General features: G+C 43.2%; 2 long non-coding RNA genes across 2 annotated transcripts; one reads left to right on the forward strand and one right to left on the reverse strand.

The window, feature by feature from the left end:
* Positions 1–58,015: 58,015 nt before the first annotated feature.
* On the forward strand, positions 58,016–210,633 carry LOC142831300 (uncharacterized). The gene is made up of 3 exons (XR_012907023.1): positions 58,016–58,884; positions 178,670–178,735; positions 210,326–210,633. It is a non-coding gene; the product is annotated as an uncharacterized LOC142831300 (long non-coding RNA).
* Positions 210,634–226,039: 15,406 nt separating this feature from the next.
* LOC142831301 (uncharacterized) lies at positions 226,040–271,448 on the reverse strand. Its single transcript, XR_012907024.1, has 3 exons — positions 271,172–271,448; positions 264,970–265,124; positions 226,040–226,266 (listed from the first exon to the last, which is right to left on the reverse strand). It is a non-coding gene; the product is annotated as an uncharacterized LOC142831301 (long non-coding RNA).
* Between the last annotated feature and the right edge of the window lie 16,910 nt (positions 271,449–288,358).

Consider the following 288,358-nt stretch of genomic DNA (forward strand, 5'->3'; position numbering starts at 1 on the left):
TAAAATATCAAGGTTTGCAACAGACGAGGCTGCCAAAAAATGTTTGAAAATGCAAAAACTTACTTAATTTCTAATTATGTTTGTTCTTCTGTATGTTGTGTCAATTAATTCCACCACTTGTGGACCTGAAGATGCCATGCTGGTTTATAACGTGTATCTCTGCATCACCTTCCCCACAAGATTTTACGTCAATAACTTCAGAGCTGTTATAATATAGGGATTTCCAGTGTATGCATACATGCCACCCACTCATAGGTCTAGTAAATCAATAAGCTAAGCCTTAAAAATAGTTAGAAATAGATCTTGACACTGGAAACCATAGTAACAGCTCCAGAAGGGCTATTAAATTTTATAGTCTCAATTCCTCTTGTAGGCACTCACTGTAACACAAAGCGGAGGTACTGATATTGCTTGAGTCATATGCAGATCTTGCCATGCTTTTTCAGATGCCAGCACCCACAATGTATTCCATAGTGAGCCAATGTTGCCATGACAATGGGAAATCTTTTGAGAGTGAACTATTTCACTTTCTCTTGATGCTCAAGGGAGAAAAAGAAACCTACCCAGCTGCTGAATGCCAAATGTCTGGACTCGATTTGCTCCAAGGGAATGGAAGACAGGACCCACCTCCTGGAGAGGGCAGAAGTGGAGCTGGTGCTACCTAACTACGTAAGAGCCTAGTTAAATATAGGGGTGTCTGTAGGCATTGTCACTGAGATGCGCCTACACAGCATCGTTATTTCAAGATGACTAGTGTTATTTCAAAATAACAGTGTAAGCATCTACACAGCCATTCCATTATTTCTAAATAATGGATTTCTGTATGTTGTGTGAAGTACTTACTTTTGTATGTTTGAAATCTGCAACCTATTAATTTTATTTGGTGACTGCTAGTTCTTATGGGAACAAGTAAATAGCTTTTCCTTATTTACTTTTTCCACACCAGTCATGATTTTATAAACCTCTATCATATTCCCCCTCCCCCCCACATTTGTCTCTTTACCAAGCTGAAAAGTCCTAGTCTTATTAATCTCTCTTCATATGGCATCCATTCCATATCCCTACTAATTTTTGTTGCCCTTTTCTGGACTTTTTCAATGCCAAGATATTTTTGAGATAAAGTGACCACATCTGCATACAGTACACAAGATGTGTGCATATCATCCATGTATATAAATGCAATATGTTATTCTCTGTCTTTGTCTATCCCTTTTAAAATGATTCCAAACATTGTTTGCTTTTTTGACTTCTGTTGCACATATAGATAACTATCCACAATGACTCCAAGACCTCTCTCTAGAATGGTAACAACTGCTTTAGTCCCCATCATTTTAAACACATAGTTGGGCTTATGTTTTCCAATAAGTATTATTTGCATTTTACCAACATTAAAATTCATCTGCGGTTTTGTTGCCAGTCACCTGGTTTTGTGAGATCCTTTTAAAGCTCTTCAGAGTCCCCTTTGGATTTAACTATCATGAGCAGTTTTATATCACCTGCAAAATTTGCCACCTCATTGTTTACCCCATTGCCTATATCATTTATGATTATGTTGAATAGTGCTGGTCTCAGTACAGACCCCTGTGGTACACCACTAGTTACCTCACCATTCTGAAAACTGATCATTTATTCCTACCCTTTGTTTCCTATCTTTTAACCAGTTATAAGTCTGTGAGAGGACCTTCCCTCTGATGCCATGATAGCTTACTTTACTTAAGAGCCTTTATTGAGGGACCTTGTCAAAAGTTTTATGGAAATCTAAGTACATTATATCCACTGGATTCCCCTTGTCTACATACTTGTTGACCCCCTCGGATAATTCTAGATTGGTGATACATGATTTCCCTTTACAAAAATCTTGTTGACTTTTCCCCAACATATTATGTTCATTGATATGTCTGACAATTCTGTTCTTTACTATAGTTTCAACCAATTTGCTCTATATTGAAGTTAGACTTACTGGCCTATAATTGCCAGGATCACCTCCACAGCCCTTTTAAAAATTGGCATCACATTAGCTATCCTCCATTTGGTATAAAAGATTATTTAAAGGACAGGTTATGCTGGAAGGGCATAACAAGTGGGGTACCACAGGGGTCTCTTTTGGAATCGATTCTGTTCAATATCTTCATCAACAATTCAGATATTGACATAGAGAATACACTTGGGGGCTACGTCTAGACTGGCCCCAAATTCCGGAAAAGGGATGCAAAGCAGGTAAGTCAGCATAGGGAAATCTGCGGGATTTCAAGTAGGAATAAGATATCCTCTGGAAAAGGGCTTTATTCCGGAGGATCACGCCAGTCTAGACGCTTTTTACCGGCTTTTCCCCAAGCCGGAAAAAAGCGGCAGACATGTTTATTTAAATCCCGCGGGGGATATTTAAATCCCCTGCGGATTTCCCTATGCTGACTTACCTGCTTTGCATCCCTTTTCCGGAATTTGGGACCAGTCTAGACATAGCCATTAAGTTTGAAGATGATACCAAGCTCGGAAGGACTGAAAGTGCTTTGGAGGATAGGGACATAATTCAAAATTATCTGGACAATCTGGAGAAATGGTGTGAGGTAGATAGGATAAAAAGTAATAAGCACAAATGTAAAAGGTCATAGTAGGCCACAAGCTAAATATGAATCAACAGTGCGACACTGTTGCCAAAAAAGAAAACATGATTCTGGAATGCATTAACAGGAGTGTTGTGAGCAAGACACGAGAAGTAATTCTTCTACTGTACTCTGCACTGATTAGGCCTCAATTTGAGTATTATGTCTAGTTCTGGGCACCGCATTTCAAGAAAAATATGGAAAAATTGCAGAAGGTCCAGAGAAGAACAACAAAAATGGTTACAGGTCTAGAAAACATGACCTATGAGTGAAGACTGAAAGAATTCGGCTTGTTTAGTTTAGAAAAGAGAAGACTGAGAGAGGACATGATAGCGGTTTTCAAGTACCTAAAAGAGTATTACAAGGGTGAGGGAGAAAAATTGTTCTCCTTGACTTCTGAGGACAGGACAAGGAGCAATTGGCTTAAACTGCAGCAAAGGAGGTTTAGGTTGGATATTAGGAAAAACTCCCTAACTGTCCAGGTGGTTAAACACTGGAATAAGTTGCCTAGGGAGATTGTGGAATCTCCATCTCTGGAGATATTTGAGAGCAGGTTAGATAGACATCTATCAGGGATGATCTAGATGGTGCTTGGGCCTGCTGTGAGGGCAGGGCACTGGACTTGATGACCTCTCGAGGTCTCTTCCAGCTCTAGTGTTCTCTGATTTAATGATTCTATGATTCTAGGTTACAAACTGCAGTACATAGTTCTGCCATTTCACATTTGAGTTCTTTTAGAACTCCTGGGTGAATGCCTTTTGGTATTGGTGATTACTGTTTAGTTTATCATTTTGTTCCAAAACCTCATTTAATAACACCTCAATCTATGACAATTCCTCAGATTTGTCACCTACAAAGAATGGCTCACTTTTGGAAATCTCCCTTATGTCCCTAAGGGTATGTCTACACTAGAAAGTTAGTTCGAACTAACGGACGTTAGTTCGAACTAACTTTCCTATGCGCTACACTAGCGCTCCGCTAGTTCGAATTTGAATCGAACTAGCGGAGCGCTTAGTTCGAACTAGGTAAACCTCATTTTACGAGGACTAACGCCTAGTTCGAACTAGCTAGTTCGAACTAAGGGCTGTGTAGCCCTTTAGTTCGAACTAGTGGGAGGCTAGCCCTCCCCAGGTTTCCCTGGTGGCCACTCTGGCCAACACCAGGGAAACTCTATGCCCCCCTCCCGGCCCCGGACCCCTTAAAGGGGCACGGGCTGGCTACGGTGCCCGTGCCAGGTGCAAGCCTGCCAGCACCCAGCTAGCAGACCCTGCACCTGGCACGGCACAGAGCCACCCACCCGATGCCCCCCAGCCCACCCCCTCTTGCCGGGACCAGGCTGGCGGCTCCCGGGAGCTTGCCCTGGACCGCAAGAGGCGGGCACCTTCCTGGGCTAGTGCGGACATCGTGGACCTCGTCCACGATCTCCGCACTAGGCACAGGAAAGTGGCCGTCTAGGGCAGGAGAGCTGCCAGCCTGGCCACCCAGGACCAGGTGTGCATGAAAATCAAGGGGGTCCACTGAGACCCCCGACACTGAGCCCTGAGCTTACAATGGCCGTCCTGGGTCAGACCAAAGGTCCATCTAGCCCAGTAGCCTGTCTGCCGACAGCGGCCAACCCTAGGGACCCTGGAGGGGATGGACCGAAGACAGTGACCAAGCCATTTGTCTCGTGCCATCCCTCTCCAGCCTTCCACAAACTTTGGGCAGGGACACCACTCCTACCCTCTGGCTAATAGGACTCCATGGACCCAACGTCCATGACTTGATCTCACTTCCCTTTAAACTCTGTTCTAGTTCTAGCCTTCACAGCCTCCTGCAGCAAGGAGTTCCACAGGTTAACTATTTGCTTTGTCAAGAACAACTTTCTCTTACTAGTTTGAAGCCTGCTACCCATTCCTTTCCTTTGGTGTCCTCTAGTCCTTCTTTATGGGAACTCAGGAAGAACTTTTCTGAATGCACCCTCTCCACCCAACCCCTGCTTTTAGAGACCTCTATCCTGTCCCCCCTCCGTCTCCTCTTTTCTAAGCTGAACAGTCCCAGTCTCTTTAGCCTCTCTTCATCTGGGACCTGTTCCCAACCCCTGATCATGTTAGTTGCCCTCCCCTCTCCCAGCCTCTCTCTTTCCCTCTCCCACCTCCTTTTCCCAGTCTCCCCCAGTTTTGTTCAATAAAGACAGATTCCATTTTTGAACACAATTGTCCTTTATTTTGTACATCAAGAAGAGGGGCTAGGGAAGGGTAAGTGGAAGGAGGTGAGGGAGGAATGGGGTACGCGCCACCGATGGGGAGGTCTAGGCTGGCTCTGCGGGTTTCTGGGGGTGGAAGCTCTCCTGCAGCCCCCCAATTGCCCCCTCTCCCCAGATGGCAGCCTGCGGCAAGTGCAGCCGGTCTGATGGCCGAGTGGTGTGATGTGCCCAGTGTGGGCACTCAGGGCACTCCAAGCCAGAACTTCTTTGCAAGCGGGGCACCCCTGAGAACTGTCTGTCCGGGGTGGGGGTCGGGACCCTTTAAGCGCAGCCCTCGGCTAGCCTGAGACAGCATCTCCATGCTCTAAGTCCTCCTTTTATGCCCTGCCGGCACTGCTTCCGGCCATCCTTAAGCCCTGTTCAGAGTCCACTCAATGTGGACTTACTAGTTCGAACTAGCAAAACGCTAGTTCGAACTAGTTTTTAGTTCTAGATGCGTTAGTTCGAACTAGCTTAGTTCGAATTAACTAATTCGAACTAAGTTAGTTCGAACTAGCGCTGTAGTGTAGACGTACCCTTAGTCATGAAAACCAACCAAAAAAAAATCATTAGGTTTTTCTATAATGAACTTATCATTCTTGAGTGCTCCTTTTGCATCTTGATCATCCAATGGCTCCACTGGTTGCTTAGCAGGTTTTCTGCTTCTGGTATACTTTAAAAAATGCTATTACTTTTTGAGGTTTTGGTTAGCTAGCTCCTTTCTAGTTTTCTCACTAAGATTTAACTTTTTAATTCTTTCCTTTTTATCACTCACTGCTTCTTTTATCTGGTTGTTAAGCCAATCTGGTACATTTTTGGTTCTCTTCCTGTGTTTTTTTTAATTTGGGATATACAGTACATTTAAGCTGAGCCTCTATTATGGTGTCTTTGAAAAGTTTTCATATAGCTTGCATGGATTTAACTTCTGGATCTGTCCCTTTTAATTTCTGTCAAACTAACCTCCTAATTTTTGTATAGTACCCCTTTCTGAAATTAAATGCCATAGTGTTGAGCTGACGTGGTGTTTTTCACACCACAGAGATGTTAAATATTATGGTCAATATTTCCAAGTGGTCAGCTTTACTCACCTCTTGGACCAGATCCTGCTTTCCATTTACGATTAAATGAAGAATTGCTTCTCCTCTCCAGCTGCCCCAAAAAGCAGTTATTTACAGTGTCAAGAAACTTTATCTCTACATCTTGTGCTGAGGTGAGGTGACATGTATTAAGTCAATATGAGGATAGTTGAAATCCCACACTGTTACTAGAGTTTTTTTATATTATTATTATTATTATAGCCTTTCTAATCTCCCTTAGCATTTCACAGTCACTATCACCATTATATTATATCAATATCCTCATCCAATATGAGGCACTCTAATTCACCCATCTTATTATTTAAACTTCTAATATTTGATTATAAGCACTTAAAAAACTTGTCACTGCTTAGCTGTCTGTCATTTCCTGATGTGATTGAATGGGCACTTTTTCATTTGACTCTTTGTCATCAGATCTTACTCATGTTTTATCATCTTCCGTCCACACCTCTTTATTAGGACATAGAGAATCTCTATTAAAAGACTTTATCCTAAGGGCTGTCTCTACTTGATCCATGTGCTCCTCCCCAATATCAGCTTTCCCCTAGCACTTAAATTTAAGCAATTTAAAAATTGCTTCATGATCTTTTTAATTTTAGGTGGCAGCAATCTGGTTCCATTTTGGTTTAGGTGGAGCACATTCTTTCGTTATAAACTCCCCCTTTTCTAAAAAGTTTCCTCAGTTCCCAATAAATCTAAACCCTTTCAACCCTACACCAAGGCAAGAAACATTGTCACCCTAGATATTTGCAGCAGGACAGCGCACATCTTTCATGATCCATGACTTCAGGGTACTTCTCAAGGACACTTGTGTCCTCCAGTTCTGACAAACATCTGAAATAATGGAAGGGACAGTCTCTTAAAAGTTACTTTAGTCTATTTTCCTTGTCTTTGCACAGTTTTGGGGCAATTGTTGGTTGTTTGGGAATATGGCTAATTCAGATTTATAACATTCCCACGCTAAAAAATAATTGAAACCAACAAATCTTTGTGACAAAGTCTCTAAAGCCATGGCTGGATCCAACCTCTGGGATTCATTCCTTTCCCTTGGACTTAGAATCATGGGAAAGGAATAGCCCTGGACTTGGAACCTTTGATTTATTGGGAAAGGCAGGGTTAATATGAAAGGTATCTATTGGCAGTTCCACTGATTGCAATGGGACAATCCATGTGATTTGTTGCACCTTTTAGGACCAACCCAGTATTGCAGAGGTTCAGTTGATATAGGATTTGTCTGTGTGTGATGTTGCTCTAGAATAACCATTCCTGCTTGATTAATTGCTCCTGATGAATTTCATATGTGGACACTTTTCTTCCAGAATATCCAGGGACAGATAATCAAGAACAATGGCATGTGTAGACAAACCCTACAATAATCTCTTACTTATGTCACTGAAGTGTTTGATCCTAAATCAGGAAAAGTAAAATCTGTCCAAGTGCTTACAATAGGTACAATTTTTAGCCATGAGCAAATCACCCCCTCTTTTCTTGGCCTTAGATAAAGCAAAGGGAGTCTTTTCATTTTTTAAAATAGACTTGAAAGCCGCCTGTCTATCTGGGTTTGACTGAAGATGAGGTGTGCCTGTTCGTACTTTTATCTTTGTTCTGCCTTTTTTACTCTTTACAAATTTAGACCTGCTGCAGTGGATGTGGCTGCACAGCAAATGACATACTCCTGATGAGCCTCAGTAAAATGCCTACTTCATAGCAGGTTCAGTGGAGTCTTCCTATATCTTTAGGTTTGCCTAATCCTTGCTCACACTTCCTGGGGGAGAGCCAGAGCTAGCAGTCAAAGGGGCAATGAGAATATAATTAACAAAGGAAACCTATGAGCCTGATCCATTAAGGCTTTCCATTGACTTCAGCTGGCTTTGGATGAGGTCTTTCGGAGAGGAACTCTGGAGAGGCGTGTACAATTCCTAGCTTCACCGAAATTGTTCTGTAATTCACAGGGGGTGCTGATTTTCAGAAGCTGAGTGCCCACAGTTTCAGATAAAGTTAGCAGGAGTTGTGGGTGAACCTGCCAAATTCTGTAAAACTGCCTTCTTTGCATTATAGCTTCCGGTCCGTACAATGTAACTTCCTTGACTCTTTAGCTTGTAAACTTTTCAGCACACCGAGTATTTTTCACTACATTCTCAGCACAGTATGGCCTCAACCTCTATTTGTGGATGTGTTACAGCAAGATAAATATTAAAATAATAATATATGGGGAAGTTACACCTCCTTGTAGTTCCAGCTCAGTTCCCTCTGCCCAAAATTAATCTGTTAAAACCTTTTCTTCTGTTGTTTGATAAGCCACATGGCCTGTGGTGCCAATAGAAAACATTTTTACATTTTATAATCAGCAGCTTTTTTTCTACTATAATGGAGCAGTATTGCAATCTCATTTTAATTATGATAAATAAGCACTCTGGTACCTGTAAAGATTTCTTTATTAGGCAACCCAGAGATGTTTATAATGCAGTATATTGTACAAATAGTAGAGCAGTAAAACCTTTCTGCTTCTTATTTTAATAGGTCACTAATCCAAAAATTCTCAGGCACAAGCTCTGTCTCACCCCATTTCTCAGCAATAATGGAATAGCAGATATTTGTAGTGAGGTTTCTTATTAGTAAGACTCCATTCCTGGTTTTTTTAATCCACTGCAGCACATTTACAGGTGTAATATGAAGGATTATAGAAACTAAACTAGTGCAGGTTTAACATCATACAGCCTACTCCTACTTTTCTGATTGCAATTTTCTTTGGAAATGTGATAGAGGAAGTGCGTCAAGGTTCTATAATAATCATACACACACAGTTAAATCCATAGATCACCCTTTGTCTAGAAATGGGTGACAGGGGAGGGATCACTTGTTATGTTCCCTCCCTCTGGGGCATCTGGTATTGTTCACTGTTGGTAGAGAGGATACTGGGCTAGATGTACCATTGGTCTGACCAAGTATGGCCGTTCTTATGTTCTTATCACAGATTGTGGAAGAATCAAGCTTCTCAGAATTTCTATTTGGCAACCTAGCAGTGTACAAGGGTGCAGGAAGAGTTGCCAAATGAACTCACACTTGGATGGCCTGCTAGGCATGAGAACACCAAACTATCTCAACTGTACTGACTATGATTGTTACCCACTTATGGGACTTTGGTAGCATAATGGATCAACACTTCATTCTACTTCCAGGCCTGTTAGCTGACCAAAAAAGGAAGCAGTAACACAGGACAGTTGCTAAAGTTAAAAATGAGAAGTGTTAAGGTACCAAAAGAGGCAAACCATGGGAGATAAGGAACACAGCTACCTCCTACCACCGTCAATGTGAGATTCTCTTCTCTGCTTTAATAATACAAGCTGAAATGCCTCAGCATCAAAAGTGTCAAAGTTTCAAAATAAGCTCTTCTTCTCTCCTTTAATAATGTAGCTTCTCCCCCAACTTCTTCATGCTGTCAACCTGTCTGTCAAGCAGACAGCCTTTTGCAATCTACAATCCTCTTGAGCCATGGCCCACTTCCTAGGAGCACCTCAGCACTGCCCTGCACAAATGTGACCTCAGTGGGAAGTTCATAGTGAAAGCAACCTGCTGGCGACAGCACACTGTAACCTCCTAGAGGCAGGTAGTCCATGGGGACTGTCAATAGAAGAAAATCTGGCTTCAGTTAAACCATATATCCAGCCCACAGCAGAAATCTTGCCTGAGGTACAGCACTTCAAAGATGTTGCCTGCAGATACTCTCCAAAGTTAGGAAGAGGAAAAAGTAAAATCCTGGGAGAAGGTTGAAAGAAACTTTTTCTTCTTCTTTTTATGGGTGCAGGAGAATCAGTGGCAATTTAGTTGGCTCTGCTGAGTACTAATGTATATTTTTTACATAAATCCAAAGAGTTGTTCATGTAGTGATGCACTTTGCAATGTGTCTATCTTGGTCTCTTGGGATGTAGGCTGTAAATCATGAAAATAGAGTAGCATTAGCTATATTTTTAAAAAGAGAATATTAATGTAGTTATTTACAATTTTTCCCCATTATTCTACATTATTCTAAGAAAAATGCCCAGATTCATCAGCTAAATTATTTGCAATGAAAAGAAAAAAATCTATCTTTATTAGTCAACATTGCCACCAGCATTTAAAAATGTAAAAGGGTGTAGAAGTGTTAAGGGTTAGTATTATAACAAGGAGTCCTGTGACACATTTAAGATTAACAGATTTATTTGGATGCACCCGATGAAGTGGTTTTTACCCACGAAAGCTGATACCCATATAAATCTGTTGGTCTTTAAAGGTGCCAGAGGACTCCTTGTTGTTTTTGCAGATACAAAATAACACGGCGACCCCTCTGAGTCTTATTATAACCATATAGTTACTTTCATAACACTCTGGTATTGCATTTGAGGAATAAAGGAAGGAAAGAGCTTTATGGATCCTGATGTCATACATGGAACATCAGTGCACTGAGTCCTATGCAATACTCTTTATATTTTGGTTTGAAACACTGACATCAGACATCTCTCAGGGGAAAAAAAAAAGAATGCATGCTGGCTTTGTTTAATGGCAGTGCCAAATTACCAAACTTTTGCACACGGTTTATAGTAAAGATCCTGATTAGTATCACAGCTGTATTGTGTGCATCCTTGGGCTCTCCTAGGGTGGGTGCACAAACAGAAATGAAGAGACAGTCACAGTTGCCAAAAGCTTACCTTCTACAATGGGAGCTCACTGTTAGCACACTGGAAACTGATGGGGATGAAACAAATACTCATTTGTCAGAGCAACAAGCAGCCTGGTGATTAACAAACAAGGGGCCAGATGGACAGCTGGCGTATGTTGGCTTGGTTCCATCAGCTGATGATATAGCCCCTATTTTTTATTCAAAATTCATGCTCTTCTCACGGAGACAGGAAAAAGAAGCCGATTGGCCCGATTCAGAACTCTCAGCAGCAGCATAAATCAGGCAGTCAATCTAATTGTACTAGCGGCTACCTTGTCATTCATAACTATTTTAATGGACCGTCTCCTGTGATAGACCATCAGGGTGCTAGTGGGGAGTATGGGGAGGAAACTATGGCCCAAGATGTACTCTGGTGGCACCAGCCATTTTATTTTAACATACAAGCAGGTCTTAGACTTAGGAAGATTCTTGCCAAGGCAAGGGGACTGTAAGAGCTGTGCATGAATTTGCTGTTTTCGTGTGTTGTTATGCTTTATTATTGAAAACAAACAACATGAATGTGAATGCAATCATACTGCCTATGTCACATTTTGTTAGTATATGTGGTAGGCCCCAGTCCTGCAATCGGATCCACACGGGTGGATCCTTGCAGCCTTTGCTCTGCAGTGAAAATCCAGCTGACCCTTACTGATCTATGAAAAGATCAGTGCATAGGGGACAGCGTCTGAGACTGATCCCAAGCCATCTGGAGCTAATGGGAGTATTGCACTTGACTTTGGTGGGCCAGTGGCCATTGGATCAGTACCATAATGAAGTTGTTCAGTAGCTTCCTAATTGTACAAATAGATTCCTGTCCCTGGCCAGTATTGAAGCATAAACTATATATTTGTGAGAAGAGATTTTATGATCCATGCCAGGCACCCTAAAAGGAGACATGAAAGAATATGAATGCCAGCATCCCTGAGAGCAGGTTTCTATTACATTGCCAAGGTGCTCACAGTAAATAACTTGGAAGGTTCTGTCTTCAGAAAATGTTCCCTTTTTTTAACCAAAGTTTTATTTTTGTTCTTCCTTCAGCTCTTCAGAGGAAGTGAAAGCAAGAATGCACGGGAGCTTTCTAGCGACCTGCAGTTGCCACGGGTATTATGCCATTGTCAGAATCCTGTACCTAGTTTCAGAAAAGCTCTGTTGTATCAGCTTGTTTTGAATCAGAAGAGCTAATAGGCCATGACATTGCACAGAAGACCCTGATCAGAAATGACAAAACAATCTGTCATATCAGGAGTTTATAAGGAGACACTCCCCCCCAAATGTGGTCATGAAATTATTTTTTAAAAAAAGCTCTATTTTGAAAAAAAAAGATCTCTGCTCGCCTGTGATTTATTAAAACACATAGGCTACGTCTAGACTATATCCTTATTTCATAGAGGGATAAGGGATCTTTTGGAAAAGGCTTTATTTTCTGCAAGATCAGCGTCTAGACTGGCGCTTTTTTCCGACAAAGCTCCGTGCGGAAAAAAAGCGGCAGCCATTTTTATGCTAATGAAGCGGGGAAGATTTAAATCCCCGCTTCATTAGCAATTGTGATATGTCTAATTTACATCCCTTTTACGAAAAAGGGATGTAGTCTAGACGTAGCCATAGTGTTACACAATAGCACTGTGAATTTATCTTGCTACGCAAAGTCCAGTTAAAATCAAAGATGTGCCTGCATTGTTTATTGCAAAGAGATCAAGAGCAAAGGGACCATGGTAACTTCTCTCACCATTCCTAGTTCTTCTTTGTCTTCCTTTTTTCCACCTCTCCATCTCCTCTGAGCCACGCCAAAGCACAGGTTAAAGTCCCTGCATGAATGGATTGCTTTCTATTAATTTAGCCCAATTCATATGCCAGAAGGACAAAGCGGAAAGAGGTATAAAAAAGCCCTTGATTTTTGGCTTTCCAGGTATCCTGAAGCAAAGTTTCCACATGACGAAAGAGTTGACAGTAATTTTTTATTTCCTCCAAGTGGAGCTCGGTGCTCTGCCTCATTTTACTACTTGAAGGTTTTTTTTGTAGGTTTATTTGCATTCTCCAGCAATGTACATACTTCTTATTTATAGAGAGAAAACAGCATCATTACAATGGCGTGTTGTAAAGGGAGGGAAAATAATGTGCTCACTAGCCACTGATATTTTTTCTTAGAGCAGAAGACGACAGGCTAGGACAGGGGAGCTGATAGCCTCCGTGGGCCCCTGGGCAAGGTGGGGGTGGGGAGGCTCTGTGCTCCTAGAATAGGCAGGGCCCGAGGCAGAAGGGTATGACTGGGGCAGCCAGCCCTTAGCACTGCCCAGAGCGTGCCACACCTCCCCTCCCCCCCACCCCATCCTGAGAGCTGCCTGGAGTGTGCAGCGCAGTGCTCCAATGGTATTTCAAAGGGCTGGGGCTCCAGACACTGTCACTCCTGTGGTAGCAGCCGGGAGCCCCAGGTCCTTTTGAATTACTGGGCCCTGGCTCACCTGACCCCTTCATCCCCATCGGTGGGCCTGCCCAGAACATAAATGAACCCTCTGGTGAGACTCCATCGCTGATTCCCTCACGACAGTCCAAACATCCACACACCCTCACACCCAACGGTCAGCCCCCACCCCCGATCACCTCATCGACCCCAAACCATCGCCACACACCAGCGATAATCCCCTCATGGGATCCACCACGACCCCAAAGAACAGCCCTCAGCCCCCAGTCAAAATAGCCCCAAACACCTCCCGCCCACTAGCCCAGCGCTGTCCCTGGAACACCCTTCCCTTTCCCAGACCCACCCTACCCTTCTCCACCTTGGCAGCCCCCAGACAAAGCCAGCACCCAAGGACACTGCCAGCACTTTTGCTGCAATTGCTGAAGCCTGAGTCTCTCCCCCAGTCTCCTATGCCCAGCTCGGCTCCTTCCCTCTCTGACCTCCAGCCACCCCCAGGTCAGCTCTGCCCCCCGCAGTGGTCCTGTGTGCTGCTTGGCTCTTTCCCCTCTCTGCTAACCCAGCCAGCTCTGTTCTCCTCCCTCCCAATCCCCCTGGTCCGGAACACCCTGCTTTGGCTCCTTTCTTTCAGCCATGTCCGCCTACCTGTGCCTTCACCCCTCTGCGCTTTTCCTTTCACATTCCAGCTCTTTCCAGCTATCCCCAGCCCAGTTTCTCAACCCCTTCACTACCCAAAGTCCCGTGCCTAGCCGTTCCTTCTCCACTCACTCATATGGTTACAAAGTAGCAACAATTGCTGTTGGAGTCAGATGGGTTCCTCCCCCTGGCTCTGGCGTCTCAGCACATCTAGGGGGCTGCTGTCCCAATTCACCCTCTGGCTGCCCAGGGTCCCTCTTGTTCTGGCACTGAGTGACAGGGTGCACTACCTGACCGGAGTAGCCACTCTTCACACCGTGGTGAGCGCTGGGACTCAGGAGTACACGCACAGGATCCCTGCAGTGCACCAGGGCAATTTGAAGGGACCTGAGTTTCAGCATTGGCAGCCAGCGGACCCCAGACCCATTTAAATTGCCTGGGTCCCTGGGCAATTGCCAATTCCCCTGCTTCCCATCAGTAAACCTGCCCTTCTTCACTCCACCCAAATTATTTCAGGCCAGTTGGATTGTTTTGTTTAGCTAAACTTGCGATATTTCATTTCACTTTTAATTTTAAAAATCAAAACCATTTCTTTTCTTTTCTTTTCTTTTCTTTTCTTTTCTTTTCTTTTCTTTTCTTTTCTTTTCTTTTTCAAACAGAAAACATCAAAACTGGATATTTTTAGAATTGGCAGAAACTTTTCTACCCACTGCCCTGCCCTAACTTATTCCAAAATGACGTTTTGTCTAAATCAAATGGATTTCTCCAACAAAAACAGATTTAGTCAAAATGACCTTTTGTGACGGAAAACTATTTTGACAAAAACACTCCAGCCAACTCTATTAAAGCCTCCTCCAGGTATGCACTGAGGGAGAGATGACTAGCTTAAAGGTGAGCAGGGGTTTACTTTTATGTTCCTAGAACATAAAGCATGAATAAGACAAATGGGTGTTTTATTTTTTAAAGGCCCCTATGCATGAGAATATAGTAGTGAAATTAAAAAGAAATTAAATGGAACAGCTTCTTCCACTAATCAAAAGAAAGCTATCAGGAACTATGCAAGAAGAAAGTGTGAGCAGAGGAGAGGGAAAAAACACATGCATACACACACGCTCCCTGTCCCCCACAACTGGAATTGTTTCATGTTCAAATTACAGGCCTAGATACACCACCACAACGTCTAAGGGTGTAAAGATCTATGAGTGATTTTGATTTTATTTTTTTTGCCAAGCTAGATGGCATTCCTAGTGGGATGATAATGTGAAGAGTAACTCTACTCTAATCTCATTCCTATGTAGCAAGTCATATTTCTTTCAAAGTCCTGGAGCGCCAAGTGCAAAGAATACACATCAGCTCTTCCATGAATTAAGAGGTCAGAGGAAGATAATATTTATGCATCAAACCTCTGATAGCATTTGGGCCATGTGAGTTTGCAAGTGGGTTTCTGGCTTCATTTGTCCCCCTCATAGTGGTACCATAATTCTATAATATTGAATTTCACCAGTACCATACTGGTGTTCAGCATCTTTCTTCAAATCCTGATCACACTTAAAACAATATAAACTAATGTACATATTCCAAATTTTAAAGCTGTTGAATGCTGGAAATACAAACATTTTAGTTACCCTGCAGGTTTATGCCATCTTTACAGAAGAAAAAAATGTGTTTTCTACAGAAAATATGATCACCTTGGTTTTCAGCACACTCTCTATCCCAGTAATATTTGATGTCTCCATCTTTCTCCATCTAGGGAGAACTTTTTACACCAGTGACCAGCCACCAAGATCCATAATATTATTTCCCAGAGTTCATTAAACTAGTAGAAGGATTTAATAATGATTCATGGCTGCCTTGGGCCCTATAAACACCACAAGCAGTTTCAGTCTATAAAGTTAGGGGAAAGCTTCAAAGAGATTGAATGTGTCTGGTAATATCTATTAATACAAATGAGCACATTTCCCAAAGGATTGGGAGAGCTGAAAGTCATACCAGTTGAACCACTCTAGTCCAGTACCCACAGGACTTGATCTGTGCTGAACCAGAGAATTTGCAGGACCACAGGAAAGCAATAGTCCATGAAAGTCATGGAAGTCAGGAGAGATTCCAGAAGACTGAAAAAGGGCAAATATAGTGCCCATCTATAAAAAGGGATATAAGAACAACTCAGGAAACTACAGAGCATTCAGCTTAACTTCTGTGTGAGGAAACATAATTAAGGAGCAAATAATGAAGGACTTCATCTGCAAACATCTGGAAGACAATAAGGTGATAGAGAACAGCCAGCATGGATTTGTAGAGAACAAATCACATCAAACCAATCTGATATCTTTTTTTGATAGGATAACAAGTCTTGTGGATAAGGGGGAAGGAGTGGACGTGATATACCTAGACTCTAGTAAGACATTTGATACGGCCTCGCATGACTTTCTTACCAATAAACTAAAGAAATACAACCTCAATGGGGCTTCTATAAGGTGGATGCATAACTGGCCAGATAGCCATTCTCAGAGAGTAGTTTTTATGGTTCACAGTCATGATGGAAAGGCATAACAAGTGGGGTTCCGCAGGGGTCAGTTTTGGGACTGGTTCTGTTCAAAATCTTCATCACCGATTAAGATATTGGCATAGAGAGTATGCTTATTACATTTGCAGATAGTGCCATGCTGTGAGGGGTTGCAAGTGCTTTGGATGATAGGGTCATAATTCAGAATGATGTGGTCAAACTGGAAAAATGGACAGAGGTAAATATGATAAAGTTTAATATGGATGAATGCAAAGTACTTCACTTAGGAAGGAACAGTCGGTTTCACACATACAGAATGGGAAGCGACTGTCTAGGAAGGAGAATTGCAGAAAGGGATCTAGGGGTCATTGTGGATCACTAGCTAAATACAAGTCATCAGTGTGACACTGTTGCAAAAAAAGCAAATATGATTCTGGGATGCATTAACAGGAGTTTTTCTACCAAGACCCAAGAAATAATTCTTTTGCTCTGCTCTGCACTGATTAGGCCTCAACTGGAATATTGTGTCCAGTTCTGGGTACCACATTTCAAGAAAAACGTGAAGAAATTGGAAGCAGTCCAGAGAAGAGCAGCAAAAATGATTAAAAATCTAGAAAGCATGACCTATGAGGGAAGACTGAAAGAATTGGGTTTGTTGCTAAAAGACTGAGAGGGGACATGATAGCACCTTTAAGTACCTAAAAGGGTGTTACAAAGAGGAGGGAGGAAAATATTCTCTTTAACCTCTGATGATAGGACAAGAAGCAATGGGCTTAAATTGCAGCAAAGAAGATTTAGGTTGGACATTAGGAAAAACTTCCTAACTGTCAGGGTGGTTAAACACTGGAATAAGTTGCCTAGGGAGGTTGTGGAATCTCCATCTCTGGAGATATTTAAGAGCAGGTTTGATAGACATCAATCAGGGATGGTCTAGATGGTGCTTAGTCCTGCTGTGAGGGCAGGGGACTGTACTTGATGACCTCTCGAGGTCCCTTCCAGTTCTAGTAGTCTATGATTCTAATATGGTCTAGCAGCGTTACTCTTAGAAACTCTAAAGACACAGCTCTTAAAAATATTTAAGGGTAAATTTGAGCTAAATAACCTCACAGAACATTGAGAGCCAAGACTGGTGGTTGTAAACAATCTTTATGGGACTATGGGAAATTTGGCCACATCCCTAATAAGTGGTGAACTAAAATCATGACAGACCATGGACTTTGCCAGATCTGAAAGTCCCAGACTAGAGAGGTTCAACCTGTTTTAGCTAAAGTAATGCTAAGGGAAATTACTTTTAAGAAGCATGGCCCATTTATTCTTTAGTTTGTAAATATAATAGATAATTAATTGTAGTCTCTTTTTGTTTTCATTTTTTAAAATATTGACCAAAGTCTTTGGGTGCTTGCACTGGGAGCTAACATGCCAACTCTTCTAGACTTCAAACTTCAAGAATTAATGTTCAGCCTTTTCTGTAAATGTGCATGGAAGCATGTGTAGAAAGATACACAAACATTCTAATACCCTAAATCATCCTGAATGGCATCTTAAACCACCAATAATTTCATTAACTTCTCCGGGAGTCCTTGTGGAGGATACTGGTACTCCCCTTGAGTAAGGCTAGAAACTCAAAGAGTCCATTGTGATTATTTAATTTGACCTTCTGCATCACCCAGGACATAGGACTTCCCTGTTTGATCTAGAGCAGATCCTTCAGGAAAACATCCCATCTTGATTTTAAAATGCCAGTGATGGAGAATCCATCACAAACTTTGATAAATTGTTCCAATTGTATCCGTACTAGGAACAGTTGCATCTTATTTCTAGCATGCATTTGTCTAGCTTCAGCATTCAGCTATTGGATCATGTTGTACCTTTGTCTGCTACATTGAAGAGTCCTTTTTTATCAATTTTTATTCCTTTTATAACTGTAATCCAGTCATCTCTGAATCTTCTCTTTGTTAGGCAAAATATACTGAACGTCTGGAGGCTATCACTATAAAGTATGTTTTCCAGTCTTGTAATCATCCTTGTGGGTCTTCTCTGTACCCTTTCCAATTTATCAATATCCTTCTTGACTTGTGGATGCCGTAACTGGACACTGCATTTCATTAGCAGTTGCACCAGTGCCAAATACTTACACAACATAACCTCCTAAGATCACATCAACCTCTTTGAGCACAGAATCACCCTGGAAGTGTATGTTCAGGGCAACACAAGGTCCACCACAAAGAAAATGAAAGTAGTCCTGGAAAGAAAAGGACGATGGTTGACATATCTGGTTAATATGCAGATTCAGTGGCTCCTGCCTACAAAGCTGTTGCAGGCTTCTGTTGGAAATCAGAACCTCATCCTGGCACTCTTGTAAAATTATTGAAGTTGAGGGCTCTTGCTATTGCAAATGGGATCTATGCTTGATGATTTATGTTAAAAGTCTGGTTAGACAAATGAATGAAATGTAGAATTCTTAAAATATGCCCAGACCGATGGAGAATGGGAAATAATGCAACTGTCTCTGCTGCACAACTTCGATAATTGGTTCTTTTACTACATAATAAAATAAATTCTTTCTACTCTGTCTTTACTTCCAAAAGGAAAAGTAACCCCAGGGCAGAATATAAAGTGCAATACAAACACTTGCTGGGAAAGGCAAAGCAGCAATAAATGTTGTAGGGCACCATGAACAAGAAGACTTTTAAGGGAAGAAAATGGATCTGATGCATCATCAAAGATCTGGATGCTTAAGGCCTGATGCTGCTAAGATTACTCACAGGGCTACCTTTATGAAGCAAAGTCCCTCCCCTGCAGAGCTGGTCTTGCCATGTTTGAGACACACTGGTTAAAATAATGTGAGGTGTACCATCAAGTGCCAGACAGTCTCTGTCACAAGGAGAAATGGACACAAATCAGACATCAGAAATGGTAAAACACACAAACCTGTAGGGGAACATTATAATCCTACCTAGTCAGTCAATCATAGATTCAAAGATAGCCATTCTTCTTCAAGTGCTTGTTCACGTTGATTGCGATATGGTGTACAGGTGTTGTATGCACAAGTGCTGGGAACTTTTCCCTTTAGCAGCTCCCATAGGGTCGGCTATGGAGACCCCTAGTGTGGTGCTACTATATCAGCGCTTATATACCACTGCCGACCCTGTCTCTCCCTCAGTTCCTTCTTACCGTCGGTGGCAACATTGGAACTTTTAGCTGTCTTACCTAGGCAAGCTTCTAGGCCCAAACAAGGGGTTTGAAAGTATCCCCAAGGACAGAGTAGCTGTATCCCCAATCCTCTCCCTTCCATATCATGTCGGACCATTAGGTTCTCTGCACGGTTGGGGTGGGATATTCCCTGCAGTTTTCCTCATTTTCACCTTCTCACCCTCCTTCCCCATCCCTCTCACGAGCATCTTCTTTGACCGGAGGTCCAGTCACTCCTCAAATTAGGAGCGATCCAAGAGGTTCCTGAGAGGGTAAATGGCAGGGGGGTTTACTAATGTTTACTAATGTGTTATTTCCTAATCACAAAGGCAAAAGGAGCACTGAGACCCATATTAGACTTGAAAGGTGTCAATTGATATATGAGGAGACTGAAGTTCCATATGATCTCCCCAGCCACCAGTATCCGGGTGACTGGTATCCTGCCCTCAACATGAGGGACATGAATATTGTAATTCTTCAAACTCACAGGCACTGTCTCAGATTCACAGTGTTAAACAAACACTACCAATTCACAGTGCTGCCCTTTGGCCTGTCTGCCCCCCATGAATATTTACCAAGGTCATGTCAATAGTAGCGGCTTTCCTCTACAAGAAAGGTGTTCAGGTGTTTCCATACCTGGATGATTGGCTGCTAAAAGGGAATTCAAGGGAGCAACTCCAAACAGACATGGGATTGACTCTCAATTTATTCAGGACTCTGATAATCCCCCTCAATAAGAAGAAGTCAGTATTAAGCCCAGGACCAAGAATAGAGTTCATTGGGGCAAGTCTAGACTTGACTCGGGTGTGGGCCACCCTTTCAGAGGCCCGTTTTCAGGTGATAAAGAATATGGTGTCCTCCCTCACCCAGTGCCCTGCCACGATGGTGAGGACATGCCATCCCTGCTGGGGCACATGGCATCATGCTGCCATGTGGTCAGATACATGAGGCTGCACCTCAGATCCCTACAAGAGTGGCTGGCTTTGATCTACAGGCTGATGAGCCTAGACATGATGGTGTTGATCCCCCTAAAGGTGATGGCCACCTTGTTGTGGTGGTCAGACTCAGACAGTCTGTGTGAGGCAGTGACATTTACCCCGTAAACCCTCACGCGGACACTTGCAACAGATGCTTTGGACGTTGGGGAGAGGGGAGCCCATCTGGGAACACTGAGGAATCAAGGGGTATAGAATCCTGTGGATTCGGCTCTTTACATCAATATAATGCAGCGTAGGGTGGTCAGGCTGGCCTGCCAGGTATTCTGCCTACAGATGGAGGGTTGTTGTACATTGGTGTGCACAGACCATGTGACTGCAATGTTTTACTTAAACAAGTGTGTGGGGGGACAAAGTCATCACACCTCTTTCTCAAAGCCCAGAGTCTCAGGGTGGGAAGTTGTTTGTTTTTTGTTTTGTATAAGGCACAGGATCAAATTAGAGGCCCAGTACTTCCCAGGTCTGCAAAAAATGCTCGCATATGCCCTTAGCAGGACATTCATGATCTGTGAGTGGTCTGTCAGGGTGGACATAGTTCAATCAATCTTCCACGGGCGGGGGGGGGGAGGTTTCCCCAACTAGACTTGTTCGCCACCTGGGACAACAAAAAGTGCAAGAACTTCTATTCATTTCAGAATCTCAGTCCTGGATCCACAGCAGATGTGTTCACGATTCCGTGGGGAGGGGGGCAGTTAATATACATGTTTCCCCCATATCCTTGATCCACAGAGTCCTGCTCAAGGCACACGGGGAAAGAGCATGTTTAATCCTGCTGGTACCAGCATGGCCATGCCATTATTGGTTCTCTACCTTTCTCAAATTGTCCATGGAAGCCCCAATAGCCCTTCCTTTGTGCCTGGACCTTCTCACACAGGACCAGAGGCATCTCAGACACCCAGACTTTCAATCACTCCATGTCATGGCATGGAGGCCGGATGGCTCAACCCACTAGAGCTTCAATGCTCAGCCCAGGTGCAGGAGTATTCTTGGGTGGCAGAAAGCCCTCCACCAGAGTAACATACCTGTAGTGGTCAATTGCGGAAGAACTTTGTACGTGTTAGTTTACGGGTGGTGAGGCCTGCATTCCTTCCCCCTTTCCTGTTCCCCTATATCTGACGAGCCAGAAGCAAGTCTTTGGGAACATAGGCCATTTAAGATAATCATTGTTGCCAGCATAGCAAGAACAAGTATAAGATAAGGTTAAGAACACATAAACAACTCTGTTTACCCTAAAGTACTGATCACGTAAACAGGGCCAAAGGACAAGAAGAACCAGATCAGAACCAGATCAATAACTAACAGCTAAGCTTTACATCAGCACTAATGAGTAAGCCCTGGAAATTTCCAAACTGCCAAACAAGGCAGGAAAACTGTATTTAAAGCTGCATAAATCTGATTGGAATGCACATGAACAACACATCCAAAAGAACACCAGTTGTGTAAACAGATAACTGTCTTTTCTTCTACAGAGAGAGACTGCAGAGCTGAAATTCATCTACAAATTTCACACTGTTATCCTGGGCTTGAGTAAAGACATTAATTGGTTAATGCATTACAAAGCCAATTTGCTCTGTCTTTGACATCCACATTTTCATATAGAAAGCTATGAATGGGACACATCCAAAGCACTTAATGTGGATCTGACCCACGAAAACACATAATACTATATGTTTTTAGCCTCTATAGTGCCACAGAACTACTTGTTGTTTTTAAAGTTACAGACTAACACAGCTCTGAGATTTTTTAATTGGTCAAAGTATTTAAGAAGGATAACATGCCCATGCTAGATTGTACCTTGGGGTAATTGGAGCATCTTTTCCCTGTGAACTTCCTGATGATTAATTCACCCAGAAATACAAATAAAAAGATTTGGTTTGGCTTAGGAACCATAGAGACATACGGTACGTCTACACTGCATCCCTAGTTCGAACTAGGGATGCAAATTGAGACAATCGAAGTAGTTAATGAAGCGGGGATTTAAATATCCCGCGCTCCATTAACATGATCTCGCCGGCGCGCTAGTTCGAATTACTGCTGATTCGAACCAGGAAGTGCGCGCCGGGACGCGTTAGTTCGGACTAAAGCCCTTAATCCGAACTAATGTTACCCCCTCTCTGTGACTGCTTGTAGCTGTGCTGTTGATATTGCCACTGTTAATAGGCAAAGGCAATGGTAGAAAGATATCTTCCTTGATGAAAGACAGTAGATATTGTCAAGCTACAAAACAGCAAAATCTTCATTGGTGATGCATATATATTTAAGATACAGGGCATTTTCGGCTATGCTGTTCTTGATCATACACCTGGATTAGTCTCTAAAGTATAAAAAGTGACATGAAAGATGTGGGTGGTTTTCTTTCAAAGGGAATTTATATTTTAAAACAAATATATTGGAGAACTGGACACACACATATAAAAAAGCCAGTAAACTTCAATTATTCACTGATTTATATTCATTTGGCTGGTTATTAGAAGGATGTGTTGATAGTCTGTAGACCAATGTCTAGTTGATACACTGATTTTCTTGTAGAATTTTGTAAGTGGTCCCTGGTAAAATAGAAGGTCATATACATTATATCCTTTTCAGAGGAGCTAGCTGATTGTGATTGATGTCCTTGTGATTTGCCAAACGCCTTTAAAGCATCTCACACAGATCATAAATAACTTATTTATGAGCTAAAAGGAAACCCAAGGCTCATTACTTGGGTGAGAAAATGGTACCCTGGTTCAAAAAAAGAGCTCCCTTGAATACAAAGGGTAAACTGCAGCTGCTGGAGTTGGCTTCTGGCAATTTTACAAAATGTTCATGATTTTATTTTTTCTCTGATGTAATCTGAGGCTGTGTCTACATTGGCACCCCTTTCCGGAAAAGGGATGCTAATGAGATACTTCGGAATTGCAAATGCCGCGGTGGATTTAAATATCCCCCGCTGATATAGCTGATGCTGCCAATTTGCTGAGTTTTGTTAGCTATGGTTACGAAAGCTCTATTCAAGCATTTTTGGAAAAGAGTGTCTAGATTGGCACGGATGCTTTTCCATAAAAGCATTTTTTGCGGAAAAGCGTTCCTGGCCAATCTAGACGCACTGTTGAGCAAAAAAGCCCCAATCGCCATTTTCGCGATCGGGGCTTTTTTGCGGAAAACAAATCTCAGCTGTCTACACTGGCCCTTTTGCTCTAAAGTTTTGCTCAAAAGGGACTTTTGCCCGAACAGGAGCAGCAAAAAGTGGCCAGTGTAGACAGCTGGCAAGTTTTTCCGGAAAAGCGGCTAATTTTCTGGAAAAACTGGCCAGTCTAGACACAGCCTAACTGAATTACAAGAAAAATATGCTGAATCTAATATCTCAAATGCGATTTCTGCAGCAATCAAGAATATTTCTTGGGGCTAACATCAAGATTAAATAAATATTTTCCTCCAGTTGACGCCAGTAAAATGTGGATTAAGAACCTGTTTACTGTTGAAACCGAAAATGAAGAAATATTACAATTGAAAGCATCAGAAGTGGATTCATTAATTGAACTTACCTGTGACTCTACCTTAAAAGAGAACTTTTATAAACTCTCCTCGATTGATTTTTGGTTGAGCTGTAGAAATGAATATTCACATTTATCTGAGAAAATAGTAAAATTCTTAATGTCTTTCATCATGACATATAAGTGTGAAACTAGTTTCTCATCTTTGGTTTTCTTTAAAAATAAATATAGAAATAGATTGAATGTCGAACCAGATTTGAGGATAAAACTTCATCCTTTTGCTCCTGATATAAAGTTGCTACGTGATGCAAAACAACATCACCCTTTCCATTAGTTCTCTTTTTAGTTATTTAAAAGTTATAAAGTGCACACATAATAAATGACACATATTAAACTCATTCAATTATAAATAAATAAGCTTTATAACGGTTTAAATTCTACTGGTTAAATTGTATTTAAGGTAATAACAATAAGTTAGGCAGTATTTTATATCAAGTTTTATATTATGCACTGTTATTATTGTGAATAAATAATAAACAGTGAAAATTTATTAATTTTTCATTCTTTTTTTATATGCATTTATATTTTTGGGCTTCAAAAAACAGTACTGAAAAAAAACGGGGTTCCAACTAAGGTAAAAAGTTTGGGAAACCCTGGTCTAGCCAGCTTTCTATCCTTCTTACGGTCCATTTATCCAATCCATATTCCCTTAACTTGCTGGCAAGAATATTGTGCTAAAGCTGGCACTGAGGGGCTTTGGGAGGACCAGAAACAATGTATTTGCATAGTCATCATTTGCTTAATGAATATGCAAATTAATGTTACCAGTCCTCCAACAGCTCGTGAATGGATTTACTGGTCCCCGTGTCAAAAAGTTTGGGAACCCCTGGTGTAGGACAATAATTTTTAAACCAAAATGTGTGATTCATGTAACCTTGATACAATACAATATCCCAGGGGTGTCCAAACTTTTTTCAAAGAGGGCCAGATTTGAAGAAGTGGACATGCGTGAGGGCTGTCCCCGCACTCAGCCCCAAGGCGGAGGGCCCGCAGGGTCGGAGGCGGGCGGAGAGCGCAGGGCACGCCGGCCTCACGGCGGCCCGGGGGCAGGGCGAACCCGCAGCCGAGTGGGGGAGCGGGGCTGCGGACGTGCCCTACAGGGCAGGCTCTAGGACCACGGAGGCCATGGGCGGCGGCAGCGCGGCCGAAAGCGGCGCGCTGGGCGCGCCAGTTCAAAAGAGCGCCGGGGAGCCAGGAGAGGGGGAGGAAGCGGGGGCCGTATTAAATCGGAACACGGGCCGCAATTGGCCCGCGGGCCGGACTTTGGACATGCCTGCAATAGCCCAACTTAAAAACCAAGTAGGTGTTTTAGACTATCCCAGTAGATGGCTATCTAAATCTTTGGTTAAGTAGCTTAATAAATCTGCATAAAAGTGATTCATTTTTTCCCATTAGAAATGTGTTACTGCTTAACATGTTTTTCAAAGTTAGTATTAATGGTAGTATAACCCTGTGAATCTGTCTTGCTACCATAGTTATTACAATAGCTGAGCACTCAAATGGCAGTGTCATTATCACTGCAGTATTTAAAGTACTACTATATATAGGGCAAATTGCATGCAGACCACAGAATTGAGATATGTGTTATGCATCTTATGTAACATTTTTATATAGCAGTCAATGTGCTAATTACATTAACCATAAAGGAATATTGTTTCCCAATAGTGTGTGTGATTCCCCGTAACAACCACATACTTCAGTTACACAGCTAATATTAGAATTACAGTAAAATTCAGCACAGAGAAAGCTTGATTCTGAATTCCCTTTCATGGATTTTTACAATGGTATGATTCCATGGATTTCAAAGGCATTACTCAGAATTTACATCAATGTAAGTGAACCCAGCATGCTGACCAAATTCTTTTAACTTTGTGCTTTCGCACACTTTTTCAAAATAACATTTTAGTCTGGAAGACCTCCACATTTTAATCTTTCAAAGTGGAAATTAATTCATTATTTAAATGGGTAGTTCAAAGAATATTGGAGCACTGGGTAGGGGTTAAGAGGTTAATCTAAATAATCAAGATTAGGGATGGGTAGTTCTGAAAAGGGACGTAAATCTGTACCCTTTGGATCTCCAGAACTGTGCTGAATATTTCAGGAAAGCAGATTGTCTTTGGAGAATATTAATTATTCTTATGTTGAGAGACTGCAACTAAGAATGGCAGAAGTATATGAAAAAAAGGTTTCTAAACATATTCAGATTTAAAATAAAATAAGGTTGGTTTGAATTTTGGGAAAGTTTTGGATTAGTTCTTTTATCCTAACCAATTGTCTGTTCCTAACGTAGCCTCCAAAAGCTGGGCGTTTAAACATTGGTCAAAAAAAGCCTCCAAAATTTATGTTATCCAAATTATTCCTTCCTTTTTTATTCCTGTATAAGCATGTAAACACTTACAGCAGCAATCAGGATGATGACCCCATTGTGCTAGACAATTGGACAAACACACACATAGTAAAGGCATGTCTACACTAAGGAGAAGATCGACTCTCCAGCGGTCAATCTTCTAGCATTCAATTTAGCAGATCTAATGTAACCCACTGAGGGCAGCCTCTTCTGACATCTGGTACTCCTGGCTCTGCAAAGAGTAAGGGAAGCTGACAGGAATGTGTTCTCCTGTTGGTCTCCCACTGTGTGGACACTTCCATGGCTCAGTTTAAAGTAAGCCAACTCCAGCTTCACATTTTGCATAACTGGAGTTGAGTACCTGCCTGATCTGGTGTAGACCAGACCTAAGAGGTCCTGGCCCAAAGAGTTTATAGATTCCAAAGATAAGACAGGCAAAAGATGGAAGGAGTAAGTAGCACAGAGGATATTCCAGGGAGGCAAAGCAGGTGAATCAGAGCCCTGGGAAGAGGTAATGTCTCCTGTATTAGAGGAACACATCCTGTTCATTAAGGTTGTGCCTATACTGTAAAACGAATCCTTCTGTAGATGTAGTCTACATTCCTGGGCTCATTCTATGGGGATAAGAATAGATGTGTAAACATTATGAGAAAGATAGATCTACCCAAGCTATTTTTAGCTAAAAAGTCCAACATCCACAGCCTGAATCTGTAGATCCAGCATCTGAGACTCGTTGTCTCATGGCTTTTTTAGTTTTCACTTTTTGCTGAGTGATGCACCCTGAACCACATTGCCTTCCACTTCAGTGTGGTTGCTTGGCCTCCTTTACGGCTACAGCTGTATAGTCATCCCAACCATGAATGTGAAAGTAATTAACCAGCATTGTACATGTTCAGCTCCATTTTCTTCATAGTGTCTAACTGCGGAATTGCACTAGAACGCTCACTTGGAATGGCAGTTCACTATGTTTTTATTTCCCCGTATCTGTCAAGTTATCTTTAACAGTCAAGACCGTCGTATCGGTGGGATTTGTTATTTTTTCTCGAGCCTGAAGACTTCGCCCATGTCTTCATTTTAAGAAGAATGGGTGGATCCAGAAAGAAGTCCTTCCCTGACTATTCTACTTGCAGTCAGTGGGGCCGAAAACTCGTCACACCTCTGGGCAAAGTGGGGGGCATCTCCATGCCCCTGGAGGGGGCGGAGGCCTCAGGCAGAAGGAGTGTGGCTGGGGCTAGCTACCTCCAGGCAACTTCAGTGTTGCTCGGATGACGCCACCGGAGGCTCCGGACTGGTGGCAATTTAAAGGGCCCGACGCTGTGGTCACCGCTGCTGCCACTACAGCAGTAGTGGTAGCTGGTAGCCCTAAGCCCTTTTGACTGAGTATTTGCCCCTTTTCTCTCCCCCTTTGCCCAATGTCGACAGGTCTGCTTTCAGGAGATGCACAGCAGGTGCCATCAGGAAGATGGGCTCAGTATGAGATTATCTGTTTGAAAGGTGCTACATACAGAAGATCTGGCAAGATGATTGAATGGTCCCTTCTGGAATTAATTTTTCAAATTTAACTCTATGAAAAAGGCTGGCCTTGTAACAGGGTAGGTTGGAGGGGAACGCCATTGTCACCTAATGCTGGGAGCACATTCAAAGGAGTCTTTGAAGTGTCTACCATACTTTGAAGACTTTGAATATGTTCACAGTCTTACACCACAAGCGTCTAAAAGTGGCACATGGATCAGCATTCACAATGCACCGCTGGACAGTACTCAGCTCAAGCCTGAGAAGCTGGTGATCCAATTAGAGGATGTAATTCAGTGATGAATTCTGGTCACCTGATGCATATGCTAAGAAGAAGGAGAAGCATATAAAAGACAGCAAAGTCTGAAAAATCTCCCCTTTAAAATTGCCATTCATTAATTTGTTAAGGTTTTATTTCAGATAAAAGAACATTACTTGTCTGAACTGAAATGTACAGGATACAGGAATGGTCTAGATATGCTTGGTCCTACATCATCCTGGCGGAGGAGAGGGGGAAGAGGGAAATGGGCTCTGTGTCCCCACAAGGTGCCTTCCCGCAATACATTTCTGTGATTCCCATTGATATTTTCTTGGCACCAGGAAGAAATTAAATGGAGAAAGCATGTTGCTGACTTTCTTTTATGCCACATTTCATCTAAAATGCTAATATTATCATTATGACACCTGAGTCGAAGAGACCACTTGTCCTCAAGCTTCCGGTCAAGGACTTCTTTTGTAGGGAACAAGTGGTTTTTTCTCCATCTCACAATGCCATCTTCATAAAACAGTATTTATCTCTATTCTTTCCAATTAGATATGAAAGGGTACTCAACACAGCAACATTATTTCAAATAACTTCATCTGCATCTATGCAGCAGGTAGTTATTTTGAAATAATGTCAAAATACGGTCAAGCTGAAGGACTTAACCCTTATGGTATGAGAAGTAAGGGAAGTGGGAGGAAGAGAGCTCTATTTCGAAATAAATGCTGTGTAAAATACTCCCAATTTCGAAATAAGCTATTTCGAAATAAGCTACGCAATTGATGTAGCTCAATTTGTGTAGCTTATTTCGAGTTAACCCTGCTGTGTAGACACACCCGAAGAGATGGAGCAGAACAGAACATACTTTGTACACTTTTGGCATTTTCTTTATCTCTTGGAACAGCACTTGTTTATCATCAGACGTAGCTTTCATTGACTTAGACAATAAGCGACATGAAAAGTGAAAATGGCCTCAGCACAAAAAAATTGTTCATGCAAAAGGGAAGCTGTTCATTGAGAAAATCCTGCAAAATGGTGTAGTTAACTGAGTATAGGTTTGATATTCAGGAACTTCTGAGGTGTAAGCTAGGCCTACCACTGCATGATGTGTAACCTTGATCTGGCCCATATCCTTCTGAAGTCGATGGCAACACTTCCACTGATCCAAAATCAATGGGAGTCTTCCCTTCAGTCTTGATCATAATACAGTGAAGCACTTCGGCGTGTGCTTAATTTTTCAAGACATAACCACTCCCATTAACTTGAATAGGATTGCTTGTGTTTTCAAAGTTAAGCACATGTTTACATGCTTTGGTGGATGAGGGACTTAGTTTCTCCATTAATAGAACAAGGTAAAACAAGTGTAGGTCTCACAGGGGCATAAGGATGACTAGTTAATATATATCATTATGAAGAGATGAAGCACTACATAAATGCTAAGTATTATTATTACTATTTTCACCCAAATGAGTACCATTTTTCATGTTTGTTGTAAAGGCACTAATATATTTGCTAAGATTTAGCTCAATGGATAAATGCTTTCCTTGGATATAATATGCCAATATACTCTCAAAATGTAGAGCTGAGTTCTGGCAGGAAATCCACAGAGACATCCACAGAACACCAGAAGTGTGGCCACATAAGAGAGAAAGTCAGCAACTCACTGAATAAAATGTGTCACAATTTTGAGGGAAAGTAATGTGTTGACAACTCTGAAGATTTTAATATGAGTCTTGTGATATTTGGTATTTTTTTTCCTTAAAGGCCGTGTTGCTAGAATCAAGAGCTTGCATAAGAATTTTAGCTTTCCTTTTTAAATCAAGTTTCTAGCCTCTTGTTGCTTTAAAACATGAAGCAAGTGTGACTAATGCCTCAGACAGCCAGAAGGAAAATAAAAACAACTAGAATTTTTTTTTTAAACCTCATGATGGTTAAGACAGTCTCATGACCTTCTGGAGAGGTGCCTCATGAGTTTTGAATGGTTGGCAATACTGAGATGTGAGAAGTGGCCCATGCTGGGTTCCCCAGAGAGAATGGACAAAATAGATAATCATCGAGGGTATGTCTACGTTAGTTCGAATTAACTTTGATAGGCGTAACTATCTTAGGGTATGTCTACACTACCCCGCTAGTTCGAACTAGTGGGGTAGTGTAGACATACCCTTAGTGTAGTTCCAACTAGGTAAACCTCATTCTACGAGGACTAAGCCTAGTTCGAACTTACTAGTTCGAATTAAGGGGTGTGTAGCCCCTTAATTCGAACTAGTGGGAGGCTAGCCCTTCCCAGCTTTCCCTGGTGGCCACTGTGGCCAACACCAGGGAAACTCTATTGCCCCCCTCCCGGCCCCGGATCCCTTAAAGGGGCACGGGCTGGCTACGATGCCCATGCCAGGTGCAAGCCTGCCAGCACCCAGCTAGCAGACCTTGCACCTGGCACGGCTCGAGCCAGCCACCCGATGCCCCCCAGCCCTCCCCCTCTTCCCGGGACCAGGCTGGCGGCTCCTAGGAGCTTGCCTGGGACTGCAAGAGGCGGGCACCCGCCTGGTCTAGTGCGGACATCGTGAACTTTGTCCACGACCTCCGCACTAGGCACAGGAAAGTGGCCAGCTAGGGCAGGAGAGCTGCCAGCCTGGCCACCCAGGAGCAGGTGTGCATGAAAATCAAGGTGGTCCACTGAGACCCCCGACCCTAAGCCCTGAGCTTACAATGGCCATACTGGGTCAGACCAAAGGTCCATCTAGCCCAGTAGCCTGTCTGCTGACAGCAGCCAACCCTAGGGACCCTGGAGGGGATGGACCGACGACAGTGACCAAGCCATTTGTCTCGTGCCATCCCTCTCCAACCTTCCACAAACTTTGGGCAGGGACACCACTCCTACCCCCTGGCTAATACCACTCCATGGACCCAACCTCCATCACTTTATCTCACTTCTCTTTAAACTCTGTTCTAGTTGTAGCCTTCACAGCCTCCTGCAGCAAGGAGTTCCACAGGTTGACTATTTGCTTTGTGAAGAACAACTTTCTGTTACTAGTTTGAAGCCTGCTACCCATTCCTTTCCTTTGGTGCCCTCTAGTCCTTCTATTATGGGAACTAATGAAGAACTTTTCTGTATGCACCCTCTCCACCCCACTCATGCTTTTATAGACCTCTATCTTATCCCCCCTCAGTCTCCTCTTTTCTAAACTGAAAAGTCCCAGTCTCTTTAGCCTCTCTTCATATGGGACCTCTTCCAAACCCCTGATCATTGTAGTTGCCCTCCCCTCTCCCACCCTCTCTCTTCCCCTCTCCCACCTCCTTTTCCCAGTCTCCCCAAGTTTTGTTCAATAAAGAGAGATTCTATTTTTGACCACATGTTTTCTTTATTTTGTACATCAGGAAGGGGGGCTAGGGAAGGGTAAGTGGAAGGAGGTGAGGAAGGAATGGGGTACGAGCCCCCGATGGGGAGGACTGGGCTAGCTCTGTGGGCTTCTGGGGGCGGAAGCTCTCCTGCAGCCCCCCAATTGCCCCCTCTCTCCAGATGGCAGCCTGCGGCAAGTGCAGCCGGTCTGATGGCCGAGTGCTGTGATGTGCCCAGTGTGGCACCCCTGAGAACTGTCTGTCCGGGGTGGGGGTCGGGTCCCTTTAAGCACAGCCCTTGGCTAGCCTGAGACAGCAGCTCCACGCTCTAAGTCCTCCTCTGATGCCCTGCTGGCACTGCTTCCAGCCATCCTTAACCCTGGTTCAGGGTCCACTTAATGTGGACATGCTAGTTCGAATTAGCAAAACACTAATTCGAACTAGTTTTTAGTTCTAGATGCGTTAGTTCGAATTAGCTTAGTTCGAATTAGTTAATTCGAACTAAGTTAGTTTGAATTAGCGCTGTAGTGTAGACATATCCCAAGAGATCCATCCCCTGCCATCCATTCTCAGCTTCTGACAAAGGCTATGGGCACCATCTGTACCCATCATGGCTAATAAACAGTGGGGGACCTATCTTGCATCAATTTATCTAGCATTTTTGACCTGTTAAAATCCTGGCCTTCACAACATCCTTTGGCAAGGGGTTCCACAGATTGACTGAGAGTTGTAAGAAGTCGTTCCTTTTGTTTGTTGTAAACCTGCAACCTATTAATTTTATTTGGTGCCCCCTAGCTTTTATGGTATGGAAACAAGTAAATAATTTTTCCTTATATAATTTCTCTGTATCAGTCATGATTTTATAAACTTCTGTCATATACCCCCTTAGTCATCTCTTTTCCAAGCTAAAAAGTCCTAATCTAATTGATCTCTTCCCATATGGCAGCTATTTCATCCCCCTAATAATTTTTGTTGCCCTTTTCTGAACTTTTTCAAATGTTAGTTCCTGTGTTTTGGTTTTGTCTTCATAGTTCATCATCCTTTCCCTGTATCTTCTTGTGAACTTTTAGTAGCTCCAGTCTTCAAATACTGGAGAACAATAATGAGTCATTTTTCATAGTTATGTGGCTGCCAGTTATAGAAAGAAAAACAGACACAACTAAATGTAAGACAGGGCATACTTTGTTAGACAGAACATTTAAATGTGTTTCAATATATAAGATTTTGTAGTCTTTTAAAACTTCTTACTTCTCTTTCAACCACAACAAAAGCAGGAAAGTCCCCTGACTTTTTCTGCAAATTTCACATGAGCTATTTTTCAAGGATTAATTTGTAGAAAACAGACATTTTTCTCCACACCTTTCAGTTTTTTAGCATGCTGAAATTTTTAGAAACGGAAAAAATCTCTGCTGTGTGATGTTTTTCATAATATTTGATGCTCTTGGCTCTTTAATTAAACTATAAAACAAATCCTTATTAAAGCAAGGAATAATTACTGTGGGCCTAATTACTGTGGACCTGATTTCCAAATGATGTTCGTCATTAGAAAAGAAATAGACCTGATCGTTCCTTTATCAGCAAGACATGTAATGAAGTCTTTTCCAATATTTGCAAGCTGGACACCCATACCAAACCAGCCTGGGAAAATTATTTAAAATTACTCAGGAAATTACACATCACAGATAAGAGCTGGAGGGCTGCACTACATAATATTGAATGAATTCTAATAATGACCAGATACGGAAACCCTCAATTGCATATTGCCACCCTGGCTGTGTCATTTCTCTTTCAAATGAAAGATTACCTAATAGCAAGAGGTGTCAGTGAAATGGAATGCTGTTTTTGTAGAATAACCTTAATTGCAACAATTGTTTCGGGGGGACGATTTGGAAAAACAACTGTTCTCTCATGAACCTAAATAGAAAGTGCTAAGGTCTCAGAGGGTTCTAGAATGTGTCAGTACAGGGTCTCTCAATTTTCACCTCTCTTTCACCCATCAGAATGGAGGCTAAGAGTGTAAATAGTGGACATTTTGTCTGTTTCATCTCCCTGCCCAGCAATTACTGTATAATAACCATGAAGAGTCCCATGGCACCTCATTGTTTTTGCAGATATAGTCTAACGTGGCTACCCCTTTGAGACTTGTATAATAACCAGTATTGGATCATCTGGTAAAGTATTTAGAAAATTATTGAATGTACTTTTAATGTGATATAGCACCAGGAAGCAAGGAGATAATAACAATGCATTGTGATCAGCCTGCTTTCCATGGATCAAATGCTTTATGCACCTCTCCCAGGAGCTGTTGGTTTAGGCCCGTGGCTTTGGGTTACAAATTAAGTTGTAGCGACTCTCAGGGACACCATTCTAATCCTGAAATACTACTGCTTAAAATGCCTTGGATTAAATCTGTGTAAATGAGAGCAAGATCTGACGTTTAACTACTAAGGGCCAAACTCGGTTTTCCGTTGCAATGGTGTCGCCCTACTGAAGTCAATAGAGTTACTGAGAGTTTATACCAGTGTGAATGAAGACAGAGGTTAGCTATTTGTGGCTTCATGTATCCATCTGTGAAACAAGAACACGACTTTCCTATCTACCCTCCCATGGACTTCAAAGGAAGATTAAGAACCTTTCAGATAAGATTCTTAGGCTTGAACATAGAAACTGATTGGGGGGCAAACCTTTAGGGTATGTCTACAGTAATAACTCCCAAAATAACTATTTTGCAATAGCATGTCCACACTACAGGGAAGCCTTAAAATTAGTCCAAGGCAGGCTCCATAGGGGTATGTCTACACTGTAGGCTAAGGACGAGTTACGATATGCAACTTCAGCTACGTTAATTTCATAGCTGAAGTTGAAGTACCTTAACTTGATTCTGGCACTGTCTACCCAGCAGAAAGTCAAAGGAAGAACACTCTTACTTTAACTTCCCTTACTCCTCATGAAATGAGGGTTACAGAAGTCAGAGTAAGAGGTCCGTTATTTCAAAATTATTTCAAAATAATTTTGTGTAGGCGCACACTTTGTTATTTCAAAATAACATGAGTTATTTCGAATTAAGCGTGCAGTTTAGACATAGCCTTAATGTGGATGTACAACCTCAACTTAGAACCCCAGGAAGCTTACTTTGAATGACTCTGGGGAGTAGTTGTTTCACTATAGCAGCAGTGGAGTGTCCACACTACCGCTATTCGAAATATCTATTTTGAAATAAGCGTTATTCCTCATGAAAAGCAGAATTTATTATTTCAAAATAACCAGCCCCTTATTTTGAAATAACAGGCTTGGCAGTGTGGACATACTGCTTGTTATTTTGAAATAAGGGGAGTTATTTCAAAATAATTCCCTAGCATAGAACAGGGCTTAGTGATTCGATGTTTTGATGTTACAAGTGTAACCCAGAGCCACTGAGACTACTAAAGAGGGAGAGTGAAGTCTGTTTTACAGCTTTAGCTAAGAGCCAGGAGGCTTTTAGCTCAGGCAGCACAGACACATGGCTTTAGTCTGTAAAGTTGAAGGTTCAGTCCCACCTGCTGATGACCAGGATCTGTCAGCTTTATAAGTGGGATTCATCCTGTGACCTTAGGAGCTAAAGCCATGAGACTATCACATAAGCTGAAAGCCAACCAGTACTTAGTTAAGGTGGTAGAGCAGACTTCACTCTCCCTTGTTAGTGCATGAGTCACATAAGTAAAACGTTCCTGTCATCTGGCCAGAAATATTTCACAGCTTGTATTCAGGTATTTAAATTGCTCAGTTTTGCAGTTTTCCTGGGGCATTCATTTTAATAATTAGCAACTTTCAGCTGCTTTCCTGCCAGAGATCTCTTTTCCTATCTTGATGCACTAAATAATTGGATTACCATGATCTTGAAAACACTCATAAGGGCTTCCCTATTCAAATCTCCCTCTATCCATGCTGTCCTAGTTGTCTCTCCTATTCTGTACTGCCTTCACACTGAGTCGCCCAGCTCCATGCACTGCACTCAGCATTCAGTCCTTTTTATTAGTTCGCCCTGTAAGTGTGTGAACTGCCTCTTATCTCAGCCAGTCTACCCTGTTGTCTTTTCCTACTCTCCCATTTTCTCCCTCCATCTGTATGACTTGCAGCGTATCCTGGCAATGTCCCATTTCTTGCAGGATCGCATAAGAATTTGCAAAATGATGTTGCTGCCACTAATGCACAACCCCATGTTAGGCATTTTGTTAAATGTCAAAGCCCCATCTCTAAGATTTCTGTTCTGTCCATATAACCCTCTGGGGCCCTTTGCTCTGGATCTCTCTTCTCCATTTCCCAAATAGATTGTTTCATTAGAATCTAAGGAGATTACTTGCAAAAAATGAGTTTAGTGCAGTTTTTGCATCATTTCCAGTATGAATCCTCCAACCAGACCTCCGGGGGGGAGGAAAGGGACAATTGCCCCCTGCCTGCCCGTGTTCTATGATGCTTCCAGAAGTGGCCAGCATATCCCTATGACCCCAGGGAGAGGGTGTCTGTGTGCTGCTCCTGTCCCGAATGCCGACTGCACAGTCCTATTAGCTGGGACTGACAGCCAAAGGGAGCTGCGGAGGCAGTGCCTGTGGGCAGCATCACATGAAGACTGTGCTGCCAGAGGTGTGTGCTGGTTGCTTTCAGGAGCCACCTGAGGTAAGTGTCCCCCCCTCATTCCCTTCCGCACCCCAGTCTCCTACCCCGGTGCAGAGCCTGCACCCCACACCCCAGCTCCCTCCCGGAGCTCACATTCCTCAGCCCTTCCCCACCCAAACAGGTTTTCAACATGTTATCGGCCAAGATAAAGAATTTTTAGCAACATTTTGAGCAACAGTCATTTACACATTTCAGGAAGAACTGTACATTACTGCAACAAGTATAAATGTGTGTGGTAAATTAAAGCTGAATTACATTTTTATATCCTATATTGGGATAACATGTGCTCCTTCTATGCAACATCTATGTGAAAATTGCCATGAGCTTTGCACATCAATTGAATTAATCTTCAAGCTCCACGCTCTTATGTGTACAGAAATAATTATAGTGCTCAAAACACATGTTGCTATGCCATTATCATTTGTCAGCAGAATGCTACTGATTTCTGTCATGGAAAATTAATAAGAACATTAGTGTTTACCAGTGATCTTAATGAATTGCAACAAACAATGGCCTTAGTATGTGTAGTCCCCTTACTAAAGGGGCCTCTGTTTTTTCTGGAAAGATCCTTTATGCTGCAATCCAGACTACAATTCCCATGAGCCCTTGGGAAAAACAGGAAGGAAGGATTTTTGTGTGGGAGATCGAGGCTCTCCATGTGCATGAGAAAGAGGCCTAGCAGTCTGGAACTCTGCCTTGGAGTTTGAAACCGAAGGGGAGCCAGGCTGCTGTGGAGGAGTTTGCTCCAATCCAGGGGCCGTTGGAGTGCAGCTACAGACTGGGACTAGATACCTGTTGGAACTGGGATCTAGCAGGCTGTTTCCGATAGGCACAGCATGAGGCAGTAAGTTTGGGGCCTTGTTGGGAAAGTACTTCCTTCAGAGAACTACAGCTGCAGTTCTTCAAGTGCGCCCACTCAAGCAAGAGTCTGGGACTCTGAGTCCAGGGGTGTGCACACTCTGGGGTGGGATCAATACTGGCAATACTGCTAGATATATAAGTTCCAATTATTGTTGTGCACTTTGTTAATGCTATTCATTGCTAATCTGTTAATCCCTGTTTAATTAAGTTAAGTAAAGATTGTCTATTTTAAAGTGTTCTATTAGATGTATATGATTTGTAGTTGTTCTGGAATTAGACCCAGATTATAGTTGGAATAAGTATATTCCTGGAGGCTCTCAAGGCACACCAGTAAGTGTGTACAAGGCCAGCCAGGTGGAGGCACTGCCATTGTACATTCATTACGAGCAAGGGACTGCAGCAAGGGGAGGAAATTAAACACCATCACTATTGGGGTGCTCAGGCTCTCCTTTTGGGTTAAAACATCAGGCGCCCAGGCACACCTGTGAGTGTGACCTGCTCCCGAGTAACCCGGGGAGGAAAAAGGGGGTTACATATGTTATAAACTGCTTGATCAAGGACCAAGTCTGCTAGTGAGGAATTATGGCCAATCAGAAGCTGAAATTCTCACCTGACCACATGAATTAAGAATGAGGGAAATATTCCCCCTCCCCATACACACACACAAATATCAGTGCATTTCTCTACATTTCAAGATTTGTTGAGGAGTAGAAAGGCATTCAGAAGCAACTTGGGCCTCGTCATTTTAGGTAGCTTGGTTTTTGAGGGCACAACTCAATTTACCTGATTTCTAAAAAAGCAAGGTGATTCATCTCTTTCTGTAAATTATGCCATATTATATTTCATGTTGGTCACCGCAAACTGAGCCACGAATTCATTAGCCACTTTTGACAATGGAGGCCATTTTGTCTAAAGAAAATAAATTCTTGGAGAATGTGCTTTGAAATCCTAAGATGAACATATAAAATGTTGTGGATTCATTCATTATATTTATTAATATTCCCTGCAGTTAATAGTGGTGTGAATTCAGTCAGAAGTCATGAGATTTTCAGTCCATGTTCCAACCAAAAATCAGATGTTAAGGTGTAGTATAATTATTTGTTTATTTTGAAATTTTCTGAGGCTTTTTCGAATATGATCAGAGATCACATATGCCCGTCAATTTTTGGATGATCACTTGTAGAATCATAGGATCCTAAGTCTGGAAGAGTCCTCAGGAGGTCATTGAGTCCAGCGCTCTTCCCAAAGCAGGACCAATCCCAACTAAATCATCCCAGCCCGGACTTTGTCAAGCCGGGACTTAAAAACGTCTAGGGATGGATATTCCACCACCGCCCTAGGTAACCCATTCCAGTGCTTCACCACCCTCCTAGGGAAATTTTTTTTCCTAAGATCCAATTGAGACCTCCCCCACTGTAATGTGAGACCATTGCTTCTTGTTCTGCGATCCGTCAGTACTGAAAATAGCCTCTCTCCATCCTCTTTGGAATCTCCCTTCAGGTAGTTGAAGGCTGCTATCAAATCCCCCCTCACTCTTCACTTCTGCAGACTAAATAAGTCCAAATACATCAGTCTCTCCTTGTAGGTCATGTGCTCCAGCCTCCTAATCATTTAGGTTGCCCTCCACTGGACCCTCTCCAATACGTCCACATCCTTTCTATAGCGGGGGCTAGAACTGGACACAATACTCCAGATGTGGCCTCACCAGTGCCGAATAAAGGGGAATAATAACTTCTCTAGATCTGCTGCCAATGCTCCTCCTAATGCACCTTAATATGCCATTGGCTACAAGGGCACACTGTTGACTCATATCCAGTTTCTCATCCACTGCAACCTCCTGATACGTTTCTGCTGAACTGCTACTTAGCCAATTGGTCCCCAGTTTGTAACAATGCTTGGGATTTTTCCATCCTAAGTGCAGGACTCTGCACTTGTCCTTAATGAATGTCATCAGATTTCTTTTGGTTCAATCCTACAATTTGTCTAGGTCACTCTGCACCCTATCCCTACCCTCCAGTATATCTACTTCTCCCCCTAGCTTAGTGTCATCCGCAAACTTGCTAAGGGTGAAATCCATCCCCTCATCCAGGTCATTAATAAAGATGTTGAAGAAAACCAGCCCTAAAGATGATCCTTCAGGGCACTCTGCTAGAAACTGACCACCAGACAGACATCGAGACATTGCTCACTACCTGTTGGGCCCGACAATCTATCCAGCTTTCTATCCACTTTACTGCCCATTTATCCAATCCATACTTCTTTAACTTGCTGGCAAGAATATTGTGGGAGACTGTATCAAAAGCTTTGCTAAAGTCAAGGTATATCACATCCAGTGACGTCTCCATGTCTACAGAACCAGTTACCTCATCATAGAAGCTAATCAGATTGGTCAGGCATGACTTTCCCTTGGTGAATCCATGTTAATTATTCCTGATCATTTTCCCCTCTTCCAAGTGCTTCAAAATGGATTTCTTGAGGATCCCCTCCATGATTTTTCTGGGGACTGAGGTAAGGCTGACTGGCCTGTAGTTCCCTGGATTGTCCTTCTTCCCTTTTTTAAAGATGAGCACTATATTTGCCTTTTTCCAGTCATCCAGGAACTCTCCCAATCTCCACGAGTTTTCAAAGATAATGTCCAAAGGCTCCGCAATAACATTTGCCAACTCCCTCAGTACCCTTGTATGCATTAAATCTGGACCCATGGCTAGTTCTTATTTAATCTACACTTTCCCCCCATACCAACTTTTTATAGATTTCTTTGGGTTCATTGCTGATCTTCAAAAAGTAGCTGGCAATTCTCATTTTTGCCTCAATTCTACTTTGCACACTCACCTGTGAAGAAGCCAGTAGTGGAGAGGGGAATAAGTGAATAAAGATTTTTGCAACAACTGCAGTGTGGTTTGCATTACTGATCTTTCCTCGATCTTCCCAGACAACCACCATTAGCTAGATACCTAACAGGTGAACACTACATCAAGGATATAAATCAGCATGCTACTGGTATTCTTGCTTTTTCAGCGCAGAGAAAATCTTTGACTTGGGGCAGGTCTACTCATGGGGAGAAAGTCAATCTAAGATACTCAATTCTATCCACATGAATAACAGAATTTCTGTGGTATCCCCATTTCAGTAGGTCGATGGAAAAAAACTTTCCCATCAATTTCCTTTACTCTTCATGATCTGGTAGAGTATCAGAGTGGATGGGACAAAAGACAGGACTACGCAGTACTTTAAAGACTAACAAAATGGTTTATTAGGTGATGAGCTTTTGTGGGCCAGACCCACTTCCTCAGATCAAATTGTGGAAGAAAATTGGCATGACCATATATACCAAAGGGATACAATCAAAAAAAGTGAACACATATAAAATTGACAAATCAGATTTTAGAACAGAGAGGGGAAGAGGGGGGAGGTTAGTGTCTATGAGATAATGATATTAGGGGTGATACTTGGGGAAGCTATCTTTGTAATGTGTAAGATAATTAGCATCTTTGTTAAGGCCCATTTGTAAAGTGTCAAATTTAAGCATGAACGACAGTTCTGAGGCTTCCCTTTGTAGTCTGGTGTTAAAGTCTCTTTGAAGTAGGATGCATGTAGTAAGGTCATTGAGACAATGCCCAGCCTGGTTGAAATGTCAAGAAACTGTTTTTTCTTTGTGAAACTGTCTGATGTCTGTTTTGTGTGGGCATGATCAGCAGTTGATTTAGTGGGTCTTTACTAGACTTGCTAAATCAAACCCCAGGAGATCTATCTCTGGAGCATCAATCTCCCAGTAAGTGGAGACAAGCCCTACAAAAGGACTGATAGGGAACAGAGGTCTCATTTAAGGAGCAGCAGTTAAGGAAAAGACATGACTGACAAGGGGAAGGTAAGTCCTGTTTATAGGGGACTTCATGTATCTTCCTCTGACAGCCACATTTAGCTGCGGTTTAAAGAACAAAGTGATGACGGTTCCTATTTGTGAAAAATAATATGGCTTTGTACTTTGGTTTATAAACAGGAAGCTTAACTTAGTGCCTGTTCCATTGTATAGTAGTGTTCATGTTGTGTTGTCATTGATTACAAGTACATGGCATTCCAGCACAGTGGTAGAGGTTTAGAGAAATGCTGCAATGCATGCTGCTTATCAAAGATTAGATTCTGTCCCAAGGTATTCCCACAATTCATGTATTCATTTGACAGTCTAATCTTCTACAAGGATTTTGCTTTTACAAACAGGATGGATTGGGGGTTAGTAAATATCTGTCTGTTAAAATGTTTAAACCTTCTTCTTAACATTTCCTGTTCAGCAAATGGCATATATTTCTAGCGAGGCTTGTGAGCTCCAGTTTCTCATCTTTGTGCCCCAGCAGAAGTAATTTATAATGTTTTCCTAACCCTCACCACTGCTAGGAGATCTTTTAACCTTTTAAAAAATGAGATTTAGATGCCTAAATAAATCTGATGCAAGTACATTGCCCTTCAAAAGTTTGCAAAAACAGTCCTGCAGCACCTTGCTGCACATTACATAATGTAGTCATTAAATGTGGATTATCTTTGGAAGGAGAGACAGAGATTAATGAGTCAGGCTGAAATGATGAATTAAATGGGTGTGATGAGGTGCAGATGTAGGAAATAGAATCAGAGAAGCCAGAAATATTAAAATGAAATGAATACAGCCACATCTATAGGTAAGTAAAAAGTACTACTACCCTTACTTGTCAAGAAGAAAATGCTTAAATTGTATACCTTAAACAAGTACATGTTCTCTCTTTCTATATAGCCTCTGGTAACCGTGCTCCCTTTTGCTCTTCTCTCCACCTGCCTGTAGCTTTGACCCAACACAGTCATGGTGGTTCAAGAAAGAGCAATTCATTGGGGACTTTTCCATGTGCTCTCTTTGGAATTCCTCATCTTGTGATTGAAGATGTAAATGTTCCTTCTCAAATTGTAATGGCTGGCTGAGTAACGTTCTGCAGCAGCCAGCTTGTAGATATTGGACACACGTGACAGAATCCTGTATTGTCAACTTCTGGATTGTACAGGAGGCTTGTGACTGTAAACAATGTTTCTAGGGCAAGAAGTTGAATCCCTGAGCTGCTTTGAAGATTGTGATTTGCTGTAAGCCAAGAAATATCTGGCACTTTTTGTCTATGGCTACATCTACACTGGCATGAATTTCTGAAAATGCTTTTAACGGAAAAGTTTTCTGTTAAAAGCATTTTCGGAAAAGAACGTCTAGATTGGCAGTATGCGTTTCCGCAAAAGCACTTTTTATGGAAAACCGTCCGTGGCCAATCTAGACACGGTTTTCCGCAAAAAAGCCCTGATCGCCATTTTTGCGATCGGGGCTTTTTTGCGGAAAACACTACTGTGCTGTCTACACTGGCCCTTTTGCGCAAAAGTCTTTCGGAAAAAGACTTTTGCCCGAACGGAAGCAGCATAGTATTTCTGGAAAAACACTGATGATTTTACAGGAGGTCGTCAGTGCTTTTTCAGAAATTCAAGCGGCCAGTGTAGACAGCTGGCAAGTTTTTCCGCAAAATCAAATGATTTTGTGGAAAAACTTGCCAGTCTAGACACAGCCTATGAGTTCGGCCCCTTCTTCCAGCATGCAGGAGAAAAGTCTCAAGTTTACTCTTCTATATGAAGTGCTCATTTCCGCTGGGTGAAGTGCTTTTTCAAAGTGTTTCGCACCCCAACATGTGTCTAGGTTTTGAATATCTGCACCTTTATTTTGGTGCCTAAATGGAAACTGAGCTGCCTTGAAAATCTGGACCTAAATATTTTTTTCTAGTGATAGGGAAACCTGTATATTAGGGACACAATACTCTTCCTTCCGTATCCTGCTACCAAAAAAAGGAACCCAGCATAAGTTTGTAGCTTATGTATGTCTGATTATGTTTAAAAGGCCTCATTTACTGAGGTCAGACAAGAGGGAAAGGGGGCTTTAAGCCTCTTGTGTTGCCTGTGTTTTGACCCAGTCTGCACACTTGACACCACATCTCAATTACAGCAGCATCTGCCAGAATGAGGCACAGGTTGGTGTGAGAGCACCTGACATGGGAACATTTTAACTTGTATATTCTGGATCTGTGAGACAGAAGTAGGAGTATGGATGAGACAGAGACCAATTCTTCATTATAATCATTCTTCCACTTAGTACTAGAAAAGTTGTATTGGTTAACTTCTTTTAATTGGATGTAACTGAATTGTTTTAGCTAATGCAAATCCTTAATACAGATATCAAACTGGTTTAACCCTCATGGAAAATGGTTTGCTTACCTAATGATTTTTTTAATGCATTTTTTCCCCTTTACCCTTTCAGTATGTGAGTTACATCATCTTAGATTTCTTTTCCAGTTAGATAAAATGGACTAAATTCAAAGGTGATGGATATAAATTGCATGTTGGTAAATGAGAGTCACTTTGAAGGACTCTAATTGGGTGTAATGTCTAGTTAGGTGTACGGTGTATATTTTGGGAAGACCATAAGAAGGTGTGAATGAAGGTTTCATTTTGGCTCCTCTTGACCCCTACACTAGTCTCAGAACTTAATGCAAGAGATCTGAGTGGATTCAAGATCACAACCAAGTTCACCCATACCTATCGATTATTGAATTTGCTGACTTCCGTTAGAATATTCTGTCCACTACTGAGTAATTCTAGGGTTATTTTTTGTTCACTCTTGCTAATTATTTCATGCTCATTACAGCAAGGCAACTGTTTTTCTATTATTAAGGTAAAGACCAGATTTCTGTTTTTAAAGCTTGACTCTGTGTGTTCTAAAATGTGCATGGTTACTCAGATTACCTTGAAATCTGGTATACCCATGGGGGCATGGGATTCTGTTAGGGTATGTCTACACTACCCTGCTAGTTCGAACTAGGAGGGTAATGTAGGCGTACCGCACTTGCAAATGAAGCCCGGGATTTGAATTTCCCAGACTTCATTTGCATAAGCCGGGCGCCGCCATTTTTAAATCCCGGCTCGTTCGAACCCCGTGCCGCGCGGCTACACGCAGCATGGACTAGGTAGTTCGGACTAGGCGTCCTAGTCCGAACTACCGTTACTCCTCATTCCACGAGGAGTAACGGTAGTTCAGACTAGGAAGCCTAGTCCGAACTACCTAGTCCATGCTGCGTGTAGCCGCGCGGCACGGGGTTCAAACGAGCCGGGATTTAAAAATGGCGGCGCCCGGCTTATGCAAATGAAGCCCGGGAAATTCAAATCCCGGGCTTCATTTGCAAGTGCGGTACGCCTACATTTCCCTCCTAGTTCGAACTAGGAGGGTAGTGTAGACATACCCTTAGAGAACTAAATTTGGAGCTATTTGATCAAGGGATTTCTGGAGAGACAACTTTTCACCCTACCACCACCACTCTGCCCCTCCCCCAGAAGCTTTTCTTAAATTTGACAACCTTTTTGGCTCACAATAGTAATAATTACATGTGGATTATCAAGGCAGGGCTCAAATTATTGCTCGAGGATTTCAGACACGAGAGGTTTATTCCCGACAGTGTTTATGGCACTCACCAGCTCTTGGGGGAGAGGGTGAATTAAATTAAAATGTTTTTTCATTTTTTTTTGCTTCATTTAGATGTATTGCAAGCCTTGTGTGCTTATTGTTGCTGTTAATGATTATAGTGACCATGTGCAGAGAGAGTTTTCCTGATAGGCAGCCTAGCTCTACCTTTTAGGCTGTGGCTGACTCTAAAGACATGCTACTCTCATTGCGTCTGGGCACTCAGTTCAAATCTAATCCAGGGTAGAAATCTGAAGTAAAATAAACTGGAAATATTGTTCCAGTTGTGGGGGAATCTGAGTAGAGCAGGAGGCACTGAAACTAATTTTTGAAATAGTAATGAACTGTGTAAGCTACTGCTTGCTGGGAGCAGAGGCAAATCAGGTGTGGTATGGGGGAGAGGGGTTGGGGCCAGTAGGGATGGTGGTGGGTGACTGGGGTATTGGGAAGGGTAGGGGAACCTGTCAGTCCTATATTCTGCTTCTGTGTATGTGAGCATGAATCCCATCTACAGGGGTATGATCCTTCCCCTTTCCTACCCTCCCTCATGTGATACAGATTCTGGTGAGAGCTTTCCCAGCTATGGGGGACTTCAACTTTGTCTCCCTCTCTTCTTCCTAGGGGTGCCATTTCATGCAGGTGTGAGGGGGCTACAGATACACGTAGCGGAGACACTGTTTGCTCTTCTCCTTCCCCTCACAATCAGGGAGCAAGGGAAAAGGATATAACTTGTGTCATTTACTCCTCTGCCTTCCCCTCACCAGCCAGGAGTGAGAGGAATGTCTGCAAGCTGTAGACTTTCCTCTCGCTCCCTGACAGTGAGGTGAAGGGGAAGAAAAGCAAGGAGTGTCCTGCTTCATTCAACTGTAGCCCGTCCTTCCCTTCCAAAATGGCACACTTGCTTCTTCCGTGTAAGCTGAACTGCAGAGTCCCTGAATCTTGCCCCCCATTTGTGTGCACTAAAATATGGGGGGCACTGCCCATCTGTGATGGTTCTACATGGGACTTGCTTTTCTGGGAGAGGGATCAGACCACCTCTCTCCCTGCAAACCAGGATCTGCCCTTCTGGGTGAGGAGCTTGAAATAGGTTCTTGGAGGATGCACCAAGAAAGGTGCTGAGAATGGAGTGAGGAGATGATAATGACACATGCCACATACTCTCCAGCCCTGGGGAAAAGGAAAAATCATCCTCCATTGATATGGATGGAGCAGATCACTCATCTCACAGCCATTGTTTTGGGCTGTATTCATCTCCATCGGGTATGATTTTTCTTGGAGACTGACCTCATTGAGATAAATGGGCCTCTTACCTCCTCTCTAGGCAGAAATCTGAGAATAAACTGTAATAGTTGGGAAAAATCTGCCTCTGTCAAGACTTTTTATTATTTTTTATTGTGGAGAAAATGAATCAGAGTTCTGTAGAGTGTTCAGAAGGTGTTGAGGCTATTTCTGAAAAGAAAATGAATCGGAATGATCCCTGGGGAGGACAATAATAGGGAAAGAGGATTTGGGGTCTGCAGTGAGGGATGAGGGATTGTGTGGAGGTGAATAAATAGTGTGGGTGATAGCAGAGGGATAAAGGAGTTGGAGCTCAGGTGAGAGGAAGTTTGGGGTTGAGGAATGGCTGTCATCCCTGAATTTTCCCTTGTGTGTGCTGTGATTTACTCTACTTCCTTGCAGGGCTATGAGCCCCTTTCAGTACCTAAATTAATGAAGATTGCCTATTTCCTAGAACTGGAGGGGACCTTGAAAGGTCATTGAGTCCAGCCCCTTGCCTTTGCAGCAGGACCAAGTACCATCCCTGACAAATTTTTGCCCCAAATGGCCTCTAGAAGGATTGAACTTACAACCCTGGGTTTAGCAGGCTAATGCTCAAACCACTGAGCTATCCCTCCCCCCCCCATTGTGTTCTGGGAATAGAGGATCTTCTTCTTCACTGTCCAGCTCTGCTCCCTGTCCCTTCATGTCAGATGGGAGCTGGCATGGGGAGAGAAATTGCCTCACATTTAAACATCTGAAATCCAGAAAATGAATAGTAAAACTACACATCACTCTCTGTGGGGTGCGAGCGCTGACCAGCCTGTGAGGGTGAAGGGTCCCCTTCGGAGAAGGTTAAACGGGGTGAGCATGAGAAATGGCTGGAGGAGCCTGCCTGAAGCAGGGACAAGCTTCCTGGAAGGTGGTGAGTAATGGGCGTGGGAGGCCCAGGTCAATGTGAAGCTTGGGCTTCATAATCAAGGTAGCACATGATCCTCCCATGAGCTGCAGCATGTGATACGTGTACAGACCTGTACAGAACAGGAGATGGCAAAGAGCAGCTTACTGTGTGTTAATGGCCTCTACAGAGCAGCTAATTAATGCCTTAATGGGAAGGGAGGAAGAGCTGGAAATAGTGGTGGTGCTATATGTTGTGGGACTGGGGGTATTGGAGGTGAGACATTCTAGTCTTTGCTCACGCTCCTGAACTTATTGTAACCACCATGTAATAGAATTGTCAAGGTTTGGGGTGGCTAGTATTTCTTTCAGCATAAACCAGGAGTTCAAGGACTATAACTGTGGTCAGTCCTGTTAAGTAAGTATGCCAGGGAAAGAGGACCCTGACGTCTCCAAACTAGGCACACTCAGTCCAGGGCACAAAACCAACTCATAAGTTTGCTAGCACACATGTAGAAGCCCGCAGTTAGCAAGCTCCCATATTGCCAAAATACACATAAGCACTACACCCCCACACGAAGAAAAAAACAATTGCAATGTATGAGCAATGTTTTGGTGTTCTGGGTTAGCTTTCAGCATGGTCTTAGAGAAAAAAAATGAATGAGGATGTAGGAGATAGGCCTTAACATAACAAATGTATACAGTGTGACAGGCTGCTGGCTAAGCTGGAGCTCTGCCACTGTAGCCTGGCTGAAAAGGCTGATTGCAGACAGCTGAGCAATCCCAGGCCTGAAGGGCTAATGGAAGCAGCTGTGGGCCTCATGAGCCAGAGGGCTATATAAGGCAGAGGAAGGAGTCCAGGGAGGAGACACAAGGGGTTAGGGTGTGGCTGAGTGTTCTCCCAGGCATAAGGGGCAGGCAGGCAGGCAGGCAGGCAGGCTACGGCTACGGCTACGGCTACGGCTTCTTGCACCAGAAATATGCAAATGAGGCTAAGCATGGAATATTGCTGAGCCTCCTTTGCATACCTAATGAGCCGCCATTTTTGCAGAAAAGGCTCTTGCGCCAGAAGGAGCTGTCTACACTGCCCCTTCTTGCGCGAGAAAACCCCTCTTGTGCAATGCTGTTACGCCGATTATTTTCAGGAATAATGGCATTGCGCAAGAGGGGGCAGTGTAGACAGCTCCTTCTGGCACAAGAGCCTCTTTGCCATTTTTGCAGGCTAATTAGGTATGCAAATGAGGTGCGGTGATATTCCACGCTTAGCCTCATTTGCATATTTCTGGCGCAAAAAGCTGCAAGTGTAGACATAGCCAAAAGGTTTGCGGAACTCTAAAGACTCTATAAATAGAAGGTGGTAGGAAACTGACTAGGAGGGTTTCCTGGTGCCTTGTGGACCAGAAGGCATCCCAGGGCAAGGGGCTGAGCAAGGATCTTGCCACAACACTTTCTTATGATGGGGGGGAACCTGAGATAGTTTGGAGACCAGGAAATGAGATATATATGTAACCCCTCCTGTTGGCTAGCCCAGTGGGAGGTTATTCAGCATAGGGGAAGTTTATGACTTCTTACACCACTGTGGGGGGAGGGCTAGGCCTGAGACTGCTTGGTGTGCTCTGCGTTGTGTATGTGTGAGTGCACCTCAGACCAGACCCACTCCAACAAATCACCAGGAACAGGCTTTATTCTGTAAAAAACATAGAATAGGAAAACAGTTCAGCAGCCCCTTCTGTGTGCTGCTTCTAGCACAGTCCTTGCTGAGACCCTGCCGGGGGCAGAGGGCACATCCTGGCAGGAACCAGGAAGTTCTCTCAACATGCTGCAGTTTGTAGTCCACAGCTTGTAGTTCCCAGGGCTGCTGCTGAAACACACTGGACCTTGGGCTACATATATTTGAACAGTTACTCGTATTTTGCCATTTTAGACCTGATTTGGGAAAGTATCTCCAGTCAGGAGAAAAGCTTGAGCACTTGCTTAACTTACCATTACATTGAAAAAAGCTCTAGCGTCGGCTCTTCTTAAAACTCTCTTGCCAGGATCCCAGCAGAAAACTTAAGCTGCAGGTGTTGCGAGCCCACTGCTTATCATGCTGACTAGTATTCTATCATTGCTTTCTTGTATTCCCCCATCAGTCTGCGTGTCTATGTAAAAACGTACGACTGGCCATACTGGGTGAGAACAAAGGTCCATCTAGCCCAGTATCCTGGCTGCCAAGACTAGCCAATGCCAGGTTCCCCCAAAGGGAATGAGCAGAACAGGGAACTATCAAGTGATTCCACCCCTGTTGCCGACTCACAGCTTCTGACAAACACATTTTGGGACACCATTCCTACCCATCCTGACTAATAGCCATTGATGGACCTATCCTCCATGAATTTATCTAGCTCTTTTTTGAGTCCTATTAAGGTCCTGGCCTTTACAACATGCGTCACTCATTTCCTCCTTAAATTGGAAGCTGCAGGTTAGGTGGGGGAGTTTAGTTTTCCTTTGCCAGTTTTGGTTTACTCCATGAACCCCTCCTGTTTGTTAATTTTAAAAAAATTCTGTCAAAAGCTGCACAGGTCAAATAGGACAAATCAGCTGCAGACAGGAATTATTTTATGTAGTAATTAAGTAGTGCTTACCTAATTAATGTGGAAGGACCCATGCAAACGTATAGAACATTTTAATTTATGAAAATTAATACATGTGCATCCAAGCAGCTTGAAAATAATTAAGGCTGCAGTTCAGAAAGTTATTTAAACAGATGAATAGTCTTGTTCAGTATATCTACACTGCACTGAAAAATACCAGTGCCAAGTCTGAGCCTGCAACTTGTAACTGGAGCTCATGAGGCTTGGGCTGCAGCACTAATAATTGCAGTGTAGACATCTGGTTCAGATCGGAGCTTGGACACTGACCCTCCCCGTGCCACTCCTGTTGCAGGCCACAGAGGATGGGCTCCAGACACAGTTTGAACATCTACATTGCAATTTGATAGTCCTATAGAACACTTTTCTAACTTCTGTGCTAGAAATATTGGATACCCTGCTGATTCTCTTAAAAATGTCATATAGACAGGCAAGCAGATAAAATATTTAAAACACTTTGGGCACAATGTCATATTCCAGTTCAAAAATATATGTATTAAAGATAGGTTATATCTTTTTTTGAGAGAGAACCAAGTGGACTTTGACTCAGGATAAATGACCTACACCCCCCCCCCCCCCCCCCCCCGTGTATTTACAATATGTACTGAGTTGAGTCTTGGACAGACCTGGGTATTAAATAGCAATACAAAAGCACAGTTCATGGCCATTTACTCAAGAATTATAGGAAGGTCAGTTTGTCCAGCATAGACATAGATCAGGTCCCAGTCGTGTTTAGCTTTAGACTGTTTGTGTCCCAGATTGTAAGGTTTATATGTTGTGGTGTTAATGCAGCAAGATTTTCTAACTGTAACTTGTCATATAGTTGGGCACAGGGAAGACTCTGGCACATGGGTACTGTGGTGCGTATATGGGCCCCAAATGAATCCCTCAGAAAGGTGTTGTAACAAACAGGAGGATCCCTGTGTGCTGGAGAAAAGGAGAGCTTGGAACAATTCAACTGTTAATTCATTGCACCTATCGTAACCAGAAGTGCTGACCAGCACCTGGTGACTAAAGGGATAACTAATGCCTCCTGTAACTAGCCAGGTATGGGGTGGTCAGCCAATAGCAATGCAGATAGGAATTTCAAACTGGAAAAGAGGAGTTTTCTCTCTGTTTCCATGTTTAAGATTTAGAGCAGTTTCTTCCAGGTATTAAGGGAAATGGAAGACACTTCTCTCTCCAAGAACGGACTTCTTACAATGTATAAGTAGGAAAAGTTTAGCTAGTCCATCAGGTTTTCTTGTTTGGGAATTTGGAACTAATGTTTGAGCTTGTTAAGTTTTTTTTTTCTCTCTTTTGAAACTCAAGTTTTAGCCCAGGGATTTCCCCTGAGTGTATCAATTGGTAGCTCTTCCCATCTAGCCACTTTACTATGCTTGCAACTGTAGTTTTGTTTTGATAATAAAAAATTGTTTTCTTTTTCTAATTAACCAGAATTGGTTGATTGTTGTGTCCTTTGACTCAGTGCCTAGTTATAAGGGCAGAATACATTGTTGTCTTTGAACCCCTTCTGTTTTTCCCAACTCCGAGTAAAATGGAGGTTGGGGCAGAGGAAAGTTTTACCTTAGGGAGGAGGCTTCCCAAGTGATCTCTCCCCTGGTTTTCTTGGAATTACTTGGGTGGTGGCAGTGGATTTCTCCAAAATCTGGGTATTAGGATTTTGGGGAGAAGTTTTGGAAACAGAGCCTATAGAGACTAGGTTTTGGAAAACTCTTGCGGGCTCCCATTTCTGCATTTGTTGTGCCAGAGTGGGGAACAGCCTTGACAGCACCTTTTATAACAAAATCCAGCTTTTCTAAAGTAATTGCAGAGCAGCCAACACCAAGAATCCTTTAATTCGGAGCTATTGTGAATCTAAAACAGTTCTGTCAACTACCTAATGTGTTGATACCAAATGTGACTTTTAAGAAAAAAGGTTTTGCTGGCAATTTGTTCTCTAACCCGATGGGGCCAAGTGTTGATAAACTCCTGTTCCAAAACTTTGTATTTTGCTGAAAGTGGTAGCAGTTTTACTAATGTGAGTGCTGAAAGCCAGCCCCTGTATCCTGTCTGGAACAGGGCCAGGACCAGAATCCTGGGGCCAGTAGCTGGGAGCAGTGGGGATGGGATTTAGCAGCCAAGGTTTAGGTGCACAAGCCTGTTTGTAGGCCACACTGTAATCTCTCCCCCCCCCCCCCCCAGACACTTGATGTCTGCCTAAATCTCCTCAGAACCTATGTTTTCAAAGGACACGTTCTCTGGGATCCCTACATTCCTGTGTGTGCGTGTGCGTGTACATGCATGCACACTTGCAGGTAACATCTCCCACCTAACCCTCAGAGGGTATGTCTACACTACAAAGTTAATTCGAACTAACAGCTGTTAGTTCGAATTAACTTTCATAGGCGCTACACGTACAAACCACCAGTTCGAACTTAATTTGAACTAGCGGAGCGCTTAATTCGAACTAGGTAAACCTCATTCTACGAGGACTAACACCTAGTTCGAATTAAGTAGTTCGAATTAAGGGCTGTGTAGCTGCTTAATTCGAACTAGTGGGAGGCTAGCCCTTCCCAGCTTGCCCTGGTGGCCACTCTGGGTCAAACCAGGAAAACTCTTCTGCCCCACTCCCGGCACCGGAGTCCTTAAAGGGCGACGGTCTGGCTACGGTGCTTGTGCCAGGTGCAAGCCTGCCAGCACCTAGCCAGCAGACCCTGCACCTGGCACGGCTCGAGCCAGCCACCTGCTGCCACCCAGCCCTCCGCCTTTTCCCAGGACCAGGCTGGAGGCTCCCAGGAGCCTGCCCGGGGCCGCAAGAGGCGGGCGCCCGCCTGGTCTAGTGCGGAGATCGTGGACCTCATCGAGATTTGGGGGAGGCAGCTAACGTCCACAACCTCCACACTAGGCACAGGAAAGTGGCCATCTAGGGCAGGATATATGCCAGCCTGGCCACCAAAAGCCACATGCAAACCAAGGAGCAGGTTTGCATGAAAATCAAGGTGGTCCAGTGAGACCCCCAACCCTGAGCTTAGAACATAAGAACGGCTGTACTGGGTCAGACCAAAGGTCCATCTAGCCCAGTAGCCTGTCTGCTGACAGTGGCCAACACCAGCTACCCCAGAGGGGATGGACTGAAGACAATGAGCAAGCCATTTGTCTCGTGCCATCCATCTCCAGCCTTCTACAAACAGAGGCCAGGGACACCGTTCCTTCCCCCTGGCTAATAGCACTCCATGGACCCAACTTCCATGACTTTATCTAACTTCTCTTTAAACTCTGTTATAGTTCTAGCCTTCACAGCCTCCTGCAGCAAGGAGTTCCACAGGTTGACTATTTGCTTTGTGAAGAACAACTTTCTGTTATTAGTTTGAAGCCTGCTACCCATTCATTTCATTTGGTGTCCTCTAGTCCTTCTATTATGGGAACTAATGAAGAACTTTTCTTTATGCACCCTCTCCACACAACTCATGATTTTATAGACCTCTATCATATCCCCCCTCAGTCTCCTCTTTTCTAAGCTGAAAAGTCCCAGTCTTTTTAGCCTCTCTTCATATGGGACCTGTTCCAAACCCCTGATCATTGTAGTTGCCCTTTTCTGAACCCTTTCCAAGGCCAAAACATCTCTTTTGAGGTGAAGAAACCACATCTGTATGCTGTACTGAAGATATGGCGTACCATAGTTTTATACTTCCCCTCCTCCTTCTTCCCCAGGATTCCTCCTTCCAGCTCTCTCCTCCCAGGTTTCCCCCTCCCCTCTCCCACCCTCTCTCTTCCCCTCTCCCACCTCAAGACTCAATTTCTTCCTTTGCCTGAGTAGGTGTGATGGGACGTCTGCCCTGCACTGGTCCTTTAAGGGTAAATCCCAGCCCTGGGAGAGGGCTGAGAGTAAAGCCACAGCTGAGGCAGATATTGCCAATTAGGGCCCAGCTGGGGGCTGTATAAATAAGGGCTCTGGGAGGGAGGCCGTGGGAGATACATTCTTGCTCTAGTTGGGGAGCAGGAGGAGCCTGGCTGCTAGGGAAGCTGGAGGCTTCCTGAGACAGAACAGTGCTGGGGAGGTCTGGCCTGACTTCATTCCCAGGCTGCAGGGCCAACGGCAAGGCCTCAATGTACAGTACTAGGGCTGCAGGGAGACAGACAGGCTAGAAAGAGGCAGAAGATCCTACCCCCTTGCTGATGATGAGTGGCCATTTCATACTGCATTTTGCCCCTGTGGCTGGGGCTAGATGAAGATTGGCAGTGAGTCACTGAGGCAAAGTGGGTATACGGGAATTGGGAGAGTTCCCTAGGAGGAGAGGACCCCAGAGTGCAGAGACACAGGATTGCTGATAACCCCCCTATCCTGGAATGGTGATGGGAGACAACTGTATTGGGTGCTGCCGAGGGACAGTGTCCTGAACGGGAGCAAGGACACGGAGAGACACCAACCAGAAGGAGGAGTCTGGAGGGTGGATAAGAGCTAAATCCTGGTGCTACTGGCAGGACGTGGCGGTGAGCCTGCCCCATGACAGGAGGAGAGAAGATGTGAAAAAGGGGTCTCCTGCCTTTTGAATTGATGCTCTAACTTCTGGGCTGTGGGGTATCGTAATGGGAACTGTTCCCTGACTCCTGTTCAGGCTTCTCTTCTGTGTACACTGGAGTAGGGGGGACTGAACTCTAGGTGTCCCACCTCACAGGCTGGCGGCCTAATCATTGGGCCATTGTCATTCACTCAGCTCGTTACTGTTCATGTATTTTATGAACAGTGGAACAGCTTGGACAGGAGAGACTAGGCATTAACCCCCGGGATAAGGCTTATAAACTGGGCACAGCACCACCACCTCTTGATGCTTGTATGGAATGACTCAGGCACCTAACTCACTCGAACACATAGGTGCTTAAAATGCCTGATACAAGAGAGGGGATTTCCAGATAGGTGCCTAAGTAAGTGAAAGCGGTGGAGTGTAGCACACATCTCTATTAGTGTTTCCCATTGGTTAATCTTTGTCCTTAGCTTACTGGCTTTGGTAGGACATGTTCTTAGGTGCCCCTCTCTATATCTTCCTGTTCAGAAGTCTCGGTGCCTGACTTCAGGGATCCTATTGAGTGATTCCCTCTCTCCAGCCGCAGAGACATAAGGCATTGTTATGCTCCACATTGCAATACCCAAATCTCTTGGGATCTAGGCTTTAATATATACATTAAAAAAACACTGTGCAGCCTCCTTCAACATTCTTCTATTTAAAAACAATGAGTGATCCTGTGGCACCCTAGAGACTAACAAAAATATATAGGATCATGAGTTTTTGTGGGTAAAACCCACTTCATCAGATGAGTTGGAGTGGAAGTAACAGAAACCAAGATATATGTAAGTGCAGAAGACGTATCTGTCAACTGTATGACCCATGTTGATGAAGCTAATTAGGTGGGCTGCATGTGTCCCATTCATCCTCACATTTGATGTGCACTTTTCCATATGAAGTGCTCGGTCCTCCAAAGGGCACGGACCTGATTCAGAAGAACACTTAAATGTGTGCTTACCTTTAAGCATGTGAATAGTCTAATCCTCACCATTGGTTCATGTTCATTGCCATGCCTTGCTACCAGACACTATCGAGCACCTGCATATAGGTAGAACTGATGGCACTATAGACTGCTGAAGTCAATAGGATTACCCATGTGGTTAAAATTAAGCGAAGAAACGAGGGCTTTCTGGAATGGGTCCAGAATTCTCAACATGATGCAAGCTTGGGTCCCAAGTGGATTTTTTTGGGGGGTGATTCACTATATTCCTATTCACTGTCCCACCAAGTCAATAATTCTCCCCATTATTCACGCAGAATTTACCACACCATCTTTCTGCAGCCTTTGCTTAAGGAGTGGGAAGGCCAGTACCAGATGCAGTAGCAATGCCAACCTAATGCTGGGTAACATTTCTATGGCTTAGTTGTTTTAGTGCTTGGATTATTGGAGAGTGGCAAGTGGTGTCTGCAGCAGCCAGGTGATTCTATATGCAAGCATGTGACAATTTCTGGCAGTAATAAGATATGAGACTTTTAGTTTGTGTGGGAAGTTAGGGCTGGACAATGTGGTGTAGCTGAACTCCATGATGTTTTGGGGTTGCTGATTGCCTTTATGTATCCTGAATTACATTTCTGCTTCCCATGAAACAGAACAGTGCCTGAATAAGCCAATATCTCCGTTCCACTTCTTGTGCAGGCTTATGAAACCCTCAGAAGGCTCCATATCACAGTGACTCATGACCTGTTACTTACAGCACATGTGGGAAAGCTCTGGCCAGGCTCTGAGGGTCCTACACTTCCTGGCAGTTAGTGTTGGCCTCAGAGGCTCACTGTGACCTTCCACAGACCCTCTGGCCCTTTACTAGAGGCAAAGGTCTCAGGCTACTGAGCCATCTCCATAATAGGCTAATCCATAGTTTGGGGTGAATCCTCTCCAGTCCTGGCCCCTGCTCTACAGGAGCAGACTCTGTAGTGGCATGGGGAGGGTTGGAGGGAATCCAAGCCCACCCACTATTCCAGGTTCTAGTCCAGGGATCCTAAGACAATGGCAGCTGGAAGTGTTCCCTCTACTCCCAGTCTTGCAGCCTTTCCCTGGGCCACTTTCCCAAATGATCCCTCCCAGTACCTTCTCCCTAGAACAGCTAGCACGAGTGTGGGAATGAGGGAATTTGACCCCAACTCTGTATTATATATGTAGCCTGAAGAATGGGGCACTTCATCAAAGTTGTGTGTGGTCCAAACAGAACAGTGTAAAATGTTCAGGAAGAAACATGAAATCAGATAATACTCCCTGGCTTTCAGTTTTCAAAATTGCACCAGATCTGTTAAGCTTTTTGGGGCTATTTGGGAGAACCTTAGCTAAAACTTTTTGGGGTTGAGGAGGGAAGCTTTACTCTGGAGTCATGTGAACTTAGAGAACACCATCTGTCTTCACCCTGTTAGTTTCATCTCTGGTAGAAATGGCCACGAGCTGCAAAAATGTCTGGATATAGAACCTAGCAAACACTGGGTGCCATGGAGACAGAGTAATGTTACAGGTCCTTGGAATGAAGTTCTGCAATGAAGGGAAGCTGTGAAATACAAATTCAGATCTGGATTTGGAACCTCCCTCACCCAACATTGAGATGTTCGAATCCAGCCTTTGGGTTTAGCTGCAGTATAATTCATTGTATTGCATTTGCACCCAGAGACTCTATCTGTGATCAAACTCTATTGCATTGTACATGTCATAAGAGACCTCTAGGCACTGTCATTATACAATTGCTAGAAGATTTACCCTATGTTGCTTGGGTCCTTAACACAAATAAGTTTTGTTTTTCTTCATTTAAATCATTGTTCTGGAATGGACCTGGGGATGAGAGGTTCAGTATGCAGGCTGCCCAGGGGAGAGAGGACAACCCCAGCTCTCTCAGAAGTAGCTTGGGGCCAGGTGAGAAGTACCTCTTCATGGCTGCTGCAACTGCAGCAGGGACAGCCAGGGTGGGGTACATGTCTCCAGGCTGGGGGAGAGACAGACAAAAACTCTCTGAAATCGATAGTAGAAAGCTGTCCCTTTCTCCACCCTGGCCCCCTATTGGCCCAGTTGGTTTATAGCTGTTCTGATCACCATCTCTGACCCTTGCTGATCCCCTTGTGGTCATTATACAGTATAACTGTCCCTCCTACCAGACTTCTCCCTTTCCATTTTATGGGAAACAATCAAACTCTAGGCACATCCCATTGTCCTGGCACAACCAAACCCTTGCCTTGCTTTCAATTATAAGAAGAAGCTGAATACCAAGTTTGGTGATCCCACCGCTTTCTGTTTAGGAGAACTTCTTAAACAAATGGACTCACAGATGAACATGCGGACACACAAACTCTCTCTAATATATAGTAGAAGATAATGAAAATATATATTTGAACCCCCAGCGTTTGAATGGGGAGGTGCAGTGTTCTAAATCTAGCTCTTGATACAAGTTTCATAGTTGTTCCCCTCATATACAATTGCCTCTGAGATCAGCCTAAACAGACATAGGCAGACAACGAGAGAGAGACTAATTCCATTTTACAGATGAGTAAACAGTATCACTGTGCCTCAAAGTGATTTATTTATGCAGAAGGAAGAAACTCCGCAGCAGGTTGTCATCTTGAGTAACTGTTTGTGTGTCTCTCGTTTTGGGTCTGTCACACCCCTAGTCCCACATTTGGGTCTTTGCCATCTGAGAGGCATGACTGTTTAAGTCAGGAAGACCCTCATCCTACCATAGAACTTGTCTCCATGCACTTCACAGACCTTAAGAAAACCTTTACCAGCAGCATAATGCAGTGTTCGACCTGTTTTGCTGGTGAGCAGATTGGGGGGGGGTAGGTATATGGAGTCAGTTCACCATCTCCACAGCTTAATTTGACCCTGGAAGTTTAATGGACCTGTTCAAGACCAACTAGGTACGTGTGAGAATCTGAGACCAGGAATTCTGACTCTCCATTTCTTGATCTTTAGGGTATTCAAGCTGTGTAGTGCCTTAGTCCCTACTACCAGCTTAGTTTTACTGAGTGTCACATTATGTGTCATATTCCAGCCTAGGAAATGTAAAATTCTAGTCCTGTGACTGTCCTTGCTTATATGAAATATTAACACATTGCTTTTATTGCTTTGCTTAGAAGAAAATATATGAACTAAAATTAAACAATTGAACAAGTGTTGTTTTCAAGGTCCCAAAGCTCCGAAGCTCCAGGCAGTACAGATGAGATCAATGTCTTTTCTAGTTTCTCTTCTAAATGTCTCTCACAATGGAAACTGGGAGTGATGTATATCACCATAACAACACCATAAACAATAGTTATATGCAGCAACATAAGTATAGCAACAGCCTTTTCTACACTGGCTACATTTCCCAAGAAGAACCGTGAACAAATCTAAGTACAGCTAGGTGTTCAAGTGGCTCTTTAAAGGACATGCCCTGTTGTACATTTGTGGGTATCAAATTTTAGTGTAATCAGATTGAGAGATGCTGAGCATGTTTTGTACACCAGCCAACTATCCAAGTCATTGGGATCATAGGTTTCTTGAGACCAGGTCCACAAAGATAGCTAATTGTCTAGATTCCTGTTCCAGGCTCCGTGACAATCTACTTCACTGCTGCTCTGTCACTGCCTATACTCACTCAGTGTTTTAATTGTCTAAGTTCCCAAGTGTGACGGGCCGCCGCGGACCCGCACTCCTGGGGGTCCGGCCGCCTGGGGGACTCGCGCGGTGGCAGGCGGAGCGCAGCGGCGCCGAGGCCGCGGCCGTGGCGGTAGTGGCGGAAGCCGGAATCTGCCTCCGCGGCTGCGCCGACGCGAGGCAGACAGCCCCCACCCTGGAGCGTCAGGGGGAGGGGCCGCGAGCGCCGCTCGGGACGCCGCCAACACGCCGGCCGCGTCAGCAAGGGGGCGGGGCCGGTGGCTGACGTCAGGGCCGACGGGGCAGTTTAAAACGCCCCACTGGCACAGGGAAGAGGGCTCTCCTCCTGGGGAGCAGGCGATAGGCCACATCCCAGGACGGACCAGGGACGCACCCGACCACGGCTGGTGGTGCAACCCCGCGCTCAGGGATCCCAGGCCAGCCCCCAGCATAGACGGGCCGCTAGCCCGGGCTCCAGTAGTGACCCGGACAGTACGCGACGCCCACGGAGGGAGCGGCTCAGCCGGGCGAGAAGACAGGGCGGACGATTGGCTCCCGGGCTCGACACGGACCAACACCCGACCCCTCCAACTGAGGCACGGTAAGCCGGGCCAATGGACGGATCGTCCGAGGGTGTGGGGTGAAGGGAGGAAGCAGCCCGGGGCGGAAGCCTTCTGGCACCCGTGGGTAGACGGGTTACGGCAGGAGTGACCCCCGTCTACCGCGTTGGGGCGCGAGCAAGCCCCGACGCTTAGGGCCCTGGGCTGGGACCCGGAGAGAGGGCGGGACCAGGTCCCCATCCACCAGAGGAGCATCCAGCTCCGAGCAACGCCGGTGTAGGTGGGCGACTGAGCCAAGCCCCGCACCCCCGGGAAGTAGGGTTGGGCTAAGGGGCGTGACCCCCCCGCAGGGACAGGTAACAATTACTGGGTCCGCAGACCCCCCCCTCCTTCCAGGGAGGGGGGTGATCTCACCCGATCGCCCTGGCTTCCGGCCAGGAGCCCGGCCGTGAGACAAACCAAAGGAGGCAAAGGGGTCCGCCGAACCCCCGTCTCGAACTGGGAGGGGGTGATCGCACCCCGAACCCCCCACACGAAGGCACTTAAGTTTCTGTATCTAGACACCTGCACATAGGGCTGTTGATGGGGATGGAGGGCAGTTGCCTGGGGCCTGGTGATTTAAATGGGCCTGGAGCTTCCTGGCCACTGCTGCTGTGGGAAGAGCCTTGGGCCCTTTAAATCATTGCTGGAGCTCCTCACAGTGTGGACTGGGTAGTACTGTAGGGCTGGCTGGGGAAGACTAGCCCACAGCCCCACCCCTTCTTCCTGAGGCCCCGCCCCCATCTTGCACAAGGCTGAACAATTCTGTCCACAGCCCTACATGGATTGCTTAATGTGATCCTCAACTAAGGGAAATAGGTGAAGGAGAATCTATGGCCTTCTCCAGAAGGCTTGTTTGGAATATGTGTATCATATCAGTCATCACTCAAAAGTCAGCCTTAAGGGGAGGCTGACTTAACTTTTAGCTCAGTAACTAGAGTATTTTTTTTTCTGGAACAGTAGGAGACTCATGTTCCAAAGTCAAGTTCTCGTTTGCTTAACAGGGCAGGATGGTCCCACCCCTCGAAATGCTCTGAGTATGTGGCTAAAAGAAACATTCACCATCATCTCCCCCTCTTCTGCCATCTTGCAAGTATGGTTTAGGGACATAAACTTCCTAACTCTAGGAGGCAGGTCGTGGCTGTGTATGACAAGCAGAGATAGACAGGCACCAATCTCTGTAACAGAGGCAGGATTCAGGACTCTTTCTCCCAGTAGCCAGACAGGAACCCCCTCCCTGTAACATCAATTTTTTGCTTGCCTGGAGCATACAGGGCACACAGAGCAGTAAAATCAGCATAGTCTTTGAAGCCTTGACAGGAGGCCCGGATATGCTGGCTGCTGTGACCCTGGATGGCTGTAAGCAGAGATACGCCAATCGCTGACCAAGAGGCTGCCAAGGAGTGCCCTTGACTGAAACCTATACTGATATGATCACACACACTCGTCCGGGGGGAGGAATCTCCTGCCCAATAAAGAATGTCCAGTACTCGTAATTTAGTTATCTCTCTTACAAGTGTAAATTAAGTTGAAACTCCCTTGTAAGAACTGGCGTCACAAAGACGGACCAACACAATTTTGCATCTTATATAAGAAAGAGGATTCGGGCGACTATGGGTATAAAGATGGGTCCAGCAGCACACTTACTCTGGGTTTCAATCTACCATCTATCTGCTGGTCGGGTTTGGTGATTGGCCTCCCGAGGTTCCACAGGGACGCCCACCCCATATTCGTCTTTCCTAGCAATTGAGGGACTGGCCCTGGCCTGATATGCTGAAGTCGAGAGGCACAGAAGGGGGTAAAAATTGTACCTGTATGTGTCCTTTGTCTTAAGTGTACACATAGACTTAGAGCTCTTTAAAGATTAAGCTGTGACTTGGTACCATTATTTCTATTTTCTATCTTTATTTTCTTTGTAACCACTTTTAAGATCCATATTTGCTAGCAGTTAAGAAATAGAGCAGTAGCCATTGTAACCATATGATTTATAAGCTTCTTTAATAAACCTGTAAGGCTGTGTCTAGACTTGCCAGTTTTTCCGGAAAATCAGCCGCTTTTCCGGAAAAACTTGCCAGCTGTCAAAACTGGCCGCTTGAATTTCTGCAAAAGCACTGACTTCCTACTGTAAGAAATCAGAGCTTTTTGAGGAAATACTATGCTGCTCCCGTTCGGCCAAAAGTCCTTTTGCGCAAAAGGGCCAGTGTAGACAGCTCAGCTTTGTTTTCTGCAAAAAAGCCCCAATCGCGAAAATGGCGATCGGGGCTTTTTTGCGGAAAAGCGTGTCAAGATTGGCACAGACGCTTTTCCGCAAAAAGTGCTTTTGTGGAAAAGCATCCGTGCCAATCTAGACGCTCTTTTCTGAAAATGCTTTTAACGGAAAACTTTTCTGTTAAAAGCATTTCTGGAAAATCATGCCAGTCTAGACATAGCCTAACTGTTTAAGCTTTAACCTGACTCCTTCAGTTGCTGTAACAGAACCAAGCACAATTTAAAAGAACTCCAGCTGGTCATAAGGGACAGATACAGGCAGAGCTGGGCATTTGGATCGTGTCGCTTCCAGAGGACAGATCCGTAGGGGCATTTCTTAGTCTTCCCTAGGCTGCCCGCTGCGAAGGGATCATGTATCCTAGCAGTCAAAATCTGAGGTGTAATAAGTTTTCCCTATAAACTCTGGGCTGTTGGCTGCCCACCGCGAGGGGACCTGATCCTAGCGGTCAAAGACATGGACGTTAAACTTCTCAGGGCACCCGTTGGTCTTCCCTAAGGCTGCCCTCTGCAACGGGACCTTGTGTCCCAGCAGTTGAAGACTCAGGTGTAACACACACACACACACACACACACACTGCCCTGACCATCGGCTGACACTCCCTTCCCCTTTGGTAACTCCTATTGGCTAGTTAAGGGGAACTGCCTTTCTGTAGCTTTTGTGGGTCCCATCCTTTCTCTCGCAATTTGTAGTACTGGGAGCTTAGGCAACAACTAGGTTTTGTGAACCCCGCTGTTCCTTGGAGTTTGTTTATTGCTATTACTACAAGTAGTCCCTTTGTGGATCTGGGCCTAGGTACCTCACGACTGGGCCTGTCACGACTGGAAGGTACATTATATGAGCTGGATTTTATCACAACTTTACTGCAATCACAATGAAGGAATAAATCATTGTCAGTGCTTTTGATGGATTGGCACATTAGTGAAATACCTGCGTCACTTTAAACATAGGAATAGTCCAAGGGGATTTCTCAGGTACTTAGGTTCCAGCACTAAAGCAGACATATAAGTCAACTGGATTACTTACAATCCCCCTTTAAAAAGTAAATGGAAGTACTCCCAGTTAAGGTGTTTAATTGTACTATAACTTAATTAACAGTATTAATAAAACCACCCCTAGGTAGTGCTGATTTGCTCCCAGATGACAGTTATGAAGCAGCACGAAGAGCGAGGTCCTGTAATTAATTCAAGGACACAATGAAATTCAGTCACTGGGGGTGTGATAGCAATGAAAGAATGTCCTTCAGAATTCCCTCTGTTTCCAGAGTGGCTGATGGAAAGAGAGACTCAGGGGGATTAGCAAAGGAGGCATTCAGAATTGTTTTGTATTTCTTTGAACAATGACAGGGAGGTTTAGGTGTTTGAGACACCACCATCAAAGCCCAAGTGACAGAGGACTTTCTCCCTCCTCAGAAAATCTGAGTTGACACATGTTCCCCCAAAGAAGGAAGAGATAAGCCAGAGGGCTCAACGTCTGTTGTGGCTCATACACAAGGCTGTGAACTGTAAATTTTCTATTGTAAATAAGAAAAAGTAAAGTTAATGAGAATCCCTACATTAGGGAGAGCAGTAATTGGACAGACTTGTCTTTTGGCAGTGGTGCAAAGCATCTGCCTCTCATTGAAATTCCTGGGAATTTGTGGGCTTTGCAAATGAGGCCATATATAGGAAAGGCCCTAATCTGTTCTGAGCATACCTCTCATGAATTTGGGGTGGGAGGGAGGAGGAGTGGGCCACTGCTGCAAAGAAAGGGAAGAAGAAATGAAATTAAAATAACCAATTAAGATTGTACCTGTTAGATGACAGCTTATTAGTGCTTGTTAATTATCTTGGTGTAGCAAGGATTGTCTCCTCTGAGTCTCTGCCCCTTCTTTGTAATACAAATCCATTGTGTATGCATGAGGTGGACTGAGAAGCTGTTGGATTGATAAAATTACAGCAGGCCCCTATGAATAATTTCCGCCCTTTTCCTGGTACAACAAAATATACATCAGGCTGAATGATGTGTTGACTTCATCCCTGACATATAGCTGCAGTGTGACCAAGTATCTGAGAGGTTTCTCAGATTCCCTAGATGTTTGGTGCCTGCTAGGTGTAGCTCTACAATGGCATTAGACGCATTGTCCACGAGAAACACTGTATCACACCCCAAGAAGCACTGCTGAGTTAGAAAACCAGGACTAACCATGTCATCCATTGCTGGACAGAGAATTGCATGACTAAGGGAAACTGTGCACTAATTTCTCAGTACTGTTAGCAATTCCTCTGTCACTTGAAAAAAGAATGGCAGCAGATGGAGATTTTGTGGAATTGCCGCAAGCTAAACTCTGTTACAAATGCTTAAAAACATCCCACCCTGTAGCCCAGGGCAATAATGTCACTAATGACCTTAGTATGGCTCTGCACATCAGAATCTATTAGCTCCTGGAAGGATCAAAGAAGCAAACTGTTTTTAAAGCAAACCACATTGCCAATTGAAAGTAAAGGAAAATTGCAGATGCTTAGCAGGTACACAGCATCTCAGAGTATTTAGCCCTTAAGTAGCTATGTAGTATATCGAATCATTCAAAGTGACATTGAGCTGTTTAGAAGCTATTAAAGACTGACCCTGAGTCTCCATTTCAATTTTTCCATTGGAGGGTACGGGAGGGGGCAAGAGAAGGCACATTTCACCCAGTTCTAATGCCCATTGTAAAATGACAGCCTTTTTATAACCCATTTTTGCCTTCACTTTGTCCTGGCAGCCAATGACAGCACAGTATACAAAGCAAGAGAGACTGAGATACTGTCTTGTTCGCAGTTGGTGTCTTAATGTGACATCCTCTTCTTAGCATGTGACATTTTCCTTCATTGAGGAAACCCGTTAGAAAGCACTTTCATTGCACGGCTTTCAATGACAGTAAATGATTTATTTTAATAAGAAAAACTACAAGGTACAAATTATTGTTGGAAACGATTATACCACATGACCACATTCCAGACTTCTCAGCAGCTGCTCAACACCTACATGATTACACCTTTTGTCATTTGTGTTTCAGGGGGGCTGAATGCCTAAAATTCCCATTCAGTTATGATCTACCACTTCTGATAATTGCCCTTATATTATTCTGGTGGGTTTTTTTATCACATATGTCTCTATTTCAAAAGCAAAACAAGAAAATAATATTTTCAGTTGCATATTGCTCTTGCAATCTCTCTGATTTAAGTCTGTGCCGGATTTGTCCCTGCATAAGTGCCTCTGATTTAGTGTCATTAGTATTGTGAAAATTTTACCATCATAAAAATAATGCTATAGTTGCTGAGGTACTTTCACTTCAAACTTCTATTTTCAATGACTTGTAATTATACTTTCCTCAAAGTTACTCTTTGAGATGAATTTTCACTTGCTTGGTCTCTACAGATTTGCTTTGGAAAGTTTGATAATACAAAACCAGCTGAATGTTTTTTTATGACACATGGATGTGGGAGTAAAATGTATTTTCAGCTGTTTAGAGCTGTTGGCATAGATAATGCAAACTGGTTTATTTTCAAGCACTAAGATCAGCATGAGAAATCCATACTTTGCCTTGTTGGAAGAAGCTGTTTGTTTTTTAAGTTACAGAAACCTGAGTGAAGTCTTTTCTTTGAGCTTGCAATTGTTAATTTCATAAGCTCCAGAAAGAGGCACCAAAAGAGACTGAGAACTTCCTTCTTTGTATTTTGAGGAGTGAAGTCTCATTTTTGCACCTCTAGCCAAGATTTCCAGAAGTGATTTAAATGTGGGTACATGACTAGCGACACCTAGGAAGGGGCTCGATTTTTAACAGTCGATGTCCATTTTTAGGTGCCATGTTGGACACCACAACTCTAAGGCACTGGTCACTATGGGAAGCTTCATCCATGTCTATGCCCTGTCAGAATGTTCAGTCTCCATTGAAATCCATGACAAAACTCATTGGCTTGAGTGGAGACCAAAATTCCATCAAAGGAGTCAAAGCATTTCTAGTAAGGAGGAGACAAACAGTGCTCCTTTCCTCCAATTCCAGCTTCAACCAAACCTGCAGGAGGATAAGGAAGACTGCAGAATCCTGTCTGAATGAAAGTCATCTTTGTAGGAGGGAGTTTAGCTGAAATAACTGGGTGAAAGCAACCATCATCATCTCTGCTTGCTTGCTGCTGTTCAGTTCTAGCTGAAAGTTGCTTTCTCTCTAAATCTGTCCCATCATACTCTAAAATCCATCCTTTTCTTCCTGTCTATGAGCTCACAGACACTATCCAAAATAGCTTTGCTTATCAAAAGTTATGGAACTGCTGACTCCTGGTTATACTGAACGGGACCTCAACAAACATTCTGTATTGTTCACTTCTTTGTACTGCAGTAGCTTCCACAGAACTTCATCAGAACTTGGGACCCATTCTTCTAGGTGCTACACAAAGATTTGAGAAGACAGGTTCTTTAATCCAGAAGTCTTGAAAGCCCAGGAGACATATAAGTGATTGACAAATATTAAAAGGCTAATAAATCAGACATATTTCTGATGTCTAGGGGAGGAAAAACAAAACACTGAGTACTTTGGAAAGCCTTACTACTTTCTCCATTGATGAAAAACTCCTGCAGTTAACTGTTAGCTGGCACTAATAAACATCACCTTTCAATGAGAAGCTACCAGTTGCTTTTTATAACGAATAGTCAAAGATTATAGAAGTAGCTTTTGAGAGGGCATTCTGTCATCCTGGTGTGTGTGTAAAATTTACAATTTAGATAAGAAGATTAAGTGCATGTATCAGAAATTCCTCAAGTCTACAGATGTTAAGAGAAGGACAAATTCCCCATTTTAATTCTGTTCCGCAGCAATAAAAGGCCTGATGTTGCTTTTAACCCCCAGTGGTACATATTTATTATGATAGACTCTTCCTTGGAATAAGAAGCATAGGTAGTTACATCAATAAAGCTGGGAATTGAATGCAAGCCTAGTATAGAATATGGTGAATCAATTCTCTATACAGATACTCTAAAAACAAAAGTTATTTGTACTACTTATGGTGGGGCAAGACGTTAAGTTATAGTTTGATCCAGAATTCTATGAACACAGTGACTAGCCTTTCTAGCTATCGATATAACACTAGACTTGTGGGAATCACTATTCTTTTAAAAAGGGTCCTGTCTTCAAATCTAAGCTATGTGATCAAATTATATTTTAAATGTCTTGCTTGCCAATATATATCTTCAGTCAGCAAAAAATAATAGCTTAATCATATTTTTAATTTCCCTCTTAGCTTACCTACGCATATTTCTTCCAAGCAAACTACAATTTGAATATTCTGGTCACTAGAGAGAAAATATGATCTTCAACCAACTCATTATAACACGGCAAGACGCCAGATACTGACAGAATCTTAAATCATTCTACATTACTTGTTCTAGAATATGCTTCAGGATTCATTGCAGAAATTGCATACTCAGTGCTTAAATTAGTATGCAGTGCCTCCCTAGACTGTTCAACGGCTTAATTAACTTGTGCTTGTAAGAGTTAGACTGATCCATTTACCTTCTCCTTTTTCATACATTTTGCTAAAACACTGGTTACTTGCTGAGATGGAGAAAAATGAGAACAGGGAATTCATAGTCATGAGCAACTTGGGTTTAGTGTATGAGTGTTGATGCTGGTTGTAGCCTATGGTACACTAGATGATTTGATAGTCCCTTCCAACCTTATTCTATGACTCTTCCAGCACTTTAGGCAGTTTTCTAGTCTTTTTAGTAAGTAAACTATTTCTAAACATGAGGGCAAGAAAACACATGATGGTATTCTGGAGTATAACAATTTTTACAGCATGAGTTTGGGAGGGCTTCATTACTCAAATGAGGTGATTCCTGTATACAGACAAAGATGGGTAGAAGCTGAGATTTTTTTCAGACATATTACCTTTTTAAAAATTTTCCCAATCTTGGGAAAACTTAATCCAGGAAAACTTGCTGTGAACTCAGTGGGCATTCTTCTGAAGCAGGACTGGACCACAAAAGTGATCACGTATTTTATGAGAAGGAAACACTCAGCTCCTCAAAGGGACAGACCTTAAATAACGTTAGGAGTCAATTCAGAATATCTGCCTAATTCATAGAGTTTCTGAGAGCCCTTTGCAAACATAAAAATCAGGAGTGATGCAGGTATATTAGACCTGGGAACAAGCCGAAAGATTTATGCATGTGCCCCCTGCAAATATGTTTATCTTCTGTATAGGAGAATGAATGAACTTGGTTCCAGTACATTGTGCATGTCAAAGTTATGGAAAGAATTTGCATTTTATGTTCCAAATCTCTCAAGTTTTCATTATTGAAGAATGTTTTAAGCAAAAAGATTCTTTCTGATCTCCATACATCCATTCTTTCTGATCTTTGCTTTGTTTTTTAATTTGTAAATAATTAGTGGATGTAAATGTTGACTTAATCGGGATAATGCGTACTTAGACCATAATCCAGCCATATTTGGTTTTGGATTTTATCTTTTATCTTTGGATAGAAGCACAAGACAGTTGTTTATATTAAATGTATCTTACATAGCAAGACGTAGAGGACAATAAGCAAAAGCATCGACATTATCTAAAATAAATGATCGAGTTTATCACTCAAACTGACATCTGTAGCTTAACTCTTAGCTGGTTGCTTGCATCTCTGTCTTTAATAATCCATGCTGTCTTTATTGCTATCATTTTCCCAAAGATAGAGTCTCTGCAACTAACAGACTCAGAATGATCTCATAATAATCATTTCTACTACTTCCTAGATGTTACACTTTTAGGATGGAAGTCACAGTGGAGGGTCAGTGGGTGTTAGTAGGATAACTATGAAGAAATAAATAAGTGGAATGGCAAAGATTTAAAACTAAAGAATAGAAAATGAACAAGATATCTGTTTCAGTGGATCCTACCAGTCTAAGGTTATGTCTACACTGCACAACACACATGGCTAACCCATGTCAGCTGACCTGGACTTGGGCTAGGGGGGATGTTTTCAATTGTAGTGTACCTCTGAAATTTCTACCCTACAGTGTCCAAGAGCCTTATCTCAGGCCAGCCCTCAATGTCTACACCATAAACAGACTGTTAGCCCCACCAACCTGTGTCTTTCATTGCAAAGCCGACATATCTCAGGGTCCAATCTTGTGCACAACTCTGCCGATGTTAGGTCTCTCATTGTCTTCAATGGATACTGGATTGGTCCCCCTGAAATTTCAAGAAAACAAGATGCTTTGGATTCTTTTCCTAGAGAAATGGCAGTTGCTATCCTAGGTGAGACCAGTATTTTGTCTCAAGATGGGTAGTATCAGCTGCTTCAAAGGAAGGTGCATACAAGCAACCCTGCAGCAGACCCTTATGTACAACATGTTCCCATGGATTTTCTTCTGACACTTGAATAGCTAGTAGTTGGTTTATGACCTACAATATTAGGGCTTGATTGTTTTCTAAATAAAATGGAGGGATTTCTGCTAGGTGAGCAGGAAAGATGTGCAGAGAAAGCATTGCGACTAAGACCAAAATAGGCAACCCTATTGAATAGATTAGGCCATCATTACTGTAATAACAGAGTGAAACAGCTTCATCATAACATTACTGCTGTCTTTACTATGCATTTCCAACATGATCCACAGAAATTGAATTTGGGACATAAGATCTGAAGTAACGGTATGAGTTCGCTGTGAATAACTGGCTACCTAGGCAAATCTGACTGTGAAAGAAGATGGATGATGCCTGGTTAAATTGGAAACTCTGTAATTCGCAGAATAACTCAGTCAGAATGACTAAAAAGCAGGAAACCTTAAAGCAAGGCTGAAAACATGCCCGCCCCCCCAAAAAAAGATGAACAACAAAGATTTTAGAATAGAAACCATGGAATGTCTGGCCGTTAGTCGGATGATTCATCACCAAGCTTTAATGCTGTGAATGGTTTATTAATGCACACAGTAGAGATGGAAGCTAATATGGAGGGGAAAAAAACCACAGGAGAATAAATCTAAAAAGTGATGTGTTTTTGAATATATCTGAAGCACCATAACAATATCAGTAAATCCTCCAAATAAAGTATGCCATGTAATTCGGCCAAAAATAAAACTTGCCCCAGCACCAAGTATGAGGTATGAGAAGAAATTGCTCTTGAAGGTATTCCATTCCTCCAGGGGATATTGATTTCAAATACTTCTGCAGATTGTATTGTGTGTTGTTCCTGATCCTTGCATAATAAATGGAATTATCTTCTTCAACTAGTGATTATCTAATTAGCATTTTGCAATTTCGGTCGCACTGCGGTTGTGCTAAAATGGTGAAGCACTGTTAAATGATTTACATAGAAATTGCATCAATATGTTTACATATCTCCTATTTAAACCACATGCAGTTCAGGATGGAATGTTGCAAAGAAAATGACTAGACCATTTTATTTTAGAAACTATATTTAGCTATCTTAAAGGTGGCTCTTCATATGTCATAATTCTACAATAAAAGTTAAAAATGACTATGTAGGATTCAATATCCATTAAAAGAGAATTGCATTTTCCCCTTTCATATGATTTATGTCTAGATGTTGTTTGCATTTCGTACATAAGGTGCATTCAGAGTGGATTTACAAAATGATGAATTTACACTTCAGAGTGCTGCGAGGTAAAAAAGTTGAGTGTTGCCAATCAACCACTAAATGTGCTAATTTGGTGTAATTTTAAGAAGAAAACAGCACTTTTTATTTCCTGAGTGTGCGTGTCAGCACAATAGAGAGAGCATAAGTATACAGTGAAGAACTTCAAAAAGATCTAACCAAATGAAGGGATTGGGAAACAAAATCACAAATGAAATGTAATGTTGATGAATGTAGAGTAATGAACATTGGAAAGAATAATCCCAACTATACATACAATATGATGGAGACTAATTTAGCTACAACCACTCCAAGAAAGATCTTGGAGTCATTGTGGATAGTTCATGGAAAACATCCACTCAATGGGGAGTGGCTGTCAAAAAAGCAAACAGAATGTTAGGACTATATCATTGCCTTTATAAAAAACCATGGTATACCCACACCTTGAATACTGCATACAGATGTGGTCACCTCATCTCAAAAAAGATATATTGGTATTGGAAAAGGTTCAGAAAAGGGCAACAAAATGATTAGAGGTTTGGAACAGGTCTCAAATGAAGAGAGATGAGAGAGCCTGGGACTTTTCAGCTTAAAAAAGAGGAGACTAAGGGGGGGATATGATAGATGTATATTAAAATAATGACTGAGATTTAAAAAGTGAATTAAGAAAAGTTATTTACTTGTTCCTATAATATAAGAACTAGGAGTCACCAAATGAAATTAATTGGCAGCAGGTTTAAAATAAAAGAAAGTTCTTCATAAAAGGAACCTGTGGAACTCCTTGACAGCAGATGTGAGGACTAGGACTATAACAGGGCTCAAAAAAGAGCTATATAAATCCATGCATGTTAGGTCCATCAATGGCTATTAGCCAGGATAGGTAGGAATGGTGTCCCTAGCCTCTGTTTGTCAGAAGTTGGAAACTGATGACAGGATAGGGATCACTTGTTGATTATCTGATCTTTTCAATCCCTCTGGGGCATCTGGCATTGGCCAATGTCATCAGACAGGATATTGAGCTAGATGAACCTTTGGTCTGACCCAGTATGGCCATTCTTATGTTCTTATCAACAAGTCAAATACCAGCATCCTAGGAAATCTCTTTTTCATGGTTAGTTCCACAGAATGTAGAGCTCTAGGGTGGTATAGGTCTCCTCCAATTGAAGTTCATGGGAGCCTCACTATTAAATACAGTGGTAGCAAAGCACAGTCAAATCTCACCACTGTTGAAAATTCTACCTTAGATGCTGGAAAAATTAGAATGCCTAGTTTCCCAAAAAACACTTAAGCGTATGCTTAAATTCCATTTACGCCAATTGGACATAAGTATGTGCCTATTCCCTTGTTTCCTATGTATATGGGTTGAACCTCTCTAGTTTGGCACCTTTGGGACATGAGTGGTGCCGAATCAGAGAATTTGTTGAACCACAATTTGTCAATATTGTTTAGTAGAATCACCAACATTTCCACTGCTTACTGGGCTTTTAGAAAACATTTAGGGGTAATTTAGAGCTAAATAAGTGCACAGAACTCTGAGAAGCAGGATTGGTGGCTGTAAAACTTAATGGGACTGCAGTAACTTGACCAAACCTAAATCATGATGGATCATAGATGTTGCCAAACCAGAGAATTCCAGACTAGAGAGGTTGAACTCGTAGTAAATGACTGGCCCGGGGACAGGGGCAGCAAAGGACCCACATCTGAAGGCCTTGTTTTACTGTAATTACTTCCTGTTAATCCACTCATCCTTGTTAAGATAATAAGAATGCTTGATTTGACTTGAGAGGTCCTTCGCCATACCTTTCGGCAGTTCCTGCCCATAATCTAGCTATTCTTTCCTAGATATATCATGCAGAAAGGGGTGAGTAAAGCAGTCTCTCAAGCAGTGATGTTTTGTGTTCCTTCATGTTTTCAAGCACGAGTATGGGAAAGAGGGATTGGCTAGACATAATCGAATGCTCAGCTTAATCAGAACATTTGATCTTTGGTTTTTTGAACACAAATCCACATTTAAACTAGAGTTTAGAAGGGAGACTAAAATAAATCAGTCATTTACCACTCTGGTCAAGATATGTAGTTCCCCTGTGTGGTGCATAATTACAGAGGCACATTTGGCCCAAATCATCTGCTATGGAATTCTATTTGTGTCAATGACATTGTACCAGAAAAGAATCTGGCAAACCAAACCTAGGGATAGATTCCATGGTCTGGAAGAATCTTTCCTCAAGGCTTCTGGACTGATCCTCCTTGGGCTAGACAGACAATATGGGGGCTAAAAAAGCACATTTCAGCAATGCTTCAGACAGAAGGACCATGTTAAATGACAGTAAACTGCTAGCTAAGCTTGCTCAGAGTTCTTCAGACTCATTTCTTCTATAACATTCCTAAATGGTCACTTACTGTCCCATTGAAGTAGGGACACCCCACTAAACAAAATCCCTGATCCTGCATGGGCTAACCCCAATGACAGATGTTTGGCTGTATGTGTTATTTCTGCATATTGTCCTGATTCTAGCCAAATAGCCTATACAACAGGATCTGACTGAACTTCCCAATACATCTGCAGACTCAATGTGTTCCTGTTACCTTTGTAGAATGTGTTTTGTATGTGTTTGAATATCTGTCCTCTTCTTGCCCGATTCCGAGAGCCAGGCTTGCCTTTTGCTCCCTACTTAATTTTGCTTTATAGCTGTAAAATTTTGACTGCTTTAGCTCAGGCCTATTCTCAGGCCAGCATCCTAGGCCCTCTCTCTACTCCACCCAGCAACTGCATAAAACCCCGTTAAAGTCAGTGAAGGTATAGCCCTGTGCAATGGGACATGGTCATAGAGTCTTAAGACCTGCTCCTTTTGATGGATGACTCAATGCACATTGCATGGTCTGTCTACTTAAATCCAAGTTCATTGGGATAAGACCTCTCTTTTTTTCTGTCATATACCTCTTCCCGGTTAAAATAATGAGCAGTCCTGTGGAACTTAGAGACTAATTAATTTATTAGGCCATGAGCTTTTGTGGGTAAAATCCACTCTACCAGATGAGTTAGAGTGGAAATTACAGAGTTCGGGCTCAATATAACAGCAAAAGAAGTTACCTCTCAATTGTAGGACCAGTGTTAATGAAGTTAATTAAGTCAGCGTGTGTCACGTGGAGATGTGAATATCAAAGGTAAAACAATTGCCTTTGTAGTGCACTAATCAGTTAAGATCTTTATTCAAGCCTAAGCTGATAGTTTTGAGTTTGTAAATGAACTCCCGTTCAGCTGTCTCCCTCTGTAATTGGTTGCAAAAGGATGGCAACTTTTAAATCCATTGTTGAATGTCCAGGGAGGTTAAAATGTTCCCCTACAGGTTTATGTGTGTTACCATTCCTGATGTCTGATTTGTACTCATTTACCCTGGCATGCAATGAGTTTTAATTGATGGTGAAGTGTATTCCACAAGCTGTAATTGCTGAAGGACTGCAATCAGAGTTGAAAGTTGAATATTAGCTGAGAGGTTTCTCATTTCTAGTTACTTGGAAGGAGCTGAAGGCTGGATTATACATTAAAGCTTTGATACCTGAAGCCAGACTAGCTGAAACCTGAATTCTTTCTGCTTGGTACCATTACAAAAAGGATAAGTAGAGCCAGATTTGAATGTGTGCACTGAAGAGCAGATGGCCTAAGTGTTAAATGTATTAATTTCCTGTTGTCATACCAGCCAAGGTATAATTGAATTTCAAATAAAAGTAGGGACATCATTAAGAAAGCTTCCTCTGAAAGACTCTTTATGTAGGCAATGTAAAATTAATGCCTTTTGTGATAGAAACATGAAAAGGGGATCATGTGTTGTATATTTAGAAGTTCCTTGGCCATATGTACAGAGTATTCTCATTAAAAATTAACGTACTTTACTTGCATGAGATCATAAATGTCTGGTGTCTAACAACTGTATACTTGTCACAATAAGTCAAAAGTCAGACTATAAATTGGTCAGCCCCTCCTCATGGTCAGGGGAAGAGGAGCGAAAGAGCATCCTTTTCCTTTTCTTCTGTTACGTAAATCTGGCCAATTTTGTGTACTCTTCCATGGGGAGCTGTTTGGTTAGTAAAACTATAAACTAGAACAGCCTCATATAAAACTAGAACAGCCTGAAAAGGAGAAGAATTCCCGTCCTGAAGTAAACTGTATAGCCAGATTTATAAGCTCTTTGGAGTAGTGTCTGCCACTTGCAGTGCTTCCATAGCACCTAGCACAAGGGGTTCTTGACATGGCCAATCATGCAATATAAACATACACAGTAAGTTAATGTAAGCTTCCAAGCTCTTGTTATAAAAGAGTGATAGAAATGTAGCCGTGTTAGTCTGGTGTAGCTGAAACAAAATACGGGACTATGTAGCACTTTAAAGACTAACAAGATGGTTTATTAGGTGATGAGCTTTCGTGGGCCAAGTGGGTCTGGCTCATGAAAGCTCATCACCTAATAAACCATCTTGTTAGTCTTTAAAGTGCTACATAGTCCTGTATATTTTTTTTTGTTATAAAAGAGTCTGACTAAAAATATAAGGACAGCCGCCTGAAAGGAGAACTTTGAGCTCTCCACATGGCTGGATGTAGTACAAGTCAGCACATGAGTGGGCAAATTCCGGCCCATGGGCTGGATTCGGTCTGCAGGGTTAGTCCCTGGAGTGCCCCCACCTCTATTTACCTGCACCTCCATAGGTATTGGGCAAGTGCAGCTATTGCTGGCTGCAGTTCGTAGCCAATGGGGATGGCAGGAAGTAGTGTCCCAGTCCATGCCACTTCCCACCATTTCCATTGGCTGTGAACAGCAATCCGAAGGTGAGTGCTCCAATCACCTGAAACCCGGGAAGGGTAGGTAAATATAGGGGTGGCAGCCCACCAGCCACTAACCCTGGCAGGTGGCAGGTTTATTGGCTATCCCTGGGTTAACATATTTTCCCAAAACTATAAGTTGTCCTTTATTGTCGGAAAGAGTGAGATATAATGAAAGAGGAACAGGATGATAGTGAAGTGTAACATCATGGATTCCATTATGACAAAACCCCATCTGCTTTCCATTGATCGCGTTTCCTGCCATCTACTGGCCTATTGAGCAAAATCTTGTGAATGCACTGTGTACGGAACTCGTGATAAGTTTAATGGGCTTTGGATCAGGCTCATGGAACATGATGATACAACATGAAAAGTTTGACTTTATTTTTTGTTTAATGGCTTGAAACAAACATTTTTTTTTTGTCACTAGAAGGGGAAAATGATCTACCTATGGAAATTATTGGTCTGGTTCCTTCCATTTGTATTGTTAATTAGTGCCTCTGGTATTATAACATGCTGTAGACACCAGTCATTGAGTACACCATGTTTTAAATGGGCTGAATTTTTGCCAGAGAAATTGGCAGGCGTTCCAGAAAATAGAATTGTTATTCCCAGTTGCAAAGACGGCTAATTATTGCCTCAGGCCTCAAATGCCAGTGTAATCAATAATAGCTAAGACGGAAAATATCCTGAAAGGAGAAAAAAATCCAGCTGTTCTATTGCAGTGCAGATATACTGATGCTCTGATATAAGAAAATCCCAATTAATATGCAAGCAAATTCTGGGCTGCCTTTCCCCCTCTCCATTTATACTGGAGGAGGAGATCGAAACCAAGCAGAAATTGAGCATAAAACATGGAGGTTCCATAGTATATTTCTTCTCTATCCTCTACTTTGAAGCTACCAAAGACTCCCATGGTCATGCTATTTCATGGGGGTTCCACGAGCTGTCTGGGGATTCCTGTTGGAGTGAGAAGAGGTGGAGGAAGACAGCATGTTTAATTATTTTTAAAGTGCTGGTAATATACTAAGGGGTTGCATAAGACAAATATAAAGATTGCCCATGCCTAACAGTTTTAAATACCACCACATTTAAAGTTAAATGTACCAGGAGACCTAGTGGAAAATGCTTGGCTTTTCTACATCACCATTTATTTTTTATGTCGGGGTGCACCAGGTATGGATTCATGTAAGCCTCACACATTCCGAGCAGAGATTTGGATGAAGAAAAATTGGGGGCCTAAAGGACTGGGAGGACACTGCATACAGAGAGGCTATCCTGGAAGAAGCCAGAAGAGGGCTGGGGCATGCCAGAAATCTGATTCAAAAGAGGCTGAAGGAGACAGTTGAAGAAAATAGGACTTGCGTGTAGGCAGAGTGGGCTGCAAGGTTCTCTACACTACACTGTCTCCTAACAAAGCAGGTCTATGTACATGGTAGCACTGCCTTAGTCAGAACAAAGTCCTCCTGGTGTTTTCCACCCCTTACTGGGGGGAGATGATGTTGTGTATAGGGGGAAGGGCAAGCAGTTAGCAGAGGCATGCCAAGTAGAGAGAGCCCAGAGGTTGACTTACTATGTTACTGCCCCACTGATCTGTGAACACGTGGCCTGTTTTTTCTGCGGAGCATTAGGTTCTCTGGGCTTTGCAGATCACATGGAAAAATGAGTCACAATTAAGGCAACTTATTTGGTGGTTGGGAGGAAGAGCTGCTTAGCAGTGATGGGACGTAGAGAAATCTCTGGGAATGACTGGTGCAAGCTGGATGGCATGCACAGCACTGTAGACACTAAAGGTCTCTAGGACAACTTGGCTGCAACTGCTTGCCCTTCTATGCAGCAGGGTAGACGAAGCAGCGAGTAAGCAGAGCTTGCGGATCCCTTTTCTCTTACCCCTGCTGCTGGGCCAGTGCAGAGAGGTAAGTGAAAGGAGTAGTGCAAACTTATTACTCCCTGACATAATGGGGGATTCAGGGACCATGCTGTGACAGAGCTGATCTGGCTCATGTTCTGTTCCTGAGTTCCTCTTTAAATGGTTGGCATCTCTCTCGACAGCTCCTATCATAGCTCCTCTTGAATTGATTGGCTTGCAAGGTTACAACCTAACCCTTTCTATCAACTGTTTTGTCCCCCAAAGGGTAGACATTAAATATACAGTAGCTTCTTTTGCTAGCCTTCTCATAGAACAAGATGTGTGCCAGGTTCTTTACAGACAAATCAGAAGGGAATGGTCCTGCCCTCAAAGGTCTTACGAAATCAACTGCACCGTTCTCATGGGACTTGCTGACAGAGTGCTCTGTGTGTTGCCGCTGTAATGACCTTTTACTTCCAATTATTGCAATTTAGTAGCATGGATTTTTAACTGTGCTGAGCAAGTCACTTGTAAAATTGCACTAATTTGTGTAATGATCTTAGAAACACTAAGCAGCATGGTGTGACTCTGGTGCAGTAGCAGCAGCGTGTGTACACTGGTAGTGCAAGTAGAACATGTAGAAAGAGGTCCAAGGAGCTCCTAAATTATGTTGAACAGTCAGAATCTCAGCATTCATAGCTATTTGGTTCACTTTTGCATGGTAGAAATAAACCCTCATTCTTCATGACACAGGTAAAAGAGAGTGCAGTGGTTTTTTTCCCAAAGAGTCTTAGACGTCAGTGCCTGTACCATAAATTTGTATGCTGACACATTCAATATGCTGTACAATATACATCAAATGAATGCTCATTTTTTTCTCGTAATGGTGCTTGTTTGTTTTTCTCTCCACATTCTGTAATGGAGGACATGAAAAATACATAAATGAGATCCTTTATCAGGGAGAAGAACATCTACAATCATTGTTTATTCTTTTCCACATTATATCACTCATGCATATTTTCATGTATCAAGAACTAAAGAACTGCTGTAGAAATGCTCACCTTTTTGCTTTTCTTATTGAAACAGATTCCTGCATCTTGACAGACCATTTAAGATAGCCTTTTCTTTACAATCTTATCTCAAGCTTTTAACCAAGAGTTAAAAATGAATTATTGTTTAGGAAGACAGGGTCCAGTGGACTCACTAGGTGTACATCTACACAGCGGTGCTATTTCTGTGCATTCTGTGCATCTTAACAGCAAGCCTGTTATTTAGAAATACATTCTTATTCTGGCTTCCTGTAAGCCTCATTGCATGAGAATTAAAGAAGATGCTGGAATAGCAATTTATTTTGAAATCAGCGCTGTGTAGACAGCACCAAATTTCAAAATAAGCTATGCAATTTGTGTAGCTCAAACTGCATAGCTTATTTCGAGGTATACACTACTGTGTAGACGTACCCTAGGGGTACGTCTACACAGTGGCACTATTTCAGGATAATGTCCGTTATCTCAAAATATCATTCTGCGCATCTTAACAGCAAACCCATTACTTCTAAATACATTCGAAATTACAGGCTTGTTATTCCAACGTCTCATAAACCTTTTTGCATGGAGATTAAAGGACTCATCAGAATAGCACTCTAATTTGAAATTAGCACTGTTCAGACAGCCTATTTTGAAATTGGGCACTATCTCAAAATAAGCTATGCATTTGCATAGCTCAAATTGCATCGCTTATTTCAAGGTATGTTCTGTTTTATAGATGTAACCTGGGAGTCCTTCTCATTTTGGTCAGATCCTTAATTTTTCTATAACACTTACCACTATTTGTTTTAAAAGAACCTCTCCTCCCCCCCAAAAGATCATGCATTCTACCAAGTAAATTCAAAATTTTGCGTTCTGTTTAAAAGAGAAAAAATATATAATGAATATACTGGGGAAATATCTAGGCACAGTCAGTGTGTGCTACATTCAAAGTGATACAAGGACAATCAGCATTTCTGAACAGGTTGAGAGAATAGTTCCATATGGTTATGAGGAACATCAATGACATGTTCTTCTCCATGACATTCACTGTCAAGGGTGGGCCAAAATTAATAGATCATATGTAAGGAGTCCAATTTCTAAAGTAAGCTTGAGAGACCAGATAATAAGAGTGAAAAATCAGGATGAGATGGTAGTAAACACATGCATTAAAAAAACCTTTAATATGTGGACTATTCCTGTAAAATTGGGAAATCCTAACTTAACCCACCCTATTTGATCTTCTTTGTGCTTCCCCCATCTCTCTGTTACTTTTATTCTTCTTGACAACTTTTCCAGTCTCCTCTGATCTTCCTCAAACTTTCACTCTTCCTATCAACTGCTACCCTTCCATCTCTTTGAGCAAGACAGAAACAGATACCCAAATATCCTAGTTTTTAATTATTTCACTACTGAAAATCTGGGCAAGAACTCTTAGATCTAAGGCCTTCTGTTCCATTCCACTCAGATCTCAAAACAAACACAAATTCTCCCCCCTTGGCCTTCTCATCAGTAACTGAAGGATTAAAATCCCACAGGGGTTTCATGAAATCACAATTGGACAAATTGGAGAGGACAGTGGTCAACATGACATTTACGTTTTAAGACAAAACGTTGTGATCCAAATAAAAAATGATTTGCAGCTCCACTCTGAAGGCATTAATTTAGTCCTGCAGCCACCCATAATTGTGGATTGCTTTAATAGACACATGATAGTTAAAAAGGTTTAAGAAAGCTGTAAATTCTGTCAAACAGTGAAAAGGAAATTGTCTCATTCATAATTAATCGGTGCTGTTTTAATTTTTATATTAATATCAATGTCCCTTTTTTGTAGTACATTTCACCCTTCTGGTACCAAAGCACTTTTACATAAATAATATGAAGTAATCAAGTAATCACTGAGCCACTTCTAGGATAGAAAGGCAGCAAATGTATGGAGCAAGCAATACACAAGTAATGGGATGAATGCAGAACATTCTCAGCTTGGAAGGAGCTCATTGTTCAGCATGAATGGGTTTGATAAATGCCTTGAACCTGTGGGGAGGATGTTTGTGTAATGGAAACATCCACAGATCCGCTGGCTTGCTTCTCTTCCTTCCATAGCGCATAGTCATCATAAGTACTTGGTGGCTGTTCCCCTTCCTAGTCTGTCTTTCTTTGACTGGTCTTCATGGGCTGCTTGTGGAATTTATGAAGCCGCCAATAGTCATTGTACTGATGTCTTTATTTAGTCTTTGCCTAGTTTTATGTTTCAGTGCTTGCAGCTTTTTGGACTCTCCTGGCATAACCCAGTACACATACTTGGGAGTGGGGACGCTGCGAGCCAATTATGATCACTTTCAGAGACATTTGCCCCATACTAGAATGCTGTTAGAGTTCCATCTCTTATCCCAGTTACAAATGCACAGTTTGCAACTCTAGCCATTTCTTCTTGCTGTCCTGTTAGCATACGTGTAATATTGCTTGGCCAACCCCTGGCCTCCACAGAGGACACCCACAGCAGAGACAGGGCTAATGGCATTTGTTTTCTCCTAACAGCTAGCAAAAGAACAGAACTCGACATGCGATCAACAACAACATCAATTTTCTTCTTCATGCTCTTTGCACTTAGGACAATAAGAAATGAAATAAATTGAACAAGGCACATGTGAAGGAATTGAGTTGAAGGCCGGCAGTGCGGGGTAGCTGTCCATTTACGCTGTACCTTATAATACCCTCCCCTAATAAAAGACAGATCTCAACAGTAAACTGCCCAGATAGATGTGTTTGGGAGATAGATGTGTTTAGAATTCTGACTCGAAAGTTCACCCAACCTCATTAGTGAGTACGAAATAATTGGACTGAATCAAAAGCCCCCCCCTTTTATGACTTAAAACCCAAAAATAGACAAAAGGGGAGGGGCAGAAAGAAGGGGGGAAACCCTAATTGTTTTTTACTTTTAAAGTCAATACACACTAATTAACAGGAATTATTTGTTTCAGTGGGTGAATTATCCTTGCTATGTATCACTTCTGAGTCAACAGACTACAGGCAGTCCCCGGGTTACGTACAAGATAGGGACTGTAGGTTTGTTCTTAAGTTGAATCTGTATGTAAGTCAGAACTGGCGTCCAGATTCAGCCACTGATGAAACTGATCAGTTTCAACAGCGGCTGAATCTGGACGCCAGTTCCAACTTACATACAGATTCAACTTAAGAACCCCAGGCATCCCCAAGTCAGCTACTGCTGAAACTGATCAGCGGCTGATTCCAGGAAGCCCGGGGCAGGGGCTTCCTGTAGTCAACCGCTGGTCAGTTTCAGCAGCGGCTGACTTGGGGACGACTGGGGCAGAGCAGCTGGGGTGCTGCTGGGTTGGTCCAGTAGCACCGCCGCTCCTCGGCACTACTGGACCAACCCAGCAGCACCCCAGCTGCTCTGCCCCAGGTGTCCTGATTCAGCCGCTGCTGAAACTGATCAGCAGCGGCTGAATCAGGACTCCTGGGGCAGAGCAGCTGGGGTGCTGCCGGGTTGGTCCAGTAGCGCCAAGGAGCGGTGCTGCGGGACCACACCTGCTCTATCAGAGGCCCGGGGCTCATAGACTCATAGACTCATAGACTTTAAGGTCAGAAGGGACCATTATGATCATCTAGTCTGACCCCCTGCACAGCGCAGGCCACAGAATCTCGCCCACCCCTCTTAGAATAATCCTCTCACCTATGTCTCAGATATTGAAGCCTTCAAATACTTTGAAGGCCCCAACATGCAGAGAGTCCTTCAGCTGTGATCTGTGCCCAATGCTACAGAGGAAGGCGAAAAACCTCCAGGGCCTCTGCCAATCTACCCTGGAGGAAAATTCCTTCCTGACCCCAAATATGGCGATCAGCTAAACCCTGAGCATGTGGGTAAGACTCACCAGCCAGACACCCAGAAAGTTCCCTATAATGAATGGTCAATTAGTTACCAAGATCATGTTATTTCATCCAACCATCCCCTTATCATAGAATCATAGAACTGGAAGAGACCTCAGAAGGTCGTCAAGTCCAGCCCTCCGCTCTAGGCAGGACCAATCCCATCTAAATCAACCCGGCCAGGGTTTTGTCAAGCCGAGACTTAAACACCTCTAGGGATGGAGACTCCACTACTTCCCTAGGTAACCCATTCCAATGCTTCACTACCCTCCTAGTAAAATAGTTTTTCCTAATATCCAATCTGGACCTCTCCCACCACAACTTGAGACCATTTCTCCTTGTTCTGCCATCTGTCACTACTGAGAACAGCCTCTCTCCATCCTCTTTGGAACCTCCCTTCAGGAAGTTGAAGGCTGCTATCAAGTCCCCCCTTACTCTTCGCTTCTGCAGACTAAACAGACCCAAGTCCCTCAGCCTCTCCTCGTAGGTCATATGCTCCAGACCCCTAATCATTTTGGTTGCCCTCCGCTGGACCCTCTCCAATGCGTCCGCATCCTTTTTGTAGTGGGGGGCCCAGAACTGGACACAATACTCCAGATGTGGCCTCACCAAAGCCGAATAAAGGGGAATAATGACATCTCTGGATCTGCTGGCAATGCTCCTCTTAATGCATCCTAATATGCCATTAGCCTTCTTGGCTACAAGGGCACACTGTTGACTCATATCTAGCTTCTCATCCACTGTAACGCCCAGGTCCTTTTCTGCAGAACTACTACTTAACTGGTTGGTCCCCAGCCTGTAACTATGCTTGGGATTCTTCCGTCCCAAGTGCAGGACTCTACACTTGTCTTTGTTGAATCTCATGAGATTTCTAGTGGCCCAATCCTCCAATTTGTCTAAGTCACTCTGGACCCTATCTCTGCCCTTAAGCGTATCTACCTCTCCCCCTAGCTTAGTGTCATCTGCAAACTTGCTGAGGGTGCAATTTATCCCCTCATCCAGGTCATTAATAAAGATATTGAACAAAACTGGTCCTAGAACCGAACCTTGGGGTACTCCACTAGAAACCGACCGCCATCCTTACATCGAGCCATTGATCACTACCCGCTGGGCCCGGCCTTCTAGCCATCTTTCTATCCATCTTACCGTCCATTTATCCAATCCGCATTCCCTTAACTTGCTGGCAAGAATATTGTGGGAGACCGTATCAAAAGCCTTGCTAAAGTCAAGGTATATAACATCCACTGACTTTCCCATGTCCACCGAGCCAGTTACCTCATCATAGAAGCTAATCAGATTGGTCAAGCACGACTTGCCCTTTGTGAATCCACGTCTCCCTAGTCTGCTGGGGGGGGGCGCACTAGCTGCGTCCCCCCCCAGCAGACCAGGGAGACGCTGAGCAAAGCGGCGGAGGACCCGGGTGGGATCGCGGCACTTCCAGATCAGCGCCGCGGTCCCGCCCAGGTCCTCCGCCGCTTTGCTCAGTGTCTCCCTGGTCTGCAGACCAGAGAGATGCTCAGCAAAGTGAGGAGGACCCGGGCGGGACCGCGCGGCTGATCTGGCTCCTCCCCCCCCCCCCAGCAGACCAGGGAGAGGCAGAGCAGCTTTTCTCGCCCTGGAGGACGGGGGCGGCGGGACCGGGCATCCGCCGCTCCCGTCGACCGGGGTGAGAAAATCCCCATTCGTATCTGCGGATCCGACATAAGTTGGATCTGCGTAACTCAGGGACTGCCTGTATGAATAAGAATAATTTTAAAATGGAAAAAAAAATTATTCAACTGGAAAAGAAAAAGATCTGGAGAATCTTTGGATTAGAGGTGTATGTGTTAACGCATGTGAAGAGAAGAGACAAAAACTATTTGGTCTACAAACTGGAGTGAGAGGAGACATAACAAAGCTGTATAAGATGTTTGGTGTAAATAGCTCAAGAAGGAGCCCTTTTTATTTTCTTTTCATTCATCCCTCTACCCCTCAAAAAAACCCACCAACATTTTTAATGAGATTTGTGTTTTGTACTTTTTTAAATGAAGTTCAGGGGTGTATGTATGAACTTCCCTTAAATTGATTGGGGTGTAAGGAAGGAAACTTGCCTGATAAGTATGTTTTCTTTCTATACGTCTCAAATTTTCCTGCGGGGGAGATTTTTTTCCTCTTCTTGTTTTAATCCGAGGAGAGAGGAGACCATTCTTAAGTTTCATCTCATAATGAACCACACCACCTCCTGCCCCCAACCAGATAAACAATACTCAGCTCTGAAAGTAAACATTTACCAAGGTGGAAAAAAAAGAATTTGATATTTGCAGCTTTTTTGAGGTCCTGTTGAAAGCCGCCTGATGGTGGTTCTGCATTGATTTCCGTATTCACTTCGTCTGCTCCAGTCATTCTTGCTGTGAGACTGGTGGCATGAATTCATTGCTGCAATAAGGAACCTGCAATAGTTGCTAGCCCTGTAACTTGGCAGATAGCACATCATGCTGTTCTATGGCCTTGTCCTGAGGCATTCACATCTTACAAGCTCCAGAGGAAAGCTCCATGCTGTCATATTCATGAGTACCCCAATAACACTATAAAGCAAGGCAATAGCATCTGTGATATTTAGTGATTTTTTTTCACTAACTATGTTAGGCTGTGAAGGGCAGGTTCATGAAATACAGTGACAGAAAATGAAGACCTAGAATAATAGTGAATTGCAATTTTACTTCAAGCTGCCTAAATGTCACATTCCTGCTTAATGGAAGCTTGAGATTCCCGGACACATATTTGGGCAAAACCCAAATTCAAGCATCTGCTTCTACCATCAACGTACAATGCAAAACAAAAGACAGCTACATTTTCAGCACACAGTTTTTATGTAATCAGGATGGGCATGTTTACACTAGGAAATTATTTCAAAATAACTAAGCTTGAAATAATAACTCTTGAAATAACTATTTTGAAATAAGCTTGTTCACCAAGGAAAAGAGTACAGATTTCGAAGTAACCAGCCTGTTATTTCGAAATAACAGGCTTGATTGTGTGGACACTCCACTTACATCGAAATAAGGACGGTTATTCCAAAATAACTCCCTAGTGTAGACCAGGGCTTTCTGTGCAATTCTTAAAGTCTGTGTGAATCAGGAAAAGCCCCTGACTTATAAAAACATGTCTCACTGTCTTCCAAACTCTTCATCCAATATATGCCTAACTAGTCTGATACAAGTCTGCTGTCTTAAAAATGGGATACGCATAAATGCATTTATCTGTCATTACTGGTGAAGAGTCACAGGTGTAACACTATTACCTGTAATACGTTTGTATCCATGAGATTAATGTATCCATACATTAATATCCACATAGATTCTATTGGTTAGGCTTTGTCTTACATACTTTGTAGTGATCACTCCCTCACCCTACCACTTTAGAGAGTAAGTTTGTAAAGGAAATTATTGTATTGTTTTAAGGTTAAAAGATAGTTTAGCTGTAGATAAATCAATATACTCGAATTGTTACAGATCAGTTCACTTATCTGTAAAAAAGCTGTCTCCACTATTACTCACTATTACTCACTATAACTCACTAATATCCATGTTGACATCCGTGAATGTGGGTACCCATGAATATAAAGTGGATATCTGCAAATTTGCAGGGTTCTGGATGCAGAATGTGTATCCACATTTGCACCCGTATCAGCAAAAATGAGCTGATGATATTTGCATCCAAATCCACGAGTGTGGATACATGAGGATATAAAGTGGATATCCAATGATTTGCAGGACTCTACCTTTGAGTAACCTAATCCAACACACCTGATAGAGCTGAGTGTGTCCATTTTCAATGTTCCATTCAAATTCTAAGTGAATATTTTTTTTATTTGTTGCAATGAAATGTTTAAATTAACATTTTTCATTATTATAGTAATGTAAACATTTATTTTAAAATATTACAATATCTCATACTTAATTGAGATATTGGAATTCTGGAGGGAAACACTGCCTTTCAGTGGACCAGCTAGCAAAGATGGAGTACTAATTATTTAAATAATGATGAATAGTTAGCGTTCTTTTGCCCTGCAAGAACATTTGTATCATTGTCCTATTGTGATATGTATATGCTGGCCAAAGAACAAGGACTCATGATGTCACTTACAAATCCAAGCTTCCTGCATGCTGAGGCCATTGTGCTAGCTAATGATCATACTCTTAGGGTACGTATACACAGAAACATTATTTCAAAGTAACTAGTGTTATTTAGAAATAACTTAGTCTGCATCTACACAGCAGGCAGTTATTTTGAAATAATGTTGAAATACTGTCATGCTGGAGGACGTCTTACTCCGACTCTTGTAAACCTCATTGTACGAGGAATAAAGGAAGTCAGATGAAGAGTGTTCTATTTCGAAATGAGTGCTGTTTAGATGCTCCCAATTTTTCAACAAGCTATTTTAAGACCTGCTGTGAAGATGCACCCTTATAGATGAGCAGTAGTTTTGTTGTCAGCTATTAGAGACAGAGGAAAACTAACATTTCCATTCTGTACAAAATGGACACTTTGATATTGTTTTTGATCAGAATCAAAAGAAAAAGCTAAGATTCTGAAGTATCAGACAAAATAATTAGCAACAAATTATTTGGGACTCTCAAAACCTGATATAAATAATACTTTTTAAAAATTTTGTTTTGTTACGATACTAAAGCAATTGAGGTATTTTTCCCCATAATTTCTTTTTCCCATGTCAGTAGAAGGCAGAATATTGTTGTCACTTACTAACTCAACTATAGTCCTTGAACCAATTTCTAAGTCAAGAATATCCTTTCCTTTTATGTGCTTTTAATGCCAGCTGTCCCAAAAGCAATCCATTTAATATACAGGAGATTACTTCTGCCATCCTTGTCCTATTGTGGCATTTGACCAGTTTATATACATGCAGTTGAAGTCTTGCATTAATGTTTTATTAGATTTAGTTGCCTCTTTGTTCTTTCTCAACATTGTGCAGGAGATAACATTTTGTGAGTCTGGAGTCCAGAGGTATAAAACTGCTAGTACATTTGTATCCATTTGATGAGGAATTTATATCCACAAAGATTCTATTGCTTAGGCTTTGCCTACACTACCAAGTTTTGTCACTGCAATGCAACTTTTGTCAAGGAAAACATTCAGTTTTGCAGACAAAATCTTCCACCCTTATGAGAGACTTTTCTTTTCTTTTCCCCTCCCTTTATTGTTAATGAAGAGCCAGTGTAGACTTTTTGTTGTTGACAGAACTGGCTTCCTCCAGTATCCCACAATGCCTGTTGTGATGGCTTTGCTCAGTGTTTTCATAGAAGCATAGTATCATAGAGCTGGAAAAGAGTTCAGAAGGTCATCAAGTCCAGCACTCTGCTCTAGGCAGGACCAATCCCAACTAAATAAACCCAGCCAGGGCTTTGTCAAGCTGAGACTTAAACATCTCTAGGGATGGAGACTCTACTACTTCCCTAGGTAACCCATTCCAGTGCTTCACCACTCTCCTAGTGAAATAGTTTTTCCTAATATCTAACCTGGACCTCTCCCACCGCAACTTGAGACCATTGCTCCTTGTTCTGCCATCTGTCACCACTGAGAACAGTCTTTCTCCATGCTCTTTGGAAGCTCCCTTCAAGAAGTTGAAGGCTGCTATCAAATCCCCCCTCACTCTTCGCTTCTGCAGACTCAACAGGGACTGACCCAAGTGTGGTGCCCTCAGTTTTGATCTCTGTTGTCCTGTAGGCATGAGCTCCTCTGCTTTCAAAGGTGCAAGAAAATCCGACAGCTGAGTGAGCTGCTCCATTTGGAGGACAAACAAAGAGCAAATCATTGGAATGCTCCTGTTCTGTCCTGCACTATACACACAGCGGCAGTCAGATGGCTACTGCAGGGGCAGAGGGACAGGCTGTTGTGCTGCTTTGACATTCCTCAGCCAGAGCTGCTCATGATGCCATTCCCCACAGCACAGGAGGCAATGGGCGAACTGGGAGGGAGAGATCAGCCCTGTCTTCCCACACCACTGCACTGTAGGGTGCATCCCCGCCGTGCATTGCTCACACAGTCAATGATGGTGCCCTCCGTGTGGACATGATCTGTTGACAGAGAGAATAAGTGTATATACCCTCTGGTGATTTTTTTGTTGATTTTTGGGCCTTTACATAAGTTTTGTCAACAAAACTTGGTTGTATAAACATACCCTCATTCTTCCAACCATTGATCCCTTACATATGTTATGACACCAAACCTGTCTTTCCTGTATTTCATTCATTTGTGCTTCTTGCATAACAGTCTTCTTTCACGGCCACGTTTTGCACTAGCTAGCATCTCACACTGGTCTATAGACCTTCACAGGTCTTTTTAAACTTTTGACATTGTGTCTAATTCTATCGAATCTTCCATGTCAGGTTAACAATGCACAGAAGAAACTCTGTCAGAGCCAAGAACAGAACTGGATTTCCTGACTTCCAGTCCTGTTCTTTAATTCTCTGCCATACTTCCTCCTTGGGATTAATGGAAAGTACTGGAAGTCTTATGACAAAGTCTGTGCTTATGTGCTCTCCGGAATAAAGAGTTTGGAAAAAAATTCAGTTTCACTCAGGACGAATGATACCCTCTGTTCCCAGAGCTCAGTCTGCCTTTCCTGCCATGAGCTGAGGGCGGTTGTGGTATTTGATGGAACTGAAACTTGATTCTCCACAAATTAAATTATGATTTGGTCTTCTGTGCCATGGACAGTGGAGGTTGCATGCCCACTTATTTAATCAAAGTACAAGTCAGCGTACAGGGACAGAGTCTTGACTCCACTCCCGCCCCTCCTCCCCCAGGTGTGCTGGTCAGCATAGTTTAGCAGTTACTCAGGGTTTTCAGAACTCAAAGCTGTGATAACTTCACTGTTCCTCTCCAGGCAGTATCAGGAACAAAGCCATGAGGGTACAGCTTCTCTGTCTGATAAATGATGGATACAAACAATAATACTTTCATTTTAAATTACTTTTTTATTAGGTCTCACACATGCGCACTGTAGCAGTAGGTTCAGGGCATTCGAAATATTTTTAAATATTATTCAGAAAGGTAGCTGAGTTAGTCTGTACGGGTACACCGCACAGTTATTTTGAAATAACTAACAATGCAAGGATCTACACAGAAATTCTGTTGTTTTGAAATAATTTTGAAATAACAGATGGCTTATTTCGAAATCTGTAAACTTTGTTCCACGAGCAATAACACTTATTCCAAAATAGCTATTTTGAAATAGCAGTAGTGTGAAGAAAAGAAAATTTGTATTTGACTGAGTTTTTGGACTCCCTGAGCCAAGCCCTGTGGCGTTTTATACTGAAGGATTTGAATCAGGCCCGTCTGTGCAGGGAGAAGCAAGAGACACCAGCAAGTTCCGACCCTTCCTCATGCTGCCACAGGAGTGGTTCACTATAAGCTGTTTGAATTGTGGCTCAGAACCTAAGGCAGTACAGAGATGGCTGCTTGCTTATTATTTCCAACCATGAGGAAGTCTGTGGGAGGAGAAGAGCCTCGGCTGAGACCAGCCTCCTCACCAGTGTAGCTGGCGTCAGTTATAAGAGGCAGGAGGGAAAGAATAAAACACTCCACAAAAAGAAGTGACGTAGCTTAGGCCTGGATTTTCAAAGGTATATATTCATCACTGGAGTTAGACACCAAACCTTCTTCAGCAGGAAAATGAAAATCCACTAGGCGTCAGTTTGCTTCTTTAGGTACTAAACACGGCTGTGTCTACACTGGCCACTTTAATTTCCGCAAGAACACTGACGATCTCACGTAAGAAATCAGTGCTTCTTGCGGAAATACTATGCTGCTCCCATTCAGGCAAAAGTCCTTTTGCACAAAAGGGCCAGTGTAGACAGCTCAGATTTGTTTTGCGCAAAAAAGTCCCGATAGCAAAAATGGCGATCGGGGCTTTTTTTGCGCAAAAGCGCGTCTAGATTGGCACAGACACTTTTCTTCAAAAAGTGCTTTTGCGGAAAAGCATCCATCCCAATCTAGACGCTCTTTTCCGCAAATGCTTTTGACAGAAAACATTTCCATTAAAAGCTTTTTCGGAAATCAAGCCAGTCTAGACGTAGCCAGTTGAGAATCCCTCCCCAGAGCAGAGAAAGCAAGAATAGGGTTGTAACTCTGCTTCTGGGAGAGGGTGGCCAGGGTCCATTCCTTATTCAAGGTGGATTATAAAGCTGTCTAGCCCATAAGTTTTATTTATACTTGTTTAATTTACTCCCCCTTTCACAGTGTCTTTATTTTTATTCTTTGCACAGTGATAAAGGGAGGTGACATATTCAGAGTGATAAAGAATGATGGCAACAGTAATAAAGGGAGTGAAAGGGGAGCCACTTTGCGGCACCACTTTCTTGTGTTCTATGACACACCAGTCTCTGCAGCTGTGTTGTGATCCAAACATTTATCAAGATTTTTTTATCCTGCCTTGGGGCTGGAGGACACAAAATCTACTAGCCTGGGCCCCTAAGACTCTGGTGCACAAGGGGAATATGGAAAATGTCTTTCTCCTTCTCAGTCGGGAACCATCTTACTGAGGGATTTTGTTGTTTTTTTGTTTCTCACTTGTGTCTGGCCCCCGACTCATTTTCTGTGGATCAGTGGCCCCCAGCCCAAAAAAAGTTCCCCACTCCTGGTTTTAGAGAGACCCTGTTTGAATGAATGACTTGCTGTTCCTGAGACCACTCTGCTCATTAGGGAAGGGTTTGGATCTGGTTGCAGAAGGATGGTTGTCTTGCTGACTGGGTCATGCCTATTTCTTCTTCCTCTGCCTTGACAAGCTGTCCGTCTTGTGTGCTGATGTCTTTATTTAGTCTCTGCCTAGTTTTCTGTTTCAGTGCTTGTTCTGCCAGGTCATTCCTCTATCGTAGCTCACTTTCGGACCGTTGTTTTTTTTTAATGAAGAAAACAACAGTTTAGTGTGATAGAAAAATATTAAGTATATATTTTCTTGCCTGTTTTTGGATACATCAACAATATTTAGGAATTTCACATGGCATTATATGTCCAGAGCACTGGACAGATATTGTTTAACTCTCCTAACCCTTGCTGAGGAAAGTAGGGAAGCATTACCTCCTTTATGAATTAGGGGAACTGGGACAGAAAGAGGAACTAACTTACCTTAAGCAACAGAATGAGGCAGAACTAGATCTAGGATCAGAGTTTGTGACATATGCTCATTCCTCCACACCACACTGCTGTTATGGTGATCCAGAGAAATAAAATAAAATAAAATAAAATAAAATAGTGTGTATTTGACAGACCCAGACCAGCTGACTGCCTCACTCTGAAGGAGGGTAGGTATGCTGAGCTCTAAATGAACAGTTTCTTTTTCCCTAAGTAAACAGGGCTGAGTCTTGTGCAGCATAATCAGGTAGGCACTTTGGTTCAATTAAGAGCTTCCTGGAAGCAGAAGGATAATCAGAGCACCTGCAGCCCATTAAGGCTTGATGGGGCTTGTTTATAAGGCCTCCCTGCAGGGAATGCAGAGTTACCCAAGATCTGAGAGTGAGAGGTGTCTGAATGTGAGCTGAGGATGCGAGAAAGGCTGAGTGCTAAGGAGGAGCAGCACAGGCTTACTCTGGTACCAGAGGCAAGGTACTGAGTGGGATCATTTGGGGAAGTGGCCCAGGGAAGAAGCTGCCAGACTGGGAGCAGAAGAAACCCTGTTTGTTGCAGCTGCCTTAGCCCCTGAGCCAGAACCTGGAATAACAGGCAGGTCCAGGTTCCCCCCTAACTTCCCCATGCTACTATAGAGTCTATCCCAGCACTATGGAGCGGTTTTATATATAGTAATATTCTTAGAATCGGAAGAAACCTTCTGTAAACTATAGTGATGTTACCTGGGATTCACTTAAGGGGGTTGCTGAAAACGTTGGAAATGGGTACTTATGATACACTAGGCTACATTAAAATAGCTTTTAGTCCTTTTATCACCACTACTATTTTAATCAAGTATAAACATTTAATGAATTGTGAGCAAAGGAAGCTAATTTAAGGAGAGCATTTAATGAACAAAAAGTGGGCGATTTCATGCGGATCATTTTGACAGTGACTTTACTATAGTAAACATGGGATTAAAATCCACTGAAGTCCATAGACTTCATATGAGGTCCTATATAGATGGTGTGTGGAAGGTAGATAAAACAGCTATTTTACAAGGCAAATTTAATTAGCTAGAAGCAAGATAGATAAGCTCCCATTAGATGGCTTGGTGTGGTAGCCTAATATCTGAATTACCTGTGGGTAGTTTGGCACAATGGTATATCTTTGCCTATTTATCACCTTTCTGCTTTCATCATTCTCCATTACATGTGTGTTGTGTAAAAAGTTGTCTGCTAAGGATCAAATCCATTTCTATGCAGAAGGCCGACAAAGTATATATGCACCACTTACAGGAAATCCTACTTAAACTACTAAAATAAGGCTCTGTTGAGACACAGACGATGCACAGAATATATGTTAGCACCCTGGATCATAGGAATTGCCCTTCTTGACCTATGGTTATCTAGTCCAGGATCCTGCCTCTGACAATGCCCAGCTTCAGCTATATCAGTGGAAGGGAAAAACAAAATCTGCAGTAGGCCTGTATTAAATCTTCCCCCAGAGAAGGTTTCACCATAGTCTCTAAGGCCTGTTCTACACTAAACCCGGCAGGTTGGCTTAAGGTAAGCAACTTACCTTAGCTAGAGTCAGCTTACCTTAAGCCGAGCCATGGCAGCATCCAGACAGTGGGAGGATGATGGAAGCACACACTCCTGTTGGCTTCCCTTACTCTTCATTCTGTGAGGAATATCAGATGACGGTGTGGGCTGCCCTCAAAGATCGATTACGGATCTACCTTAGATCTGCAAAATTGAACGCTAGAAGATCGACCTCTGGAGAGTCACACTTCTCCCTAGTGTAGACATGCCCTAAGGTAGGAGTGGGGAACCTAAGGCCCGGGGGCCAGATGTGGCCCCTGGATTGCCCGGATCTGGCCCCTGAGGCTTAAGGCCTCCCCCAGCATTTAGGGAGCCTTCACTGGAACCCCTACAGTGCCCAGCCCCAGACTGATTTTTCTGTAGGTCAGCAGCCCCAACCCAAAAAAGATTCTCCACACCTGCCTTGGGTCTAGAAATTGGCTTAAGCTCCAACAGATGAAGTTATACATCCACTTTAAAAGGTGGGCTTCCATTTCTTTTGACACAAGCAAGAGCATGAGGTGTGGTTCTATATTGTGTTTTATATGCAGAAAGAATGCATATCTCTTTGAGTGGGCTTTTATTTCAGATGCTTTCTGTATCTCTCAATTTAGACTACCCATTTGTTACCATGGATTTTCATGATTGCTCAATTTTCCATGCTTGTACCACCGCCTCCCCCTCCCCCTCTGTTGCCAGTTTCTAATCATTTCCCATACAATATGTGATGCATCATTTTCATGTAATAGTAGCGGACAGCGTCTGCAGTGTTCCAAAGAATCCCAGCAACTCTTTTTGGAACAATCAGAATCCTCAAGGAGAATTTGTTTGCCACTGAAAGTGACTCTGCAGAGTTCAAGATATCTTCTAAAAAGTATAAGTAATCAGACTCTGCATTGAGTGTTCTCCAGATGCAAAGAAAATCCATCTGGCTCTAAAATCAGGGTAATTTTTTTAATTTATTTTTTTTATGATTTTACCTGAAGTTTTAAGACAAGTCTAATGGTTTGGGGGTTGGAGTTATGTCCATGTACAAACTTGCTCCTGCTATATCTGTGAACATTTCAATTAAAAATAGAGGACTAGATTAGTTCCCTTTTAGGTAATTTCCCTGTTCAAGGAGATCCTGCTATAAACTTCACTACCTCACGTGCAGCTGAGAGAAGAGGTTAGTGATACAATTGCTCCCTCCTGGAACAAAAAGGGGAAGTGATTGACTCTAACCCTGAAAAGTTCCAACTAGCCTCACTGTAAGTTGGTGGGTGAAGGTTGCAATGAGTCTTGTCTCCATCCACTTGCCCTTCAGGGGTAGCAGCAGCAAAACCAACGGCATGACTGTGCATAGGACACAGGACACAGCTCGTGGATGAGGGTAGCTCAGTTGAGAATGTCTCCCTGTCCCAGATGTTCCTCGATAGTTATGCAGAGGGCTAGCAATGGTCTCCATGGGTTCCCAAATTGGGGGGCATGCCCCCTGTGGGGATGAAGAAATTCCAGGGGGGGGCGCGAGGCAACCCAGCCACACACACACCCCATCAATCCCACCCCAAGTTTTGCTGCTATTTTTTTGGGAGGAGGGGGGTGTGAGGGTTTCTCAAATCAAAGAGGAGGGAAGGATGCCGAAAAGTTTGGGAAGCACTGGAATCCAAAATAACAAATGGAGTCATCAGGCTTTAGTAACTGACTGCTTTGACTGGGTCATTCCATTGGCGTGCAAAGTACCTATTTTGATTGACAACATTACCTGTTTCTCTCTTGTTCTCTACCTGTGGCACACAGCCTAGTTTCCTGAGGGCTGCAATATTTTTGATCTAATTCTGGCTATTGGCTTTGTGTAGGGGTGGTTGGATGGTGTTTGATGTCCTCTGACATTTAGGTGGTCAGACCAGATAATCTAGTGATCCCTTTTGGCTTAAATACTACCACTCTAAAAATATCCAGGTCTGAATAGAACCTAATCTTGTAATAAGCACTGTGCAGACAAACCTCAGCACCCGTATGGAATTCCACAGAGGTCAGAGTTATGCTGCTTAGGAGTCCCTCCAAACCAAGCAGTCAGAGGTCTGCTTCCTTCGGTGTGCAAGTTCGGACTGACCAGCATTGAGTAACCTATGTCTTTGTGTAAGTGGTTCCCATAAGCTCCTGCCTAAACCTCTTAAAGATATAGTTACCTAAAGGAATGGCCCTTACTTGTTATATTATGCCTGCATTTAGATTGTTGGTTTTTAAATTGAGAATACAATGTTGCTCTTTAGTGGGACAGAAAAGGACTAGGGAAAGGCAAGCTATTACATTTGATTTCAGGAAGACATACAACATTCCAGGAGAGCAAAGTTGTGGATGCAAGCTTGTCATATAGCACATCTTTGAATATTGTGCATCCTTCACCCAGCAGTGTAGCTATATCAATATTTACAAATAAAGGTGCACCACATTGCATCTAAATCATTACGTAAATACGGCCACTGCCATTTATCATTGATCAAGTGACCCTCAGGTGTTACCCACCAGCTCTGTGATTCTTGGGGAACCAGAACATGGTCGCCTGTCAGCCTTGTGCTCTTGGGGAGTCAGGGAGTGACATTCATGGAAAACCATCCCCCTCCCTCAGGCCTCTGCTAGAATCAAAGACAAAGCAATGAAAAGGCCGGGGAAAACACACCTAAACTGCTTCAGACAAGGGTGATATAATTAAGGAAACACCCCAGCCTCATTTGCATTAAAGATGGAACAGAGGGACATCTCATTAGCATACAGAATGGAGAGCAGCTCTTCCAAGGCAGGAACCGCACTGAACTATGGGACACCGAAAGCAGAGAAAAGCACTGCCTGATGGGAAATCCCTGCTCCAGATGCTAATGAACCTAAGCCTGCTCACACCCAAATTAGTCATTATCAGACCAATTCTAGTAACGATCCTATTGACATCTAAAATACTGAAACTGCCAAGTTGCATTGTGAGCTCGTTCAAGGAACATCACCCATAACCAGGTGTGATCAGTCTCTATTGTCTCTCCTCTTTCTCTTTGAACTATCCCTATAAAAACTCCTATCCTTGTCCCAAGAAAACTGTTCTGATACCTGGACTTAAACTGCATCAGTTCCATTGAGACTTCTTCATCTCCTGTCTGATCGTGCTGGGGGCTCTGTCCTGCTTTTCTCCTGCCCTCTGGACCCCCGGCTACCATCATCATCTGGGAACCCCGATCAGTGCAAGCTCCGTGGAGTGGTGAGGTCTCTGTCTCTCTCTCTCTTTCTCTTTCTCTCTCTCAACTATCTCTCTAAGCATAGCCTCCTGACCCTGCCCTGTGTAAACTGTTATATGGTTACCTAACATGTGTAATCAGCTTCAATTTAGATTTAATATTGTAATTGTTAGATTTAATATTGTAACTGTTTGATATCTATTCACTACTCAGAAATAAATCACTTTCATTGTTAAACTGGTTGCTTCTCTCTCTTTCTTTCTCTTTTGCTCACTCTTCCTTAAGGGGTGTTGTTTTGGCTTCCCCATTCGCTCTGCAACAACGCTTCTTGTACCCAAGCAAAAGATCCCTGTAGTGCCCAAAATCCTGTGGGGTTTGCTCATCGTGTGGTTTACCTGTGAATGACTGTGGTGTGAAAGTGGGGATAAGGGGTGCTGAACCTGGGGGCTTATGAGGATGGCAGCTTAAAGTGCTGTTTAATCCAGCCCACGGAGTCCAAAGGCACATGAGGGTGCAGTGTGGCATTGCTGTGAAACCCAGCCAGCTGAGTCCAGGGACATATGAGGGGGTCAGCTTGTGAGTGCTGAGTACCCAGTCCTCTCAGACGTGCTCTGATTAGTGGGTGTGAGTGTCTGTGTGTGTTGCTAAGGTGGGAAGAACCCCATCCTGAGGAACCTAGTTCCTGCAGGAGAGCTCCAGTGGGAGGGGGAATTGGCAGCAGGGAGAATTCAGCTCCATATGAGAGCCCAAGTAAGCACCAACAGCACACTGATAGAACTGTTAACCTTCCCCCAGTCCCATAAGGGTAACCCTGATAAATGAGCATACCCCAGGGTATTGGGCAAATCTGGTAACACAGGAAGCGTGTGTGTGTTTTTATAGTCGGAAATACTATCTGAATCTCTGATATGGATTCCAAACGGAGTGCTGAGACTGACATCCAGAAATATAGACTGTATTTCTATAGAATGCACTAGGTCCTCAGCTACTTTACTATGTCCTCAAAACACTATCTGTATTCCTCCAACAAATGTTGTTTCAAAAGGGTAAAATAGAAGTGTTGCATCAACCGGACCATCCTTAGGATTTATGGAGCCCTGCACAGCGTTATTACATTGGTGCTCTTATATTCAATGGCAGCTGGGAGTGGGGAATGACCTATTTTTAGAGATGTGATTTTTATAATCTTCAGCAACACACTAACGAAATAATTTTCTAACAAATTTTAAACTAAGGTCCTGTTGACTAACACTGTAAAATTCAAAAACTGACAGTCTATATCTGGAGTTGGCAAATGCCTGAAATGGCTTCATTAACACCTGAAGGGCTTTTTCACAGGTGCTAGTGGGTCTGGCACACCTTTTCACTTTTAAGTTAGCTAGATCCTTTCTGGAGTAAGCAGTGTTACATACAGAGCAAGGATAGAAAGAGGCAGGTGAATGGACATTACAACCTAGTGATGCCACACATTTTCAGGTGCCCTACACAACTGCATATTCTGTATATAGGTAAGGACAGCTTTGTGCTCCATGCTTCAATTTACCTCTCTAAAGACAAGCTTTTACTTAAACGAACCACAGACTTTTTACCATATGGGAAAGTCAGATAGAATTGAATAATGAAGTCACAGGATCCATAGAATCTTGAGATGAATTCATAGACTAGTTGACCTGCGCCCAGTGCCTTGTACGGGAGAAGCAGTATACAGCCGGTCCCTGACTTACGAATGAGTTACGTTCCAAGCACTTGGTCGTAACTCGATGTGTTCGTAAGTTGGATTACATTCACTGACGTATGGCCGCACTGTTCGTAAGTGCAGATTTTGTTCGTAACTTGAGTTCCGGCTGTATACAAGGTTGGTCGTAAAAACTGTCGTAAATCGATGCTTTCATAACTCAGGACTGGCTGTAGTGGCTACTCAATCAGTGCTGCTTCCTTCCTTCCCTGATCACCCAAACATCCCTGGATGACAGCATTCATTTGGAAGGGAGTCAAATTGAGAGGGTGCATCTACCAGGGTTCTTCTGAGGTCAGTCCTGGTCCAGTATTATTCAATACTTTTCATTAATGATTTCGATAATGGAGAAGAGAGTATGTGCTTATCACAGTGGTGGCTGATGCCAAGAAAGGAGGGATTGCAAGCACCTTGGAGGGCCTAATTAGAATTCAAAACTCTTGATCAATTGAAGAATTGAGCTGAAATCAACAAGATGAAATTTAGTAAAGTCAAATCCTAAGTACTATACTTGTGCATTTGATTTTTCTCCTCCTTCCCAATAGGGAATAACTGTCCAAATGAAAGTACTGTTAAAAAATGTGAAGGATGGAGTAGCAGTTCGAATGAGTCAATGTGACACAATTGTGGGGGGAAAAAGGCTAATTGTCTGGGGTGTATTAAAAGTAGTGTCATTGTATGGGGAATAATTTATCCCACTCTAGCCAACGCTCAGTAGGACTCAGTTGAAAAACTGTGTCCAAGTTGGTGTCATCCCTTAAAGAAGATGTAGAAAAATGGGAGCAAGTCCAAAGGAGAGCAACAAAATGATAAAAGGGTTAGAAAATCTGACCTATAAGGAAAGGTGGAAAAATCTGGGAGAAAAGAAGACTGAGAGGAGACCTGATAAACGTTCACATATGTTAAGGACTGTGATCAATCATTCATGAATGCTGAAGGTAGGACAAGAAGCACATGACTTAATCTACAACCCAGGAGACATAGGATAGATATTAGTGAAAAGAAAACTTTCTAACTATAACAGTTTAGCTCTGAAACAGACTTCCAAAAGACCTAACCCATCCCTGGGGAGAGGTTAAAAACAGGTGAGAGAAACACTTTTAAGGGCTTGTCCAGGTTTACTTGATCCTGCCTCGGAGGATGATTGGACCTCATGACCTCTAAAGGTTACAAGGAACAGCAATCCACAGACCTCCAGTGCTACATTTCTGAGTTGCCCCTATGACACCCTCAATTCCCACCCCACCTCAGATACAAGCTGGACTGTAAGGCCGTTGGATCAGGAAACACTCCATGCAGCTAAATAGTGACAAGCAGTCTCTTTCGGCTTTGCGCTCTCACAGCTGTTAGCATGGCATGGCACACTCAGCGTTACAGCTTCTCTCATGAGCTACACAAGGGAGACACCAGCAACCCCCCTCCCCTCAACCTCAGAAATGTACCATCTCACAATGCTCAAGGCCTGGTCTTGCACAATGCAGGCTCATTAGTTTGGTCCATTATCCTTTGTAGTGGCCGCCTTGGGAATGTGAGCCGATTCCTCAAGCGCTTCAGACAAATCACTGGTAAAACATTAAAACAAGCCTAATTACAGGGAAAAAGGGGGATGTAAGTGATAAGTGTTCGGCATATAGGTGAGAGTTCCTTATATAATCAATAAAAAGGCAAAGTAGCTGTCTAAATCCTAAACTTCATCAGAATAAGCATGGTTTGAATAAAGCAGTTTTTCTTATCTCTCTAGGCCAGAGATGGGCAATAAAATGGAGACAGTTCAGCTGGATAAGCCCTTGGCTTGCCACTGCTGCTTTATTTACCTGTGCCTCTGCAGGTACAAGTGCTTGTGGCTTCCGTTGGTCGTGGGAGCTGCAGGAGCAGTGTGGATTGGGACACTACTCCCCACAGATCCCATTAGCTGGGAACAGCAATCCGCAGCCAACAGGAGCTGCAAGCATCTGTCCATGCAGCGGTGAAGGTAAATACAGTGGCGGCTGCCTGCCAGGAGCTTACCCAGGTGAGTTGCAAACACTGCTCTAGGTGCTGGAAGCAGGATACAGCTCTTAATGCACATCCTGAAGCCCTGCTCAGCCGGGGACTAGTTTCCCAGATGTTTTCTTCCAAACTGTTCAGTAAACATGCAGCAAAATCTCAACATTCCATAGGCAATGATGAGATGGTTATTGACAGAACAATGACTTTCAGCACATCATGGCTTTGCATAGGCTACCGTACAAGGCCTTCTTCGGGCAAAATGTGTCTGTGACTCCACGCAGCAACGGATCTGCAGCTTTCAATACTAGCTTTAGCTCTGGAAGCAGCTCCAGGGGCAGCCCCATATAAGGCTCACTACAGAATGCAAATCTTGAAGTGCTGCAGGCATGGATGAGCGTGACGTTCACAGCAGAGACAAGAGATCTCACTTGTCTTGCCAGAGAGGAAAGAAAGTGTTCTTGGCTAGAGCCACTTGCTTGGCATCCATAAAAATATACGAATGGCCATACTGGGTCAGACCAAAGGCCCATCTAGACCAGTATCCTGTCTGCCAACAGTGGCCAATGCCAGATGCCCCAGAGCGGAGGCACCCTTTAGTGGGGTCTATGGGAGGTGGTTCTGAGTTTGAACCCCTGGATTTCATGCCTGAGGTCTGCTTAAAGCCCATGCTCTGACACCAGAGGCAATTCTTCAGTGCAATAGTTTGGGCTGCTTGCAGCTTTGCCTTTGGGCAGAGGTGTTTGTTATAAAAAGAGGGAGCATCAGGGTGATTAAGAAAAACAAAAGTCTGGTTAATTCAGGTAATCATATATATAGTAGCTCAATGTCTGTGACTCTGTAACGCTGAAACGCTGTCTGTTCCCTCTGGGCGGTGCTGTTGCCTCCCGCCATGGAGCTTGGCTGACTTTTGCATGGGAATAAATACATAACTTCCTTGTTCACTTTCTCCATTTCTGTCATGATTTTATAGACCTCTATCATATCCTCCCTTAGTCTCCTCTTTTCTAAGCTGAAAAGTCCAAATCTTTTAAATCTCTCTTCATATGGCACCCTTTCCAAACCCCTAATCATTTTTGTTGCCCTTTTCTCAACCTTTTCCAATGACAATAAATCTTTTTTGACATGAGGTGACCACATCTGTGTGCAGTATTCAAGATGTGGGTGTACCATGGAATTATACAGAAGCAATAAGATATTCATTGTCTTATTCTCTATCCCTTTTTTTAATGATTCCTAACATTCTGTTTGCTTTTTTGACTGCCACTGCATATTGAGTGGATATTTTCAGAGAACTTTCCACAATGACTCCAAAATATGTCTCTTGTAGCCAAATTGGTCCCCATCATATTGTGTATATATAATTGGGATTATTTTTTTCCAATATGATGTATTTTGCATTTATCAACATAAAATTTCATTTGCCATTCTTGTTGTCCAGTTTTGTGAAATCTTTTTTAAGCTCTTCAGTCTACTTTCTCCTTAACTATCTTGAGCAGTTTAGCATCATCTGCAAATTTTGCCACTTCACTGTTGACCCCTTTCTCCAGATCACTTATGAATAGGTTACATAGGATTGTTCTCAGGACGGACCCTTGGGAGACATCACTAGTTAACTCTCTCCAATCTGAAAACTGACCATTTATTCCTACTCTTTGTTTCCTGTCCTTTAACCAGTCCATAAGAGGACCTTCTCTTTTACCCCATGACAACAAATTTTATTTAAGAGCCTTTGGTGAGGGATCTTGTCAAAGGCTTTCTGGAAATCTAAATACACTATATCCACTGGTTCCCCTTTGTCCACATGCTTGTTGTCTCTCTCAAAGAACTCTAGCAGATTAGTAAGGCATGGTTTCCCTTTTGTAGAATCCATGTTGACTTTTCCCGAACAAATTTTGTTCATCTATGTATCTGACAATTCTATTCTTCACTATAGGTTCAACTAATTTGCCCGGTACTGATGTTAGACTTTCTGGTCTGTAATTGCCAGGATCACCTTGAGAGCCCTTTTTAAATATTGGCATCACATTAGCTATCTTCCAGTCATTAGGTGCAGAAGCTGATTTAAAGGCTAGGTTACGATCAACAGTTAGTACTTCCACAATTTCCCATTTCAAGTTTTCAGAACTCTTGGGTGTATGCCATCTGGTCCTGGTGACTTGTTATTATTAAGTTTATCTGCATGTTCCAAAACTTCCTCTAATGACACCTCAGTCTGGGACAATTCCTCAGATTTGTCATCTAAAAAGACTGGCTCAGGTTTGGGAATCTCCCTAACAACCTCAGCCATGAAGACAGAAGCAAAGAATTCATTTAGTTTCTCTTCAGTAACCTTACCTTCTCTGAGTGCTCCTTTAGCATCTCAATGGTCCTGTGGCCCCACTGGTTGTTTCACCAGCTTCCTGCTTCTGATGTACTTAAAAAACATTTTGCTATTACTTTTTGAGTTTTTGGCTAGCTGTTCCAGGCACATCCCAAGTTCCAACACCACCTAAAAGCCAGGCACCTATGTTAAATGTTGCTGGCCAAAGGTGCTAATGGGGCGGGGGAGAGGCAAAAAGTGCAATTGTCCCGAGACCCAGTGATTAAAAGGGGCCCGTGGTTCCACCCACTGCCATTGAAGAACCGCAAGTCCTTTAAATCACCACCGGAGCACTGCTGTTACAATCTGGGTGGCTCTTAGGACTGCCTAGAGGGGCAGGAGCACCTCAGTCTGGGCAGGGCTGAGGGCCATCTGCCCTCGCTCCCCCTCCCCCATCTGCCTGAGGCTCTGCCCCTTTCAGGAGCATGAAGCCAGCCTCCCTACCACCTTGCCCAAGGATCTGGTGTAGCTGTCAGGATCTGGCGTAGCTGTCAACCCCACCTAGTGCTGGAACTCCTATGAAGGATGCAGATATAAGTTCTGCCAGCTCTTCTAACTCCATCCCAGCAATGTTTCAGTTTGATAGGCTGAGTCACAGCTGTGTCTTTGTCCTACAAGCCCCCAGATAATCTAGGCCCCGGGTAATTCATTCCAGTCCCCCAGCTGGATCAAATGTGTTAGAGGTCTAGAGTGGGGTGTCATCAGCATACCGAGTTTACTGAAGTCACGTCTCCTAGGTAACCATCCTAGCAATATCATGAACATATGGCTTGAGAGGTGACAATACCCCCCCCCCCCCCGCCCTAAATTCATGTTAGAGCAGGTAGAATAATTAAAGAAAGCTGTTTACGAATACTTCTTTTGAATAAAAGAACGTGTCTATGCTGTATCATGTTACTCGTACAGAATGTTTCCCTTGTCCCCTTTCTCCTAACTTCTGTCTACTTGTTTCTGTGTTTACACAGGGAGCCTTCATTCTTCTAGGTCTGCAAAGCCCGGAGCACACTCTAGCTGGCACCATAGACAGATATTTTAAATCCTCAACATCTTTGTCTTATATTGGAATAATCTCAGCATTCCAATTGTTGTTATGAAAATTCCTTTAAAAGTAGGAGCTGTTACTATTTGTGTCAACGTTAATAACCTAGGCAAAGTTTTTAGCAATGCTTAAGGCTTAGGCCAGATTCTGACTTCTGTGTCATTTAGGGCCAGATTTTAAAAAGCATTTAGAGGCCTAAAGATCTAATTGGAAAACTAGAAGGATTTTCAAACGTTCCTAGGCATCCAGTGGTTTCTTAATATGGGGTTTACGTGCCCAAGTCACTTGTGTGGTTTTGAAAATATGGCTTTTGCTAATTAAAAGATTTTTGTTCTTTCAAGGTAAAAAAGAGAGACGTGTACAATACCCATAATATTTCTGCCAATAAATTAATTTTGCTATATCTATACCTTCTGTCAAATGTTGTTAGTTAAAAAGACAAACACATTGACTTTATTTTTAAAAAACAGAGTAGCTTTTGGGGACCACATTTTGTTTAAAAATAGCCAAGATTTCAAATTGCCAAGATTTCACATCAATTAGAAAAGTGTTTAAAAATTACCAAAACCAGGATTTCATTATTTAAAAAATAATGACAGGAGAATCTAAACTATGTAGTGGTCCTATCCTAACACTATATTAATCTCACACACGCCATTGGGAAATATTTGTGTTGAATAACGAAAGCCAAAAGGACAAAAGCTGATATATTATGAGAGACAGTATTTATGCCTCATTAGACAAAGCCACAATGAAGTCCAATGTTCAAACCCATGTCACTGCTGGGGAATAGGAGTATAATTAATTAGGTTATATAGGATGAGACAGATTTAATTAAAGAGAGCTAAAGTTCTATAGTAAAATGAGAGAAGTTTAGCTGGGCAAATACTATAATACATTTTACCCTTGCTATATAGGTAACAATTTGGCGAATAGGAAGTAGTGTATATGAACTATTGGGGTGTGTGTGGGGGGGGGGGGGGGGGAAACAGGTTTACCAAAATCCTCTCATATCACATTGTTATAAATTAGTTTACATTTTTTGGTGGTGTATCTGTGTCTTCTTCCAAGATCTAGATCCCATTGTGCCAGTTACTGTACAAACCCATAGCCAATGAATCTACCTGACCCTGAAAGCTTACTGTCTACCTAGACAAAGCAGGAAAGGAAGATCCAGTGGCAGAGTAAGTTATAAACATAAATCTCTGAAGCCATGTCTATACTTACATGCTAGAGATGGATCTTCTGACATTCGATTTACCGGGTCTAGTTAAGACTTGCTAAATTGAATGCTGAGGGCGCCTCGGGGGCCGAGCCACAGTGGTGTTTGGGCCACTTCATCTTGCCTCAGGTGTGGGCCTAGAGTGCCTGTGCAGTGCTAACTAGGCAGATGTACAGCCACACAGCTACAAAGAGCTTAGCTTGAGAGGAAGTGGAACTGAAAGATATACAGCCTCTTCCTACCTATTCCCCACAAGTTTGCCCTGGAAGAGGATGTCATTTTAGGCTTTTGTGCAGCTGGAGCTGAGATCCCAATAGACCATAGAGAGGCGTAAGGGAGGTTTGAGTGGGTGTTTAGTCCTGGTCAGTCTAGTTCAAAGTTTGTCACAGCTGCTTCCCTGCCTACTGGTATTCACCAACCTATTTTGTAAACAATGACTCTGAGAGTTTCTCCAAGTTTTGTGCAACACAACAGACCCCACCTTGCCCACTGCCTCTATTGCTAGTTCATACTGCACTCCCCTCTCCCAACATTGTGAATCTTTTCTGTCCTACTATTAACATAACATCCTATAATTAAATTACTCTATTTTGATTTAGAGGTGCTGTTTTCTTCAGGCTTCTAGTTTTCCAGAATCATTAAGAAAGGGATAGAGAATAAGGCAAAGAATATCTCGCTCCCTTGAATATTGTGACCACTCAGCTTGAATATTGCATGAAGGTGCGGTCATCTCATCTCAAAAAAGATGCATTGGATTTGGAAACGATTCATAAAAGGGGAAAAAATGACTGGAGGCAAAGAACGGGTGTCCTATGAGGAGAAATAAATAAGACTGGGTTTTTTTCAGCATGGAAAAGAGACCACTATTGAGGGATATGACAGAGGCCTTCAAAATCATGGCTTGTGTAGAGAAAATAGATAAAGAAGAGTTATTTACTCCCTCCCATAACACAAGAACTGGGAGCCACCCAGTGAAATTAATAGGTAGGAGATTGAAAACAAACAAAGGAAGCATTTCTTCATAGTGTACAGTCAACCTTGTGGAACTCCTTGCCAGAGGATGTTGTGAAAGCCAAGTCTATGACAGAGTTAAAAAAAAGAGCTGGATACATTCATGGAGGTTAGATCCATCAATGGCTATTAGCCAGGATGTGTAGGGATGATGTCCCTAGCTTCTGTTTGCCAGAAGTTGGGACTGGGAAAACAGTCACTTGATTCTCTGTTCTGTTCATTCCCTCTGGGGCATTTGGCATTAGCTACTGTCAGCAAACAAACTACCCGGCTAGGTGGACCCGGGCTAGGTGGACCCAGTTTGGCCGATCTTATTTTCTAACTTTGATCACAGAATTATGTGAATTGGCAGAATAGAGCAGAAAGATTCCTGTGGCACAGGTGTGAGGAACCTTTTTTGGGTTTGGGGGGCCGCAGACCCACAAAAAATCAGTCAGGGTCTGCACACAAGTGAGAAACAAAACAAAAGCCCCAACCTCTCACTGGCCCCCCAATTGAGGAGAGAGACACCCTCCACATTCCCCTCACACACCAGATCATGAGGAGGCCCAGCCTAGTGGATTTTGTATGCTCCAGCCCTGCGGTAGAGCAGTGGTGAGGTGGGTATGCTGGAGCACCAGTGCAGGCTCCCCAATGCTGGGGGGGGGGGGGCTGAAACTTGGGGCCAGATTGGGGACCACACGTGCTGGGAGCCTTGGGGGCCAGATTCACACATGCCTATTATAGCAACCTTGGTGGTGTCGTTCTTTAGCAGCACACAAGGATATGTGATCTTTCCTTTTCTGAGAGTCGTTTCCCACGGATGCTCTGACCTTTTGTCATTTTCAAGCATATTCCCAGCATGGCTTGTTGTGTGTGAATTTCTAGTATGGCTCTGTGTTATGTTGCACAGAAAAATGCTGGAGTCCAATCTGAGGCTGGGGGGTGGTATTCAATATGGCTGTGTCTAGACTACATGGCTCCGACGACGGAGCCATGTAGATTAGACAGAAAGGCAAATGAAGCCGCAATTTAAATGATCGCAGCTTCATTTACATTTACATGGCTGCCGCGCTGAGCCGACAAACAGCTGATCAGCTGTTTGTCGGCTCAGCGAGCTAGTCTGGAAGCTCCCCTGCCGACATCAAAGCCCTTTGTCGGCATCCCCGTTATTCCTCGTGGGATGAGATTTACCGGGGCTGCCGACAAAGGTCTTTGATGTCGGCAGGGGAGCGTCCAGACTAGCGCGCTGAGCGGACAAACAGCTGATCAGTTGTTTGTCGGCTCAGCGCGGCAGCCATGTAAATGTAAATGAAGCCGCGATCATTTAAATCGCGGCTTCATTTGCCTTTGCCAAAACAACAAATCTACATGGCTCCATCGAGGGAGCCATGTAGTTTAGACGTACCCTATGACAGTGCTTGTATGTGAAGCAGGATTGGTAGGTTGCATTGCAATGTAAGCACAATATGGTGTTCTGTTGTCATTATCAAATGATGAGAAGTGGGAATTCAATACTGTGAAATGGGGAGGGGACCGTGACTCCGAATAGCATCATATCAATAGAATTATCACAACGTGTAATTCCTGTGAGATCACTGGCATAATATAATGGGCAACTTGATACGATACAATTATTTGAAAATACACTCGGTGCAATCTGACATGAATGATGACTCAGAGCGGCAATGGAACCTGGGAAATGATTACTGCCTTGTGATTGTGAACTCACATTGGTGGCAAATGCTGTGGGTAGGGAGATGGGAAAATATTGTAAAGGGAAAAACACCAAGGTCTAGTAAATGAGGACAACTTTGCGGCACAGGAAACATTTACAAAAAGAATTGTTCCTCTTCAGCATGATTTTAATGAAGCCATAATATGCTGGGGAACAGCAATTCATGGTAGAATCTGCATAACGGGAACTTACAAGCTACGTTGAATATGTACTCAGTATAAATGAAGACACAGGTGTACTTAGACATAATCTAGAAGTAGTTCAGATATAGTACACTATCATTAGTTCATTTACAGCCCTTGAGAGAAAACATTCACCAACATATTTATCCTCTAATCAATTCCTGGGGTCAGGGAGGGAATTTTACACAAAGGATCATGGAAAAAAATGAAAATTCAATTTCTTTGAAGAAAAATTTGAAGTTTAACACACAGGCTTTACTCCAAATATATCTTGGATCTTTTAGCTGATTTGCAAATTGAGAAGTTACTTTAAAAATATGTTGCATAGTTGCCTACTCTTTCAGGGTATGTCTACACTACCCTCCTATTTTGAAATAGGAGGGTAATGTAGGCATACTGCAATTGCAAATTAAGCCCGGGATTTGAATTTCCCGGGCTTCATTTGCATAAGCGGGGCGCCGCCATTTTTAAATCCCTGCTCGTTTGAACCCTGTGCCGCATGTAGCTGCGCGGCACGGGGTTCGAACGAGCAGGGATTTAAAAATGGCGGCGCCCCGCTTATGCAAATGAAGCCTGGGAAATTCAAATCCCGGGCTTCATTTGCAATTGCGGTATGCCTACATTACCCCGCTAGTTCGAACTAGCGGGGTAGTGTAGACATACCCTCAGTTGAAAGACAACAGCTGGCCTCTTTTCTTATCACAACAGCTGGCCTCTTTTCTTGGATCAGAACCATCCAGGAATGGAAAACAACTGTTGCATGAAACAGGTGCAATGTATATTATAAGCTTTTATGCTATGCATTAAACATTCATGCAACCAAAATAAATATGCAATTGAAGTGCAATTTTTAACTGAAAACCTAAGCTGTCTCTTGCATTTATCCTTCATACACTCCATGCTGTGTTTAAACTTTCCAAGGTAATTATCAGAATTGTCTGTCTTCTGACAGGCTTTCTGGATAATTAGTCAATTATAAAGGACATTTTTCTGATAGCCTGCACTCTAGTTTGAAACTATTGTTTTTAGAACGTGGATTAGGAACATTCCATGACATTACCCACAACAACCCTACAGAAAATGGACTAAGATTTTTTTCTTAATATCTAGGAAAGATGTTTTCAAAAATTCAGAGTTGTTCTTTTCCAATGAAAAGCTTTTCCATAAGAATTTCCAAACTAAACTGGCAATCACCTTTAACAATCCAATCTGAGACACTTATTTCTCCTAAAAATGCAGAGAGTTATGGGTAATTCCAACTCCCCAACCACTCTGTTCTTGATATACACAGTTTGGATGTCTTTCTGTAGATGAACTGGTCTTTGATTCTCTTGCATACAAAGAAGCATGCTCTCTAAGCCAATCAGAAAGCAGTAGAGTGGTTAAATCCAGGAAACTATCATTCTACTCTGAGAACAGCATGAACAGTTTAGTTTGGAAAAGAGAAGACTGAGGGTCTATGATAGAAGTTTTCAAGTACCTGAAAGGGTGTTATAAGCAGGAGGGAGCAAAATTGTTCTCCTTGACCTCTAATGGTATGATAAGAAGCAATGGGCTTTAATTATAGCACAGGAGGTTTACGTTGGACATTAGGAAAAACTTCCTAACTGGTTTAAACACTGGGATAAATTATCTAGGGAGGTTGTGGAATCTCCATCACTGGAGATATTTAAGAGCAGGCTAGACACGCATCTATCGGGGATGATCTAGATGGTGCTTGGTCCTGCTGGGATTGCAGGGGACTCGACTTGATGACCGTTTGAGTTCCCTTCCAGTTCTAGTGTTCTGTAGCTCTATGTTGGAGTTTTATCAATCCATTCTTCGACTATTAAACCAGAGAGCACTAACGATAAGAGTTTAAAGATTTTGACTTCCAAACTGAGATGGGAGTTCAGAAAATTCAGCTCCTACCCATTTACTGCTTTACATCACTAATGCTCTCTGTGCTCATCAGCTGTCCCTCTGCCTCCCGTCAGACATCATGGAAATGAGACAACTCCCATTGAAAACAAGGGAGTTTTTCCTTTGACTTCTATGAGGCAAAGATTTAACCGCAGATCCATAACAGGGGTGTATTCTCCAATAAGTTGCATGGTTCCCCACCCTTACTCAAGGTGTATCTTACTCCACATAATATTTCCATTGACATTTAATGTGCTATATTTCGATCCCCTTAGTCATAGTGAGCAGCATGTTGCTACCATGAGCAGTCCAATTAAAATCTATATGGGTATGTCTACACTAGTCCCCTAGTTTAAACAAGGAAGGCTAATGTAGGCATTCGAAGTTGCAAATGAAGCCCGGGATTTAAATATCCCGGGCTTTATTTGCGTGTTCCCGTCCGGTCGCCATTTTGAAATTCCACTAGCCTGAAGTAACTGCCCGCGGCTACACGTGGCAGTGAAACGGCAATTCGAACTCAGTCCTTAGTTCGAATTAACTGTTACACCTCATTCCAGGAGGAGTAACAGTTAATTCAAACTAAGGACATAGTTCGAATTGCCGTTTCACTGCCTCATGTAGCCATGGGCAGTTACTTCAGGCTAGTGGAATTTCAAAATGGCGACCAGACGGGAACATGCAAATAAAGCCCGGGATATTTAAATCCCAGGCTTCATTTGCAACTTCGAATGCCTACATTAGCCTCCCTAGTTCAAACTAGGGGGCTAGCATAGACATACTCTATGGAACTACTCATATAGAAAGATACTACTAAATGGAAACAGAGATAATTTCCACTGAAATAATTTGCAGGATAATATGCTATCTGAATAACGGCAGCAGAGATACATCAATCATTGCTGGACCATATATTCAATCATTCCTCCACCAAATTACCCATTTTTAAGCTGTGTGCGTGCTCTCTTCGCCCTCTCCCTCCCCCTCCTGTTGTTCTTCCTCTGCCATTTCACATGTATTGCCTGCCCCTATGCCTGGTGAATAATCCATCCTGACGTGTATTGACGCTATGAGTGATTCTATTTTTTTTTTCTATTTTTTGCTCTGGGAAAGTCACATTTCCTTAGTTTTGCCAACTGGCTGAAGCAAAAACTCAGCTGAGATGTAGAAGTCTCTTTCAATACCAGGCCTGGGGAATTCTCTTGAGTTATTTTTAAAATGCTGACTGTCCCCTTATTTTTTTTTTTTTGGTCTGGAATATCCAGTACGTAGTCCTACAACTGAGGTTTTTAATGTGTGATTCTACTGTGTGGTTTTTACTGCAATTATTGAGTCTATAAAAATGGTGACTTTATATTGTCAGTATCTTCCCCATGTCTACCCTTAGGCTACATCCACTCCTGCATCTATGGGTCTGATTTTCAGCTCACACGGACACACATGTGCCAGTTCTCATCAAGCTGGCGTGCTAAAAATAATGGTGTGAAAACAGTAGCAATGGGATTGGCTGCACAAATCTGGATCCAGGCATGTTTGTACCCAGGGCAGCTAGTTCATGACTCCACTCACCTCTGCCTATGCTAACATGGCTATGATGCTGTTTACAGTAAAACCTGTGCTATCCGGAACTTAAGCATTCAGAAAACTGTAGAAACCAGCACATTTCTGACACTGGGAAAAGCAAAAAAAGGAAAGTGGCCCTTTAAGTGCCAGGACGCTCCTCAGATGAGAGTGAAGCACGTACCTGGGCGAGGGGCGAATGGCAGCCCCTCCCCCAGTTTGTCTGCAGACAGTAGCTAATGCCCCCCCCCCGGCTTCCACCCCTCCTCACCAGGCCGCATCCTGCCTCCCCAACCCCTGCGACTCATCCAGGCCGCATCCTGCCTCCCCAACCCCCGTGACTCATGCACCCCCTTCCCCAGGCACATCTCAGCTCCCACACCACTCCAATGCCCCCCGCCGTAGGCCCTGCATGGCTCTTGCTACCTTCCCCCCCCCCCCCCAGATAACCAGAATTTTTAGGTTACTGGCATGCCCACCCTAATCCCCAGGCATACCAGATAACACAGGGTTTACTATTTATTTCAGTGATCTGACCATTGCGCCTGCTAGCTTGTAGTGTAGACGTAGACATAATTGCTTATTTTGTGTCCAAAAAAGTTTTGGTTCCTTTATACCTTCCAGATCTGCAGAGGCACCGTAGCTAAGGGTGAGTCAGTTGGAATCTATTTGTTACTTGCCATTAAGAGAATACTTCACTCCAGCAGGTGTGACTTGTGCTTGGCTTGCTCTAGCTAAGTTCTTGGGAGTTCCTGGAGACTGTCTCAGACCCACACTGTGCTTCCTTGGAGTCACAGGTCTTTAAAACAAGGGACCACAGCTCCACTCAGGGAATCCAAGGCCCATGTAAGGCATTTGCAAGTCTCCCTCTGATTTCAGATGGAGGCACTTGATTGAGAGCTATGAGCAAGGAACATAGGTTGGAAACTGCAGAGTGTTTCCTGAAAGGAACCGCAATATCAATCAGTGAAACAGAGTGCTTTGCCTTGCACAGCAACACTCTGTGTAATTGGTCATTTCTAAAGAGAAAGGGTTTGATATTTGAAGCTCTAAAGGTGTGTCTAGACTACATGGCTCCGTTGATGGAGCCATGTAGTCTAGACATACCCTCTGAAATGTAGTAAATCTAGTTGCAGCAACAAGAGTTGATTACAAACAATAGAAACCAAGACTTACCTATTACTTGAGTACATGACAAGTGTCATCTGTCAATTAAGTTAACAGACACTAGCACAATAGTCAAAGGTGTTCAAAGACCACACTGCACACTGCATTTCTTATCCTTTGGTGGGTTACAGAAGTGTGCCCACGATGGGTAAGTAGATGTGTAGTAGCAATGAAAAAAAGAGATGTGATTGAGAGTGAATAAGTAGTGAAGAGGGGGGAGTAAGTAGAAAGACGATGTAGTGGAAAATACTTTTGGGGCATGATTTGGTAAATAGCTACTCTAATCAAAATCTTTGAAGTTTCATTGTCTTTGAAGTCAAAAGAAGAAACAAATTGATTTTGAACATAAGAACGACCACATTGAGTCAGACCAAAAGTCCCTCTAGCCCCTGTATGCCATCTTCCAACAGTGGCCAATGTTCAGTTCAGAGGGAGTAAACAGAACATGTAGCCATCCAGTAAGTCTTTCCCTGTCATTCGTGCCTATTTTCTGGCAAACAGACACAAACACTGAGCTATATTTCCTTGAAAATTAGTTTGCTTTTGCTTGACATGGGTGAAATATTCAGCCCCTTGCCACCAGACTAATAATAGAGAAAGCCAAAAATGCTGAGGAATTGTTGACAGTACAGAAAAGTAGCTAAAGAAACTAGGGAAGAATGAATTCATTCTTTTCTCCTGAGAGAAACCAACTTTCATTGATATTACGGGGGTTGCAGACATGTACGGCGAAAGGAATAGAAAAAATGGAAGGGGATAATAGTTCTAAAGAATAGAAAGGATTCTTCGGTTCTACAAAGGCAGTAACAAGAAAAGAGAATCCAGCCGTTCTGATTTAACTGGGGTCTTAAACACAAATTAATGTTACAGGTTGCTGTACAAATGTGTATATTGTAGCATTTACACCAACAGAAAATGTAGCATATAGAGCTGAAGTTTAAACTATTAAAGGTCAGGCAGTGTATGTGATTTGGTATACAGAATACAGTTGCCATGAATCAAAATAAAAAAGGAAACAATTACCTCTTCATGAAGTGAAAGGAATTGGACTGATCTTCTAGGTTCGGTAGAAATTGACCATTTTAGTAATTGGAAACACCAACAATGTATTGATCCCAAACAAAGTGCATCAGATAACAAATCCAATGTTTTAACTGGTAAATAACTTAGTCTGTAAATAAAATAAAATATTGTATCAGAGCATCATCTTTGAAAATTCCATCTGTGAGAAAAAATTCGACTCAAACAATGGAAATAGAGCCGAAGGGCTGGAGGATATCTATCTGGGGAAGAGAGGCAAGGAGTCCCAATAAAAGAAACAATCTGGAAGAAAACACATCTAGTAGTAGATTTTTGGTATCCAGACCAAGACTGTCATGGACTCAGCTACGATTGTGGTGCTTACCAGGCCATAGTAAGATACATCTCCAAAGGCATTTGGGGTTTGTATTTTTTTGTTTTAATTTGTTTGTTTGGTCTCCTGGACCCTCAGAGATTTTGTTTATACTCCTCCCTCCTTCTCTGGCTGCAACTTGCTGCTATGTCCACAGCCTGACAGCCCTAATGCAAATGATGGAGGGAGAATACGGACCTTCCTTTTTTCCTTTCTTCCAACCCATGCTTGGTGGCCACATGCTGGTGTCTCAGCAGCAGTAGATGACAGAACACCTAGAGCACAAGTAATGAGGTGAGCATTTAAGAGAAATAGCAAACTCTACGATATCCTGAGTTACAGTTTATGCAACATCTACTCAAGACTCTTTTGGGATATCCTAGAGTCCATAAATGACCCAGCTCAATGAACAGGGCCTGAATCCCTTTCAGTATCAGACTGATCCTTGTAATGATAAGTTTGCCTCATGACTTCAATTCCTTAGTCATCAGGTGCCTACATAAAACATCAGGGTGTTTTACAATACATAAACTGAGTGCAGTTGCCTACATTTAATTAAAGAGAAAATAATTTCAGCTAGAGGTGTGGGTCTTAAGTTAGTTCTTTTTCAGGCTAATCTCAATATTGTAGGAATTTAGAATTAAAATGTATGGAGGCCTTTTTCCTTATTATTTCTCCTTTGATACCTCTCCTCTAATAGAGATGGTTAGGCAATAGTAACAGTCTGGAATATGTGAATAAGATACACTACACAAAATAAATGAGACAAAAATCTCTGTCCTGGCCTCTCAGGCCAAAAATCCATCTCTTTCTCCAAAATGCTGAGGCCCAAATCCAATATCCACCAGAATCACTCAAAAGGCTTCTGAGTGCAATGAGCGTTAGAGGAGGCCCTGGTAGCTGTACTTGTCCCATCAACAGAGAACCACTAAGGCCATGTTTTCACTCCAGCTAAGAACGATGCTGCTGCTATCGATCTTCTGGAGTTTGATTTGACAGGTCTAGTAAAGACCGACTAAATCAAACTCAGAGGGTTCCCCCATTGGCATCCAGTACTCTTCTTCAATCTAGAGGAAACACATTGTAATCATAGTCCCTCAGTTCTGTCTCTTAAGACTTCTCCACATATTACATATATGCCCTATTGAGTTATTACAACTCTTCTTGCATAACACTCATCCAGTGGATCTTGTCTCCATGTTTTATTTCTCTCCATTTTACCCCTCATCTCATATGAAAGGTACCTCCTTGCTCCAAGCTGGAAGTTTAATGGGTACTTCTATGCTCTGAGCTGGAAGTGTAACCTCTTCAACTGCTCCCCGTCCATAGTAACACACTATTTTTAGCAGTTTGCTTGATCTCTGAAAGTCAGGTATGTCTCCGCCAGCTGAAAGTTTATATCTCTGGCTAAAAGCATAGACATACCCATCAAAAATGGTGGTTATAGTCTCCTAACTTTTCATACACATGTGATGTCCCCTTTTAAACCTGCAATTACTAAACAAACTAGCTCAAGCCACCTCTTTCTTAATCCATAAACATGGCAAAATCTGAATTATAATGCAGTAATTTATATCTAGTGTGGGATTAGGAATGAGGACAAAGGGCACTGCCATTGACTGTACCATGCCTGCATTACAACATCATCATTCAAAAGCTGAAACATTTCCTATGCTCATAATATGATCATTTTTAAAATGAATAAAAGAGTAGTTCTGATCTGTGTAATATAGATATATTTATTATACTGAACAGGGAAATATGGATTATAGTTGCTGTAGCAATTTCTTTCATTTTAGAAATAAAGAGTGTATTATTTCTATTTGTGGAAATTAAATTACACCATGTTTGAGAAATAGCTGCATTGGAGAGCATGGGCTCAGGCAGTTATTTTTCATTTCTATGTGGTATGTGAAGATAGTTCTAATTCTCAGTAATCTGACAGGAGACAACTTAAAATGGCAATTACATGCTTGGGGCAAGAGGGATATAAAGACACTTTATATCATAAGTAGATATTGAAGGAGTTTTTTTGTTAAATATATGTGCAGTAAAAGAAATATTAAAAAAATTCAGAGAAACTAGGAAGTAAAAAAGATGGCAACCATTGTAAAGGGGCTTCAACATTGTGGTAATGCAGACTGTGCAAGAATTCAGAGGCTGTGTCTACACTGGGCCACTTATTCTTGAAAAGCTGTTTTTCTGGAAAAGCAATGACGATCTACTGTAAAATTGTCAGTGTTTTTCTGGAAAAACTATGCTGCTCCCGTTCGAGCAAAAGTCCTTTTCCGGAAAAACTATTTCGGAAAAGGGCCAGTGTAGACAGCACAGTAGTCTTTTCCGCAAAAAGGCCCCGATCACGAAAATGATGATCGGGGCTTTTTTCCGGGAAAGCGCGTGTACTTTGGCCACGGACGCTTTTCCGGAAAAAGTGCTTTTCCAGAAAAGCATCCTGCCAATGTAGACGTGCTTTTTCCGGAAATACTTATTACGGAAAACTGTTCCGTTTTAAGCATTTCCGGAAAAGGATGCCAGTGTAGACGTAGCCAGACAGATTATGCATAATGGTGATTCTATAGGCTCCAATGCAGAAAACCTTTTATGCATTTGCTTAATATTAGTCACCTTTCTAGATGCTATTGGAGCTTAAGGCACGTAGAAAAGTACTTGAGTGCTCTGCTAAACAGGAATGGACTGTTGAATCACAGCCATGTTTCCAGTTATTGGCACCAGTTTAAAATCATATGCTCAAATCTTGGGAGGGAGGTGGCGGGAGGTAGAGGCGCATGCATAGTTTAAGTCGTGACTAGTCTGCACTCAGCAGGAATTCTTGTGAGTAACATTACTCAAGTATATGGAGAACTTTTGCAAGATTGAGCCATAATTTATTACTTTAAAACCAGTGATATGCAAAGTTACAAGTCACGGGTGTTTTCATTGATGTCCTCCCCTATTTCTCTGAAATGGTCCGTATTCCCCAATAGTTTGACATTTGCAGAACACAGTATCATATTTATGCATTACACATTTCTGCCACAACTCAAAGGCCTTTTAAGACTACACTTGAAAGAGAATCCTCTGAACTCTCGTTCATGCTTAAATTCGACACTTTACGCTTAAATTTGAATAAAGTCTCTAATTATCTTACCCATTACAAAGATAGCTTCCCCAATTATCACCTCTAATATCATTAGCTCACAGACATTTACCTCCCCCCCATCCCTCTTCTGTTTTGAAATTTGATTTGTCCTTTTCATATGTGTTCATTTTTTTTAATTATATCCTTTGGTATATATGGTTGTGGCAATTTTCTTCCACTATTTGATCTGAGGAAGTGGGTCTGGCCCACGAAAGCTCATCACCTAATAAACCATCTTGTTAGTCTTTAAAGTGCTACATAGTCCTGTTTTTTGTTTCAATAATTATTGGTTTGGGTTTTTTAGTTTAATTTGCATATCTGAATTTTCTTTCACATTCGGTAAATCTCTCACCAATAATTATTGGTTTGGGTTTTTTAGTTTAATACAGTTTGCATTTTTAAGGATATCATCATTCAAAAGTAGTGCCCTCTGTCATTTTGAGCAGGTCTACAAGCAAACATTTACAACTTTCACTAGATCTTATTAAATAGTGTCAGCCAATGATCGGGATGTGTAATGTAAATCAATGTGTGGAGTGGTGGTTGTTGGACAGTATCAAACTTGGCTGCTGTAGCATACATCTGACCTGGTAATGATGCACAGTACTCCAAATCACTGCCATGGGAAGGGTCAGCAAGATAACAGTTTGCATCAGAGCTCTCCAAGGGTATGTCTACACTACAGCGTTATTTCCAAATATCTTATTTTGAAATAGTTAATTCGAAATACGTTATTTCAAAATAACGCGTCTACACACAAAATGCATTTTGAAATAGTGTTTTGCTATTTTGAAATAGCGCGTCCAATTGGATGCTGAGTAGCAATTAAGGGCAGCTGAAACTGGTTCCAGCAGGGCATCAGGTCAATAGTTGCTTTGTGTGGCTGCTGCCTAAGGCTATCTGAGGCTTGTGCTTAAAGGGACCCCTCCGGATAGCCAGTTTTCAGCTTTCCCTGCTTGCTTGCTGACCTTGCTGAGGGACAGCAAAGCATTTTTGTCTCTGTCTGCTTTGGTTGCCCTGACTTGGGACACCACAGCACTCGGCACCATGAAGCTAGAGCTGCCCCTGGACACACTCACAGAGCTCGAGGAAGGTGTCCTTCCTCATCCTGAAGTTCTGGGTCCATTGTTGGTCTCTCCAGTGCTCCAGGATGATGTGGTCCCACCAGTCACTGCTGGTGTCCAGATGCCAGATGTGGCAGGGCACGCTGGCATCCGGGCACTGCTGCTGCTCCTCCCTGGCCCCCAGAGGGGTCGGGAAGAGGGCCTGGGGGTCGGGCTGCAGCAGATGCTGCCAGGCAGTCTCCTGCAATTGGAGCCAGGCTTGCAGTGACTCATCCAAAATGAGCACCAGAATGGCTCACCCCTGCTCTGCGGCGATGGGACACGCACATGAGGCCCACAAGCCCCCATGCACATGAGGCCCATTCCCCTACACAAGCATGTGGCCATCACCCTCTGGAAGCTCTACACACTGGATAGCTACCAATCCATGGCGAACCAGTTCGGCGTGGGGAGATCCACCATCAGTGCAGTGCTCATGCAGGTATGGCAATCTCCGGCCACTGTGCCAGGAGGGGAGGTGTGAGGAGGGGATGGGCTGCCCTAGGGTAAAAGGGGGGGAGGTGGTGAAAGTCCCCTCCTCAGGAGGGTTTGGTCTGTCCCAGCTGCACTATGGACTGCCCGCGGTGGCCAGGATTACCGGGAGGGGGTTGCTCCTGGGAGTGGGGGTGCGGGGCAGTGGCGGGGAAAGAGCACCCTCAACCACCCTGGCATCCCAATGACTCTCAGTTTTGTGTGTCCCTCTGCAGGTGGTCAAGGCCATCAATAGAATGCTGCACTGCAGAGTAATCTGCCTTACTGATTTGGATGCAGTGATCGAGGGGTTTGGCACCCTGGGCTTCCCCAAATGCAGGGGGGCCATCAACGGGACGCACATCCCCATCCGTGCCCCAGACCACCAGGCCTCCCTCTACATCAACTGGAAGGGATACTTCTCAGTCATCCTGAAGGCCATGTCTGACTACTGGGGCCAGTTCATGGACATAAATATAGGCTGGTCTGGCAAAGCACACAATGCGCAGGTGTACCGCAACTCCTCCATGTGCCAGAGGCTGCAGGCTGGGAGCTTCTTCCCCGACCGCCACGTCAGGGTCAGGGACGTGGATATACTTGTGTGCCTGGTGGGGGATGCGGCCTCTCCAAGCAGAATATTCTGCACGTGGTGGCAGAGTGTTGTGTGCTGCATAATTTGTGTGAGCAGAAGGGGAAGGTTTTCCTGCCAGCCTGGATAGCAGAGGCTGATCACTTGGCTGGCCTCTAAATGCAGCCCTGCATGGCTGCCAGCTGAGAGGCCCATCCGGGGGCTGGCCGTATCTGGGAGGCCCTGCGGGAGAGCTTCGACCCAGAGGAGGACTGAAGTCTCCCTGGTGTGCCCCACTGGGGGCTTGTGTCTCATTTCACCCTCACATCCTTCCACTTTCCCCTTCCTAACCCCTCTTCCTGATGTACAATAAAAACATGTGTGTTGCCAAAAACAAACTCTCTTTATTGACCATAACTGGGGTGAGGGAGGAATGAGGGTGGGAGCGGGGAGGAGGAAACCTAGGAGGAGGGAGCTGGTAGGGGGAGACAAGGGGAGGAAGGGGGAGAAGAAGCTCAGGGTTGGGGTCTTGCTGGTCCACCTGTTTCCCAGCACTGCGGGTGCATGGGCCTCAGCATCCCTGGGGGGCTGGTGGGGAGCAGGGGGAGGAAGAAGCAGGAGGGGGAGCAGGAGTGGGAGGAGGAGCTGGGGCGGTTGCAGGGGCTGAAGCAGCATCAGGCAGAAATCTCTGCACCAGGGTCTGCAGCTGGTCACGGATGGCACGCCCCAGGTCAAGAAGCTCCCGCAAGCTCCCCCACCGCAGCTGCAGGTCTTTCTGCACCCAGTGCTCCTGGCAATGGACTTGCCTTCTCAGGAGCTTCAGGTGCTGCTGCTGGCACTCCTCCTGGTCAGCCTGCTGAGGGCCCGGGCGTGGGAGGATGTCCTGGGTGGTGCGGTGCGCCCTGCACTCGCAGCTGCTGCAGCTGTGGAGAAACACGAGAAGTGGTCAGTTCTCCCTGGGGACACAGTGGGTGAAGGCCGGCCCTTCTCTGCGTGGCAAGGATGGCAGGTATCTGCACCATCATGTCCTGCTATCCCCAGGAGTCTGAGCTGGCCCCGTGCTGTATCTAGTGTGTGTGCGGGGGGTAAGGGGAAATGTGCCCTGCCTCTGCATAGAGGGGGCTCGTGGAGGGAGGGCATCGTGCAGTGTTCCTCCCCGGGGTCAGGAGCATGTCATGTGCCATCATACATACAAACATACATGTGGGTAACAGGCCAGGGCCCTTGTGTGGCAGCCAGCCAGGGCCACATGCCCAGGGTGGAATGGTACATGCCCAAGTTGCTGCATGCTCTGTGGTCATCAAGGCCCATGGGCGCAGTCCCTGGTCTCCCTCTCCCCCCAGCCGCACATAAGGAGACAGTGATGGCACTCACATGTTGAGGCCTCCCCGGCCTCAGATGACACCGGCGACAGGCTTGCTGGGATGGCTCAGGGGTCCTGGGTGTGGGGCATGCTCCCTCCAGGCTCCTGAGGCTCCTGGCCATCCTCCTCCTCCTCTTCCTCCTAGGTGTCATGGGCTGGGCCCTCTGCCCCAGGGTCGATGATCACCTGGGAGGCACAGACCATCTGTCCCCCCAGGATGCAGTCCAGGGCATCGTAATAGGGGCAGGAGTCCGGGTCAGCCCCTGGTTGGGAGCTGCCCCCTGAGGCCCTGGCATAGGCCTGCCACAGCTCTTTGATTTTCAAGTGCACCTGCTCCTGGGTGCACGTGTGGTCTTTGGTGGCCAGGCTGTCAGCCATCCGCCTGTAGATGGCCACGTTCCTGTGTCTAGTGTGGAGATTGTGGACATTGGAGGCCTCCCCCCAAACTTCAATGAGGTCCATGATCTCCGCATTAGACCAGGAAGGTGCCCACATTTTGCAGCACCTGGCAGGCTCCTGGGGAGTGGTGGAGGGCTGGGTGCCACTGGGTTGCTGGCTCATGCTGGGCCAGGTGTACAGACTGCTGGCTCTGTGTTGGCAGGCTTGCAGCTGGCACAGGCCCTGTGGCCAGAGTCTACCCCTTTACGGGCTCCGGGGCTCAGGGGGGAGCAGAAGAGTTTTCCTGGTTGCACCCAGAGTGGCCACCAGGGCACCCTGGGAAGGGCTGGAGGCCCCCTATTTTGAAATAAGCATCTACCTAGCGCTTATTTCAATTTAACTATTTCAAATTTTGCATTATTCCCCATAGAACAAGGTTTAGCAAATTCAAAATAAGCGCCCTGCTATTTCAAATTTATTTCAAAATAGTGGTTTGCCTGTGTAGATGCTATTAAAGTTAATTCGAAATAATGGTTGTTATTTCGAATTAATTTTGATGTGTAGACATACCCCAAGGCATCAGGGGGTATGTCTACACTATCCTATTTTGAAATAGGAGGGTAATGTAGGCATACCGCAATTGCAAATGAAGCCCGGGATTTGAATTTCCCGGGCTTCATTTGCATAAGTGGGGCGCCGCCATTTTTAAATCCCCGCTCGTTCGAACCCCGTGCCGCGCGGCTACACGCGGCACGAACTAGGTAGTTCGAACTAGGCTTCCTAGTTCGAACTACCGTTACTCCTCATTCCAAGAGGAGTAACAGTAGTTCGAACTAGGAAGCCTAGTTCGAACTACCTAGTTCGTGCCGTGTGTAGCCGCGCGGCACGGGGTTCGAACGAGCGGGGATTTAAAAATGGCGGCGCCCCACTTATGCAAATGAAGCCCGGGAAATTCAAATCCCGGGCTTCATTTGCAAGTGCGGTATGCCTACATTACCCTCCTATTTCGAAATAGGAGGGTAGTGTAGACATACCCAAGGAGAGTCCAAATTACAAAAACTACAGTTATGACCTCTGTATTGATGCTAAGCAGAGAGAAGGTCACTTGTGGTCTCTCTCCTCCAGTGGACACACACTCATGAGACAACGTCTATCTCATTCTGATGTGATCAATTCAAAAGGCTTGGAGAGCTCTTGGATTGTAGTATTATCCCTAAAACTTGGATACTAAACTCAATATTTTTAGGTTGCTTTCTTCTGGTTAAAAGTCTCAGAGGTAGCCATGTTAGTCTGTAACTTAAAAAAATGAAACAAAACAAAACAATGAATAATCCAGTAGCACCTTAGACACTTATTTATATGTAGTACCATGAGCTACATGGGCAAAACCCACATCTTCAGATGAATTCACATAAGCTCATGATACTACATATGGATTTTTGTTAGTCTCTAAGATGCTAATGGGCTACTCGTTCTTCTGGTTAGATAACAAAATAAAGCTTTGTTGGGTGAGAATTTCAAAGCTTCCATTTCAAAATAAATGGAAGAATACTTTTTTCAAGTTGTAAAAAGTGAGAGTTACAGAACCGTTGAGATTATTTTGTCATGCATATTCTATGCATGTTGGTTTATTAATATTGTAACATAAATTGTTAGGCCTTGACTTAATCATATGCTGAACTTTAAGCATGTGCTGAATTCTTATGCACATTAGGAAAGCACCTAAGCACAGAAGAGGGAGACCTTCTTGATGCTGGCCCTTAGGTAGGACTTCATAATTGTCACTATGTAACATATTATGATCATGTGGAACTGCATTGTGACACTAGAGAGAGGAATATTGCTTTTGCTCAAAACCCACAAGCCCTCTGTCACAGAGCTAAAGCAGAATCACCTTTAGCTGTTAGAATGAGCATCCTATAAAGAATGGTGAAACCTGGACTCATGAAATGGATCAGTACTTCACTTCAAAGACAAAGAGAAATTAATGAGGCTGATTTTTTTCTCTGCTGTAAATCAAGAGTTAAGTTGGTGAAGATGAGAGAAAATGTTCACTCCGTTCGTTTACGTGGCTGATAGGCAAGATTGCCCCAGACTTGTTATTTTAATATCCAAAGGAAATGTACTTTTTACTGCAGGTAATTGGAAATCCACATTTGCCTGGTTGTTTATTGATCTTTTCAATAGTGGACCATCTCAATTACTATCTCAAATCTGCTGCGAGGCAAAAGAACACTGAGACATTAGATGTGATATTGTCTTTCTTTCTGGCCATGACATAAAAACTTATGAATCATATTTATTTCCTGTTGTTTTGCATGAATAGTCTTCTTGGCTTGAACTCATTTTTCCTCAATGTTGATTTTCCCCCAAATTATTGTTTTGTTTTTGTCTTCAAGAAATGCCAAGGATCACACTTGTGTTTTTCTTTTCCACTCAGAGAGTGTTTACTAGGCTGTAATCTTGTAATATCCTACTAGCTAAACAGGTCTGTCTGCTATTTGAATAGTAGAGCTCTAGGGAAATGCATGTTGGGTAATTGATGGTGCAGTTAATTTGGGAGAAACCATCTTAGTCCCAATCCGATACTCTTGCAATTATTTAATATTGCATTATTTCACATCAGACAGCATCTCTTTAAAGAGGCACAAAACTGAGGTCACACTTATTGACTGATCCAGTACCATTTTTGAAGAGAAGAAAGCATTTTGCTTCCGTCTTCTGTCTATTATTCAGTTTTGCAAATTGCATTGTATCTGCCTGAAGTTATCCCTCTACCTGGATACTATGTTCTTTCACTTACTTGAAAAACAAAGGGAAAAAAACCTGAGTCTAGCAGCTGTCATTGGTACAGAATTCCCAAAGGTGGTGAATTTCAGTGGTGGATGAAAGAGCTTATGGTTTCCAACTTATATCTGCCTTCAGTTTCCCCTTCAGCATATTGAAACCCTGCAATGCAACCACCCTTAATAATTTTTTACAAGTACAATATCACTTTTTCTAGGCTGCAAATAACATAACCTGTCTATCCCATTTATCATGTACATTGCCTTTTCCAGACCTTTTCCATCTTCTCAATATCTTGTGTATTTTAGAGGGATGTGTATTTTCTAGAAAGAATAATTTATATCAATTGAAAACTGGCTATTTTCAGATTTAACAGCTGAGTGCACTTTAATGAACGTCTTTAATTTTTGTGGTGTATGGAAGCATCTTGGTAGTGTATGGCTCCCTCTGTTCATCCCAGAATGCATTGTTCTATGACATCACTGTTACCATCAGATGCATGGTTTAAGACGTTTCCCAAATTTTTGAAAAGTGAAGTCCCCCTTCTGGAAAAATGAACCTGATTTTCCCCTTGCACCCATCTCCTCCTGTTAACTGTAGCATGAACAAGTAAGAGCTGTCCCATCTTTCTATAGAGCTCTGTCTGGCCAAACACTTCGGCTATTCCTTTTTGCCTACCACAGTTTGCAAAATGCTGGTTTAACACTGCAGGGCCAGATCCTCAGCTCACGAAAGCTAGTGTAGCTCCATTGAAGTCAGTAGAGAAATCCCAAAGGGCACCACTTAAGACTCTAGCCCAGGATGCATTGTAGAGATCCCCCAAAAGACAGGGAGCACCAAGATTATCTCAAGTGGAATGAGCATGGGGCAGGCCCACCAATGGGAGAACAAATGGGGAAAATTGCTCAGGGGCCTGGCAATTTAAAAGGCCTGGGGGCATTGGTTGCTGCTGCAGTAGTTCTACTGGAATGCATCTCTTGATTAAAAGATGATTTTGATGTGCCCCACCCAGGTTCTGGGGCTGGGTTACCCCTGGAACTTGCACAGGACATATCAAAACCATCTTTCAATCAAGAGACTCTGTTGCAGCTTTCCCTAGAGCAGGCAGGTTGGCTCCAGGGAGAGGGGGATGGGGATGGGGATGGGCCTGCCCATGGCTCCTGTGACAAAGTGGGGGGCACTTCAGGCTTCTCTGGGTGTGGGATTGGGGCGTTGTAGCCCCAGGGGCAAAGGAGAAGGACAGGAAGCTCATTGATTTTTTCTCCGGAGAATTGCTGTCAGTGGCCCTGGTGTTGGGAGAGAGGCTAGTTTTAAAATGTACTAGTATGCTGGCTATTTCCACAGCCAGGTTTGTGGTAACACACAGACTATGAATCTGTGCTTACTCAGCATTTGTTTTGGGAGGAACTTTACACCTGGACCATACCTAGGATGAGGAAACAGAGTTCCCATCCCCCCACTATTTCCTCCACCTGTTGACCAGGCACAATGGCTGCATTTGGATTCAAGACCTTTAAGGGTTGTTTGAAGCTCTTGCTATTGTGGAGAAGAGCATCTTCCTAAGGGCTGGAAGGGACAGAAGGAGGGATTAGGGCAGGGTAACGGTGCACAGATGTTGGGAGGGGGTAGAGGAGCTATAATTGCAACTTCAAGGTTAGCGCCCCCTTTATACCTTCTCCAAGCCCAGTTGTGGTTGTGTTTGTTTCAAGTTCCAAGTTTCCAGATGCTGCACCTTTATTCTGCCCCAAGACAAAACTACTCCTCAAAGGTGGAAAGAGCCCTAAGTCTGCAGTTCACCTGTATTTGGTGTAGCCAGAATCTAAGAGCAAGTTCATTTTAAGAAAACTGCACATTTTGCACACAGCACTGTTTAATCTGGTGCATGAAGGGTGGCATAATTTGAACCTTGCCAGTGTAATTAAATGATAAGCACCTTGTGACAGAAAGTGTTATCTGCTTCATGAGTTAATTTGTATTGATCCAGAAAAAAGTATCTGTGGAAGCTGGTGTTGCAAAATTCATATAACCAAAAACTGCTGATAAATGCGTACGTCAAGCCTTCCACAGATGATCAGGTAGGAAACAAAAATACATAACTCAGCAACTTAAAGTTCTTTTGATCCAACCAAGTATATCAAAATGATCTAAGTAAGTAAGTTAGTGGATATTGATATAAAAGGCAATAAAACTTCAGAAAGAACGTCTGTCTGTCTATCCTACGTTTTAAGTTGCATTGATGTTATATTCTATTCTGAAAAGATAAGAGAAAAAACTAGAATGTATTGAAGAAAAGCTTTCTTTATAATCCTTTCACCATTTTAAGCAACTCTTATACAAAGCAAGAGAAAGTGTCACAATGGATAATGTTATGTTTCTATTTTACTGAAAGTATATCTAAATATAATCACCAGTTTCCAAGCAACTAGGAAAACATAATGCGTCACATTCATTTTTCTAAAGTATGCCTATGTGCTCTTTAATTCATGTTACGGCTACTTGGACTATAAAATCATCAAGAACATGGAGGAAAATTTACCATGGAGAAAATGTACAGCATTGGTTTCCAAATTAGCAGGTGGATTAAAGAAAGCTGTGGGATTGCATTTGGATATTTATTCCACGTATTTGCTTTCAACTGCTTTTGCTGGTATCCATGCTCTTTCCTTGCAAACAAAAATCTAGGTGCCACTTGTAAAGAAGGGTAACATCCACTACATGTCTCCCCTAGTAGCTGTGCTAAATAGGAGGAGGAGGTGCATTCAAAGAAAAAAAGAAGGTGCTCAAATCCACCACATTGTGTTTTCACAATGGACTCTTCCATTAAATGAGATGAGGAATGTTAGGAAGCCTTTACTAGGAAAATCCGCCTTTCATGTTAGAGGAATAACTCTCCTAAAGTAAATCAGTTACTCTTGTGACTAAGTCTACTGGAATGAGTCCAGATTTTCCTCACTTACACCCATGCAACTATGCTGAAGTCAGTGCAGTTATGCTAGTGTGAAATGGGCATATGTCAAATCAGACTCGAGCATCTGAACTTGTCTAAATATTGCCAAGTTGGATTTTGGCTTAGGGGATATCAGAATGTAATATATAATACAAATAGCAAAAGGTCTGCGGGAAAAAATGGAAGCTAAAAACTCCGAGTTGCTCTTCAATAAATGGAAGTCCAGACTTGTATTGCAAGTAGTCTTAACACAAGGTAAAGGAAATTAAAAGCAAAGGTCATATGCTGCAAGTTTAAAAGTCTTCTAATTTCATGCTTAAACAATGGAAAAAATGATATTTCTACTCTTCTAGATATGGCTATCCAAAACCTACTAAGTCCAAGGGAAGATTCCCACCTGACTTCAATCACATTTTTTTAAAAAAATAATTAACTTCATAACAAATATAGGGAAGGGAAATCAGAATGAAAGGCCATCAGGAAAAAATGTCATGCACCATATTAGAATCATAGAACACTAGAACTGGTAGGAACCTTGAGAGGTCATCAGATCCAGTCCCCTACCCTTACGGCAGGACCAAGCACCATCTAGATCATCCCTGATAGATGTCTATTTAACCAGTTCTTAAATATCTCCAGTGATGGAGATTCCACAACCACCCAAGGCAATTTATTCCAGTGTTTAACCACCCGGACAGGTAGGAAGTGTTTCCTAATTGCCCAAAAGAGAGAGGAGGAGGCATGAGGAGTTAAACCTCCTGGCTCTTTTATACAAGCACTGTAAAGTCTTGACTGAATGGTGATAAGTGAAAAGTACGGATTGATTATTTGCTTAGCTATTTATTTATTAAATTATAAATAATTTGAAAATTGGATCCAAACGGAATTTAGCAGAAAGTTAATTGCTCTAACAATAAAATACAAATTACTTTTTAATGAATACCACCCTAATGGAGGGAGGCAGCATGCTTAAGTGTGCACTGTAGCAGTTGTGCAATTTTCTATTTTTGAAGTTGTAAAACAGTCTCATTCCTTTGTTTAATATACTGTATCATGCATCTCCAGGAGGTGCAATCAGTAAGATAAAATGATGGGCTATGTAAAACCAATACATACAGGCTGTGTCTACACTGGGCCACTTACTCCAGTAAAGCAGCCGCTTTTCCAGAATAAGCTGCGAGCTGTCTACACTGGTCCCTTGAATTTCCGGAAAAGCACTGATGATCTACTGTAAGAAATCAGCTGCTTTTCCAGAAAAACTATGCTGCTCCCGCTCAGGCAAAAGTCCTTTTTCCAGAAAACTGTTCCGGAAAAGGGCCAGTGTAGACAGCCCAGTAGTCTTTTCCGCAAAAAAGCCCCGATCGCGAAAATGACGATCAGGGCTTTTTTCCAGAAAAGTGCGTCTACATTGGCCACGGACGCGGAGTGTGAAGAGAGATGGCATTCCACAGGTCACCTCTCAGGGACCAGCTGCATTCGGCAAATGTATTCAGCAAAAAACAGGAGGGTCAGTTAATGATACTAGTGGGGTAACACACCCTAAGAAGGCAGCATATGCAAATGAGTAGGGAATGGGCACAATCTCTATCTCCTCAGCACCAATTAGTTCTCAGAGGGCAATGTGATGAGGTAAGCTGGTCAAGTGACAAGTGGTCCAATGATGAGAGAAAGAAGAGACACTGCTGAGGTCGATGTTTGACTCTGTATCTCTTATTGGCATGGGTTCTTCAATGTATCTCTTGCATGCCGATGGTGTGCCCAGGTGCCCTGGAGGCATGAACTTTGCCATAAATCTCCACATTTAAATAAAACACATCCTGGCCCGTTTTCTGTCAGACATAATGTGTGACGTCCATGAGATTTGGAAGTGTTTAAACACCAGGTTTTATTTGGGCCCTATTGCTTCATACACCCTGAGATATTTTTAAGCACCTAAACTGCGCACACAACTTTAATGTACAATTAGATTCAAAAGCTCTATCTGCAGCAAGATTGTGTTGCATGCCTACCACGCAGTACTAGTGTGAGATACAGAGAAAAGATAGGAAATGATACAACTAAAAGCTCTGCAACAAAGACACTTTTGATTTTGTAGACTAACTATGCTGTCTTTCCTCCTCTCGGCCTTCATTTTTACACTGCGAATGTCAATTGTTCAGTCTGCAGATAAACATTCAGCAATTTATTTTCTGATTTGTTTTTTTGCACGTCTTGGACAGATAATCCCATCGGGTCCTTCTTTATTATGGATTATCCCCACAGAATGCCCTGGCTCCGAGCACTCCATGACAACAAGGTTATTGTAAAATGGCTTTTTTTCCCTTCCCTTTGAAGTAGAGCTGTAACAAGAGAATAACTTTTATGAGGCCTTGCAGGGATCTTGTTCTTTATGAAATTTGCTGATTATGTACAGAGGGTAGAATAAGTGGGGGTGAGGAGATTTTTTTAAAATTAAAAGAAAGGCAGAGAAGGAATGAGTGTCTGCTGCTTTGCAATTGCCACACAGAGGAGCAGCCTCTCTGCTGTGCCCAGCCTCCTGGGTTCTCTGCCCTACCTCCAGCCTCAGACCCTCGGCCATCTGAGAATTACTGCAAAGCATCATGGTCCAGGGATTCCTCCTTCTTGCCTGCATGCTGAAAGGAGGGAGGCATACAAGCTGGCATAGGGTATCCCTCCAGTCCTCAGTGGGGAGGTGTCTGCTCTCTTGCTGCTCCACGAGCAGAGCAAGAGACCAGAGCGGGGCTCAGAATTGAGTCCCTACATGCTTAAAATACACGTCCGTGTATTGAACAGCTTCACGTCAACAACTTCATTCATTGGTCATTTTAAACTTCACAAAGCTTGTCATTTTTAGGGCTGCTAATGAAGGGGAACACCCTCCCTTGAGAGCAGGAGTGGGGAGCCTTTTCTGGGTGGGGGGAGCCGCTGACCCACAGCAAAATCAGTCAGGGGCAGCACACAAGTGAGAAGCCCCTGACGGAGAAGGAGAAAACTCTCTGCACGTTCCTTTTGCACACCAGAGCCTTGAGGAGCCCAGGCTAGTAGATTTTGAGTGCTCCAGCCCTGTGGGTGGCTGTGGGGGAGTTGGAGCACCAGCCCAGCCTCCCCAAGGTTGAGCCTTGGGGGCCTGATTCACGCAAACCAGGGGCCACATCTAGCGCCGGGGTCTGAGGTTCTCTACCCCTGTGTTAGAGGCACAGAAAAAAAGAAGACAAACACGTACATCTTGAGTCACTGCCTCTCCACTGAATCGGCCCTGGGTTACATGTGAAGCAGTGGCCAAAACCAGCATGGGGTGGGGGGGAAGGGCAATGTTCCTTGCTGCAAACCAAGCCACCTGCTGGGTCTGGCTCAACCCTGTGGTTGGACAGACACTCTGGCTGTGTCTAGACTGGCAAGTTTTTCTACAAAAGCAGCTACTTTTGCAGAAAACCTTGCCAGCTGTCTACACTGGCCGCTTGAATTTCCACAAGAACACTGACTTCCTACTGCCTTAAATCAGTGCTTCTTGCGGAAATACTATGCTGCTCCCGTTCAGGCAGAAGTCCTTTTGCGCAAAAGGGCCAGTGTAGACAGCTCAGATTTGTTTTGCGCAAAAAAGCACCGATCGCGAAAATGGCGATCGGGGCTTTTTTGCGGAAAAGCGCGTCTAGATTGGCACGGACACTTTTCCGCAAAACGTGCTTTTGCAGAAAAGCGTCCGTGCCAATCTAGACGCGCTTTTCCGCAAATGCTTTTAACGGAAAACTTTTCCGTTAAAAGCATTTGCAGAAAATCATGCCAGTCTAGACGTAGTTCCTCTGTATGCTGGTGAAGGGCTGTAGAAAGGGATTTACTGCTCTTCCCAGCACCTGAGTCATTTCCTTCAGTGCTCTGAACTGGAGCCCGGAGATTTAACTCTCCATTCTCTGGCCCAGCTCCTTCCCAAGCGAGCTGCAGTCATGAAGCATTTTGCCTGAATGTGGATTGAGGAAAAAGGATTTTTTTTTTTTGAAGATCGAGCCAGTAAGTCTCCTCTTCCCCTGCCCTGCACATGAGGGGAATATGCACGTACAGTGCCAGTTGTGTGTCAGGAACACAGGCCTCAGCTCATGGGGGACCACTATGCAAGGCTCTGCTCAAAAGCATAGAGACAGACCTAGCTTCAGAGCATTTACAGTCTACATGGAGAAGATGTCAGAGGTAAAAAATGCACAGAACATTGAATGGACGTGCTCAGTAGCCAGTCTCCAGAGTCTGAGTCGAGTGTCCTATCCACTGAAGGATTCGCCTGACTCGTAAGAACATAAAAATGGTCATGCTGGGTCAGAGCAATGGTCCTCGTAGCCTAGTATCCTTCCGACAGTGGCCAGTGCCAAATGCTTCAGAGGGAATGAATGGAAGAGGGGATTAATTGAGAGAGCCAACTCCAGCTGCTCAATCCCAGCTTCTGACAGTCAGAGGTTTAGGGACTCCCAGAACATGGAGTTGCATCCCTGCCCACAGCCATTGATGGACGTGTCCTCTATGAACATCTGAGGGGCTGGTTGGCTTGTTTTTCACTTGTCACTTGAGTGTGGCCACTGACTGATTTTTCTGTGGGTCAGCAGCCCTTGTCCCCCCAAAAAGTTCCCCTCCCCTGCACTACAGTTTAGACATTTCTCTCCCTAGCATGGTAGCGGTAATGAAATGTGTACGTTTTTTTTTTCTTTCCTCACTACCTCTGTCGCCTCAACTTATCTCCATGGAATCCAGTTAATTTCACTCCTAACTACACTCTGAAAGAATAATGCAGGGATCATGGACAACACCTTTGTACAATTCACATCCTGTGTCCCCAGCACGTACAAAAATTAGTTGGGGGACAATGACAACCTGAAGAAAAGCTGAGACCTTGAAAGGCAAGCTTTAGAAAACATAAGGTGAGCTTTAAATAAAGTAGCATTTATTCAGAGCTACATAGAATCTCGGTTTTTTGTATTGCTCATGCAGAGATCTCCCATTCAGTTCCCTTCCCCAAACACCTATGCTAAAGGAGGTTTCTAAGTCTTCTCAGGTCATACCACCTGGATTTTGTTATTTCTGGAAGTGGATTTAAAAAAAAGAGAGGAAAAACTCGCCAATCTCAAGAACACTCTTGAATCCAGCAGTGAGAAGAGATATTGATGAGTCACTTGCTTCCAAGCTTGCAAAGGAAGGAATGATTCAATACCCAGTGGCAAGTGTTTTCAGAAGTGGTATCTGAAACTCACTTTTGCACATGGGCTCTGGTCAGAGGACACTGGAGTATAGAAGTGAGGATGTCACTTTTTTGCTGCTTTTTGCTCAGGGAAAAAAATGCATCACAGAAGAGAAGGGAATCAAAACATCAATAGGTAAATGAAGCATGCTGTGTCTGTAGATTCAATCTGGATGTTGCCTAGAGTATTTGATCAGCAGGTTTCACTGTCACAGAAGAGAGAATTTAGAAGAGAAGGGACGTCTCAAACAAGCATCGGAAAGAAAAAAAAATCCAACCCTGCAAAGATTTGCCACAAATAAGAAGGAAAAATATCCCCCGTTTTCTATTTTGTCTGCTGTTAAACAACTAATATCATGGGCCAGTCTCTGTCATGCTAGTTGAAGTTAAACATATGGTGAAAATTTGTAATGGTCAGGGCAGTTAAAAACTGGAACAGAACATCAGGGAATGTGGTGGATCCTCCATCATTTGGAGTCTTCAAATAAAGATGGGATTTCTTTTCAAAAAGGATGGTCATGTTCAGGCACCAAGCTACTGGGACTTAGTGCAATCACTGGGGGCAATTTTACAGCCTGTGTTATGCGGGATGTCAAACTAATGATTGCAGTGCTTCCTTCACATCTTGAAATGTGGGAATCTCTCTTTCCAGGATCTCTTCTAGCCCACATGGCCATAGTATCATTGTGTCTTTGGTTCCATGGAAAGGCAATTCTGAAGTTGATTTCTCTGCTTTTTATTCATGTTATGTGATTACAAGATCAAGAGCCCTTATTCTATCCCCACCAGCCAGGACTTGCTGTTACTGTTACCAGAGCTGAAATTTCTCACTTGATTCTGTATCTGACAATGTGGCTGTGCTGAAGGCAACGGGGGGTTTGCCATTGACTTTGAAGGAGCCCAGATTTCAACCTGTAACTTTACTTCTGTTCTGCAGAGTCAATCGAATTGCCTGTTCTCTGAGGGTATGTCTAGACTGCACGGCTACGTCTACACTGGCCCCTTTTCCGGAAGGGGCATGTAAATTTCACCAGTCGTCGTAGGGAAATCCGCAGGGGATTTAAATATCCCCTGCGGCATTTAAATAAAAATGTCCGCCGCTTTTTTCCGGTTTTTAAAAAAGCCGGAAAAGAGCGTCTAGACTGGCCCCGATCCTCCGGAAAAAGTGCCCTTTTCCGGAGGGTCTTATTCCTACTTCAAAGGAATTCCTTTATTTCAAAGTACATCTACACTACAGGGAAGCCTCAAATTTAGTCTGAGGCAGGCTTCCCTAATGTGGACGTGCTACCTTGATTTAGAGCCCCAGGAGGCACTGAGGAGTAATTCGTTTGAATGGCCTTGGGGAGGAATTATTTTGAAATGGCAGCAGTGGCGTGTCCACACTACAGCTATTTTGAAATAGCTATTTCAGGTTAGGCATTATTCCTCATGGAAAGAGGCTTGCAGAAGTTGGAATAAGCCGTCCATTATTTCAAATTTATTTTGAAATAACGAAATTGCTGTGTAGATGCTCGCATTATTTCAAATTAATGTCATTTATTTTGAAATAACTGTGCAGTGTAGACGCTCCCTGAGACTTGTATATTCCTACCCTTGCCTGTACCTAACCTCTCTTTTAACCATCTTCTGTCAGCCCCCCTCACATATCCAACCTCGCTTTTGTAATTCACTGACATGAATGTTTGTGGTGGGGCAGAGAGACCCTACGCCAACAGAGAAAAGCTAAGTGCCTGTGAGCCTAGCTAGCTCCACCTGCTATATCTGCAACCAATGCCAAGCTTGGAGGGGCAATAAAATGAGAGAGTCTGGTTTAGTTTAGGAACAAGTGGACGGGAATGGGGCTGGAGCTCTCCCTCAAGAGAATTTCTGCTGTGGAACGAAGGAGGAAAAAGCCACTGAGAGGAGCAGTCAGACACCCAGGAGTGAGCAAGACAGTGTTTAGGAAAGAAACGCTAGAAATCTGGAAAGAAAGGACAGGAACCCCCCAGAGGAAGATGAACAGGGCCGCCATTTCAGATTTTGGTGGGAGGATGGTGACCTGTGCATGCCATGATGGGAGGGACTGAGGTCAGAGGCTTCAGCAGGGTTACTGAGCATGTTTAGTACAAGCCAGGCACTAAATATGGGGGGAACCACCCCCATCCTCCCCTCCCCCCCACACACATCATATCTATCCAGAGTCTACTAAGGCAATGGAAAACTCTTTTTTTGACAGACAACTTAGTAGTTATCTGACAGGAGCACTGATCTAGTTCCTATATAAAAGAAAGAAAATTAAATAAATATTAGACCCACTCAACTCTAACACTAGCATATTCTGACACCTTGTGGCAAGTCACTTAAGGGACACTGGTTAGCCTTAACGTTTGAATATATATTTTTACTTTGTTACTAACTCTGTGGAGAGAGAGACAGCCCGTCAGCACTCCTGAGCTCTATTTTGGCTCTGGAAGGAGAGTGTAGTCTAGTGAGTTACAGCAGGGGGCAGATACATATCAGCTCTATATAAGAACATCAGAATGGCCATACTGGATCAGACCAATGGTCCTTCTAGCCCTGTGTCCTGTCTTCCAACAGTAGCCAAAGCCAGGTGCTTCAGAAGGAATAAACAGAAGAGGCAATCATCATGATCCATCCCCTGTTGCCAATTTTGTTTGTTTTAAATGTGCTGCCTACAAATTTAATTGGGTCAGCTTCTTGTTATGTTAGTGAAGGAATGAATAGCATTTCCTTATTTGATTTTTCCACACCATTCATGATTTTCTAGACCTCTAACATACCCTCCCACCCTTCAGTCAGACCTTTTCCAAACTGAAAAGTCCCAGTCTTGTTGATCTCTTCTCATATGGAAGCTGTTCCTTACCCCTAATCATTTCTGGTGCCTTTTCTGTACCTTTTCCAAATCCAAGATATCTTTTTTTTAGATGGGGTGACCAGATCTGCATACAGTATTCAAGTTGTGGGCATACAATGACTTTATATAGAGGCAATATGGTATTTTCTCTTCTTATCTATTGCTTTCCTAATGATTCCCAATATTCTGTTAGCTTTTTAGTTTTTAGATTGCCATTGCATATTGAATAGATGTTTTCAGTGAACTATCCGCAACAGTTCCAAGATCTCTTTCTTGAGAGGTAACAGCTATTTTAGACCCACGTCTATAGTTAGGATTATATTTCTCAATATGCATTACTTTGCACTTATCAACACTGAATTCCATCTGCCCTTGTGTTGCCCAATCACCTAGTTCTATAATATTCCTTTCTAACTCTTTGCAGTCAATTTTGGATTATTCACTTTTTCAAGAACATTTAAAAGTTTAACAGCAGTGGTCCATATGCAAATCCCAGCAGCACAACACTCATTACTATTCTTCCCCCCCCCCCCCATCTTTTAAGTGGAGTACCCGGCAAAGTTTTCATGATGATCTAACTATCCTTCAATCACTTGAATGCCCAGACTTTTGTGATTCTTAATTACCCTGCCTCCCTCTTTTATAACAAACTCCCTGTCCCAAAGGCAAAGCAGCTCAAACTCTGTTGCATTTAAGAACTGCCTCAGAAGTAAGGGAGTGGGAATGGAGCAGACCTCATTTATGAAATCAGGGGTTCCAATTCCTGGGGGGGAGGTACTGTCCCCCTAACCACCCATAAATGGTGCCTTTGTAGATGAAGGGGCAGCCCAGTATTGAGTTGGTTTTATTTATTTTATTTTAGACTACACGGTGGATAGGCACCTTCAGTCCCCGCCAAAAGGGACAAGACTGAAGGGACCACTTACCGATTAATCAGAGTCTACCTCAATGGGTACTGGAGACAGAAACTTCTTTCCTCTGGGGAGACCCTTGATCATATTGGGGTGCCTAGAAGGGCCACAAGGGGTCACTGCTTTCACTATGCCGCTGCAGAGTCAGCATGGAAACATTTTGGCTGTGTCTAGACTACAGAGTTTTTTTCGAAAAAAGTGGCCTTTTTTCGAAAAAACTTCCCCTGCGTCTAGACTGCTGCCGCACTCTTTTGAAAGTAAATTGAGAGAACGCAGCAGTTTTTTCGACTGCTGAAATGCTCGTTTTACAAGGAATAACGCCTTTTTTCGAAAGTGCTCTTTCGAAAAAAGGCACTTCGCAATGCAAACTGTCCTTTTTCAAAAGAGAGCATCCAGACTGCCTGGATGCTCTCTTTTGAAAAAGCGGCTTGCTTTTTCGAAAGTACTGGTTGTAGTCCAGATGCTCTTTTTTGAAAGAGGCTTTTTCAAAAGTATCTTTCGAACGAGCCTCTTTTGAAAGAGGTTTACAGTCTAGACATAGCCTAAGTCATGGTGAGGAAAGATTTTGGACTCTCCTCTTCAGAACCTGATTTCTTCTGCACATCCACCAAATGTGGATATCAGTAGGCCAAGCTTCCATTCATTGCTCTACCAGAGATCTTGCATCAAGTAGGCATTTAAGGTATGTTTAAGGCCCATGAAAGTTGTAGAAATGTCACATGAGTTAAGTATATATCTAAAAGCTTTGCTAAATAGGGATGGGCTATCACATGTGTTTCAATTCTTCCTCGAAGTGTCTCATGCTACCTGGTAGAGGAAAGGGGTCCACCCCTCCTTTATCTCCTTAAAGGACTAATCTGCACAGTTGGCCCTTACGTCATACTTAAATGGTTGCTAACCTGTTCCCTGGACACAAGGCTACAGCTAGAGGAGCCTAACAATCCGCTGAAGCCCTGTACCACTGAGCAGCTGACTCGTCTGCTACTCCTGAGCAATACTAGAGCAGACCTTTCCCTGGATGCTCTTGCGTCACATGCCCTTAGGAAGCAAATGGGTATTATGTGGGGTTTATTCCCACGTACATGTGAGACAGGAAAAGTCTGTCCAGGTAGCAATGCAAAGGAGATCCAGGCTAATGGTCCTATCCAACTGATTCCATTACAAGGGTGATAAGGCAAAATATTCCCTATATTATCTGCTAATACATGCTGCTCCCGGCACTAAGAGGATGCATCAGTGGTCCCCCTCTGCATCTTCCTATTTGAGAGCAGACGAGGCCCTAATGCACAGAGTGCTCAAGAGAGACTCACCAGTGCAGAAAATGACTAAATTCTACCATTTGCTTGACGGCACTAGAGCCCTGTCAGGGGATTTTCTGTAGGGGAAAAAATAAAGCCAGGGCGAGAAAAAATACTTGTAAGCAAAGGCAGGGGAGTTCCAAAGTAAGTGGACTTTTTTACACTGACTCTAAGTAGGGCGAGACAGCAGTGAACGTAAGTAGGTTTTTGCCTTAACATGAGTCACATTTTTTTGCAAGAAGAGGCTGTACTTGTGCTTATTTCCTCAGTGATGCTGTCAGTATAGGAGACAGATTCAGGTCTATGCTGAGTTAATGTGAAGCATGCAAGCTAGATGCTTGTACTCAACACTTGAAGAGAATCACCTCATATTTTTGCATCTGTATATCCCTGTAATTGTGCACATCTTTTGTTTCCCAGGCAAATAGAGCAAAAGCTTTATTACCCAGCACTCATGGGAATGGGGGTGGCCAGTTAATTGAATGTGCTAGATCACAAAGCTCATTACTCTGCCCTGTCCCCTGTCGGCAGATCCAGTTCCCAGCAGTTCAAGGCAGGTTGAAGGAGAAGGAGGTGCCTGCTTATGAGGTCAGCCAGCAGTGCTGGCTGTCAGAAGCCCCACAGTGACGGGCTGGACAGGCAGGAGTCAGGCACATGTGCCTGAAAACCAAGCAGTACTGTTGCTAGGGGCAATGCCAGTTAACAAAGTTTTCTGGTTAACAGAATTCTGGATAATAAATCTGTCATTGTACTCCAGTATTCATAATATTTCACTGTCTAGTATTTAAGCCCTTCCCAACTATTTGCATGGCCCTCCTTATACCCTTCCATTCGCACTGTCTCTGATTTTTGATGACCAAAAGTAAACACAGTCATCAAGGCATAGGATTGTCACAGATGTGAATGTCATAACTTTGCTCTGCATAGTCCAGAATTCCCCTTGCATAGACCATAGCATTCTCTTTGCTTTTTGTGCAACCTCCGCAGTGAGCTAAATGTTTGCAAGGCAGCTACCTCCATACACGTTAACGTTTAGTAACATTACAGTCTACCTCCATCAGATACAAAATACACACTGGTGGGGAATATCATTAACGTCATTTCAGGATGGTTTTGTTTGTTTGTTTGTTTTGCTATTAAGGAGAGAGCTGTTGGCCTTTGATGGCCTCAATTTGTATATCCAGGTTTGGAATCACTTACAAATGAAGTAACCCAATCATTACCATTCTTCTAGTATTCACTGAAAAACCATTAATCACAATAATATCATCTGATGGATAGAATGTGTATCTCATTAGGAATTCTATTTGTCCAGCCAGCAGAGAGTGCGGCAGTTTGTGTTGAAATACATTTCCCTAATCTCTTAATCACAACAAGGTGCCTCTTTCATACACCGTCGCATGTTTAAAATGGCCTTTTTACTATGGGTCTTCAGATACTATGTGGTATTAGACCGTTGCTCATTTTCATTAAGTGCAAAGGTAACGTACTCTTTTTGCAAACTACTACTACACTTGCAACATTTCTAATCAGTTGGTGCATTTGATTTACCAAAGGTTGTGTGCTTAGAATCGCTTTACATTTTAATTGGAGCTGCAGCATTCTGTTCGCTAGAGGTGAACTCTGCTGAATAAGAGTCTCTAGGCAAGTTTGGAAAAGCTCATGAATTCTCTGCCGTTTGCCTAATGAACTGTCGGAAAGGTTCCATCATTAGTGTCAGACATTTGTTTAAGGCCCCTCCAGACATGTTAAAGAAGCTAGACGTGGACAAGGGCTAATACTAAATAGATGCCACCTGGTTAAATAGTTAAGGGAAAGTCTCTTTGTGCTGTTATAAGGAGAATTAAAAGTCATTCCAACTGGAGCATTTACCTGTGGAGAGATGTTTGTGAAAGGGGAACAATAAAAGCCAACTTCTCCATAACTTTAACTAAGGCTTTTCTGGAGCCTATTATACTGTTCCAGGGTGGGTAGAAGGTACACCTGGCCAAAATGCTTGCACTCAAGGAATCAGTCTAATAAATTCCTAGTTGTATTCATCCACTGAATTTGACCCTAGGAATCTGAGGACATCTTCACTAAACAAGTAGCAGAAGTGTTTTCCATTGTGTTACACAAAAACTGTGGAAGACCCTTGGCACTTAACTCTCCAATGAAGTTTAAATGTATTAGGAGCAGAAGGACTAAAACATGTTGGTCAATATTCTGTTAGGGTATGTCTACACTACCCCGCTAGTTCGAACTAGCGGGGTAATGTAGGCATACCGCAATTGCAAATGAAGCCCGGGATTTGAATTTCCCGGGCTTCATTTGCATAAGCCGGGTGCTGCCATTTTTAAATCCCGGCTGGTTCGAACCCCGTGCCGCGCGGCTACACGCGGCACGAACTAGGTAGTTCGAACTAGGCTTCCTAGTTCGAACTACCGTTACTCCTCATTCCACATACCCTTACTGAATAGAAATGGAATAACTTTCAGTAATGATGCAGAAAGGGTAGAAGTATTTGATGAAAGGTTTCTATTCATGGAAAATGATGTAGTATTATAATATTTTACCTTCCACTTAAACAGCAGCTACTAAAGTTAGACATTTTTAAATTAGCAGGTCCTGATAACTCGTATCCTAGAGTTTTTAAGGAGCTGGCCAAGGAGATCACTGAACTGTTACTTTTGATTGTCCTTAAATCTGGGAACACCATGGAAGTTTCAGAAGACTGGAAGAAAGCTAATGTAGTGCCAATGTTAAAAATAGCAACTGTGATGACCTGGTAATGTATAGGCCAGTAAGCATATAAAATTGATCCCAAGCAAGATAATGGAATGGCTGTTACAGGACTTGCATTAGAGGAATATAATATAATTAATGCTTATCAGTATGGGTTTGTAGAAAATTGGTTCTCTCAAACTAGCTTAATATTTTTATAAGATTACAATTTTAGTTGATATGGGAATGGTGTTAATGTAATATTTTTGGACTGCTGTAAGGTATTTGATTTGGTACGTGACATTTTGATTTAATTAAGTTACTGGAACAATATGAAATTAACATGGCACACATTGAATGGATTAAAAGCTGTCTAACTGATAAGGGCACCGTTTATTAAACCATCTTATTTCATTTTTTTCCTTCCTACCCAACTACCGAGAAAATTATGTTCTGGAGACCAAGGGCAATCATCAAGACTTGTGTCTTATATATTTATTGAGACAATCAAAGCATGCATCACTATTAAAATGAGATTCTAACTAACCTGTGAGGATTTATAGACAATTGTGAAACCAATATGTTACCCTTATGATAGGGAGCAGAGATGAAAAGTTGCAACAGCTTTATGTTTGGGGATTTTGCCAGCATCATTTTGCTAAATCATATTCATGTTTTTTCCTTAGGACTAATAAGTTACTAGAAAATTAAAAAAGACCTCACCGCTTCTCATGCTGTGGAAGTAATGCTCTCAGTTTAACATGGTAAAGGTATCATGCAAGGCTGCCTCCAAGGTTCACAACTGTTACCCTTTTAATTCATGGGGCATTGTGTGGCTGTTGTAACTCAGGACTCTATAGGAAAGCAACAGCTCAAGTGGCAAATACATTTTGATATTGGCTGCGTAGACAAATTTATATCATAATGATAACAGAATTATAAACATTAATTCTGATTCAGGTGGGTAAAAAAGCTAAGAGTGGAATTTCATACTTCATCTACAAATAAGTTAGTGGGATTGAACTCATAAGTAACTGAGTATACAGATTTCTAGTTAGATACATAATCAGCCAGTTCCATGAGCAACTTTACCTAATATTTTCAGAAGTCCAACAAATTTAAGTTCAAATTAGGCATGTGCCTATTTTTTTTTACAATAAGACCTTAAAAATCAATGCAGAACATGCAAAGACACACTAGCTGTGTCTACATTGGCATGATTTTGCGCAAAAGCACCCGCTTCTGCGCAAAAACATGCTGCCTGTCTACGCTGGTGGGGAGTTCTTGCACAAGAACACTGACGTTCTAATGTGTGAAATCAGTACTTCTTGTGCAAGAACTATGATGCTCCTGCTCAGGAATAAGCCCTCTTGTGCAACTGTTCTTGCGCAAGAGGCCAGTGTAGACAGGCAACATGAATTTCTTGCGCAAGAAAGCCCGATGGCTAAAATGGCCATCGGAGCTTTCTTGTGCAAGAGAGCGTCTACGCTGGCACGGATGCTCTTGTGCAAAAGCACATCTCTTGCGCAAAAGCACATGCCAGTGTAGACGCTTTCTTGTGCAAATACTTTAACGCAAAAACTCTTGCATTAAAAGTATTTGTGCAAAATCTTGCCAATGTAGACAAAGCCACTGTGTCATGCCACAATGAAGAAGTTCTTTGTAGAAGAGAAATACACATTAGAGGTAGATTTCATAAATTTAAATGTTGGTTGCATGCCTATCTCATATTGAAGATCATTTTGGAGTTACGTACCTACTTGCTATTTATGCTTATGAACATTTCCCCGTAGTGTCCCACTAAATCCAGAACCTTTCTAAAACACCTCAGTGTACAGCAAATCCTTGGATAGAGTTTCTTTAGGCCTGTACACTAGACCAGGAAGTTTGGGTTAAGGTACTCTACTCAAGCTACACAAAATGTATAACTGGAAGTGACTTACCTTAAGCCGAGGTTGGCAGCATCCACATAGCGGGAGGCCAATGAAAGCAAATGCTCCCATCGGCTTCCTTACTCCTCGCAAAAGGAGGAGTATTGGACACCAGTGGGAACTGCCTTCAGCATTTGGTTAGGGAGTCTACATGAAACCCTCTAAATCCAAAACCAAAGATCGACCTCCAGAGCTTGGATCTTTCGGTAAATATAGACATGTCCTTAGTGCTGAACGCCAGGTATGTTAATGTCCCATTTAAATAGGGAGTGTACACTTCAAAATTTCTGAGCATAAACAGACAATGAAATTTCATCCGCAGTAATAAGAGGATACACTTTTGTCAACTAAGACCTTAGAATAGATGCAAATCTCAGGTTTAGCATCCGAGTTCATTTGCAAACTCTCCTGTGCTGATTGCAATGTGAGGTTGGGCATAAGAAATAATGGTTTGATTTAGTTCTTTTGCATATCAAACAATGTAATCAATGATCACCATTCTTTAGGTAAATTGGATTATTGGAAACTTTGTAAAAGGATGAAATAGACTATGTATGTACACTGCACACTTTGGGCCAAAATCTGCTTTCAGAAAGCCTATTCATGTTGACCCAAATATAAAAACAAATACTTCATGAACATGTGCATCATATGGTATAAAAAGTTTTAGCATTAGACCCACATGACTAATTTGGACTGCCTTAGTTTTGGATGATCATTTTTCAACACCAACAAAAGCATAATTTTTCAGAAAGAGTTGAGTGCTTGCTCTCTGAAAATCAGTCTTGGGTGCAAATTGGGCACTCAGAACCACAGATGGGGGTTGAAAATATTTTTGGCTAGCGTATCTATATTATATATATAATAGGCATGTAGGTAACACATTAGGGCTGAGGTTTAAAAGCCACTGATGCTCAGTTCTCCTTAACAGGAATAAAAAATCTCAAACTGAGCATAAAAATAAATATGAAATACAGACTCCATCAATTGTAACTCCTGTGGTTACAATGGATCCAAATTTTCCATGTCACTATAGATTTCTGTTATGTTATGCTGTCTGAAGAGGGGATGAACAGATCTCTTACAGGGAGGTGCTCAAAATGTCAGAGCATCTGAACATGATGGAGAAACAACATATATTGACTGTTTCCTGCTACATAGGATGGCTTATGACCTGCTTGATCTTTCTGAAGAGGTGGAAAACATCACTAGGGATCCTCATGCTAAACACATTTTTAAAGCAGTTGTCAGCATGGGTTTCATAAGATAAACAAAACTAGCTAAGGATGTGGAGATTCCTGTCAGTCAGACAAGGTGCTATATTTTCTTCCTTTAAGCAAGCCATCATTTGCCATTTGTATATTTCAAAGTGGGATTTCCTTTGCCAGTAGATGTCTAGACCAATTATGGGAAAACGTTTGCTAAAATACACCTTTGTTTTTCTTTACAATGTATTTGCATACAAATAATAAATCACTTCATACACACACACACACACACACACTGTAAAATTTCACTTAAAATCCATATGGAATATTAGGATAGAAAGATAAAATGTATAAGCATTCTACAAATTGCAGTGGTCATTTTTTTTTTATCTTGTTACTTCTCTTGGTTTCTATTTAACCTTGTTGCCTTTTTTAGGATGATGTAAAGATTTTTCTTCCTTTGCTATAAATGACAGAGATACATTAATGTGATGAATGGCTTTAATTTCAATAAGAGTCTATAGTCAGATCTGACAAAGGCAAATGGAATATTCAGCTACACGATGCATGCAAATACTTTGGTAAGCAGAGAATCAATGTATTGGACACCCCCAAATGGAATCTGTTGTTTTTTTCTGTGAACTATTTTATAGTTCTTTCACTTATTCCAGTTAGCCCAGAATCACAACATTCTCCCCCCTGAAAACATTTTAACGGGACCTAGTTCTCTATTGTTATATATCTCCTGTAGTCACGTATGCCACAGTAAAGTGGATGTGTGAATTACTCATCATTCTGATTTATAGTGAGTCTTCTCCCACACACTTTACAGTGATGTACACAATTGTATAAAATGTACAGAAGAAACTGTCCTTCAGGCTCTTGGTCTGTTTAACACAGCCTGCCAAATTCCTGTTAGATTGTATAAAATGCTGCTGAAGTGCTCACCAATTTTACTAATTAACACTCTTCAGCACTCATGTTGTGCCACTGATTAATCCTCCTCCACTTTTATGTGGGAGGTTTCACCCTCTGACTTGAAGGGCCTGACCATCCTCTCAGATATGCTGAACGAATTGCAGTATCTCCTAAGGGCTCTCTCGTACTATGTTGACTCATTGCAAATGCACACCAGGAGAGAGTTACTTAAACTCCTTTCTTGGATGTACCACATCTCAGTTTTTCATTCATCCCCACAGAAGGATGTGCAATGAATTTGGTTACAGTGATGGAAACTCTAAGGGTGCATCTACACTGCACTGTTATTTCGAGACAGCTAGCGTTATTTCAAAATAACAATGCGAACATCTACACAACCATTTTGTTAGTTTGAAATTATTTCAAAATAATGGATGGCTTATTCCAAAATCTATAAACCTCATTCTATGAGGAATAACGCCTATTCTGAAATAGCTATTTTTAAATAAGGCGTGTGTAGAAGCTACACTGCTGCTACTTCAAAATAGCCTCTCACTAGGGCCATTCTAAGTTGTTATTCCTCCCCAGTGCCCCCTGGGGCTCTAAATTGAGATAGCACATCTACATTAGGGAAGCCTGCCTCAGACTAATGTTGAGGCTTTCCTGCAGTGTAGACGTGATATTTTGAAATAAGCTATTTCGGAATAAGCATTCTGGAATAGCTTATTTTGAAATAAGCGTGCAGTGTAGACATACCCTAAGTTCACAATGTTTGTAAAAGTATTACAGTTATTGTTCTTAGGGGGAGGAGTAGGCTAATATGTAGCACATAAAACTAGAGAGAGGATGAAATATGAAAGGACATGTGGGGATAAGGAAGAAAGAGGATATGCTAACATTTTACTAATACAAAACACTATTAGGGCAAATAATTTACTCTAGGGAATTTTATTTTCTGTGTTGTCATTCTCCTCTCCCCTCCTCCCCCCATCCTCACGTTTTTATTCCCCCAGCTAGACCTGGTAAAAATACTTTTGAGGGAAAAGCTTCTTTGAATCATGGATTTGTCAAAAACAAAAATTTGCAATGATGTTCTATGGTTTTACAATGAAAACCTGAAGATGGAAGGTGAAGTTCTGTTTCCAGAAGAGTCCAATGGAGTTTTTCCATTGATATGAATGGGAACACAGAATATCGTCAAGCATTTTGATTGAAAACAAAAGATTTTTAAAAAACAAAAATTTGTGGAAAACACTTCAATTTTTAGTTTTCAAAAACTAAGGTTAAAAGCATTTTGGTACAATAGTAAACTATCTTTTCAGTCAGCTGTATCTCAGCCAATTTGGTTTTCCTCTCTGGAAATATCAACATTCCTATAACTTGTTCAGGTATGCCTCCTATAAATAGAGCTTTGATCAAGTATCCTGTAACTTAGCTGCTAAATCATGCCACCCAAACAACTACAGGTTGAATCTCTCTAGTCCAGAATTCTCTGGTCTGACAACATCCTTGATCCGGCATGATTTGAATTAGCTGATGTCCACTTTACATGGGTGTGGCCAAGTTTCCCGGGGTCTCATAACGTTTTTTCACAGCCATGAGTCCTGGTTCTCAGTGTTCTGTGCTATTGTTTAGCTCTCATTTACCCCTATATGTCTTCTAAGAGCCCAATAAGCAGTGAAAGTATTGGTAATGCTGCTAGACAATATTGCCCTCCCATGGTCCGGAAAATTCTCTGCTTCAGCACTGGTCAGGTCCCAAAGTTGCTGGACTAGACAGGTTCAACCTATAATACTGAAGAATGATATATTGCAGTCCTTTCATGGACAACCCAAAATCTTAAATTGTTCATTCAAACCTTCTGGTCTGCAAATAATGTGCAACTGTAGCCATTCCTGAAATATTTCAGAACAAAAGGAAGGACTACTTTCACTGGATAAGCTGTTCTTAGTGAACAATTAGACCAGCATGGAAGCCACTATAATGAAAAGCAATTTTACATGCCTTACACCTCCTCTGATCTCAAACAAGCTAATTGGAGCCACTGGGGAAAGGTTACATCTACGAGTAGGTGGATATATAATGTTTATATAGACCTGCAAAAGTACAGTTTCCATTTTGTGCATCAGTCAAAATGCATTTCAGCCCATGAAAGCTAGGCCCTCATCAATGTGGTAGTCTTTAAGGTGCCACAGGACTCCTCATTGTTTTTGCTGAAATAGAATAACACGGCTTCCCTTCTAAAGCTAATAACTTAACTTAATTCATCAGGGTAAGTACAGGTATAATGTGTGATTTGTGCTAACATTTTGCTATGGAATACCTGTACAACTCACACGTGCAAATTTATAAAAAATCAATATCCTGAAGTGGTGTTTCATTATGTTATCATTTTCAAAGCACAACAAATTAAGGCAGAGACTATCCTGAGGACAGTTAGCTAAGCTAAAAGCTTTTGAAGAAAACTCTGTTCCTGTCAAATATAATTACAGGTTGGACCTCCCTGGCCGTCAGGACCTCAGCTGCCTCCAACTGGGGAGTTTGCCAGACATGGGGAGATCAATGATCCACTGCTGGCTACCCTGCTGCCGGCTTCTCTCCCTGGGGCTCTCAAGGATGGGGGTCCCCACCCTGCTGCTGCCCCACTAATTCTGGTCTGACCGAGGCTCCCTGCCTGCTGCTGCTAGGGGTTCCCTAGCTAAGGCCACCTGGCTGCCGCCAGCCCCATTCAGCCACTGCTGGCCCTGGTACACCTGGGGGTTCCCTTGGGGTTTCCTGGTCCTGAGGGGGTTCCTCAGGGTTTCTGGCTCCGCTGCCCCAGGGGGTTCCCAGCCAGGGCTGCCCAGCTGTCATCGAACCTGCTGCCACCAAGAGATTCCTGGGGTTTTCTGGCCAGGGCCTCCAGGCCAGCCCCCCTGCCACCAGAGATTCCCTTGCTGGGGCTAGGACTCCTGGCTGCCACCTGGTCCCACCACCGGGATTCCTTGGCCAGGGCTCCTGGGCCATTGGATGGTCCCATTCTCAGGGTTCCCTAGCCATGGCCGCATGACCCCACTGACACAGGGAATTCCCTGGCTGGGGCAGAGGCTCCCAGATGCTATCTGGTCAGCCTGACACTGGAGTTCTCCTGCCTAGCCACTTCTAGCCCAGCTGGGACTCTGAAGTCCCCACTTTCCCGGGGCTCTTTGCTCCAGCAACATCCGTGGCCTTGCCAGACCATGGATGTTGCTGGACCAGAGAGCCCCGGATTTGGAAGCCTCTCTTCTGCCTCAGACTAGTTTTTCATAGTAAGCCAGCCAGGCCATCTAGGAGAACTCCTGAGTAAATGGTTACTCCGTTGTTGGATAGTTACACACCTTCTGCCTTGATGACTAATAGTCACAAGACCAGCAGTTTATTGGTGAGAGAGTGTTGGAATGGTCTGCTTCCCCTAACAGTCTAATTCCTCACCTCCAAAGTCAAACGCCATGCACCACAATTTGCAGTGTAGCTCCATATCCATGACTGAGATCCTCCCCTCTGCTACCAGACAAACCAGGATTCCCCATCTACCACTGTTTTCCCGGCTGCTGCTTAACCCCCTGGCACCAGCTCTGCTGCAGCTGACCTGCCAACCCCCTGACACTGGACTCCAAGCAAGTCCTGCTCCCAGCTGCCAGGTTCTTTGGTCAGCAATATCCATGTTTTATAGATGTTGGTGGACCAGTTTTGGAGGTGCAACCTGTACGCATTGTGACATACAGATTTCACAAGGCCATGTGTGGCATTACAAATATTCCTGATGTTATGCTTTAAAGTCTGTGACTAAAAAGTCTTTAAACCAGGCATGTCAGGGGAGTTGACCATGAAGCTTTCTCTGGATAAAGACAAAAGGCCAATACCTCAAACCAGATGCGGCCAAATTCAATTTTTTGTTTACATTTGTAATGGCAGTTATAGCAGGAAGAGAGAATCTGCCCTGGAAAAATCACCAGTAGGGGAGATAGCATCATGATGGCCTCACCAGCTAGCCTAGTATGCATGCTGGGCAGGGAAAAAGAACTTTATCTGGGGATACATTTCAGAAGAATGCATCTCCCACGATTTATTGGACTAGAGAAAGCAGGGGCATGAATCACTGAAGTTATCCTTCACCTGCGGAGACAAAGAAGGCCAGTACCTTAAAACTCTGGGGGATTGTGGTTAAGAGCTAGCCAGCAATGCTGAAAGGACTGTGGTGAGAAAATGACTTTGAACAAAACTCTCTAGTTTTAGTCTTAGGAGTGTATTTTGACCTTTTTGTTGTAACCTTTTCTACCTTTATTCCATCTTTCTATTGCTTAAGCCTCTGGCTTTTATGTGATAAGTTTATTTATACTTTTACTAGGAACCAGTTCAGTACTACGTTTGAAGGCAAAGGTGTATTTACCCCAGTTAAAGCTGTCATGCACTGACTCTCTAAGGGTATGTCTACACTACAATGTTAGTTCGAACTAATGGATGTTAGTTCGAACTAACATTCATAGGCGCTACACTAGCGCTCCGCGAGTTCGAATTTAAATCGAACTAGCGGAGCGCTTAGTTCGAACTAGGAAAACCTCATTTTACGAGGATTAAGCCTAGTTCAAACTTACTAGTTCGAATTAAGGGGTGTGTAGCCCCTTAATTCGAACTAGTGGGAGGCTAGCCCTCCCCAGGTTTCCCTGGTGGCCACTCTGGCCAACACCAGGGAAACTCTATGCCCCCCTCCTGGCCCCGGACCCCTTAAAGGGGCACGGGCTGGCTACGGTGCCCATGCCAGGTGCAAGCCCGCCAGCACCCAGCCAGCAGACCCTGCACCTGACACAGCACAGAGCAACCCACCCGATGTCCCCCAGCCCACCCCCTCTTCCCGGAACCAGGCTGGCGGCTCCCGGGAGCTTGCCCGGGACCGCAAGAGGCGGGCACCTTCCTGGGCTAGTGCAGACATCGTGGACCTCGTCCACGATCTCTGCACTAGGCACAGGAAAGTGGCCGGCTAGGGCAGGAGAGCTGCCAGCCTGGCCACCCAGGAGCAGGTGTGCATGAAAATCAAGGGGGTCCACTGAGACCCCTGACCCTGAGTCCTGAGCTTACAATAGCCATATTGGGTCAGACCAAAGGTCCATCTAGCCCAGTAGCCTGTCTGCCGACAGCAGCCAACACTAGGGACCCTGGAGGGGATGGACCGAAGACAGTGACCAAGCCATTTGTCTCGTGCCATCCCTCTCCAGCCTTCCACAAACTTTGGGCAGGGACACCACTCCTACCCCCTGGCTAAGACTACTCCATGGACCCAACCTCCATGACTTGATCTCAGTTCCCTTTAAACTCTGTTCTAGTTGTAGCCTTCACAGCCTCCTGCAGCAAGGAGTTCCACAGGTTAACTATTTGCTTTGTCAAGAAGAACAACTTTCTCTTACTAGTTTCAAGCCTGCTACCCATTCCTTTCCTTTGGTGTCCTCTAGTCCTTCTTTATGGGAACTCAGAAGAACTTTTCTGAATGCACCCTCTCCACCCAACCCCTGCTTTTAGAGACCTCCATCCTGTCCCCGCTCCATCTCCTCTTTTCTAAGCTGAACAGTCCCAGTCTCTGTAGCCTCTCTTCATCTGGGACCTGTTCCCAACCCCTGATCATGTTCGTTGCCCTTCCCTCTCCCAGGCTTTCTCTTCCCCTCTCCCACCTCCTTTTCCCAGTCTCCCCCAGTTTTGTTCAATAAAGACAGAGTCAATGTTGGAAGAAACGTTATCTTTATTTTGTACATCAGGAAGGGGGGCTAGGGAAGGCTAAGTGGAAGGAGGTGAGGGAGGAATGGGGTACGAGCCCCCGATGGGGAGGACTGGGCTGGCTCTGCGGGCTTCTGGGGCTGGAAGCTCTCCTGCAGCCCCCCAATTGCCTCCTCTCCCCAGATGGCAGCCTGCAGCAAGTGCAGCCGGGCTGATGGCTGAGTGGTGTGATGTGCCCAGTGTGGGCACTCCGGGCACTCCAAGCCAGGACTGGTTTTCAAGCGGGGCACCCCTGAGAACTGTCTGTCCGGGGTGGGGGTCGGGTCCCTTTAAGCGCAGCCCTCGGCTAGCCTGAGACAGCATCTCCACGCTCTAAGTCCTCCTCTGATGCCCTGCCGGCACTGCTTCCGGCCATCCTTAAGCCCTGTTCAGGGTCCACTCAATGTGGACATGCTAGTTCGAATTAGCAAACTCTAATTCGAACTAGTTTTTAATTCTAGACGCATTAGTTCGAATTAGCTTAGTTTGAATTAACTAATTCGAACTAAGTTAGTTTGAACTAACTCTGTAGTGTAGACATACCCTTCCAGAGCAGCAAAGAATGCAATACCTTCTGTGAATGTACAGCTGTAAAGTTGCGCATGTAACGAAACATCTGCGAGACGCTCAGGGACTTCATGCATTTTTACATGCGAGGTGAGGTTTGGGCTCAGATATCCTGGTGAGGCAGGGAGCTGACATGCAGTCTAAGATCCATCAAAACTCGCTCTTGATGAGTCAGGAAGATAACAGTGTGGCTCTCAGCTCTGCAAACCGCCAACAGTTATATCCCCGCAGGAATATTTTAGCTCCCTTCCTCCATTGCTCATCCTTTCCTTTAAAACACTAATTACGTTTTTTTCCACGGGCCTAAAAATATTCTGGTATGATACATACTAGTATACCTGTTGAAATCCACATTAAATAACATGAAAGGTATTTGGGGGGCAATATTAAATTGAGGACCCTTTGAATTGCTTAGAACTCTAAGCAATTGCTTAATCTGCATATACCTAGTTCCACCACTGGGCATACATCAATGCAAATTGTAAATTGTACCCTAAGGTCAACTGTAGATGTTTGTAGAGAACATAATGATGTATTCAAGCACCCTTCCTGAACACATGTGCTTTCCTGAACCAGGTCCCTACAAAGACTTGTGCTATTACATATCCTAGTATATTTCCTTTTAAAAATCCTGTGACAAGTGAACATCTTTTAGGCACCATTTACCACTGAATTGGTAGAAAGGTGGTCTTTACTGACTGACTTATTTTTGTTTGGCAGTGCAGATACTTTGCTTGCAGTACAAGCTATCGCTGATTTTAAGTGCTTCTCGGATCTCTGTGTTATTAGGAAAACACAATCTCAGTTTGTTTTTTCACTTTGTAAAGTTCTTTCCACAAATGTTTCCAGATTGTATTAAAGGCCATTTACATTTTAATAACTTTCACTTTATTTTGATCTCCATATGAATAAATTCACCATGGTGATAAGTTTGTTGTTAGTGCTTTCATATTTTCATTTCAAATTTTTATTAATAAACATGCAAATACCTGATGTATTATTTATATTGGCAGTAAATGTACTATTCCTATCTCCATTTCAGCGCTCCTCTCAAAACATGCTCATTTGAAAAAGCAACCTTTCTAGCTGAGGTTCACAATAGTTATGGCTAACTAACCAATACAGCGAAGGAGGAAATTATTCCCCTATGCATTTTCATGCAAAACTATCTCTGAAGCATACTAAGGTGCTTCAGGATGGTTTTGGGTCTAAGTACACTCAGAGTTGTGATGGAGGCAAATTCCAAATAATGTGACATTCCTCAAAACAACATAGCTGATTTTTCCCCATTTTGTATTTCCATTTGCTGTTAGATCAAATATGGCATCCCAACACCATCTTCCCCCACCTGAATATTTATAGCAGCCAGGTACAATATACTCTGATACTTACATCCAGCAGCAGGTAGCTGTACTGGGCTGTGAAATGTTGGCCAGAAGTGAAAATGTGAGTTAAGGATTCAGCTTATTCACTGGTTCCACAGGCCATGTGGCAGAATCTAACTGAAGAAATACAAATGATCTAGTGCAGAATAAAGGTGTGTGTGTGTGTGTGTGTGTGTGTGTGTGTGTACACGCGTGTGCTGTGGCAAAGCTCCTGCTGTGCCTCGTGGGTCCTTCTGGAAGATAGTGTGTGCCTCAGACGCTTGTTGTGGCCCTTCACACAGCCTCTTTCTCTTCACTAGTGGCAGGGGCCATAGTCCACTGAGCCCTTTTCATCACAGGTTAGTTCACAGAGTTAAGGTAAAAACCCCTTTGTAGTTCTGGCTTCCTCTTCTCAGGGCAGATTCTGTAGTGGTGTGGGGCAAGTTGGGGGGACCCAACCCACCCAGTACTCCAGGTTCTGGCCCAGGGATCCTAAGGCGGCAGCAACAGACACGGTTAATTCCGCTTCCAGTCTGCAAGCTTTTCCCTAGGTCACTTGCCCAAACAATCCCTCTCAGCACCTTTCCTTTGGTACCTGCTAGTCAGTCCTCATCTCTCTCCCTCTCTCTCACACCCACACCCACACCCACTCGCACTTCTTCTATACCGCACTCCCTCCTTTCAGTCCCTCACTCTTTTTTCATCCCCTTTCCTTACCTAAGGGAAACCTTGTAAAGCAACTCCATAGGCCTCCATTAGCTGCAGGCATCTAATTAGCCTGTACTTCCAGCAAACACTAATTGACTCCAGGTGCCTGCTTGATTATGCAGCATTAGGCTCAGCCCTGTTTACTTGGGGAAGAGAAAGTGATTCACCCAGGCTCCAGCATGTCTTCCCTCCATTAGTGTGCGGCAGCCAGCTGGTCTGGGTCTCTCACAGTACACAGTGCATGTTTTTTGACAGGCCATGCACAAATCACAAGGTTATTTCTACTCCTGTGTAATACATGTTTTAGTAGCTGTTACAAGCTTACTTTGTTTATAGTGAAGAAGAAGCAGGTAAATCTAGGGGCTGGGACTCCTGCCACTACTATCACTTTGCTGATAGAGGGGGGCAGAGAATGAGGTGCTCCTGGGGTGTGTTGATTTCTCCTTGTGTGTACACATAGGGCCTACCCTGTAGAAGAGAGAATCAGAGAGGCACAAGATGCAGATTCCAGCCTGTCCCAACGCAAATTCCCTGCAGCCCTGGCTTAGTCGCTACAGTTCTGCCATGATCTCCCTCAACAGTGGTCATAATGCTCTTATAAAATGACTCCTGGGCATGGTAAATGTCTCGAGTAACAAGGCAGCATCCTGAGGTACTATTACCTATGCTAAAATGTGAGTGTCACACAGAACTACATTCTTTGAACTTTGTATTTTTGTTCCTGGAGTTGTGATATTTAAAATCAAATCTGTATGTACCCATGAAATAAAAATAGACTATGCAAAATGTAAATTGTAGCATTTGGGGATTCTTGTTTAGGCTGGGGATTCTTGCCTGAACTGACAAGCCACATCTGATATAGTTCGGTAGGCTGTTCTTGTTCACGGGAAATCGCCCTTCCACGGAGAAGGCTCCAACAAATTCTGTGTACCACTTGAGAACTAGCTAGTCCTTTTTCTGAGAACTTAAGTACCACATTGGCCTTGTGGAGACCAGCTGTGCAGGGGTGAATTGCGTTCTCTAGGAATCTGCAGCTGGGAACCAACCTCCCAGCCTGGGTGAACACCCATACCCATGCTATTTTCAGTGCATTAGCTCAAACCCTGCTGGTGTGCATTCATTATCCATACTAACAGGTTTTCTACTTGCTACAGTGTAGACATACCCCATACATGGAAGTCCCAGTCATTTCAGAGGAATGCTGTCTGTATCAAGTGAAGCAGAGTCCCTATAGAACTGAGTATTGACCAGGCATTTTGCAATGAATGACTACCCTTTTCTAATGGGAACTGTGATCAGAATGGCACTGATTGGGTTGAGTTCCAGTGAAGAACTGCTAGGCCCTGACCCAGCAGCATCTTTATACCAGCTTGCTGGGCCCTGATTGGATGCAGCATAAGTGGATGCTCTAGCTTGCCTGGAGGACCTATCTTCTGCTCTTTTCCCTAGGGTGGGGTGCAGCAAGGCTACAGCCTCCAGCATGGGGCTTCAGGGCTAGTCCACCCTGTCACACTACCCCAGAAAAGGGTCATAGACAAGTCCTCCAGGAGGCTATAGCAACCGTGGAAGAATAGGCCAATTAGGGGCTAGGAAGGCTGCAAAAGGAGCCTCAAAGGAGAGCAGCAGTCAGTTGCAGTACAGACCTCAAGGAGAGAAGACCATGGGTGACTGGCTGGCTGAGGGAGTGGCAGCACCATGGAGACTTTCAAGTGGAGAGCTGGGTAGGAAGTGTAGGCTATGGAGAAACTGATGAATTATGAGAAATCCCTGAGCTACTGGTCTCCTGGAGGGAAAGCCCCGGAGGCACCACTCTCATCTGGAGTGAGGAAACAGACTGAGGGACATTATGCAGAGGGCACCAAGACGGACCCCTGTTAAATGTGTACCCTGGAATTGGTTTGTGTTGATTGACTCCCACAGGGTGTGCTTTGGCTGGCGGGTTGAGTAGCCGAAAAGGCTGATGAACAGAGAGAGTGCAGACTCATGACCTCAGCCAGACGGAGGCACTCGCAGAAGGTGAGTGTTGCCCCATTACAGGAGGGTTGAAACATTGCATGTTGTCCTTTGAAAAACCTGGGCATGGGAATGTTTCAACAGGAGGACTAGCTTTTGTTCTCCTTCATAAAACGAGTCGCCTCCAGTGTCAACCCTGAATACTAAGTTCATGTCAAAATATCCATTTACCATCAGCTGTAAAATTTGCTCCAAACTCTTTAAAAATCCTGTTAAGAACGATGAAACAAAGCACGGTCACCATGTCCTTATCAGCCCTGGCTACTCATATTTATTAGCACTAAAGTGTTTCCATCAGTGAGTCACTTCACACTGCATTATGGGAGCCTGCCAGAGTACATACTGTACACTGTACTGTATTACCATTTATTGTCAGCTTTAGAGGACAGCTTTATAGCTACACCACAAGAAGCTGAATGTGGTTCTACTTTTTTCTACAGAGGGGTCTTACGTGATAATGCTCTTTGCTGAAACAATTTCTTTAAAAAGTAGAATATGTTCTTTTGGATTTAAGCTAGGCAGAGACACATGACTTAATGACAGCTTATATTTCACATGATGTGGTGCAATCCTTTATAAACATAATAATTGTCCATGTGTTATACAGAAGGCTGTCAAATTGGAAAAAATTGTTAGTCACGTCAACTCAAGATGAAAGAAAAATGCTTAGTGGGGGCAGGTCAAATAGCCCAACTATTTAGATAATAAGCATTGAATACAAACATTGGGAAGCTACTTCACATCTTCGTGTGGGATACCACCCAGAAATCAGATGCTCAGGCTTTAGAGATGATTTACAAGCTGCAGAGCTGACTGCGCATAAGAAAAGCAACCTAGAAGTGTTAATACAGTGATGTAAAGTCCACGTTCCTACTGACATTTGAGAAATACTGAATATGAAGAATGGTACTTGATTAGTGAGAAAGGATTGGCCAGGTCATGATGAACCCTAAAAGTATTTTTCCTTCCAAATTCTGTTATGAAATAAAATTTGACCTTCTTGTACCTGCAACGAAAAACTTTGCAGTAGGCAATGGTCTCAATTATAATTGTGTTTTAGGAATGTTACGGTGGTTGATATTTGTTGCAACATACTTGTATCATAATAAGTCATTTTGAAAATGCAAACAAATGGACTCATGGACAGACAGACACACACAAAATCTCTAATATATAGAGACGAATAACTCTTTACTCTTAATAATCCAAAACAAGGAAGGTTGTACCAATATAAGCAGAAGGAAAAGATCATAACATGTCAGCACTGGAAAGGACCCTATCTGATTTATACTGCCAAGTAATTGAAGAAGCAGAACCATCCAATGCTAGAGACATCAAGAGCACTCTAAATGAAAGTAACAAAAGCATACCATACATATTAGGCTGTCCTCAAGCCACCTTCACTCCCACTGAAGTAAAAGTTCCATATGAAATTCACAAGAAGAGAAGAATTTGGCTGAAAGCCTGAATCTAGACAGTTCTAAAAGGCCTGTTTAATGTAATCAAAGTTTTAAGTTACCAAAGCCACCCGTACAATAAAGTAAAAGCACAATGAAAAAAATTGAATAGGATGATTTCCCCTTTCACAGGGTTAAAACTCACCAGCTCACCAGCAGTGTCTCAGTGCTTCTTCCACCGCCAGAAGAGAGAGAAAGTAAAGGTTCAGCTATGATTAAATGAGACATATTTTGATGTAACATCCTACCTGCTCCTTTCTTTTTTTAAACTTGTAAATGAATTTAACTGGAATGAATACTCCATATTAATTAAGAAAGGTATTAACTGACTCTATAAAATAATTCTCTCTAAACTATTCTATTCATATGTGATATCAATGATAGTCCAAAAAAACCCTTTTCATCAATTTTAATATATTGGCATAAATATTAACAAGCTTATGATATTTTTCTCCTGGCTTTTGTTTCATTACTTGCTGTCAAATTTGGGAGTTGAAAAGGATTTTACTTCATGATAGAATGAAAATTGTGTTAAAATCTTGGATTAACCATGCTAATAGAAGATTTTCTATTACCTGTAGTTTCTTTTTTGTCTTTGCCTCTACAGTGTACAGAGTAAGAACTTCAGATAGTATACCAAGACTTATTTAGATGTCCACTGCAAGAAGACTGAGAAGAGAAAGTTAAAGCAGCAGTTTTCCCCCTTAACCTAGAATATAAATTTCTTACTTTGTGAAGAGATGAAACACTATGCTGTAAATATATTACACTTCAGGATTTTAATTTGTAGGATCTTATAAATAGAAGATGTATAGACATCCATTACAGTAAAAACAATTTTCAGCAAATAGTTACAGCTAACTGGTGACTATATTAAAAAGAAAATCCTACAGGGACTTACAGGTGGTCAATATTTTATTAATGAGTCTCATTTTCTCTGCACGACCAAAAAAATCTTTTGAACAGAATAAAAAGCCACATAATCCTCTAGCCTGTAGAAACATTGGCAACATTCAAATATCCTTCCTATTTTGGGATTCATTTGCATTATCTGCTTCCAAAGAGAGCAAATGAAGTCATAGGTAAATCTAAAAGAACAATCTGACATTGCTCTTTCATGCACATAGACACGCTTATTTATTTACTGGCTAATCATTGAAGTCCCCTCCCTCAGCACCTGGGCATCTTAGGTTAATTAAAAGTAAATACAAAATAAGCACGTCTGAAAAGATACACTCCTGATTTCAGAACAGTTCCAAGTCAATGAAAGTTAGACCATGAAAATTTGCTAAGTTGAAATGAGTGGATTCTTTTTACCCCAGTCCCCTTTTTGGCATACACATCCTTAAGGCCTGAAACGGATGAAAGGGGAAGAAATTTTAAGGCAAATTCTTGTTAAAATATTGGTAGTACATCAATGCCATTACGAGATAATAGTGTATAGCTTACCTTTGATCCAGATCCTGAAGGCCTAATTCCCATTGGAATCAATGAGACTTAGGCACCTAAGTACCCTTTAAAGAGATGGGTCTCTGCTGCCCATCTTCTCTGGGGTCTCTCTGATGGCCAACCAGTTCAACCTAATTTTCAGACCTAATTTTAAAAAAGCCACAAGCTTCTGATCGTTTCAATTTGCGGAATTTTGAAGATTGTTAAGGTTTTACAAGCTCCAGTCCGTTTCCTGCATACTGTATGCCTGCTAAAATGCACACTATGTCCACTCAGGGGCGAGTAGCCTGATGAATCTGGCTAATATTTGCCCCTTGTAGCATAGCCCTGATGCTTGAAAGCTTTCATTTCCCCAAAAGAAAAACTGGAAAAGACAATAGGCAGGTGCATCTTGTGCTGAGTCCCTTGTGGCTTCATAGCCATCATCACACTGCCAGGCACCATATTTTCCTTGGGTGCCTTTGGTAGGCTGTTTAACTTCAAGGCTGATAGGTAATAAATGTGACATCAATTTCCATTTGTTGCCTGAAATTATTTATTATTTTCTCTGAGAACTGAGCTTCCCAAATAACCTTGGCTATGTCTAGACTGCAGGCTTCTTTCGAAAGATCGCGTCTAGACTGCAGGCGGATCTTTCGAAAGAGAAATCCGCTTTTTCGAAAGAGAGCACTCAGCGAGTCTGGATGCTCTCTTTCGAAGACGGCCTATTTACATTGAAGAACGCCTTCTTTCGAAAGAGGAACTTTCGAAAGAAGGCGTTCTTCCTCGTAAATTGAGGTTTACCGCCATCGAAAGAAAAGCCGTGTTCTTTCGAATTAATTTCGAAAGAACGCGGCTTGAGTCTGGACGCAGGGGAAGTTTTTTCGGGAAAAGGCTACTTTTCCTGAAAAAACCCCTGAGTCTGGACACGGCAGTGCAAGCTTACTGAACGGATTTTTATTTTGGATAGCTTATTGGATATTTGGCCAGTGCTGGTTTTTCTTTGCTTGCTCACCTCGCTGACTACACGAGTGTATAAATGAACTGAATCTCTCTAAAAACACCTTATTTTCAGCTCAGCTGTCTGCATGATCTTTTGCTGACACATGAGTTTTCTGTTCATACTCTCATCTAATGTAAGAGACATTCCACGAATTAAGCAGCAGCCATGCAGCTGGGTAAGGAAGGATGGAAGTCTCCTGTAAGTGCTTTCTTGTACAGTGGTAAGAACTCATTTAAAAGAAGTAAGATTTATAGGTAGGACTCTACTAAATTCACAGTCCCTCTGGGTCAATTTCATGCTCGTAGGATGTTAAAAATGGTACATTTCATGATTTTAACTATGTGCATTTCAAATTTTACAGTGTTGTAATTGTAGGGGTCCTGACCCAAAAAGTCATTGCATGGTCACAGATTATTGTGGGGGAGGGGGTTGCAGTACTACCAGCCTTATTTCTGCACTGCTCCTAGTAGCATTGCCTTCAGAGCTGGGCAACTGGAGCCTGGAAGCTGCCGGCAGGGAGCCCACGTCTGCTGACAGAGCTGCCACCAGTAGCAGCAGGGACGAAATAAGGAGGACAAGCGATGGTATTGCCACCTTTACATCTGCACTGCTGCCTGCCTTCAATGAGCACCCAGTTCTGAAGGCAGTGCTAAAATAAGGGTGTGCAACTTCCCTTTTGGGCTAGGCCCCCTAATTTGAGAAATTTGGTTTCCCCCATGAAATCTTTATATAGGATAAAAGCATACCCATGACCAGATTTCACCAGGGGAGACTAAATTTCATGGTCTGTGATGCATTTTTTATAGCAGGGCCCTATTTATAGAAAGTGATAACTCCAAGGCATGCCTTGCTTTAAGCACGTGGTTTGTACCATTGACTATGATCACAAATATGAAGGTTTGCTAATATCCACATGAAAAAATGTTTTGAAAGGGTTGGGGGAATTTCAGTGGGTTGTGTGACAACTGAGTGAAAAGCTTCAACTTTTGCTCTGTATTAAGAACCCAAAAGCATTTAGGCAGCTGTAAAATATGATAGAGTCTGATTTGCTTATTGCAGTCCAGCCATTAAAATCATATGATTCAAAATCATATCCACCTATCTGCTGGCTGCTATGAGAAGAAATCTTCCTCTTAAATTACTTTAAAATGTTCTTTGATGTAAAGTGCTTTGATGCCCAGAAATAAGGGACTGTTCAAATAATTGAAACCATCCAAACACAAATTTGTCTGCTACGAGGCAGTATTGACTAGATCATGGGTGTTGGACCCCACCCCGAATACCTGGGTTCTACTCCTGGGCTACGTCTACACTGGCCCCTTTTCCGGAAGGGGCATGTAAATTTCACCAGTCGTCGTAGGGAAATCCGCGGGGGATTTAAATATCCCCCGCGGCATTTAAATAAAAATGTCCGCCGCTTTTTACCGGCTTTTAAAAAAGCCGGAAAAGAGCGTCTACACTGGCCCCGATCCTCCGGAAAAAGTGCCCTTTTCCGGAGGGTCTTATTCCTACTTCAAAGTAGGAATAAAACCCTCCGGAAAAGGGCACTTTTTCCGGAGGATCGGGGCCAGTGTAGACGCTCTTTTCCGGCTTTTTTAAAAGCCGGAAAAAAGCGGCGGACATTTTTATTTAAATGCCGCGGGGGATATTTAAATCCCCCGCGGATTTCCCTACGACGACTGGTGAAATTTACATGCCCCTTCCGGAAAAGGGGCCAGTGTAGACGTAGCCCACGATTAGCAGCTTAGTGACAACTGGCAAGTCACGTCATCTGTTTCCACCTTATTTGTCTACTTAGCTCGTGAGCTGTCAGGGCAACTGTTGTACTTAAAGTACTACACAGGGTCTTTTCAGGGGAATAAGGCAAAACACCACGTATATTGATAATACATATAGCAATCAACACTTACCATTTGCATATGATATATTACACTCTCTCTATCGCACACACACACACTCTATCTTCTTGTTGTTACTAACAGTTGCTCCCCCTAACTGCACTGGCCAGGTGAGTTAGATGGGGCAGGGGTGGAGCTAGGCTTCTGCCGATCCGGATCGGTGCTCCCTTGTTGACAAGACGAAAACCTGGGGTCCTCCTGCAAGATGCCTTTGATTTATAGTAGCTCCCCTCTCATGCAAACCTATCATCTCATGCGTATGCAAAATCTGTGAGCGTCATCATATGCATATGCAGTTAGTCATCTGTGGCACCTTCTTCTGGGTGTTGTCTTAATGCTGCCACATTCGCCTTCAAAAAGGGTGCTTCCAAAAGCAGGCACTTGTTGCTGACTCTCAAGGCATCCATATGTCAAGTCTTCTTTCAATGAGCCCACTTCACAGGTCTCATTATCCTTGGATCTGGTTTACAACCCCTCTTGCAACTGCCCTGAGGTGCTTGTCTTTCTCGCCTTATCTATTCACACTTCAGTCATTCAACAGGGACATTCTCTTCATCTTACTCTTTTTAGGGACCATTCTACCAAGACTTAATACAGAAGACTTAATACAAAGTTTCTATGTTCTCTATGAAAAGGTATGAAGTTTCTCTGTAAAAGGACTTAATACAAAGCTATATAAAAGGACTTGATACAAAGTTAAAAGCTTAATACAGAGATTATATGATGATCCACACTGATATGAAAATGATTAATACAGAGATTTATGATTAATACAGAGATGTATCTACATAGGGACTGTCTCATTGCATTTGGGGGACTTAGGGAAAGGTGGTGTACAATCTATCAACAGCTGTAAAACCGAAACTAATGAAGAAGAGAGAGAAAATTCCTGCTTCTTTTGTTCTCTGCCATTATTCTTTCTCCCCTATTGGTATCTGTGTGGAGCAAGAGAGAAGAACCTTACAAAGTTTGAAAATCCACAAGTAGGCTTATGAAGAAAGGTTTGTTCAATGGCCAGAATCTTTTCTAAACTAGCAAGAAACAGATCATTTTTTTCACAGAGCCCTGTCCATCAAGCCTGCCTGCAAGGATACTAAATAACAAGCAAGGTATCTGCAATAGGGCAATTTTCTGTAATGTCCTTGGGAGATTTTATTGAATTAAGTTTCTGTATCTTAGAGTGTATTGTACTAAATTAATTTCTTATGCATTAAGGCAGGCTGGGATAGCATGTGATCTTTGAAGGGGAATCTGGGGATTCAAAAGACTATATCAAACAATATGCCAGACAAGAATGGATTTTTGGAACAAGTAGTTTTTCCTGAATAATAATTGTATGCAAAACACCCTTCTTCTTCCTTTTGTAGTGATGTTCTGAGGACTAGGCTATAATCAGCTGTTACCCGAGGCCAAGATGGAAGGCTCAAGATTTGTAAAGGAAGACTGAATTATTCCTGGTTGTTCTGGTTATCACTCTGAAAGATTCATTAATTTGTAAGCATAGGGAAATACCCATTTGTGAGTTTTGAGGGACTAAATTTTACCAGTGTCAAAACTGGTATTGGGGTGATCTCTGGTAAAGTTTGTGGCAAGTGTGTAGGTTGTTTTAATGTTTTTCTCCATAATGCTTTCACCTTCAGAATAAATGTGCTTACCTAGAAAGAGCTGTGTGATAATTTGCAACTGCAGGTAAATATACCATTCCTAATCTTTGGCAAATGCAGAGGATGGCTTTTAAGGCAGTCTGGCATGCTGGGGATATTATAGCGCAAGCAGAAAACTGTACAGCCTGGAAAAGCTCCCTCCAGGAAGGAAAGAGACACGTGTCTTCCCAAGAGAAGTGGTGGCTGAGGAGCTGGCAGTACAGACTGGGTCCCCTCAAGGAACCATGGAAGAAAAATTATAGGGGCAGTTGTTCTGAACTGTGACAATATCATCAGAGCAAACTTTGTTCATTCAGTGAATCTGTGTACAAAGCATAGAAAAAATATCCAGTTACCATTTTTATGTATTGACTCTTTAATGGAGGTCACATTTGTCATAGTGTCAGTTATTTTCCTCCAGAAAAGCTGAAATCACTTTAATCTCCTAGCAAAACATACATGTTCTCTCTTCTAAACCCTGGTATGGTGTATAGTTTGTCTTCTTTGCACAGAGGATGCATTATACTCCAGACAGCCTGGTATGAGATCTAAGGGGAGTTGGGAAGAAAATGGAATATACACATCTGCACCTCATCTTGTCTCTAAATTTGTACCTGGAAGAATTTTTATCCACCATTTTTTGACCACGATCAATTGCATGTGGAAATTATACAACACAGAATTTTAACCACCTGATCTGAGGCACACGTGTGGAGAGGTAAAAATTGAAGGTATGGATTTAGAAGTAGTCTCTGCAAATATTAGCCCAGGTGTTCATCTAAAGTCACCCTTCACAGCTGCACATTTAAACTAAAACTCTGACTTGGGTAGCACTTCAAAAATGGTATTAACTGCATCTTTTACATTCAGTTGATTCAGCAACTAATGATTTAAATGAGTTCTAAACTTTGATCAAGTAGAGAGTTACCTGGAATATGGATAAGACAATGGAGGCTTTTTTTTATTGTATTGAGTGATATTTTTTTTTTACTAATGTGACCTGTATTTCTATTCTTACACCTTTTAAAAAAAACTTAGAAACAGGTGTTTTGTGGGACATGTCTAAAGCAAATATATTTCTACTCATATTTCTACTCCCCTTTCCATTGTTCCACTTACAAACCTCCCTACTGCTTCTTCAGGTTTGCTTTCATTTTCAGCTTTGCTGTTCTTCTAGGTAAACACCCTCTTGCCAACTGGGGAAAGATTAGTCAGGTGAGTTCCCTGGAGAGTAGAGCATAAAAATGTTAGAAACTACCACCCATAGCATCGTGAAATTGACAATACACAAAGTACTGTCAAATGCGCCAACATGAGCAAACTGCAAAAGTAAAGTGTGTGTGTAATATAATGTCTGTAATCTTTCTTTTCCAGTAATGATAGGAATTATTTATAAGAATACAGGGTGAATGCATTTCAAATGGTAATGTGAGTCTTAAGTTGGTGTCCCTTTCTTTGGATCAAAAGGTAACTAGTGTATTTCTGTTAGCTGGAAATGGCTGGGATCAAAAGGTGAATACTGTTTACTTAGTTTGCACCTGCTTAATTAATACACCGTCTGTTCAATATAAAGCTGCTGATGGTGCTGTCTGCCAGCTTGTTAGACTGATTGTTTGATCTCTCTCACCCTGGAATCCTCTCCTAATATAGGAAGCAGGCAATGCATGTTATTAAGGAAATCCAAGTAAGTGCTTTTGATTTGTCAGTGTACAAAGAATCATTAGAACCAACAATACATTGTTCTTACACTGTCTTTAAAGGCCACTCTCTTATAAACCTGTATGCCAGAAACTAATGTGGTTTGGTGGTGATATAGTACGTTTCCCTGGCTTAAATCCTCAAAGGTATTTATGGTCCTAATTTCCTTGAAATCAATTGAATTTGGGAGCCTAAGTGCTTTTGATGATCTGAACCTCTCTGCTTAATTCTTTGCCTAGAATAAATAAGATTTCCAAGTAAGCATCTTTTCAAATGTGGCCAAATAAAGGGTGAGAGGGTAAAACTTTGCTGTAACTTGACTAGGGTGCTAGGAGCAGTGTTGTCTTCAAGTCGTCATTGTCAAGTCCAAATCGAGTCTCATGTCACTACAGTTCAAGTCTCAAGTCAAGTCTCGAGTCCCTAAAGTCACTTTCGAGTCAAGTCCCAAGTCGAGTCTCAAGTCTTAATTTAAAAAATGTCAAGCCACTTTTGTACAAACCATCAATATCGGCATTTTTGGACAATTTTTTCACCAAGTCGATTTAACAAAATTAGCAAGTCTCAAGTCGATTCTCAAGTTACAAACAATGAACCCAAGTAGAGTCTCAAGTCGAGTCACCTAGGTGACTTAAGTCGAACTTGATTTCAAGTCGTGGGACTCGAGTCAACAACTCTGCCTAGGAGACATTCTTGATTTAGTAAAATATACTTGCATCAGAACAGGGCTGGTTAATTATTTGCAGGGCCTAGTTTGAATGTGCCACCAGAGCATTGGCCACAAACTGAGCCTGGGGACGTCCCAGCTCTGCCTGTGAGAGGCTGCAGCAGCTGTTCTCCCATGGGCTATGGGTGGCAGGGCCACCACCGCCATGCACAGCTATTGGCTTTGGGATGTACCTCAGATAGGATGTGCTGCCCGGGCAGGTGGGGCCAATAATAAAGCGTGGGACCATGTGCGGGAGAACCAGCTGCACATACCTCACACTGGCTCTGTTCCAAAAGACCTCTTTTCCCTAATAAATATGAAGGATTCCTCCTAAAACCTACCTAATATTTATTTGGAGACTGAGTTAGTTCCCTACATTTCTACTTGTAGTGTGATTCCCATGCAGATGAATTCTTGTCTTACCCTGGAAAATATACCCATGTTCCCTGGATTCGAACAGCACCCTATGATCTCTGCCTTAGCATTGCAACAATCTTTTCTTTGTGCCATCCGGGCCTCTATAATGAAGCTTCCCTTAAAGAAATCCACTCCCTTCAGGCCTTTGCAGCAGCTACAAAAATGGCAGCTTAGTTGAGCTGACCCTAAATAATGGAAGCTGCTGGGCCAGATGGCCAGCTCCCACAAACCTAAGTGAACCCAAGTGTACCATGCCCCATAGCACTCAGAAACATATTGCTGCTTCCCTCTGTTTTATTACTCTAGAAAACAAAACTTTAATATAATAAGATAAGCAGAGGAGTGAAAACACATCAGACCAATCCCCACTCCAAGGTCCTGGCCTTGCCAGTAAAGCCTTGTTAAACAAACGTGCCAGAAGCCACCTCTCGCTCCACATTGTTTTGTGGCAACTTCACTCAGGAGGAGGCTGTGGATGAGAAAGTCTAGGCCTGAACGTGCAGGGGCATGGACAGGATATTCACAGCAGAGGATTTAGATGCGGAGTGGACTGCAGCCTGTTATGAGGATGAGCCCAAGTCTTTGAGACTAGGGAGTTGTCCATTTTGCCATATTAAACACCTGGATACTCCAGCAGGAATCCAGAATTTCATCTGGCTTACATCTTCCCACAAGGCCCGGCTCCCATTCACCCTCCTTTGTCCTTTCTGCCTGCATCTCTCCTTCACCTGGATGGGGAGAGAGCTACAGTCACCTGACGCAGGTAGGAGACCTCAGCTAAGTAAAGACTTTCATGGGTGATCATAGAATCATAGAATAATAGGACTGGAAGGGACCTCGAGAGGTCATCGAGTCCAGCCCCCCGATGACCCAGTGCCTTCCCTGCCCATAGTATCTGGACTTTGTGTGTCTGGTCAGTAGATCTGACTGGACTCTGACGGGTCCCATTTTGACTGGAGTTTCCTGTTTAAGACCCAACACCTGGCCAAGCTACTTGCACTCTTACAGGCACCTAAGACTGATCTTTCAGCAGCTCTTAATAAATAGCTGAGCTACGAAGAGTCCTGAGGCTGCTTCTCTTCTAAGCAATACCTTTGGATTTATTGTAAGTGGCTTGTAGCCGGAGGAGTTGAGGGGAGAGTTTGATTTCTTGCTCAGGAAGTCAGGAAAATAATTTTGAACATAATAATATCTAGTCCCAGATTCTTAGGTGTTAAGAGCCATTGAAATACTTATCATAACAATTACTAGTGGAGGATTTAGTAACCTGCCCCCTGCTCACCGCACTCGCCAACCCCCGTTCCGTTGGCTGCTTTTGCTACTCCTTTTCCTGGAGCTCCATGGCTCACAGCCCACTCCCCTCCTTCCATCCCTACTCCCACTTCCATCCTCCATCCAACACCCCCATCTCCCTGCCTCCATTCCTACACCAAACCATCCCTCCTAACCCTTCCCCCTCACACTGCCCATCCCCCTCTTTCCATCCCTACCCCCACCTCCATTCTTACACCCATCTATCCTCCCTAACTCCCCTCCCTCTCCACCCCACACTGCCTATCCCTACCCTTCCTCCATTCCTACAGCCCCATCCTTCCCATACCCTTCCTACTCCCCATCCCACACTGCCCATCCCGCTGCTTCCATTCCAATATCCCCCTCACACCCACATCCTCCCTTACTGCATTGCCTATCCCTACATACTCTCTTATCCCCCTTCCTCACTCCCTACACTCACCCTACCCCTTCCCACAAATTCATTGAGCTGTGCGCCCCTCCCCACCAGCAGCACCAGAAGGGCATGCAGCACAGCCCCTGCCACCGCAGCAGGAGCCACAGGCCACCCCCAGCACAGCCTTTCTGAACGGGCCTGTTGGGCAGCTTTGCTCTGTGGTGAGCCCGAAGCACAGAAAGGCCGCTCCAAAGATCAGGGGAAGCGGCCAGGGTTCACCGTAACCATGCAGTCCCCAAAGGGCGGGGTGTATGGTGTGGCCAAAACTTTCCCTGCTTGTGGTGGGCCCAGGAGAGTACACCTGAGCCAGGAGCCTGGCCCCGGGTCACTGGCACACGACCTACTGCGTGGCCCCCAAGAGTTGTGACCAGGCCCAGGCTGCACAGAGCAAAGCTGTGCCGCAGGTGTGTGGGCCGGGCAGGCTGGAGGTGGGGCCCAAGGGCAGGTAGACGCTGCTCCAGAGGGTGCGGGAGGATGGATCCGCTGTACCCCCATCCACATTTCATGGAGCAGTCATGTGGTCCGGGCCTGCCCAGTTCACGGCAGGCCCAGGAGAGCATGCCTGAGACAGCGGCCTGGCCATGAGTCACTGGCACACACCTGTGCCACTTGCTTGGGCCAGGGGGGGGAGACCTGTAGAGTGGACCCCAAGTGCTGTGGCTGGGCAACACAGAGGGAAGCTGCGTGGCAGGCGCATGGGCCTGGCAGGATGAGGGCATGATCCAGAGGCTGGTGGACACTGCTCCAGGGGGTGTGTGGGCAAGGAGCCGCCACCCTCCTCATTTCACGGAGGCTAGTCAGTGGGAAAGCCTGTGGGCAGCACTGGTAATGTAGCAAGAAGCTGGGAGGCAGGCACTGGAAGGGCAGTGTTTGAGCAGGCTGGGGGGGGGGGGTGTCAGTGAGGGGGCTGGAGGGTATGCATCCAGTAGGGCTGCGGGTGAAGAGGTTGGTCAGCAGGGAAGCCTGCCAGCAGCACTGGTGATGGAGCGAGAGGCTGTTTTCGGGGGGGAAGGGAGCAGAAGGGGTGATGTTCTGGGCTTGGCGTTGGGGGTGTGGCGATGCAGTGATGTGATGATGTCACTCTATTGTCCCACAGGGAAACGTTTTTGAATAGAGAGAGAGAGAGTGTGAGAATTATTACTTCTTTGCTAGTTAGTTTATTTATTACTAGAAGACTTACCGGGTGTTGCCTGGGTCCGGCCCGGGAATGGGGAAAGTAGCACAGGCCTCTTGCCAGTGCTCCCCGAGCCCCGCCTGGCACTGTGGCGGGCAGGGAGGGAAGCCTGGCCCAGGGCTGGAGTGGGGGCCTGGGTCGGGCTGTGGAGGACAGCAGGCCTTACACTGGCTTTCCACGGGACTGGCCTGGGGGGCAAGTGGGGCTGCAGAGGTTTCCTACCAGTGCTCGCCGGGCCTGGGGCCAGGAGGGGTACGTGCTGGGCAGCCAGGGGTGGGTGGCTGTGGCTCCTGCAGTGGGGTCAGGGCCTGCGCTGCCTGGCCTCAGTGTGTTCCTGGGAGGGGTGCTAGTGGTGGGGCTGGGGGGGGGGGGATGTTCCTCCCTGGTCTGATGCTAGGGCTGAGGGCCAGGGGATAGGGGCTTGGGCCCCAGGGTCACTTACCTGGGCCATTAGCTGATAAGATAGCAGGCCCTGTCCCCCACTGTCTACTCCCTTGGTGGTCTCGCTGTTCCCAGAGTTTGTGCTGCAGTATCACTGTCCCCTGCACTTGCTCCCCCCCCACCCCCATGGTGACTGAGTATTACATTCCTCCTCGCTCTGCTCCCTCCCTTTCCTTTTATGGAAAACAATTGAATTCCAGGCACATCCCATTTTCCTGCCTCAACCAAACCCTGACCTTGCTGTAATTTAGGATAAGAGGCAGCTGCATACCTAATTGGGTCCTAGCTTTTACCATTTTGGAGATGTTCTTGATCAAATGGACTCCGAGATAGACAGATGACTCACAGGCAGACACACAAATCTCTCTCTCTCTCTCCCTCTCTCTCTCTTTCTCTCTCTCAAAACTCTGTCTATCCATTTCCCTTAATCCCATGTTCTGTGGTTTGGGCGCCATCTCCTAAAGCACCTCTTGAGTGCATGTGCCTAATGGATATTTGCTACTTGTGTCAAGTATGCTCTTCCCTAGCAGCTAGCAGTAAATAACAGGAGAGCAATTCAAGAGAGGGTATAATAGGGAAGGGCCACAGTAATGTGACTTCACCCCAAAATATAGGCAGAGGATTCAGAATCCTGCAGGGAGTCAGGGTTTTTGGTGTCCAAAGGAGAGGGTCTTAAAATGAGTGTCATCCTGAAGCGTGTTACGGTAGCATGGGAATTAGACAGTAGCATTTAGATAGCAGTAGCTATTTCTAATGAAATGTTGAAGTTGTTGTGCAAAATGTGTCATAGCTGACAATGATTTAGGTTACACCATAAGCTTTGCCCCATATGTTGGCTATTCCTTACATATTCCCTATAGTGCAGCCAATACTGATTCAGCCTGCTTTGGTTATACAAGGGAGAACTTGCAATTTTGGGGTGATCACTGGATAGTGACCATTTCAAGACAATTATTCATGGGAGAGGTGGCTGCCTTGACCCTCCCTCTTTCCCCCAACATATTCAGGGCAAAGGGAGATATTTTTGAGGGTGTCCAGGCAGGTTGGAATGTTGCCTTCCAGCCCATCTCTATTTTACAGTAATGAAAAGAGCTACAAGAAATTGTACCTGTCAGATCTGTCAGTGGCTAAAAGCAAGGAGAGATTGTTCTGACAGCTCTTGGCAGCGGCTCCACTGATAGCCCATGTTGCTACGCGGCTGTGCTCCTGAGGAAGTGATGGACGAGCTGCGAATTGGGTGTTTCAGAATGATCACAAGGTTGCGTTTTGTTCTCTTTTCTCCCCAAAATTGATTTGTTTAGTTTCAGTTTGGGCTGAGAAACTTTGCATGAGAGTTCCGCACTGCTTTGAATAGGGGAACAAAGAGAGAAGCAGGGAGGGAGTGTGGTGGAGTTTGTATCTTGCTGAATATGTAGTGTGAATGTAAAACGTGAGTGTTAACCTTCTTCTCTCTTTCTCCCTGTTACTTGAGCTTTGTTGCATGAATTGGGCTGTTTGGTTCCCTTATATTATGTGTTTAAGGCAGCATGGGTGATTTTTAAAAGGCAAAGCTGTCTTCTAGCGAAGAGGGCACGGTGTTGGGATTCTGTTTCTAGTTCTGCCGTGGATCGGCCATGAAACCTTGGGCAAGTCTCTTCTCTCCATGCCTCTGTTTCTCCTCCCTCTGAACCTTTTGCCTGTCTAGTCTGTTTTGGCTTGAAGCTATTCTGGGCAGCAATTATCCTTTCCTGTGTATCCGTACAATGTCTAGTGCAGGGGGTATTTAGGATCTAGAGCAAATAAATCATTAGGAGTGTATGATCTTGAGCTATGCAAATGTGCTCTAGGATCTCTCCGAACAATGTATCTGTGGGATGGCAGGGGAGGGGATAGGACTGTATGGAAGAGCTAAACCATTATATTGATTGACTGTTGGACAAGCATGGCCAGACATCTCTCATTCTAAAGCACAAGAGGGTTGTTGTCAGGAGGCAGTAAGTGATGACAACAGGATGGCGGCTGAAGAAGTGCTTAAATCAGTGGTTGTGGTTCACAACAGTGACTGCTGCACTTGCATGAAGCCCACTCATGTCACCTCTGTTGATTGTTCATGGGGACAAGAAAGGGCTTAGAGGGGGAGGCTTTTGAGTTACTACAAAGAATTCTGTCCCAGATGTCGGGCTGCTGGATCTCCCTTGCATACTCAGGGTCATGATTGTCATATCTGAAGCTGGGAAGGAATCCCTCCTACATTCAAATTGGCAGAGATCCTTATTTTTTTCCCACCTTCCCCTGCATATAGGGCATGGGTCACTTGCTGGTTTTGAACTAAAATAAATGGTGGATTGTCAGTCTTTAAATCAAGATCTGAAGACTTCCATAACTCAGCCACAGGTTATGGGCCTGTTACTGCTGTGGGAGGGTGCGCTTTTATGGCTGATGATGTGCAGGAAGTCAGACCAGATGATTATGAGGGTCCCATCTGGTCTTAAAATCTTTGAGATCTGTAATGAACCAGCTAACATCTTCTCAAACACAGAGTAAGTAAGAATTTGTTGCTGAATTTCATTAGAGATTCAATTTTGCCTATCTCTTCTATACAATTGTGCAATATGTTTCCCTATTAAAAACAATCATGTGTTTAAAAGACAGACCAGCTGCTTTGAAATTTTGATGGTAAAAGGATTTTCTCCCTGCATTGCCTGGTCTCTCTGGTCCTCTGTGGCTATTGCTCTGCTTCAGTAATGCCACTGAAAGAGCGCACTGAGAGACAATTGTTAGAGAAGAAGCAGGCGACTAAGGAGCAATGGGATAAACAGAACTGCTTTACTGCCCACACATGTTAACCTTAGACCCCTACCACATCATTCCGAGTGGCACCAGTTTGGCACCAATTACACCCTTTTATTTATTTTAGTAATTCACACATCTATCACTACTTTCCCTAAAACCTTATTTAGTGATGTTAACTTCCATCCCATGAATATTAATAAGCAGGTGATGAATACAATTATACCCGCCCCTGTTTCTTGTTTACTGGATTTTAGTTGAATCAGCATTACATGCTGTCTTCAGCAGCCGCTTAAAGGGTGGGGGAAAGCGCTTTGACCCTGAAAAGAGTTTTACAGAATGAGGGCGAAGACAAAACAAGACACTGTTCAGTGCAACCATCTTTCAAGGCTGCCAGGACAAAGGGGGAAAACATGTTTAAAGGGCAATGCCTGCTGTGGCAGACCCCTTACCTCTATCCCAGACCCTATTCATTTGTATATATCTCAACAGCAATATGTCACCCAGCTCAGTAGGTGCAGTCTGTGCCATACAGGATCCATCTGGCAGCAGTTTAGAGGCTTAAAGGATACACCCACAAGGGACCATTAAATGAATGCAACGACTCAGGAGCCCAGCTGTGACATGGATAAGCAGAGGCCCCAACAGCTTCTGCAGGCCCCTGGGAAAGGTACAGGAGTGGCCTCGGGTGGAAGGAGTTGGGCTGGGGGCAGGTGCTCTCAGTGCTGCCTGGACCATGGTGCTGGGCTTCCCTCGGAGGGCCATGGAACGGCACTCTGGTGGTGATTTAAAGGGCCCAGAGAGCCAGCTGCCACAGTAGTAGTGAGAGCAGCCAGAAGCCCCGGGCCCTTGTGAATCACTGGGCCCCAGGGCAACTGTCCTTTTGCCTCCCCCCATCAGCAAGCCTGTGGATAGGAAAAGTGTTTATCCTAGAAATACAATGGAAATGTGAACAATCGCTGACAGGCAGGCAAGGGAAATGCAGACTGATTTCAGACAGAATAGACAATAAAATGAGCAGGTGCTTGTGATGTCAGTCATCACCAAGGAAACATTCAACAAATACAATATGTCTCCAGCCAGAAAACGGCAGCCATGGAAAAACGTTTCTGGAGGGTAAAATACAGGATTGCAGTAAGAGAGAAAAAATGATGGCACTTCGGACGCTGTGTGCCAAGGGTGTGTCTAGACTGCAGGCTTCTTTCGAAAGAGCCTCTTTCGAAAGATCGCGTCTAGACTGCAGGCGGATCTTTCGATAGCGGAAATCCGCTTTTTCGAAAGAGAGCACCCAGCGAGTCTGGATGCTCTCTTTCGAAGACAGCCTCTTTACATTGAAGAACGCCTTCCTTCGAAAGAAGAACTTTCGAAGGAAGGCGTTCTTCCTCGTGAAACGAGGTTTACCGCCATCGAAAGAAAAGCCGCGTTCTTTCGAAATAATTTCGAAAGAACGCGGCTTGAGTCTGGATGCAGGGGAAGTTCTTTCGAAAAAAGGCTACTTTTTTCGAAAGAACCCCTGAGTGTGGACACAGCCCAAGAGAGTTGGCATCTCAATCCAATTCCCAGTGGAAGTGTCCACATCATAAAATGTCACTATAATTGGGAGACGAAGGCCTTGTCTGCACACGGGTAATTGATGGGCATAACTATTCCGGAAAACCAGGGCTTGCCAAACAGCGGCGAGCCGCGCTCACCAGCCACACTGTCTGGCGATCTGTGCATGCACAGATTGTTCTGCTCATGCGCAGATCGCCCGAACCCGGCTCTTCTGGGTTGTAATCTACTCGCCACGGACAAGTAGATTGCATTATTTGTCGAGCCCTGGGAATAACTATTCTGGTAGATGCATTATACTGGAAGGTTACGTCTACACTGCAGCTTTCTTCTGCAAGAACTGTTTTGCGCTAGAGTTCTTGTGTAAAAGGTCTTCCACAAGAGCGTGTCCACACTACCATGTACTTTTGCGCAAGAGCGTCCATGATAGTGTGAATGCTCTCTTGCACAAGAAAGCTCTGATGGCCATTTTAGCCATAGGGCTTTCTTGTGCAAGAAATTCATGTTGCCTGTCTACACTGCCTTCTTGTGGAAGAGCTCTTGCGCAAGAGGACTTATTCCTCACGGGGAGAGGAATAACTCTTCCAGAAGAAGCCCTGTTTTCCTACGCTGTACTGTAAATTTACTTGCACAAGAACGTGTGTGCAGTGTAGATGCTCTGAAAGTTTTTGCTCAAGAACAGCCATTCTTGCGCAAGAAGTCTGAAGTGTAGACATAGCTGAATAGTTCTACATCAGAAGAATTCTTCTGTGTGGAATGAAAACGGCCTGATTCTGGAATAACTACTCTGCTCATAAGGTGCAGAAATTATTCCAGAATGAGAAGTCACTTTGGTTTCAGAGAAAGGGTCCACCTGGGTGGCTCTTTTAGAACAGCTATTCTCCTCCATTTCCCCATTAGACACGCTGGTATTGAAACAATTTTTAAAGTTAAGGGTGCTGATGGCAGAAACCATGTATTTGGGTTGTTATTACCACTTCAAGCCAAGGGTGTGGTATTACCCTCAGCACCTCTAGTTCCAGCACCTATGAGTACACAAGTCTTGAATGACCTTCTCTGTGCTAATGGTGGTCTCTCTAGGACTAAGTATTGGCACGTTGGTATGCCCTGGTAAGGAAGCTTGTACTCCTACCACTTAGTCTATGCCTTCTCTGTAGGCATTAAGAAGACTTTAAACACTACAGCTAACATTTCCTATAATTCATGAGACATACATTTATGTAAACACGTAAAATGAGCTCTGTTGCTTTTCAAAGGTGGTAACATTATATAGATATGGTAATGCACATGGCATGCAAACCCTAGTGCATTAGTACATAAATCAGCTATTAACTGATGGAGATAAGGAGGAAATCCATGGGGTAATAAAGCTATAGCTGTCTTCTAAAGTGTTTCTTGTCAGGGATGAGACACTGCTCTACAGGAGGACTGGTCTGATAGAATTTGGCTTTTACTGTGTTCAAAGACATAAAGTAATTGACCAGTGCATTTTCTATGATGAGTCAGGCGAGAGGTTCTCTCCAAAGTAATGTACGCATTAACTGAGCATACGGTTGTCTTGCACGCACCTTCCATTCAGATGAGCATTGACAAAGCCTTGGATTGTTCCTTTTAAACACTCCCCTTTAAGAATAAGGAAGGGACAGTGAAACACATTTTTATTATAAGCAATTTTTCAAAGCAAAATGAAACTGTGGTTTGCTTTTACGAAAAGTACAACCAGCAGTTGGGTAGGAAATCCCTTTTGAATAATTTTTCTTTCTTTCTTTATTCAGAGAAACTACCCAAACAAACAACATGACTAAATTCACTACTTAGACCACTGGCAAAGCGAAATATGTGGGAAATCTGGATCCATTAAAACGATGTGATTGTCATACAAAGAACCCTGTTAAAAAGAGTGGCTATAGACTTATACAGAAAGAATGAGTTGCCCTGTGGGAAGAATAAAAATAATCATATAAAACCTGTACCCGATAGAATTGGTTATTGCCACTAATCTTCTTTGGTTCTGTTTATGGTAGATAAGCCTCATTTTATTCAGGAGCTGTATGAAGAGGTTTCTCAGCCTGATTTTCAACATTAGCCTTGATCTACTGCCTTCTTTATTCTATCCACTCTGGGCACCACAAGAATAATAACAGGGTTCTTATTAGGGGACAGGAAGGCCATGTCTACACTAGGAGGTTAATCCAAATTTACTAAGTTCAACTTCTGGGCATCCAATTTTACAAATTTCAAGTTCCATGTCCTCTTCACGGGGAAGTATTGAATGTAGTCCAAGGCAGGCTCCATTAATGTGGACATGCTACCTCTGACTCAGAGCCCCAGAAAGCACTCTGGGGAATGGTGAGGAGGCCTCCCAGGGCCAATAAGTTCAACTTAGCAGCACTGGAGCCTCCACACTAATGTTATTTTGGATTTACAAGTTTGGGAATAGCATCATTCCTTCTGAAAAGTGAGACTTCAGAATTCAAATTCTGTGGCCCCTTAGTCTAGAGCAGTTTCCCCCAATTGCTGCTCCATGGAACCCTAGGGTTCTACGAAGTGAAAGTAAGGGTTTTGCGAGACCACAGCACTCACCTGTCCCCTGTTAAAGAGACAGAGTCTTTTTTTTTTTTCTCGACAAATTCTGGTGGATCTTTTTCTTTTCTTTTTTGCTTGACATATTTTACCCTGGCAATCCTGAGGGTTCCTTGAAATTCTTTTAAACTGAAAAGGGTTCTGTGGCCAAACAAAATTAGGAAACACTGGTATAGAGCAAGCAATACACAAATAATGGGATGAATGCAGAACATTCTCATCTTGGGAGGAGCTCGTTGTTCAGCATAAATGGGTTTGATAAATGCCTTGAACGTGTGGGGAGGGAGGATGTCTATATAATGGAAACATCCACAGATTCTCTGGCCTGCTTCTCTTCCTTCCATAGCCCATAGTCATCATAAGTGCTTGGTGGCTGTTCCCCTTCCTAGTCTGTCTTCCTTTGACTGGTCTTCATGGGCTGCTTGTGGAATTTATGAAGCCGCCAACAGTCATTGCAGCTGTGGACTCTCCTGGCATAACCCAGTACACATACTTGGAGGTGAGGAAGCTGCGAGCCAGTTATGATCACTTTCAGACAGACATTTGCCCCATACTAGAATGCTGTTAGAGTTCAATCTCTTATCCCAATTACAAATGCATGGTTTGCAACTCTAGCCATTTATTCTTGCTTTCCTGTCGGCATATGTGTAATATTGCTTGGCCAACCCCTGGCCTCCACAGAAGACACCCACAGCAGAGACAGAGCTAATGGCATTTGTTTTCTCCTAGCAGCTGTCAAAAGAACAGAACTCGACATGCGATCAACAACAACAACAATTTTCATCTCGCTCTTTGCACCAGAGTAACAGGCTTAGTAGTGGGAATGCATCGCTTACAAATTCGACCTCAGGGGGCTAATTTAAGACTAAAGTCCTAGTATAGATCTGACCGAAGTGATGATTACAGTCTGGCAACAGGGGATGTGCTTAAGTCTTTAGTTTTGGTTTATCAAGGTGTCTGTAAAATGTGTTCCTCTTGGACCACATAGCTTCTCACTCTTTGGGTTAGGCTTTGAGTTTCTCAAGTTTCAACCAATTTCATAGCTGAACAGTCCAAATCAACAAGGTTTGCCTCATTTCAGGTCAAATGCGGCTTGGAAGCAGAAATCTCCCCTCAAGCTCAGAGCAAGCTCAACCAAAAAAAGTTTGCATGCTTCATTCCACCCTGTTAGGAACCTTCGGGTTCTTGGAGAGTTAGAAGTATAATCTACACCTTTATATGATGATGAAAGAAATGAGACAGGGATTCATTTTGTGGCCTCTTGGTGGGTGGGTGTTAGGACTCTGTTTAAGATCCTACAATATTGTCTCTGCAGCTGTTACTTCTCATGTCTCTGATTAGTTCATCCAGGCTAAATTTCCAACTTTTCTCGGATGATCTCCATATTTCTACTTCTTTTCCATCTCTCTGACATTTTCCCTACATATTTATATATGCTTGGCTGACATTTCATTTTGGATAAGAATGAACTTTTTTGTGCTTAATATGGGCAGTTATGGAAGTTATTAGTTTCTCTGACACTCACAATTACCTCTTTAAGTCTGCTTATTGAATTGAATTAATTCCTTCTATTGTACCTCCTAGCTGTTCACTTAGAAGTGTGTGTGTTATAAGAATTTTTTTCTGTTGAAGCAACTGTAGCACATCAATCCCAACTAACCCATTTACATCATGATTATGAAATTTATGGTAGCCCCTTAAGAAGGGATAGTCCAACGGTTAGTGCTTTAGACTACCACTTGGAAGACCCTAATTCAACTCCCTATTCTACCATGGACTTCTGCAATCTTTGGTAAGTCACTCTGAGGTTGTCTAGCTCCCCAAAACAGATTTGTCCAAAATACAAAAACTAGTATTTAAAATGTATTGTTTTTTGGGGGGGGAATCTATATATTATTCTAATTTTGTATCTTCAATATTGGATAAGGCAATAGGTATAACTTTTTAACAGTCAGTGCAATAAACCTATGCTGTTCTTACATTTTATAGGGCCCTATGCAAGATACCTGAGGAGTTTCCTCGTCTCTGACTTGGGCCTTGGGGCTTCCCTGGAGCCATTGTGGATCCGAAAAGGCTGTGAGTCCCTCTCTGCCCCCAGTGTGGCAAGAGGGAGCCCTCAGTTCACCAACTGGGCTGGCTAATAGGTGCATGTGGGCAGGGAGAGGGGTTGGAGAGAAGGCAGCTCTGTTCCCAGCCAAGAGAACAGCCAGGGAGGAGGAGCCAGTGAGGAACCAGCAGATGGCGGTCTGGGATGGCACTAGGCACACAAGCACATACAGCAGCATAGGGACACTCAAAATGTTGTGCCCCAAATTTTTGGGTGTCCTATGCAGCTGCATGTGCTGCTTATGCCTACGGTAGGCCTCATAATCCACCACTGGTCCAATTTATGAAGGAATGTGGTAAATCCTCCATCACTGACAATTTTTTAATCAAAGTTGGATGTTTTTCTAAAAGACCTACTCTGGGAATAATTGAAGCAAGTTCTGTGGCCTGACAGGAAGTCAAACTAGAAACTAGATGATCACAAGGGTCCCTTCTGGCCTTAAAATCTATTAATAATGTGAAAGATTTTGAATAGCACTGAAAGTTTTGTTCCAATATTGAACCTCAGAGCATGTCAACTTTCCTTCTTTCAGGGGAGGGATAGCTCAGTGGTTTGAGCATTGGCCTGTTAAACCCAGGGTTGTGAGTTCAATCTTTGCGGAGGCCATTTAGAGATTTGGGGCAAAAATTTGTCAAGGTTGGTACTTGGTCCTGCTTTGAAGGCATGGGACTGGACTCAATGACTTTTCAAGGTCCCTTCCAGTTCTAGGAGATAGGCAATCTCCAATAATTTATTTATTAGATCACACCACCTCTTAATCATCCTCAGTTAATCAATTCAGTAAAAATCTTCATATAGAAAACATGAGGCACTACGATTTATTAGTCCTCCCTACGTATGTCACACTCAGTGCTATGTCTGTGGTAATGCTGTATGAAATCTGTTGGTTTCAGTTGCACAAGTTGTCAATTTCTCAAATGGGATTGGTTTAAGACTCCTGACTTCAAAAATCCGGAACATTCCAGAAGCAATTCTAAGGAAACCAGTCTTTTATCAGATCTAGTGCAAAAATAATCAATATTTGCCTGTCATGCAAAGATTTGTTAGGTGAGCAATGAAGCCTCGGTGATTCATGTTAGCCCCAGAAAACTTTTTCCACATCCCAACGTTCTGTTGTCTCTGAAATCCATACTTTGGCCGGATGCTGCCAGGTGCTGAGTGGTCCCTAAGCAGTGGGCAGTTTTCTCAACAATCACTGATTGACTTCCATGGGAGCTGCAGGCAATCAGCACAGTACAGTAAAGGTTCTTTGTCAGTACCTCTAAGCTTGATCTAAATTGGACATCAAAGGGTCACCCAGCTCACTGATAAGGTTGATGTTTTGCCATTAATATTTTTAATCTTCCCTTAGATAACTTACAAGTACCATGAGTGATGTGTTTAAACTGAAAGTATGGAAGTGCTCACACTAATATTCAGGGGCTGATACACATCTCCATAGAAGTCAACCAGTCTGAAGATCTTAGGTCAGAGTCTGCCAGGGATTAGATAGACTCGCTCAATTTCTATAGCCGGTGCTGTATTGACGGGAGGCGGAGAGTGGCCAGTTTGATTGCTTCTTCATTATGCAGTCCTAATTCTGTCATTTATGCAGGGGAAGGGAGAGGTGGTCCCTGGGGGTCATCTCTTTCTAATGCATCTGGTGGTACAAGCTGTCTCCTGTGTTTGAGGAGTGTTGGTTGTGGTATTATGGATACTTCCTGCATGATAAAGTAGAGTAGAGAAAGTATGTCCCCCTTTATTATCTTTTCTCCCACTGAAGCCTCCACTATCAAGCAGCAGCAATTCTTTTAAATTGTGAATGTTGTGCATGAGTCTAAACACTAGCGATGAATTGCCAACAAGCACTGCCACCTGATAAACATGCAGTTCATTTTGTTCATTCATACTGTTTAGCAAAGGGTAACATAACTGGTTAGATCTCACTGTATTTCTTTCCCTAAGCACGTACAAAAATGTTTATTCCAGAATAAAAAGTTTGGCAGTTGGTAGATGGCTTCTGGCAGACCTTTTTGGATTTGGTCCATGACTGAGGCTCCTAGGAGCTACAACAACAATAATAATAATAATAATAATAATAATAATAATAATAATAATAAATAACCACCTCTATTGGATAAGCACAGTCCAACTGACACATAGAAAATTAGAGAATAAAACCAATTTCCTATTATTTAACACTTGACCAACTGTAAATCTCTTTGTACTACTGAACTAGTAGAAATGTGTTGGAATCTATTACGTTAGCCATGTTTCAGTCAGCCCCTGTGGGGGAGTTATTTGCTGTTCTCTTTAATAATTTAGATGCTGCTGTCTTGATTTTAATCCCTCTTGTTCCTCCAAGTTTCTTGCTGAACAATGTGTTTAGGGCAGCAGATTGACTAGAAAGGCTCTGGAACCTGGGTTCTCAACACTGTACCTCTTAGCATCAACAAATGGCAATGCAGAGGACTTTTGCTTTGGCTTTGTGAAAATTTAGCCTTTGCTATTTTGTTGTTGTTTTATTTGTGATGCAGTCTAAAATCTTCTATGGTAAGGGTGACCAAAATGTTCTATTTGTGTCAAAGTGTGTCTAAATATTAAATAATATTTTAAAAGCATTTCAAAGTTGGAAGCTCAGCAACATATCTAGAAAGACAACCCAAGGGATCAGTAGAACAATTAATCAGAATTTCCTATTAAGATTTCCTCATTTGCAGCAAGAAATTATAAAACTAGGCAAAGTTTGGGGCTGATGGTAGTGAAAGTGAAGATTCTAGATTAATTGATGGATACTGTTAGGCTACGTCTACACTGTAGGTTTCTTGCGGAAGAAGCCTTTTGCGCAAGAGTTTTTGCTCAAAAACTTCTTGCACAAGAGCACTTCCACACATCAAAGCACATCGCAAAAGTGATGTGCTTTTGCATAAGAGAGCATCCACACTGCACGGATGCCCTTGTGTAAGAAAGCTCTGATGACTATTCACAGAATGGCCATCAGAGCACTTGTACTTTTTCCCCATAGGGGTTTCTTGAACAAGAAACCCCTGCAGAGCAGCCACATTTGCCTTTTTGTGCAAGAACTCTTGCACAAAAAAGGAGTTATGCCTTGTAAAAGGAGGTTTACCTACGCCGGGAAAAGCGCTCTGTTCTGATATTTTACTGTCGATTTACTTGCACAAAAGCACATTTGAGGTGTGGACGCTCCACAGGTTTTTGTGCAAAAACACCCATTTTTGTGCAAAAACCTTGCAGTGGAGACATAGCCTCAGAGCTGTAAACACAACCCAGCAAATGTGTAAAAAGTTGGGAACTGAAACACAGTTGTGTTGTGTCCTGCTTTGTTTGCTGAAACATAAAAGCTAATTTTTCTCTTTCAGGTTGGTTGTTGGAACTGCATGCATGTCAAAACAACCTGATGGTGCCAACTCTAGATGGAAAATCTGGTATGTTCCAGATAAAGAATGTGCAGATAATTTTGTGTGTAACTAATCTTTATTTGTAAAGATACACTAATTGCTAAAATGTAAGTCAGAAGCGTAATATTCCTATCATGGACATAGACTCATAGAAGCATAGGACTGGAAGGGACCTTAATAGGTCATTTATTCCAGTTGTCTCCACTCCACTATGGAATAAATAGACTTCCATTTGCTCTTATGGTCTAGTTCTTATAGCTTATACAGCCAGAAGGAACCACAGGCCTGAGGATTTCTGTGGATTAAATTCTCTTTGAACTAGAGCAGTGTCCCGTGGAGTACTGACCATTTCCCACTGGAAGAATGGTCCACTCCTATTAATTTCCCAGGAAACTTAAGATGCTCAGCACCTCACTAAGGGTATGTCTAGAATAAATGGCTCTGTCGATGGAGCCATGTAGATGAGGTCTCTAGACATAGGGAAATGAAGCGGCGATTTAAATAATCACCACTTCATTTACATCAAAATGGCTGCCGCACTGTGCCAATCAGCTGTTTGGCAGCACAGCGTGGCAGTCTGGACGCTTCATGGTCGACAAGGGAAGCCCTTGTGGAATGAGGTTTACCAGGGCAGTTGACAAGGGCTTCCCTTGTCTACCGCAGTGCGTCCAGACTACCGTGCTGTGCCGCCAAACAGCTGATCGGCATAGCGCGGCAGCCATTTTGATGTAAATGAAGCATCGCCGCTTCATTTCCCTTTTTTGAGTACACTAATCTATATGGCTCCATCGACAGAGCCATGTAGTTTAGACGTACCCTAAAGATGCTCATATCAGTGAGTTGTCATGCTCAGAAAGCCCAAAACGGAGAGCCTCTCTGTTAGCACTCTGCCTCAACAAGTGTGATAGCTTTCCAGCAGCTGTCAGTTCCCTGCCATGGTGAATACTTACCTTTCATTTTAGTGCTCACCACTGAGAGCTTTGTAATAAAGCATGAATAAGTTTATCAACAAAGAAGAGTTTTAAGAGATATTGAGCAGACAGAGGTGTTGTTTGCAAGCAATACGAAATAAAACATACTGCTTTCTGGTGACTAAAACTTGATCTAAGCAAGGTACAATCTTCATCTAAGCAGTTTTCGTACAAGTTAACAGTTTTCGTACAAGATCTAACATTCACAGGCTCAATGGGCGCTGTATCCTCTGTCCCCTTATTGGTGAATAACAACATGGTCTTTTTGCTCAAGAACCAGGAAGGCTTCCTAGGGTGCAGATTCTGTCCCCTGGCGTGGTTGTTAAATGGTATTCTCCAACGTTCCTTCTAATCTTTTCCCAACCATGTGTGGACTTTTCCATCCATGTGCAGAATAAATGTTTATGTTCACTGTGACATGTGTGAATATGCACCACGAGAAGAAATATAACAAACCTAGCTGTGGGTGTTCTGGTAACTGCTGGGTGGCATTCGTACCTCTCCTGAGTGGCTACACAATCACACAGCTTACCGGGAACACTGCTTTTCTCCCATGTTTGTTTAGTTTCCGTAATTGTACTTTAATTGTCCTCTCTCCACACCTCGCTGAAGGACAAACACACATTCCTGTGGCTAGGGAAGGCAAAACACATTTTACAGAACCTATTGCTAGCACACAGCTTTAACACTTTGTACACAACCCACCCAATGATATTTGGAACCATTGTGTCACTACTTTACATATGACATGAAGCCTGATCTGACACCCATTAAATTAGGGTGGCCAAGAGCTTCTGTGGGCTCCCAGGCAAGGTGTGTATGGGGGGGGTGCATCTCCATGTGCCCCCCAGAAGAGGTGGGGCCTCGAGTAGAAGGGGTAGTACTGGGGCAGCCAGCCCTCTGTGCTACCTGCACTGCAGCGCCGCTGCCTTCAGATCCACACACAGAGCATGCGGTCAGACAGTCTGTCTGTGATTTAAAGAGCCTGGGACTTCAGCCACAACTACTGTTGCAAGAGCGATGTTGGTAGTCGAGAGTCCTGGGCCCCTTTGAACCGCTGGATCCTGGGGCAACTGCCCCCCCTTCACATCCCTTGGCGTGTTGGGGCAAAGGGTGTGTCATCCTTGGTGAGAGTTACAGGATGGGGGACCCTCAGCTACTGAAGGCCTCCCATGGCCAATGAGGGATAACATTTTTCAGCAGTGTGAGAACTGAGACAGGAGATGCTTTGACGGGAAACGATTTCTTTCCTCACCCTTTATTTGGAAATATGAAATGGCAGGAGGATTATTTCACAGAGCAAACCTCTGCTGCATGGGTTGGAAAGAATGGCTACCTTAGTTATATCACATTAGCATATTGGTTGGACATTAGGAAAAACGTCCTAACTATCAGGGTGGTTAAGCACTGGAATAAATTGCCTAGGGAGGTTGTGGAATCTCCATCACTGGGGATATTTACGAGCAGGTTAGATAAACATCTATCAGGGATGATCCGATGGTGCTTGGTCCTGCCGTGAGGGCAGGAGACTGGATCTGAAGACCTCTTGAGATCCCTTCCAGTTCTAGTGTTCTATGATTGTTATACTAATTGATCTGGCCCAAAGCTGTATTCTCGTTAAACAAATTACATGTCCTTATTCAAGTCACAGTCCTTTTAGGTAGCTCATGCACCACTGTGCCTAGCACACCATCTGTATTACTACATTACACATAGGGTCTTTGGAACCGTCTGGGGTGCATCTACACAGCATCCTAAACTCGAAATAAGGTACATAGTTTGTGCTATGCAAAGTGCATATTTTATTTCGAAACTATTTTGAAATTTGAAGTTTTTTGTGTCTACACAGCACCACATTTCAAAATCACACTCTACTTTGAGCCATCCCTTATCCCTCGTGCAATGAGGTTTACCGGGATGGTGAATAGTGTGCCCATTACTTCAAAAATATTTCAAAATAATGGGTGGCTTGTGTAGATGCACGGTAGCTATTTCAGGATACCTCCCATATCCCGAAATAGCCGTGCAGTGTAGACCTACCCTTGGATAGTGAGGGTTCTGAGAGCCCTTGAAACAAACTATGCACCCTGTATATGATCTAAACCAGAATAAACCCAGGTATGCATCAGTACAGCTAGTTCCAGCACCTGTGGGGCCTCAGGCCAAGAAAACATTTCAGCACATACTCAAATCACACAACCCCTAAGAGGTGTGACTCCATAGCTCAATGGTTCAAGCACTTGCCTTATAAACCCAGGGGGTGAGTTCAAATGTCACAGGGCCCTCATGCAACTTTTAGATTCCACATCAGTCTTCCAATAAGAGTTGTGGGGGGAAACGCCTTAATTATTTTTAAGATGGAGCTTGTATGAATCAGAATGGGGTTATATGACAGGGTTGCCTGTGACTGCAGCGGACTGGGCTTGATGACCTGGGAGGTCTTTTCCATTCCTTTACCCCTCTGGTTTAAGCACATGCTTAAATGCTTCTCTCCTTCAGGGCTGTGGAGAGAGGAGCTGTGTCCTGCTTTCTTCTCATAAATAGATAAACTGTGTACTACATGTCAGAGGGCATGTCCGAGCTCCAAGTTGCCCGTCACCTTGAAATACCACACAGCAATTAGTAGGAGATTGCGGTGCAATCAATTGAGTTTACGATAATCTGTATTATATTTCAGTGTGATACCTCATTAACTATTGTGCACTCGGAAATACTTTCATAACAGGAAACTACCATACCATGGCTTTATTTTTCTAATTTCATAATGTATAAAAATGATATAGCACGCACACACGTTACAAAGAATAATGTGAACTTTATTAATTTCAATTACATCCACCCACCGTCGATGCTGGGATAACAAAGTCATAATGGAATTATATTGGAAAGAAAAATAAAGTAATAGAGATGTTTTCTACCTCAGACCCAAGTACAGTTATTGGAATTTAATTTAGGTGATGAATTCAGCTATTTTATTTGAAATGACTTGGATAATAAAACGAGTCAGCTTGTGGCACCTTAGGGACTAACCAAAATATATAGGTTCATGAGCTTTTGTGGGTAAAACACACTTTACCAGGTGAGTGTTCATATACTTATACTCACATACTCATCTGATGAAATGGGTTTTACCTATGAAAGTTCGTGATCTTATATATTTTTGTTAGTCTCTAAGGTGCCCCAGGACTACTCATTTTTAAAATTACAGACTAACACGGTTAACTCTCTGAGACTTTTTGGAAAGTAAAATTTATAGTTAAGTGACTGCATTTGTAGTCTTTTATCTTTTTCTGAGCATTTCTGCAATTTCGCACTTTTGCTACTCTTAAATGTATTAAATACTTTTAATTGTACAAGTAACTTTTCTTGCTGCAATCCAACATTTTAACACAGGCTCCCAACTATCTTGTTTTTGGCTTAATATCAGGCTACAAATCATATGATCAAAGCAAGAGTTTACTTTACATGCATAGTGTCAGTTCTTAAAACCGACTGGATTATACCACCTTTCACCAATGTCCACTTCTCTGGCCTTAGGAGCAGTACAGATTATATTTATAGTCCCTTTGCTCTACTAAAGGGTTCTTTTCTCATATGTGTCACAGGTCAACATCTCTATTTGTTCTATCATCTATCTGCCACATCATTAAAGCGGTGGCCCTCTACCTTTCCAATGGTGCACACCTCCACCACATCTTTCACCAAAGTGCTGTAAAGTGACTTTAGTGTAAATAAAAATTGGCCCCAATGGGAATATGTTTTTTTTTTGTCAAAATAGTTTTCTGTGTTTTTTCTAATTAAGTCTAACCCTTTCTACTCTTCCCCTCCACTGGCATAATGGAAGGTAAAAGAGGATGTGTCCTAAATTCCTTTGGGTTGGAGTTCTGCCATCCATAATTCATTGGGTTGACCCTGGCCATCACAAATTGCCAGAGTGGGCTTCTACTGTCCTGAACATTGGATCACCCTTAGTCTTCCATCGCTCTACAAGCATTTTCAAGCCAAGAGATCACGCTTCTTGGAATTCTTTGCTGCAGTGTTAATCCAAGCTGTTAATCCAAGATGTTAACTGGCTATTGATCTCTCTCTCTCACACACACACATACACACACAGAGTTTGGTAATGCTTTCAGCCTGGACTAGCTGGCTCATCTTTGGAAGAGGCTTTCACTTTGGCTGCTAACCCTAACACTTTGAGGATGCAGGCTAACCTACTCACAGGTTTGTAGTCCTCTAGTACTTTCCCACAATTCCCTCTGTGTGCTCTGTAACAGTCACTTTCTCCTGTGACCACTGGGAGAGACTAATAGAGTGGCTGAGTTTAATGTGGCATAAAGAACCATGGTATTATGCTCCGAGAATAAACTAGCAATATATACAGTGTATCACCATCGAGGACTCAGTAACTAGAATGCCTTTGCACTGTGGTTGATCACCTGCATAAAAACTGCAGTGAAGACATTGTCTGTCTTTTCCCCTCAATATCTTCAAAATTTTGCAATGAATAAGTCCATATTACTCAGTTAAATCTTTTTTTCCCTTTGCAGACACTCAGACTTCTGAACATTAGCTCCATCAGGCCTGTATCCATAACAGACCTATACTGAATATTGAGCTGCCCTGTATTAACACATTAATACTGTATGTTGGCAAACTTCTCTGTGTGAAATATACTGGTTTAACTGGCTGGGGGTTCTTCTTCATGACAGAAAGGAAGTAGGAGGTTGTTCAAGATACCAAGTATCAGCTGTCACTTAAGAACATAAGAACATAAGAATGGCCATACTGGGTCAGACCAAAGGTCCATCCAGCCCACTACTCTGTTTGCCCACAGTGGCCAATGCCAGGTGTCCAAGGGAGTGAACCAAACAGGTAATGATCAAATGATCTCTTTCCGGCCACCCCTCTCCAGCCTCTGACAAACAGAAGCTTCCTTACCCATCCTGGTTAATAGCCATTAATAGACTTAATCTCCTTGAATTTATCTAGTTCTCTTTTAAACCCTGTTATAGTCCTAGCCTTCACAACCTCCTCCACAGGCAAACTATGTGCTGTGTGAAGAAGAACTTCCTTTTATTTGTTTTAAACCTGCTGCCCATTAATTTCATTTGGTGGCCCCTAGTTCTTATATTATGGGAACAAGTAAATAATTTTTTTTATTCACTTTCTCCACACCACTCATGATTTTATAAACCTCTATCATATCCTTCATGTCTCCTCTCTTCCAAGCTGAAAAATCCTAGTCTCTTTAATCTCTCCTCATATGGGACCCGTTCCAAACCCCCTAATCATTTTAGTTGCCTTCTCTAAATCTTTTCTAATGCCAATATATTTTTTTTAGATGAGGAGACCACATCTGTGTGCAGTATTCAAGATGTCGGCGTAGCATGGATTTATATAAGGACAATAAGATATTCTCCGTCTTATTCTCTATCCCTCTTTAAATGATTCCTAACATCTTGTTTGCTTTTTTGACTGCCATTGCGCATTGTGTGGACGTCTTCAGAGAACTATCCACGATGACTCCAAGATCTCTTTCCTGATTAGTTATAGCTAAATTACCCCCCATCATATTTTATGTATAACTGGGGTTGTTTTTTCCAATGTTCATTACTTTACATTTATCCACATTAAATTTAATTGGCCATTTTGTTGCCCAATCACTTAGTTTTGTGAGATCTTTTTGAAGTTCTTCACAGTCTGCTTTGCTTTTAACTACCTTGAGTAGTTTAGTATCATCTGCAAACTTTGCCACCTCACTGTTTACTCCTTTCTCCAGATCGTTTATGAATAAGTTGAATAGTATTGGTCCTAGGACTGACCCTTGGGGAACACCACTAGTTACCCTTCTCCATTCTGAAGATTTACCATTTATTCCTACCCTTTGTTTGCTGTCTTTTATCCAGTTCTCAGTCCATGAAAGGATCTTCCCTCTTATCCCATGACAACTTAATTTACGTAAGAGCCTTTGGTGAGGGACCTTGTCAAAGGCTTTCTGGAAATCTAAGTATACTATATCCACTAATCCCCCTTCTCCACATGTTTGTTGACCCCTTCAAAGAACTGTAATAGATTAGGAAACGTAAAGGGATCAGGTCATAACTATTGGCTGTAATGAGTGGGGGTTGATTTCCTGCTCCTTCTAAAGGACAGGTTTGACAATAGGAGCCTAAACATACCATTGCAGCAGGACAAGAATGCCTGCAGGGGTTTTAAAGGACTATTTCTCAGAGAAATGGAAAAAGGCCATTGTCAAGTCTGTTCCCCTCTCTGGCACTTCAAATGCAGAAGATGGGGGCCCGCAAGAGACATGAAAATATCCTACTATTTAAAGCTTCGGTTTAAAAATTGCCCAAGCCACAGATTCCCTGACCTTACACCATACTGCTGCTATCTCCCAAATGAAAAAGAAAAACAAAACCCTTTGAGAACAGAGAAGACACATTTGGGAATTTCTTCCTGTGGGATACCCCCAAGCTCTTTTAACCCTCTCTCTGGAGAAAGCTTGAGAAAACCTGTAACTTTCTTAATAGCTGACATTGCCATTTAGGCAAATGAACACAGAACTTCTGGCCTTCTAGAACACAGGAATCAGAACGTGGTCTTAAAAGGCTGATTTTCATAAACAAAACCAAGAAAACACACTTGATAAAACATTACTTGGTCGCTAGGTGTTGTAGAGTAACTGAAAAAAAGAAAGATTAATAGCACAGAGAATTGCTTCCCTGGAATTCAATTTAAAAGTTACAGGCTAAGGGGGCAACTTGGGCTCAGCATAGAGAAGTCCAACAAACCCCAAAATAAAGGAAATGACCTGATCACTTCTGCCTAAACATCCCGGCGGTGCCTACACTAGCCACTTATTCCGGAAAATCAGCCGCTTTTCCGGAATAACTTGCCAGCTGTCTACACTGGCCCGTTGAATTTCCGGAAAAGCACTCATGATCTACTGTAAAATCATCAGTGCTTTTCCGGAAAAATTATGCTGCTCCCGTTCGGGCAAAAGTCCTTTTCCAGAAAACTGTTCCGGAAAAGGGCCAGTGTAGACAGCACAGATTTCTTTTCCGCAAAAAAGCCCCGATCATGAAAATGACGATCGGGGCTTTTTTGCGGAAAAGTGCATCTACATTGGCATGGATGCTTTTCAGGAAAAAGTGCTTTTCCGCAAAAACCTCCTGCCAATGTAGACGCACTTTTTCCGGAAATACTTAAAATGGAAAACTGTTCCGTTTTAAGCATTTCCGGAAAAGGGTGCCAGTGTAGACGTAGGCCCCCTGTTCTTCTCACACATCTGTTGTTCCAGTGTTAGTTTCCTAGGTATAGATATCACTGAATATTCCATGCCTGGCTCCCTGGCTTAATTCATGTCTCCCAGCTCTGCTCTGGTCACACAGGCTATGTCTACACAGCAGCATTAATTCGGAATAACTCACATTATTCCAAGATAACATAGTCCACATCTACACACAAGCAGTTATTTCGACATAATGTCGAAAAAATGTTGAGCTTGAGGACTCCGTACTCTGACTCCTGTAACCCTCATTGTAAAAGGACTAAGGGTATATCTACACTACAGCGCTAATTCGAACTAACTTAGTTCGAATTAGTTAATTTGAACTAAGCTAACTCGAACTAACGCATCCAGACTAGAAAACGAGTTCGAATTAGGGGTTAAGGCTGGCTGGAAGCAGTGCCGGCATGGCATCAGATAAGGACTTGGAGCGTGGAGCTGCTGTCTCAGGCTAGCCGAGGGCTGTGCTTAAAGGGACCCGACCCCCACCCCGGACAGACAATTCTCAGGGGTGCCCCGCTTGCAAAGCAGTCCTGGCTTGGAGTGCCCGGAGTACCCACACTGGGCACATCACAGCACTCGGCCATCAGACTGGCTGCACTTGCCGCAGGCTGCCATCTGGGGAGAGGGGGCAATTGTGGGGCTGCAGGAGAGCTTCCACCCCCAGAAGCCCACAGAGCCAGCCCAGTCCTCCCCAATTGGGGGCTCGTACCCCATTCCTCCCTCACCTCCTTCCACTTACCCCTTCCTAGCCCCCCTTCCTGATGTACAAAATAAAGGACAATTGTGTTCAAAAATAGAATCTCTCTTTATTGAACAAAACTGGGGGAGACTGGGAAAAGGAGGTGGGAGAGGGGAAGAGAGAGGGTGGGAGAGGGGAGGGCAACTACAATGATGAGGGGTTTGGAACAGGTCCCATATGAAGAGAGGCTAAACAGACTGGGAATTTTCAGCTTAGAAAAGAGGAGATGGAGGGGGGATAGGATAGAGGTCTATAAAAGCATGAGTGGGGTAGAGAGGGTGCATCAAGAAAAGTTCTTCATTAGTTCCCATAATAGAAGGACTAGAGGAAACCAAAGGAAAGGAATGGGTAGCAGGCTTCAAACTAGTAACAGAAAGTTGTTCTTCACAAAGCAAAGAGTCAACCTGTTGAACTCCTTGCTGCAGGAGGCTGTGAAGGCTAGAACTAGAACAGAGTTTAAAGAGAAGTGAGATAAAGTCATGGAGGTTGGGTCCATGGAGTGCCAGGGGGTGGGAGTGGTGTCCCTGCCCAAAGTTTGTGGAAGGCTGGAGAGGGATGGCACGAGACAAATGGCTTGGTCACTGTCTTCAATCCATCCCCTCCAGGGTCCCTAGGGTTGGCCGCTGTCGGCAGACAGGCTACTGGGCTAGATGGACCTTTGGTCTGACCCAGTACGGCCATTGTAAGCTCAGGGCTCAGGGTCGGGGGTCTCAGTGGACCACCTTGATTTTCATGCACACCTGCTCCTGGGTGGCCCGGCTGGTAGCTCTTCTGCCCTAGACGGCCACTTTCCTGTGCCTAGTGCGGAGTTCATGGACAAGGTCCACGATGTCCGCACTAGACCAGGCGGGTGCCCGCCTCTTGTGGTCCCGGGCAGGCTCCCAGGAGCCGCCAGCCTGGTCCCGGGAAGAGGGGGAGGGCTTGGGGGCATCGGGTGGCTGGCTCGATCCGTGCCAGGTGCAGGGTCTGCTGGCTGGGTGCTGGCAGGCTTGCACCTGGCACGGGCATCGTAGCCAGCCCGTGCCCCTTTAAGGGGGCCGGGAGGGGGGCAAACGAGTTTCCCTGGTGTTGGCCAGAGTGGACACCAGGGAAAGCTGGGGAGGGCTAGCCTCCCACTAGTTTGAATGAAGGGGCTACACACCCCTTAATTCGAACTAGTAAGTTCGAACTAGGCTTAGTCCTCGTAGAATGAGGTTTACCTAGTTCGAACTACGCGCTCTGCTAGTTCGAATTAAGTTCGAACTAGCGGAGCGCTTGTGTAGCGCCTATCAAAGTTAATTTGAACTAACATCCGTTAGTTCGAATTAACTTTGTAGTGTAGACATACACTAAGGGAAGTTGGGGGAAGAGTGCTCTATATTGAAATAACTGTTGTGTAGACAGCGCCAAAAGTCAAAATAAGCTATTGTGACTTAAGCTATGGAATTAGTGTAGCTTGTGTTGTGTGGCTTATTTTGAGTTTTTCCCTGGTGTGTAGACTGCATACAAAGGCTATGTCTAGACTGCAAGCCTCTTTCGAAAGAGGCTCTTTCGAAAGAGAGAGTCTAGACTGCACGCGGAACTTTCGAAAGAGCAAGCCGCTTTTTCGAAAGAAAGCACCCAGTGAGTCTGGATGCTTTCTTTCGAAGAAGCTCTATTTACATTCAAGAACGCCTTCTTTCGAAAGAAGCACTTTCGAAAGAAGGCGTTCTTCCTCGTGAAATGAGGTTTACCGCCGTCGAAAGAAAAGCCACGTTCTTTCGATTTAATTTCGAAAGAACGCGGCTGCAGTCTAGACGCAGGTGAAGTTTTTTCGGAAAAAGGCTACTTTTCCCGAAAAAACCTCTGAGTCTGGACACAGCCAAAGACTGGCCAGGAAGATCACTGCTTCTAATTCAAAAACCCACACTCTGTTTTCATTGGTTCTCCTGGCTTCCTGCAAACACTTCCTGCCTCCCTGGCATTCCTGAAGACTCTTTAGGACCCACTGTCTATGGTTTTAACCCTTACAGTCAATTAAGAACATAGGAACAACATAAGACTGGCCATACTAGGTCAGACCAAAAGATTATCTAGCCCACTATCCTGTCTTCCCACAGTGGCCAAAGCCAGGTGCCCCAAAGGGAATGAACAGAACAGGTACTCATCAAGTGATCCCTCCTCTGGCAAGACACATTTGGGAATTTCTTCCTGTGGGGTACTCCCAAGCTCTTTAACCTTCCGTCTGCTGAGAGCTTGAAAAAACCTGTAATTTTCTTAATAGCTGACATTGCCATTTAGGCATATGAACACAGAACCTCCAGCCTTCTAGGGCACAGGAATCAGAGCTTCTGACAAACAGAAGATACAGGCACCATTTCTACCTCTCCTGGCTAATAAGTATTGATGGACCTATCCTCCATTATCTAGTTCTTTTTTGACCCCTGTTAAAGTCCTGGTCTTCACAACATTCTCTGGCAAGGAATTCCACAGGTTGATTGTGTGCTGAGTGAAGAAAAATTTCCTATTGTTTGTTTTAAACCTGCTACCTATTAATTTCATTTGGTGAACCCTATTCTTGTGTTATGGGAGCAAATGCATTATTTTCACTTATCTGTATTCTCCACACCAGTCGTGGTTTTAAATTTAGTTCACTGACTAGCTGAAATGTCCAGAAAAGAGTAGAACCCCTCCCATTCATCACAATCATGCTGAAACAAGACACTAGATTGTGTGGAGATCTCTGAAGAAGCTAGGCCCACCTAGTTTGCCATTGGAGGATAGTATGCCTTCGGGTCAGGAAGACAGAGTTGTAGGGTCTCTCTCTCTCTCTCTCTCTCTCTCTCATTCTTTGTTCCATTTAGGCGGCTTTAGTGATAATTCTAGGAGGAAGGAAGCATGCCCCAATGTAACCTTCACAGACAAAATGACATTTGCCATTATCATAGCCCCTGTTTTTTGTCCACACATTACATCGAATTGAGATTCTGGGCCCCATCATCTAATAGTGCTGATAAATTATGATGCCCTGGTCTAAAATCCACTTGACAGGACTGTCAGACTATCTTTGTTTAGGTTTGTCTACATAGAGAGGTAATGCACTTTATGGAGGCGTGATTTCTAAAGTGCACTAATGTGTCATGCATTAATTAGTTCATGTAGATCCTGCTGGTACTCACTTAAGGTTCTCTGATGAATGTTAATGTCATGCTCTTTGAAATAGTTCTGGCTTAAAGTGAATTAGGAAATACTTAGGGTCTACCTGCACAATCTGCACAAACCACCTAACGTGATAAGTTAGTGTGCTTTACAACTCACCTCTCTGCAGAGTGCATTAACCCACTGTGTAGACAAGCCCTTTAGACCATCTATAAAAGGATAGGTTTTAGGAAGCTTTCCCTCTTGATGCACCCAAGCATTCTTTGAGCCTCTGTGTATATGCTTCATTAAAAAGTTTAAGAAACACTGGTATAGACAGCGGTACTATTTTGGGATATTTCCAGTATCCTGAAATAGCTATTCTGCATTTTAAGCAAGCCCATTATTCTGAAATATAACAGGCTCACTATTCTGATGTCCCTGTAAACCTCATTCCACTAGACAGCACTAAATTACAAAATAAGCTATTTTGAAATTAACTCAAAATAAGCTACGCAATTTGTGTAGCTCAAATTGTGTGGCTTATTTTGAGCTAAGGGTTCAGTGTAGATGCACCTGTATTATAGTGTCTTATTGCCCCAGATCACTGTTTCTAAGTACTCACAATTACATTTAGGCATTGGCCAATGCTTCCTGATTTTTCTGAACTGCTTGGTAAGAGCAAATAAAAGGGTCATTTGAAAAGCCTCTCTTTCCCAAGTCCTCTTCAATCCATCAAAAATAACTTTGCCAAAGGCTGTAATTTTTGCCTTAATATTTATAATTAAATTAATCTAAGCCCCGGGCTTCTTCAACTTTTAAATAACTGTCATTGGACAACTTTCCACTTCAGCAGGATCATAAAATTGTTCAGTGTATTGCCTGCCCTAGGAAGATGAGCTCTGGTCTCAGAGATGTGACTTTCGACCATCCTCATGAGCAAATAGGTGAAGTGCGAGAGCATATTGTTCAACCAAAAGGTGAAATCTGCTCCCCTTACTCAATTAATTCTCACTGAATTCAAGAAAAAGAGAGGGGCTGTATCTACATTGACACCCCTTTCCGGAAAAGGGATGCTAATGTAGACTTCGGGATTGCAAATTCCGCGGGGGATTTAAATATCCCCCGCGGCATTTGCATTTACATGGCATTTGCATTTACATGGCTTGGGGATAAGCCGGAGAAAAGCGCCAGTCTAGACGTGATTCTCCGGAAAATAAGCCCTTTTCCGGAGGATCTCTTATTCCTACTTTCAAGTAACTTATTTTCCGGAGAATCACGTCTAGACTGGCACTTTTCTCTGGCTTATCCCCAAGCCGGAAAAAAGCGGCAGCCATGTAAATGCAAATGCCGCGAGGGATATTTAAATCCCCCGCGGAATTTACAATTCCGAAGTCAACATTAGCATCCCTTTTCCGGAAAGGGGTGCCAATGTAGACACAGCCAGGGAGTCTTCCCTAAGATTTTGAAGTGAGTGTATTTGTGGAGATTTCTGAAAACTCATTTGGGTTTTTTTCTGAATAGGGGATAAACTTCCTAAAATTAATCTGGAACTTGTAGGTATACTTGTGTAGTCCCCTTACTAAAGGGGCCTCTGTTTTATTCTGAAAAGACCCTGTGTGCTACAATCCAGACTACAATTCCCATGAGTCCTTGGGAAAAAACAGGAAGGAAGGACTCTGGTGGGAGAGAGGACTGCTCTCTCCATGTGCATGAAGAAAGAGGCCTAGCAGTCTGGGACTCTGCCTTGGAGTTTGGAACCGAAGAGGGAGCCAGGCTGCTGCCAAGGACATTGACCCAGTGCAGGGGCTGTTGGATGCAGCTACTGGATGCCTCTTGGAACTGGGAGTTAGCAGGCTGCTTCCTATAGGCACAGCATGAGGCCGTAAGTTTGGGCCTTGTTGAAAAAGTTCTGCCTGGGACAGAGCTGCTGTTTAGCCTGGACCAAATCCTCACTACAGCTGCAACATCAGCGCACCAACACAAGCAAGTGTCTGGGACTGAGTCTAGGGGTGTGCACACGCTGGGGTGGAGTCACTGGTGTACAAATGTTAGCTATATAAGCTTCAATTATGGCTATGTGTTTTGTTAATGCTATTCCTTGCTAATTCTGTTAATCCCTGTTTAGTTAAGTTAAGTAAAGATGGTTTTTTTAAAGTATTCTATTAGATGTCTATGATTTGTAGTTGTTCTGGAATTAGATCCAGCTTTATCTTGGAATGAGTGTATTTCTGGAGGCTCTCAAGGCACCAGTGTGTGTACAAGGCCAGCCAGGTGGAGGTACCACCGTTTTACATTCATTGCCAGCAAGGGACTGCAGCAAGGGGGTGGATAGGGCTTTCCCTAACTAAACCCCATCACCACTGGGGTGCTCAGGATCTCTTTTGGGTTAAAACACCAGGCGCCCAGGCACACCTATGAGTGTGACCTGCTCCCCAGTAACTCAGGGAGGAAAAGGGGGGTTACACTTGTAATATTATAACCAAACTACTGCACGTAGGCCAAGTCTATACTTACCTGTGGATTGACTCTCCAGAGGTCGATCTTTTGGTGTTTAATTTAGTGGGTCAAGTATAGATCTATACATTGAACACTGAAGACAGCTCCGGACAGCGTCTGTACTCTTTGCAGTTGCAAAGAAGAAGGGAAACTGATGGGTAGACCAAGCCTTACTTTATAATTTCAAGTTGCTAAATAGATATGGGGCTGCACTAAGCAGAAGATTTGAACAACCTGGACTATGTGTCTTTGTGTGGGAGATTTGAGTCTGAATTAAAATTGAGGTTCAACTCTGAATTTTGTAGTGGGCTTCTATCTTTATTGTAGCCTGAACCAGTAAAAAAAAAAAATCCAAATAGCTCTCTTAAATGGGAATGGATGTGAGGCAGGGAGCTGATTTCAAAATCTAAGATCTGCATTTTGCATCCTGAGTCCATCTTGTATAGCGCATACCAGACTCTGGCACTTCAGAGCAAATCAGAATTGTCTGTAGGGTTGCCATCTAAATCGCTGGTAATTGGACCTCCGAGGCCCAGACCTACCTCCCAAGACCCTGCCTCAGTTTCACCTGTCCCCCTTTTGTTCATTCCTTCCCTTGCTAGATCGACTCCATCTCCCTCCACCCTCTGAGTTGAGTTCCCTCAGCTCAGAGGCTGGGATGGGAGTTGCTGCAGCTTGACAAGGAGACTGTCTGCAGGTTGGGGGCAGCCCTAGCTGCCTAGAGTCTGGCATGGCTTAATGATCCGGTGCCTCTCCCTGCCCTGGGGTCACTGGACTTTTGGTGTCTGGTCAGTACATGTGACAAGATACTGCCAGGTCCCCTTCTTAATCGGACATTCTGGTTGAAAACTGTCTACTTAGCAACCAACATTATGGAACCTGGAAGTAAAGCAAAAAAACCTGGATTGTCCTGGTAAAACTCTGATGGGTGGCACCCCAATTGTTTGACATTGCAAAGTCATTGCTGTAAGTCCTATTCTGAGGAGCACAGCTGTTATAATTGTGGACAACCAAGCTCCCACTACCCCCTTCTTGCTTGCAGATGGGTTGGGAATGTAAAGTATCTGGCTCACTCACCATACACAATCAAATCAAGTGCCACTCTGTCAGCTCTCATCTGGGTTCCTATTCAACCCAATGTGGGTATGTTTCTACACAGCCAGTGGCCATTCATGGCCATTAGCTTCCCAGCCTGAATCAATCGACTTGAGCTTGTGGGGCTCACTCAAGCATATTAAAAATAGCTGAGAGCTTTTAATTAGCAGCTGCTGCTTTAAAGTCTTCTCTCTAGGTTTTAGAGGCTGAGGTTCTAGCCTGAGCTGAAATGTCTTTGTGGTTATTGCAGCGAGAAGTCCTGTGGCACCTTATAGACTAAGTGAAGTGTTGGAGCATATGCTTTTGTGGACAAAGACCCATTTTGTCAGATGCATGTGATTGGTGGTTATTGTTAGAGTGGTAGCACCTGCTCCAGAAGTTTGCCCTCAACTGTGTAGACATAACTTAAAAGAGTCTTACCACAAGGTGTATGGCATGAGATCAGACTGCTAGAGAAACAGGAGAGACCATGTCTGGTGCAGAGAAACAGGAAAATAGGTTTATACAGAGTCCAAAGTAAGAGTTTTTGTTGTGGCTAAAACAGGATTGACTTGCCTATTAGTGATGGTAGAATGAGGGTTTGAGTCTGTTCAGACACCATTTCTAAATGGGTGTAATTTTTTTAGTTCTTTGTGCCTATTTATTTTCTACACTAGTGAAAACATGAGAAGATCAGGCTTTAACTGATAACCAATTCAGCAGGCAGTATCTATCACTGAGAGTCATGTCAAAGGGACCTTCAGGAGGAGAAAACTACATTAAATGAGCTTTGTAATGTTCAACAAGACCATCTGAAATACAGCATTGTAGTTTTATTTTAGCACCACTAAGCTAGATCTGGGCTAACTTGCTGTTGATTGATTTCATATGAGAGTGAAGCTGGAATAGCTTAAATACAGAGAATTAAGCACATATGTGACATATGCAAACAATTTAAGTGTCTTAGCTATAATGCCAACCATATTGGGAGAGATATAAATAAGTTCTGCTAAGTGTGTTTGCTTTTGTCATTTTTTAAAGGATTATCACTACTCTAGGGATAGATTATAACCATGGATTACCTGCTTCTCAGGAGAGTAAGAAGGTGTGATGGCAGGTGTCAGTAGGTAGTTCTGTTACACACAGACTTACAAGCTCTTTGCACATAAATGAGGATCTTTGAAGAAGTAGGTTTTGTGATAGAGTTCTGTTTTGGTTGTTTTATTGGGGGGAGAGCACTGTGGCAAGCAGCAAGAGCGTTTGCTCTCCGCCTTAATCATTCTGACCATGGTAAATCTTGAAACAGTTATTTTGACATTGGTGCTTTGACGAGGCATTACTTTGGCCAACCTTTCTGAAGGAGCAGATTGTGTGCAAGATGGTTAGCAGCTGTTCAAGGACTGGTGTAAATTAGTGTCAAGTAATGAGCTGTAGTAAGACTGCATGCCATTAATTCATCCTCCAACAGGAATCCAAATGGTAAGACTGCTATACTCTTCTCATAGGCTACGGTTACACTACTGTTTTTTGCAGAAGAGGATATGCAAATCATTCTCTCATTTACATATCTTCTTCCGATTCTTTTTGTGGAATAGGTCTTGCTGCTAAAAAGCCCTGTATAGATGGGGCCATTTGTCGGGGGGGCCCTTTTTCACAAGATCCCCTATTCTTCAAAAATTTAGGTTTACAGGATCTTGCGAAAAAGGGTTTTTTCTGACAAATGGCCCCATCTACACTGGGCTTTTTATTGGCAAAACCTCTTCCGCAAAAAGAAGAAATATACAAATGAGAGTGTGATTTGCATATCCTCTTTCATAAAAAAATGGCAGTGTAGCCATAGCTATACTCAGAAGAACACATGAGAAATCCTCTTATGCCCAAGAATCATAGAATCCCAGAAATGGAGTGGACCTCAAGAGGTCATCAAGTCCAGTCCCCTGTTCTCATGGCAGGACCAAGCACTTTACATGTTCTAGTCTTAAGAGTCATCAGTCTTTGTCCTGTGTAAGTCGTTGATGTGTAAACATGCAGAAATGGTGAAAGGGTGGGGGTCCTCAGATTCACAATCTGGTTCCTGGGGCATTCCTCGGGTAGCATCAATTATACTGCCCATAACAGAAAAAGATTTTGCAAAGCCACAATTGATCACTTAACCCTGGTCCACACTAAGGAGTTATTTTGAAATAATCCCTCTTATTTTGAAATAATAAGCTGAGTGTCTGGACTACCAAGCCCGTTGAAATAACGGGCTGGTTACTACAAAATCTGTAATTTTGCTTTCCTTAGGGAATAACTCTTATTTTGAAATAATAATTTTGAAATAGTGTTAGTGTGATCCCTCTGCTACTGCTATTTTGAAATAACTTCTCCCCAGAGTAATTTGAAGTAATTACTCCTTAGTGCTTTGTGGGGCTCTAAGTTGATATAGCAAGTCCACAATAACGGAGCCTGCCTTGGACTAATTTCAAGACTTCCCAGTAGTAGGGATACACTATTTTGATTTTATTATTTCAGGAGTTATAATTTCAGATTGAGTTATTTTGAAATAATTTACCAGTGTAGATATGCCCTTAAAAACTAAACTTACAACCAATATTGCAAATGAAATTCAGTATCAGTAATTGAAAAAGACTAAGGAAGAGGTGGTTGTTTTTAAAATGAATTTCTGTTGTAAAGTAGACACTAAAAAATGCACTAGGAACTCCGAGGTGGGTAGCCACAGTTACCATGTGATATCTTACTCAACTATAGAAAGCTCGTTTAAAGCATATTCAAGTATTCCAAAGCTCAAGATGCAAAGCTACAGGGGAAAAAAAGGAATCCAAGAATGATAACTTTCTTCTTTACCTTAAGAAGTATGCTAAAACATGTCATGACTAGGGATTTTAAATTGAGTTTAATCAACTAATTCACTAGTCAATGGAATTTCCTGCTGAATGGTAAGAGGTAGGGTCACCAAATTCGGTATGCAGGTTATCGTGTCTTAAAGCTACATAAAGGTTTGACTGCATCCGGAAAATGGGATATCCCTGGAATGGGATTGCTTCTCATAAAACCAAACAGGAAAGAGATACAATCACCAAATTAAGTACAGTCCTCAAAACTGGCATAACTGAGTGAATGATGAAAGAGACTGAACCAAGATGAGCCAGAAAAATAGGAAGAACCTGGAATGGGATTGCTTCTAAATAAACCTTACTGAAAAAAGAAAAAATGGAGAAATTTGGAGTAATAATTTTGTACTTCTAAATCAAAGAACAAGGTTTGAAAACTAGGAGAGACAATGTTATTGGAAGCTAAATTGATGACAGCCCTTTTTGTTAAAACACAGTGAATGGTAAGTGTTTATAAGGGTGAAGAAAAAAATACACTTGATGGAATTCCCATTTAAAAAATGTACTAACAAAAATTAAATGGAAATATGTTAACAATCCCTTTTTTAAGAAATCCAAAATAAAAATTAACTTCATAAAAATAACACTGTATTTTTGAACAATACAATCATTTCAATAAAGTATGTTAAGGACCCAAGCAAATGCCGAGTAATCTGCTAGTGTAACCATAAAGGGAAAAAAGTGTGTTCACAACTCCCTTTAAACTTCTAGGGAAAGAACCCAGCGTTTAAGTGATGTTAAAAGTATTATTACTTTAAAAGTGTGACCAAAGGTTTTAAAACACTTCCTTTTCCTGAATGTCAAGGGAATCAATGACTTGAAAGGTACCTTTTCAAAAGCAGGCCTACAGAGCAGAGAACATAAGGTACCTCTCATTGGATATTTTTTTCTGGTTTTATAATGTTGCTACCCACAGCAAATGAAAAGAAAGCATGTTACAGTTCAAAAGGTGCCCATTAGCTACGGAAAAACACATTTCAGTTCAAATACCTTTTTTTGTTTGACTTTCCACTATGAGAGTTTGTAAGTGCTTATGAATTGAGTATGTTCATGTTGTTGTTGCTATCTACACTCAACACCCATCCATCTGAAATTATTAATTTGGATGGAAAAATTAACATTAATCAAAGGTCTAAAATATTAGCTATAAGCTTTATATGGAAACTATTTCCTTTTGATTAATTCACTCTTTCCCTCCCCTTCCCCCCCAAGTTATTCTGGAATGAATTTTCTTTTCTTCACAACTTTCTTGTCTTTCTCCGTTGTAGCACATGGAAATTTGGGGCAGATACGGGGCATTATTGTATGGATATCACTTGGTAAATTCCCCTATTTACCAAGGATTCTTCTATTCCAAATCACTCTCAGTTAAAAAGTCTGCAGTAGAAAGGGTTGTATAGAGAATATTGCAACTTCTAAGTCAAAATGCCATGTGAGGCAAAAAGTCATGCCTTTTCCTTATATAGAAGACATGGCATTTGTTGTTCATGTCATAAAATACTAGTTTCTATTAATTATGCTTTTGTCCTTACCTAAGCAGCATGGCTTTAACTTTGCTTTGCATCGTAGGCATAGCAAGCATGAAACATCTGTATAAGAAAACATTAAGATCAGTTGCTCACTTGTTCTCCTCATTACATATGTACAGGCAGTCCCCAGGTTACGTACAAGATAGGGACTGTAGGTTTGTTCTTAAGTTGAATATGTATGTAAGTCGGAACTGGTACATATTGTAGGGGAAACTCTAGCCAAACATTTCTCCAGAGCTCAGTTTTATTCTCCCACACCTCACTTCCCTCAGTCCTTTATTCTCAAGCTGAGGTGTCTGCTGAGTAAAGCCACCCCGCGTCTCCCTGGTCTGCTGGGGGGGGCGCTAGTTTCGCGTCTCCCTGGTCTGCCTGGGGGAAGCAGCTAATGCGGGGTTGCCTCACCCCGTTTGTAAGTAGGGATCTGATGTAAGTCGAATCCATGTAACCCGGGGACTGCCTGTACAGTAAATGTAACTAATACTCAGTAGCTCCTAGAGTCACATTCTGGTATGGAAAACAAATTCAGATAATCAACACAAATCTTTTCCCTTCATTTGGGATAATTGAACATTTTCATTTCAAAGCTCTTCTCCCTGATGCTTCTCATTTACTGGGACCTGTAGTACAACTTTTCATTCTTGTTAAGTAAGGGCTCACAGTTTCAACCTTTTTCTTATAAGCCGCTAAAGAATCAAGCACAGAATCAAAACATATATTCAGGCTGTCCACATTCATATCCTAATGCAGTAGATTATAATCTTGGAACACTAAACCAAGCACTGAATTGTATTCATTTTAGTTTACCTTTCCCTATGAAACAATATGGGATTTCTTTCTTTAACAAAGCTAGCAGGAAGACAACTTGTTTAGATGCAACATTCTTGTCTGTATTCTCAGAAGCCAAAGCAAATGCCTATGTTGTCACCTCATTCAAATTCATTACAGAAGGATAGTGCAATGCTTAAAACAGGTGCGTCCCTACTGTTTCAGTGATATAATGGATAAAGCTGTGGAGTGGGACTCAGGAGAGCGGGGTACTATTCTCAGCCCTACCATTGGACAGCTCGGTAACCACAGGCAAATCACCTCATCTCTCTGTGCCTCAGTTTCTCCATCAGTAAAATGAGGATAATTATACTCATCTCTTAAAAGTGCTTTTGAGATCTCCTGTGTTGCAGCCCCAGCCTTCCCCAATGACCATGGTGTGTAGGCATTTTTGGGAAGGTAATGCTTTCCCTTGCCTTCATTACCTGCCACCCATGAATGTACTCAACTTCGTACTCTGAGAATGCTCCTGTTGAAGTCAATTAGGGTATGTCTACACTTGCCCCCTAGTTCGAACTAGGGAGGCAAATGAAGCATACCAAAGTTGCTAATGAAGCGTGGGATTTAAATATACCACGCTTGGTTAGCGTATTCGCAGCCAGTCGCCATTTTAAAAAGCCGGTAGCCCGAATTAACTCGCCGTGTGTAGACGCGCCAGTCCGATCCAAAACCCTTCCCTCAAATTAACTGTTACTCCTCGTGCAATATAGGGTTTGCAGTTTGATTCAATGGCTCTCAGCATCCCCATTGCAAAAATTGTTCCAGTAGCCCTGGCTCAATGTTTTAGGACCTTCCTCTATTTCATCTGGAAATGAAGAGGAGAGAATATGTTCTAAATAAACTGGAAATCGACTAGGATACACCATGGCTTTTCCATAAATACAGTTACTGTTTAGAACAGTGTTTCCCAATTTTATTTGGCCACAGAATCCTGTTAAACTTGAAAGAATATTGCAGAACTCCTAATAACAGTCTTATATATGGAGCTGAAAAAGTAGACTTTGTCCGATGTGGTGCTAGTATATTCGTATTCAGTCACTCACGTGATCCACGCTCTCTGAGAGTGAGTACTGGGATTTACGGTGGTATAGAACAGGTAATTGCACCACTGAGTGCACGCACAGCACAGAGTAGTAACATCATTGTCCCCACTCTCTGGCTAAGCTGCCATTACACAGGGAAACTTATCGTGGCCAACACAAATTAAAATTGTTTTCAATCAAATTCATAAATGTTTAATATTAATTATTATTATTATTTTTAAATAATAAAATGTTATTTTAATGGATTTTTCTCACGAAACCCTTATTTTCACTTCACAGAACCCCGGGATTCTGCAGAACACCATTTGGGAAACACTGGTTTAGAGAAACCAATAACCCTTGTTAGAGTTATTTGAATGCCAATTACAAGCATGTAACATGCCAGAATATTGGGCATCAACAGACTAGTATAAAACTGTAAGCCACCTTCAGGCCAGAGCAACGTGGAATTCCTTGATTTCACTTCTGGAAAACATCCACTGCCAAATCAGTGGATGGGGGAGGGATAGCTCAGTGGTTTGAGCATTTGGCCTGCTAAACCCAGCGTTGTGAGTTCAATCCTTGCAGAGGCCATTTAGGGATTTGGGGCAAAAATTCATCAGGGATAGTACTTGGTCCTGCTGAGAAGGCAGGGGACTGGACTAGATGTCCCTTCAAGGTCCCTTCTAGTTCTAGGAGATAGGCAATCTCTATTATTTAAAAAAAAACCCCACAGATTCAGAAGCATTACCTCTACATTTCTGACTTTACCTTACTTCAGATAAATAGCAACACTAGCAACCAGTGACAACCCAACATGCTTTTTTTTTTTAAGGTGTGCACAAAGAAAATACATGCCTTGCTTTAGAATATTGACTTCTGATTGTTCTTAGACCAGATTTTTCGGCTGTTGGTGGATTTATTGGTTGGAGAGTTTAGCCACTGTACATTGGTATGAGGCAATGGAGCCACATTGATTTACACCAGTTGATGTTGGGTTGGTAAACGTTTTGAAGTGAACATTCTCAGAACAAATATCCTTTAAGGCAGTGCTGCATGCTGGGCACAGGGGGCAGCCTACCAATGCCAGGTTGCTGTCCCTTGGGTCCACTACCTCTAGAGCTCTGGGCAGTAGAGCCATAGTGACGTCTTGCTAAATGGTGGATCCTTCTCTTTTACTCCTACCATTTAACAATGGCTCTCCTATTCTAGGTGCAAGAGGAGCATGAAGTCTCCCATGCACGTTTCTACAGGGGAGTGCTAGTTTCATGCAGTCCTCATGCAATGATCAAGATAGTCATTAGCACTAGGGCTTAACCTGGGGATTTCTTCAACGAGAAACAGGAGTCTCTCTTGCTGTGGCAAAAAAAAGTCAGGCTTTCAAGCTGAGAGCTGTAACCAACCAGTATCCTCTCTGGATTCGGCACTGAGGAGCAAATGCATAATGTGCACTGAGTCTGGATACCAGGTGCCAGTTGTGTCTCCTGTGCAAAAGACACAAGAACCTTTGTGTCCCCCAATTTTGGCACATCCACCCAGAGCGGGACACAGCCTCTGAAGGAACCTCAGGAACCTCCCATGCAGTTTTCCCACTTGAAATGCAAGTGCCCTGCCCTCCCCAAGCATGTGTGACTTTTCAAATGTGCACTTATTTGTCTGCATATTCCCACTGACAAGGATAAGCCCTTCCTCTTTTGAAGTGACGAATCAGCAAGGTACAATACTTATCACAATCCAGTCATGTATGGATTAAATAGGACTTTTGGAACAAAGAGTGTCTCATTTTCAAGGTCCTTTCCTACAGCAAATCTAAGCAAACATGAATTAGATTTCCCTGTGGTGAAGCTGCAAGCAGAGATATGCTTTTTCACACTCCTTTTCTTTTGTTCCTTCAGAGTGCACCTGGGTTTTATTATTTATCAGAGTATTCATGATAACCTAATGAAAAGTTAATGTAATTTATTTCCCTTGTCTTCTCCTTGATGGCAAAGTAGCTAAGGTGTACAGTATTGTATGTATCTTGAAGGCCCTTAAAAGACTTCTTCTATGACACGGGCTGAAATCTCATTTACAGATTGTTGATTCTGATGTGACTACTCTGGCAAGGCAAAGTCATTTAAGCAGTTTTTGTGGGAATGCTTTGTTGATATAGGGTACAACTAAGCACCAATATAAAGGGGGGGGGGGAGTTTCACCTGGGTCATACACAAAATTACTGTAAGTAATGGTGTCATTTGCTCACCTTAGGCTATGTCTATACTACCAGGTTATTTTGAAGTAAGTTATTTTGAAATAATAACTCCCAAAATAACTATTTTGAAATACGGTTATTCCTCTTCACACGCAGGAGTTATTCTTTTGAAACAACAGGCAGGGTAGTGCAAATACTCACCTTGTTATTTCAAAATAAGGGGAGTTATTTCAAAATAACTCCCCAGTGTAGACATGCCCCAAGAGGGCAGAAGGGTTTTCTTGTGCTAGGAAAGCAAGCAAGTAAGATAAGAAGTAGTAAGATAAAGCAGGAGTATCCAGAGCTGTCTTTACCCATACACAGAATATAGTTGTGTAGGGCACCTGAAAATTTGGGGCACCGCTGGGTCTTAATATCTATGCACTTACATCTTCCAACGCCTATTCTGTGGCTTTGCTTCCTCAGGAGAGGATCTAGTTAACTTACAAAGTGAAAAAGCCTGCCAGACCTATTAACAGGACCTGTGAACGAGCCATTCAAGTGGTAATGAAGCCATTTAATAATCATTTGCCAACCCTGGTCAGTTTCTGCATTTACTGTGTTAGTCGACCTTAGCTTAAAAATTTGTTTTAAAAATATTTCATTAGAGTCTTGTGAAGAGTATAAATTTTTATTTCTAAAAATCTTCATTCCCCTTGGCTGCCATCGGGCATAGGGGCACCAGTTTTATAGTACTGTGTAGGGCCCCCATAAATCCTAAGAGCAGTTCTGGGAGTATCTTTTAACAAAGGCCTCATAATTGGTTTTTCCTTTTACAACCCCACCGTTTTGTCCTCTTGGTATCTAATTCACATTCACTGAGGCTATCCTATAAAATTAACATACCTAACGAGAGGCATCATCTCCCAGTGTCACCCATTACATTTCTTTATCAGATGCCCTATGAAAGCTCATGGTCTAATAAATCTCTTAGTCGCCAAGGTACCACAGAACTGCTTGTTATATTCTCCTGGTTAATGACCTGATTCAAAGGGTATAGAGGTCAATGGGAAGACTCCCATTGACTTGAAAGGGCCATGGATCAGAGAAGACCATTGGGGAAATTAAATCAGTCTTCTTTGTTTATTGTTGTAATTATTTAACTCTACTCATCCAATGTCACTGAAATGAAGATGCTATTGGAGATAAAAGAGAGATAATTGAAGAAAATGCCCTTACACCCCAAGAACTTCCACCACAAGAGATGGGGAACTTTGCAGATGACTGTTAAATTCATTTGGAGAAGGACTAGCTAATACTGATGGGTGTCATGTTCATTTACTGCTAGTAACACAAGAATAAGAGAAAGTCCATTTTATTTTACGGTGGAAAATCAATAGAGCAAGGGTCATCCATGAAAGGCAAGGTTGTCACTGAGCTCGTGCAGTATACGAGGGGCTCTAGATGCAGCCTTATTCTCAACTCTTTAAGGCAGGGACTATCTTTTCCATGTTTGTTGGGGGTGATGATTGGGGCTGTCTTTTTGTTCAGTGTTGGTGTAGCACCTGGTGCAATGAGTTCCTGACCAATGTCTGGAACTCCTGGATGTTACTAGGGAGGCACCATGGCTAAGTTCCTGCTGTGAGGGCAAGAGACTGGATTTGATGGCCTCTGTAAGTCCCTTACAGTTCTAGTATTCTATGATTCTGTACAAATAATTAAATAATATCTGTGTGGGCTGGCCTCATCATGAAGAGCAGTACGTGGGATGGAAGATAGCAACCTCCATGGGCTATCACTCTTGTGCATATGGGCAGAGAGTGGGCAAGCTGTGTGGATATGGAGATATTGTTGGCTAGCAAAAGACATCCAGTAGTGTGTAGACCAAGAGCAGATCACTTCTTATCTGGAGCAAGGGGCAGGACCAGGAACCAGATTGTAGGTTTCAAAGTCACAGTCCAGTTCCTACCTTGGACTGGTTTCTGGTCACTTTGGCTTTCTGTCTCTTCTTGGTGGCTGGACCAAATACAGAGGTGGATTATCTGCTACAGCCTTTGTTTACAGAATGCAGGCATTAATAGTTCATGCTTTAAGATCTATGGCTCCCAGGCCAAATACCGATTGCCAAAAGCCCATGCATGGGCAACCACAGTAAACAATTACATAGTCTTCATTATCAGAGGGGTAGCCATGTTAGTCTGAATCTGCAAAAGCGGTGAGGGGTTCTATGGCACCTTATAGACTAACAGAAGTGTTGGAGCATAAGCTTTCGTGGGCAAAGACCCACTTCGTCAGATGCATGCATGCTTATGCTCCAACACTTCTGTTAGTCTATAAGGTACCACAGGACTCCTCGACGCTTTTACTCTCCATTACTCAGGGCAAATTTAAAAGTGATAATTGGGTCTTACAAAGTGAAAAATCCTGAAGACGTTGATAATTGTATTGGCACAGAATAGAAGTCAACCTTTTCTGGAGTTCAAAAGGCATCTGACTTCAATACTGTTCATTGGTGACATGATTCCTTTTTTGCATTTTCATCTGATAGTAGCTAAGGATTAAAGTGAACTTGCAGAAAGATGTCAATTCTGGTTGCTTTTATCTTCTTTGAAATGATGGCTTCTGTTCCTCATAAGCAGGTCTGTAGCATACAAATTAATATATCACATTTTGCCAGGAAACCACATAATGCTTGTCACCATGGCATTTCACTTGCTTAAGTGTCTCTTCTCCATTGTGCAGTCTCTCTGTTAGACTAGTGCATTGGCCAAAAGCCATTAAACAGAAAGAAATCATAAATAGAGGGCCTCTCTCCAGCATAGGAGTGATTTTTAAATGGAAGCAAGGAATAGTTATAAGGCCGAATGAAGCAATTCACTGACTGCATGTAGCAAGGGCAAACCCAGAAAGAATTTGGAGGAATTTGTGTTTTGTATTCACCCAAAAAAAACAAGTTATAGAAGAAAATTTGTTTCATTTGGGGTCTACCCAATACCTACCCTCACCCTAAATTACATTTTCTTAATTTAAAAGTAAAAGAGAGGGAATCTATGACATTCTAAATACATAGAAGAATATCAAAACAAACATACAGGATGATATTTACAAAGGCACACAACTTTGGCTTACTGCTGTTGCCAAAGAACACAGAAGACCCTTTACAACCGCTAAGGATCTGGTCCACTGACTTCAGTGACAACAGTTAATTCACTGTTGAGCCCAATTCAAAATTCTTTATCATTCATTATCTGACTAGGTGACTTATGTTGCCCACCCAACTTTAACCATTTATTCTACTGTACAATGAAAATGTATCAGAGGAGTAGCCCTGTTAGTCTGAATCTGCAAAAACAACTAGAAGTCCTGTGTCACCTTATAGACTAATAGATTTATTGGAGCATAAGTTTTCATGGGCAAAGACCCACTTCGTCAGATGCGCCAATAAATCTGTTAGGGTATGTCTACACTTGCAGCCTATTTCGGAATAGGGCTGCAAATGTAGGCATTCGGAATTGCAAATCAAGCCCGGGATTTAAATATCCTGTGCTTGATTTGCATCTTTCCGAAGGGTGCCATTTTTTGAAATGTATAAGCTCGGAATAACTGCCTGTGTCTACACGCGGCAGTGAAACGTGCGTTCGAAATAAAGCCCTATTTTGAATGACCTGTTATTCCTCCTGAAATGAGGTTTAACAGGTAGTTCGAAGTAGGGCTTTATTTCTAACACCCGTTTCACTGCCATGTGTAGATGCGGGCAGTTATTCCGGGGCTGTAAATTTCAAAAATGGCACCCGGATGGGAAGATGCAAATCAAGCATGGATATTTAAATCCCGGGCTTGACTTGCAATTCCGAATGCCTACATTTGCATTCCTATTCCAAAATAGGCTGCAAGTGTAGATATACGCTTAGTCTCTAAAGTGCCACAGGACTTCTCATTGTTAATGAAAATGTATTGATTTATATATGATTAAGTGTACAATGGTGAGCACAAAAAGAGTATACTTCCAGAGTTCATTCAGTTCTGTTAACATTCTGTTTTTTCACAGTGTGATGTGTTTGTGAAGCAGAAGGAATTTTTTTTTATAAATAGAAATGAAACAATGTTTGTGTTGCCGTTATAGAAATACAGAACTGTAGCATAGAGTGTTCCAGTTAGTATTTCATAGAATCGTAGAACTGGAAGGAACCTTGGACAGGCATTTGTCTCACCTACTCTTAAAAATCTCCAGTGGTGGAGATTCACAACCATATTATCATTTGCATCTTGCCGGGCGCCGCCATTTTTAAATGTCCGCTAGTGTGGACTCCGTGCCGCGCGGCTACACGCGGCATGAACTAGGTAGTTCGGACTAGGAAATAACGGTAGTTCCATGAGGAGTAACGGTAGTTCGGAATAGGAAGCCTAGTCCGAACTATCTAGTTCATGCCGCGTGTAGCCGTGGGCACGGAGTCCGCACTAGTGGACATTTAAAAATGGCGGCACCCGGCAAGATGCAAATGAAGCTCAGGAAATTCAAATCCCGGGCTTCATTTGCAACTCCGGTTGCCTACATTAACCACTCTAGTTCGAAATAGGGTGGTAGTGTAGACATACCCCATGTGTGTATTAACTTTATTATATGTGGAGCAGCACACAGAGGGATTCTCTGGGGTGAGTGGTTGAATGGTATATGTTACTGCATTGGATATTGAATCCTTGAATCGAAAAGGAATTTTTACAAGCCCTTCACATTTGGGTGGATGAAGTGCAAGTCAAGTGGCTTGTGCTGGAGAGTATTAGCTGGATTCCAATATGTGATGACACATGCACACATCCTTTTGCCCATAAGGGTGACAGTAAGGAACTGTGGACCGAATGTGCCCACTATAGGTGCAGCATATGCCAAGGGTGGGGAATGGACTTAGAAGGAGAAGGCCCGGTTCCCCTTGAAGATAACCAAGAAGGACAGCAGAGCTCTATTTCCCTCTCAGTGAGGGAAGCTTGAATTCAGCCTACAGTTGACGACATCTTGCTGCCTAGCTTAGCCTCATGGTGGATGGGACAACTGGGTACAGGGAGACCCACTAAAAGGACTGGCAATCTGACAACAAGCCCAAAGTGGAAGGATGATGCCCTGCTGAAGACTTCTCCTACACATCTGCTTTTGAATGGGTAACCTTCCTTTATTTTTGGACTCTAATATGCGGGAAGGGATGGGATTCAGGTATGCCGACAGATTGCTATGCACCATTGCACCATCTGTGTGATGCAGCAACCAATCATTAGGACTCCACACCAGAATGAGTAGTTGGGCTGCAGGTGTGAGCTATAGAGTCCTACGCTGAAGATGTTCCTTTGGCCTGGTGTACACCACTGTGGGCCATCAATACAAGTTATGCAACTTCAGCTGTAGGAATAACGTAGCTGACGTCAACAAACTTAGATTTACTTATTGTGGAGTCTTAATTGTGGTGAGTAAATGGCCGATGCTCTCCCGTCAGCTCCACCTGTGACTCATTCTGGTGGAGTACCAGAGTCAATGATTGCTCAATGGTTGATTTATTGTGTCTATACTAGACACAATAAATCAGTCCAGATGGATCGATCACTGCCTGTTGATCTGGCAGGTAGCGTAGAGATGTAACATATAGAAGGGCTAGCTCTGAAGTCATTCACTCAGCCTGCTTAGGATACCTTAATGTATGCAAAATTTTCAGGTAATTAGATATTTGAAGGGAAGAGAGGAAGGGGAAAATATAGGTGAAGATTTATAATGGGAAGTTGATTTTCACTATGAAGTGGCATGATATGGTATTGCAAAGTACACAGTGAGTAATCACAGTAGTACAGTACTATAAATAATATGTTCTAAAATTTCTGGGCATGATAATGTAGCTGTAAAAAGAATGGAAAATATTAGCTCCTGGACTCCATAGGGGTTATACACTGATTTGTACATTTATCACAAAGTGACATGTGATTTGCATAGAGGAATTTCTGAATTTTCACCTCATGATTTTTCGCTTAAGGCAGGATGGCGTATTAGCTGTACACCTTTCTTCAGCCTGCTGGTGTGACTAACTGCGGACCCTGCTGTAGTATAAAAGAGGAGCAGAAATCTACTTCCTTTTGGCCAAATGAGCTTGGAGCAAAGAGTTTAGACAATAGACAAGTCTGACCTTTGTGTGATTATTGGGGCAGGGGGGTCTACATGTCTGTGAAAGAGCTCCATACTGACTGATCCTTTTTGATATTCACATGAAAAGGACCAAAATCAAACATAAATCTGAACTTTGAATCCTATGTCCAGTACTGCCACAAAACAGCTCTGTCTAGCTACATTTTTTGATCATTATGGCAAGTCCAGATTTTAGACAGTACATTTTTGCAACATGTTCTCTGACAGAAGAGAGCTCTACCACTCTGTCTTTTTGTAGGATAGGTTTATTTAATAGTAGAGTACTGGTGATGTCTCACCAAGGGGAATTCATTCTGATAGCTCTGACACATAGGATGACTAAGAACATGTACCTACACATTCCCTGCTGTCATGGCCGAGGTTCACTGTTGGTTGAAAAATTATTTGCTTTTTTTGTGTTTTTGTTCTCTAGTGTGGAACTTCTCTTGCTATTACAAAACAAAGGAATGCTAGTGGTGCAAAAAGACATTTAAATACTTGGGTTTGCATTGTTGCACAGGATAGTGATTTGCAACACTCTCTTTCACTGTCTCAGTGGAAACATCATTGCATCTTAATTCAGGCTGTTGGTGCTGAAGGATCTATGGTTGGGAAGAAAGATGGGCCACTAAGTGCCTCTTGTCTTCTTCCCTCATCCAAGTTAAGTAGATAACAAAGCCCAACTCTCAGCAAAGCAATGAAGCAATGTGGAACTTGCACAGAAATGTTGATTTCTGGTTGCTTTGGGCTAGAATGTGTAAAAAACAACAACCCCACATTGTATATTTTGTTGGAAAGAAAATATACTATCACCACTGTATAGAATCTATTACTGTTTGGATGATATGCGACATGCAGTTGTAGTGAGCCATCTGTGGCTCTGTGTTGAAGAAAGAACTGCTCCCAGAGGAAAGAAGAAGCAGTGCATAACTTACCTACCTGGTTCTGTGGAAACACTTCTGGTTTTACTATTATCCATAACACAGTGCGAGTGGTTTGGCTGCAGGAGAGCTGATAACGTGTGCTGGCTTTCAGGCAAGTGGTGAGGCCAGCTCTGTGCTACCATAATAAGCAGATCCTCTGGTGGAAAGGGCGGAGCTGGGGGCAACCAACCCAGGGTGCTGGTGTGCCCCGCCTCCCCAGCCCTGAGAGCCACAAAGAACACAGAAGCAGTTGTGGTAATCAGGGGCCCTGAACCCCTTTGAATACCTGAGCTCTAGGGCAACTGCCCCTTGATCCTCTCTTCCCCCACTGACAGACCTGCTTGGTTGTGATGTGCTACTGCAGTGTTGAAATGAATGTTGTCTTCAACTGAACGTTTGTAAATATTTCATTTTCCCCTAGGACTTCCCAGTCATTGTCTACCACAAAGATCTGCAGCTCAGTGGCCCAGAAATAATGGACTGCATCAGGCCTTGTGCCTACATCATGTGGCATTGAAAGAAGCTGACAGCCACACCAGTAGACAACACAGAAAACATTTTCCATTAGGGTCCTGATCAAAAGCTCAGCAAAACCAATGGGAATCTTTCACCTGATTGCAATAGGCCTTTTTGTTCAGGCTCTATGACACAGATTCTCAATGACATTTAGGTGTCTACCTGTAATTACATCAGTGAGTGTTACATGACTAAATACCTGTGAAGATCTGGGCCATAAACTGCTACTGATTTCATCATGAGTTAAGATCAGAAATATTTTTTATGTTCTTACATTTTAGAACAATCCTGGGTATTGAGAGATTGAGGTTTAGTGGAGAACTCATGGTTAGGTACAGGAATCTACTGAAATTGCTCCTTAAATACAAACCTTTTGTATAATTCTGATTACCAATCACATACCATAGCTTAAAATGATTGAAAATCGAGAATGCAGCTCACAGAAGCTTTTCAGTTCATCCACAAATTCATTTCACATGCTAATGGACTCAATGGTGATATGGTCTACCTACTTAATAACCACTGAAGGTGCTAACAACTCTGAGTGGTATCCTTCCTGTTTTAGGAATCTATCTATTGACTTTGATTTTTATCTGCTTAGGTTTAAGTACCCATTCTCCAGATACTTAATGATGCTCTGTCTCCCACTGCCCTCCCTTTTTCTTTCTCTCCCCCTTCCCCTTCCCTTCTCCTATTTATTTTGAGTTTTCATATCCCCAACTGCTAACTCCGGTCATCTGAAGAAGTGGGCTGTGCCCACGAAATCTCATGATACAATCTACATGTTTCGTTAGTCTATAAAGTGCTACCAGACCATTAGTTGTTTTTTTTCTGTTGGGGTACGTCTACACTTGCCCCCTAGTTCGAACTAGGGATACAAATGTAGGTGACCGAAATTGTTAATGAAGCTGCAATTTAAATATCCTACTCTTCATTAGCATGATCTCGCCGGTGCGTTAGTCCACTTAACAGCTGTTTTGAAAGTGAAAGTGCACGCCAGGACACGTTAGTTCAAACCAAACCTCTTGGTTCAAACTAACGTTACTCCTCAAAAAATGAGGAGTAACGTTAGTTTGAACCAAGGGGTTTGGTTCGATCTAATGCGTCCTGGCGTGCACTTTCACTTATGAAACAGGTGTTGAGCAGAATAATGCAGCAGTGAGATGAAGCCAGCCACGAACCCCATCTTGTTCCCCCCCCCCCCAGAGAGCAAGAGAAAGGCAGTCAGCCTTTGATGCCCTGGGAACGCAGGTGGGCTAGCTGATGACTGGGAGGCCTCCCATCGCCGTGATGGCTAGTATCAGTAATTGACATGCCTGCACTGTCTCAGGAGAGGAATCTTCACCCATCACATACCAGAGGTGCCCATTGTCTGCATTTTCCCTGGTGTGAATTATGCTTTGCACCCTTCGTGGGAAACTTGGCATTCAAAGCCATTTTTCCTAATTGGCCACTTGAGACCAGGAAGGAGCCTACGTGACCCAAGGGGTATAAAAAGGGGTTTAGTAGCCCACCCCATTTGAGCTCCAATCATCTATACCTGCTGGCAGGTATTGATTGTCTCCCGAGGTCTGTGGGACGCCCAACCTCGTCCTACTTCTTCCCAAGGGATTGAGAGAAAGACGCTGGCCACGCCAAGTCTGGAACGCAGGGGTGAGAATATATACCTGCTATGTGTCTATTTGCATGCATTTAATAAGAGCTCAGAGAACCAAAGGGGTTTCATGGTACCTATAAAGTGACTTATTAGTGTAATTTCTGTCCTGTCCTTTGTAGTGACTGTGTTATCTGTAACACAGTAGTAGCATTTAACAACTAAGTTTACCCTGTAACAATAAAATAGTAACTGTTTAAGCTTTAACTTGACTCCTTCAGTTGCTGTAACAGAACCAAGCACAATTTTAAAAGAACTTCAGCCGGTCATAAGGGACAGATATAGGGAGAGCTTGGCGTTTTGGATCGTGTCGCTTCCAGGGGACAGATCCGTTGGGGCACCTCTCAGCCTCTCCTGGCTGCCCGCTGTGAAGGGATTTCTGTATCCTAGCAGCTAAAATCTGAGGTGTTATAAGCTTTCCCTGTAAACTTATTGGGGCACCCGTCAACCTCCTTCAGGTTGCCCGCTGCAAGGGACCCCAGTCTCAGCAGTTGAAGTCTCGAGTGTATAACACACACGCACACACTGCCCTGACCATCGGCTGACATGAGATCATGCTAATAAAGCACGGTGTATTTAAGTCCCCGCTTCATTAGCAATTTCAGTCACCTACATTTGCATCCCAAGTTCGAACTAGGAAGCAAGTGTAGACGTACCATAACAGACTAACTCGGCTACCCCCTGAAGCTCCTGCAAGATTATTAACATGCAACTCTGTAAATATAACATGTATGTGAATTTATATCAGTAACATTGCATGAGAGCTCCATTTGTCTACAGTAAAAGAGATTTACTAACTAGATAGCATATTTTGACACAAGTTGATAGATATTCTGTACCACCACTCTGGAATGTTGCAGTGTAGTGCACTCAAATACATGAGAGGATGTGCATTTTATTGCTGTAGGAAGATGCTTGGGTTATACATCATATATATTCTGTTTTATTAAGGACTTCTGGGGAACAGTGAGGAGAGAAGTACTTTAAATAATTGAAGATATGTCAGAAAGAGCCGTGCAAATTCTTCAGGGTTTGTTGAGAAGACGGGAGGAAAAAAATCCCTTAGATTTAGGTCCAAACATGCAAATTAAACCAATCAAGATGGTTCAAACATTTTGGGCCAATAAACCTTTTACTCAATGTTCAAGGAAATTCTTTGCTGCAGGATAGGCATCAAGATAGGGAAGAAAAGTGTTGTGATAACTTGGCCTCAAAATTTACCCTGCTCACCAAACTGTAAAAAGGGAGTGTAATGTCACAATAACCTAGAACCAGTATTGATGGGGAAAGGTGCAAAAAAGACAATCCAACAAAAAAGCCTCCTTTTACACACTCAAGGAGTATGTTAAGATCATGCCTGGTAAACAAACAAACAAACAAACAAAAAAGTGGGACTGGAAATTAATTAACCAAAATTGGACTGTTGCATATTAGACCTAATTGGGAGACCGGAGTGTGAGGGGACAGACTACTTAGCTTACATTTCATCTTGGGATCCTTAAAAAAAAAAGATTTGGGGAAGAAAAATGGTCTGCTGGAGTGAGCTACAGCCTAATAGATGCCATCCCCACCCTCTTGGATTCCAGGCCTTTGTGGTACTGATTAGACTGCACTGGAGAAAGGGACCCAGATGACACGGTCACCTCCATCAACTCTGGGGGCATATCTATACTTAAAGAAGTGTTCAAATGTTCAGTTTAGTGGGTCAAGATTGTATATTTTGAAACATTGCTGGAACCTGTGACCAGAAAAAGGCAGCCAGAAACAGTGTCTTCAACAGCCTGATGCTGGTACGAGTATCCCAGGTCTCAGAGTGCCTGATAAGCCTGTGCACTGGACCTGGTTTTCTAGCCGTGAGGTTGCTCGAGAAAGTCAGTATCGGAGACAGGCACAGGGTTTTCTGTCTTCGCTGGTCTTTACTCTCCCTTTTTTTCATGTGTTTGTCTTGTTTTGACATTTAGGAAGTGGGATCAGATTTTAATAGCAGCAACATCAACTTCAGCCCTGGTTGACTAATACCTTCTCCTTTCTCCACAGTAGGGGTGTGTCTAGACTACATGCCTCCGTCGACGGAGGCATGTAGATTAGACAGATCGGCAGAGGGAAATAAGCCGCGATTAAAATAATCGCGGCTTCATTTAAATTTAAATGGCTGCCCCGCTCTGCCGATCAGCTGTTTGTCGGCAGATCGGGGCAGTCTGGATGCGCCATGTCGACAAATAAGCCTTTCTTGATTGGCACAGGTAAACCTGGTTTCACGAGGCATACCTGTGCCGATCAAGAAAGGCTTCTTTGTCGGCGTGTCGCGTCCAGACTGCCCCGATCTGCCGACAAACAGCTGATCGGCAGAGCGGGGCAGCTATTTAAATTTAAATGAAGCCGCGATTATTTTAATCGCGGCTTCATTTCCCTCTGTCGATCTGTCTAATCTACATGCCTCCATCGACGGAGGCATGTAGTTTAGACGTACCCTAGGAGAGCTGTGGTATATTTTATTCCATCTAAGGCTAGGTCCACACTACAGGCGATGGTTGGCTTAAGGTACACAATTCCAGCTACATAAAAAACATAGCTGGAGTCATTGTACCTTGAGCTGAAATTTGGTGCCATTCTAAGAACACAGGAGATCAATGGGAGAAATGCTCCCATTGACTTCCCTCACTCCTCGCAATGAATAGGAGTTCTGGCATCAACAGGGGTGCTCTCAGAGTTTGATTTAGTGGGTCTTTACTAGACCCGCTAAATCAAACTCCAGACAGCCTGGCTGGGGAAGAGGTGGAGGGAGCCAGAGGCTGAGGGCCAGCTGGCTTGGGGCCAGTGGAAGTGGATACCTCCTGGAAAATTCTCTCGTTCAGAGCTGGTCAGGTTCCAATGGTTCAACTTGTACCTTTGACTGTGGGGTTCATATATTCCATCTAACTTACTACAACAGAGGCATAAAGAGGGAGAGTGATGTGCTCGAAGCTAAATAACACATCGGTAGCAAAACCAGGAATTAAACCCAGATGTTCTGTCTCTCTGCTCCATGCTCTATCCACTTGACCATGCTGCCTCCATTTTTTAGTTTGGTTTTATAGTGAAACTCTGAGGTTAGTACACATCCTTCCAGAGTAGGAATTTCATAGCCAGGGAGAGAGATGGTGAAAACAAAATACTTTGGAAATGCAAGGACAGATGCTGGAGTAGCAAACTGAAGGATGGACAGTATTAATAGGCTAAAATAATATTCAACCAGAATTTTTCTGATTCATATTCAGAATGGGAAAATAGTATCAGACAGGTTGATGAAGAGACAAAAATATGAGAACACTGCTGGGATATTCACTAGCAATTTATCTCCATTCTGCTCTGCTCCCGTTATTTAGAATGCAGTTTACTCTTTCGCTTAGAGTGGAATTCAGGCTAGCTAAACGGCTGTGGGCCCTTGTAAAAAGCATTAGTGAGCCTATTTTGCATTCATTGTCATCCTTGATAGCAGTGACATACATCACAATAGAATAAATGAAAATAATTCTGTAGCTAGAACACTCTTCCCAAAGAAAGACAAGCGGCGTGAGCAATGCATTATGGCAATGAGCTGGAATATTATAAAGAGCAAGGGGCTGTAACCTTCGATTAAAGAATCCTGTAGAATGTTACTTTTTTGTCATCTCAGAAAACAGCAAAGTCAAATATTCTTCTATAAAAAAACAGGTGGAAGAAAATAAAGACATTCCTCATTTCTGAAATCGGATTCCTATAACTATGGGGAAAGTGTTTGGCTCTGATATCAGTGTTGTGAAGTATAACCCTAAGCGGTTGTAAAGCTGAACCTCTCTGGTCTGACAACATCTGTGGTCCCACAGGACCACGAATGTTGTTGGACCAGAGAGCCTGGGTCAGAGATTCCTGGCATCTGGGAGTGGGAGCCCACTGGGTGTCTGACAGCCTGGGGGCTGGCGGTCAGCCAGTGGTTGTCCTCTCGGGAATCAGGAGTGGCAGCAGAGCCAGGCCAGCAGCCTGGGAGCAGGGAGCCCAGCAGCCTGGACTGGCACCACAGCCAGGCTGGTAGCCAAGGTGAGAGGCAGAACCTGGTGGCCAGGAGGGGAACCTAGCCAACATGGGCGGCAGGTAAATTAAGTAACATAAGGAAGGCAAGGCATTGCCTTCCCAACACTCTCCACCAGCCACTTGAAACAGCTGGAGCCACGGTGTGGTAGCCCAGCTCCCCAGCTGCCTGAGAGGGATCCTCTCCAGCTGCCCCAGGTTCTCTGCCCACCTGGAAAGAGTGGGTCCATACCACCTGTTGGGATGGGGGACACTAAGAGGGCTGGGAGCAATAACCAAGGGCAAGGGCCAGGCTTGGCTCCACAAGGATAGAAGTAGAAGGAGAAGGTGGGGTCTTGGGAGGAAGGGGCAGGGTTGGGACTTACCTTCTCCAGCTGGGCCTTCCCATGATGTCCAGAAGGCTGGTGGCCACTCCCCCACCCAGAAGAGTCTGGAGGCCAGCAACAAAGTGCCTGGAATTGACCCATTCAGAACAGGTCAGGTTCTGAGGTTGCTGGATCCAGGAGGTCCAACTCATATGTATATAGAGCCCTATCCATGAACGGTAATTTTGTCTCTGGTAATGTCCAGTTTAGTGCCATGAATTTAAACGCTTGTAAAGTATCTCACATGAACTATGGAAGCATTATTATTGGACTGTGTAAGAATAGTGGCAAATGTAGATAAGGAGTGGAACGAACATTAGGGAACAGAAAACTCATGCTTTGAATATACATGGCATACGTTGATCTGGTCCCCAGCAAAAGGCAGAGTGGCCTAAGGTCTTCTATACATTACATCTTGCTGCCGATGGAACCATTCTGCCAACGAGGGCACACAAAGATGTCCTCATCAGTCTCCTCGTTCCCTGGTGAAAATCTGCCTCAGTGGTCAAGAAAGCTGACAGACTTGGGGGGGTCCATGTTCTCAAAAGGGGTGGGGCATTGTGCAGAAAGGGCAGGGCTCGGAACAACCAGCTCTCAGCGCCACCAGAAGCAGACCATGTTGCACCACGTCCCCTCGCTGTCCCCACATTCAGCCCTTTGTCCTGACCAGAACATGGCATGCTGAGCTCCAGGAGCGATTAAAAGGGCCCAGGGCTCTGGCCTCTGCCGCTGCCTCAGTAGAAGCAGCTAGGAGTACCAAGACTTTAGCTGTCGGCAGGCCTGTCCATGGTACTCAGTGCCCGCCCAGGCCAGTTAAACAGACTTTACATTTGGTTTTGCGGCTGGAGCAGCACAAATCAATCTTAATGGGCCAGAAAATCCACCTTACTATTTTTAGTAAAGCTTAAGTGTGCATGGACATGGAGGCAATAAAAGGATTATAGGCCAGATCTTGCATTCATTTACAGCAGAGTAAATTCAGATAACTCCATCAATGGCAGTGACATTGTCCAGATTTATACAAGTGTAACTCGAAGAAGAATTTGGCCCTGTATTCAGAGCACAGGGGGTTGGTAATTCCCACAGTTTGCCTATAGAAGGTTCAGTGTACCAAGTGTTTACATTGTGTGGACAGTGTAAGAAGTCCAATACTCATGAGTCAGTCCTCCAAAATCATGAAATTTGCCTCAAATATTTTTTTTTTGCCTCAGTTCATGAAGTCATGTGATTAAGAAAATCATCTAACTTCACAAAAAATGAAATGCTGGGTTAAAGCAGTTTTCCGAGAGCTGGGTTCTCCTCTCTGATCTGCTCCTAACTCATTACATTACCGTGGGCAAATAGTTATGCAAAGCAAAATGTGTGCAACAAATCTTCCCTGCCTTTGTAACACACTTTGATGTCCTTATTAGAAAGTTGCTGTGTAAAGCATGCTTCTGTGATAAGACTCTCCTGGACTTCAGTAATGGCGGATCTAATCCCCAAGTGAGAAGCATTGTTAGTTTATAGGAGTTCAGTTATGGATTTCATGACAAGTCTCCAGAATCAGTGCCAGCTTAACAAAACAATCTGCACACATACTGATGAGGAAGGGAAAAATCCCTCTATAGGGATTTTATTTTTCCCTACTAACGAGGTTAGTTGTAAAGCACTAAAGAACTATAACATCATCAAGCATCCAAAGAATTTTAAATGATCATCTCTCTATTTGAAAATGTGTCAGTTTGAGGAAACCCAGTCATGCTTCCTTAATAAATGTGTTTTTACAGTGAGATTCAATTATTTCTGGTTAATTTAATCTGCAATAACGCAAGAACCAGAGCATCTTTCTTTTTTTTCAGTGAGAAAAAGCCAAATGACCTGTTAAGGTTGGGGGGGGGGGGTATTTCTTTAATAGTTATTTATGAAAATGGATAGCCATTAATGAATACAAACGTGACTGTTTGTGTGTGATGTCATTCATGTGACCTCTGTGAACTGAGTTTGTGATTTTTAGACCTTGGCTACATCTAGACTACAAGCTTCTTTCGAAAGAGAGCGTCTAGACTGCAACCACTTCTTTCAAAAAAGCGATCCGCTTTTTCAAAAGAGAGCACCTAAGGCAGCACTTTCGAAAAAAGGCGTTCTTCCTCATAAAATGAGGTTTACCCCGTTTGAAAAAACTGCCACGATCTTTCAATTTACTTTCGAAAGAACACAGCAACAGTCTAGATGCAGGGGAAGTTTTTTTTCGAAAACAGGCCACTTTTTTCGAAAAAACCCTGTTGTCTAGACACACTAGAGAACAAGGCCTCAACTCGGCCCAGTGAAAAAGTTGCTTTGCCCCTCCCCAATCAGCAGTGCAAATCAGCCAGAAGGCTTTTCAAAAGAAACTCTTTGAGCGTGCTGTTACCAATGTATGAGTGCACTATGCCACACTACAGGGTGACGGCTAGGAAAAAGAGGAGGGAGGTCACTGCTGTACTCCAGCAATTCTCAATTGCCGAGGTAATATCTTGTTGAGCAAGTGAGTATAACTAGACTAGAGCAACCCTGTGTCTGCTCTATTTTGTACCAGGAGCTACACAGATGTTTTGCTAGGCCCAGGATTTGGGGAACTGAAAAAACACCTTTTGCGCCATTCTCTCTACTCTGTACTTAATGTCGTTTGGGTGGATAGAAGAATCTGATCTCACATGTTCATGTTACAAAAGTCACAGATGGCAGAACTATGAAATATTTCCAAGAACAGACGTAAGACACATTCACTATGCTGGATGACGAAGCTTGCACTGATGAATGTACTATCTATATTTTATGGTGTGAGAGGGTAGCTGCCCTGCAGTTGCCTAACAAGGGTTAAACCAAGCCTTGGGAGAGGGCTGAGATTGGAGGACTGGAGATATTTAAGAGCAGGTTGGATAGACATCTCAGGGATGATCTAGATGGTGCTTGTCCTGCTGTGAGGGTAGGGGACTGGACTCAATGACCTCTTGAGGTCCCTTCCAGTTCTAATATTCTATGATTGTGGAGCCTGCAGCTGTGGCAGATAGCAGCCAATTAGGGCCCAGCTGGGGCTCCAGGAGAGAAGGAGAGCACACTCTTGCTCTAGCTGTGGAACAGAGGGAATTTAGCTGGCAGGGAAGCTACAGAAGCCTCCTGAGACAGAGAAGTGCTGGGGAGGGGAAGGCAGAGCTGGAAAGCTCTGGCCTCACCCCATTCCCAGGCTGCAGGGGCTAAGACCAGGCCTAAGGGTACTAGGACTGCAGGGAGGCTGCCAGGGCAGTAGATCCACCCCCACTTGACACTGATGAGTGTTTATTTCAGACTGCAGTTTGCCCCCAGAGGAAGGGGCTAGATGATAACTGGCAGTGGGCCACTGAGGCAAGGTGAGTATAGGGGCTTTGGGGCTCCCTGGGAGTACTGGGAGGAAAGGCACCATGGGCAGGAAGGGACATGGGGCCTGAACCAGTGCAGGGGACAGGTAACTGAGGGTGAGACACTGGCCAGCAGAAGGTGCCCCAAGGCTGAAGAGCTGATTCCCCGAGGTGACCAGCAGGAGGCACCATGGTGGTGAGTTATATGTGGCTAAACAGGACTTCATTCTCTAGGGCTGATTTTCAATTAATAAAAGTCCGAAACAGACTAGGTCTGCTGAAAGGAATGGGCGTTTTGACTGGGCAAAGACGGTAAGATCAGAACCGAAGGATATAAACTCCGGTCATTTCTCGTGGCCTTTATCCCAAATCTTTGATGGACTTTCATTCATACACTAGAGGGCTATGTCTAGACTGGCATGATTTTCCGCAAATGCTTTTAACGGAAAAGTTTTCCGTTAAAAGCGTTTGCGGAAAAGAGTGTCTAGATTGGCACGGATGCTTTTGCGCAAAAGCACTTTTTGCGGAAAAGCATCCGTGCCAATCTAGACGTGGTTTTGCGCAAGAAAGCCCTGATTGCCATTTTCGCTTTTTTGCACTTTTTTAGCTGTCTACACTGGCCCTTTTGCGCGAAAGCATTTGCGCAAGAGGGCTTTTTCCCGAATGGGAGCAGCATAGTATTTGCCCAAGAACACTGACAATCTTACATTAGACCGTCAGTGTTCTTGCACAAATTCAAGTGGCCAGTGTAGACAGCTGGCAAGTTTTTCCGCAAACTTGCCAGTCTAGACGCAGCCAAGGTGTTCTAGAAAGCGCAGAATATTTTAGTGTTATTTTGGGGTTTCATTTTGCAGTATGAGCTGAAATCCACATTTTAAAAAATCAACTGATGGAGAGAATTACTGAAATAATTATCTAAATTAGTGTATTAGCTGTGGGGAAACTTGACGAAACTTGCTTGTAGTTTTCATTAATATTAATAGGTGTGTCATGGAGCCTGTGGTGGCTGTTGTAATGGCACTTGGAATGTCCGTAGATCTTTGCCTGTCAACATCACACCAAGATTTTAGATTCTTGTCACAGTTACAAGACCAGTTGCATCTCTGTTTCCTTTCTGGTCTCTAACAGTACCCCTTCAGGCATGGGGTCTTGTGCCCTTACTTGTCTTGGGGCTGAATTTCCCAGACTAGAACTTGTGCTATAATATCCTGTCTATTAACCATCATCAGCTGGCAGTCTGACTACGATCACTCACCTGGTAGAGCAGAGCTGAAGAATTATTCTCTTGTCTCACAACACTCCTATTGATACAGCCCCGAATGATGTTGGCATTTTTTTTGTAACAATATCACATTGTTGACATATTTATCTAACCCCCCTTCCTGATACCAAATAGAATACACACATTTTCATGAACACAAACTCTCTTTATTTCACAAAACTGGGGGGGGGGAGAAGAATGAAACTCTGGTGAAAATGAGTAAAGGAGGCAGGAGAGGGTGGGAGAGGGGAGGGGGAGACCTGGGAGGAGGGAGCTGGAAGAGGAAAGCAAGGGGGAGGGGAAGCTCAGCATTGGGGGTCTCGCTGGACCAATTTGATTTTCATGTGAACCTGCTCCTGGGTTCGCATGTGGCCGTTGGTGGCCAGGCTGGCAGCTATCCTGCCATAGACGGACGCGTTCCTCCATCTAGTGTGGAGATCATGGACGTTGGGGGCATCTCCCCAAACCTCAATAAGGTCCATGATCTCTACCCTGGACCAGGAATGTGCCCACCTTCTCCAGGCCCTGGCAGGCTCCTGGGAGCTGGCAAACTGCTCCTGGGGAGCGGTGGAGGGCTGGCTGCCAGTGGCTTGTTGGCTCATGTTTTGGGGCCACTGGGTCAAGGGCAGTGACTGCTGACTCTCGGTTGGCAGGCTTGGAACTGGCACAGGCACTGTGGCCAGAATCTACACTTTTAAGGGCTCCGGGGAGGCAGGGAGGGAGAGGAGTGCTCATGGCTGAGGCCGGAGTGGCCACCAGGGCACCCTGGGAAGGCTGGAGGTTCCCTATTTTGAAATAAGTGTCTATACAGCATGGAATGAGGTTTACTAATTTCAAAATAAGCCCTCCACTATTTCAATTTAATTTCAAAATAACAGAATGGCGGTGTAGACACTAGGATAGTTATTTCGAAATAACGGCTGTTATTTCGAAATAACTTTGCTGTGTAGACATACCCTGAGGGAGTGGGGGAAAGGTTCCACACGGCAGTTGTAAAGGGAACCCTAGGTAATGTTGAAATCAGTATAGTTTCCCTTCATTTATATCCTTCAAATCACCGCAGTTATAATGTCACACAAGCAAAGCAATGGTGCATCCCAACGCACTCCCAAAGTCATGACTTTAGAGGATGGTATGCCTATGAAGAGCGTCAATACTTCCCAAAGTGTTTGTGAGGTAGCAGAATACTCACTGCACACACAAACCTTATAGAGCCTTAGCCAGAATGAGTCAGCTTGTACGCACATGGAGAATAGCAGATGACTGCAAAGGTGACTATGAAGGGGAGATAGGAATGTATTTATTTCTGGACAGAATTTGGTCCAATGTTTTTAAAATTAATACTAGTAGATTTATCCGGGGTTGCCTGTGTCCTTCAGGGCAGGAGGCTGGCAGTGTGTGAGGGGGTACAGTAGTTTGGGGGTGGGCGGCGTGCCAGAGTGAGGGGTAAAGGGTGGGGAGGGTTCAGGGTGGGAGGTCCCATCTGAGACGGCTTTTTCTCTTGCCCTCCCAACCCTTCCCCAGCCCTCCTGGCTTCCAGGAGTCCTTTTCTCTCCCCGCAGCCTTCCTCCTGTGGCTGCCAGGTGCCCTTTCCTCTCTCCTCCAGCCCCCCCCCCCCGGCCTCCAGGGGCCATTCGATGCTATGCCCAAGGCCCAGGAGTGGGGATAGGGTTTAGGGCAGGGGTGCTACTTACTCAATGTGATCACAGGCAAGACGGCGGAGCACCAGACCTGCTAGCCACTCCCTTGGTGGTGCGGCTGCCCCCAGTGGCCACTCTCATATTGCATCCCTCTGAACAGCAGCCCTTCCCTTTGCATGTCATGGAAAACAGTCCTTTTCCCAGGACTCCCGGTTCTCTTGGCACAACCAACCTCTGACCTTGCTTTTAAGTTAGAAGAGGAAGCTGCATACCAAATTTGTTGGCCCTAGCTCTTACTGTTTAGGAGGAGTTCTTGAACAAACAGATTTGCAGACAGACACACAGACAGACTCTAAAACACATATAGCTATAGATGCAAAAAATACAAATGCCAGCCAAGGTCAAATTACTTATATTGAAAAAAATAGTTATTTACCCAGAAAATATGGTTCCAAAGGGTAAAATTCAAGGGAACAATATTACTCACATGCATAGGTATTTACAGGAGCAGGTTCTAAATGACAAAAAAACTACAGGATAGATACTTAGCTGCCTAAATCGGCATATCTCTATTAACATCAAAGAAACTATGTGGATTTTGTGGATTTATACTATCTTAGAATCTGGCTCAGCTTGCTCGAAACTGGCAGTTCTAAATTTCCAATTCTTCAAAAAAAAAAGAAAGACCTATCCCTTTTATAAACAACTAGATATGAAAATAGATCCTTGAAAGCTAGAGCAGAATGAGCTGGATGGTCTTGTGAAAGCTAGTTCTGAGAAATATTTGACTTAGAAGAGGCAAATATGTGCGCAGAATTCAGAAACTTCTTGATTCATGACGTGGCTAGAAAACTATTTCATCAAGATCAAGTATTTGGGAGTTCTGACATAAAGGTCACTCAAACACTATATAGGCAGCAAATCGAATAGAAATATATCAACGGTAAAAAAAAACAATTTTATCCATCATTATCAAGCATCTTTGAATTACAGCAGCAATGCTCATTCTGTGATGTCTAAATAATATTTTTCACCCACTTGTGACAGCAAAATGAACAGTCACTCAGTAAATTGCACAGCTCTCCATACTAGGGGTGCTTCTTTCTCACCAGATTTGATCAACAGTAAAATAATAAACAATGTTGAGACTAAAGTTACCATCCCTCACTGAACACCTCACTGAAATCAGTGTGAGGTGAAAGCACAGCTCCCAGAACTATTTTCATTACAAAACATCAGTGATCTACTTTCTCCTTTATGCAGTCTTTTAAAACTTCTGGACCCAGATGATAGGTAGTTTATATATGACTGCAGACAGAAGATACTGCACCAATTGCCAACCAAGTGAAGTATTACCAAGAGTGTCCTCAAAAACAACTATAATTCTGCTTGATGGGTCATCAATTGTTTAGGAACAGCTCAATAATTGTATTATTATTATTAAACAGTTGTACCTCTCCTTCTTGCTATCTAGATCTCCAATCTTCATTTCCTGACTGCAGAGTTAACAAAAAGATAAAAAAATATAAAGTAAGGAACTTACTGACATATAATGGAAAAGGGAAAGATAATTGATCTAAATGTATACATATGCTACAATAAAACAGGTAGTCTGTGTCTAGACTGCATCCCTTTTCCGTAAAAGGGATGCAAATTAGACACTTCGCAATTGCAAATGAAGCAGGGATTTAAATCCCCCCACACTTCATTTGCATAAACATGGCTGCCGCTTTTTCCCGGCTCTCAGCTTTGCCGGAAAAAAGTGCCAGTCTAGACGCTGATCTTTCAGAAAATAAAGTCTTTTCCTCTTAAAATAAGGAATAAGAGATCTTTCAGAAAAGGCTTTATTTTCTGAAAGATCCGCGTCTAGACTGGCGCTTTTTTCTGGCAAAGCTCCGAGCCGGAAAAAAGCGGCAGCCATGTTTATGCAAATGAAGCGGGGGGGATTTAAATCCCCGCTTCATTTGCAATTGCGATGTGTCTAATTTGCATCCCTTTTACGGAAAAGGGATGCAGTCTAGACACAGCTGTATACTGTTCTTTCTGATACAGTGTACTTTGATTTTAAGGAACAAGAAAAGGTGTGTCCATTGAGTGCAATGTGACCATTTAAACCTCAGCTTTGTATAGAGGGGAGGTGAATGATTTTTGGCATTGTTATTTAGACTTCTATTTCATGGGCTGGCATTAGATTTTATTTGCACTCAGGCAATGTCTAGACTGCAGGTTTCTTTTTGGAAGAACCTTTTTTTGGAAGAGATCTTCCGAAAAAATTTCTTCTAAAAGAGAGCATCAACACACAAAAGCACATCGAAAAAGTGATCTGCACACTCAGTGGACACTCTCTCACCTTTAAGCTGTGATTACTATGGAAGGAGTGGCCACCAAGGCACCTGTGCTTTTTCCTCTTTCCTCTTCTTTCGAAAAAACTCCCTCTTCCAATACACACCTTTTTCTGAAAGAACTCTTTTGGAAGAAGGCTTCTTCCTCATGGAATGAGGATTACCAACGCGGGAAAAACCCCTCTGTTCTTTCGATTTACTTTCAGAAGAATGCGACTGCAGTGTGGAAGTAACTCAGGTTTTGTCAGAAAAATGGCAGGTTTTGCAACAATACTCTGTAGTGTAGACATACTCTCAGGCTATGTCTAGACTGCAGGCTTCTTTCGGAAGAAGCTTTTCAAGAAGAGACCTTCCAAAAGAACTTCTTCTGAAAGAAAGCATCTACACAGCAAAAGCTTATCAAAAAAGCAATTTGCTTTTTCGAAAGATAGCGACCACACTGAATGGACACGATCTCGCATTGAAGCTGTGATTACTATGGATGGAGGGGCCACCAGGACACCTGTGCTTTTTCCTCTTTCCTCTTCCTTCGTCAGAACTCCCTCTTCCTCATCCACACACGCCTTTTTCTGAAAGAGCTCTTTCGGAAAAAAGCTTCTTCCTCGTAGAAAGAGGTTTACCAATGTTGGAAATGTTTACCTCTGTTCTTTTGAATTTTTTTTGAAAGAATGCAATTTCAGTGTGGATGTAACTGGAGGGTTTTCTTTTTGGAAAATGGCAGTTTTTCTGAAAACACTTTGCAGTGTTGACTTACCTTCTGTTGCAATCTTATTTGAAAACAGTCCCATTTAAAACAGAAACAGAAAATCCATATGTAAGCCCCCACATCTCCTATTTGCCAAGGTCTAAAAATCTCCTTGTGGGTTTTTACACCACTATGGAGGACTAGGCCTGAGGTTTCTAACTGTGCTTTGTGCCAGTGCATATTCACCTCAGACAAGAACCACTCAGATGAACAAAGGAGCAAAGTTTTATTCTGTAGGGAAACACGGAACAGGATTATAGTCCTGTGGCCTCTTCTCTCTTTGCATCCTGCTCCCAGCTTCAGAGCTAAATGTTCCTGCTGGGAGCAGGGGGTACTTCTTGGCAAGAACCAGGATGATCTCCCAACTTGAGACAGATTGTAGCCTGAAACTTCTTGTTCTCAGTGCTGCTGATGAAACTCAATGGGCTACTTAGGTCTGCACAGAAAGCAGAAAAATAGAACAAAAATGGGTTTTAATTGACCTTAGGTGAATCCTGGGATATTAGAAATGCCAGTTTCTATTAGCTAATTTTCTATGATAGGTGTAAACTCCCAAAGTGTGCAGTCAGTGGGTGAGGTGAAGGCTCCCAGAGCCTTCCAGAAGGAGCAATCGAAGCCTAAAGCTTACACTGTTGTAGACACAGGCAAGTTCTGAACAGCAAATAAGAAGATTAACCAGCTTTGGGCACTATTGGCACATACAGGAATTCTCCTTTGATCAGGACTTTGAATATAACAAAAAAATGAGCCACCAGTAAATCCATCCTCCTTGGAATCTCCAGCCATCAGACTGCCTATGAATACCATGTTAGCCTAGCTATACAACAGCACCAGAATTAGATCTCTTTGGTCATTCCCACCCTCCTATAACCATGCTCTATCTAACATCAAAGGATGTCTTTCTCCTTGTCCATGTGGTCCAATCCAAAGTCCACTAAAGTCCATGTGCAATCCACACAAACTTCTGAGTGTGATGCTCTGACCCCTGTAGTGGCACTAAGTTCACTTGGGGTATGTCTGCAGTACAAGGGTATGTTGAAGTAAGTCATTTCAGAATAATAGCTTCTGAAATAACTATTTTGAAATACCATGTTCACACTACAGGGAAGCCTTGAAATTAGTCCGAGGCAGGCTCCCCTAATATGGACACGATACCTCAATTTAGAGCCCCAGGAAGTACTGGTGAGTAATGACTTTGAATAGCCCTGGGGAGGAGCTATTTCAAAATAACAGTAGCGGAGCATCTACACTACTGCTATTTTGAAATAGCAATTCTGAAATAAGTGTTATTCTTTGTGAAATGAGGGTTTATTATTCCAGAATAAGAAGCCTGTTATTTTAAAATTATTTTGAAAAAATGGGCTTGCTGTGCAGATACTCACCTTGCTATTTCGAAACAACACTGTAGATGTGCCCTTAGAGCAGGGATGGGCAATAAGTTTGATGGGGGGGTCACTCCAAGAATTTGGAAAGTGGTTGAGGGCTGCATTTTTCTATGATATTAGTGGAGGAGGTGCGGGGGTGTCTGGGATGGAGGTTGGATGCAGAAGGGAGCTTGGAGTAAGGGAGGGACTTTGGGTGAAGGAGGCAGTTGTGACCTGGGGCACTGGATTAGGGTGCAATGGGTTGGAATATGACCTAGGGCAGGGAATTGGGGTACAGGAGGAGGTGCAGGGATTTGGGTTGTGAGCTAGGGCAGGAGGGGACTGTGATCTGGGCCAAGGGATTGGGGTGCTAGATCTGGGAGGGGATATGGATACAGGAAGAGGGCAAAAGATTTGGGTATGTGTAGTAGAAGATAGGAGGGGAGGCAGAGGGTTGGAGGGAGGACCTGGAGTGCCAGAGGCAGGATCTGGTCAGCATACTTATCAGCCAGCAGCCCATTCTTGAAACAGCCTCTCTGTCAGCCAGTGTTCCCTCTAAGCCCCATCCAGTCAGTCAGCTCCATGCACAGAGTCCTAAACCTGTGACTGGGAACACTGCTGCCTACCCCGCCCCCGCACAGGCTGTAGCCATGTGCTCTGGAACCCCTTGTGCTTCCTGGCTGCCTGTTATTGAAACAGGCAGCTCCCATTGACTAGTTTCTGGCTAGAAACCAGGCAATGGGATTGTGTAGGGGGTGGGAGCAGCTCCTAAAGCTTTCCCCCTCCCCTCCAGACTTTAAAGAAAAACCACCCTGCAGCTGAGTTTCAGAGTGGTGAGCAGGAGGGGTGAGGCAAGCTGGGAGCCTGCCTAGGGCTCCCTGCAGCATCTGTGGGTCAGATCCAGTGGCTTGGCAGGCTGGATTTGGCCTTTGGGCCATATTTTGCCCAGGGCTGCCTTAGAGATTAATGAGTCTGCTATAGCCTCAGCAAACCAGCAGCTGGCTTTTGGCTCACGCATTTAACTCCAGAAGCCCCAGGTGTAATCTTACCCTCCAATAACCTAGGTTTGTCGGTTTTACACATTAAGATCACTGACTGACTTCAATGGAATGTAGATTATGCCCATCTCCTGCAGATCTGCTTATTTCTGTAATCTGATTCCTAAAAGAAGGTTCCAAAAGGCCATGAGACCCATTGTGATTTCCCCTTGTTTTACCAGTATCAATATCCTCTCCCATGCCAGGTTTGCATCCTCAGCTCTGAAATTGGAAGATGAAGGGGACACACACACACCTGGTTTTCTTTTCACCCCTTGTTCCAACTGTAGCTGCTGAGAGATCTTTTATTTTGCAGATGTAACACTGCTACTTTCGGGCACAGTGCAAAATGTCTCCTTTTGTTTTGGCTAATGCTTATTATTAATGTATGTAACATGTGGTAGTGTATTATAAAGTCAATTAAATGTTAATGAACACATCTGCTCAACTTTGCTCGTATACTGATACATCAGGCTGCAAGCAAAAAATGTTACCCTTCAAGGTTTTTTTTTTTTCTCTTCCCCAAGGAGAAAGAGAGAGAAAGACGCTTTGTATCTGGACACTGGTTTGCTACAAAGATCTCTAAATTGACACTTGAAAAGAGTTAGATCAAAACAGATGACATGAAAGACACAACAGCTAAAACATTCCCTGCTAAGTCCAGAATATGAATTGCTATTTAAAGCATAAGTGACAGCCATCAGTAGAATGTGATGGGTAGCACAGCAGCATGTGGGAACAGCAGACTGAAGCAGACCCATGGACATGAATAGAAATACCTGCTATCTGTTAGGACCTGAGGTCATGCCCAGATTGTCAAGCTGCGGCATCATTCTCAGACATGCCCATGCGTCCAGGTTGTTCATGAAGAGTTGCTATTAAGGGAATAAGTACAGGAGAGAAGGCATGAAAAAGTGAGGATCACCCACCGTGGCAAAGGTAGCAAAACCACCAGTATGAAATAAAGGCTTTTAATGATTGGAAGTCTGTGAGCATGTGCCTATGAGGAAGGGTCTGAGATTCATGGGTTTGGCACAGTGTGAGGTTGGAAACACCCTCTCAGCTTCTCTACTGCCTGATTCCCAGAGGCAGGAATGGATGGGGTCAGTGGTGTCACTCGGATGTTTGGGTGGTGGCATTTGGTGAGGAAGTTGGAATGTTTTGGAGACTAATTAATAGGATTAAAAACCACAATTACTAGGATTACTCAGCCTCTGCAATTTAATAGCTTTTTTTCTTATCACGCCTGAGCTTATCCCATATGAGGTCCTGCATGTGTCTGTGTTTTAAATTTGTTATAGCCTTACACTGAGGCTTCACGCCCTCACGCCAGGCAGCAATCCTTTGAAATCCTAGCGCTTAATAATTTTACTCAAATGTTTCCTAGCTCCTCTGAATAAAAATGAATACATATGTGCGGTATATTTTTATTCCAGTGCCCTAAATCCACATGGATCTCTTGGATGAATTCTCCAAGTGTGGGTGGATGTGCAAGCGTGTGCACATGCACACACACACACTCAGTGTTTACTGAAGTAGAGCTTCTATTGAGCCCATAATGTCATGCTCCAAGGGCGGAATTTTGTCCTGCTCTTTAGCCAATTTCCAATCCATTAAAATGTTTTCTCTTCTCTATAACTGTTTAATCTGGAATAGTGATAGAAATGTAGCTGTGTTAGTCTGGTGTAGCTGAAACAAAACACAGGACAATGTAGCACTTTAAAGACTAACAAGATGGTTTATTAGATGATGAGCTTTCGTGGGCCAGACCCACTTCCTCAGATCAATAGTGGAAGAAAATAGTATATGGTTGTGACTATTTTCTTCCACTATTTGATCAGAGGAAGTGGATCTGGCCCACGAAAGCTCATCATCTAATAAACTATCTTGTTAGTCTTTAAAGTGCTACATAGTCCTGTATTTTGTTGGAAGGAACTAGGCATTCTGGAAAGCACAGCGCAAAACCCAGCCTGGAAAGCAAGTAAGTCTATCACAGTCTGAGACCTGACAAAAAGAAAAACTCCTGCAATGTCTTTCAAACTGTGTGAACACATAGTATTCTGTCTCTTGCCATCCCTCAAGGTACAGCTTGTTTTCCCTTACAAGTTCCTTAGTAAGCACAGAAGGAACACATGAGTCTCTGGAATACAGAGCACAGTGAAGATTAGGTCTTTAACAAGGCTCAAAAAAGATCTAGCTAGATTCATGGAGGTTAGGTCCATCAATGGCTATTAGCCAGGATGGGTAGGAATGGTGTCCCTAGCCTCTGTTTGTCTGTAAAGGGGTGACAGGAGAGGGATCACCTGAGGATTACCTGTTGTGTTCCCTCTCTCTGAGGCATCTGGTATGGGTCAGTGGGTTATATCGACTTTTGGTCTGACCCAGTATGGCCCTTCTTATGTTCTTACTCATGGAGGAAAATGTGAACATTGAGCATCAGCATTTCTGACTGAGAAGATCCTTGTGTTAGTGAGCAAGAAGCATACAGAAAGACAATAAGTTTACAAAGGAACACCTGAGATGCTGCTTAAGAACGTCTGCCATAAACTTTCAAATCAGCAAAATAGCCATACAACCTGGATTACCATTACCCCAGTTGGTACAACTGGGAGCAGCTAAGCATTATATTCAAGCATACATAGCAGGCTTACAAGTAACTTCGGCTAACCCTAGGGACTGGCATGTGTCTTCAGGATCAAATCTTTCTTCTTTGCCTTACTGTGCCATAGTATTTACTAGAGCTTATAGGATAGCAGAAAAACAAAAAAGGTTTGCCATGGTAAGTGAAAACACAAACAAGTATGTGTGGTAGAGCACACTGTGAGTATGAAATAGTGAAGACTGACATGATTTTGGGTAAGATATCCTGCCCTCCACAGTCAACTCCTTTCCCCAGATTATTTCCTATTTCCTGATAAAACAAGGACTCTCAAGAATAAAATCTCAGCCAACACTGTAGAAAATGAAGCATTCCGTTCAAGTGGTGCTGCACATGAGGGTGGGATTAAGAGCATATTCAGCCTTGTATACAAGAGAAGGAGGTAGGCAAAAAAAAATCGCCTTATTTACAGCTCCACCGTGTTTCCCTGCATTTGTTCTTGAAAAGTTTTCATTCCCGCAATGCGCATTTCAATGTGCTCCTAAAATACAATTGTGACAATAGATAAATCCATCTGGCAGATATGCGCTTACTACCGGAAAAAAGTCTAATGTACTATTGGCACTTTAAAGTTTTTCTTTTTTGACGTATATTAGATTATATTATATCACTATAAATAATGGCATCCTAAAATACAGTTATTGTTCTTCTCATGTGTATCTGATTGAAAAACCTAACTTGAAAATTGAGTTTTCTGGATTATTTGTAAGTAGATCCAAAGCAAATCAGCACCGCTTCATGCTTTTTGCCTACTGATAAATTGAATCGACTTGAGCAGAAGCACATTAAAATGTAACATGAGAGGACTATAGGAAAAGAGTGGCATGATAATTGCCACAGACACATTATATTGACCTGGCTATTAGTTTTTTATATCACTTACAAAACCGAAAACGAATATCATTAGGAAAAAAGCAGACTTATTTAGATACTACTATTATTTTGTACTTATCCAGAGCTTGACAAAGTTACATAATTTTATGCATTTGAAACTTACTATTTAGGTGATTAAAGTCAGAGGAAGGACAACAGAAAGAGACCCCAGGTTCCTAATAGGTTCCTAATAAATATCAGGATCAACATAAATCACTTGAACTTCATACCTAAAACATTTCCACCTTTACATTAATTAGATGTTTTCATCTCACCATGGGACAGATCCAAAGCTCACTGAAGTCAATTACAATGTTGAGTATTCTTTGAATCTGAGCCTATCTGCAGTTTGCATACTCATACAAAATGGGAAGCGAATGTCTAGTAAGGAATATTGCTGAAAGGGATCTTCGGGTCATAGTGGACCACAAGTTAAATATGAGTCAACAGTATGACACTGTTGCAAAAAAAGCAAACATGATTCTGGGATGCATTAACAGGAGCAGCTGTGGCCAACCCACAGCTCGTGAGCCGCATTCGTCTCTTGACCCCCAAAAGTGCAGCTCACGAAGCTACTCCTGTACCCCCCCATTGCTCCCGCCCCCAGCCAGCTCGCCTCCTCCCCCTAGCTTCCCTGTGCTTACCAAGTCGGAGCTGTGGGGATTTAAATATGGTGCCCAAGATGGCAGCCGTCTTAAAGAGGCAGACTCCTTTTATTTATTTTTTTAATTTACATTTTTTTGGTTTTGTTCCACAATTCTGTTCTGGGAGGCTTTTTTTCTTTTGCTTGATGATTCTGGTGTGGCTCTTTGCATTTTTTCCTCTGCTGTTTTGGCTCTCTTTGCTAAATGGGTTGGCTACCCCTGAACAAGAGTGTTATGAGAGACACAAGAAGTCATTCTTCTGCTGTTCTCTGTGCTGATTAGGCCTCAGTTGAAGTATCATGTCCAGTTCTGGGCACCATATTTCAAAAAAGATGTGGTGAAATTGAAGAGGGTCCAGAAAAGAGAAACAAAAATGATGAAAGGTCTAGAACATGACCTATGAGGGAAGACTGAAAGAATTGTGTTTTTTTAGTTTGGAAAGGAGAAGACTGAGAGGGGACATGATAGCAGCTTTAAGTATCTAAAAGGGAAGACGAAGGAAAAATATTCTCTTTAACCTCTGATGATAGGACAAGAAGCCATGAGCTTATATTGCAGCAAGGGTGGGTTAGGTTGGACATTAGAACAAACTTCCTAACTGTCAGGGTGGTTAAACACTAGAATAAATTGCCTAAGGCAGCTATGGAATCTCCATCACTGGAGATATTTAAGAGGAGATTATATAAATATCTATCAGACCTAATCTAGATGGTGCTTGGTCCTGCTGTGAGGGCAGGAGACTGGACTTGATGACCTCTCAAGATCCCTTCCAGTTCTAGTATTCTGATTCTATGCCTTATACTTTTAGGAATATACATGGGATACTGCAAAGACAAATATAACAATATTTACAATAGATAGTAGGATAGCAGAAAAAAAAAGATTTTCCAACTATTAAATTTAAAAATTTGATCAAATAATGTAATTAATAAGTTGCAGAAAAATACCAGTGAAATTACCCGAATAGCTTATTCACGCTATAGTTTTTAACAGCAGTATGTAAAGTTATCTCATAGACTCATAGACTTTAAGGTCAGAAGGGACCATTATGATCATCTAGTCTGACCCCCTGCACAGTGCAGGCCACAGAATCTCACCCACCCGTCCCAGAATAATCCTCTCACCTATATCTCAGATATTGAAGCTTTCAAATACTTTGAAGATCCCAAGATGCAGAGAATCCTCCAGCTGTGATCTGTACCCCATGCTACAGAGGAAGGCGAAAAACCTCCAGGGCCTCTGCCAATCTACCCTGGAGGAAAATTCCTTCCCGACCCCAAATATGGCGATCAGCTAAACCCTGAGCATGTGGGCTAGACTCATCAGCCAGACACCCAGAAAGTTCTCTATAGTAACTCCTATCATCCCTCCACTGACCTATTTCCCACTGATAATGAATGGTCAATTAGTTACCAAGATCATGTTATCTCATCAAACCATCCCCTTCATAAACCCATCTAGTTTAATCTTGAAACCAGATAGATCTTTTGCCCCCACTACTTCCCTTGGAAGGCCGTTCCAGAACCTCACTCCTCTAATGGTTAGAAACCTTCGTCTAATCTCAAGTCTAAACTTCCTACTAGCCATCTTATATCCATTTGTTCTTTTGTCCACATTGGTATTAAGCTTAAATAATTTTTCTCCTTCCCTGGTATTTATCCCTCTAATATATTTTAAAAGTGCAATCATGTCCCCCCTCAGCCTTCTTTTGGTTACGGTAAACAAGCCAAGCTCCTTGAGTCTCCTTTCATAAGACAGGTTTTCCATTCCTCGGATCATCCTAGTGGCCCTTCTTTGTACCTGTTCCAGTTTGAATTCATCCTTCTCAGGCAACTGGGAAGTATTTTCTTAATATAAACTGTATAGCTAGCTTGTTCTGAACATTAAAAATCATTAATATGTCAGGAACGTTTTTTTCCTTAACAAAACATCAAGTAAAATGCTATTGTTTGGATTCAAAGTACAGTATCAGAAAAATTTGAAGAGCTCTCTCTATAAAAGATGAGGAAATCAATTATATTGGGAAACTACCATTCTGAAAATGATACCTGTGAAAAATTACTTTAGCACCATCTGATACTGATTATTTGACAAACAGATGCATCTTTCCCCATTAGTACTTTATTTTGGGGCATATTGAAAGCATATGAAATATAGAGGTGCAGAAATCTGTCTGCCAGAATTTAAGTCTTGTGAAGTCTTTCAGAAAATGTGCACGCCCACTGCTATTCACCTGCTAGGCTCAAGATGAAAAACATTTTTTTTATGCTTTGATTTGTTTTAGAGTGTGCATTGAGACACAGAATGTGTAACTTCAGAACACGAAAGCAACATTACAAATCCACCTTCCAGGAATTCTCCCTTTCCCCAGGTCACATACCAAACCACTGCTGCCAATACTGGACTTTGGCAGTTGACTAGAACAATATGAATGATCGTGCTAGTGCTTCTATCAAGTGCTCTGCTGGCAGCCATTTTAAGATATTTTATGGCTGCAGAGTTCCAGGAGCTGGATAGATCAGCAGGAATGTGGAAGCTATTTCAGCTTATCCCTAAAACTAGCCTGTTAAATTAACCAATAAATTGCATGAGCTTTCTTGGCTAAAACCCACTTCATCAGATGAGTTGGAGTGGCAATAACAGAATCATATATATATATATATATACACACATACACACACACTTATGTAGCCAAATATTACTGTTACTGACCAGAAAGAGATAAGCGGGCCACTTTGCCACACATGCTTTCTCCAGAAAGTCACTTTAAATGTAGTGGGCATGAAACAAACAATGTCTGACAGCGATGTAACAGAGCCTCATCATGCTAAAACGTATCCTGTTTCATTAGACATCATCTACTTTCCACTGGGGTTTTGAACCATCCTATGAAATTCGGTAGTAGTGATTTAAGAGTGAGATGTTCAGAAATGCTTAGCATTGGCCTAATTCTGCCTACACTGAAGTCTACTGTAAAACTCCAGTTGACATCAATAGAAACAAAGTTAGCTTAATGCTGAGCATTTCCTCAAATCTGTCCCTTAGTTTTCTACTATGATTCAAAAAGACCTGCAGAAAGATTATTAGGATACTCACTAAATTCTAGAAGATCAAAGCCCAGAGCATAGATTGATGTAAATCCAACCTGTCTCTATTTAGGTATTTATGTGGCTTCTCCAACACCACATTATCTGAACACAAAAGCAATTAGTGTTTAAGAATTAATGTTTTTCTTGACAGGAGTGTTGTCATGGATACTAGGCCTATATATAATTTATTAGACAATATACACTAGTCACATAAATTTCGTGGATCCTAGAGTGATATATTTAGATATACATAGGAGAACCAGTAGATAGTGACATATATTTAACATATTTACATTCAGTTCAGCAGGTGATATTCCTGACTCAACAGCAGACAAATTTCGTTCAGTGGATGATGTCTGGAATGAATTAGGTTAATATAGCTATTTCAATAGGTGATTTTTCCCCACTTAGGCCGTGTCCAGACTCAGGGGTTTTTCGGGAAAAGTAGCCTTTTCCCGAAAAAACTTCCCCTGCGTCCAGACTCAAGCCGCGTTCTTTCGAAATTATTTTGAAAGAACGCGGCTTTTCTTTCGATGGCGGTAAACCTCAATTTACGAGGAAGAACGCCTTCTTTCGAAAGTTCCTCTTTCGAAAGAAGGCGTTCTTCAATGTAAATAGGCCGTCTTCGAAAGAGAGCATCCAGACTCGCTGGGTGCTTTCTTTCGAAAGAGGCTCTTTCGAAAGATGCTTTTGAAAGAGCCTCTTTCAAAAGAAGCCTGCAGTCTAGACATAGCCTTAGTGATTAATTATTTTTCAATGTCTAATTAATGCATTTGGATATGGAATTATCAAAGCCATCATTTAGCATATTTATTTTAGTGTCTGATGCTGTGTAAACTGCTGCATTAATGCATATTAAAATAAAACATATGATTCTATTATTCTGTTCACACATGATTTTGATTTTGGACTGAATGGTTCAGCCTTCCTTTCAACTTCAAACATTACTAATGCTAATCATATTAATTAATAGAAATCTAAGTGTATTGGACCTGATCCAATACTCAATAAAATTAATATGCACACTATTGACAATGTAAATGGCCCATTTTAGTAACATCAAGGCAAGAATTTTGTTTGTTAGTGTGACGGGGCGGTCCAATCCGGATTGGCCAAGGGAGGAGCAAACTGGCCTGCTGGGCTACGCAGGTCCCGCCTCCGCAGCGGTGCTGGGCATGCTCCAACTGCGGGCCAGGTATAAAGGCCAGGGAGACAGCTCAGTTGTGGGTGTCCTCTGGAGAGAGAGGAACTCCTGCCCAACCTCCAGAGCCACAGTCAGACCTGCTGACAGAGCAAGAGCCGCTGCATCAGCCACCGGAGCAACAGACACCGGGCCTGCCGCCTCCACTGCTACAGTCCCCGGGCCAAACGCGACCGCAATGCCGACCACAGTGGGCAGCACGCCCAGACACCATGGATGCCCCCGTCGCTGCTGCCCCAGACGTCGGGCCTGACAACGTCATGGCTGCCGCCAGCCCGGCACCTGCAGGTGGGGTCTCCGTAGACCAGGGGGCTGGGGTAGGAAGCAACCCGGGGGCAGGGAAACCCCCGGTGGGCTTGGCATGTTTTGAGGAGAACTCCCTGCCGAGCCAATGGTGGGAACCGCCCACCACTGATAGGGCCCTGGGTTGGGGCCCGGTGGAGAGGGAGGGCCCTGGCCCCCTATCCCCTCTTCCCAGAGCATGGGCTCAGGGCCTGTGTGTGCCATGGACTAGGCCTCAGGGCCTGCAGGTGTAAAGGCTCGACCCCAGGGCCAAACTGTGCGGGGTGGGGCACCCTGCCACCAGTGTGCCTTAATAAAGCTAGTTAAGCATGCACGCGCGCACACACACACACTTAATTACTTTTGGATATTATTCATGTACAAATACTTTATTTGCACCTTGTGTATGTATGTCAGAAATCATATTTTCCTAACCATACAAATGAGGCCAAGGTTTCTCAGGCATAGATGTTAATATTATATGTCTAGCAATCTGTCTTGTTTATCTTCATTATATAACTTTTACAATTGATCCATATATAGCTTGTGTGTGGTTGGTCCTGCCTGAGCACAGATGAAGTGACTAGACACTTCTAAAGGTTCCTTCTAGCCCCACATTTCTATGATTCTAAAAGGCAAGTGCAATTTTTATTGATAAATAATTTATTTTAGTTCTAACAGCACCAACATTTTATAGACAGAATAATGTAAAAATCTATTTATAAGATAATAGTCTGGTCCAAAGAAGCAATGATTTAAAAATAGAAAATTCCTTGTTAAAAACAGAATTTCCCACTTAAACAAAAATAAGTAAAATAACTTAAAATTAAGAATATTGGCCTAATTTTTTGTCTAGAGATTCTAGATATCGTTATTTCTCAGTGTGGGAAATAATTTAAAATCAAATGTATGGTACGCAGTGTTAGGGCTTTTAACGGTAGTATCAAAAAAGGCACAAATTATTACCCTCCGTGTCTTTCATCATATACAAAAGGAAAGACTGCAGAATAAAAATGGATCTGGGTTAAAAGCAATGCAAGGACGCTCTTTAAGCTGTAAATATTAATGGATAGAACAATCTAGTCATTATGTAGACAAGTTTTTTACATATAGTAGAGAGGACAGATGTCAGAAAAATGCCTTGAGTCCAAGTATTATATCTTAGTCATATTTTGCCAAGTTTTTGACAGTAGCCATTTTTAAGGCAAAGCATTGTGTATCAGGTGACAATTTGATTCCATATCATAAAAGAGGGAAACTGTAGGAATGAAAGTTTAGTTAACTTTTTTTTATTCTTTTAATTATTCTCTCCAGCCTCCAGTATTAAGTAATACTCTCAAAGTTAAGATTATTGTCAAACATGCAGACTCAAGTTTCACTTTCTTTGTTAAATTAAATGGTATTTTTTTATTCACTGCTCAACATATTATACTTGCCTTTATTTTTATAACCCCTGTCGCCCCATATTGCTTCATATTTTAGTCTGTCATTTGCAATATATCAGTGTTTCTCAACCTTTTTTTATAAAGTACCCCTTTAAAAAAAATTATAAGCACCCTCAGTACCTATAGTTTTCAGACACACAAATTGTTTTTTCTACCATTGCAACATACTTGTTTAAACAACTTAATTGCAGCTGGGCAGGTGATGAAACTTTGGGGTGTGAAAAGTACAAAAATAATAAAGCGCTGTAAAACTTAAAACAAAAATTCAGTCTTCTCCAAATTTCAGTTATGTTGACTGACGTACCCCCCAGACTTCTCTCAAGTACCCTTCAGGATACTCGTACCACTGGTTGAGAAACATTGCAATATATTATAAAGAACAATGTCAAATGTAATTAAATCTTGGTAGCTACTTACCTTTTCATTAGGTCTCTCAACCTTCTATTCCCTAACTAAAATGCCCTTTTCAAAGAATAGTTTGCTGTATTTTAACTGAACTTTAGAAAACAAGATGTTGCATGATTTGTACTTTATGCTGAAGATGATCAGCAGTCCTAATTAATGTAACTCCCCTCGAGCATCTACAGATTCAAAAGGCTGGACAACATCTTTGTCCAATTCTGCACATAAATCATAGGATGATTTCTGGGTCATATTCCGCCTCATCGAATAGTTCTCCTATAATACTTTATACAAGCACATTCCTAGAAGAAGGGGATGGCTTAGTAAATATATAGAATGCCTGTTATGGTGGCTCATATGAGTTTTCTGATGATACTGTGGCATGCAGAATTTTTAGCTCTTTTTCGCTCTCGGAGCATTATAGTGAGGATAATCCATAACAGCTAATGCCTATGCAGACTTCACTGATTATTCACGCTCATGGAGACATATAGCAAACTTGTGATCAAGTTTTTTCCTTATTTTCATTTGTGGACTTTTGACCAGTGTGTCGATCAGCTCAGATTTCTGATGCTATAGATCAGAGGTGGGCAATAATGTTTGGTGGCGGGGGGAGGGGGGGAGCCACTCCAAGATTTTGGAAAGTGGCCAAAGGCTGAACTTTTCTGTGGAAGAGATGTGGGGTCTAGGATGGAGGTTGGGTGCAGAAGGGCACATAGGGTAAGGGACTGGGGTTCAGGAGAGTTTGGGTGAAGAAGGGGGTTGTGTCCTGGATCAGGAAATGGGGGTGTAGAGTCATGGAGGGAGTGGGGGTGCAGGAGAGGATTCTGGGGCGAGGAGTGAATGAGGGGGTGCAGAGTCTGGGAGGGAATTGTGACCTGAGGTTGGGGGGGTGCAGAGGGTTTGGAAGGTGACGCAGGGGAGGGAGTTGGGGTGCAGGAGGGGCAGGGCTGCCAGAATCAGGCTCTGGCTGGGAGGCACTTACCTAAGCATCTCCTGCCCAGAAGCAGCCCAAAGGCAGGCTAAGCTCTCTGCCTGCACCTTCAGAGCACTGAAAAGGCAGCCTGCTCCCTCCACGTGGCTCTCAGCTCTGGGAGTGGGGAGAGGCTTGTGCCGCCCCCATCCCCCAGGCCAATCTCTCAGTTCCCATTGGCTGGCTGTTTCTGGCCAATAGGAGCTGAGGATTGGGCTGGGGGTGGGGAGAGATCATGTGAAGCCTTCCCCTCCCTCTGGAGTAGAGAGTCACATGGAGCAGCCCGGCATTTCAAACAGGGGCTGCTGCATGCCTGAGGGTACCGGGAGGGGTGTTTGTGGGCCAGATCTGGTGGCTTGGTGGGCCACATCTGGCCTACGAGAGGTATCTTGCCCACCCCTGCTATAGATACTGAACAGTTGTATTTAAAGTTGGACACCAGACACATTCTCTTTGCAAGTCCCAAAGCTCTACTACAGTGGTTCTCAAACTTTAGCAACCCAGGACCACATTTTGATTTAACATTTTTGGGGACCCTCACGCTCTGTCCCTTCACTGAGGTCCCACCCTCCCTTCATCCATCCCCCCTTCTTCTGATGCTTGCTCTCTCCTACCACCACTCACATTCACTCGAGTAGGGTAGGGGTTGCAGGCACTGGGGTGGAGCCATGGGTGATGGGTTTGGGGATCAGGTTCTGGTCTGGGGCGGAGAGTTAAGGTGGGGCGTGGGGTGAGATTTAGGCTCCAGAAGGGAGTTTGGATGTGGAAGGAGACTCTGGATTAGGGCATGGGAGGGGGTGCGGGTGGGAGCTTTGGGTGCTGGCAGCACTTACTGTGGCTTCAGGATGTGGCCGTCAGGTCCTTGCAGTCTCTAGATTCCTTGGCAGCCAGTGAGGCTCTGTGCACTACCTTGGCACCAGCAGGTTCCACATCTGCAGTTCCCATTGATTATGGTTCCCTGTCAAAGGGAGCTGTGGAGTGGCACTCAGGTGGAAGTAGCATGCAGAGCCTTCCTGTTTGCCCATGGGCCTAGGAGATGCAGGGATCTGGCAGCCAGAGATGTGTGCAACCAGGATAAGGAAGCCTGCTTTAACCCCATGCCACAGAACCCAGAAGTCACTGGGAGAGAGGAGGAGGAGTTGATTAACAGGGCCTGTAGACCTCCAGAGTTCCCTCACATACTCCAGCTTGAGAAATGCTACTCTAACATATTCCCAGAGCAAGGCAGGAGCTAGAGAACAAAATGTGACTTCACCATTGTGACTTAAGGCAGCACAGTTATGTCTTGCTCATTACTAGGGGTTGAGATTAAACTCTTGACCTAGGCATTAGGCCTCATTCCAACAAGGCGCAGTAGCATTCAAAGTCAATGGGACTACTTGTGTGATTAAAGTTAAGCCTGTGGTGAAGCAGTATGCTGGATCGAGGGCTTATATCAGTGTGAGTCCAGAATGAATCTCTAGTTCAGTTGGTGTATTTTTTTTCTACAGCAGGCTTTCTGTGAGGAATCCATCAGATTCCGACAGTCAGATGTATTTCATGCTGCTGTTCAAAGAGCCACACGTTGGGTTGAAATGTAAGGGTAAACTAGAGGATTTCATTTGAAAATATTTTAGATTGCAAAAAATAATTCAGAAATCATCTCTGGGCTTCATATCTTTGTTTTTGATGCAAAGATCTTATTGTATTGCAATCTACTCTATTTTCTAGAAAATAATTGTTCTTCTTAAATATGGAACAATGTTTGGTTTTATACTCTACAGAGCTAACAACAGTGGTTAATAACAACAGTGAGGTTTACTATCATTGTCTGAAATATTTCCATTGTAAATTACACTTGAAATATATTTTAGTGTGTTTGTTTTCAGCTCATGCAGCTTTTTTTTTTCATTATGTTTATTTTCAGGTGTAAATGTAGCTAGAGCAGCTTGCAATAAAGAATGTGAGCTAGATCCTGAACTGCTGTAAATCAGCAAATTCCAGTAACATCAAGGGAGGGGCCATTTTAACAGGTAGGTTTCAGTACTGGACCATGTTGGCGATAACCTTTTTTTTTTTTTTTTTAAACATTAAAGCCACCTGCTGAAGCTTGACTGTTTTCTCAGGCTATTACTGGAAGCATGATCTGGGAGTACATTTCTGTTCTGTTATGCCTCCTAAAATAGCCTGCTTTGCTCAGGTTCTATTACATTTTGAATTTTGATTCATCGTTTGAATCTGTCCATATACCTAGTGATTTAGGCCCAGATTCACTAAAGCATTAGGAATGTGTGAAAGTGATTAAGAGAAACAAGGTGGGTGGGTAAAATGTTGTATTGGACAATCTTCTGATGAGTTCACACAGATCTCTTCTTCAGGTCTCCTCTGCTCTGTATAGATGTGAAAACTTGTCTTTTTCATTAACAAAAGTTGCTTCAATGAAAGATATTACCTCACCAGTTCTATTTCCTTAACAGAAGTTGCACCAATAAAAGATATAACCTCACTTGTCTTATCTCTCTAAAATCCTGTGACTAGAAGAAGTTCAAATCTGTTCGTCCTTATACAATTGCCATTCACACTGATGGGACTGTTGCTTGAGTAAGAGTCCAAAATGTGGCTGGTAGTGAAGTCGAAATACAAACAAATACTGTCACGTCCATTTGTGAAAAGTTATATCCTAAATGACACAAACTCCTGTTGGGCTGATTTCCACTTCCTATCTTCATTTAATGCAATGTTAGTGCCTTTGCTAAATTGCTCTTCATTTGACTGCCTGTGCGTAAGAGCTCATTGTCACCGGATCTATTTGAATGCTAATTTTTAATACTGATCGCTATGAGTGCAGGTTGTACTATCCACTGCATAGCAAGTAAACTCTGTTGATTAATAGAGTTGCTACACACATAATCCGCAAGAGGCAAATTACATGGATTTACAAGCAAATTACCTGACTATTCCAATGTAACTATTGCATACGTTGTTCAAGAAGAAAACGATATTAATCGCAATTATGTAATACAGTAATAGCTTTGTATGGAAAATACTGTATCATCATCCAGGCTAAGGATGATAGTCTTGGCTTAGGTACTGGGTCATTTTAGTGGAATTATATTCCTATTGGTATCCTATTGGTATCCTATCCTATTATATTCCTATTGGTATCCTATTGGTATTCTTTACAGATTCCAGTATTTCTTAAATCAAAAAGAACTTTATTGAATTCTGTGGAGGCCAAGAGTCTCTGTCACTTCTTTTCTGAATTACAGCCTCATGGACCAGAGTAGGGGGTTGATTTTGGTCGAGGTGAAATGGACATGAAGGGTGTCACTGGTGTGAGCCTCTAGAATTTACGAATATTTGGAATCAATTACAATTTCACAAAGGGGGCAGGGGCGAGATCTGGCTATATTGTGGTGTATAAGAAGTGTGGCAGATAGGACAAGCAGGTGCATCAACTGAGACTAGAATTGGGAATAAAGGGAAATGAAGATCTGAAGGTGAAATAATCTGCAGGCCAATATGATCCTCCTTCTACAGATACTCCTGTACCACTGTGGAAGGCACAGATATTGTCACTGTCCTCTCCTAAAACCAGGCCCTAGGAGGATCCATGAATGAGGAGGGGTCTAGGTTTGTGAGATGGCCTGCACGTTGTCCTCACACCATCCCCACAGGGAATCTGCAGGAAATCTAATGCAGCCTCTCCCTTGAAGGGCAGATCCATGGTTGTCCATGAGCTATGTAGTGAGATGAGGGTCTCCAATAGAAAATCAGCAGCCTGAATCCTAATGAGCTAGGCTTTTGCTCAGTGAAGCTGCAAGCAGGAAAGAGGCATGGCCAACAAGGAATAGTACAAGCAGGGTCAAGCATAAAGAACATGAAAAGGTGCTGGGCAAAGACTGTAAAATACATTCCAGAGGGGTCGTAACAGAACACCTCATTAAGAAACACCTGGGTACCAACCGCCTCCCCACAAACATACATATCGACCCAGGTTCAGGATCAGGCTAAATTGACAGCATGATGAATAATACTGATAATAACAGGCTACGTCTATACTACAAGGTTTTTGAGCAAAAACTCATGGCACGTCCACACCTCAAGTGCGTTTTTGTGCAAGTAAATTTATAGTAAATCAAAAGAACAGAAGGTTTTTTTCAGTGTAGGTATTTCTCTTTCTATGAGGAATAACTCCTTTTTGCACAAGAATTCTTGCACAGAAAGGTGTATGTGGATGGGCAACATGTTTTTTTTGCACAAAAAGAGCCAATTGAAAAAAGCACAGGTGCTCTGGTGGCTATTCTGAGAATAGCAATCAGAGCTTTCTTTCGAGAGAGTGTCCATGCAGTCTGGATGCTCTGTTGCGCAAAAGCACATTGCTTTTTTGATGCACTTTTGCAGTGTGGACGCACTCTTGTGCAAGAAGTTTTTGTGGAAGATCTCTTCCGCAAAAAGCTTCTTGCTCAAGAAGCCTGAAGTGTAGAAGTAGCCAAAATGGAAACCCCCTTTTCTGCGCAGTAAGGGGTGGTAACTAAGTAGCAGACAGTGGCAATCTGATACATCAGCAGTGATGTGCAACTTGTATAGATGTATGTATAAAAGTGCACCCCAAAGGGTGGTCATTGGTTGACCATGGAGGACAATGCTGAATCCATAGTATTGATTGGGTATTAGTACATTGTCACAGCGTACATAGATGTATTGGCACAGTGGTGAGTCTGTTCACTGACAACTATTATTGTGCCTCATTTGGCAACAAACCTGATCCGTTGCTTTTGATCCTTGACTGATTAGTAGTCTCTGGGGACTCTCTCGGAGTCTGTCATGTTGACTAATTGTGCACGGTTAACTCATTAGACAGGGGAGCACACCCACCAGCAGCTGAAAGTTTATCATCATTTAAAGAGCAGAAGACCTGTCAGGAATCCATCGGGATGCCTGACTGACAACAAGATGCAGAGCCCCGGCAGTGGAACTCCATTTAAGAAGATCCAATAGGGTAGCTGAGGGCTTTAGGGTCAGTGCCAAAGAAAAGGTTCTTTCCATGAGTATCCCTGTGGAACCACTAAGATTTTCCTGGATTCAGAGCCATATCCTTTATTGCTTCCATGGGTTGAGGCAGTCTCTCCACTGACATCCCAAATGGAAGGGTAATGCTAACATGTGGAACCAAACCTAAGACTTCTGGAGCTTAGCGCATGAGCCTCTACTGCTTGAGCTAAAAGCCAGCTGGCTCTCAGCTATGGCCATAGAGCAAACTCATTCTCTCTCTGGCTGTGTCTAGACTGGCCAGTTTTTTCTGGAAAATCATCCGCTTTTCCGGAAAAACTTGCCAGCTGTCTATACTGGCTGCTTGAATTTCTGCAAAAGCACTGACTTCCTACTGTAAAAAATCAGTGCTTTTTGTGGAAATATTATGCTGCTCCCGTTCGGGAAAAAGCTGTGTAGACAGCTGAGATTTGTTTTCCGCAAAAAAGCCCCGATCGCGAAAAGGGCGATAGGGGCTTTTTTGCGCAAAAGCAAACAGTGCTTGTGCGGAAAAGCATCTGTGCCAATCTAGATGCTCTTTTCCGAAAATGCTTTTAACGGAAAAGTTTTCCGTTAAAAGCATTTCTGGAAAATCATGCCAGTCTAGACGTAGCCTCTAAGTATATAAGTGGTCTAAGTTCCACTACATGGGACAGTGAATCATACCCAGTAGGTGTGTGGGTTTCAGAAGCATTCATAGGTCACCCTGCATTGGATCCATGGAGATTTCCTTTCCTTGTTGCACTCTAATCTTCCCCTCAGTGGAGAGTTTGATTGTCTGGAGAAACCATTTCTTATAGTTAATTCAATTCAAATTAAAATAATATTCAACACTTTAAATAAAGCATAAACCAAGGGGGGAAATAACTAGAGCATAAAGAGGGAGATACAAGAAAACTTGACTAGCTTGTCAGAGGATGGCTGAACACTATGGCTACGTCTACACTGGCCCCTTTTCCGGAAGGGGCATGTAAATTTCACTAGTCGTCGTAGGGAAATCCGCGGGGGATTTAAATATCCCCCGCGGCATTTAAATAAAAATGTCCGCCGCTTTTTTCCGGCTTTTAAAAAAACCGGAAAAGAGCGTCTAGACTGGCCCCGATCCTCCGGAAAAAGTGCCCTTTTCCGGAGGCTCTTATTCCTACTTCAAAGTTTGCCTACTTCAAAGTAGGAATAAGAGCCTCCGGAAAAGGGCACTTTTTCCGGAGGATCGGGGCCAGTCTAGACGCTCTTTTCCGGCTTTTTTAAAAGCCGGAAAAAAGCGGCGGACATTTTTATTTAAATGCCGCGGGGGATATTTAAATCCCCCGCGGATTTCCCTACGACGACTAGTGAAATTTACATGCCCCTTCCGGAAAAGGGGCCAGTGTAGACGTAGCCTATGAATACAGCAGATCTAACTCTCCAGAGCCAGAGCAGATGTTCCCATTTTAGGCAATTAAGAGGATGGAACAGCACTCAGGGCTATAACGGTGCATCTACACTGCACCTGTAGCTAGAAATAAGATACACAATTTGAGCTATGCAAATTGTGTAGCTTATTTCGAGTGTATTTCAAAATAGCTTATTTTGAAATTTGGCGCTATCTACACAATGCCAAATTTTGAAATAGAGCACTATTTCAAAACGTCCCTTCATCCTCGTGGAACGAGGTTTCTAGGGATGTTGGAATAGCACACTCATTATTTCAAAAGCTATTTCAAAATAATGGGCATGTTGTCAAGACGCAGAAAACACTATTTCAGGATACTGGAAGTATCCCAAAATAGCACTGCTGCCTAGACACACCCTAAAAGATTATGGAAGCCACAGACAGGGGGATAGGAAAAGAAAGACCAGGTGAGAGTTGGTCAGGAAAGTCAGGAGACTTTTCTCTGTTGTGTATGAATATCTTTATCCTAGCCACCTTCAGATGTCATCTCACATTCTCAATAGCAAAACTCTTCTACCTGTTTGAGTTCCTTTCCATCCACTGCAACAGGCTGCTGGCTAAGCCAGAGCTCTGCCACTACAGCCTAGCTGAAAAGGGCAATCAAAGCCACCTGAGCAAGCCCAGGCCTGAGGGGCAAATGGCACACAGCTGTGGGCCTCATTAGCAGGGGGTAGATAAGGCAGGGAGAGGGGACGTGGAAGAGGAAGAGCCAGAGAGCGGCTGAGTGTGCTCCCCAGCCATTTGGAGAGGTTAGCTGAGTTTGCCGCAAACAAAAAGCTCTGTAAATAGAAGGTGGTGGGAAAATTGGCTCGGTCAATCAAAGGAACGGGTGATTGCACAAGAAAGGGTCTCCAGTTGATTTGTGACCGAAGAAGGGGTCCCAGTCCGAGGGGCCTGTGCGAGGACCTTGCCACACCACAAACACCTTTATATTTGTAATTCATTGCCCTAACTTCATAATCTTGTGGGGTTTCATCCTTTTTTGCTGTTTTTTGCCCTCCCTCTGAAGTAAGCACAATCATTCCGTTCCACAACATACTTAGTGAAACAATGTTATTGGTAAATACAATGTTGTGTCTGTGTTTTTGGCTAATCCATTTCACACCATCCATTATGCTTTATGTCACCCATTTCATCACCCAATCTATAGCCAATGTACAGAAAATTGGTAATAACACATTCCCTTGTCCAGTTCTATACATGATACAGAATCACTCACCCATTCCTATAGATGAGAAAATATTGATTTCCATCATACAAATTCCTTATTATGTTGATCAGCTTCTCTGGTATCTCATAATTTATCATTTCAAAAACTTAAACAGTTGTTTAAAATGAAAAAGTAAAGAAAATCATCAAAACCATCCTTTTTCCCCCCTATAATAAGCTCTGGTCTTAACAAATCATTGTTTTCCAAACAAAAAACAGTATCAAACATTTTCCAGCATCTTCTAGAGATTAATTCTTTCCAGGTTTGTTTCCTTGTGATCCTTATTTTACTTTCTTACTCACATAGGAAAGAAGAGATCCTGATGGAAGTTTTAAAGACCTCGCACATAGATGAGACAAACAACTCTCTGTGCTCAGCAAAAACATAACAAGTTTCTACAAGAAAGAGGGTTTTTTTTTTATCTTGTTCCAAACTTATTTATTCAATTTCTAAATGTGCATAGGACCAGATGGTACATTAAGAAAATGCATTACTCTTAAAAATGAGGATAGCTCTGCTATTATTTTATCTTCAAACTCCATAAATTTAGAACTCTGTGTAAATCATGCCGCCTTGCCAACTAAATAAATTACAATGATTATTATTGCTGAAGATTGTGGAGAGGAATTAACGACAACAAAAGGATTAACAACATAATTCCTCAATTGCTCTATGGTGGTTGGTCATGCTTCCTCCTCTATAGGAACTCAGATTAAAATGAATAACTTAAGTAAATAAGTTCTGTTGCCTAAAATCGTTAGCCATTGCTTAACCTATGTCTGCAATTAAAAACCTGTGGCATTTGGTTGTCAGATCCTGGACTCCAGCCCAACATCGACACTGAAAATTTATAGCCCCACAGATCACGCCCCATGAGCATGAGTGAACTGCTCCAAGTTCTGAAACTTGGGGTCAATCTTTTTTTATTGGAATACAGACATATCCTTAAAAGCTCTGCCTAATACCTCTCTTGGAGTGGACAGAAGTCTTCAGGAAGGGATGAGGGGCAAGGAAGATTTAAGCTGGACATTAAGGAAAAAAAACAACTTCCTAACTTTCAGGGTGGTTAAGCACTGTAATAAATTGCCTAGAGAGGTTGTGGAATCTCCATCACTGGAGATTTTTAGGAACAGGTTAGATAGATATCTATCAGGGATGAGTCTAGAACATAGGTGGGCAATAAGTGACAAGTGGGTTGAACATGGCTTGCCAGGCTTAGCCCCTGTAGGCTGATAGGCACTTTATTCACCTGCATGTGAGCAAGTATGGCCTCTCACAGCTGCCGATAGCCACAGCTCACCTTTCCTGGCCAATGGGAGCTGCAGGAAATGCCATGGACCAGGCCACCACTTGATTAGGGGATGAAAGGTGATATAAGGGAGACATTATTTATTTATTAGTACTGTGATATAACTAGGTGCTCCAGTAAGGATGGCCCAGAACTCCATGGTACTAGACGCTATGCAAACTCTGCCCCAAAGAGATTACAGCCTTAACAATCCCTGGGGATTGGAAGTCAAAGTTAAAGTTTGTTCAGCCGAGAGTTGAAAAACAAACACACTCTGTATCCCCTAAAATAAGCACAGATTTCCTTTCCTCTGAGCAACCTACAGAATGAGCTGGGTGTCCCTAAACGGTAGTCAAAATCCAGGGCTGTTTCATGCCTCAGAACAAGTATTTTTGTGGCTCTAGGCTGAAGATCCTTATTAAATTATAGGACATGCTTGAGTTCTGAGACGTATGCACGACAGCTGTATTGATGACCAGAATTCAGATACAAGCTCAAAAACATTCATAATATTACCAACTAAGTTGTGCGGTAGAATGGCCCCGCAGCAGTTTTATAAGCTCCACCCAGCTAGGGGCTCAGGACTCGCACATGGAGCTGCCTGGCTGGGGGAGGGGCACTTCTTTTTTAGCAACAGCAGCAGCTCCCTGCTGAGAACAGAGCAGCGAGTCTTTCCTGGCTGGTATGGACATGCCCTCTCCCTACTAGCTGAGGGGAGGGAGAAGTGCCCTTCCCACAGCTAAGCAGATTCATGTCTGGAGCCCTGAGCCCTTGGGCAGGGCTCATTGAGCAGCTGCAGGGCTGTGCTACCAGGTAGCTTAGAGGAAGCCTTGACTAAGACCAAATCCTGGTGCCATTGAACTGACCGGGAGGTTTGCCCTGTCTGTATGAGCAATGTGCAGACCTTTATTGGCTGACACAGAAATGAAAATACCTCTCTTTAGGCGTAGAAACTATAGGCTTTTTGTGACTTCAGGAGCCGTTATTTTGGTGGCATTTCTAAAATTTCCCGGAAAGCTCAGGGCCTTTTGAACTTCTGTCCATTTTGTGACATGCTGCAGGAAAAACCAAGCACAACTGGAAAAAATAAAAGGGGGGGGTGAGGGTGGGAAGCCAAAAGGAGAGAAATGCAAAGGCCGACATCAATTAAACAAAGAAAATAAACAGATTTCAAATAAAGAAAATGGAGATAAAAAAGCAAGAAGTGTATGAGGGTACGTCTATACTTGCTCCCTAGTTTGGAGTAGGGATGCAAATGTAGCCAACTGAAATTGCTAATGAAGCGGGGATTTAAATATCCCACACTTCATTAGCATAAACTCGCCTGCACGTTACTCCGCTCAACAGCTCATTCGAACCAGGAAGTGCGCTAAGGGATGCGTTAGTTCAAATCAAACCCTTTGGTTCGGACTAACGTTACTCCTCATTTAACATTACTCCTGAAATCCCCACTTCATTAGCAATTTCGGTCAGCTACATTTGCATCCCTAGTCCAAACTAGGGAGCAAGTGTAGACGTACCCTAGAGTGAAAAGGTGACTCTATATTTGTGCATGTTCACACACGTGTGCATAGGTAGGAAGATGAGTAAGAACATTTATCATTTTCTCTTCAAAGTCTAATGTCATCTCCAAGCATAGCTAAGGCTGCTACAAAGTGGGGAAAAAGGTAAAAAGGTAAAAGGCGTGCTAATTAGGGGCAAAGGACTATGGGAACATTAGGAGCAGCTGGCAGGGGCCAGCTGACTCCATTTCAGATCTGCTGGAGGCCTTTAAAAGTGTCCCCAGTTAGAAGGTGGGGGAAAGAGTGAGAGGAGAGAAAGAGTTAGGGTATGTCTACACTACCCTCCTAGTTCGAACTAGGAGGGTAATGTATGCATACCGCACTTGCTAATGAAGCCCGGGATTTGAATTTCCCGGGCTTCATTAGCATAAGCGGGGAGCCGCCATTTTTAAATCCCCGCTGCTTCGAACCCCGTGCAGCGCGGCTACACGGGGCTCGAACTAGGTAGTTCGGACTAGGTTCCTATTCCGAACTACCGTTACTCCTCGTTGCACGGGGTTCGAAGCAGCGGGGATTTAAAAATGGCGGCTCCCCGCTTATGCTAATGAAGCCCGGGAAATTCAAATCCCGGGCTTCATTAGCAAGTGCGGTATGCATACATTACCCCGCTAGTTCGAACTAGCGGGGTAGTGTAGACATACCCTTAGAGACAAAGTACCAATAGTTATAGAGCTAGAGACAGCAGGGGAAGGAGTCCCATAAAGGGTAGCTGGGATCCCTATCCCAGAAACCAGCTGTAAGCCTAATCCCAAGCAAAGGGGGAAAGGCTTCCGGCCCAGATGCTGGCCAGAGAAAGAGGGGCCCTTGCCACAAAAAAAAAAAAAAAAAAAAAAGGTACATTCACAGGCTTCTTCCAAATATTATTCCTGAATATTATTCCCCCTAGTAATTAAATAATTTAGTTGCATGGTTGTTATTCACTATTATACAAGAGCAAGGAAACCACAGTGCAGTCAAATCTATGTAGCAAAATGACTTGATGCTTGAGAGACTTCACCTGAATAAAAGTACAGGGAAAAGTTTGACACGTCAAATGACCTGAATTTGTCAGTACTGTGCAACTACAGCAGTCCTACTGATTAGCCAGGCATTTTATTTTTAATTAAAAAGATAAATCAGGAGCCTAATATTCTCCAATTCAGCTTCACAGAAAGTAATAGAAGTTGCTGTCGCCATGCGTAAGAATAATTGAAAGCTCCAAATGGCCAGCAGTTTCAGGAGAGATCTGAACAGGGGAACAAGAGGAAGAAGGCTAAGAGACAGTAAAGAGGTTGTGATGTTTCTGCTGGAGAGAGGCAAACAGTGGGATTTAAGCCTAGAAAGAGGAGTGGAAAGTATCAACAGAACAGAAGACTGGACCCACAGTTGGGCTATGTCTACACTCGCGGCTTCTTGCGTGAGAAATATGCAAATGAGGCTAAGCATGAAATACCACTGAGCCTCATTTGCATACCTAATGAGCCTCCATTTTTGCATGAGAGACTCTTGCACCTGAAGGGGCTGTCTATACTGCCCCATCTTGAGAAAGAAAAATCCTCTTGTACAATGCAGTTACACCAATTACTTTCAGGAACAACGGCATTGCTCAAGAGGGTTTTTCTTGCACAAGAAGGGGCAGTGTAGACAGCTCCTTGTGGCACAAGAGCCTCTTCTGCAAAAATGGTGGCTGATTAGGTATGCAAATGAGGCTCAGCGATATTTCACGCCTAGCCTCATTTGTATATTTCTCACGCAAGAAGCCGCGAGTGTAGACCCTGTAATAGCAGCTGTCTGGAATATTTCTAATAACATTAGCATGACAGCTACAAATCTCTGTCCCACTTCCCCACAGCCATCCCTAGCTTCTTTCTTGCCACAGAATCTTCCTACTAGTATCTGCTTGCACTTTCTTCTCCTAGCCTCCCCACCGCACTTTCTCTCAACAGCTCCATCCTCACACACTGAGCTAACAGAAGGGAAGCCTTTTAAAACTATTCTTAACCAGTTCTTAATTGTCCAAGTGCCCTGAATAACCTTGACTCTGAAAGCCTCCTGATTGGTTCCAGACATTTTAATTGACCTGATTGTTTTGATTGATTCTAGCAGGTTTCTGCTGGTTCTGGGTGAGCTCTTGCTAGTTAAGCCTGGGAATAGGGACCTACTTAATCTGGAGCTGATATATTTCCTCTCCAATTCCCCTCTGGCCTGACCCTGTCACAGTCCCTTGTAACATTTGCAATGCAGGTTCATTCATTTTCTCCTATTTTGCCTCTTCAACTCAACTTTGGCTCAGCAGAAATGGCTCAGCCTAATGGCCATAACACCGTCTCTTGTTTTTAAATCCCAACACAATCTCTATTATATATAAAAAACTGCCTCTTATTCCCCTGACCTCTAGTCACATTTGTCAGCACTCTATTCTGTTTGCGAGTCCCTCAGAGCAGGGACAGTCCTCATGTGTTTCAAAAACACCTAGCGGGTGCTACTGCAAATCAATAACAACAATAATAAATGTTCTCCTAATACACAGAAACAACTGAGCACCTCATTCTATTTAGTAACAGAGAACAACTGATTGACATAGGTTTTTTGTGTGTGAACTACAAGGAGAGAAATATAACTTTACCACCAGGCTAGAATTTGACCAGCCTTGATGCTTTTTTTTTTTCTTTTATTAAATGGATTTGCCAGTTCCCAGAAAAAAAACATACTCTTTTTTTTTAAAATGTGTGTCTAAAGATTTGCATGGTCATCATCACAATATCCTGGTATATCTAATGTTAAAAGTTTCTGAGTCCAGATAAAGAGTCTGCAGTGTTCCTACCCCTTCAGTTTAAGCAAGATAGATGAAAACTGTTGAAAATTCAGCAGCTGTCTGTGTACATGTGTGAGAGAGGGTTTGAGTCACACAGGCATGAGAAGATGTGCGAGGCATGTTAAATGATGGAGGATCAAGGTGATGGTGCGAGTGATCCTACTACATGCCAGGAAAGAAAAAGCTGACTTCAGAAACTGCACCTTTAGTGACAACTGGCCAAACAAAACAGAATACGAAGACTGGCTGGCAAAATGTGCTGATAAAAGAAATGCCTGTTTGTTATCAATTATGTTATCAACCTTATCTATATGTGCTCTCTCTCTGGATACTATAAGCAGCTGTTGCAGTATTGCCTTATGGTTAGGGTTGCAGCGGGCTTGCCTTGGAGAGATGTTTGTATTTAAATGTTGTAATCCTAAGTAGGGCTTATTAGCTTTTCATCGGGATCTTAATTTGTAGTGCATTGCTTCTGTTGGCAGCAACAAGGGCTGAGTTCAGATAGAAAGGGGTATCTCTTAAAGCCCACAAACATCACTGGCTTACCCCCCCAACAGAAATTATAGGTCACCAAACATCTTCCGTGGGTGCCTTAATAGGCAATATTTCCTCTCTTGCAAGAGTCAAAAAATATTCCAGACAGCTGCTATTACAGGGTCCCTGGGTAGGAACATAGCGGATGGACCTGGGTTCCCACCTCACACCAGTGCCCCATTTCAGTACTAGAAAGAGACTGGTTTTAGTACAAGCGTTTGTCCTACCCTGTACCACTGGGAGGGATTATGAAGTTTGGTTTCCCCTCTTTTCCCCATGCTGGCTAATGATGAAAGTGGCTCAACAAACAGCAAGCTAGAGTCAAAACTGCTTTTGTGATAGAATCATAGACTACTAGGACTGGAATGGAACTCATGGCAGGACCAAATACTGTCTAGACCATCCCTGATAGACATTTATCTAACCTGCTCTTAAATATCTCCAGAGATGGAGATTCCACAACCTCCCTGGGCAATTTATTCCCGTGTTTGACCACCCTGACAGTTAGGAACTTTTTCCTAATGTCCAACCTAAACCTCCCTTGCTGCAGTTTAAGCCCATTGCTTCTTGTACTATCCTCAGAGGCCAAGATGAACAAGTTTTCTCCCTCCTCCTTATGACACCCTTTTAGATACCTGAAAACTGCTATCATGTCCCCCCTCAATCTTCTCTTTTCTAAACTAAACAAACCCAATTCCTTCAGCCTTCCCTCATAGGTCATGTTCTCTAGACCTTTAATCATTCTTGTTGCTCTTCTCTGGACCCTCTCCAATTTATCCACATCTTTCTTGAAATGCAGTGCCCAGAACTAGACACAATACTCCAACTGAGGCCTAACAAGCGCATAGTAGAGCGGAAGAATGACTTCTTGTGTCTTGCTCACAACACACCTGTTAATACATCCCAGAATCATGTTTGCTTTCTTTGCAACAGCATCACACTGCTGACTCATATTTAACTTGTGGTCCACTATAACTCCTAGATCCTTTTCTGCCGTACTCCTTTCCAGACCGTCGCTTCCCATTCTGTATGCGTGAAACTGATTGTTCCTTCCTAAGTGGAGCACTTTGCATTTGTCTTTATCAAACTTCATCCTATTTATCTCAGACCATTTCTCCAATTTGGCCAGGTCATTTTGACTTAAACCCACCTGAAACCACAGGGATCGCGAGGGTTAAGGAGGACCTTTGTCACAGGACATACGTGGAAAATAACTGGCTTGTGGTGAAGGGGTGCCTGGCTACTGCATATATCAGTTCGGGATCAGACCCTGGAGAAATCCTCTTCTTCCAAGCTATTTTTAAAGTTTCTGTATGGTGACTACCCAGTATCTGTTTGTTTGTTGTCCTGTCCCTTCTCCACCCTCTGTCTCCAGGAGAGGGGAGTGCTGTTCTGACCATATTCTGAGCCAGCCAAGAATGACTGGAAACCTGATACACCCATATCCTGGAGGGAAGTGGCATTTGCTACCCCTGCCTCCTGTTTGTACAGGCAGATTAAGGGTGTTTACTCTCAGCTGCAGAAGTGTGGGCCCAGGATGCAGAAAGGAGGCCACTGCCAAGATTAGTGGCTTCTTTAACAGCTTCATCCAAAGTCTACTGAAGTCAAAGACAAGACTGAACTGACCTCAGTGGACCTTAGATTAAGGTTTAAGAGCTGTACAGGGACTGGTGGGGAGGTCCTTTCATTGTCCCAAGCTGGGACCACTACCAAAGGCTTGATTCTCTCTCTAGTTCCTCTCTACCCACACTATTATTTGACCCTGGTAGTGCCTAAAAGACCCACCTGAAATGGGCCTCTAGCAAGGTAGGCACTGTACACAAACCCAAGTGAGAACAGTTGCTGTCTCAATATTGTAGCTTCAGTAAACAAGATTGTGAGAGAACGGGAGGGGAAAACCGAAGTGTGGAGAGTGGCAGTGACTGACTCCAGGCCTAACGAGTCAGTGATTAGGGACAGGCATAAGACCCAAATCTCATGAGTTTCTGGCCTGCATGCTAGCTGCTAGATCACATAGCTTTTCCATCTGTAAGTGTGGTTATGTTCCCATCCTCTGTCATTTCTGATGGCACTCAAAGGACTTCTGTAGGCAGTAACAGAAGAAGAACCTTCTGGACTTAGTAAGGAGTGGGGAGGAGGGGAGGGAAACAAGTTTCTGGAATAGGAAGCCAGAAGTCTGTGCTGATGAAAATGAGGGGATAAGAAGGTCTTTGCTTAGAAGATGAGAGGGTCCCCATCTCCTGGAGTGCTGAAAACACTCTCCCAGTTTACTTAATATTTCCCTTCCCCTCATTTTCTTGAATAACTCTGTTTATAGTTCCTTGTGGCCCTCTCTGGCAGTATATACCTCCTGGCTTAAATCATCCATCCATGTCTGGTTCCTCTCATTTCCCCACTTTAATTCAGATTCCCTAGAAGAGATGCTTTCAGATGCCCTCATTCCTTTGACAGGAGGCAGGAGTTGTAAATAGCTGTGCACTGATTCTATGGACAAACGGAGGGGCGGGATGTAACTAGGTTATATAATGTGGTGCTGCCATATGCAGATGTGTAAGTGGAAACTAGTAGAGCAATAACAAGGCAATGCCAAAGCCCTGGAGATGCTACTGAGAGAGCCTAAGAGGGTCCATGCTGGGAAAAAAGAGAGAAGTGGGTAATACAAAATTGGTGCAAGGAAATTCACAATGTTACTGTTGTAAAGGAACAAGTGATGACCCCCTAGAGACCCACAGTTCACCATGCCCAGGTCATTGTGGATGAAAGGACAGTTTTATTTCCAGGACTCTTGCCACATTTCAGTTCCATCTGTGCTCCTTTTCCAAAAACCGTCCCAGTTCCTTTCCTCGGGAGACTCCTCTGTGTCAGCCCTTGCTCTGCGAAGATCTGCCACTCTCAATCATGTCACGGAAATGTTAATTCCACTTCATAAAACAGTTTAGGAACAAAATTGCCCAAGACACTGGGCACACAATGAATAGCAATGTTCGCTTAACAACGGGAGGAAATACAAGGCTGTCTGACTTAGATGAATTTTCCATAAGGTCTGATGGTAACTGTGTATCTATTCAGAGGGGTTGCTGGGTTTCAGGTTATGGCTGAGGACTCATTCTTCTGCCTAATGTACTAACATTCTTTGAATTTTAAGGCTGAATTTAAACAGCCCGGCTACGTCTACACTGGCCCCTTTTCCGGAAGGGGCATATTAATTTCAGAGATCGTAATAGGGAAATCCGCGGGGGATTTAAATATCCCCCGCGGCATTTAAATAAAAATGTCCGCCGCTTTTTTCCGGCTTTTAGAAAAGCCGGAAAAGAGCGTCTACACTGGCCGGAAAAGAGCGTCTACTTCAAAGTAGGAATAAGATCCTCCGGAAAAGGGCGCTTTTTCCAGAGGATTGGGGCCAGTGTAGACGCTCTTTTCCGGCTTTTCTAAAAGCCGGAAAAAAGCGGCGGACATTTTTATTTAAATGCCGCGGGGGATATTTAAATCCCCCGCGGATTTCCCTATTACGATCTCTGAAATTAACATGCCCCTTCCGGAAAAGGGGCCAGTGTAGACGAGCCCCCCATGTTACATGTAAAACTTACATGGTCTCCTCTATTGTAGTCTAGCTAGCTGTGCCTTTAAGTACAAGGACTGTAATTCTGTCCTCTTCCCCCCCACCATACCCCCCTCCGCGGAAGCTACAGTACTCAAAGCAGAAGCCCAGGGGAGTTCGGCACTAAGGTGACTTTGTCTCTCACTACAGCCCCAAATCCCAGGGGTGCAAAAAAAAAAAAAAAAAAAAAAAAAAGGATCCAATGAGGCCTCTGGCTTAAAATGTCCATGAGCTCAAACTTATGGCAGCTTCTTAGTGTGTGTCTATACTACATGGCTCTGTTAACAGAGCCACATAGATGAGTTTACTAGACATAGCAAAATGAAGCAGCAATTTAAATAATTGCGCTTCATTTACATTAAAATGGCTGCCGCGCTGTACCGATGATCAGCTGATCCGGCACAGCGGGGCAGTCTAGACACGCTGCAGTCAATACAGGCTTCCCTTGTTGACCGTGGCGTGTCTATACTGCCCCGCTGTGCCAGATCAGCTGATCATCGGCACAGCACGGCGGCTATTTTAATGTAAATGAAGCGCGATTATTTAAATTGCCACTTCATTTTGCTATGTCTAGTAAACTCATCCACAAGGCTCCATTGACACCCTTAGAGACTGCTCCATACTGGTGTATATATTTTTGGCATTGTAAGGCCTGATTGATACTGCACTGGTATGACTAAAACAAAGTAGGTGCACCAGAGCAAACCCAGAGACATGCTACACCAGTGTAAGATCAGCCTTGTGTTGCTGAAACTTAAGTTGGCAGGATAAGTCATCTTTCTGCACTAGCTTAGTGTGTCTAAACAAATGGGCTGTGTCTACACTGGCACCCTTTTCTGTAAAAAGGATGCTAATGAGACACTTCGGAATTGCAAATTCTGCGGGGGATTTAAATATCCCCCGTGGCATTTGCATGAACATGGCTGCCGCTTTTTTCCGGCTCGGGGTTTTGCCAGAGAAACGCGCCAGTCTAGACGGGATCTTGCGGAAAATAAGCCCTTTTCCGGAAGATCCCTTATTCCCACTTGCAAGGGCTTATTTTCCGCAAGATCCCGTCTAAACTGGCGCTTTTCTCTGGCAAAACCCCGAGCCAGAAAAAAGCGGCAGCCATGTTCATGCAAATGCCGCGGGGGATATTTAAATCCCCCGCGGCATTTGCAATTCCGACTGGTCTCATTAGCATCCCTTTTCAGGAAAGGGGTGCCAATGTAGACACAGCCATGGTGTTCAGCAGTGTGACTAGTTTCACTAATATAGACAGTCCCTCATTTATCCACTCACCAGAAGTAGATAGTGATGTTCCACTATTCCTTTATCACAAGCACTTGTTTACAAATCCTCAGCATATTTATTATGCCTATTACTTATTTTGTCACAAATAGCTCATCATTAATGAAGATAAAATTAGTATAAAAAACACTTCATTGTGGACATTGGGACAAGATACAATAATAGCCTCAATTCATGTCCAAATATTTATTTTCTAATTAATAATGGGATGATGAATTTACTCTTTTATGCAACATGAAATATAGTTAGCACAAAACTCTGTAAAAATGACACAAGAATGTTTAATGATCTGCAATGAGACATTCTCTTCATTCTAATCATTCCCTAACAGTTGAGTCACAAATACACAGCTTGTTTTGCATTAAATTGAGTAATCATATGTTTAGAATATTTCCTCAAACTCTGGAAAGAAAAATGTATCTGTTAGGCAAAAATACCCAGAAAGCCAAGGAAAAAAAGAACTTATTAAAATTGTGAACTAAATGTGCCTGTTATTCTGGAACTTAATAATTATTAACTTCTGTGCAAATATACAGATGGTTCCGAATAATAATTTCACACTTCTAAAAACAATCTGATAAATGACAATTTTGAGAAGTTTGTTTCCCTTCTGTAAGAAGGAAGCCAGGGAAAGGACTAGAGAAGGAAGCATGCCCGATTGGCCTTGCATTCTTCTATGTGCAAAGAGATGAGGAAGTTCAATATGGCCTATTCTGCCAAAAGACCTTCTGGACACTGCACAGCCAATAGCAATTATGCTCATCACTTTGAATCCACTGACTGCTTGCTATTTTAGAAAGGTTTTCATAGGAGATGCTGCTGCACAGAGGGTTCAAGTAATTTGCTCAGGACTGCACTTTGTTGTGCAGTTGAGTTTATGTAACCAATGCACCTTCTGGGTGTGGCTCACTGTCCCATCTAGTGGCACTGAGATTATTTATGGTGAGAATAATGAGTTTGCTCTACTGCCTTATCTGAGGGACAGCTGGCTTTTAGCTCATGGGGCAGAAGTTCATGCACTAAGCTCCAGAGGTTCCAGGTTCCAATCCACCTGCTGGGCATTACATGGAGCTGTAGCAGGGTGCTTGTACAAGATCACCTAATTAGGCCCTGCCACATTTGCTCTAATTGAGGGGAAGAGATTGGGGCTGATGAAAAGGTCTGATGCTGGCTTGGGGATTGGCAATAGCTGCCGGGCTAAGGAGCCAAGGGCTATAAAGGCTGGGAAGGAGCAGGAAAGTAGTGAGGAAGTGGTCAGTCAGGGAGGGAGTTAGATGGAGGTGCCTAGCTGAAGATGGGCTCTGCCTGGAAGAAGAGAAGATCCTTTAAAACTGTATATCGGCACTAGTGTTGGGTGAAGTTTGTCTAAAATAAAGGCACTAAAGTCTCTCCAAATCTGATTTGGGAAGGCAGCCAGTGCCCAGGAAGGAGGGCTGGTCATGCATCTAGTTACAATAGTCTAGTGGCTAGACCACTGGATGGAGAGGAGAGCTGGGTTCTGCCAAGCGCCTGCTAGGTGACAGTGGGCAAATAATTTCCCTGTCCCATGCCTCAGTTTCTCCATCTGTAAATGCAGATAATAGTACTGACCACTCAGGCCAATGGAAGTTAGGTACCCAAATAGTTTTGAGGAGCTGAGCCTTTGAGATCTAAAGATCTCTACATAAGTGCTAGTTGTTCTTACAGAATCCAAGGCTAGGTCTATACTGTAGCACAGCATGAACCACGGGATATCTAATTTCTAAGAGTACTAATGGAAAGATGACCACGTTCATGCAAACTAGGTGCCTCTTAGTTTGTGCCACCAGGGTCAAAAAGGGGCTGTTTGATAGTAACTCTTTTGTGTGCTTTGTAGTTCACAGCCCTCTAGTCTGCATCTCAAGGCAGTAGAGATGAACCCCTGACAATGACTCTGCAGTTCTAGCTACATCAGACTGCCGCTCACTGATCATGCATGCTGGGTCTGCAAGCTTAAGGGGAAAAAAAGATGCAGCTGTTAGCTGACCTGCCAAAAATAAGTCTGATTATCCAGCCTGACTCAATTCCTCGTGATTACTTGGGGCCTGACATCCCTCTCCCTCTCATGGCATTCAGCAGCCAAAACAAGTGAATTACCTGCTAAGTGCAAAAGTACTCCAAATACTAGTGCTGGGATGCTGCTCAGATCCATTTCTGGCAATGGTGCACACATGTGCAAAAGGGGTAAAATGGCATGTGATGACACAGAAAAGGTAGGCATGGTCACAGGAGTCCAATAAGCAGGAATGGTTGCCTCCATTGGAGAGAGAGGCCTGTAGCATGAACAGTCAGTAAGCCAGTCTGATGCAAATAAAAACTAGTGTCCAGAACACACATGGCCTATACATAGCATAGTGGATTGTTGGTTTAATCTCTGGGACTCATGGTCTCCCTTCTGTTAACAGTGGAGTGATCTTGCTACATTCACCATTGGCTTTTGGCTCTACCCTTCTTTGCAAGCTTCCCCTACATATTGTGGGAGATATTAGGTCTTTATGTGGACAATCACCTCCAATTGTATTGCTTGGCTGATTTCACTGCCTTTTTTTCACCTTCACACACCCCACTCTTCTGACTCAGGATTTTTGGTGCTCATGTCCATATCCAGTATTGTGAGCATTTTGATCTGGGGAAGCCTCCTCTCCTCCAATCCCAATTTATTCTGTGCTTCATTAGATCCTGCCAACCTTGGGAATTTGCAGGAGAAAGGGAGGAGATTTCTTCCCTGCTGTGAATCAGCTGAACTACTCCTGTTTATATCTACTAGGGGTCTGCCCCAATTGTCTAAATCCATTTCTATTGAGAAATATTCATTACAATGAGACGCAGTCCCTATCAAGGGTATCGAGCAAAATATAGGACGTTGTCCTGGCTGAATCTGAATTCTTCCTGTGCCTTCAGACATGGTGTAAGCAGTGATTCTCAACCATGGGCCATATGGCTCCCCAGGGGCCACACCCTACCTCTGGGGGGCCACATGGAAAAAAGGTAAATTATGTACCTTTTTTTCCAACTAACAGTGACTATAAGGGGGGCCACAGAGGTAAATGAGGCTCAGAAGGGGGCCATGAGCAAAAAAAGGTTGAGAAACACTTTTAATGTACAAACAAGTTTCTCTCATCCTATCTATCCTAGTGTTTACCAAAATGGCTTCCTTGGTGTGTAACCATAACTTGAGTATGTTACAAAGAGGCCCACCAACAAAGGGGCCAATTGTCCTAGGGCCCAGCAATTCAAAGGGGTTCGGGGCTCCCATTTGCCACTCTGAAGGCTGAGGGGGAGCCCAGTATCACTGTCCTGGTCCCTACCCTTTGATCTGACTGGCTTGGATGGCCTTATTCAGAGTTAGAGCCCCTGCAACAGGGCTGTCACGGTCCCTGAAGCACTGTCTGTCACGGCATCACACTGCAGCCACGAGGGAAGGCCTCTTTCGTTTACTTCATTTCAGATATGAAATCTGTGGAAAATATGATCCCTTTAAATAATATTTTACTTAGAAGATTATCTGATTATCACCCGAAAGTCTATGCCGTTTTTAATTTATCCTTCTGCATTTTTAACATGACAGCTGGAGTGCAGCATGCATATGGCATACTAATCAAGAGCAAGGCTAATAAGCGGCTCTCACTATCTGCCATTGCAGGGGGAAAGATTGGAAATAAGCAAAAATGTTTTAATTTAAAGGCTATTGGGTAAAGCAACAAGCCGCTGAGATGATGAACTGAAATAATGTTTGAAAATTAGTCCTTTATTAAACCTACTGCTTGTTTTTCAGAGAGATACTGGCTTCTTTGTTTGTTTTCAGTTAAATTGCTACAGCTTATATTGAAATCTCTCTCTCTCTCTCTCTCTCTCTCTTTTTTTTAAAAATCAAACAGAAAGCGAAGTTGAAAAGGCAACTTCCACCAGAAACTGACTTTTCAGTTACTCCTCACCTCATAAGCAAATGTCTCTTGGGATGGATTTTCCCAGGCTTCATCCCAAAGATTTTTGCAGTTGCTTTTTCAGCAAAATCAATTTCAGAGCTCTATTTTTTTTTAAGAACATGCAAAGGTGCAGAAGGTATGAAACAGACAAGGAAGTATTACTTCATACTACAGTCAAACTGTGACCCTTGTTGCTATGGGATGCTGTGAAGGCCAAAATAGTACTGACTCCTTTTGTAAAGTGCTTTGGCCAGTAGGAGTTAGATGCCTAAATAGATTTGAGGAGCTGAGATTTTGAGATCTAAAGTTCTCTATAGAAGCACTAGTTTTTTTTCTTATAGAATCTGAGGTTATGTCTGCACTGTGCCATAGGGTTGACTGTGGAGTACCTAATTTGCGATAACATAGTACTGATCGAAGAATGACCACATTAATACAAACTAGGTGCCTTTTAGCATCCAGAGGGGGCTGTTAGTTAGCAACTCTTTTGTGTGCTCTGCTGTTCACAGCCCTGGAGCTTGCATCTCAGTGACGTTTAGATGAGTCTCAAGTCTCCCGACAACCACTTTGCTGTTGTAATGTAATATAACTTGATTAAAGTGTAATTGGATTAACAAAGCAAATTAGAGAAGTTCATGGAGGATGGCTCCATCTATGGCTATTTGCCAAGATGGTCAGACGTGCAACCCTATGTTCTTGCTGTCCTTAAGCTTCTGATTCCCACAAACTAAGACTGGGTAATAGGGGATGGAGTATTTGATAAGTATCCTGTTCTGTTACACCTAGCTGGGAGAGGGATAGCTCAGTGGTTTGAGCATTGGCCTGGTAAACCTAGGTTTGTGAGTTCAATCTTTCAGTGGGCCTATAGTCAACAAGAATAAGTCTCAGGTTCAACACTGGGCTCTCAAAGTACAAAGGAGGCTACATGGGCATCTATCAAACACAAGTAGTTTATTTCCTAACAGCTGTGCCCCATAACTGGAAGAACAATATAACAAAGAAGCAGTGTATCTTATGTCCCTGCCTGGAACCCCAGGTAGGCTGCAGATGAAGTGGGAGGTTGTCTCAGCTTCCAAGATGCTGGTACCCAAAGCCCATCAGTGAGATCCAAATTGCTGTGCTTTGGTGCAGCCTTAAATACTGTTCTCTTGCCTTGTTTTGTAGTTCGGAAATTTCCAGGAGTTACTCATTACGTGCTGATGTTGGGCTCAGCTGTTAGTTATCAATCTGGTTCTGATCTAGTTCTACTTGTTCTTTGGCCTTGTTTACATGATCAGTATGTTAGGGTAAACAGAACTGTTTATGCAACCCTGCCTTTTACCCTTATCTTAAACTTCTTCTTGCTATACTGGCTTATCTTAAATGGTGTATGTTCCCAAAGACTTTCTTCTGGCTCATCGGAAAAAGGGAAAGGGGGGAAAGAATGCAGGCCTCACTACCCCTAAACTTGCATGTATTAAGTTCTTCTGCAATTAACCCCTATAGGGCCATTTAGGGATCTGGGGCAAATCTGTCAGGGATGGTACTTGGCCTTGCCATGAGGGCAGGGGATTGGACTCAATGACCTCTCAAGGTCCCTTCCAGCTCTATGAGATGGTATATCTCCATTTGAAGCATCAAGCACTGGCCACTGTTGGAAGACAAGTTATTGGGCTTGGTAGACCATTGGTCTGACTCAGCCTGGCCATTCTAATGTTCCTTGTTCTTAAACAAATGCACTAAACAATTAATCAAACACTGAACCTGTTTGATCTCGTGCCAACATTTTGTTCCCCATTGGCTTGTATTATGGCTCTCACTAGATTCTCAGGAACAAGTTATGTCTGAAGAAAATAGGCTCTGGAGTTTTAAAATTATGCACACCGAACTTCCTTTTCAGACATTCTTAGTGGAATTTGCTGATAAGTTTCTTTGCTTGTTCTGGGCCTTAATATTTGAGTTCTAGAGGTGACAGAGTTTGATTTATTGTTGGGGTTTTACTTGTTTGATGTGATGAACTGAGTGTCAGTGTATAATGCAATATAGACAAACATTGTATGTGAAATTGTCAATTTCATTCAAAACTTCAAGCACTAAAGAAACGTAAAAGATGAGAATGAAACAACTCTAAAATTGCAGGAAGGACATCGTGGTTATATAAGAATTTTCTTTGTTTCAGTGTTAAGAAATCTTTGTGAGGAATCAACCAAGCATTCCAAAATCAGGAAATGCAGAGTAAAATTTAATAAATAATAAGTTTGGATGCTCAAACTCAGTTTAACAGGCACATATCACTATACTTTCTATTGGAATCCTTTTTGTACTATTTATTAAATAATAGGCAATGCAATAAAAAGAACCTGTAATTTCATATTCACAATTACATTCATGTGCAGGGCTAAATTCTGCCATTAAAGTAGAAGTTATTCCTTTGAGATATTTTTTAGGCAATTTTATGTGGGTTTCAGTGTTCTGACACATTTCCATTAGAAGACCACAGACTCTGACTCCCCCTAATTTTGTTCTTACCCTGATGAATCCACTCCATTTCCTCCTTGATGTCTTTCCCTTACTCCTGGAATAGCGATAATCACATTCAAGAAAATCAGACTCCTAATTTTTCTGTGGAAAATCAATGAATGGGTCTGAATCTCATTCAGATCAAGTCCTTCACCATTCTGGTACTGTAAAGGGATCATGAAGTAAAATCAGGTTAGGCCCAATACCTTTTTTCCACACAAGCATATTGTTAAAACATGAATAAAGGCAACAGCACCACTACCACCTACGTATTATGGAACTACTATCAGAGGGGTACATACATACAATCTGAATAATCTTTCAATGTAAATTGTTAGTGCTCAAAGCAACCCTCCAAACCACTCATATATGTATAAATCCTGGTCTACTCTAGGACGTTATTTCAAAATAATTCCCTTTATTCTGAAATAACAAGCAGAATGTCCACACTACAAGCCTGTTTTGAAATAAGGGGCTGGTTGTTTCAAACTAATAACTCTTGGGCTTTCTACAAAGAATAACACTTATTTAAAAATAGATATTTTGTGAGTTATTTCAAAATACGTTGTTTCAAAATAATTTCCTGGTGTAGGCCTGCCCTAAGTGGATGAGCAATATTTATTTATTTATTTGTGGGTTCATGTTGCATAGCTGAAATGTAATACTTAATGAATCAACATTTGGTATTTTAAAGCAGAAGAAATCCTTGTCGAGGTGGAATACTTTAAACACCTATTGACATTCTGAAGGAGTTTAGTTTGTGACCTTTCATGACAGAATGAGTTCAGCCAGCAACCAGGAGAATGTCAAAATCTGCTGTGGAAACTGACTGGGCTTATGAGAGCAGAAGAGCAAACAAATGGCGTAAGCGATATTTGTAGGTTTAAGAAATACTGAAAGATGACAGTTACCATACTTAACAATAGTGGGATGATGTGGCGGTGGCTTCCCACAGCATCATTCTCTTCCCATTCTGAAAGAGCCTTGCTTTCTGTTGGTGGAAGTCTCCTTGTTTCTCTACTATTTCCTACACATGATGGAGGGCACCCTATTCCTTTTGTGACATTCCTAACAGAACAAGATCTGGAATCTACTGGGGGATGGGATATATGTCTTGTGGGAAAGGAAAATCAGAAATGTATTGGTCCTAGTGATTTCTTGCTGTTATTTCTTACGAGATTCTGTCACACATAAGAAAAAGGAGTGGCCGAGGGGGAGGAAAGGATCATTCTCCACCCCCGGGGGCAGGGCTAGCTGGGCTGAACCAGACCCTCATGCTCTAACTGGAAATGTAGGAAGCGGGGCCTTCAGTTCAGTTTGGGGCAGAACCACAAAAGGAGTCAGAAGCCCCTGCCGTCTCGCCATCCCTGAAATAGTGAGCAGGCCATGTCAGTCCCTGCCCCCAGAGAAGGACCCTGAGGAGACAGGACACGCTTGGACTATGGAATCCTATCCCTGGACTATGGTAAGCCATGGAAAGAAGAATTTAGTCTTGTTTTGTTGCCAAAGTGTGCGTTGTTGAGTTTCAGTAGGGCCCTGCTGATTCAATGGCTGACCTCTCCACCCTGGGCTCTGGGCTGAAACCCAATGGAGTTCGGGAGACCTAAGCCCGTCCAACTCTTGTTGACAATCCCACTTCAGGGTGGCAGACTACCTGACGTAGTGGAATGGCGTGTGTGTGTTTGCCCAGCAGGCAGTTGGATGCTTGACCAGTGCTACTCTGCCCCCATCCCAAGGCTGAACTTGTTCTGTTCGGTCCTGTCCACAGGACCCGTGTACCTGGCTGTATTTGCCGTCTGCCCTAGCCAGCCATCTTTGAGAAGAATATATTCCTTTGCCCTGCCCTGCTCAGGTGTACAAAACACCCCACTGTGTGCTGTCTGGCCTTGTCAGGAGGCTGGGCAAAGACCAGTTGTTGCTAGGCCCCACCCAAAGGACCAAAGCAATAGACTGGGGATTTGCTAATTCCCCTGCAAATTGATTTTTTTTGAGGTGTGCTGTGGTGAGGCAGCATCGTCTCCCTTCTAGTCTTTGGGAGAGGGAGGACTGCCAACCCACTGCAACCCCTTGTAACCCAACAAAATTAGATCTTCAGCTGCTGTAAATTGACTGGGTTGATATTAGTGCTGCTGTGTGGATCAGACCCATTCACTCTGAGGGCTTGTCTAGATGAGATATCAGTACCCATCAGGGGCTAATTGTAGAGCGCTCCAACGTATTATACTTTAACTGGCCCATGGAGGCCTGCTGACCGGGGGGCAAAAGGGATAATGGCACAGGGGCCAAGTGTTTAAAGGGGCCTAGACCCCCTCCCCCAGATGCAGCCACTGCCGCAGTGGTAGCAGGTGGGAGCTCTGGGCCCCTTTGAAACACTGTGGGAGCACTGCTGTGCTGCTCTGCAGGGCTCTGAGGAGGGCGAGGAGAGGACCTAGCACCATGCACTAAGGGCTGATTGCCTCAGCCCCACCTCTTTTGCCCAAAGATCCACCCCTTCTGGAGGTGCAGAGCTGCCTCCACACTTCTTGCCCCCCAAGACTGTGTTGGCCTCACTGAGTCTCTATACACCCCACTGGCAGGGCCGTCCTTCCCCAATGCAGAATATGCAGTTGCACAGGGTACCCAAAAATTTGGGGCACCACTGGATCTAAATGTTCTCACATTCCCCTCTTCCTATCCATTGTCTGTGGCTCTGCTTCCTCTGGAGAGGATCTGGTTACCATAGACATGAAAGCCTGCCCCATCTCCTAACAGACATTGAAGCTGTGAAAGAGCCATTCAAGTGGAAATGAAGCCATTTAACAGGTATTTGCCAACCTCAGGTACATACTGTCAGTTTCTGAATTGACTGTGTTAGTCGACAGGACCTCAGTTGAAAAACTGCTTTAAAATATTCCATGAATATATTGCTGGAGATTACAAAATCACATCTCTAAAAAATCTTCATCCCCACCCCTGGGTGCTGTTGGGGAAAAGGGAGTCAGTTTAATAGGACTGTGTAGGGCCCCATAAATCCTAAAGACGTTCCACAGCGCACGCCGATGTAGTCTCATTTGAAATGGGACAATTTATACCTTCTGGAGCAAACTGCCACACTTGTGTCTTGCTTCTCTTTCTAAAAGAATATTTTGAATCAGGTATTTCCAAATCTTCCTGCATGTTTGTGCAGAAGATCAGTTCAAAGATTTGAGCAAAGCTTTCCAAAATGGCCTCTAATCACCTCAAGCCTGATTTTTTTTAAAGAAATTCTAAGCACCTACAGTTTCCATTATAATTGTGAGGCCTCAGCATTTCTAAAAATGATATCCTAAGAATCTTAGGCCCCGTAGGCAAAATCAGAGACCCCCCCCCCTTCTGGTTTAGCTTCCCTGCAGTCATCTTCCTTGCTTTGGGCTTGGTCCAAATACTGTAGAAGCGAATGGGCGCCTTTGAATGGGCATTGGATCAGGCCCTGTAAGCAGTGTTCCCTGTAAGCTGAGCACTTGGGCAGCTGCCCAGGAGTGATTCAGGTGCCACCTAACTGATTAGTAGAGCACTCACATCTCCCACAGTTGGCAGCATGTGTTTCTAGTGGTGGTGCACATCTGCTCATGCCACAGCGCACAACAATATTTATTCCACCCATGGATGGAAAAAATTAAAGGGAGCACTGCCTGTAAGTGTCTTCTTTCCAGGGTGCTAACATACCTAGCTAATCCAGGGTATGTCTAGACTACACTGCTTTTCCGGGATACCGGAAGTCCCCTGGAAAAGCTCTGCCGTGTCCAAGGAACACATCTGTTTTTTGCAAAAAAAATTTGGAAAAGCAGACGCATTTTTTTAGCATCCTTGTAAATCTCGTTGTATGAGGAAGAAGGAATGTTCCAAAAGAGGGTTTTTTCTGACATTTGGCCCCATGTAGATGGGCCAAATGTCGGAAAATACTTTTTTGGAAGAAAAATAGGAAAAAGATACACAAATTGCGGTTTGCAATTTGCGTATTTTTTTCCAACTTTTCTTTGCAGTGTAGACACAGCCCTAGCTACCTTTCTTGTCTGTTCCTGCTCTTGGCATATCAGAGAATCAGGTGACTCTATTATTTTTATTTTTGCATTTTTATTGATTTGTTATTACAGAAATGCCTTACCAGATGAATATCAGATCTTTTATAACTTTACACTGACTTTTTTTTTTTGTGGTGCAGTGTTGTAATTGAAAAAAAAAATCCTACCAAATAGCTGTCAGAGCCTCTTCATTTTCAATCAGACACTGAGAAATGTATCCTCTTTTGGTTTTATGGATGTCTGTGCTATGGAGGCTTGTCTTGCTGTTGCATGATTAGACGCTAAATCATTGATTTGCTGAGGCTTTCCTCAGCATCCTAGTTTCGACTACTGCTGATTGTGATTTGCCCTTAAGGACAACCCCATTGTGAATGCAGATCCTGAGCCATAGCAGTTCAGTTCAGTAGAATTCCTCAGTAAAATATCATTCTAAGGAGAGCAGCAAATTCATGACATTCACACACAAAATCTTCACTTGTTTTATTATTTTTGAATTGCCTCTGCTCTGTGAAATACTCCTCTTGGATGTATAAGGCTAACCAGAACACAGAAACCTCACTTTCCCTACAGATGTTAAGGCTAATTAAACAAAGGCATTCCACCGCAGCAATTCAGAATTTCTTTACCTAGGTGATGAACATATGAGGACTTTTATAGGCTTCTAGAACTGCCAAAAACCCACAACAAACGCATAGGTTTCAAACATTCAGCTAATGTAAATCAGTAATGCTACCTTCCTGAGTATAAAAGCATTCACACTCCGGAGAACAACTGAAGTCAACAAATGGAAGGCCTGAAATAATTTTTTTCCTTTCTGATTGACTTTGAATTATATTATCCTCATGGAAATAATCTCCCATAAATATGGGGCTCTGGACATTTTCTTTATATATTTTTTCCTACTAATCTCTCTTTCAGAACAGTAATAAATCTCTCCAGGCAATGCATTCATTATCTGGGGGGAGGGAGATTATTTCACTCTTCCAGTGGCTGAAAGTACTTGACTTTCAGTCTCATGAGGGACAGCATACCTGAAGAATGGACTTAATCCTCTGTAAATGCACTACCTATTGTCTAATTCCTTGGTGATCAACTGCCTGTCTGGTTGTGACAGAATAACAAACTCAAATGCTTGCTGCCAGACAGAGTACACTTAACTCCTGGTTTGCAAAAAGCAATGGCCCATATCGCCACAATATCTAATGCAATTGTTTTTTGACCCAGTACAGAAGAGCTTGGGGTGGTTGCTTTGATGGTGATTAAAGAAGGAAATAAATGGTGATTGTTCGAAAACTGTGAGAGAATCTGCTGGTGGTGTCTCCTACCTCCGCTGTCCTACTTCTCATCCAGACAAATAATTTACCCTCACTCTGATTTTTTATACTCTTTGTTGCAAATGGCCAACTACATTGAAACATGGCCTCAAGGTGATAGCTTGAAATGCAGACTTAAGTGTTAATGGGAAGTCTGAGAGGAATATTTGGATTGAAAGGCAATGGCAGGACAGCACTGATATTCTGACAAGTTTGTGTATCAATTTCTACATCATACAGGCTTGTCTCTGTGACTTTCTAATGTGCTCTTTTGAGCTGTTAGGGGGAGAATAGATACCAAAGGCTAACGTTAGAGAGGTTTAAGGCTTTTCCATATTTCTTCAGAGGAAGATTGTACATCCAAATAGAGGAATCACAAATGCTCTGAGCACAACCTGTGCACTAGGAATCAGTGAAGAAGAAGGCTGGCTTTCTCTGCTATCTGATTATTTTGATTATCCTCCCCCCCTCCCTTTTCTTCCAAAGTGCTCTTCACTATTGCACACAAATAGCTCACTTTAGCGGGAAAGGTGTGAGCAACCTGGACAAGGGAACTTTCCCCGATGCTGCTTAATATCAAAGGCAAAAGCTGCCACTTTTTTCCTATCAGACTTTTGAAGATAAACTGTCCAACTCTGTTTCTGATGCAGAAAAAATAGGCCGAAATAAACAGAACCACAAGTAACCGATGAGGGTCCAAAAACATATTAACAGTCTAGAACCACCATCCTAGAATGTTTCTGTACAATGCACATGCATGCCTTTTGACTAATCAACTGGTAAGTGGGCATGTGTACTACTGCCCTCTACTGGATAGTTTTTGTACTGATCAAATATGTGGCGCAGAATCAACCATACCTTCACAGATACTGAAGAATGCCTTTCAGCTTGAGTGGGTAGAGGTCTGTGGTTTCCCAACATTGTGAATGCAGATCCTGAGCCATAGCAGTTCAGTTCAGTAGAATTCCTCAGTAAAATATCTGAGGAGTTTTTATTGTGAAGTTTTTATTGGCTGTAGTGTGCAGTATACTGTAACTGGGTAGCTAAAGATGACATCTTAGATACCTTGATATCTATCAGCATTAAGGGCCTCGATAGTGGAGCTCGAGGCCTTAATCCTTTAGCCATGGCTGTAGATGCTTATACTCTCAACATAGGAAGCTGCAGGTTCAATCCCAAGTGATCAGTCACAATGACCATTGTTACATGTGCACAGTGTCAGTTGCTAATTTAGCAAGCTATCAGCACACATAGGGTGTGTCTCCACTGCATGCTTATTTCGGAATAGAAATTCCAAAATAGTTTATTTCAAAATAGCACCTCTACACAGCTAACGCCCATCAAAATAGCGCTGGGCTACATCTAGACTACAGGCTTTTGTTAACAGAGGCTTTGTTGACAGATACTGTCGACAAAGCCTCTGTCGAAAGAGTATCTAGACTACAGCCAGTTCTGTCAACAAATCAAGCTGCTTTTTTGACAGAGAGTCTAGACATGCTCTTTTGAAACAGCACAGTGTGGATGCAATAGCGCCTTTTGTTGACAGAACTCTGTCTTTGTTGATGCTATTTGTTATTTCGGAATGACATCAGTTATTCCGAAATAACGCTGCTGTGTAGACATACCCCTAGGCTACGTCTACACTGGCCCCTCTTCCGGAAGGGGCATGTAAATTTCAGCAGTCGTCGTAGGGAAATCCGCGGGGGATTTAAAGTAAGACTTTGAAGTAAGAATAAGAGCCTCCGGAAAAGGGCACTTTTTCCGGAGGATCGGGGCCAGTCTAGACGCTCTTTTCCGGCTTTTTTAAAAGCCGGAAAAAAGCGGCGGACATTTTTATTTAAATGCCGCGGGGGATATTTAAATCCCCCGCGGATTTCCCTACGATGACTGCTGAAATTTACATGCCCCTTCCGGAAGAGGGGCCAGTGTAGACGTACCCCTCAAGAATAGAAAGGAAAACCTGAGCTTAACTCAGTATTTATTCATAGTTATGTAAGGCACTAGACAGAAATGAAGTAGGTCAAATCTCCTGCCATAAAAGTTCACGATCTAAGGAGCAAATCCTGCAGGTTTCTGAGTACATCTTGCGAGAGGCTCAGCAATGTCCCCTCTAATGTTTTTTCATCTATGTGTGGAAATTTTTTTTATGTGCACTGAGGCTTGTGCACTATGAGTAGAAAGAAAAGAACCTGAGCTGCTGGTGGTCTGCTCCTCAACTGGGCAGCAATTGAATCTCCCCTGTGCCGCCACATAAGTGCACAGCTGGTGCACAACAATATCACTTGGAGGCACTTGGAACGTTACAGAGATCACACCTTTTTACCTCCAGTCTTACTTTAGGATTATACAGTCTAAACCTAATCCAGAAGCCAGGATGCAGAGTATTCTGCCATTTTGCCTTCACTTTGAAATGATGAGTGGCCTGCATAAATCCACTAATACGGTAGTAAAGATTAAATGGCTTCATGAATTGACAATACAGGTTGCACACTGTCAGCAGCCTTGTTGAAAGGCTGCTGGGTCAAGATGCATTGCTTTCTGACGTGTGACTGCAAAGATTGCTCAGGCTAAAGGGAGAGATGAGCTTGAAGAAGAGAGGTTTTTATTAAACCATTTTCAGAGGTCTGGGAACGCATCCTCGGGAGCAATTGGGACTTTGAATGATTAGTTTGATCTCTGCCGGTTTCTGTATTGGGTGATAGTATGGAGCTTTAGCAAGTGTAAACAGGGTGGTAATCAATAATGCTGCTGATAATCACAAACCAATTAATTAATTTAAAGTGTAACTGTGTTATGTGGAGTGAGAGGGGTTTTCACAAGTCTGAATAAGTTTAATAATAACAAACCTTGGAGAAATCAGCTTTGATGGGATTTACTGAGTAAGGCAGCACATATGTAGGCAGGCATACAGTTACCAACTGCCCCCATGTATTGTGACAGTTGGTTGCAGATGCTCCAACTCTTTCCATGGTTCAGGCAAAAGTTTATCCAGGTTACCTTGTGTAGCATTTTGGTTCCTCTTTTTGGAGCACACTTCTTATCTTAGCCTAATTCCAAGGTTACCTATTTCATTGTAACTTGCCAATTGTTTTGACTCATGCTGGGTAGTCATTACTTAGGAAGAGAGGATGTTTAATTCCTCAAATGAAGCAAACTTTCCCTGTTGCTGGCTGTTGGCCACTGAAATGGATCCACCTGACAATGGGTGAGGTTCAGGCATTTCTGGAAAGTGAGAATGGAACATATTTTTACCTCTCATCTCAATTATCCAAAATCCCAGCTCCTCCACTGGTGAAAATCAATGATATTCCCTGGACTTCAGAGGAGCTATTCAAGTGTACAACAGCAGAGGATTTGATCCCCAGTTTTATTGTTCCTCAAGATGGCCTCTGTATATTTCTCTGTTGGGGTTGTATATTGTAGAACTTGATGGACTTCAGAAACCTTTTAAAAAGCAGCAAATAAGTGTCCCATCACCAGTTGCCCATCAACAATTGATGTAGTTGTTTTGATGCTGACCTCTGAGTGAAGACAAAGGAAAGAGGTACAAGTTAACCTTGATTAGTTCAATCAGTACAAACTCTGAGTTGTTTCCCTAAATTGTCTAGGGAGGTTGTGGAATCTCCATCACTGGAGATATTTAAGATCAGCTTAAAGAAACACCAGTCAGGGATGATCTAGATGGTGCTATGTCCTGCCATTGAGGGCAGGGGACTGGACTCGATGACCTCTTGAGGTCCCTTCCAGTTCCAGTATTCTATGATTGTATTAATCACATTTGATAAAATGTAATTACATTTAAGGGGATATATTCTTTTCCCAGAGCAGAGGCATAATGTACATTAGTGTTAAATGTAGATAGTAATTTACTTCTGTGCTGTACATTTTACTAAGGTAATTACATTTTGGCTAACCTACATTTCCCTTGCAGTTTCAACTGGATACGTTACTCTGCACATCCTGCCCAGACTGTTCCCAGGACTAGAAAATTGTGTGTCAGATTCTGCTTACAGAGATGGTTGCATTTCAGTGGTTAGTGAAATGAAGTGGTTTTCCTCTTCTGTGTGTACTCTGCTTGAAAACAATGTTAAAGCTGAGAAGGCAAGCAGCCAGTCAGGAAATGCCAACTTTGAAGTAGAAAGCTTATGCTCCTCTGCCCTTGTTTTACAATGTAGCATTTCAGCACTCAGTTCACTTAAGCATGTGGTTAAGTCAGAGTGACTGAAGCACATATTGGAAACTAAGCATGTGCTTAAGCTCTTTGCTGAATCACGGCTTCAATAAAAGCATTTGTCAATTGATACACGTACATAAAAGGTACAAGCTTAAGATATTTCTCTCAATGTAATCTATAAAACAAGCCAATCTCTAGTCAGAAACAGTTTAAAACAGCCAACTCCCCCATCCCCCGGCCTGATTATTTAATTATAAATAGAATAGTGTTGTAAGTGGTGGGAGAAATATTTCAAATAGCGACTTTCAACTCTGCATGACCCATGTTTTGTGGAGCAATATCACAAAGGTACAGTGAGGACATGACATATCCACGGTGGAAGATGTGTCAAATAACAAATGATGGGGAACAGTTTCCAGTGGGTATGAAGTTTGAATTCATCCACTGAACTGGAGGAGGGAGCGACGCACAGTTGGCGTGGGAAGGGTAGGTCTCTGGGGTGCAGGGTTGGATGGTGACACACAGTTCAGCAGGTCCCAATGACTTCAGTGGGTTTTGAATGAGTCTCTTAGAAGAAACAGATGGCAGACTAGTGCTGGGATTAAAGGGAATACCTGCTCCTCATGGTACATGGCCAGTTTAAGACTCTGAATCTATTTTAAATGGGATGATATTGGCATTAAAACAATGTCAGCCAAATGGCCTAATTTGTATACAAACTGAACTACAATTGAGGATCCTGAGAAAGATGTTGCCTTCTAGGTACTGCACATTCCAGGAACTTTATAAATTCTCCCAGTTTAGTGCCCAGGGTTCCTTTCTGTGAAGCAGTTGGTACTGGCCATGGTTGATGTTAGTATAGAGGACTAGATGGACCACTGGTCTAATCCAATTAGGCAGTTATCTTTTCCAAGCCAGTACTACTTAGAAAAAAAGTAAGTGTATGCTCTGGAAGCTGGCAGACAAAGCTGTATAGGTTTGTGTAGTCTTTAGTCTCTGATGCTGTGAGCACATATGCACATACTTAACGCTAAGCACAAGGAGTCTTGTTGCAATCAGTGGGATCCTCTCATGCCAAAAGCTAAGCAACCCACAGGATCAGAGCGATACACAACATAATCCCGTGACACCAATTAAAACAGCGCAAAAATATGCCATCTCTTCCTAACAGGAGGGATTTTTGAACTGGAATCAGACATTATAAAACCTGCATAAAAGGCTGTAGTTTCTTGTTAGTTAGAGTGCTGCATGCTGAGAGAGAAGTAGGTTGTCGCAGGTCAGCGAGCATGGCAGGATGTTGTCAGATTTCCCGTGCCTGCTGTGAAGGGGGCTGTGTCTTTGTTCAAGAAATACGCACGTATCTCTGACTTCCATGGGAGAAGGACTGGAACCCAAATGGTCTCATGGATGATGCTAAGATTCTCCCAGAACTTTACTGCAAATAGATCATTTCAATTTTTAAGTGCTTTTACCTGGGAAATTACTCAGGTTCTCAGGGGGTGGGGACAAGAGGTCACAAATAGGTAATGGGACATTTTAATTACTTGTATTTTAATATCTTTTTAAAAAAATTGTGCTTTTATTTTATTTTATTTTATTTTATTTTATTTTATTTTATTTTATTGCTTCTCTTAACCTGACTTTCAGAAATCACTATCCAGACCCTTCCATCCCCAGTTACTAAATTCAGATATTCTCTTTCAGTTATTCTTCACAAACACTCCCATCTACAGGCAGGTATAATGTGTATTATTATTTGTATTCTGATGGACCTATGGCCTCCTACATGAGAACATTAGAACAGTTGTACTGGGTCAGACCAAAGGTTCATCTAGCCCAGTATCCTGCCTTCCAACAGTGGCCAATGCCAGGTGCTCCAGAGGGAATGAACAGAGCAGGCAACCATCAGGTGATTCCCATCTCCAGACAAACAGGCTAGGGACACCATTCCTACCCATTCTGACTAATAGCCATTGATGAACCTATTCTATTGTGTTAGGTCAGGAGTGAGCCAGACATGGTTTGCGAGGATTGGCCCCTGACAGGCTAGTGGTGCTTTATTTAACTGAGTGTCTGAAGATACAACCACTTCCACCTCTTGTTGGCCATGATTCATTGTTCCTGGCCAATGGGAACTGAAGTGGTGTCCCAGTCCCTGTCGCTTCTCACAGCTCTCAATGGCTGGGAACAGTAATCTATGGCCAACCAGGGGTTCAAGTGGCCTTACCTGTGGATGTGCAAGTAAATAAAGCACTGGTGGCCAGCCATGGGCTAACCCTAGTGAACAACATCTGGGCAGCAGGTGGCTTATTGCCCATCCCTGTGTTAGGTGCTGTACAAACACATACTCTAAAGATGCCTTCTGCTCCAAAAAAGCATACATTCTTGCTCCTCTGTGGTCTACTCTAAGTCAGTGTTTCTCAACCAGTGGTATGAGTACCCTCAGGGGTACTCGAGAGAAATCTGGGGGGGTGCGTCAACATAACTGGAATTTGGAGAAAACTGAATTTTTGTTTTAAGTTTTATAGCGGTTTATTATTATTATATTTTTTACACCCAAAAATTTAATCACTTGCTCTGCTAGCATTAAGTTGTTTAAACAAATGTGTTGCAATGGTAGAAAAAAATGTTGTGTGTCTGAGAACTGTAGGTACTGGGGGTACTTACAATTTTTTTAAAGGGGTACTTTATAAAAAGGGTTAAGAAACACTGCTCTAAGTTGAGTTTGAACTTAATTTTTTCACCTAATTATTTCCTTTTTTACTGTATAGAGGTTTTATGGTGCCTTTCTTTATTTTTGTTTCATCCAGTCTCCCTCGTTTACATACTCATATCAAGTAAGGCCTAAGTGAGTGTAAAAACTGCTGTCTACTCTAGTGCAATTTGGCTGCCGCTCGTAATGTTAGTGCAAAAGATCTGAGCACTAGCTTCCACTGGTATCAATTGTCATAGCTCCATTGTAACAAGCATTGATTTTATAGCAGCCGGCGATCTCTCCCTTTGACTGCAATGTGACATTTCCTTGTGGAAAGACTACAGGATCGGGCCCTTCCCCCTCCCCCCTACCTTGCATGTTTCCCATAAAGAGGTTGTTCTCTTTGCAGATGTTTCCTTTGGGCTGGTATGTTTTTTGTGCCATTAGCGCAAGTGGCACACATTAACACAGAGAAGCCAGACAGTCTGCATCAGATATGTTTTCAGCAATTCTATGGAAACGGGTTGGGGATGGAAGGTTTCCGCTGAGCTGCAGATTGATATGTAAAGAAAACAAATCATATATTTCAGAGTCAACAAATAGTTATCATCCAATAAACGGTCTTGTGGGGAAAGGCAATTAGAATGCCAGCAGATAAGAGTTATTTATAGTGGCTTTGCAAAGGTCAACTGCAAGCGAAAGGTCATCTTCTATCTTCTCTCCCTGAGATGATAAAGGTTTCAAGTCTAAATCCTCTTGGCTTCATCAATATCAAGAAAAAATATATCTCCATTCAGTGCTTTCTTTCAGACCTCCTGTGTACTCAGGCTTTAGCAACTCAAATTTACACCACCTGGGCTGAGTTACAAGAGAGACGTCGGTGAACATATGGCTGTATCTCCCTCAGATGAGGAGGGGGGCAGGAGGAGGCTTTTAGTTTGTCCTCTGAAGGAGAGAAAAGAGAGGAGAGTTTGAAGCACAATCTGGGGCCACTTGCTCATGTAGTTCAGAGCAGCTGTGCCCATACTGCTTCCTCTGTAATCCTTCAAGGGCTCCCACTTAAACATTTCCAGCTCCCAGCCATCAACTCTCTTGGGCAGAGACCCACATCTCCTGACCAGGGTTTATCCAGATTGCACAGTTCTCTGACTTAAACTGTGGTAGTCTCAGCAAGCCAGATTGCCTAAGCAGCCTGGGCTCTTTAATTATGGCATGATTATAGCATAATTATGGCATGATTGTGACTCCACTATGAACCTCAAAAAGTAGCTTGGTTCCACCCACACTCCGCCCCCAGAACGCCTATTGTAGGTGTTGGGGAGGCGGGCTTGGCTCCTGGAGGGTATCTTCGGCATAAGAGGTGGGACTGGAGGCAGGATACCTTCATTCACCACCTATGTTAAGCAGGACAGCATTGGCACTTTTTTTCTTTCTCACGCGGCTATGCCCAGTATGTCGTCTGCAGTAACAACTTACCGCAGAGCTTGTGTTAAGCCAACACGTTGCTACTTCAGATGGTAGCACTACAGAGGAAATATTTTCAAAACAATAAAAGAACTTACACACTCCAAAGCTTACCAGAGGACACCCCAACTCCAATCTGGAGCTCAAGTAGGTGTCACACAACTGGGTTTTCCCCATGGTTACAAGTGTACAACTGGTTCTGAATCTGACAGAACAACCAGCAAGAGTTCAGTCTTTCCTTGATAGAGATTGGAGCTTTGATCTTGGCTTCATCAGCAACAGACAATGGCTCATCTTCAAAGTGTAATTTGAAAAGGGTGACTTTGGTTTTTGGTTGATAGTTGGTTGCATAACTGAGAGCTGGAGAATATACATTCATGTTCCCCTAGATATTAACCAGGAAAATGACTTAATACTCTTATTCCAAAATCCTGTTCTTGTCTGGCACATTGAACAATACTGTCCTTTGAAACATCTAGTCTCACAAATGTCACCTCTCTTTTTCAATAGGTTACATAGACTCTTGGCCCACAATAATACATAAATCATTCATTTAACACGTTGGAATACAAAGATACTGAAGCCTAATTAAAAAAGGTCTCCTAAGGGCACTTTCATGCTAGCTTCTTTGTGTCACACCAATGTACGCAGTAATGAAACAAAAAGTCCTGTTAACTGCACATGGAATCCTAAAGCTCAAAACACATAAAGAGCTGTATTGCTCTAATTACCAAGAGTCCAAGCATGCCATCTCCTTCCACGTGTATATTGCTGTGGGATGAAATTTTGATTTCTCTGGTATTCTCTTCCCCTTGGGGCATAAGGGTTTTCTTTAATTATAGCTCTTTAATTATGGCTATGGCATGATTGTGACTCCACTATGAACCTCAAAAATGATGGAATTTTCACTGTGTGCTTAGCTAAGCCTTGAAATGTCCTGATTTTTCTTGGCGATGTCACTATCCCATATGGATTTTTATAGACTTACTCATCTCCACAGGAACCATTCATAGGATGAGGGATGCAGATTAGGCAGGTCAACATTGCAAATGAAGCGGGGATTTAAATATCCTGTGCTTAATTTGCATAAAAATGGCCACTGTTTTTGCCGATTCAGCACTTTGTCGGCAAAAAGAGGCAGTCTAGGGGAGGATCTGTCGAGAAAGAAAGCCTTTTTCGACAGATCCTGTAAATCTCCTTGCAGGAAGCATAAGGACATACCCCCAGTGTCAGTCCTCCTCCCCCCCCACACACACAAATCGGAGGAATAAATTTCCTGAGTAAAATCAGTTTTCAAACAAGAGCAAACAGAACTACAAAGGGAAAGATGAAAAAAATGGCTTTGGGAAGATGGCATCTATTGGATACTTTATATGTTAAACCCTTGAAAGGGACTAGTTACAAATGTTAACAGGTAATTAATATGAGTGAAGCAAAACAAAAAGGATGTTGTCAGTTTAGCTTACCTAAATATGACTTCTCAGCCACTGAAATGCTGGTATGAGTTGTGGAAAACAATTAAGTTTATCATCAGGCATGGTAAATAATATGCTAATTATTTCAATTGTTACATTTAACCAAATGGTATTAATTAGGCTAAACACTTTTAATTACATCTTTTCACAAGGCAGCATATAGAAATCATCTCTCTTTTATAAGGAACATGATACCTTTAGAAGCACTGGCCTATTAAAATAAGGGTCTAATTCATTAGTCTAGCCTGCAGAAGACTCATATATATATATGCTGTGACAGGAACTAACCCATGATCCATACTGCAAAGGAGAGGCATTATGCAGCTGGTGACTCAGAAAGGTTTTCCCCCTGATGAATTATCAAATTACGAGTCACCTGATGCAGTGCTGGATTAAGTCTTCTGGGAGCTACTGGATTTTGTGGAGACCCCCTAGTCTACAGATAGAGGGCCAGAATAAGGAATTCAGGGTATGTCTACACTAATTAGTTAATTCGAACTAAGCTAATTCGAACTAACGGATCCAGACTAAAAAACTAGTTCGAATTAGTGTTTTGCTAATTCGAACTAGCATGTCCACATTAAGTGGACCCTGAACCGGGCTTAAGGATGGCCGGAAGCAGTGCCGGCAGGGCATCAGAGGAGGACTTAGAGCGTGGAGATACTATCTCAGGCTAGCCGAGGGCTGTGCTTAAAGGGTCCCGACCCCCACCCAGGACAAACAGTTCTCAGGGGTGCCCCGCTTGCAAAGCAGTCCTGGCTTGGAGTGCCCGGACTACCCACACTGGGCACATCACAGCACTCGGCCATCAGCCCGGCTGCACTTGCCGCAGGCTGCCATCTGGGGAGAGGGGACAAGTGGGGGGCTGCAGGAGAGCTTCCACCCCCAGAAGCCCGCAGAGCCAGCCCAGTCCTCCCCATCAGGGGCTCGTGCCCCATTCCTCTCTCACCTCCTTCCACTTACCCTTCCCTAGCCCCTCTTCTTGTTGTACAAAATAAAGATAACGTGTCTTCCAAAATGGAATCTGTCTTTATTGAACAAAACTCGGGGAGACTGGGAAAAGGAGGTGGGAGAGGGGAAGAGAGAGGCTGGGAGAGGGGAGGGCAACTAAAATGATCAAGGGTTGGGAACAGGTCCCATATGAAGAGAGGCTACAGAGACTGGGACTTTTCAGCTTAGAAAAGAGGAGACGGAGGGGGGACAGGATAGAGGTCTCTAAAAGCATGAGTGGGGTGGAGAGGGTGCATACAGAAAAGTTCTTCATTAGTTTCCATAAAAAAGGACTAGAGGACACCAAAGGAAAGGAATGGGTAGCAGGCTTCAAAGTAGTAACAGAAAGTTGTTCTTCACAAAGCAAAGAGTCAACTTGTGGAACTCCTTGCTGCAGGAGACTGTGAAGGCTAGAACTAGAACAGAGTTTAAAGAGAAGTGAGATAAAGTGATGGAGGTTGGGTCCATGGAGTGGTATTAGCCAGGGAGTAGGAGTGGTGTCCCTGCCCAAAGTTTGTGGAAGGCTGGAGAGGGATGGCATGAGACAAATGGCTTGGTCACTGTCTTCGGTCCATCCCATCCTGGGTCCCTAGGGTTGGCCGCTGTTGGAAGACAGGCTACTGGGCTAGATGGACCTTTGGTCTGACCCAGGACGGCCATTGTAAGCTCAGGGCTCAGGGTCGGAGGTCTCACTGGACCCCCTTGATTCTCTTGCACACCTGCTCCTTGGTGGCCGGGCTGGCAGCTCTCCTGCCCTAGATGGCCACTTTCCTGTGCCTAGTGTGGAGATCGTGGATGAGGTCAATGATGTCCACACTAGCCCAGGCGGGTGCCCGCCTCTTGCGGTCCCGGGCAAGCTCCCGGGAGCCGCCAGCCTGGTCCCAGGAAGAGGGGTAGGGCTGGGGGGCATCGGGTGGGTGGCTCGATCTGTGCCAGGTGCAGGGTCTGCTGGCTGGGTGCTGGAAGGTGTGCACCTGGCACGGGCACCGTAGCCAGCCCGTGCCCCTTTAAGGGGTCCGGGGCCGGGAGCGGGGCAGAAGAGTTTCCCTGGTGTTGGCCAGAGTGGCCACCAGGGAAACCTGGGGAGGGCTAGCCTCCCACTAGTTCGAATTAAGGGGCTACACACCCCTTAATTCGAATTAGCTAGTTCGAACTAGGCTTAATCCTCGTAAAACTTCCAGGGGACAGACAATGTGGCGCTTTGAAAGCTTTGGCCTTCCCACTCACTGAGCACTCAGACCACTCAGTTCTAAAGGAAGCCTTCATTTTTCCTCAGCTGAAGGAGATATGCTTAGGGGAGAGTATAGTAGGCAGAAGCAGAGGTTGTTGCAAGGCATTTAATATGGCAACCAATAGCATTAAAAAGAGCAGTTGGCTCTGAAGCACTCCACCTTCCTAAGGGGCCTTGATATGATTGGAAGATGGAGTGGGGTGGAGCAACTGAGGAGCCAGGCTCCAGTAGGCCCCAGAAGAGCAATCACAAGCCAAGAGGAAATTGAAGCAAGACAAGCAGACAGGGGCTCTCTCAGAACAGGTAGGGTATGTCTACAACTAGCCCCCTAGTTCGACCTAGGGAGGCTAATGAGGGCGACCGAAATTGCTAATGAAGTGCGGGATTTAAATATCCCGTACTTGATTCCCAACCGGTCGCCATTTTGGAAACTGACTATCCCGAAGTAACTCCCTGCGTCTACACGCGGCAGAGAAGCGGGATTCTGTGATAAACCCCTTAGTTCGAGATTCCATGTGGTTGAATTGTTATTTCAAACTAAGTGGTTTATCTCGGTATCCTGCTTCTCTGCCGTGTGTAGAAGCGGGCAGTTACTTCGGGCTAGTCAGTTTCCAAAATGGCGACCGGCCGGGAATATGCTACTCAAGCATGGGATATTTAAATCCCGCGCTTCATTAGCAATTTCGGTCACCCTCATTAGCCTCCCTAGTTCGAACTAGGGGGCTAGTGTAGACGTACCCGTAATAACCATGAACCAGTAAATGAGCAACAGTTCGGACAATGACAGTCCAAATGGCAGGCTATGTACCGCATGGCAGCAGGCCTTGAGTCTCTGCATGTACCCACCACTAAATGTGTATACACCCAGGGCTGAAGAATGAAACCACCCTTGTAAGGCATTATATCAGCCAATTGCCGATTGAAATTGCTGTACTGAAACCACCTTTTATTATTAATGAAATTGTCTACCAATGTGACATTATGCAAACTCATGAACTGCAAACTAATTTTCTGAATGGGATTTTATAAATGAAACCGTGTTAACCGCCTTTGTATAGATTGCGTGTTGGTAGCTTAAGAATTGCCTTTGAAAAATCTGTTATTATAACTCCCATTTAATATATTGTAACTAAATTGACTTCTTATTGTACCTGAAACCCCAATTTAAATTTTGTATCGCATTAGCTCTGTATAAATATCGGTGTGTGTGTGTGTGTGTGTGTGTGTGTGTGCGCGCGCGGGTGCCCTCACACACAATCTCATTTACAAGTGTGAGTGGGGGAGTGTGTAACAGGATCCGTTCCTGATGCCAGTCCATCTAGATGACCAGCTGACAGCAACACCTTGAAGGCTGAAGAATAGCAACAAGTCCTGCAACAAAACCCACAAGAAGATCAGACTTGCGTCAATTGTTAAGTGATGACTCATGAGCATACAGTGCCCTGGGCAGTAGAACAGGGAAGTAGCTATGGACTAAAACATATTAAAAAAATGGTGCTAACAAATTTTATGGGGCCATGGGAAACTTGGCCATATCCATGAAAAGCAGACATCCGGCTAACTCAAATCATTCCAGACCACACGTTTCCAAACTAGAAAGGTTCAACCTGTACCAGTTTTTGAATCTCACAAATGGATCATGCTTCCTTTCCAAGACCCCACAATTTACTCAGACTATAGAGGTGGAGCAATAGTAATAGCCTTCACCTTTTGCAAAGCCTTAAGAGAAAAGCAAATAAAAACGAGCATTATCTGGTGGCCAGTCGCAGATCCTTTGATATGTTGATGGCCCTTTCCCAGTGGCAGGTATGGGAAATGAATGCACCTTCCTCAGTTCTCACACAGCTGGAGCGCATGGCACGGCTCTTCTTATGGCTGCGCTTTGCATATTGGTACAAATGGCTGTGCAGTAAAAGGCTGGTCACCATCTCCGTAACTACAGTGTTCATCTCTGGCTATGGGTTGGGCGGGAGAAAGTTTAGCTAGACCCCAGCAACCAGTTCAACAGCTGTGCCTCACTGGCTGTGCAACAGGTAAGGGCCGGAGTATGAAAGGGGTGTGCTTCATTCCGGGTCAGCTCTGCCTGGCGGGGGGTAGAGAGGTGGCTCCATCTGCTGCAGTTGTCCCTTGCCACGTCACCATGAGCGCAGGGAAGCTCTGTCCCTGAGCTTGCCTCCAGGCTTTTCCCCAGCTGCTCTCGTTGTTCAGGAATGGTGGCGAATGGGCGGGTGGAGGGCAATGCCAGCAAGTGCCGGGTGGCACAGAATCACCTGTTCCCTCTGCCAAATGGGAGCTGTACCAATGAAGTGCCCCAATCCCTTGTCCCCTCTTGCCCTCCCTAATCCCACACTCCAGCCCAGCCCTCTCCTGCACCCTACCTCCTTCCCAGACCCCGCACTCCCAGCTCAACCTCCTCCTGCACCCTACCTTCCACCCAAACCCCAATCCCACCACACTCCTGCTACTCTGCTTCCTGATCAGACCTGACACCTCCCCACACCCTACCTCCTGTCCAGACCCAGCACTGAGGGTATGTCTACACTACAAAGTTAGTTCGAACTAACGGACGTTAGTTCGAACTAACTTTCATAGGCGCTACACTAGCGCTCCGTTAGTTCGAATTTAATTTGCTTCTGCGACGGCCAAGGTGCACCCTGTAAAGTGGCAGATCTGTGCCTGGGGGAGCAGCAAGGAGGCAGGAAACACTTATCGCTGGCAAAGTTCCCTGAATTCATGGTCAGACACAACTACCCAGACACACGCCTTGTGTTTAGTCAGCTGAGGGGGAGGAGGGGTAAGCTAATGGTGAGAAAACTAAGTCTCAGGTCCCATAGGGCTCTGTGCTGATTATGTGATATGACATATCCCTACTTCCCAGTTCCCTTGGTGCTGATTAGTAGACAACACTCCCGAAGAACTGGAGTTAGGAACAGAATCAAGGAGTCCTGACTTTTAGCCACTCAGACCTTGCTTCTGTCCCGAACATGGATGCCTTCAGTCAGTGTCTTTTGGTGGGGCTGGGGCATCAGTTCTCTTACACGGGCCGCTGCATTTTTGGGTGTCCTGCTACAGCACTGAGAAGATTTGTGGGAAACATGGGGCTTCCTGTATCAACTGCTGTAACCTTTTGGCCTGGCCTTGTGCTTTCGACAGAGCTAACAGAACTAGCCCATTATATGAAGGCAAGGTACAAAACCCAGCCTCAGTTATGACAGGGTATTTGCCAAAAACCCAGGTTTCCTGCGGTTGACCACTCATGCTGGAAGAAATCTGACTGAAAGTCGCTTGGTTCCTTATTTAGTCCATTCCTTCCTTTGTGCAGTTATCAGTCTCCAGCTGTAGCTCACTCTCCCAGCCAACAGTGCTGTAACTCTAGGAGGCGACGGGACAGGCAGTGAAGAAACCTACTGTCCTACTGCTTTACCATGTTCCTAATGCTATTGTGTGTTTGGGAGGAGAAGAAGAAAAATGGGAGCTGGCAAATTAGTTAGAGGACCAAATTCTTCCTGGCTATAATCCCACGGATCACACCAATTGTTTATTTGGCTCAGTGTGTGGTGTTGAGAGAATTCACGGGCTTCTAAGATAATTAATGCACTGGCACTTCGTTGGGGTTAAAACAGAAAATTAATACAGGAAAGTGTAAGGAAGTTGGGAACCTATAGCAAGAATTTTTATCCCAGATTTCATGCAAGATATAAAACGTGACTGAAAAGGCTTTAACTATTTACATTTCTTGAACAACTGGTGTGCTGTGTATGAAACTTAGGCTATGGCCATGCAGTTTCTCTTCATAGAGGTCTTGCATTTTAAGGAAAGTGGGGCAGGAATTTAATTTAAAAAGCAGATAGGTATATAGCAGTGTTATATTTTGCTGCTGTTCGTGCATAATATCTGTTTAATTCCTTTATTCCTTTAATTCCTTAAGATGTCCTTGCAACTAAAGGTCTGACATTCACAATATTTTATTAGACAAGATTATACTGGTAAAATGGTCCCTTTTAGAACTGTATACTGTAAATCAGTATATCCATTTGTTTTAGCAGCCGGCATTATAGAGGGATTTTTACTGTGATGTCCTCCATTTGTCCTCTGCTGAAAACCAAACTATCATGCTGAGGGATGGAATACAAAAGGTAATTTTCAGATAGCTACAGCTCAGGAAACCTTAGGAAAAAAATGCCTTCAGGTTTCAAATATTAGTTTGCCAGATCTATAACCTTAAAACACTTAGTGGCACTGTAGCAGGAACAAAGTGGCTATTTCTATTTGTGATGTGCTGCCAGTGCATAAATAAATGAGAAGTCATTTCTTGTATTATTGCTCTTTTTTCTAAACAAAATGAAGACATCATTTTAGTCTTCAGTACACTTCTGCCTAATGATTATATAATCTGGGAGGGAATGAACTGCAAACCAGCCATTTTCCTGTATGAATACATTTAGCTTCCCATATAGTTGTAACTGTCATACAGTGCTTTGGGGCAATTTGCAAATCAGAGTGAAAAGTTCATGACATTTTACAAAAGAATAAGGTACTGGATTATTTTTTGTTTAATTTTAGAAATGAGACAACATTGCAGCTTTTACTACTTTAGAGTGAAGGCTGAGTTTATGAAAGGTGCCAGAGTGAGGGTCCACTTGACTGAAGTTCTTTGTTTTTACATAGACCAAGTAGTAGCAGTGCTGCCGCAGGACAGGTATCCCAAGGCTGCGTCCCAGGTTGACTTGGCAATGTCTGTTAGGGACCTCTTTTAGAAGGAACAATCACTTCACTCTGTGATTTCGTTACTGTTGTCTTTTTGTTTAAACCTCTTGTCCATGAGTACCTGAATAGTGGCACCATGTTGTGCAAGTGGCACAACAATGTTTCTTAAACTGTGTTCTGTGGCACACCGGTGTGCCGCAAGGCAGTCGGAGGTGTGCCGTGGAGAACAGAATTCAAAATGGCTGCTCTTAAAGGGGCAGGTGACTTTTTTTCCTCAATAACTTTCCTTCTGACCCGTTTTTCCCACCAACCTTTCTTTGGTATTTATTCCTCATAAAAATATTGTGTGGTGTTCCTTGGTCTTAAAAAGTTTAAGAAACACTGATGTACAGCCATGAGACTGTGGATATCACCTACCACCTCACTGTCATTTGGTGTTACCAAACATAGGAATTGCTGTACTAGATCAAACCATTGATTGGTCTAGTCCAGTGGTTTTCCCACCCCACTCAACACAAGCCTTTTCGGGGAACTGCTGCCAACCACTCATGATGACAAAACAGGGTGCAGGAATGGGTGGAAATGTGGGCTCTGGCCAGGAGGTAGAGTGCAGGAGAAGACTGAGGGCATTAGGGGCATGGGTGGCTTACTTGGTTCTGTGCCTCCCGCTGCTACCAAGCACTGCCCCCTGCTGCTCCCATTGGCCATGATTCCAGCCACTGGGAGTAGCAGAGAAAGCCTCCAAACCTCCGAGTGAGTGATTTCCTGTGCTGCCAGTCCCCCAGGTGGGGGGTGGAAGAGTGGCAGCATGCACAGTAGCTTCCTTCCCTCACAAGCTGGATTTGGCTTACAAGGCTTGTCCTCTTACCCCCCCCCCCCCCCCCGCAGTGGAAAGCCGGTGATGGTGCTACAACTTAGCAGAGGAGGTCGGGGGGCAGTGGGGGGCGGGGAGGGGGCTGGAATGCCAGTGTGGGCTCATGCTGCAAGGAGGGGTAAGCCTGAGCCTACAAACCACCTGCAAGACTGTCAGTGAACCTCATTGTGAGAACCATTGGTCTAATCCAGCAGCATGTCTCCAGCAGTGGTCAGAGGAAGATGTAAAAAGGAAGATGAAAACAGCAACAGTGGAATAACCTGTCTAGCAGGATAGTTTCATCCTAATCTCTAGTAGTTATTGTTTAGCTTAAGTTCTGCAACATGTGGGTCTCTAGTTTTGCTCTTTCCAAAAGCATTTCCTCCATAAGAATGTGTCAGGGACTGAGTCGTAGGCAGAATGACTAATGGTTGGAGTAAAGTTAGTTAGAGCTGA

The sequence above is a fragment of the Pelodiscus sinensis genome, chromosome 13 (genome assembly GCF_049634645.1).
Source record: "Pelodiscus sinensis isolate JC-2024 chromosome 13, ASM4963464v1, whole genome shotgun sequence".
Classification (NCBI taxonomy): domain Eukaryota; kingdom Metazoa; phylum Chordata; order Testudines; family Trionychidae; genus Pelodiscus; species Pelodiscus sinensis.